The sequence below is a fragment of the Prenolepis imparis genome, unplaced genomic scaffold (assembly GCF_030444845.1).
Source record: "Prenolepis imparis isolate NDT839.2.m4 unplaced genomic scaffold, iyPreImpa1.0 SCAF_9, whole genome shotgun sequence".
In the NCBI taxonomy this organism is placed as follows: Eukaryota; Metazoa; Arthropoda; class Insecta; order Hymenoptera; family Formicidae; genus Prenolepis; species Prenolepis imparis.
The window spans coordinates 145686-434043 of NW_028141167.1; the positions used below are offsets into that span (position 1 = coordinate 145686).

Here is a 288358-nt window from a genome sequence, read left to right on the forward strand (position 1 = left end):
AGGTTTTGTCAGAAAAATATCTCTATATTAAGCAATTAATTTTTTATTATTTAAAAAATTAATATACTTTTATATATCATCTCTTCGTAGCTCAATTAACTGAAAAGACCGATGCGATTGCCAAATTTGGCAATTTGTGGTCGACATACTCTTTTGATACCGCGGGCGGTTGCATAATGTAATATCATCATAAGAGCACGTAGCCTGAGCGTCAAGCATATTTAAGCGCGCGTTTAATTTGTTGTAATCGAATTTTTCCTTTTTTCTCTGTACTCTTTTAGGAAAATGTTTAATTTGGCAAATTCTGATAAAATGTGATAAAAAATTGCCACAAAATAAAATTTTATATATATTCTCAATTTGTGACATAAAATTTAATGAACAAAACTTTGAATAAATTGATATTTATGTAAAATATTATACATATACACAAAAAATAGAATTTTATATATAATATAAAACATTATTGCGCAGGGGGGCGCATTATAAAATTAATATACAATATATGCAATCCTTTATTACATATTTATTATATAATATACAATGATTCAATATTAATGTTAAATTAATTAATTGGAGAGAGAATAAATAAATTTTCTAATTTTTTTGTTTTTAATGTTAACTTAAACCTATAAGTCTCTTATAGTGTATATTAATATATCACTTAACTAAATTTAACTAAATTAACTAAAATAACTTTCAATTAAAAGAAATAATTAAATTGATTATAAAAAAATTGTGTAGAATCAAATCAAATGTTTATAAAATTTACTTATAAAATTATACCAAATTTCGTAATTTATCTACCTAGTCTAGTTGGTTCATAAAAAGAGAAAATATTTCAAATAAACTTTTTTCAACGCTGGTAGACGAATGCGTATCGTCCATCGATGTAAAGGGATGATGAATATAGTGGCGCGCGTTAATTTTTGTACATTAATCATCAGCACGATTAATCGTAAACACGAAATCGACTTCAATTATGATATATGTCTATTCTACATATTTATTTACTTTGTATAGATAGATATAGGGACATTTATGATACTTTGATCGAATTTCGGTACTCGAATCGATGAGACATTTGATGTCATAAATCCGAAAAAAATCACAATTTAAAAATTGATTTTCTATTCAATGTTTCCAAGTGTAGGCATTATTTTTACTATATTTGAAAGAAAGAGTGATTTAAAAAAATTATTAAAATTTAATATAATTTTAATATTTAGTTTTTTTTATAAATAAAATTATCATACATTCTTGAAAGAAAAATGACTCGCCAATATATTTTGTATTTAAAATTGGAAGAGGCTATATATACTCGATAAATATTTATTTTCATATAGATTACAAGAAACCACAAAAATTATTTTTTTTTTTATAAGAGAATATCAATATTCCTTGGATAAATTATTAATTATGTCAACAAACAATTAATATTTACGTCGAAATCTGATCTTAATTTCTGTGAGATGTTTCAATCGAGATTTTTCATCCTTTTCATTCGCAGTTTTTCCATGCTGTTATTGAGAATCGTTAAGTCATTTGATGTGTTATTAATTGTCCCGCGTGTTTGATCAAAGAAGAGAGAAGACAGCCCCTTATTCTTCGGGAATCATTAATCTCACCTATATTTCTTTGGACAAAATACTTAACGATCGTAATAATTAAAAGAAAACCTCAGGTGATACGTGCTCGACATTCCAATTACGCAAAATTCACTCAGTTAATATTTAATTCATATCATATTATACGTTCTATACGTATGCATAATTCACACACACACAAAACTGAAATTAATTGAAAATACTAAACTTTCCAATTCATTTAATTATACGTAAATACTAAAATTATAAAAAGTATTAAAATATATAATAAAATATAAAAAGTATTAAAATATATAAATAAAATAAAATAAATTTTTTATTTTTAAATATAAATTATAAAATTTGAACTCAATTTATATAATTCAATTAAAATTGATCAGTAAAAATTATTAAATATAATTTTTTTCTCTATTTTTTTATATAAATGTTTATAAATTTATAAATTTATAAGTTTATAATTTTGTTTAAAAGATTAATTCTTCGAAGATTTATTTTTCGCATTTGATTTTTTGATCAAGTTTCTACAATTATTTATTCAGTATACGATTGTATTTTGACAATTTTCTTCCTTTGAGAAAACACACATTGTGATTTTGATTCTTGAAAATTTGCATTTATTGTCGACGTTTAACGAATTACTTGCATGCATAAATACGCCTATTAATCACCGCACTGCGCAAACATTTTGCCGTTGTTACGGATTATAATAATAATCGATTATATTTATAATAATCGCGAATAAAGCTAACGATATTGTTCTTAAATTTTTATCACAAGTATTATATTATTATTCGTATTGATCCCTATTGATCTCAATAACCCTATGGATCTCTATTGATTAATGGTAGTTCTCATGGCAACAATATAATCTCGACAGGCTTCTTTATGTAGGAACGATATATGTATATAATGCGTTTTAAGATTTAATTCCTTGTTCAATCGTTAGAATATATTGCGAATTTTTTATCAATTTTTAAATTTAATTTAACGCATATATATGTATACATTTCATTGAGTAACTACAAAGAGAGGTGTTACGTGTAGTATACGTATGCGGTTAATTAATAAATAACAAAACTACAAACAATAATTTAAATTGTCCTATATACTGACAATCGTCAGAAAAAACCTTAAAAAGAATATTTTAGTTCTCTTTTGAGAACTTTAATTCTGTTTTCTACTTGTCAAAATTAAGATAAAAAATAATTTAGCACTCACCAATTTGATGCAACAACGCGGAGTTGTAAACAATGTTGGTCTATAAAATATAAACATATAAATATTATATAAAACAATTATCAAAATATTCAAATCATTTATAATAATTTAAATCATTTTTTGAAATATTAAAATTAATTTGAAAATTCAAATATTAATTTTAATATTTCAAAAAAATGATTAATTAGGCGCATAGTTAACTTTTTTATTCGTATTTTAGGTTTTAAAAAATTACATAATTTGCATAAAAATATTTTTTAAAGAAAGATAAAAATAATTATAAAAAATATTTAAATTAAAAGTTTATAAAAAAATATTTAAATTAAAATATTTTACTATTTACTTTTACTATTACTAGAACAACACAAGCGCGCGCTCCGCGCGCACCATTCTTCAATTTTATATTAAAAAGAATGGTATTTTAAAAAAAGGAATATAAAGTTTGTTTGAACTCGATTAATATTTTTTGACAGAAATCAGCTGATTTGAAAGTGTTAATTTGCTAATTAAATTTTAAAATAATATGTTATAAAAATTAAAATAGTAAGATATTGTAAATAATATGTTATCACACTTTATCCTCGATTAATATTTTTTAACAGAAATCAGCTGATAACTGTCAAAATATTAGTTTAGAGTATTATAACATATCATTTAAAACATATTATTATTTTATTTAATTTTATTTTGAGCAAAGAGAAACCGCGATAATTCTGAAATCGTCAAAGCGCGCCTTGAATAAATTGTGACTTTCGTAAAGCACATTCAAAACTACACTACGAGTGCAATCGCGATTATAGGTGACTAAAATGTATGAAAGAAAAAGTTTGTCGAAGGATATATTTTTTACCTCAGTTTTTATCTGCGCATCGAGTTTCGGACGCGAATATCGAGTTTCCGAGCTCACTCGAGCGTGAAGGAATTGGAGATAACGTGAGAAGAACGCGACGAGGAATAGAGAAGTTATTAGCTGATTTCTGTCAAAAAATATTATTCGAATTTAAAGAGTATCATAACATATTATTTATAACATTATTATTTTAATTCTTATAATAATTTTTATTTTAAAATTTAATTAGCAAATTAACGCTTTAGACAGCTGAGATTTCTGTCAAAAATTATTAAAATATATAGCGTTAATTTGCTAATTACATTTCGAAATAATAACATATCAAAAAAATTAAAATATTAATATGTTATAAATGCGAGAGATATGTTTTAATATCTTATCCGCGATTAATATTTTTCGACAGAAATCAGCTGATTAAAGTGTTAATTTGCTAATTAAATTTTAAAATAATGTTTTAAAAATTAAAATAGTAATATGTTTTAAATCACACACAATATGTTATAGTTCTTTTTACTCGATTAATAATTTTGACAATTATCAGTTGATTTCTGTTAAAAAATATTAAATTATAACATATTATTTTATTTTAAAACTTAATTAGTAAATTAACGCTTTAATCAGCTGATTTCTGTCAAAAAATATTAATCGAGGTTAAATAAACTTTATATTATTTTTAAAAAATATTCTTTTTAATACAAAGCCGAAGAATGGCGCGTGCGAATCGCGCGCTTGGATTATTCTAGTCTTTTTATAAAAAAAGGCATGTTAAGTCGATTCTCGCAAGTATTGTTACTTCTTTTTCGCGATGCTAATTAACTGTCTCGATACGCGTTGTGCGTTATATTCGTAGCATCGAGAGGCTGTCATTGCAAGGGTTAGCAATTTGATATAGTTTGTCCAAAATAAAATTAAATAAAATAATAATGTTTTAAATAATATATGTTATAATATTTAAAAGTCGGTTAAATTTTTGACAGTTATCAGCTGATAACTGCCTCGCGATGACAGCCTCTCGATGCTACGAATATAACGCACAACGCGTATCGAGACAGTTAATCGACATCGCGGAAAGGAGGCAACAATACTTCAAGACTTTCGAGCTAAAGGGAAAATATTTTAAAATATTAATTAAAATTAAAAAATATAAAATATTTAATAGTAAAAGAATCTAGTTAGGCATTACATAAATAATGAAATCGACATATCTCTCAAATATAATACAATGTAGAAATTGTATTTTACACATATACAAATATTTATTATTATAAATTATAAATTATTAAAAATTATATTTATTATTAAATATTCTAAGTATTTCAAAATATAAAATCTAAGATATTTTACACATTTATTATTATACAAAACAATGTAAAATTTGGATCATTACCGCAAAGATAAATATGAATAATCTCACAAATAACAAATAAAAAGTAAAATAAATTATAAATTATATTTACTCTATCATTGTTCCGCCGTTGCCCGATGCCTCTCCAGGCCTCCTCTCTCTCCCTCTCTCTCCTCTCTCTCCTCTCTCTCCGCGTCGTTCCTTTATGGTACTCACTACTCACTCGAAACACTTGCACTCGCGTTATTTTTTTCGTTCGCGACGCGCGGCGACGCCCGGATTTTAGGTATCACATTTCGACGCGTTTCGGTAAAATGCGAAAATCGCGAGAGCTTATTCGCGCGCGAATAAAACCGATGCTCCGTTTTCGCGTCGCCGCTCTTTTCAAGGCTCACTCATCGAAGGTGGGCCTAACCTCATCGAACGACGATGATGCGGCGACTACTTCACGACGCACTCAGGAGTCGCCGATATTCCAAGAAATGGGCACTACATTTCACTATGTTTTATATATCACAATTCAACGACGTAGGATCGCGGATCGACAATGTCGAAAAACTCTGGAAATTCGCGTCAAAAGTGCAACGGTAATTCGATCCGTCCGTGTACATAGTAGACTCGCTCATGAAATGGCGTCGCGTCGCGTAACGGACTCGCCCGTGCAATCGCGATCACGATGTCGTACACGTCGTACACGATTTCGCGACGCGATCGGATTTGTACAATAATTAAGCATGTAAAAATACTAAGCTCACACTCGTACTGTCGCGGACCGGCGATGAGCGCGTAAACGTCGATCGCGGACAACCGGAAATACATCTAACAATAGCAATACTGGTTCTAGAACTGTTAGACTGACTGCCAGTTACGGAAACGTGCAACACGGACGCCAAGGTCGTAGTGGTGGGGGTTGGGAGCAGTGTTGGGGAGTGGGGATTGCCGCTTGCCGTCGAGCGCCGAGCTCCGAGTCGAGCCGAGCCGAGCCGAGCCGAGCCGAGCCGAGCCGAGCTCCGAGTTTGCACGTACGCCGCGACTTCTCCCACTACGTCACTACGACCTTGGCCTTGGCGTGCTGCGCATCTCGTAACTGGCACAAGCCAGTCTGTTAGTAGGTGCATTTTCGGTTCGCGATCAACGTTTGCGCTCTCATTGCGACAGTACGAGTGTGAGTTTAGTGTTTTTACGTGCTTAATTATTGTACAAATCCGATCGCGTCACGAAATCGTGTACGACATCGTGATCGCGATTGCACGGGCGAGTCCGTTACGCGACGCGACGCCATTTCATGAGCGAGTCTACTATGTACACGGACGGATCGAATTACCGTTGCACTTTTGACGCGAATTTCCGGAGTTTTTCGACATTGTCGATCCGCGATCCTACGTCGTTGAATTGTGATATATAAAACATAGTGAAATGTAGTGCCCATTTCTTGGAATATCGGCGACTTCTGAGTGCGTCGTGAAGTAGTCGCCGCATCATCGTCGTTCGATGAAGTTAGGCCTACCTTCGATGAGTGGGCCTTGAAAAGAGCGGCGACGCGAAAACGGAGCATCGGTTTTATTCGCGCGCGAATAAGCTCTCGCGATTTTCGCGTTTTACCGAAACGCGTCGAAATGTGATACCTAAAATCCGGGCGTCGCCGCGCGTCGCGAACGAAAAAAATAACGCGAGTGCAAGTGTTTCGAGTGAGTACCATAAAGGAACGACGCGGAGAGAGAGGAGAGAGAGGAGAGAGAGGGAGAGAGAGGAGGCCTGGGGAGGCATCGGGCAACGGCGGAGCAACGATAGGGTAAATATAATTTATAATTTATTTAACTTTTTATTTGTTATTTGTGAGACTATCCATATTTATCTTTGCGGTAATGATCCAAATTTTACATTGTTTTGTATAATAATAAATGTGTAAAATATCTTAGATTTTATATTTTGAAATACTTAGAATATTTAATAATAAATATAATAATTTTTAATAATTTTTCTTGATATATTTCCTTTTTTTTCTATATTATAAAAAATAAAATATAATTAAATAAATATAAATATAAATAAATAAAATATAAAAGATTAATATAGTATTATCATGGCGAATATTGATAAGGCAAAGGATTGATATACATAGATTTCAAAATATAAATGAAAAATCATAAATTCGAATTGTATGATTAACGAAGTGTATGATTTTCCCTAAATGACATGGTAATCGGAGTTTCCATCATATTGGGTTTTCGTAATTATTATCATTTCTTTCTGCACGAGATTCATCTTGATGAACAGCCATTTTAATCAGCATCATTATAATCAGCAGCTCATAGTACTTTACTGCCCTTAATATCATGTTTGGAATTTTTTTTGAGAATGCTCTTTAGTCATCTTATTAAAATTCTTTTTAAGCGAGACTTCATAAATCAACTTTCCATTTTTCATGGCGTGTTAAGATGATAGGATAGTTGTGTATGTATAGAATTATTATGTGTGCAGAATAAAATTTAGGACATATAATTAAATTTTAATTTCATATTGATTTTAATTTCTCTCTCAACGGTAGATTTTCTATATAAGATTTTTTTAAGTATAAATATTTTTTTTAAGAAAATCCAGGAAATTTTATGTTTTGATAAGAAATGATATTAAAATAGAATAATCTATCGTTAAATTAAAATTAAATTTATAATTTTTAAAAATTAATAATTTAATTAAACAATTAAAAAAAACAATTAAAATTGAATTAAAAGTTACCTGAGTGTTATTCTACATAATAATTGTATTATAGAAATGGATAAATATATATTATATATGTACGTATTGTAATATACTAATAACATTATAATTTATACCTTAAAAATGTATTTGAGTTTAAAATATTGAATATGACAATAGATAAAGTTGTGTTTGAAGAGAGTTGATATATAAGAAAATGCTGTTAGTATATAAATCTTTCGGCAAGACTCATAAAATATTACGTCACATCAAAGACCACTTTACACGTAAAACATCGTGTGAGTGGATCTTTATTTCATCGAGAAATCGACAGTAACGGTATATCTAATGAGACGCATAAACAATAGTGACCATGCTTTCCCTCTCTCTCGTGTTAGAGATACACGAGCACATCACTGGCACTTTACGGGTCTCATAAAGCGATAAAGACATTTGTACAAAATGCAGAGTAGGTATCGACAATAGTCCCGATGTCGAGCAAGTCTTTTTAATGCGTATAAGGACCCTGAGACCAAGTTTTTCGGCTGATAAAAGCCATCCGTGTCTTTTCTTGACTTCTGTATTTAACGTAAAAACATATTTATTTAAAATCTCAAGATATTTTAAAAGTTCAGAACACTTTTTATTTATTTATATTATTCTCAGTAATTTTATAAAAAAGTTTATAAAAATGTGTCATATATATTATACATTTAACTTTTTAACAGTTAGTAAAATATAAGAGGTTATTTTATAAAGGATTTAAATTATTTGAGTTTTTTTAAGATAAAATCTCGTATAAAATAAAGTTTTTATAAAAATATAGTGAGAGAGGGGGGAGGGTATACTTTGTCAAAAAATAATATATTAAATAAATTTATATATTAATATTATTAAATTTATATATTTATACATATATTACTAAATTCTCTTCTTTTAATGAAAAACGCAAATTGTAAATATTTAAAATTTTTGTTTAATTTAATTTTTATTTTATTTTTTATTTTTGTTTTACCTTTTTAATTTTTGATTAATTTAAAATTGAATAAATAATGCTATAATTGATCGAACTATTATAATTAGTTGAATAATTAATGTAAATTATTGCTGTTATTCTATTACATTAATCTCATTTTTAGTATTATTAATTGTTATTGATAGCTGATCTATAGAGAATAGTGTTGTTTATTAATCACTTTCTTAGACACTAGAATTATCTCTTTAAAATACGATTTTTTGACAAAGTTTTTTTATATTTAATAATTAAAGTAGAGTGTCTAAACTTTAATTTAAATTTTCACAAATTGGACAAATGTATTCAACTTTTCTCCTCGCGCCAGAAGTATCATTAATCCTCAAATGATCTTCAGAATCTTCAGTCAATTAGTCTTTCCTTTCCCTCCATTAGAACGATCGAATCATATATGTAAGTGCATACTGTGTGGTAGATCGAGATCGACTTAAACAGAAAGGGAGAGAAGGTGGAATTCATTAGAGAGCCCTCTGTTTCGTAAACCATTGGGAGATCGGAGGAATGAAGGCTAAAGGGTGTCAAATCAAATTTCCCCGCCGAGTAGGGAAAGGGAAAACGACATCCGGCGCGCGTGGATTTAATTCTCTCTTTCTCATCTTCTCTTTTTTTTTCTATTTTCGCACCGGTCTCTCGATACACTGATTTCACTACCCTCTCGAAGGTCGCCGACGACGCCGACTGTTAAATAAACTCCGAGATTCTACGAGCGGACATTCCTGCAAGCAGGAAAAGGAAGTATAGGACGAGATTGGCTGCTGGGGCGGCTACTCTCGCACGGTTCTACGTAGATAAATGGTTTGCTACGCTGAACTTCTCTGATAGAGATATTAATCTTTCTCAGAGCATCCTCTGCTCCCTCCCCCACTCTCTCTCGCTCTCTCTTTCTTTTCCTTTCTTTTTCTATCCGTTATCTTCTTCTCTACAGATATCTCCTCCTCACTCTTCAAAGTGCCCTTCGTCTATCCTGAAAGGTTTTATCTTTCTCTCTCGTTGCTTTTTTTCTCTTTTCCTCTTTACTTGAGTTATTAATACATATTATAGAATTATTTTGTAAAGTTATTTTTAATAATATAAAAGTATTTATATAAATATAAATATTTAATAAAATACTTATTAAATAAATACTCATTAAATATATTTTGATTACATTTGAAAAATGAGTAATAATATAGTATCTTCAGTTTAAAATTTTTTTCTTTTCTGAAACTTCATTATATGTATATTATGGCTTTCTCATTATAATATTTTTGTTTCTTAATTCTAATTTCTTTTCTCGTGGTCTCTTATATTACAACATTTTATTTTGGCAATGTTTGAATCTCTCAAGATGTTAAGTTAAGCTTTTTCTTTCTCTCTTTATATTATATATTTATTTTAATTAAATTATATTAAATAATTAATGAATTCTCTTATTTAAATAATCTTAATTCTTAATTTTTATAATTAAAGAGGTTTCTGAAATATTTAATATTAACTGTACAAGTATTTATTTTATTGTGTTTTTTTCAAAATATCTTCCATACATTTTTCTGCTTTTCCTCCTTTCTCTTTATTTTCTTTTTTGCTGGTGCTATGAAAAATGGAATATTATATGTCCATGTTAGAGGGGTTGAAATCGAGATGTGTAGACACATAGCTCTGACGAAAGTCAATTTTCTCCGCGAACTTTTCACCTCGACAACGTGAAAATAACTTTTGACCTCTCAATACATTGTGCAGCTTTTTTCGCATATTACGCCGGATGTTCTCGCAGCAAACATATTCCAGCGGATTATGCGAGAGAGAAAGGGTGAGAACAGAGAGAGAAGAGGAGAGGAATACACAAGGGCTCTCTTCGGTTTTAAGCCGATAAACAAAGATTTCGCTTTATGATTTGTATCTTTTTTCAGGAAAGGTTTAGTTCTTTTTTTAGTTGTAAAAAGATTTTATATTTTTGAGATGACTTGTCTTAAAAGAAACATAAATCTTTAACTTGAAATAATTAATCATTTTTTTCTAAATTTTTAGTAACAGTATGATGATATTTTATAAACTGTCGCATAGTAAAAATACTACAATGCTAAATAAATTCTGCATTTAAGTTAAAGTAAAAAATTAAATTTTTTAGAAATTACAATATTTTATAGATACGTAAATTAAAATATTTAATAGATGTATGTGATTATTACATATTATTTATTGTTTATTTAATCAATTTTTTTAATTTTAACGGATTCTCTTTCTCTCTTTTTCTCTTTTAAGAAAATTTGTTTTGAATCTCAAAAAGAGATTTAATATCTTATATCTTGAAAACGCGAATATATATTCCTGCGAAGTGTCCTCTCATGAGGATATTGAAATAATTTTGTGTTACCATTCAAAAAAAATTTTTAACTGATCTTTTTTTTTATTTTAAATATGTTAAAAAATTTTAATTTTGAAGAGTGTAAAATAATATATCAGTATAATATAAAAGTCTGAAAGAATTTTGCTCTTGAAAAATTAAAATAAAATCACATTTGCATATTAAACACATTTTAAGAACAATTTAAAATATTTTCTCAAGAACGAAGCATCGAACTTTTTTTAGTATTATATGGAAATTATTACTTAAAATATTTGCTATTAGAACTGAAGTATTGAGATACTGTTTAAAAGTCCTAAGCGTGTCTATCTTGAACACAAACACGACATACCTCGATATTTATATACGCGCGAACGAGTGAGGACAATATGGAGTTTCATGGGGTAGAGAGCACACGGTGTGCCACGGTGCGTAGTATCGCCACTGAGGTAGGGACAGATCGATAGCATAAGGGGCCCTCCAGACCTTATGGTACCTTCTCCTTCTCTTCGCCCTCTTCCCTTTCCTTCTTCTCATTTCCCTCCCTATACTTTTCTCCACTTTATTTAGGCCGACAAAATTAACGCGCGTTTTGCATTACGTGCTTTCTACGGCAGGATGAAGAGCCTTCTGAAAGAAGCAAAAAGAGAAGAATGAGAGAACGCTTTATCGTTGTTCCTCCTTTTTATTAACGTGTCATAGTTTAATTAAAAACGATTTTATAAAAAATTTTATCTCTAAGTTTATCCTCTTTCGAAGCAAAACTATGAGAGACTGGTATCTCCCCCCCCCTCTCTCTCTCTCTCTTTTTCTTGGCACATGGCACTTCATTTTGCAAACATATTCGAGAATGTTGATCGAGGGAGTTTAATCCTTTATTGCAAGGTATTTTATTACCGCGAATAACAATGTTGATTTTGTCGCATATAAAGATCGAATTATATACACTACAAGCTTAATTCCCGCGACTTGTCCATTTCAATGTTTATTATGTCGTGGAACAAGTCGCGGGAATTTGTATCTAAGAATTGCTGCATAACTTGTTAAAATTACTTAAAAAAAGTTTCTTTACTGGTAGTTTTTAATATATATTTTTTTCTGTAAAATTTTATATATTACAATATAATTACAATAACGCGCGATATAACTATCTTAACTATTATAGTTATTTTATTTAAATACATTGTATATTTTAAAAGATTATAACTAACAAATTATTGAAAAAATATCAGAAAAATTCTATCAAGAAAAGTCATGTATTTTGTGCATAATGACAATCTGCAAAACCGATATTTTGGGTTCCGCGAGAACGAGAAACGCAGCTGGGGGAGCTGGTCGGATATAGTGATTAAAGCGATACTTCCGGTGGTCGTTATCGAGCTGCAAAGATAACATCACGGCTTTCGATCACTGTCACAAGGCGAGCAAGTGCGTACTAGAGGAGCAAGCCGTACTAATACATCGTTGGAGGGTCGCGACAAATCCTATTCTCAATTCTCTCTCTCTCTCTCTCTCTCTCTCTCTCTCTCTCTCTCTCTCTCTCTCTCTCTCTCTCTCTCTCTCTCTCTCTCTCTCTCTCTCTCTCTCTCTCTCTCTCTCTCTCTCTCTCTCTCTCTCTCTCTCTCTCTCTCTCTTCAGAAACATTGCTAATTAGATACATGATTACATCGACTAGCGATAGACAAAGAATAATTAGCATGAGAGGGAAATGGCTCTGTCTGGAGATGATAAGACGTCGTGGTGATAAGAAACTTTTAGAGAATTAAATGTGAAAGAGATTTCGGTGAAACATAATTTATTAAATTTACTAACTTGTTAAAGAGATAATTACTGGACTGGATTTTAGGAATAGAAATATGGTAGCGGAATATTCTTTTCTTTGTTTACATGTGTTTGTTTTTATTTGCTTAAAACATAACATTGTGTATATTTCATAATTAATATTTGAAAGAGAAGAAAATTTTTCTTGAGTGTTCTTTATATTATATAGAAAAATTTTAATATATTGAAAAAAAGTAATTAAAAAAAACATATTTTTATGATTCTTAAATACGATTGAAATACGCACGTGTAATTATTTTTCATCGAATAGAGAATTTTGATTAGAATAAGTATTACAAAACTAAACTATATGAAGTTTATAATTACTTCATAAATTTTATATATATATATATATAATTTATGAAGTAATTATACATATATACATTATACTTTCTTTTATTATATGTATACATACATATATACATAAATGTCGATTTAAAAATATTATAAAAATAAACAAATAATTGAATTGAGAATTTTTTTGTCATTATATTTCTTGAGGAGTGTTCAATGTAGAACATCTGTATATGTGTGAGTATGTAAGATCTTCAACTAATCGGATATGATAGAGAAGTGAGACGGAGAGAGTAAAACGTAAGATCGTTAATTTTCAGCCAAACGTTATTCGTAATGTCAAAGAGAGAGTACGATTTGATCACGATATACGGGGTATATATCTATATTTGTGCTATTTAATGAGCCTCGACACCGGTAAACTTCGATACTCAGCGTTTTCGTATTTTAATACACTTCCTGTCTTTTTCATATTACATCGCCACAGATGAATTAAAGACATGCCGTATGATTAGTTACAATATCGATTTTATATATTATTGTCTTTCACACACACACACACACACACACACACACACACACACACACACACACACACACACACACACACACACACACACACACTATAGATTCAGGAAAGACCAATACAAACTTTTGCGAATATTGGGTGAAAATGAGCACGCTTTTCAAGTGAAACAGATGAGTTGTTTAAGAGACCGTATTTATTTTCTACACAATTAACATATTAAAATAATAGTTCGAGACAATTAATAATCCTATTTTAAAATTTGAAAAATAATTTCTATCTCTATTGCATTAATAAATATTTATTTTGCGCCTAATATAAAGAATCTATTTGATTTAAAATTATAATAAGATGTTACTAATACAATATAAGAAAACTATTTTAGAAAAAAATAGATTTATCTAAATAAAAATTTATATTTAATTACAGAATAAAAATTTATATTTTTAAACAACAAAATGGTTTTATTAAATTGAAAATTGAAATCGATAATATTTCCAATTGCACATTGAAGTTTGTATGAGGATCGTAGAATGTTATATCGACCGTAATAATGGCAAACGGATGCGAGAACAATCGTAATCGTGGATGATGTGCGAATATACACGAGTACCGTATGTCCATTTGTCGCGCATTAACGGTGCTTATGCTCGCAGCCAGCGGGGACAATTCGCGTGCATCGTTAATCACGATGAATTTGTCGTGATTAATCATGCTTTTCGCCCGATTAGCTTTCCTCCCATCTCTTGTCGACTTTTCCCTCTCGCTTTTCTCAATTTTTTCTCTCCCCTGATTTTCGTTCCACGATATAATGTGTCGGAAACATGAAATTTATAAAATTAAACACTGAAATAAACTACGTTTAATTTCATAATCTATGAAAAAACTATATATGTGTACATATATGTGCTGTGTATAATGATTTTTTTACTCATGATCTAATATCTTTTTTTAATCGCGTTACAATTTTGATTTATTCTAATTAAAAAATTAAATTTTGGTTTAAAAAAGCTTTTTTTATTTTATAATATGTTTTAAATTTTCTTTTATTAATTAAAAATAAAATTAAAATTTAATTTAGAGAGAGAAATTTACATAATTATTTTTTCCAAATTTTTAAAAATATTTGTTTTACGCACACACACATAATAATGTATAATAATAATAGCTTGTTCGCAAAAATTTTTTCAAAAATTTCTCTGAATTTTATATATAGGTATATCGTAAATATAATAACTTATAGAGATTTTTGTGATAAAAGAGGATAAAATTTTCGCTCGATGACCAACGAAAATAGCTTTAGAGGCTCGCATACACACAGTTTCCTGGGAAAAATGTCGGTGGGAAACGGGGTGGATCTTGAAAGAGAGATCGAAGGATGGAGAGAACGGGGGAAGTAGAGAGAGAACCGCCGGCGTCCTCCCTTCGACCGGATATGTCATTTGGTACCTGGGTCACGTACCTCTGCGTATTGACAGGCCAACCAGCAGCCAACCAGGAGGCCTCCATCCCGCTGCTTCTCGTCACTACGCGCGATTCTCGGTTCGAGAGATGCCGGCATTCTGAAACAATCGCGAAAACTCTTCGAAAAACTGTTTACCGATCGAAAATACTGCGTCTCAAAATAGATAGCGATGAAATAGAACAAAAAATAGAACAGAATAATGTTATTTATTTAATTTCAGGAAATTAATATGATTTTGCGAAAGTTTTTTATTTTTCATTTATTTGCCATTATATTTAATCTTTATGTAATATAAATACTCATTTTTAAAAAAATACAATTTCTTAGAAATAACGATGAAATAGAAAAAATAATTATGTATGGTATCATTTATTTTTATTTTGAGAACATATTTCTTAAATAGTCTAAAATAATATTGATAATAATATAAATTTTAAATACACCTTTTGTATCACATATCTTTTTTTTTTAATTTTATTATCTTTTAATTTTATTATTCTTGTTTTTTTATTTTTATATTCTTTTATATTTTTTAAAAAATTCTTTATATGTTTTAAAAATGTGTAATATATTTAATATATGTATACTATTTTCTAAATTTCTATTTCTGAAAATAGAATTAATTAATTAGATTTTACCTGATTTTATCTGAGTGTATTAATCTTTGTGAATTTTATTTTTAATATTACATATTGCACCAAAATTATTGATTAATCTATATTGTAGTTATTAATTTATATTAATAGCTAATGTTGTTTTTGTTGCAGCATATCGGGTGTCTCGCAGTGATGGTACAGCGATGAGCCTGCAGGCCCAGGCTCCAGCCCAGCGATCTGCGAGGTACTCTCCTCAGGAGACCGTCAAGGTGAGTCTACATTAAGCTTTATAATTATCCGGACGTTAAAGGCAAAATAAATAATGCTACATTCATCATATTTAAATATTATATTTCAATATTTTACAATTACAATATTTTTTTTTAATTTCTAAATACTATATTTTTCTCCAAATATAAATTATTCTATTATTTTATAATTTTCGCAATAAAGATTTCTGCTGCATTTATAACATTTGCACAAGCTTCTTACGAAAATTGTTAAAAATTTAAAAAATGATTAAAAACGCCTTTTTTACATAAAATTCGGTGTCATGCAACAATACAAGCAGAATTTATTTTTCCTCTTTCCGTCATACTATAATTAACAGCGGAATTCGCTTTTACGGTGATAACGTAGTCGCGTGGACCACGTTAGAGTCCGTCCATATTGAGATTAATCCCTCACGGCTGACTGTACACAGCTTGTTTCACTTAGCATCCGCGCTATAAAGAGAGAAAAAAACAAATGGAATGAAATACATAGAATATTCATTTTATCTTTAAAGTCTAAAGGAACAATTAGACAAAAATACATGAAGTCAAAATAAAGAGGATAATAATTAACGACATATTGATTAATTTTGAACGAAATTGACATTATTATTAAAAAAAATTCCCAAATCACATGTCCTAAGATTAGAAAATTCAAAGATTATAGCTCACATGTATAAATAATGAAAATTAAATAGCCACTAAAAATAAAAAGGTTGATAAAATTAGGATTTTATACAAATAATGACATATTTAAACTATATATTAACATATTTAAAATAATATATTTTGAAATTATATTGATAATTTAGGGAGTAAATTAATGCTTTTTACATACAAATATTTATTAATTCGTAAAGAGCGATAGTGAAGATGCAAATCGCATAATTTTTTACGTAGATATTCGCACATTGTTACTTCCTAATAATTATCTTGATAAATATATTCCTCGTTCCACATATAATTTTATTATTCTCTATGTGATCGGCTTGTGAATAGTTTTCCTGCTTAGAGTTGCTATAGTTATTTAGTCTTTTTTCTGACATTTCTAATGTCATTTTATTAAAAGAGTTACCTCAAGGAAATAGAGGATTTCTGATAAGAAACATTTGATTGCCAAATCATATTTGTGATGATAAATTTATAAGAAACTTGTACCTTTATAATTGAGTTGTTATTGTTAATCTTATGCTTATCGGAAAATAATAAGGCTATGCTAAAAGAAGAATTTGTATGTATTTTTTTATTAAAAACATACACATACCTACACATATGCACAATAAGTTAAAAAAATTGCAAATACCTCTCTTTCTCTCTTTTTCCCTGATTTTAAAGAGATTATAAAGTTAACTACAAAAAATGTAAAAATTATAGTAAATTATAATAAATTGAAAATATATTTAGTAATGTTTATCATTATTTTAAACAAATAGATTTATATTTGAAATATATATAATTTATTTGCTCCAAATTATCAACACTTGAAATACAATTAAATTGAACAGTGCTTACATGAAATACTAGTTTTTATTTATATTATTATTTTTATAATTATATTAATTTTATATAAATAATTATAAATGACGAAAAAGAGAGAGAAAATTCTTAAAAAGGAATTAATATATTTATAACAAACATTTGTTAATTAAAAAATTATGATTATTGCGGCTACCATTATCGGTTACTTTAACTTCCTGTGTTCTCCAATCCTTTTCGATCAGATTTACTAAAAAAGAAAAGTCGCGAGGGGTTGAAAATTTACAAGGTCGCGCGTGGAAGATTCGCAAGACATACTAGGGTGCGGTAAGATTCTGCAGGCGTAAGCCAATTTAGCGCGTGCTAACCTTCTCTCTTCCCCATTTTTCTACCCCTCCTTATAAAGTTCAATTTACACCATTCAATTTTAAAAATTATTTCTAAATTTATTATTATTATTAGATATTTTTTTCCATTGAGAGATTCAACAGAAATAAATATTTATTACATTAATATAATATTTAATATATAATGTGTGTGTGTGTGTATGTTATATCATCAGATTTGATATGTAATATTTTATATATATATATATATATAATTCATCACAAACATGATTTAAAAAACACTTCTTAATTTTTTGAAAAAAATTAAATTAACTAGAATGTTAATTTGATTTTATATAAATTATCTTAATTAAAATAATTCTGTTTATATCTCACATTATCTATAAAAACTTGATTATTATGCTTAAAAATTCAACAATAAAATAAGACATTGCAATCTGTGTTGGATGATAGATTTTTATTTTAGATTGTTATTTCTAATTATTATTATGTTTATTTATTTCGAGTGTTGATTAAACAGAATTATAAAAAATAATAGTTTATTTTTTTCACTTTATAATAAAGAAAAAAAAATATATAAATAGATATAAATTTATAAAATATTGATAGTTTATTTAAAATAATAGAAACAAATTGTATGAGATGGGCTTAATTTCACGTATCGTCGTAACGTGCGTCGAGTTAGGCGTTGTATCTTTAATTATCCACGTAGTCGAGAGACGAAGGAGGACTCGAGGGATACTGCGAGAGCCACCCAGAGGGCTGCAAAATGGTATCATCTCGTCCTCATGGTTGGGGCGTGGTTTTCTCTTCTCCTAGCTATCGAAAACGTCTTCTTTCTTTTGCCTTTTTTGACGAAATATTTATTTAGAAGACAAGAAGCGTCTTCATTAACACTTTAGATATGCGGCTATATAATAAACGTGCAAAATTTCTGTTGCAATATTTTTATACTATTCTCAACTAAAAATTAAAAAATTTTTTCAAAGTTTGGAAAGTTTTGAGAGATAATATTATTTACAAAAACGAAAATTTAATTAAAAAATAAACTATAAACGCAGAAATTAGACATACCTACATACGTTTAAAAAATCCAAATTAGGCAAATAAAATTAAATTACAAAATAATTAAAATTCTTTTTAAAAGGGGAGAAATATCTTTTCATTTTCTCATTAACTTGAAATTTTTTGAAAAGTATTTTTCTAATATAAAATTTCTTATAATCGAAAATAACGTTAAAATATACCTGTAGTGTCTATGTCTTTAATTCCTTTACATGCAAGAATGCGTGTTGTAAAAGATCCTAGTTTCGGAACAGGAAGCCACCCTTCGGAATTGAGCGGGTGTCAACGCGGAAGTTATTGCGGGAGGACAGAGGGAGTTGGAAAGCAGTCGACTCGAGGGTCGGTACTCGCACGAGAATCTCCCTCGGGCATATTCTCGCGCGCGCGAGCATCGATTAGCCATTTGAGGATCGAGTCCGTATCGTTCTTCCTCCTACCATCGATGTATCGCGACTTTCTCTCTGTCTTCCTAGCAACATATTGCGCTCGACCGGAGGGCGGTTATCGCCGATATCGCGTGAAATGAGTTCCGAGATATCGCGAACCTTGAGTCTTTTCTTCCTTTTGTAAAGCGTCAATTAGGCCACCGAGACCATTTTGTTTTATTTTAACTCCTTGAATATACTATACACTATATGTATATATATATCCGAAATTGGTAGATTTATACCTACCCATATAAAAAATAAAAGATTAAAAAATCAATTATTAGAAAATTATTCAATAATTTCTTAAATAAGCACACATACATATAATATGTACAATTGCTATTTTCTAATTATTGTAACTGCTATTATTTTTTTACCAAGGTTCTACTAAAGTTTTTACTTAAAGTTTTCATATTAAATAAATAACATTAAAAATAATATATACAATTTAAAAATTTTAAATGTTGATAAGGGAAACTTTTGGAAATCGTTAACACGTACTATGAATATGCTTTTCACGTAGTATTTATGAACTCGAACTCCTCAAGCAGTCTTGCGGTTGATTTAACAAGTTTTGATTGGCGAAATTCGCGGTTATTGAGAGATGTCGACCGATGTTGGTTACCGCTTGTCCCTTAGAATTATTAATTAGATAGATATGTGAGAAGGGCTAATTTACACTTGCTATTCCCGGAGATTGCATATACCCTTGTACATCTTTATAAGTTTTCTCAATGGAATGAGATGATTTAAATGACATTTGTTTTAACGTTAAACAATAATGACGAGCTATATTATTGATGCACTCTACTTGTGTATTAAATATTTTATCGATGTTTTTATAAATTTTTTAATTGTTTAATTGTTATGTTATATTTTATTTTATAGATTTTTTAGTTTATTTTATTTATTACTTTATAGATATATATAGTTTTTATAGTTATTTTATAGATGTTTAAAATATATCTCTATAAATATTTATAGATACTTGAGATATGTGTGTACTATTATAGATATCTCTAATAATAATAATAAAAATAATATCTGATTATTGATATTAAATATTCTTTTTACATTAATAAATTAAATTGTTGTTAATTTGATATCGATAGGTAGAGTTTAGAATATTTAGAATATTTTGACAGCATCTGAGACTATTTTAATTTGTTAAATATTTTTTCACATTTTAAATTAATATTTGATACAATAACTAGGCATTAATTAAAAGTTTAATTTTAGTTGCCGTGATAAACTTATAATATTTTAATATTATCAGAATTTTATGTGAAATAGAATAAAAAATATTCATAGTTTTGATAATAGAAAAACGCAACAGAATGCAACACAAACTCTCTTGATTATCTGCATATATCAAATATTTTGATAAAATATAGTACTACGCAAATCAGTGCGTATTTTATATTTGATTTCTCTTGTTGATATTATTTTTGATGGAGAAAGCGATATCAAATTATCGAGTTATAAATTATATTATCATAATTGCGAATAAAATGGATCATAATTACGATAGCTGAGATTTATTCGTGAATCCATCACATTTTCTCGGAATGTTTATACTTCAATTAATCGCTTGTGGAAGATTACAAAAGGTACACTGTATAATACCGACGAACGCAGGGATACGTTAGGACCGTAAATTCGCGCTCAAGATAAGGAATAACTTCGGAGTTTTTCGCAGCCGAATTTTCCGCACCCTTGGCCACGTGGCACACGATAAGCCTTTAATCGAAGATTAATATTAGCGGGGTTGTCACGCATTGCGATTAAGGATCGACCTTACGTGCCGCGGGCTACTACTTTCTTTTTTTTTGTTTTTATTTGTCTTTTTTTCTTCCATTTTTACCCCTTTATTTAATGGGAATATCTGTAGGGAAATCCGCAGAATGAAAAAAGTAACTGTCGTTTTCGACTTTCTTTCTTGTGCAAAGGAGAATGATAAATTATAAGCCTCCCCGCGGTTGCGAGCAATAGCTGGCTAAAAGGATGATTTTAAATCAACAAACTTTTAATTACCTTGGCGATGGAAGAAGTTTACACATGCATCACGAATAAGACGCGCGCTAATTTCTCATTATATTAAACACGTCGCAAATAGTTATTGGTTATTGTGCGTGTGTGTGTGTGTGTTGTGTTAAAACAACTTTATTAAAACACATATTCGTAGTCTTTGATTGGATGCTGTTTTTATTGGATTTTTGTCTTTAATGCACTCGCAATATAAATTAAAATAAAATACTATAAATTAAAATACTCAAACTTTTTGCTATTTTCGGTGAAAGAAATGAGGAAATATTGATTAAAAATACATTGAGAGATCCAAAATAATTTTGAAATGCATTTCATAATTCTATGCAAACTTAGATAATATCAGATAATCATGGAATATTTTCTCTTGAATTAATTATATAAGATAAATTTTTTTAAATAAGTTTATAATCAATATTTTTCTCAACAAAGATATTTTCATTTTGATATATAGGTACCTATACATAAATACATATTATTTTCTTGACATAATAATTAAATAATTAATACCGCGATATTGTGGCTTATTATAATTTCTCTCCTTTTATACTTAAAAAAAAACAAGATCATGAAAATAATTTGGAGAAAGGAGAAAGAAAGAAAATAAATGCAAACAGATTTTCGAGTTTGCGTTTCTTGTCGCGCATTAATAATAGGCTTTGAGACAGAAATGGTTAGTTTAGAGAACGCAAAGTGCGTGATATTCGAGACGGTAGTGATTCTCTGTCAGTCGGTCAATTTTCCTGTTGCGCCTTCAACCCTCCTAGAAGCTAACAAGTTAACGAGTATAAGGGATCATCTAGAACACGAAAGTCTTTTTCTAATCAAAATGTCGAAAGCGCCGAATACCTTCACGATCATTATTATTTTTGTTTATGTTTCTGTATCACGCAAGTGATATAAGAGGCAAAAAAAAATTCGTACTTTCGCATTGTTGATTACTTTAGTATATGATGGACAATATACTTAGCAAGACGTTATAGTGTCTCTTGATTATTAATTAATTAATATATTAAAATATCTTGTTTTAAACAAAGACCTAATTTATAAACCGAGACCTTAGTTTACAAAGATCTAATTAAATAATTACTTAACATTTGGTGTACACAAATTTATTGTTTTCCTTATGTTATAGAAAAATAATACAGTATGTTTTTTTTCAAGTATTAAAACAAATTTAATAAAATTATGAACAGATTATACAACTCTTTTTTTTTTTTAGATATTAAGATATTTTTCTCATTGTAAAAGAATTTTTTTCATTACAATTTTTTATTTAAGAATAATTTTATAGTTATTTAGGAAAGCTCTTACTTGTTATACTTGTTATACTTGAAGAAATGTAATGTATTATTTTTTTTTATAATTTCTAATAAAATAAAAATTGCAAATGATTAGTCTTGAAATGTAATTAAGAAATGAATAATTTAGAAATTGCAAGTTATATATACGCAATATGTACAGACATTTCGTTCGCGAAATAAAGCGATTTAAACTTACACATCTTTCCTAATCCGAGCGATCGCATATACATAGATGCATGATAGAAGAACAATCGACAGATTGTCATGCGGAAGGCGTCTTGCGAATGCGTACGATGACGACGCACGTAACTCTGAGAAAAGTTTTTGTCCTTTAACCCTGCCATCTCTAAGAATTGAGAATCGATACCACCGTCGCTCGGTGCTGTGGCGGAGTTTCTGCAACTTTGCTCTGGGAGACGGTGCGGGGGGTTGGAGAGCGAGGGAGCTGAAGGAGACCTTCAAAGCCTCCAGAATTCAGGGGTTTCACGATATTTATGTGACAGCAGCTGTAGGCGCTCCAGCCCCCTGGTTCGGGCTGTTTCAAGGCACGGCCTGTTTCAAGTTCTAAGCTTCTTCGAGGCTAAGCGTAGCGCGATGAGTACACGAAGAACAACGGCAATCTGAGAAATATCACTTATACGGCGTAAAAAATTGCGCGAAATCCAAGTTCTATTCTAAAGAGGGCTAGTCACAGAAAATGGCTCCTTTTATAATTCGTTTCGTCTTTAATCGGCCAAATTATATATAAATTTTAACCAAGATTATTTAAAGATTGACCATATCTTATAAATTAATAAAAGTGAATATTATCGGTTTAAATTTTTTATTTTATGTTTCAAATATACTTTAATTTTATTTATTTTTAGATTTTATAAATTATTATAGACTTTATAAATTTCAGTCTTCGTATTATACGCCGTATAGTTTGTGGGTGGGTATGTGTGTATTTAAATAAAAAACAATTACTTAAAAAAAATTGACAAAACTTATCTTTTTGATAAATTAATATAACGCCTACATATATGTAGGACATAAGTTATAATATTAAAATGCGCAATAATTTAAACAGATGCATTTAATATTTTATTATTTTTTATATATCGCTAGTAATTTAATATCGAATCTAATACCTTATTTAATATAGAATGGGATGCGCGAGATATACTCGTACATTCCGATTAAGAGTAACGAGGAGGAAGATAATTACCAGGGTTTGCACTTTGTTTTCGTATACATATATAATAATACGAATTTTAGTGGTCCCATGTGAGAAATAAAATAATTCAAACTTAATTTTTAATCCTCTGTTCTAGAAGAAAGAAAGATTTAATTATTTAAAAAATTTATTTTTGTCATTAATTTTAATTTTCTTAATGCTAATATTAAATACTTGTTTTGATAATTACATACATGTACACATAGGTATACTACATATGTATGTATGCATGTATGTGTATATAAAATTAACTTAATAAATTAATTTTTTTAAAATAAAGTTATAAGATTTATACAATACATAATAATATACAATAAAAAATTATATTAATTTTTTGTAATTTTTATTTTATTTGAAAGAAGAGACAAAAAGAGAAACTATTCCATTTTTATGGATATATATATGTATAATTATATTTTTTCTTTAACTTTCTTAACATATCCTCTTCCTCTTTTTCTTCATCTTGTTCTAACGAAATTAAATTCTGTCTTACTTATTTGCATCTTGACTTGTATAATCAGAGTATATTCTAAGGTAGAAAGAGCAAACAGTTTCTCGATAATTCAAACATAAATCTATTCACTTGGGGATAGAATTATTATTTTGAGAGGTTCTGAACGGTACACTGTGTAAGCGAGTTACGCGAGTATATAGGATGCAAGTTAATAATACGAGTTATGAGTTAACAATAATTTTACAATTTATATAATATCCAGTGCGCGCGCTGAAATCTGGGAATTTTATTAGTGCATGGTTTAATTAAAATATTTTCTTGTTGTCGGCTAAACCAAGATAAAAATTTCGATTAATATATTCGCATGACTTGCGTCTCCACGATGTTTGATATATTTTAATTAGCTAGACGTGGTATACAGATTAAGAAAAAGTAATTAATAATGCGTCGAGACGCGCATGTGCGAATGTAATGTATGTTTATCTTTGTCGCAAATATTTAATTAAAATGTTTAATAGAAAATTGTTAAGATCAATTTATTTTTCTTTCCTTCTATCGTGGATTAAAAATATTACATTTGCCCACGATTGAAGAAATAGTTTTAAAATATTGAAAATACTTGTAATCTTTGTAAAGTTCAAAAAATTAAAAGTGCCTTTCTCACAATCTTTACGCTAAATTCTACATTAGAAAATAATATAAATCTATTATACTCCAGAAAATTCTTTTCATTTCCAATGATACTTCACTAATATTAAAATCATTTTTCTAATATTTACGATGATCAACATTTGTACTTGTGTTTATGACTGCATATGTGGCATTATCCTCAAAATGAGCAAATCGAGACACATTCAAAATGATCGATTGCTTTCGGCATGAATGGCGTTATTATCGCTCACAGTAATCTCACAAGATTTATTAGAAAACTTTATACAAATGTTCTCATTAAAGCAATAAATCTTGTTATAAGATGCAACGCTTTTGCCATAGTTGTTTAGCGTTACATTTTTAGTAATATTAATAGTCAACTTTAATTCTTCATTCCAATATACGTATATGTAGCATTAATTTAATCATAAATAAAATATTATTTTTCTATCTCTCTAAAAAAATTTATAATGTAATATTTTAATTTAAAAAGTTTTTTATATTTCCCAATATTAATTAAGATTATGTAAAATAATATATGTATATATATATATATCTGACAAAAGTTGTTTGCTAAAAAGGATAATAATCGATTCAAAGGATCGAAACGCGGCTCGCGTGTTCGAAAGGACGAAGGGTTCGCATTATTATCGCCGATCGCGGATACACGGTTATGCGTTATCGAACCTTGACTCGCGCGCGCGATACGTAACCGGTGAAATGCAAAAACTGGTCTGCATGCAAGCAGTCATGAAAACATGCGTGATACTATGTGACGTAAGAAGGGCCTGGAGACATAAAAGTGAAGAAATGAAGAATTAAATATTCCGTCGGTAGATAAACAGATCGCAATCGAGATTAATCGAGTTTCTTTTATTTTCTGGCAGCGTTGACATACGCTTATTTCAATTTGTCAACATGTTTTAGTGCTCAAATTTGCTTTTTTCTCTTATAAGAAACTACACATTATTGTATATAAAAATTAAAGTGCATTTAACAATTTAAATTAATTAATAATATTAGAAAATTTAATTATTATGCAACACAGACACTTAAATTAATTAATTAATTATTTAGGGGCTGGAGCTTTTATTTGTTATTATTAATAATTGGAGATTTAAATTGTTCGATTTAATTAATAGCAACAAAAATTAACAAATTGGGATTCGACATATAATATTAATTTTTTAGCGTGATAAATAATAAAAATTGCTTTGACTCGAGACTCGTACGATATTTCATGATCTTAATAAGCTGAAATTCCGAAATTTACCTCACTTAATTTCATCATTCTCTATTTGATCAGTCGGAAGTGATTGGGCATGAAAATGAAATTGAAGACGTAATTCGATAAAAGTCGCGCGCGGGAAAATTCTGACTTAATATTGGTCGATTTCCTCTATCATTTTATAGAAAATGCAACCGAGGACAGGTTCTTTATTGCTATATTCTTTTGATAAATACTACTGTATTGATTTGAACTAATTATTTTGAAAAATAAAATTATTATGAATTTACATATATACTTGAATATATACCGGAAGTTACATCAATTGTATTTTGAGTTTTTAGTTAAAAAATATATAAAATTTATACATTAAATATTCTTATTTTTATATAAAATACATATTAATTTTTAATTTACAAAAAATATTACATAACAAAAGAATTATATACTGCACAAAGTAATGTAAGTTTCATTTTTCATATAATATTCTAAATGATTTTTACATGTAAATATTGAAAAGAGTGTGTGTGAGAGAGAGAGAGAGATTTTTGATTACGAAAAGTAAAATTGACAGAGAAAGCAACTAGGAAAGCATCCCCTTGAAACTTTAAAGTCAACTTTCGCTTTTCCACCGTTGATTCACTCCCGCAGCCCTCTCGCTCCCTTCCTGGTTTCCCTCTCTACGATCGCTCTCTAGGAGTCAAGGTAATGTTCGGCCGCAATAAACGCGGCTCATGGACAAAAGTTTCGCCGATGCGGGATGCGCATGATCTAACGGCCACGTGGGAAAATTCACCCCCACAAACATGAGAACGTGGTCGGGGGCGGTAACCGTTTCCCGCCGCCACTATCGTGTCGAAGAGGTCCGTTTCCGCTTTTCGATGACAAACATTGTTGCTCGCGAACCTTCGTTTCCGTAGGAAAGATTTTTTTCATTTATATATGTATATATACATATATGTATATAATATAAGTTCAGATATTTTTTAATGATATGATGTGGCCTTGATTGTCGGTATTAAAAGTATAAGAAAACACGAGAGAGACTTATTATCATAATTTTAATAATTAAAGAGAACTAAAAAAATTAATTAATTAAATACAATAGATAGAGTATATTTAATAATATAGAGAGTATAATAAAATATCTACAAGAAACATTGTTGTGTGTAAAATTTATATCTTTTCTGATTTAAAATTACACGCGTACAACTTTCTAATATATATGTATATTTATTTGCAAACTGTATATATATACAGTTCCGAATAAATGTTTTCATAAAAAAATCAGTTATTCAGACATCGCGCTGATACAAATTGCGTCGTTGACGCATCGTTATTATTTACGAATGTCGCTACGAAAGTACTCGCAACAAAATTATCAGATGGCAACGCCAGAAAGAACGACAATGTCCTTCTCCTCTTTCCTTTTTTTTGGGGAAAGCCGCAGGTAGCTCGCAAGAAGGGTGCAGGACAAAAGTTTCTCGACGGCTGAAATTAATGGCAAATCCATAGTGGAGTACTAGCTCGGTTTCCACCCTCGCTACTAGCCTGCGCAATGTGAATCCGAGGCTCCATCTCTTGACGGGGTTGCAACCCCGACCGCTTTGACCTGTGGCTGTTACGTTGATTTCTGGCAAACGCGCGCGTGTTTACTCTGAAAGAAGACTTTAACTCACTTTTGAAACTTTAAACTTTAAATCATTAAATGCAAATATTCGGAATAACTTTAAATGGAACAATCTAACAAGACATATTTTTATTTTATATTTTAGAAGAGTTTAAAATCCTTCTTAGAAAAAGATTACAAGATTTTTATAAATTAGATATTTATACAATTTTTAAAAATTTATTTTTATCATAATTATCTTGTATTTTGCAAATAGGAAAATAATTAAATTACATTTAAAAGATAAAATTATATAATTTTATAAAAAGAAGACGAAAAGTTAGAGAAAAATAATATATATAATTTTAAGTATGTTAATTTATTAAAATATAAAAAAGAAAAAATAAGTTTTTTTTTACAAATATGAAACAAGAGATAAGATAATCCCCCCCCCCCCTCCTACTTTTATTATATATCGAGTAAAAATTTAATGTTAATGAAGAAAAATCTTGATATATTACATATCATATAAAAATTTAGGATACACAATATCGAACTTCTCAGAGTTTCATCTACCGAGAAATTTGCTACAGTCGATAAAACTCTTATCCAACCTACTGATAATTATAGAGATGCCTGTCGAAATTTGCTTAGTTAGTATAATTACATCGATATTAACGAAGTTATATAAAATATAATGCTTTTAAAATGTTGAGCGATTAATATTTCAATTATATTCATTATAATTATAATTATTTATATGCGTACATTTATACATATATATTGTATATAGATATATGTATATGTATATGCACTGGCGGATCCTGGGAGAGGGGGGGGGGGGTTAAAATCCCCCCTTGCAAATTAAAAGAAACAGTTTTGCTGAATTTGTTTAAAAAATATAAATAAAGAAAAACAAACATTAAAGAGCTATTGACGTCAGGATCCGCTAGTGCATATATATAAGTATAATTTACAGTTTATCTTATACATACATACATATTATATATATTATATAGATATAAGGAATTTCGCCTAATTATTTTCGTGCAACGAAATTATCTCATCCTTTCGTTCTATGTCTGACTTAATATATACTTAACTCCTTGAATGCGTAATGAGTATAATTTACAGTGTATATTATACTTTTATATATATATTTTTTTTATATATATATATATTATATATATATATATAAAAGTATAAGATACACTGTAAATTATACTCATTACGCATTCAAGGAGTTAAGTATAGATTAAGTCAGACATAGGACGAAATGATGAGATAATTTCGTTGCATGAAAATAATTAGGCGAAATTCTTTATATCTATATAATATATATATATATATATATATATAAGTATAAGATACACTGGAAATTATACTCGTTACGCATTCAAGGAGTTAAGTATATATTAAGTCAGACATAGGACGAAATGATGAGATAATTTTGTTGCACGACAATAATTAGGCGAGAAATTCTTTATATCTATACATATATAATATATATATATACATACACTGGCGGATCCGGGGGGGGGGGGGAGTTAAACCCTCCCCCTTGCAAATTAAAAGAAACAGTTTTGCTGAATTTGTTTAAAAAATATAAATAAAGAAAAACAAACATTAAAGAGCTATCGACGTCGTTGATCCTGGAATAAAAGCTAATCATGAAACTAAAAATATTAAATAAAATAATTTTGCAAAACCCCCCCCCATTATCGAGGTCAGGATCCGCTAGTGTGTATATGTATATATAAATGTACGCATATAAATAATTATACACACACACATATATATATTATACTGTTTAATAAAATAGGCGCGTTTGGCTTAAAACTATTTCTAACTTAACATTTTTCTTAAAATAAATGATTTCTATTATTAACAAACCGAAACAAATCTTGTTTGCTAAATACTAAACATCTATTTATCAATATTATTTTATATTTTTTAAGAGTTTGAACACTTTTTATAATTTTTCACTATTAGGTCGAAGCTTAAAATCTAATCTGATCGGTCTCGCACATGCAATATTGCGTAGTTCTTGTACATTTACAAATCGGCTAAATTATGCGTGCAATTCGCAACTTAATCCGATACACACGCAGGATTCGAAGTGCGTGCAATGTGGTGGTGTGCAGGTTTAATCTTCGAATGCGCCACGAGAGGGATGAGAGGGAACGTGGGGTAAACCTATAACGGGATGTACCAGGATTATAAGTTGTAATCCTTCCTGAATCGTAAAATCCCATTCGTTAGCAATGCGGGAGCTTGCGGCCGGCTGGGAAGTGGATCCGGAATTTTGTTGGTTAGACAAAAGCTTTTCGAGTTACAACACATATACACCGATATATACATACAATTTTGCGCTGCCATTTTTCGTGCAATATTTTGATAGGCCTTGTAATACCTTTGTAAGAATTACGCCAGATTAAATTTAATATGTAAAAAAGAAAAGTGTAGTTATCTTATCATGGAAAAATTAATTTCTTATAAAAAAACGGAAAGAAATTATATGTATATTTTATTCTTTTCTTCTTTATGTGTGAAGAGATTATTTTCTTAATCTTTGCTTGATGATACATAAGATCAGTGATACTTAGGCCTGTATGTTGTTTTTCAAACCTTTTTAATTTGAATGTTAACTAATTTTTGTTATTATAAAGCTGTATTTACAAACATTACTTGATAATTTTTTAAATATTTACAAATTAATTTTTTTTTCTCTTTTGGGTAGAAAAATTATTTTTTAAAATAATTTTTATTGTCAAAAATTATTTATTATTTTTTATTAAATTGCATTTAATAATTTTCCCAATTAAAATATATTTTTGGGGGGGAAAAAAAGATTATTTGAACTTGGAGAATTATTAAATAGTTATATTAAGTTACTTTTTTATCCAGTGATGTCTTCTGAATTTCCATTATTTATTTGAAAATAGTGAGTACTTATTATCCCTGTACAATCGCAATTTTGTGACGGTTGATTCGCATGAGGGGGGATTTTTACCCTATCCCTTGCCGCCGGCTAAAGCGATGAGATTTTATCCAAATGCTATTCATGAAGCGGTAGTCGGATAAAGCGACAGACGTTTCTATTATCACGAGAAATTACTGATAATGCGTTCACGCTTTTCTCATTTGCCCTTTTTATTCTATGATTTTTTCTTTTCGTAAAGACGCGTTATTCAGATATATATTCTCTAATAAGAAGCAATTTTTTGGAGAATTGCTGAAATTACAAATATGAATTTAATAATAATGACATAACACACACACTCACACACACAACTTAATTAAAACATAATTTTAGATTTAAAATTATGGCTGCTTCACCTAACTGTTTGTGAATGTTGTCAGATAAGAGTGGCATTTTATAATCATAGGTATTTTAAGAGTTCGTCTTATGGAATTTATGCAACCGCACATCGGCAGGACACACTTGCAATATGGTGCAATCATATACCAACCCCGTAGCCAAATGTAATTGGTTTTCGGCTCCGCAGCTATGATACGCGTTTGGGGTTGTCGTAGGTACGGGGGACCATTCTATATAGAATAGTATATACATACACATACACGCGCTTTTCGTGCCTAGTCGGGGTGAGTTCAGTTTGTCTCAGGCACCCTTGGCAAGTGCATCTATTGTTCGAGTGCAAAAACCCGAAAATACGCTTATGGTCCGCGATGTAATTTTCTTTCGCAAATATACAAAATTTTTTCCCCCTAAGAATATACGTAGTAAAATAAAATAATTAATTAAATAATTAAACGTGTATGATTAAACATAGTTTTTGAAAATATAGTGAGTGTAAAGTACTATGAGATAAAAGAAAAAATAATATGAAAACTAATGTGCAAGAAAATAATGCGAAAAATTTTTCTTAATAAAGAAAATGTGTAATAATACGAAACGATATTTTGAATATTGTTTATAATAAAAATAATAAGAAAAAAATATATATATATGCATATATATAATTGATTGCTATTGCGATTGCAATTGCACGCATTGATCGATGTCAGGGTTGAGGAGAAAATTATATGATGGCCTCGAAGCGAAGGACGTTCCACGTGGATTGGGACTCTCCCAGCCACGAGACCGGCACGGTAAAACGACGCCCGGCGTCGCTGAGTGCTTCCTTCTTAACATCGTCAAATAATTATTTTGAGAATATTGAATATTATGAGCTCCGTGATTGTGTCGGTGGTTACGATCTGAGGCATCTGGAATTGACACGATCAAAATTCGAGAATGAGAGCGCGGCTGAAGATGTTTGCGAGATGAAGAACGAGAGAAGCGCCATCGTTAAGGATAATGGAAATTGCTCCAAGTATTCCCAATCGAACTACCCTCGTAAAAAGAACACGCCCTATAGCCCGGACGGCAGTCCTGAAAAATTCAAGGCGTCAGCGCGAACGAAACGAGCGTTTGCGGACGAACAAGAACCTTCTCAAGAACACTCGAGAAGTTTTGGAGTTGAAGAACGGAATAAGGACTTTGTAGACCATTATCTTGCGAAAAATCGCAACTTTCATATCGAGAAAGAGATCAAAGACAAAGCTGATAAAAGATTTGAAAATGTCGAAGGGATTTGTTTGCACGATTTATTCAACGAAGAAGCAGAGATAAAAAAAGACTTTGGCTTGAAGTTGTACTGTGAGTCGTTCGAATGGAAGTCCACTGTTAACCGAATGACTAAAATCCGCCGATCGGAATCTTTAAAGTCTAGAAGTTTGATTCCCAGACCGGTGGTGAGATCTTGCACGACTCGTGGTTTAGTGAGTTCGAGTTCGGAAAGCTCGGGATTTGGTTCGCCGTTATCGCCATTATCGCCGCATCAGGATCCGACGAAAAATTATTCAGACATTATCAAGACAAGCGACAGCAAGAGTTCCGGTTTAGGATCGCCAGGATCACCGAGCTCACCTTTATCGCCGGAAAGTCAAAAATATTCGGCTTTTTGTCTTATTCAACTGCAACTGGAGAAATTGCGAAACTGTTCTTGCGAGAAACGTCAAGCCGAGGTAACTTGTACAATTTTGAAATTCTTCCAAGAAACGGAATTGCGATATTAAGCTTATTCAGTTTAAGCGAATCGCTTCAATTTTGAGAAAAAGTACAAGATAATTATTAAAATGTGAATGTTAATAAAAATAATTAGGATATAAGATTAATCAATTAAATAAATGGAGAGAATTTGATAATAATAATATAACATAATTATATAACATATAATACATAATTATTGAATTAAAAAATTAAAATAGTTACTGATCTTAATTTTTAAAAAATTGCAACTTTTTTAAATTTATATTGTTAAAAATTTTTTTACTTTTATCTTCTTTCTTGAATTTTAAAATTTTGTCAAGTGTCTTGCGCGATTGTATTTGAGAGCAATCTCGCAAAAGGTAGAGTCCGTGGTGAAAGAGCTATAAATCTTATGAGTCATGAGTTGCGTAGGGCGAGCAAGGCAAATCCCATGGGTGTGCGAGCACGTGGTGCGAAGGAATTACGTTCACCCTCACTTTTGTATGTAGGCATGCGCTCGTGGCGCCCTATTGCATACTATGTGCCACTCATTCATGAAGATGCCTTTACAACAAACTTCTAGCTTGTACATTTCTCGACATTCGATGCTGATTTTTCTTTCGCACATAAGCGTGCATATGCTATAATAAGTAAAACATTGATTTAAGAAAAATAACATTTTATTATTTATTTACAATTAATTTAATATGATTGTATAAATCGTGAAAAAATTAAAATATAAAATAATATTTTTAATGATATATTTACACAATATTCTAAAAATTAATGTGAATATATTAAAGACAACATATATTAACATATATAATTAATTTTTATTAATTTAAATTAATAATTTACGTACTGCAAAGCATACAAGAAAAGTTTCTTGTAACTTTTAATTATATAATTTAATGAACATTGTGTGTGATATATGTATATATGTTATAAGCTTTTTGCTAACTCAGCTTCTAGGAAATGCCTAGACTTTTTTATAAAACGTCAATCTATTAAAATTTGGTACTTTACGAAAAGATCAAGCTTTTTTTTGTAAAAAAATTTACAAAAGATTTCACAAAAACTTGCAACATACATAAAGAGAAGCTAGAATGTTTTTTATACAAGTCTGAAAATAAAGATTCAAGATTTCTAAATCCACTCTTATCCGTGTAAAAGCATATCAAGTTTCTTTTCGTTCCGTCTGATGGCGACATGCATACCAATGATTCAAATATTATATTTTCACTAAAATATCAATAAATCAATAAACATATAATCGCAATCGAGATTAGACAGTTTGGTTTTGATAATGAGTCAAATTTCGTAATCGGTTCAGGCTATTATAATATGTATATAATCTGTTAAAGAAATCTCTCTTATATTATATATTATCTCTCGTATTATATTATATTATCATCTCTATTAAATATACATATAATACTTTTATAATATGTATAATTCTTTCTCTATAATTTTTTCTCTATAATCATTTTTATATGCATATTTAGTTTTATCTTTATCATTATGAAATATTAATGATTTCATTATTAATGAATTAATGATTTTATTATTTAAAGATATTGTGAAAATTTTTTAAAAATTATTACTAGAAAGAATTATTTGTGAAGAATTATTTATGAAAATAAATGTCCGACATCTCAGCGAAACATTTTATATTAAGATTTGTAGCCTTTTAAAAAAGTTTTATAATATATACGACATTATAAGAAGATTCGCTGATCAGAGCGATTTTTCTTGAAATTAATGACGGATTTATGGGACATGAAACAGGCCGCAAAATAGTAGGCGGATCAATCTGGATATAAGGAAATTAAGGAATCGTTTTTGTATCAATTTTTTCAAACACGTGTGGAATCTCTCTGACCGCTTATTCCACGTGGATCGCCACCCCTCTATACGTGATGTATTTTCTCTCTTTTAAATCTTTTTCCCCCCTTAGAAATAGGTAAATTCGGTTTCTTTTAAACTCTACTTTTCGATTATAATGAAAGTATAGTCTCGTTTAGTGTCGAATTAAAAGAATGTGCTTTATATATATGTATACATATATACAGATGTTTATATCCAAAAATAGATACTTCATTTTCAGTCACGAAGTATTGTAAAATTAATATTAATACCTTTTATTTAAAAAAATCCCCTACTTATAAAAGCACTTTTTAAATTTTATCTAACTGGTCACGAGTGGGCCATCTTTATAGTACGACTATAATCAATACCTTCTTGTTGAATGAGATATCTTATATTTGATCGCCTGGCCGATGTAACTGAATCATAATCGCTGATAACAAAGATAAATGTTTATGAAACGTAGGTGTCTTAAATGACACAGCTTCAATACTCTCGATGAAGCGTCTAATTGTAAGCCGCATATGCAGTTCTTATACACATATAATATTTGATATTAAATTATTCGGATTAAACATTCGAAGTATAAAAATTAAGAAAAAACTTTTTGGATATACATGTGTTTGATATATTTTGTTCTATAGTTTGTCTGATACATATTATATAGAATATAGATTAATATCATGGAATGCATACATTTTTACATTTTAATGTAAAAAATTTCAAGTGATTTAATTTTTGCCACTGCAAAATCCTTTTATGTATCTAGAGGGTTTCACTTTCATGTGGAAAAAATCATTCGCAATAATCCCGAAGCCAGTGATATAGCAATATCGTTTTCCCTGAGCTACCCTTCGCGATAGATTCGACGAATATGGTTCTTCTTCTTTCACGAGCCTTTCTATCTGAAAATGTCTGAATGTCATCACAAATTTTTGAGTTTTATACACATTAAGATTTTATTATATATTTTATTGTATACAATATTTAAAAAATAAACTAAAATAGAAACTTTTGTGATAAAAATGAATATAAAACTGTAACTTATCTCTTTACATATGTACATGTATACATAATGCAATATATAGTCATTAAAAAAATAATCTTAAAAGTTTTTTAAAGAAAAATTTTCGAAATAGATGGTTAAAGAAACTTAAATTGCATCTATAAAAATATTGTTTTGCGAAAAAGATGCATCATAAATCATAATAATAATAAGATACAATTTTTTTGCTATTTTTATAATAATATTTGATTTGATCTCTTGTAATTTTGATAATTGTTGGTTGAGAACCCCTGGCCTAAAATGCTAAGCCAGGCCCGAAAGCGCGGGTGCATTATTATATTGAATTCGTGAAAACGGAAAAGTAAGTCGACAGGAAGACCGGAAAGCGAATGGAAAGCGAGGAGTCGCGACAGCGTTAAGCCCAATGGTGTGGCTTTATTAATTATTGCGACGACCCTTTGGCTGCCATCACCCGCCACCTCCTACTCCTTTTCCATTTGTGTGTTTGTTTGCATACGGGGTTTCATATCGATTCGACCGGTTTCGCTAATAAAGAGACATTATTCGCTCAGGCTTACGCGATATTGATTGTGAGAGCGCTTATAGTTTTTTTGAAACCTTTACTATTTTTTTCAATGTTTTATTTTTTTTCAAAAATAATTTTGATTGAAATAAATCGTAATTAAAGGAAAGCTCTACTGTTTTGATGCATATCATTCTCATAGCGTAATTATTTATAATTATAGTAAAATGAAAAATGTACCTACTTTTTACATTTTTTAATCGGTCAAAATTTTTTAAATAATATTCGGTATTAGTTATACCTATTCATATAGTTGAACATATATACATATACATATAATGAAATATATGTATATACAATATACAATATGCAACATAATTTATTTATTTATTTTAGAATTTATACTTTATCTAAAACTTATTTCTATACAAAGTATAATTTTTATTCTATAAAGAAATTTAATAATTTTTTATAAAAAAATTTATCTTTTATACAATTTCTAATATTTTTTTGCAAACATTTTCTACAAGACGTCGCATAAATTTTATTATATAAATTTTATTACATTAATAGCTTTCGTCAAATACAATTTCATATACAGTGGATCGCGAAGAAAAAAAGAAATCACGGAATGTACTTGGAATGTGCCCTTTATATTAGACTTTTAACTTGAAAAAAGAAATAAATCACATATTTTAGTGCGCGGAAAATCTTTTTCAAGAAGGGGGACTTTAATAAAATATCGAGTTATCGGTCGAGTAGAATCAAATTAAAAACCCATATGGAAACTCCCTAGTATTGAATGATGCGTGCGTGTCCTCGTTGTGACGGATTCCTTGTTTTTCTCTCTCGTCAGCACGCATATTCCTTTCCATATTGTCCGGAGGGTTATTCTTTAGGGTGATTGTAAGTCAGTCAGTGTCACGTTGAAAGGCGAACTTGAAATTATTTCCGCCATGAAATTTCGCAATTGATCTTTGCTTTAGGGATTAATGTTGAAATGAGGGTTCTATTCAGGAATGAATTGTAGAATAGCTTGTACAGACGAGGAGAAGAGAGGCAAAAGAATTTTTTATATCAAGAGTTTTCTTAGATCTGAAGGTATATACATATAATACTTTCAAATAATATAATACATATATAGGTATTGTAATGTGCATATATCAAATAAAATAAAAATTAAGATGGATTAAAGAAGGAATTGAGAAAAATTATTTATATAATTAAGATTATTATCTGTAATTAAAACTAATAGAAGTAAAGAAAATAAAACTAAATACAAGAATTAAATATTTTTATCAGATTTCTGCTTTATATAATACATTTTTTAACATTCAGAGAGTCTTGAAATTTATAGGATTAAAAATTCAAATATTTTAATATTTAAAGAAAATTACAGATTAATTAAAAAAATTTTTAAACTCTTTACTTTTGAAATAGCATATTTTTTAATATGTGAGAATTAATATCACAATTAGATTATTATATAATGATTTAAAAATTCAAAACTTTTTCAAAGTACCATATCATTGTTACATGTATATACCATTATTGGTCCATACTATTATTATATGCAAGATGTTTGATGTTGTTTTCCGGACATTTCTCATATATATATCCTTATCCTACTATCTCAGCATCAGGCTTACATTACTTAACCTCACCCTCAAACCAACCGTGCTTTTATACTATCACCCGGACAACAAGCAGCGCGAACTTATTAGTTAGCATGCATTCGAAATCTTCTGGTGCGTCAAACACTCACCATAAATATGTAAATTCATCCTGGAGGGATTGCGGGAGGCTGCAAGGAGTAAGGGATGATATTGTGCCGGCACTCGTCATACGGTGTAGCCGAGAGAGGGCTGCTTTTTCGAAGGGTGACATAGCATGGGTGGTGTACCTTTTCCTTCATCACGATGGCGCTTTTATAATATTCACCCCACGTGTACACACATCGGGACGGTGATTTTCGTCCCCGTATCGCCGCTTCCGTCATTCCCATGCCAATGTTGGAAAATACCTTGGCAGCGATCGAAATATCGAGTAAGAATTTAAGGACCGCGTTTTTCTTCTTGTTATCGCTCGAGAATACTGTCTTTTGTCATGCCGCGTTTGATTCTCGATGACCCTCGAAGATCCGTCTAAAACGAGATATCGTCGGGACAGACTTTGTTGATGATTTTTCTATTATTGATATGTTTTCGAAGCACTGCGATAGAAAAAGAAACGTTTATTCCTCTCTGGAATAACGCTTCAATCTGTATTACAAAATCGATACACGTTTATTACTATGTATCATAAATATATATTTTAATTATAATCCAAAGAAAGGAAAGTTAAACATTAATTTTTTCAGAGGAAAAAGACACTATAATAAAATTTATAATAGTGTTTTGAAATGATATTAATCTAACGTTTTATCTCATTATTTAATAATGCATTCTATGTAAAACGGCATTGAGAAATTACGGTTAATATTTATTTCAGTAAAATATTTTCTTTCAAGAATCACACATATTAATAAGTGGACGTAATATTAAAGTATATGGGGTACTGGAATATTAGAAAGACTTAGATCTCTTATTTGCTTTTATCTTTGCTTTTATCTTTTTGGCTTTTTTGATATTGAATAATTTTTTTGATCGAGAAGACAGAGACGTACGTAAAATAAACCAGTGAATTATTCGATTCGATTATTATATTATTGTGATTTCTTTTTCAAGTGTTATTTTTCAAGGAAGATCAAATTTTAGTCTGTCACACAAGCAGTGTTGTGCTTAGATGATTTTAAAATTAGCTAGATAAAGATGAGATAAAAATATGTAAATTCATCTTAGATAAGATAAAGATGATTTTGTTTTAAATATATTTAGATAAAAGATAAAATTACATGACGATTCATCTAGATAACTTCCAGATAATATTATTTTTAAAACCGCTTATTTAAACAGTTAAAAAGTGTAAATAAATAAAAATGTAATGTAAAATAAAAAAATGTAAATTATAAAAATATATTCATACTTTTATTTATAAGTTTTTATCATTTACTGCTCAAGTTAAGTTCTACTTAAATATTTTCATGTGCTATGAAACTCTAAACTAAATTATGTGAATATTATTTTAGATAATTTAGTAAAGATAACACTTCTTTTCATCTAACAATAAGATGCAGATATAGATAATACATATTTTTATTATCTATATAAAGATAAGATGACGCCAAAATTTTATCTAGATGATTATCTATATAATTTTATTTAGATAACAGCAAACACTGCACACAAGACTATTAATTTATCGCAAGATAAATCTTTTTATAAAAAGAAAATAATGATATGAGCTTGAGAAGAAAGTGTCTCAATTGCAGAGTCTCTTTATATCGTTCATCGCCACGTTTTCTACTCAAATGTTTCTTCTTCTCAAATGTCGCGCCCGTATATAATCCAAATACGCTCGATTTCCATTAGTATCCGGCAATTAACGACGATAATCCAATTTTACAGCCAGGTCTGCAAAAAGCTCTCACGTCTCGAAGCAGCCAGCGCGGCGCCGCGACGCGCCGCGACACGCACCACGTATATATACATAGCTCGACTGTTCGCAAAATTTACGGGCTGCATACTACGAGTGAAATAATCGCCACCCTCTTCTTCTCCCTTTCTCTATCGAAGTTTTTCATTTAATTCATCGTACCTACATACATATAGAGTGCTTTTGAACGTGTAAAATCTAATAGGTCTTTGAAAAAGTAATCGCGTTTCTGTTTATTATAGTTTCGAGCAACTTTATGAAAATATAGAAATATAATTTCAATTTATGAAAAATTTCTTTGATTTGTCGCAACACATGATATTTATTTAAAAATACGCGATGTGCGCAATGGTAAGCTCACTATTTTAATTACGTATTGAGAAGAGGGATGAAATGATTTTATATAAATGTAGTGTTTTTTCGGGGAATCATTGGGTTTTCACAATGTCAAATTCAAATATAAAATGTTACCATATAGATTAGTTTCTCTTAATTTAATTAATATGATCTTTTAAATAAATAAATGAAGACATATATAATTTACGAATTTATAAATTTGTATAATTAGTTGATTATAAAATTACATTGGTTTTTTCGAAAAATTCTATCGATCTATAAATAATAAAGATACTAAATTAATATATAAATAAAAGCAATTAATTTATTATAACGTACACAGGAAACGTATAATACTAATAGGTTTTTATTCGTATGCAATGAATGATAACAGACAGGCATACGGACGGATGTCCGGATATCTGGATACATTTCGAGTTATATTTCTAACGCGGCAAAAGAAAAATATATAAAAATGATTGTACATTACAAAAACATTTCGCCGTATATATAACGGATAATTTAGGTGGCAAAGTAAGGGTTGTGTAAGTTCACCCAATATAATCGCAATTGTGCGCGTGCGCACGTTCGTTGTTGCGACGCCTCGCATCGTCCTGCAATGGGCCGGACCGTCAGTCCTGCCGAGAAAGGATGGTCGTATATTCATCCTCCTGTGTCGGTCCGTGATTTCGAAGATGGTCAATGGATATCGATGAAATTTTTCGTCAAAATGACTGATAAATGCGAGAATGTGAAGTGTCGAATAGTATATATGATTAATTGATTCTTTTTATTGTTGTTTCGATAATTCGCGCATCTTTAATAATGATAGACGATACTTTTATTTTATCATAATATTCTGTTAAAGTTAAGTGTGCGTGAAATGAAGAATTCGTTATAATAATTTACAGACTATGATATTTTCATTGATAAACAGATTATGGAAATTTCATATTGTGCGCTCATTGACAAATTTTTATTCATTATAAAAATTGTTTTTTTTTTTTTTTAATAAATCTAAAAATAAATCCAAAGATACACACATGCTAGGAAAATAAATTTAAAAAAGAATTCAGCATTATCATTAAACCAGAGAAAAAGAATTTTTGGCTGTGAAATTGCGTATCAAAATGTAATCATGTACTTTCTCTCGCAATCATGTTCTCCGTCCATCGAATCTTCGTAACGTAAAGTTAGAATTTTCAATGAAATCTAATTAAAAGAATCCATTCAAATCGTCAACTCTGTGGATCTTTTTGGATCTCTCTGGATACTTGAAGATATATTCGACGAATCGCGATTGCGTAGAGTGTCTCGAAAAATGAAAGAGAAACAATGTCGGGTCTCAAGGTGCCCGCGGGCTATTCACGCACCAGCAATGGAACCAAGCCGAAAAGTAGGATTTGTCGATTGAAATCTTCGCGATCGCCGATACCCTCTCTAGTGGGAAGTATCCCGGAAAAGACCCTAGAAGTAACCGAATCTTCGTCATCGAGCCCCAGTAAATCATCCACGTCGCCGCGAAGAACTTTTAGCGACCGAAAGTCGCCCAGAAGATCGTTGACAGAAGAACGTCAACAGGCATATCACAGTCCTAAGCGTTCGCCAAGGAAATTTTTACCATCCTTGGATGACGATTCGTTCCAAGACGAGATGGGTCTGGGACTCGAAGTGTCGTCGACCACGTCAACATGCGTCGGCGAAAGATCTGGTATGTCCTTCCTGGAATTCGAGACTCTATACACCTTGGAGAAAGAGATGTTGATGCAATCGCGATGCAATCAAGATCAAGCGGCTCAGCTAAACGACAAGTGTATGATAGCGGGATGGTTTGGCGGTAGAAGGGGTGTCTACACAGAACTTCCAGATCCCTTGCTATGCCATCACATGTGCATGTGTGGTGCAGTTGCACCTCAGGTCTCTAACTCACAGGCGCCGGCAGAAGGATTCAGTTTTGCACCCGGATGGTCTTTAAATGCAGATCATTTTTATCAATGGCAGCATCGCGGAAAAACTACTCAGCAGGTAGTTTGTGATTAGTTTTGCAATCGAGTTTTTAAGATTTTGCCGAATTTAGGAAAATTAATGAAAACAGTAATGAATTATTGATATTTAGTCGCGATCAAAATTTCCCACAACTAAAAATATTTTATATATAATATAATTAATATATATGTATAATAATATAATATAATAAATTGAAAAGGCTTTGATATATAAATACAAAATCAAGTGTGAAAAGGACTAATAAGTCTTAAAAATAAAAAGTTAAAAATTAATAAAAAGTCTTAATAAAAATATTTTACTCAAAAGAATTCACTTATTTTAAAAAGATTACTAGAGGCAAATATTAGAAACAATAAAATAAAAATAAATTATTAGAAATAGTTTATTTTTAAATTATATTAAATACATACCGCTATTAAAAAAAAAAATATTTTTTTTATGACACAGCTATGTAGGTACATACATTACATGTGCGTATATAATGGAGTGCTTAGTGAATTGAGCCAGTGATCATTTCTCTGTAATACTTGTAAAAGAGTACACTGTTTTACATAATTATGCATAATTTATATTGATGCACAATTCATATTTATAAAAAATGAAAAGAATCGATGATTTATGTGTCAAAAAGTATTCTTACGAATGTGGATATACTAGATATTATTGATGCACTCGATTGTACAATTATTTCATAGAAATTATTAATAGCAATTTATAACAGTGAAATTTAATTATTCATTCAAAGGCTCCGCAATCACACACACTGAAATACAATTCGATCATAATTATATATTAAATTATGCGATATTGCATAGTCGGAAGAGATTATATTTTAAAATTGCATTTAAATTAAGTAAATATCACATATCTATTTTGTCTTTGCAAATTGAATATACGATAAATTATATTTAAAGAGAGATTATAATATTATTTTTTAATTAAGTATATATATACAATAATTATTGAATCATGAAATATACTGAACAATACAATATTAAAAATTATAAAGAATTAATTATATTTTAATACGAATCAAGCAGATAATAAATTATATAACTATTAAGAAAAGGCCATTACCAACACATTAAATTATAATTTTATTATAATTGTTGAACTATATAAAATATTGAACGACAAATGTTGACGTCTAAATTACAATATTGAAAATGACAAAATTATATTTTTCAAATCTTTAATCAAATACGTATCATTTATTCTGTTTTTACGAATCAAACGGACGATAGCGACATTTAGGCGGTGAATTAATCCTCACCTGAAAATTCGAGAAAATTTCGGAAATTCGGAATTCCGAATGTAGATCTCGAAATGAACTGTCAGCGGCACGCTCTCTTGCACGCGCTCGCTCACGTTCTCGAATTAATCGAAAAACGGAAGCAATTTTGCAAGCGCGGACGCGGTGAATCGTCGTATTTAACGTGGACATTTGTCCTTCTTCGTTTCGATAACGTTTCTCTTTCCACGTCCTATCCTTCCCCCTAAAGGCTCGTAATATTCACTATACCCCATGACCAGCCTCGTCATCCCCTGAGGCGAGCTGATTTTCCTATACACCCTCTCGTCGAGCTAATTTTGGAAACCGAGCCGCAAATTCGCGGCGCTACGCATATCGAATTTAGCTCCATTTCGCCTCTGGCGATTCGCGGATTTCACGCAATCGCCTATTGCGAAAATAATCGCGAAATAATCATCATAGCGCGGTAATATGCACTGCAGCATATATTGGACAAATAGAGATATCAGTAAATAAAATTGGGAAATACTTTTGGGAGGGAATATTTAATATAATTTTTTATCAAAAGCGCATAATCTTACTTAATACAGATTAATACAGATTAATTTGAAGAAATTGATTACTTATTGCAAAAAGATTTACAAATAAAGTAAAAGAAAAAAAGCAAAAAGAAAAACACGAATATACTATACACCAAAATATTTTACATGTATATAGGTGTATATTCTCCCTTTGCTCCTCTCCCTTAGAAATAGGTTGCTAAATAATACATTCTTAAAAAGTGAAAATAAGTTATGTAAAGGAACGATTCTCTGTGACGCAAAGTGCGAAGAGTAAATTAATTCGTAAAAAAATTTATTATACATTCTGTAATGTGCTTTCCTAAAGACAAATAATTTCTGAAAAATTTCTCAAAAGTGCACCATCTTTTACGATGTTAAGGTCAAATTGGTTGAAAAAATTGAGCATTCTGTGTTGTTCATTTTGCTTCTTTTTATTCTCATAGTCCCGCGGCGTTCATGTTTCGCTCGTAAAGGGCTCTCGAGATTTCTCTCAACGAGAGAATCGATCCTCGCGAAGGCTATCAAATATGCTGCCCGGGGGTGTGAAGGCACTTTGATCAACCCTTAAGAAGTCCCCTGCCGTCCTTCAGCGATGTTTACTTTAAGGGATGCTATCGGCTACCAGCATCCATGACGCAAGGTGCACTGTCGTCTTCTTGTTCCTTATGCGTATATATATCGCCAAAGGATTAGCCCTCGGCAAGACGAAAACAAGGATGTTCATTAGATTGCGATCAAAGCGAATGTTGACTTTACTCGTCAAATTTGCACTGAAGATAATATTAATTCTTAATTAAATGATATTTCGAGTCACATTCTCGATTTGAATTTTTTTAGACAAAAACTTTAAAATAGACAATTAATTAATAATATAACAAAGAAACTTGTAATACTATTCTTGCATGGAAAAATGAAGAGAGAAACATATAATATATTTAATTTTCTTTGGATATATTCATTTATTAAAGTCATTTTTATCAGTTTATATTATATATACATATAGTATACATATGTACCTATATATATTCTCCCAATTTATATATTCGTAAGTAAAGTCTAAATAAAATTATTTGTCTTATATAGGATGCTTTTATATATTTTTATTGTTTGACACCTTACTTACGAAATAAAATATATATTTTTTAATAATTATAAAATATGATTAAAATATTTGCGAAGAAATTAAATGATATATTGTTTCTTTCTATTTTTTCATTCTGCTTATCTCATGTGATGAATCAAAATTAATGTTATAGAAAATGTAAACGTAACGTGTCATGATGATCGATTTTGGTGAATACAGTTCGCAATTCTTTTCTTCATTTGTCCTTTTGTGATATTTGCCTTGGGGAATAGCACCAGCATCTTCCTCTTGCACGAAGGAGGGTGATTTTGTTTCCCTTTCCTGTTACTAAGGACCGGATTGGCTCATGCTCCTATTCCTTTCGACAAAGCAAACGTATTCGTGTCATTATTACGTCTCGCGTAGCTCAGTTATTCGTGTGGAAATAAGCGATCTAATTTTGTGTCTTATTGGGTATATCATATCTCTTTCTCTTTCTTTTCGCGTGTAATTTATACCATATGATGAGAATGTATCCGATACTAAGATGCGTCCGATACTCAGATATTTAAAAAGTGAAACTGCGTTCTCAACTTTTAAAATTTACAGATTTTACAAATTTGTAACACATAGAGAGAGAGAGAGAGAGAGAGACACACGAAACATATATAATTTATAAAATATGTTTGCTAATTATTAAATTATATAAAATATTTTATTTTATATAATTGTTTAATATTTAAAAATTCAAATATTCAGACATTTTTATTTTATTTTACTTGTATTTTATTTAGAGACGCCGCTTGTAATATTTATAATTTCTCTTTAAATTTTACCGTAATAAAATAATTGTTACTATTTTTTTATCAAAGTTATAATGTCTTTTTTATATTTTGTTTTTCGCGAATAGCACACGCAATATAATTATTGATCTTTCTTTCTCGGGAAAAAAAATATTTACGGCTGACAAAAATTATTACTGACATCATCTGTTGTTTATCATGAGCTTTGGCATATGTCGCAATTCATCCATATTCACAAATCAGCGCAGATTGTTGGGGATGTTATTGTTAGCCGCAAAACAAGTTTACTTTGCTGAAAATGTCAAGGCATTTGCGAGAAATTGCAGTTCTCGTGAAATAAAATACGAGTGATAAACGAATTGAGATACGCTTTTATATGCTAAAACAAGAATACTGTTACATTCAATTTTTTTATATTATTGTATTTTAATTTAATTTTAGTCAATTAGTCATTTAGTTTTTGTTTAATCTTATTCAATTGAATTTTCTTGTATTTCTCTATTGTTATTATATCGTTTTATTGAAGCACGTGGAATCGATAGAGAAAGGAAAAGTTGTAATAGCGCGAAGGGGACGCGCGAAAGAGGGCGCACGGTCTGACGAGAGCAATTTTCGTGGGGCTGCAAATTGGCAATCGGACGATAAATGATTTAGGTCGTACTCACGAATGTCGATACTCATATACTATACGTACATATGCATTTGTGTTTGGTCTGCGATATTCGGATATACGGAGACGAACCTACCCCAAGGCGAAGCGCATATTTCCGCGCCTATCGAGTCATCTTACCGAGAAAATAGATCTTTAATCAAATCGCGAAGTGAGTCACACGTTCATACACGTGCGTGAAATACATTTGCAAGCGTACAAGGCATTTTATAAATCGCGAATTATTTCACAAAGTAAATAAGACTAGAGAAAATTCAATTTTAAATATTAAAGGACGCATAAAGGAGAAAGAAACAATTTTTTTCAACGAAATCTTTTCTTTTGTCTATGCACGTATCAAAATTCTTTAATTTTTAACCGTTTGAAATGAATTAGGAGAAAAGAGAGAAAGAGTAATAAGATTATATGATTGAATTATAATTATAAACTATATTATTGATTGATGTCATTCAAATAAAAATGTTTAGCGTTTTAACTTATTGTTAGAATCTTTAATGAAAACAAGCAGCAGGATGTAGGACATCTCTCAAGGATATAGCTCACACGATAAATATACAGGAACACGAGCTTCTCAAATTTTCAAATCATCGTATATTTTATTAATGTGTATATGTCGCTACATGCCGGGATAAATATTTCTCTTTCTATTCGAACACTGCTCTCTGAACACATAAATACTCATAATCCGTTTGCGTAGCAGGATACAGCAGGATGCTAAAAAAATAATCGAGGTAGACGCGTGCAGCAATAGTGTTAAATAAATACGTCGACACAGCGTTGCACCTGGATTATCACGAAAAAGGGATTTCGCAGCTCTATCGGGTTTCGCTTTGCGCGGATTTTTCATCGCTGTTTTGCAGCTCAGCGTCCGGTCCGTCAGAATTATTCCGCGCGTTACTTGCCAAAAAAAAAAATCAAATAAATTTCATGTCGTTAACGTATAAATTTTTCTTAAAAAAAAATTAAAATATAACAAATTTTCGAGATGGAGTGAGAGAGAATTTAATTTAATTTAATTATATATATTTAATGAATTTAATTTAAAATTGAATTAAGATTTTGATAAAAATTTAATTTTTTATTAATATTTCTTTTGTTATTACGAAATAAATTAATGTTAGATTACGTATGATAATAATGAATTAAAATAATGAGCTTTTTATATTTTTTAAAATGTATATTTATCTTTGCATATTTTTTGTATAATATATACGCGAAGTAATTTAAAAAGAAAGCGCGCGCACAAACCCACACACACACACACATTTCTTTCTTTTTCATTTTTCCATTGTTTCTTATTATATTATCTTTTGTCTTTGATGACCGTGTATGTTATGCTTAAAAGAAATTTTGGTAAGCCGTCCGATAAAGGACACCCGACGCGCAAAATCAATATTCCCCGCGTGCACTCTCGGACCTTCCGGAGTCTATGCCACATTGCGTCCACATCAAATGCCACGTGGAAATGCCACATCACACGAATATCGTACTGATACGTTTCACGCGAGAACAAACGTGTCGAACTACATCGCAGAATGTGTCGCAGTTGTCGCCGGTATTGAAACCGCAATTACAAGCCCACTCAGGTCAATTCTTTTCCTTTTTTAAATTAAGCTACTTGTCAAACTAATATGTTAATTATAATTCGCGAAAAATTCGTACATTTATATGTATAACAAATAAAATAAAATATAAATGATATATTTTCTTTTGCTCTTTGTAAACAGTAATAAGTAATAAGTAATTATTATTTAAATGAGAGGAAAAATTAATTCAACGGCTTTATAAAAACTAAAAATATTTTAGATATTTATTAAAGATGTATGAACAGAGAATAATTAGCATTTAAATGTAATTTTCAAAAGTTATTTATTTCTAAAATAACATGTATAGTAAATAATATTTAGATTTTAGATGATAGTGTATGGAGTAGTATTGTCAGGTAGACGTTTCGTGTGTGCGCGTGCGTGTGTGTAAAAGAAAGAGAGAGAGAAAAACGAAAAAATATGGCAAATACGCATCGTTGAGATACGAAGAGAACCGTCTTGCTCCTTGGGGCAAAAGGATATACTTGCTTGGGAAGATGGGACTGCTGTCGAATCAGGAGCGCGACCCCAAGCAAACGTCGAAGCTCGTTAGAGTGAGTTTCGAAGAGCGAGTTAGCGGTCTCCCGCGCGCTATACGTGAGCCGAAAGAATTATAGCAATTTCGACGTGACGAAACCTGAATTCGTAATATGCTTTCTGCGAATGACACGCGTCTGCCGTACAGATTTTCTCGAAGGAATGGTACATAGAGATTTTCCTTAATGATCGAAGGGAATTCCTTCTTAATTTTAAGATAGTTTTAGAAGAGTAATCCTAAACTTTCTAGCAGGAATTTAAAATCTTTACATACAAAAAAATCAGGAAAGATAATATTTTTAAGAAATTAATTTATTAAGTTTTATACAATTATATTTTGATAACATGGAATAAAAATAGTAAAAAGAGCATTTTTTCTTGGGACATGTATTTGGGCATAATAATTCACGTGCTATATACAATAGTTATTTAATTTTTTTAATCTATTTATATTATTTCCCATATTTTGGAAAGTTAATACATGTGTATTTTAGCTATGGAGATATACTTGTATTATTTAGATATGATGTATATGCTAAAGAATATTCTTTATTCTTTTAATATTTTTTTTAATCTTATAAAATCTCATAAAATTTTAGTAAAAACTTTTGTAAAACTAATATGTTATTGTTGCGTAGTGCATATTTAATAGTGTACATACACTGTACTATTGACAAAGTGCGTGTCGTAAGATACGTAATTGCTTCAGAAAAGACAAACGAGTGTTGTTATGCAAAGCAAACCTACTGGCGAAAGTTTTGCACGTGTGCATTTGTGAGTTTCTCTAAAATCATTCAAAGATCTCATTGTCAGTCTCTCTCTTTGCTTTGTGTGGGCCAGTTAGCGTATGCAAAAGGATGCCCACACGAAGCGAAAGACACAATGGCAGGGTTGGGCCCGATTACATCGCGACTCACAATCAGGTAAATTTAGCTCGTTCTCGCGAGAGTGCACGTGTACGCACGTGCACGCGTCGTAATGGCGCGTAGGTGTGAGCCATTCATTCATAAAACATAACCCACGTGGCGCCGGCGACGGGCAAACTACGAAAAAAAAGTTGCGAATATCTCAAAATGGAAGCTAAAGAGACGAGCAAAAGGAAAAAGAAATAACACGCGGCGAAGGCAAAAGGATAAAGTTCTTAGCAATCCCATTACACGAATTTTCGCAGAAAATGCTTTGATCAAGGAATTATAGTAATATTGTATGATTAATTTAAAATATATAATTATAAATGCAAGTAGAGCATTAATATACGCACATTTTTATACTATGTATTATTAACTTAAATTTATGATTTATTTTTGCTTTTTATCTTTCGATCGTGTTATTTTTTTCAATCATTCTCATTTACACATCTCTACGAGAAACCTCTCTATATACATTGGTGATTTAAAGATGTTTAGACAGGCTTTAATTTTATGGGGAAAACAAAGAATGCTAATCAGATCTTACCGAAATACTGTCGTAATGGCGAACGCGTAAAAATAACTTTGTTTCCCGCAAGAGAGAGAAGAGAGTTTGGTAGTCATGACGACAACAGAGTTTTCTCGAATTTCGCGAGGGTGTGAGAACATAGGACATGCTTGTCGCAGGACACGTACTCTTCTGAAAAAGGAGGGTGCGTGCATCCTCTAGTTCTTGGGGGAACGATAACTCGGTTACGATGGTTCTCAACCGCGCATGACTTTCAGTCTGACTTGATCTATTATAGTCTTATCAATCCTGATGAATTTTTATACAGAGTGCTCATGTTTTAAACAAATTTAAAATTTGTGAAAAGAAATATTGAAATTTTATTAATTATCAGACAAATACAATTACCATAACATTTTATAATTTTTTATTTTACATCTTTATTCCATCTTTTATATTTTATCTGCATGTTTAAATGTGAATATTTTTTAAACAAAGCATTTGCAGAAAATTTCAAAAGGAGAATGCATTTTTTATTTTGACATTTCTAATTTAGATTATAAATTTGACGATTCAAATCGGAAGCACTTTGTATAATAAACTTTTACTGTCGAATTTCTATTAAATTTTACTATTGAAAGATGATAAAAAGTTGTCAACAAACTGATTAAAAAAAAACATTCGAAAGTTTGTTAACTATCGAATAAAAACTTAATATTAGATTTTGGAGTGTAATAAAATAATTATTTTTCAAATGATAATTGATTTTTTAGTTTGTAATTTTCAAAGTCCTTAAATGAAATTTTAACTTTTTTAAAATTAATTTTTTAATTATTTATATAATTGATTATATAAATGATATAAATAATTTAAAATTTAATTTAATGACTTAATTTCTTCTAATACATACATACATACATATTAGTTTATATATTCTTTTCTGATATATAATTTTTTTTTATAGATTTTTGTTTTATTAAAATTAAATTAAATTATGTTTTTATTATATAACTCGTTAGATGCAATAAAGTTATCTCGTCTATACAATATAGATTCTACTATTTCGCGATAGAGACACAATCCATATTTACGTATCTCTAACGATTCCCAGCTGAAGTCGCGCTTTGCCGATCGGAAAATTGACCGCAGGAGATTTTGCTGCGTAACTAAGTGCACATAGTTAACGTGCATCTCTCGAAGTAAAGAGGGTGAAAAATGTAGGGAAGAGAGGATGTCGCGGTGACTCGTTTGTAACGACGAGGAAGAGGGATAGCCAGGCAATGACCGACGAGAGAAAACAAAGCGATTCGTATGAGTGCATCTGCTACATACATTACGCTAGTATTATCGACAATAAAAGTTGCGCATTCTTCGCGCTTATTGTGTAAATCGACCACATATATTTTCTCTTCAATCTCTCTATTAATTTTTAAAAGCTAGATTGGTATAAGTATGCACACACACACACACACACACTTTCTTTCTCTCTTTCATTGTGTTATTATATATGTTATTATTATTAAGCTTTTGACGAGATGGGAATAATATCTTACAATTATTAAAATTTTGTTAATTTTAAAGGAATATAACTAAATATAATAATATTTACGCACACGCATATTGGGGGCTCGTATACTTATGATTCGGTATCATAATTTTAATAAATGACGAAAATATATTGCGCTTTTTCTTGTTCTTTCCTTTTCGATATAGGACTCTATTAAATTAAGAAGATCATTCCGATCGACTTTGATTGGATTATGCGCTTAAGATAGTTTCCCAATTCCAGGGTTTCCCTTTCGTTCTCGATTTTCTCTCCTTCTTCGTCCCGTTATCTCTGGTATGTCCCGATATCGTTCGGGTTAAAGCAAATCTAATTCCGTCGGACCGTTCGATAGTCGGTGATGTCCGTCGAGAGAGCAAGTCTCACTCACCATAATCACGCGACAAAGCCAAGGCTCTTCACCCTCTTTCTCGTCCTCACGAGACGTGTTTCACCCGCAAAATTGTTGCGCTGACGTAATCCAACCCCTTGTCATCATTGGAATTAAGTGAAACTCACTTTCTCCCGCTAGTCGATGTGAATTAGTTTGCAACTTTCGACTTGACAGGATTTTTTGTCAAGTAAAAACGTATTGGAGAGATTGGAAAATAAAAACGAAGAAATTGAAATAGAGTTGTGACGGAAAAATATTAGAAATTTTAAGTCAAGTTTAATGTTTTTAGAATATACATATATATTTATATGTTATTCATAAAATACATAATAATATAAATTATGAAATATAAAAAAATTACTAAAATCTAAAATAAAAAAATAATGATTTATATTAAAATGTATGCTTATATTTATAGTAATAACATAATATCTCTATGGTCTTATACGTATTTTTTTAAATAAACATTTTTATAAACTTTCCGCAAAATAATAAGAATAAAGGCGTTAAGGAATGTAATCAGACTAAGAAGGCCTTTATAATTTTGCCATGAGGAAAATAAAGAGTGCAGAAGTATATGTATTTACCATAGTCAATCTCGGTCGGCGATTCACCCTCTTCTCTTTGAAAAAAAAGCATATGAGGTTTACCTTTCATCTCGTCCCTCTCTTTTATTCGTGAAATCATCCTCTCGGTTGCATTATCACGCAGGATGATAAAAAACGGGCAGGATTACGCGACTAACGAGCCGTCAGACTGCCGTCGGCCATCAGGAGCGAATTAATTATTGTCCTTTAACGGTTTCGTTTCCGGCTCCTGAGCTTTCGGTGTCGCCATCGTTCCGGAGGGATCTGTTGCAATATTCAATTTCATGCACCCCCTTTGCGCCATGGACCTGCCATCCCTGTGCCGAAGGACAATTATTATCGTTTGTGCTGTTCCCTCTCGAATTTCGGGATGCAAATCATTGTCCCGGAAAAACGATCGTCAAACGACCATCAGGAATTAATTGCCAAAATTTTGCAAACGCGAATGTTTTTAATTCAAAATTTAGGAGATCACTCAAGTCACATCACAGTCAACTTACATACATATGTAGATGCGAGAGAGATCGTGTCGCGTGATAATATATAGTAAATCTAATTTGCACTTGTTGTATTTATAATATGTAATACGCGCGATATATGTATAAAATAAAAATTTGTAAAAAATTTAAAAATGTGAAGAGATAATTTACAAAGTTCAGGAATCAGAAGAGAGAGAAAGAGAGAAAGAGAGAAAGGGAGGGAGGAGGAGAAAAGAGATCAACATGAGCTTATCATAAATAAATAAAAAATGTATAAAAAATCTTACAGCAACGAGAAGACTGAAAATATTCGCAAGGCCATAAGGGGATTTCGTCGTTTTAATGATGAATGAATGGCAGCAGAGATGCACGCACGAAACGCGAACATTCCCGACAGGTGCGCGAATCGATTGTTATTCCGCGCGGCTCGCGTACGAGCAGCATCATTAATTGTAATGCCGTCTGTGGCGTTGCCTTTTAACGCGCGCGATGATCGGCGCCAAGTCGAATATCGATCAGAGCGCGTATGTATGTATGTACACGCGGTTCCCACCGGCTTTTATCAATGCCGCGATGCATTGCGATTCCATGTGACGTCCTCGGCTTGACATCTATTGTAGAATGGCAGGGATCGGAATAAAGAAGAAATTGCACTCTATCGAACCACCAAACCCCAAAATTACTGGCAACTTTGATAAACAGAATTGAAATACGTAGAGAGAGAGAGAGAGAGAGAGAGAGAGAGAGAAATTGCTGACGTCTAACTACAGTTAATTAATTTGTCCATGATATGATTTATTTTATAATCAAAAATAGTTAATGAAAGAAGCAGATCACTATAGCTAAAATTATATGATATTTTAAATTAAATTTTACTTTAATTTCTTAATTTAGAGTTAATTCTTTATTAAATTGAAATTAAATCTCTTAAAATTCAATTTCTTTTAATTGTTGGAAGACTAGTTTGGATCGCGCTATCGTATCGAAGACTTTGAGAGAAACTGTACTATATAGAGTATATAGGATACGATAGAATGCGGTAGCTTGCTGCAACAGAATGACTTGGCGACCTAATCAACGAGACGGTTTCACGAATCGGTCGCTGATGAATTTACGGCCTTCTGTTTGATTCCGTTAATTCGTTGATTCAAAGGAAGACGCCCACGCAAACGACGACGCTCGCTGATCGCTTTACTCATCGTGCTCTATTTTGACTGTCGCCGTCGTCCGCTCTTTCCTCCCTTCAACCGCCGAACCGCGTCTCTCGTTTTCTATTTCCATCCCCCTTTACGTGTTATTTTCGCCCGCGGAGGAAAGATATTGTCTTCCCGGAACATCGTCGGACGTCTAGCAATTTTTATTACTTCTTCTTCCTCTTTATATCCTCTTTCATTCCCTCTCTGTATAGATACATCCCACGATACATTATTACAATTTGCTTATCTCTAAATAAGTTTGAGAGAAACAATTGTTGCAAATTCTAATATACATTTAATATAAATCGAGGGTGGTATTATAGTAGAAATTATATTCGAAGATTATGAAATCGATATTTAGAGAGTGGTATTAAAATTTTGGATGTATTATGTATTTCGCGATCAAAATAATATTCTATAGATGTTTTCATAATTTTCTTGTCGCACGTACAACTTTAAAAATATGAATTTTTATTGAAATTTGTATCTTTTAACAGAGATATGGTTTTTATTTTACTTTATATTTATTACATCATGTTGCATAAAATATCACAAAGATATACATATAAAGCACTTATAGTCACTGTTATATACATTTCTAATTGTAAATAAAATAAAAATTAATGTTTCTCTCTTCTACTACAATTCTCTGTATATGTATATGCGATTCTCTGATCATTTCTTCTGGTAATTCTCTTTATTAAAGTTAAACGATAGCATTGAAAAATTGCATATATTATTGAATTGACGCTGATTCGTTTATATTATCGAGAAATTTCCCCCTTAATTTAATATCCTTACAGTTCTGCCATTATTTGACAGTTCGATGCAGTTTCTTCAGATCATATGCTCGTCGTAAATGTCTTAAAATAGCAATCTTAAGATGTGTCACACTTTCTGATGCATGCGTCATCATCATGATTCTTAGTCCTTAATTTCTCGCGAGACTTTTGTATATACATAAACATTTTTCATCAGAACATGAATCTTGCATAATTTTACGATTAAATTAAAAATATGCGCGCAAAAAAAAGATTAACATATTTATTATACAAATTATATGTGTATGTAAAATTAATATAATTATGTAATTTACAATTGTTAAATTTAAGATTGAAATGTTATTTTGATATAATATAACTTTAATTATTAAAATTATATTTATGATTAAACAAAAATTATTTTAATTTTAATTATTTTCCGATTTAATTTTAAGTAGATTGATTAAAATGAAAAATTCGTGATTAGATTGAGTGGAAATAATTAAAATTTGATTTGAATAAATTTAGATTAACATCTCTTCCATCGTTATACAAAAATTTTATTTACAATGTATATGTATAATGTATATAAATTATTTTGTTTTTTAACAATAATTATAAAATAATCGAAAGAAAGACGTAGTCATTTTATTGAATACTATTAAATGCATCATTATACAAAATGTGTGACAATATTTCGAACATTATATATTTTGAAGTTTATAATAAATTTTTTCAAGTTTCCCATAACTCTATACTCTCAAAGTTTCAAAATACAATTGTATCAAATACAAGGACGTAACTTGTTGATATTCTATAGATCCTTTGTAAATAGCGATATAGATATACATATAGATAGATAGAGAGAGAGAGAGAGAGAGAGTGACAAAACAGGAAAAGGAGGGGAGATGAAAGAGATGATGATGAGGAGGGAGAAAATGAGAGGAAGGAGAAGGCGCGAGAGATTGTATACCTACGAATAGAGAAACGTGCACTTGGTCGCGCTCGCGTATTCAGTTACGTCCGATGCGTCGTGGTGTCGAGACGCTTCTCTATGTTTCTCTTAAAATGAGTCGCGACGTCGCGCAAATGCCGCAAAAATCGTCACGTCGTTCTGGAGATCGATCCAGAACGAGGGCGGGCGGCTCTCTCTTGACTGACAAATTGAACAATTGAATTACAATATAATAACTTAAATAAAATATATAAAGTATATATAAAGGCATTTTACACAGTGAGACGATTTTTTTAACAATATATTGAGTAGCATGAATTAAATTAATATCAAACTTGTTGAGATTTCGATAAATATCTTAATAGTATTATTATAACCGATAAAAACATATATTTTTAATTTATATATTTTGCAGAAAAATAAAATGAAAGCATTTTAGAAAAAAGAATAATAATATAATCGGCGTGCGAGTTGTCAATCCGAGAAACGTTTATTGAAAAAGACAAAAGTGAAAATCACGAGGAGTCAGGGATGTGTCAAGGATTAGAATTTTAATTATAGCGCGATTAGAGCGCGATCGCAATTATGCGTTATTGTGTGGCGATTCGGTGCAAAGTGCAGAGTACAATTACGATTCGCGAGAGATAATTGCAGAGTGCATTCGAATGACGCTGGAGTATCGCGGTGACCACCGGCGGCGTCATGGCGTGTATCAGAGCGCCGAGATCCGTGCGCGGTTCCGTCGACGATATTAAGGCCGATTCCACGCGTAATATCGTGCAGGTAAAAAGTTGCTCCTTTCTTGCTCGTAATCTCTTTCGCCCCAAGAGACGTCTCGAATCAATAATTTATAATTTATAATTTATGCAAACTTTCAAGTATTTCTCGCCCCCTCTTCGCAAATTTAAAAATTTCAATCAATTAATTTTTAATCACGAAAAGAGAGAGACGGTTTAGTACAATCAAGGGTGTAATAAAGTTTTGATTGGACACTAGTAGTATATCACATCTCGCTAAATCTATTCCCGCCTGTCCACTCCATTATCAATGCGTATATATATAAGTATGGACAGATAAAGCTTTTATAAACACTCTTCTTATGTGAGTATCGAGCGGAATAAATAGCAAGCCCATTTATTCGGATTCAGACAGATAAAACAAACAAAATAAAAGAAAACAAATCAGATTCTTTTACAGTCAAAATTATATAAATAAACTACAATATATAAAATAAAATATATATCTTTTATCTCAAAATGAGATACTTTAGTATATGCGTTTCGTTCGATCTTGCTTCTGCTTCTTCCTCTTTCTCTTTGCCCTCTGAAATATCGCGGGAAAGTCCTGGGATTTAATCGGAAAAGCGCGAAAAGATTGAGAGAAGCGACGACCCCATCATCGTGGCCGCCGTAATAATGGCGACCTGAAATCATGAAGCGAGCCTTTGCCCGCGTCCCTTCCGTTCGTCTCTTTGCACGCTTAAAAATAGTACGCGATGACTAACTCTCTCCTCTCCTCGCTCTCTGTGTGGCTCCTGTCTTCCTCTCTTTCTCGTCGTGCACCACGTTTGTCTTTCCTTGTGCCTTCCAGCGTCCAGTGCGCGCTCGTCTCTCTCTCTCTCTCTCTGCCTCTTCGGACAGACTCTCGAGAGTCGTTTGCTCGCACGCTTGCACGCGCTGAAAAGTCTGGCGCTTCGCCAGCACGGTAAACGCGTCGGGACAATTCATGCTTCCTGGCGTGATTTATGTCCCCCGATGTTCACATATATGAAAAAATATATACGGATGAATACAACAATTTTTAGAAAAAACCATTTCTCACGCAAAAGTTTCTAATTGAAGATGTGCGCAATTAATGACGCAATATCGGAAGCGAGATAATTAACGACGTAGCGTAAGTAAAATTCAAAATGTGCACTCGACGAAATATCTGAAATAATATTGATTTGATTTTGAATTTGCAAACAAATTGATCAACGTATCATTTCGCTCTCTTTACTTCCCCTCTTTTCTCGCTTTCTCGTTCTCTCTCCCTCTCTCTTTGCCATCCGTTCAAATATCCGACAAATAAATAACACGCGTAGTGACAATCGTGCACCTGCGGCACTATAAAATAGCGGGTGAAAGAAACAGAGAGAAGATAAACACGGGTAACGGGGAGAGAGGCTATCGCGTGTTAATAAACGTAAGTATACATGCCATCAAGGTTGTTGCAAATAGTAGGAGATAACACCTGTGATGTGACATATATGAATCGCCACGTATGATGAAAATGCATTGCCTGACGTGTTGTTTTCGCTGAACAAGAAAACGATGAGAAAAGAATCGACAATCAATTGCAGTCGATTTCACTGACAATGAGTATACGGATATCTGTCGCATGTTACGCGAGTGTGCATCTTTACAACAATTGAGATTTATGACGTTATAGGTATATTAACAACTATGCACTAATTGAAATTTTGTGCATCGATTAAAAATTTGTCATCCGATTGTCCGACGCGATCTATAAAGTGCATAATTAGTGATATAATAATCAAAATTGTTCTAATTAGAGATTGAGATTTATGAGAAAGATGTTGTTTAATTAAACTCTAAATATATTTAATTAGAAATATAACGATAGAAATTTGAATTATAATTCATAAAAATAAATTGCATAAAAATAAAGAAAAAGGAATATTTCGGTAACAAACTTAAAACACGTTCTTCGTCGTATTAATAATAAGATAAATTGCAAAATTGCGATAACGATGTGACATGTTATGTCAAAGTGCACTATCAAGTGCTTGTTAATGCATTTTTCTGCGTTATCATCTCTTCACAGATTGGAATAATTATGCACAAGATGTAGAATTTCTTTATATCATATATGCGACTCTTTAAAGATATTTTTCATTTAAAGAAAATTTTCTTATTTTCTATATTTATTGGAGTTTTCTTCATTAGAATTTAGATAAGATTTTCCTAATTTTAATAATATTTTTTGTTTAAATATATTTATAATATTATTTTGTCGACATTTATAAAATTACATTAATATTATATTTTTTCCTGGAGAATTATAATAATTTTCGAATCGGAGTTTTTTTTTTCAAAAAACGTAAAATGTTTATTGCATTCAATTTATTATATTCAATATTATCACAAAGAAATTTTTGAGATAAAATGCATCGAAGAGCTTAATTAAGGCTCAGCGCAGAGTTAATATTTATGCACATATGTATGTATATTAAAGGCGAGACACGACATGCCAGAAAGGCGAGAGGCAAATAAGGAAACATCTCGCGAGAAATTCTTCGAGGTGGAAAGATTCCTATCGCGTCAATTGGCATTCTTCACTTTACTTCTATCATTTCGAGTAGCATAAGGTCAACCGTACAATTTGCACAAGTTTGACTAACTCGGCTCACAATAGAAATATTTATTACGATCTTTTAAAAATATTTAAGAAAGAAAATCAATTATGTGTAAAAAAATTTATTTTTTCTTTATTTTTTTTAATATAGAAGAAAATTTGCATTTTTATTCATAAAATTATTTTTACAACAGACTGACATTACTTTAAAATTAGTTTCAAGGAATTTTCAATGTGGGAAACAAAAATTATCTTGCAAGATATTTACGTGCACAATTTTTTTGCAACTATTTATTATTTTTACAATGCAAACGTTTGTAGAGGTCGAGCAAACATAACGGACAAGTAATAATTGGCGTGCAACTGTAGCACGGAGAAATAATAAAATCGATCTATATAACCATTAAAGTCTACATCTCTATAATATGTTTTCTCTTTACGAACTGTTCTTTATTATTCTCTTTCTTTCTCCTTTGCGATTGTCTTTAATATACACCGAGCTGATCTTGAGAGCCAATCGATCAAACATAATCATTGCCGTGAAATGGGACGCAATAATTAAGGGCGCATTGCAATTTTCCGCATAGCATTGCGATGAATAACTTTAATTCAATTTACTCTGTGTTTTCTCTTTATGAAGACGATGAGGAAAATGAGTCTAATATGAACATAGTAATTAAAAGTAAATATAATGAAACTGAAATTTAATATAGTAAAAAAACTATTTTTTTTTATTATAAAAATAGATTCTCTTTCTCTATCTTCCTCTCCCTTTCTCTCATATATATATTTTTTGAAAATAAGGGGAAAAAAGTATGATAACTTGGGAAATATCATTAATTATATTTATTTGTTTATTTATTGATATTATTAGAGATATCTAAGGATATTTCTATGTACATGTGTGTGCGTGTGTTTATCAAGTAACTTTATATACTTTATTTAAGACTAAAATAATACTTTAAATTTTTTTTCAGATCTATACGGATTGGGCAAATTATTACTTGGAACGAGGAGGTTGCAAGAGGAGAGTGGCCGATCTTCAGGCTGATCTCTGCGACGGTGTCCTTCTGGCCGACTTGGTGGAGGCAGTCAGTAAGTGTCCTCTCTTTTAAAAGTTATATAATTATTCAGATATATATATTGTATATATATATCGAGAGAAAGCAAAAAAATTAATATAGTAATATAGTAATTTAAAAAAATTGCCTATGTGTTATAAAAATGTGTGTTTGTGAATCTGCAAACTAAATTGCATATTCAAAAATATTATAATTAAAAATTAATGTATTTTTAATTTATTGTTTTTATGGAAAATTAGAAACATTTTTATGTGAAATAAATAAAGATTTAGTTACGGTATATTTTATTAATAAAGATCGATGAATGTGAAACTGGTCGGTCGATCGATCGGCTAGCTAACGAGTCGGTAAATCGGTGATTCGCTTAACAGAACCGAATCGTTTATGGCGTTGGACAGTTATTCATAACATAACGCACAAATTGGCAGTAAAGTTCTTACCGCATATAGAATACGATAGTCACGTGCTGTATGTACGTGCGTGCCGTATGCAATTCGTCGGGATGTCCGTTAGTCGGTTAAATAAAATAAAATGCTTTCTAAATTAATTCACGATTATATCTCTCTTGTTGCAGCTAATCAAAAAGTGATCGACGTAAACCGGAAACCGAAAAGCGTTCAACAAATGGTGAGTGTATAATACTTTAAACTAAATATTATACATATATTATCTAAAAAATGAAAAGAATATAAAGACATTTATAAAACATTTTAAAAATGTCTCAATTAATTAATATATTGTATGTTATCTATATTTATCAAATATATAGTACGACTTAAACGATTACGACTTAAATTCCAAATTAATTGCATAAGAGAAATGCGTGTATTATATCTGTTTTATTATTGCAACATATACATAATAAGTTTTTCTATTCTACATAAACAAAATATTAATTACCAATTATTAAATGCCCTTTATAATCAAATTCGAGAGAGAATGCCGATTGCGCTTGCTCATTAATTAGATGGGAGGTAAAAATCTCACCCTGTACATACATAAAAACCGAATCGACTCGAAAACTCGGTAGATCGCATTTGATGCGCGGGGCTTTCTCGGAGAAGCAAATTTAAGAACTAACCGTCCTTTAAAAATAGAGAGCTCGCAAGCTCTCGACGCTTAGGATATGCAGATAAAATCAGTGCAACCGCACGTATACGATGCACCATATAGATCACCGTCTGCGCTCTTCCTCGGAGAATATGTATTTAGAATAACGCGCGGAAAAAACAAACTAAATTGCATCTTGTGGTACATTTCTATTTTTTCCTCGAAAAATATCAAGTGTCAATATCAATTTTCAAATTGTTAACTTTTTAATTAATTTTTTTAAACATCTTTAATTAAGACGGTTATCTATTTATTTACATCTTATTTCTTTAAAAATTTCTAATTTAATTAATTTTTTAATTAACTTAATATAGACTAAAACTAGTTTTCAAATTATGTTACCGTATACTTCCTTTTTTATTTATAGTTTTTTACTTTTTTTTCTTGGTTAATTTATTTACAATAATTTCAAATTGAAATATATCACAATATACACTGGATCTTGATATCGATATACTATTTCTGAAAAATAAATTTTTTAAGCCGTCTCTGAAGCTACATTTTACTTTGTGACTTAACAAAATATATAATTCTTCGTTATAATATACTATAATATGCACTGTAAAAAAATTTAGTAAATTTACACAAATAATAGGTGTAAAAATTACATGATTAGTCTTGTAAATATAAGAAATCATGTAATTATACAGAAATTATGTAATTCCACAAAATTATGTAGATTTGTCTTTTATTATGTAAATATATCTTCTTTTATATGGAAACTTACGAAATAATATGATATTTTAAAGATTTTATGTAATTATCTAAATTTTTGTAATATTACTCAATACAACAGTAATATTCTATATATCGTGTTTAATAATATGTATAATAATAATATGTTTAATAATATATTGTGTTTAATAATATGTTTAATAATATATTGTGTTTAATAATATGTTTAATAATACAATTATAAAAAATATTTTTACATTATCGTTTTATAATTTTACATACATATTGTAAATTTATTTTTGCAATCAGCTTAATTACAAATGAAGAAATTAATTTTACTTGTATATACTGCAAATTTACAAACGCGTGGAAATTTACAACTATTATAGTGGGTCTTAAAATTACCCACTATAATAGTTGTAATTTTACACAAAATTTTTTTACAGTGTGTATAATTATATAAATATCGTCAATTTTTGCGTTATAATATAAATACGTAATAATCGTATTTTGCAATAGTATTGTACTATAAAATAAATCTACGCTTGAATCTGAGAAAAACGATCATTGCTTGGATCTCAGATTGGCATTTTACAGAAGTGCTACGGCAAAAGGATTCGCTTAGAATCACATTTCGCGTAACCTCTGACACGCACGTTTTATATCCGCGATTAAATATCTGGTTTCTCTAAGGACTTTAGGGATTCGCGCGCGGTTAATTAAAAGCCATTTATTATAACGTCTCGTTATATCCTTGCTCGTAAATTATGTCAACTATTTATTGTTTTTTCTCCTAGCGAATGCGATACTTTGTCTGAGTTTCTTACATAAGAAAAATTTTTAACTGTCTATATTGTACTTCCAATAGACATTAAATTTTGCCAATCACATTTTAGTATCCTCTGAAAGGGAGATGGTTTAGTATAGCACATACAATATTAATTTAAATAATTTAATGTTTAATAAGACATAAAATAAAAATAAAATTGACATTACATAGGTATATATAAAAATTATGTTTACATTTTAAAATTGATGCAAATTTTTCAATTATTATATATTATGTGTTACCAGAACTTGAAAAAGTATTTACTATATTTTTTGCAATTACATTTTTTTCTATTAACCGAAAATATTTTAAAGAATCGAACTATTTTTTTACTGTTATATAACATTTGACAAAATGTTAGAAAACATGCAATAAAATTTCAAGATAGATAGCTTTCTATCCCATATATAATATTATAAGGACTCCATTCTTGGAGGCAATCCTTCAATTTGTATCCTTTGAGGAAGAGCATTACACGTTGACTCAGGATTATGCAAATTGGGAACACGAAGAGGTATCACTCTATTCGATAAAGAGAGAGACGGGGAAGGGGTGGGAAGGAGATAGAGAGAGAGAGAGAGAGAGAGAGAGAGAGAGAGAGAGAGAGAGAGAGAGAGAGAGAGAGAGAGAGAGAGAGAATATAACTCAACTGCGCGTTTCGATCTATACATCCGGATGTGACGTGGCTCGTTTTCTTAGCGAGATGCACTTAGAATCCATAAAACACGCGTTTCTCCCCTCTCACCTGGTTTTGTCTCGATCGTTTTCTCTCCTTCCTTTTCTATTCAAATATCTACTATTCAATCTTCGTACTCTCGTAATAAATAGTGACGATCCAAAAATTAGAAATATTCATGTTTCCTTGTTGCTTTTAATACAGTAAAATTCGTGTCAAAGATTATAAATGACTTGATGCACACACACACATAGATATTAAAAATATATAATAAAATATATAATAATTAAAAATATAATTAAAATAAATCAAATAAATAAAAATAATTAGGAACAATTAAATCTTGTTATATGTATATTACATTTAAAAAATTTTATTATAAAATTTTATTTTATAGTTATAGTTTATTATATATTTTACATTTTATTATATATATTTAAAAATAAATGTAAGTATATAATTTTTTAAATACATAATGAAATATAACTATAAAAATTTTATATATAAAAAGCGTGGGAGAAGTGACAGCAAAAATTAGTTTTATTTTTGAATTGAATACAAAATTCAAAACATTATTCTTCAGTTGTTTGACAGAAACTCGATAATTAACTAAACTAGCAAACTTTGCACATAACTTTTAATAACTATATAGTATATGCTTTATATTAAGTACGCTTCGTATTACTCTAGAATTTAGTTCACGTTGGCACTTTGACAGCATAGACTGATGTAGAGCTCTTCCAAGTCTTTCCTCTTGGAGTTTTGTTCTTACCCTCAATCGAATGAGTAGCAGAAACGAGCCTAGGTAGTCGACTCGTAGAGAGAGAAGTCGCCTTTCCAATTTCGCGGTGTCGAGGGTGGACGCTAAGGAAAGGAGAAGGGCTCCGGTCTATAATTAAAAGCAAGCCAAGCACACGCACCATATGTACACGGTGATTCATAGTGATAAGTGAGGATAATCAATCGAGGCAGAGAAACAAACCCATTATTATGTGATGGCTTAATCGAGAGGCTTTAAATATTTTTCAACATTAAAGAATATTTTTTATTCGAAACTTTATCTCAATTAGTTAAGAGTTGACTGATATTTAGAGCAGAATTTAATTCTAATTTTTTTGTTTTTTTTTCTATTTTTTAAAAATATTTCACGCCATATTTTCGTCGATTTCGTTGATGTTTTTAGTAATTCGTGAAACAATCTATAACCGGTGCGTATCATGTGTTTTCCTTTCTGGCCCGCGCTCCGCACGCGACTTACAATTCATCGTCGGTTTACAACTCGTACGCACTCCTGTGACACATACAATAGCGTACAGAGCAAAACGTGCGTTCTCCGTGCTTCGCTAAGCAAACCGGAAACGTCCGATGGTTGCATAAGTCAGCAATATAGCATTATGCACGCAGAGATGCGGTCCATTCTCTTATTATCAACCAGCCATATCAATCCTTTCACTTGTCAGTCTTTGTTTATTGAGAGAAAAAAAAGTCGCAAATATATTTTTAAAAATTAAGAAAGAAGAAAAGATTTGAATTTTTAATAAAATTTCAAAGAAAAGTTTTAAAATTTTATTAAATGTAATAAAAGTCTGGATTATTCTTTTAAATTAAAAGGTAAATCTGTATTTCTAAATTACTGATATTATAGTTATGTTTCTAAATCTCTCTTTTGGATTGATCAATTCCGATTTAATTACGATGGTGCATCGAAAGCGTTAATTTTTCTCACCGAAAGATTTGTGTGTTTCTTTTTCAATCTACATAAATTTGTTACCTGCGACAGAATTCGAGAGTTCTCATCTCCTTCGGTCATGAACGTTGTTTTAATGATTAAAGAGCCGGCTAAACTCGAACTTAAACCGGAACTGGCATTACATCTACTGGCTAGCGTTGGACCATTGCAATCTATTTCTATTTCGCGGAGAAATTCACTCTCTAGAGATAGCAAAGATGAGTCATTTCGTATATATTAGTCAAGCACCGGTCTATTTAACCGAGTCGACGACGACTTAATCGAGAAATATATTTTACTTTCAAATAATTTTATAGCGCGTGTGTTGAATAATACACCATAAAATATTTTTTAATGATCTAAAATCATTATTACAAATTGAGAGAGTACGTAGAATCGTGAGATAATTTATATCCGTAAACGAGGTAACGATATAGAGCCAAAGTATTTAAGTAAACGCGGCTTGATGAACGAGCGTTTAAAAATCGATTATTCGATTGTTTAGATTAGGAAAGCGTGAGAGCAAGTATTAGGGAAATCGTATTGGGTGTTGAACACGATGAAAATGCCGCAGGTGTCCTAGATACGAGTTAGTACACATTTATACACTACACGAGTCGAAAGAGGAAGAGCGAAGAGAGAAAAGGAGGAAATATATATATATATATGTATATATATTCGTAGGCGCGGTTTCCCGGTAAGATCGCTTTGTGAAAAAAAAGAAACGTTCTAGGCCATATTTCCTCTTTCAGAGACTGAAAAGCCTGTTGTATACATATATTGGGTGTTCCTAAAAACTCACATTTCTACTATCTCGGACAGTAAAGTATAATTAACAAGCACTTAAAAATAAAATTTTTCACAAGTTTCATGCGTTTACTTATTCGATTACATTAAATTTTTCTTTTAGTTTAATTATTAATTTAATATTATAATTTAGTTTTACAATAACTATTAATATTTATTTAGCTAATTTATATTATATCATCATACACACATATTGTTTATTTTTTGTTTAGTAGAATTCACTCTAACTTGTAAGACTCATTTCTTCTCGGTGTAAATATACACTTTTTCTATCTCCAGATTAGTCAGATACCAAGTATCTGATGATAAGTCTATTTTCTCACGTAAGAATTCTTGTGCAAAAATCATCAATCGATTATGTCATTATTCGAATGTGCGTTATTAGATTAATTAATATTTGCCGTCCATTATTAAACTTAAATATGCCTTTATATTTATCGTAAAGCAATACAACGATCAAAATAGCGAAGAGATAAAGGCGGACAACGTATTCACATAATGTTTATTTGTATAATGAATAAGTAAAATTGCTTCTCGTAATCGTCCATCGCATTTTCATTGATCCGCGCGGATGTCCGCGAATGATTCGGAATGCAATTTTCCCCTGACGTAGCAGTGCATTCTTCATCTTTGCGCACACTCGACTCATGCTTGATTGTTTTAACATTATAAATATTTATTTTTCCTCAATTAGAAAATGACAATGTCTGCTGTTATGTATGAATTAAGATTAGCTCTTTCACTCTCTTTCTCTCTCTCTCTCTCTTTAATTAATTATATAAAATTATTTATTGTAAATTAAATCATTAAATAAATTGCAAACAAATATTGTATATTTTACAAATAATAAATTTTAAACAACTTTTTTATATATTACATTATATTTTGAATATTTAATTATTAATTAATTTATTTGATTACATATATATTAAGCTTATTTTTTTATTTTAAAAGTTTCTTTAAAAATTTCTCCAATTTTGATTAAACTCTTTATATGTATATAACTTTCTGTCTTAGTAATTTTTATCATTTTAATATATATTTTATTAGCAAAACATTTTACTCTTAAACCACGGGACTTTAAAATAGAGCATTCTGAAGGGAGTACATCGATACTTCCGGTCGTTTGTCAGCGCACAAGCGAGCGGGTTCGTTTTCAAAAGTTAATGAAATTCCCGTGAAAGCCGATAAATTGTTACATTGTCGGCCGACGGACTGGTGTGTTCGTGAAAGATTCAGCAATTCGATTCGCGGTGTCTTGGTGAATGAGCCGACCGCGGGAAAAAAAAGCCTCGCCTCTTTCGGATCCTGTCAGTATAGTAACCTTCTAAATACACAATATGCCGAGTAAATTGGATGGAAATACACAGATCAAAAGTGATCAGTGCTGTCTCTTTCCTCTGGAAAGGAATGGTTTTTTGATCGTCGAGTCTCAGATTGAAAGATATTGTTAAAAAAAGCTTAAATCTTTTTTTAATATCATATTTTTCTTGAATAATCTTAAGCTAACTTTTTTTAGATAATTAAATCTCTCGAAAGCACGAATTTTTTAATCTTTGCAACCTTAAAATTATAGCGTTTTTGACTGACGCGGATCTGGAAACAATTAAACGATGATAAATTTATATGACTTTATGTTTGTTTATATAAAGTATGTATATTTGGATAAAAGAGTTACAACAGAAGCTGACATCTGACATGGGTATATGATGTTGTAATTGTTTTCGGAGCAATTTCAAACTTAAATTAAAAATTTTTGGAGCTTTAGATGTTGGAAACATTGAGACTCTTTGACACTTTAGAATTTGAAAAACTTGAAATCAACTTGAAGAAACTTGAACTTTCAAAATCTTAGTACCCTGATCTTGGAATTTTCTTGGAATCTTTAGATATTTGTACTTTTTTAATCTTTTGTCATTTAATGAATGATGATTTATCAATTTATCCTAAAAATTGTCATACACGTTAGCAGTATCGTTATTTGATCGTTGTTGTTTGTAAAATAAATTTGTTATAAAACATTGATTCAATGACACATGGATAGTTACATAAATGTGATACGATCTGACTCACGATCCGCTGACCACGTGGATACCTGGACTCTCTAGGCTCCCACACTTGGAAAGTGCTCCCACTACCCACTACCACTTGCCGATTCCTTCCTTTTTCCTTTGGCCTTCTCCGCAGCCTGCTAACGTAGTCTCTGTTCGTCCAATTGCGCTGTAGCTTACCTCGACCTCGTGTATCCGTGTATGCTTTCTCTGTCTCTCATCGCTTAGTATCCCACGAGTGGTCCAGCAGTGCGGATGCTGCACCGATTCTCGCGTCAGAAAGCGCGCGAAATAATGTGTCCATAAAGGAATCGATTAATTTTATCGCAGAATGAAATGCCGTTAACGCGATGCTAATTAGCAAATTGACGATAATCGTTGTGCGATTTATATTTTGTTTTTGTGTTTGATTGAGAAAACAAGAGTTATTATTTCTCATAATAATAAGGTAACATTTTCAATTAAAACGTTGATTTCTAACTCTCTTCTATAAGAATTTAATTTCTATATTTATGCTTATTTAAATTTCTTCTTTTATATTCATATTATTTATAAATAATTAAAAAATATTGTTATATAATACTGTTATATGTAAATACTTTTAACATTAAAAATTGAATATTGCCGACAAACATTAATGCGATTTTCGAATCTTTACTATAATAAAAAATAAAGATAAATTTTGAATCGAGCGACGCATCTCTCATTCATGTTTATCGCGATATTCCCTTTAAAAAACTAATTTGCGTGTTTAAAATATAAACAGATTTAGGATACGGGTATTATCCAGATACGCTGCATGAACATGTGTCTTCTATCTTTTCTCAGTCAGTTAATGTTTCGTAAATGTTCGACTAGCACGTGCTGGCAATAGACGGGAGATCCTCAAAGTCGTTTTACCTTTTATAATCTTCTCTCTCTTCCTCTTTCTTTCTCTCTCATAACTACATTCTTTTTGAAAGAAATAATTATAGATATATTATTCGACTTGACCATGACGCGCATTTACTTTCATCTCTGCGAATAATTATTGGAATATTAGAATTTATAGTTGCCGCTGCAGCTGGCACAAATATCGATATTCGGAAAATATCGAATAAATTAACAGCATTTATTAAATGAGCAAAAAAATTCCATTAAAATTTTATATGATAAAATGTTTTAAAATACTTTTTAAAATACTTAACGAAATTTAGAATTAATAATATAAAGATTAGAAATTTAGAATGTGTGTGTGTGTGTGTGTGTGATAGTTTGCTCTTTAAAACATAAGCAAATTGTAAAATTAATCTAAAACATATTGTTTTATATACAATTTTATATAATTATTAAAATGTAATAATTCACAAATCATTTTTTTTGTGTTTTGTAATTTGATAAAATTATTTTAATACTTAAAAATTAATTAAAAGCATTAACTTAATTTTAGTATTATATTTTTTAATTAAACTTGCAAAATAAAGAGATAATTTTGCGGAAAATATAAATTAAATATGCAAAGAAATGAACACTTTAGGCCGTAAAGAATTAATAGCGCCAAAATACCGATAACTCTAATGTAAAGACTACTTTGGAAAAGTAATTCTACATTCAATCATTTTGCTCTTTGAAAAAACTTTTTCTCTGAACTCTCTCAAAAAGTTCTTTTTAACCGTTTTAAAATTTTGCACTATTTATTCATGATACTTTAATTAATTTAAAATTTATTCTTTAATTTATAACACAAAAGTTTGACAGGATAATCTCTATTTACAATATAATATATAATAGCTATCAATATTTTTCCTACAAATATACGAATAGATATAAATATTATTATATTCACTGTAAATATATAATTCTAAATATAATTTATAAATGTTTTCATCAAGTTTTTAATTCCAACCATTTCGAGATTCGTTTAATTGAATCCAGACCAGGAAGCAATAGCGAACCATCGAATTCACAGAAGGTTGATTTGACGAACAAACAATGATCCGAATTGTCAATCAAAGCAACAATGATACTCGCGCGCAGTTAATAAAGCGACCGTTAATTCGGCAACGACAACATACCATAGTGAATTCCTCTTAACTAAATCGGACCCCTCGACACACCCGAAATCATTACATTTGCTGCATTTGTCGAGCAAACTCTCATTTTCTCTCGTGCAAATGCATGTTGGAATACTTCGCAGAAATACTCGAGATCTATTGAAATACCAGACAAGACCATTAATGAAAATCCTTGAGATTGAAAGATAATTATATTAATATAATATAAACACAATTATTAATACCTACACATTCTTAATATACGCATGACAAGAGAATGATAGTAATATATTTTAAAAACTGAAGAAACACACACTCGAAATATAAAAGAAATAAATAATATAATTTTAATTACATGCTTTTTTATTCATATTGACGAGGATAATTAAGCAGGAAATATTCTTTACACAAAATTTGCAAGTTTAATATAATCAAATTTTCTATTAATATTATTTGAAATGAACAATGTATAAACTTACGTGTTTGGATTGATATTCTTCAATGTTTAAATTCTTCTTCAAGTTTAACGTATCTATAATACATATAATTTGTCAATTTTTTATATCTAGGAATAATTAATTGGATAGTGAAAGGGAACATGTTGCGCTGTATTAAAAAAGCGACGAAACAAACCGTGTGAGCAAATAAAGATTGAACGACGACTTCGTGTGACCCACGGGTGCCCGTTTTATTAAATTATTATCGCCATTTACGAGTCGAGCCTGTTTGGGATCGGGCAACGTTAATAAACGGCCGCGAGAGATCGGCCGCAATGTCAAATTGCTTCTTAAAACGAGCGTACAGCAAATTGCATAAGTGGCAAGGTACCCGCCGACCAATCGTAACATCGTCCCCGCTACTGTGCATGTCGTATATGCGCTTATGTATTATTCTTTCTTCATGCATTTCGCATACCTGCGTCCGACCGGGATCTTTCGCGTAAATCGCTGCCGACTTCCGCCGTCGCGGAAAATTGCCAAGTCTTATTATGACGCGGCCTTGGGGTGGGAAAATAGACAATTATTACTGTCGGGTTGCGTTTTTTCAACAAGATCGGCCATTCGCGTGATATAATCATGTAATATTACCAATAATTACAATAATAATTGGGCTGTCAATTTGTTATATTCCTTGCACGCGGCTTTCACAAAAATTTATTTATATATCAGTACAGCATTTTTATATTTTTAATAATCAATTATATATTATTAACGTATTACAGTAAATGAAGCGCTATCTTTTATTATCATTTAAATTTTAATACAATAACAATATAATGATATGGTTTTTTTTATTCCGGCTTTTCCTAATACCTTGCAAGCAAGAAACGGATAAAATAGAGGATAAAATAGAGAGAGAGAGAAGAATAAATGTGTTATGTATCTCACATAAAAAACATTCCATTTCAAGTCAAATCATCACAGACATTTCTTGTCTCTTCACATCTCTTGTACAACTATTTCAACTATTCGACCTCGTAAATTATTCCGCACAAGCATTCCACGCACGTCAAGCAACGCTCACAAGCGTTACTTCGCAGCGTTCGCATTATTCCGCTCTCGATATGCATCAAACGAACTGCACTCTGCATTGTACGGATAGACGTGCGATCGCGATTGATGTATCGCCAATGGCGATTTATAATACTTGCTGCGCAAGGCGTAAACACCGTATTTCGATTTCGATTCGAATACTCACTCGTTCGCGAAATTTACTCACCCGTTACATTGCACACGCGCATCTACAATTAGCGTAATCGTTAACTCGGGGCATTTCGCGTATGCGAATTTGTCGGTTCTCATTGGTTGCAATTGTATTAGATTATTGCAAAAGCTTATTTATCGAGAATCATGCGGTTTAATTGATTTCGCGAGAATTAACGATACATTAGTGATCGGTTTATTATACAAAATATTATACAATAAAGATGAATAAATTAATATAGATTAAAATAAATCAATTAAAACACAAATCAATAATAGATAAGCATTAAAATTCTTTTACGCGATTAAACGTACGAATTAAATTAATATATGATCATTCTCCAAGAGAGTCGCGAATAAAATTTATAGCTTGGAAATTTTTGTGGTCAGCATCTACATTTTTTTTCCTTCATTTTTATACATTCTTAGACCATCTCTTTCTTCTTAAACGACTGGAAGATTGTTAGGCTTCTATATGTACGTCGGTTTGAACAAGTTCTGGCGAGAGTTGGTTTTTCGCTGAAAGATCGAGTCATCCGCGCTCTTGCGAATTTCAACGCACGTCCGATTAAATTGCGGTGAGAGAATAGGGGATAGAAGGGCACGGGAGTAGCTTCTTAACGGTACCGAAAATGGAAAAGACGAAGGCGAGATGTGTTGGCGAACCTTCACTCGCAATCTCTGCGAATCTCTCGAGTATTGTACTTTTGCATACGAAAGTAACGCTGCATAGATCAGAATTTATATCAAGATGCTTTGATGGTTTACGAGTCCCGAAAAATTTTAGAAAAAATTAACTGCGTGTACAAATTGTATGTGTGTATGTGTAAATTAAAATAATATTGTTAGAAAAATATCTCTTTGACATTTTATTCTGCAGTTTTTAAATTAAAAATTAAAATACTAAACATATATTGTGGCATTAAGTCTTTTTCTCTCTTTCTCTTAAATAAAAGATTAAACCATATTCTGAACTTTCAACTTATTAAGCTATATCTTAATTATAAATAAATTAAATTAATTTTATATAAGTTATATATAATTTAATGTGAGAATTTTTTACTGTTATTTTTTATTAATTCATAGTGAGAGAAAGAGAAATTTATAATAAAATGAAATGAAACACATTTATCGGCACGAAACACAGACTCGCTCTTGCCGTATGCACTATTAGTTCCCTAGAAACCAAAGATTAACCCAGCTAGCTGAATGACACGTGTGTGCATACGTTGCAATTCGCGACTCGCGGAGTCTTGATACGGCGAATTGCAGCTTCTACGATCGCTGTCGTTACTTATTATACGCGCGGTGCCATTTTCATCGACGTGCAAATTTTTGCCGCAAATCGTGTCGGCTCGAAATGAGACTCAAGGTGAGCTTCGATTTGAGAGCACACGCGTGCGCGCGCGAGAGAGTTCGATACGGTAATGCGACCCGTTTCAGAAGGCTCGACGAACCTTCGAGCGATTATTGCGTGGGTCCAGAGTACGGAATATCATTCCTATTTCTTTCTTTCCATTTTTTGTCTCGACGTACACGAAGAAAAAGTTACCGCGGTTAAAATTACTCCACTCTGGTCAGGTGTTGAGCTTCGCGGAATTTTGATATTTGGTTGTGGCAAATCGGATATTGATTCTCGAGGATTTAAGAATAAGTATCGCTCTCTAAATATTTAAGAATCCGGAAGTGTCGGGATTCCGATCTTGAAAAAATGTCATAAGAAAGAATCGTAGAGTTAAATATCATGAGGTCAGAGAATTTCATGGAATCCACGAATCTTGAGATCTGAGAATCCTAATAGACTTGAAGAATATTTTGCAACTTATCTTATATACATATATTATATACAAGGATCTCTCCTAATTCAAATCTTGAGCTTATCATTCAAGCATCTCGTACATCTAAAACATAAAATGTTAAACGAAAATCATTTTAATTAAGTTTTAATCGCACGAAGAGATTATAAGATAAAATAAAATCATTTAAATTTAATCTTTAAATTTATAATTTATAATTTTTTTTACGTTTTATTTTGTATTTCTCTTCCTAAAATTACACATTTTCAGGATGAACTCGCCCGAATTAATATACGCGCCAGGGATTTATGGACGATTATTACAAGATCGTCAAGTCATTTTCGAAGCCATTCGTGGACCGTTCATTTTTCGCCACAGATTATCGTGCTCCCGTTATACATTCCGCGAATTCTGCCGGTCGTTGTAACCATTAAGCTGGCTTGTTTGGATCCTACCGTATTACATCGGGTGACTCGAAATTTCAATAAGATTGCGTTTTTCACGCCTTTTGATATTTCACTTAGATCTTTAAATAAATCTTTAGAATTCAAGATTTTTAAATTTTCTTTCAAAGCACAATGTGTATTTCATAGTCTCTAATTTTGGCGTAATGAATTTTTAGATGAATATTTAATACTCTAGTCTCTATAATAGATATTCAAATCTCTAAATATGTATTTCTTCTTTACACAATCGAGAAACATGAAATTTACACACAAATGAAAAAAAGATTCTTTAATTCTAAACCACTATTATTGCTTTATTATGTTTTGCGTTGTTTGTAATTTTGATACTGCTTTAGTTTGCCAAGAGACTGACGAATAATTTTTGTTGACAAAAAATTCGCGTTATAACGCGGGCTAAATTGGTGTAGCGTTCTCATCAGCAACGGTTTTAATTAAAGCTCGCGAGGCGAACGGTAATCTATACTAATCATAAAATTGATCCGCCACGCTTCCATTCTGCGCAATCTTTAACCTCTTTCTTTCCTCGCTTCGGACGAAAGGGCCGTCGACCTGGCTTTTCGAAAATTTCGCTCGAAAGGCTTACGTGACAATGCGGCGTTAATTAAATTCCCCTGTGACGCTGCAAACCAAACAATTAACATGAACGTCACGAGTTACGTTTCCGATCTATATTACTTTATTTAATCGAACCAACAAAGAAATGTAGTCACGAGTTCAAGTACTGCTTAATTTAGTTGAATTTGTTTGTATTTTATTACAAATATTTATCAACATTTTATCGAGATTTACAAAACTTTCAACATTCTCGAATTTCCAAATTTTTTAAACACAGAAAAATGTGTTCTAATTACTAAAGTTTATAAATTTTATTTTTATCAAAAATCTTTCTCTTGTCTTTAAATACTCATATTTCGAGTATAGTTTTTTTACTCAGATTTTATCTCTATGTATAGCTTAGCCTTTAGATCTCAAAATATCTATTTGATGCTTTTAAAGAATTTCTTAATATTTACATTTTTGTCTTCACGGATATGCTACGACGCTGAACATTATGATAGTTAAGTAGCCCGACGAGGGTTAAAAGAGATATACACATTTTCGCGCAGATGTAATTTCGGAATTGCTATGTCCAATTGGCCAGTAGAGTCAATTGGATCCGTTGACTAGGGACCGAATTCGTTTCGCCGTTTTGAGGCTGAGGGATCGCGCTAATTGCGGATCTTAACGAGCTTCGGTCTGTCCACCTGCTGCTTCCATTTCCGGGATACCGTTCGAACATTGTACGTCTTCTCTCTCTCTTCTAAAAGGTGTCTTAGAAAATCAGGTTAGCTCTTTATAAGAATTCCTTTCATTTTCTGTCTTCCAAGCACGCGAGATCGTACCAAAGAGCTTCCAAAAAATTTGCTCTTTTTTCGCAACCAATCGTGTTTAATTAGCAAATGGATTTAAAAAATCTTTAACTATATTAAATTCCTCTTATTCGGTAAGACATTTTCTAATTAATTAAATTACATGCCTCTAATATATGCGCTATATACCTATCGTGTAACGTTTGGGAAGTTTTCATAACATTTACAGATATTGATTATTATGTTGTGCTGTTTTTTTTTTTTTTTTTTTTCTGGATTAAATAATTAAATCATTTGCAACACAATGTATTGAAGAAATTTTTGTAAAGTAAATTTGCGGACGAATTTATATATTATTAATATTTACTAGCTTTTATTTAATTAAATTAGAAAATTTATAGGTATTTAAAAATCTTTGGCAAATAATTTTCCAAATTTCTATACTTTCGGAATCTTTGACATAATCGGGATGAGATATCGATACACATGGCCTATGAAAACAGCTCATCTATGCATAAACATGATAACTGTTTAGATATTAGGTGGAAAAAGTCTGGAAGGCACGAACCCTCTCTCTCTCTCTCTATCTAAAAATAATCAGTCTGTTTATGTTGTCTGTTACTACTTCGAGATTGCGGCATTTCCAAAAGACGTATATATATATATATATACATATTTTCTTGCTGTTTTCACCGGACATTGCGCGTTTCTGTCAATTCATTGCATATCATAATTTCTCATATTTGTTAGCTTTCTCGCGAATTAATTTATTTTTATTTTTGAATTATTTAATTAATTAATTTTATTTTATTAATTTAGCTGGCAAGAAAATTTCTAAAGAAGCAATAAAGAAACTATATCGTAATTATAATAACGAGAGAAGAAATCTGATTAATAATAAGTTGAGAGAGATAATATTTAATTAAATTTACATTTAACTTTGATATTATATTTAATTATAATTATTATACATAATGTTATAATTATAACCAAAAAATGAGAAGAATATGAATAATAATTTATGGCAATATCTAGTCAGATTTTTTAGTAAACTAACGCCATTAATTTAAAATTTTTAGTTTTTAATAGTTCTATATAGAATTTTTTCAAAATCAGAGAAGGCAAATATATAAAATGTCATATTATTTCTTCGTCAATCTTATGATATTAAAGAGAAAGAAGAAGGCATATAAAGAAAAAAAGAAGAGAATCTTCTCATGATGACACTCCTTTTTTGTTGTTCTGTTTTCTCTTTCGTGAACCGCAGAAGCGAAGACGTTACCATAAGAGGACATCTCTCACCATCTCTGGATCTCTCTTTCTCTCTATATCTCTCTCTATCTCTCTTTCGCCCCCTTCCTTCCTTGCTTCTTTCGCTTCTTCTTCTCATTCTGGGACCGCAGATTCACAGGTCCTAGAGGTATTTCGAAGAAAATTGTCTTTGCGGATATTTCGTAAATAATAAAATACAGTTGTAGCAATATCAATCACAGTTGCATCGGGATTAACTAATTTTGATTTAGAGCACTTTAACTTGTTTGATTAAATTATATTTTTTAAGGCAATTGTTAAAAATTTCAATATTTATAAGCACATTAATTTGAACAAAGAAATAATAATACAAGTAATAAAATTAAATAATATAAAACAATTAGGCTCGCAAAAATTAAAATTAAGAATATGATTAATAAAAGGGCTTAGAGCCAACGCTGGATGTTCGTGCAAAATTGTAAATAATAATACAAGTAATAAAATTATATTTATTACTTTTTTAAACATTATATAGAATAAATTTTATTTGGCATGCTCAATATAATTGAAATAAAAAATCGAAATTTATTTATTTTAATTATATATACTATATTATTAAAATTATTTTTAAAAACTTAACTATTTGAAAGTTGTGCTCGAGAATTAAGATCAAGGTAGCCAATTACACAATTTAATTAAATCAATTTAATTTCTGACTGCCGCATCTATAAACTGTGTTATTTAGAATTATTGCCATTGTATATAAGGATATAATCGTCCAATTAGCATAAAAAATCAAGAAAAACAAACAAGATAAACAAAAGCTTACTAAAATTAATTAAAGAAATGTACAATTCGAGATTATTATAAAGCACGATCCATGTATGCAATTCTTCATCGGTGGCGCTTCTTCTGATGATAATCCTGCAAAGGAGGAGACAACGGAATGTATATTAAAAAGCACCATCGCGCCATTTATGGCTGTCATCTCCAGGATAACTCGAAACCGCGAGCGTCGCCTTTTGCGGCTTGTCGCGGCTTCTTCTAGAGATATCCTTTCTCAAGTCTAATGGGGAGAGATGAATCGTGATAAGAATTTATGTTTCGATAATGCACTCGTAGTGTTGCGTTCGATCTGTCACTTAAAAAAAAAAAAGAGAAGAAAGACAAAGTCCTACATTAGTTTCTGGCGTGATATGGCGCATTCTGATTAAGTTGTCAAAGGAAAAATGCAACGATATATATAAATGACACAAAATATTTTATATATCTTTAACTTGATATAATTTGTACATTAATGTTTATTAAATTCATTTTATTTTATTTCATTTTTATATTAATTATTTTTTATTTAATATCTTTAATTTTTTAAATCTGAAATTATTTTTTACTCGTTATTTACTTTTCATAAAATGTCTGCAAAAATTCTTTCTGTAATTTAATTCTTTACACCTTCTGTAAATTGTATAAATTAGATACGTCTGTCTCTCTATAGCTTTATCTCTTCTTGTATGTTAACTCTTTCTAGTTCGCTTACGATACATTTTCTAACTAGATACACGTATAGTAATACCTATGCTCTCGTGACCGGGTGAATCACCGGCTTTCTCATGCCACCCTGTCGTACCTTGGCGCGGTTCGTTTTCTGGGCAAAAGCTGGGGTCGAGAACAATGGAAACAGGAGAAGTCGGTGGACACGCGTGTGCAAGGTATAGACACGGCTGCGGTGGTCACGTTTCGCTCTCGTGTTATGTGTGCCTCGTGGTACACTGTATAGAAAAGCAGCTTTAATCCATTGTATGCACCTCTCACGAAGACATTCTTCCTGTACTCTTCCGCTTTGCCTCTCTCCCTGTTTTACAGCAGGGTGATATTATCTATTCGCGAGCCCTGATGATCACATAAAACTAATTCTCCTTAGATTCTTAGATACCAGAAAATGCGCCTCTTCAATGGCCAATTATGCCGCTTTTGGTGAATTAATAGAGAAATAATCAGAATTCTCTCTCTGACCTTTCTCCCTCTGATCTTGATAAAAAAAAATAAGACACGTATTAGTTTATAGATGAAATAGATAAATGTAAGAATTTAAAACGTGAAAATTAACTTGGAAATATTAATTTTTAGTCTATATATAGATTAAAAATATAAGAGAAATTGTACATACAATTGTTTATGTATATACAGTTTTTAATTTTCAATATTATTTTAAAATTATATATATTAGAAATAGTTTTTTTATTTTCTATCTTCCTTTTTAGAATGTAACTTTTGCATACTGTTTTTCGTACGTATATTTTTTTATTTTTGTCACTTGAAAATTTTAATATTTGCTGATTTGTAAGGTTTCATTATTAAGAATAGGGAATTATAAAAACAGCTATTGAAAAAAAGTGACGAAAATCGCGTTTTTTTAAACCGGAAAATGATCGATGACAAAGTTCCGCTTATGTATGTTGCACAGATTGAAAACGTGAGCTTGTGCGTGGGAGCACTGCGGGCTCTAGGAGCGGACGTGGGTGCCGTGAACCCGGGGGAATTGGCAGCAGGATCAACCCTTTGGCCAGTCCTGGCCTTGCTTTTCGCCCTGTCGCGCTACAAGCAAAGAGCCAAGCAGCTACAGGACATGCCCAAGTAAGTGGATTATTCTTTTCGAAAAATCACTGATACCAATGACGATTGATATGATGAATATTGCAACGAGATTGTCATTTTGCGAAATTTTGAAAATATTGGTCTACAATTCTGAGATGTTTAACCCATTAAATGAAAAATTTTGGAGTGTCAGATCTTTGGATCTATGTATGTACACATATAGAATATTATTAGGACTTTAAAAACTATGAATTTTTATGAGACTATCTTTTGAAATGTAAATTTCTACTGATTGTGAGAGAGCTATTGTGCAAATTTTTGCGAAATCTAAAAACTTTAAATTTCTTTCTCTTTTAATTTTGATATTTCAAATTTAAGTTTTTGAATGTTTAGCTCTGTAGTCTAGAAATTCGTGATACATGCATTCTTGTGTGATTTCACAATCAAATTAATTTTTTTTACATCTTCAAAATTTTTATATTCATCGCAATTCTTTTCGTTATATCGATCGCGGACCTCCCGAAGTAGATATTACTGGTTCTTCAGTCATTGGATACCAAGCATGATGGTTTCCTGTACAATCTAACGTCGGTAAAATGGCGGTTCATGGATTCATGGATAGTAGCAGTAGCAGTAGCAGTAGCAGATATCTAAAAGATCTCTTGTAGTAGTCGTTGGTATCCATTTATCGTTATCACATTTTGATAAATTATACTAATAGCTTTTTGTCGACAATCATGATTTTGACAATAATGATACACGGCAACATAAAACTCCAACTGTCAAATTTATTTATCATCGACCTAAGCATAATTTATTCAGCATATTTATCAGCGATTACTAGTTTATAAAGTTAGAGATACATTGAACCGTCGACTCGACCAATCTTTTATATAGCCGATTAACTTTAACGAGCCGACGAGGATGCATCTCATAATAACTGAGAAGAGACATTTTAATGACACAAAACGTCGAGAGTGAACTTTTTTATAAGCGCGATTCGCTCATTAAATAAATTAAATTTCATTCACCGGCCCGTAACTCGTTGTCATTTGGAAGTTGGAAGAGCTTCCGAGTACGAATTATTATGATTCGATAAAATCAATTAAATTAAATTATTATGCGCTATCATATGAATTTTTTATTGTAAGTGTTATTAACACTCACAATCAGTTTTGATAAGTCACGATAGACTGGCGATTTTATATACTTATCAGACATACAGACACATTAGCAGATATTTTAAAATTTTATTTTAAAGAAATCCTTTTTTTAAATTTTACTACACACTAGTGAAGTTTAATGTTGAATTTTTCGAATATTTCAATTACTATCTTAATCATTTATTACATGTTCTAATTGCAATTTTTAATTGCATATATTTTAATTGAATAATTAATAAATGCATTAAAATGTAAATAGTATAATATATTTAACAATATAAAACTAGAATTCTATTCACTTAAAATTACATTTTAACTATAGAATTTATAAATAATATAATTAAAAAATATAATCATATATTATATATATACATAATACATATATATTTTAATGATATTTTATGTTTCGATATTAAAAGATTTATTTATTTATTCGTTTATTAGAACTTTTTACTTTAGTTTGTAATATTTACAATTCGGAGAAACAATGAAAAATATATAATCTTGCATTTTTTCAAATATAATTAATTAATTTATTATATATTTTTTCTAATTAGATTCCGTTTCTTTTTTTGTCTTGTTTTTATCAAAAATTAAGTTTTGTTAAAAATTTTTTATCTTTTTTATATAATTTTGTCAAGATTTCACACATTTAGGGTAATGTTTGTATCTTTCGATTCGAGATCCATGTCGAAAGATTTGTTTCCTGTCGCGCGGTCGAATCGATACCGACGTCCAGCAACGGCGTTCATTAACGTCGGCGTTAATTGACCATACCTCTCTCATTCTTTCTCCTTGCCTCTTTCTCGCCTGCTTCCTCATACTATCGACATCGAGTAAAGCACACATACTAGTAGTTGTACCAGTATTTCGGCATGCAGAAAATGTGCTTTACAACCGAGAGCGAAGCAAATTTAAATATTTTAATTACTCCGCGGTTAATTGCAGCAACCGAAAAGAGAGAAAGAGGGAAGAGAAGAAAGAGGAAAGAAAATAATATATTTATTATAACACATAAAAAATTTTTAGAACACAAATTAATCTTGAGTAAAAATAATATTTTAAGTATATTTGATTAAATTAGAATGAATGAATGAATAAATTCAAAATTAAATAAATAAATGTATATAAAAAAATCTTAAGTGTAATGTAAAAGATCAATAAAAATTAATTTTGCGTAACAATTAAAAAAAAATACATGAAAATCAATTGGATAAAAAAAAACGTATTTCTTAAAAGCTAAAAGTCAGGGGTGACTGACTTCACATTCTTATTAATTGCCGTACATGTGCGACCGTACATGCAAGGATGCCGCACGTGGCAAACGCCTCAGCTGTCAAGGTCGATATTTTTAAACCGCGGTACCTTCAACTGGGCGATGAATTGTTTGGATGTGAGTAAAATCCTGAAACTATAGTTCAAGTAAGCAGTGTTGTCTATATCGAAATTGTTATCTTCGCAATCCCATTTGAAATTCGTCCGAATCGACCAATTATTTCAGAACAAGTATTATATTACTTATAATATTATAATTTTCTTATTATTATATATAAAAAAAGTCGATTGATATTTAATTCATAGAAAATTATTTTTTACTTTAAATTATTATTGGGAAATATGTAAAGAATATGTTAAGTTTAAGCTCTTATTTTATTCTTTTTTATTCGAAACTATAATACATAGCATCATTTAAGGAGCGAAAATTAATATGGCAAGTTTAGACTTTACTCTAGGAAAAGATTGCAAAGACAAAATATTAGGGAATGTTTGCACTTGAAGTAAAAAATTGGTCATTTACGAGAGTCGAAATAATGAAAACGAAGAGAAAAATCTCTTTCGGGCAAAAGGGGAATTCGGAGCCTGGATCTAATGGAGCGCGTAACGATTCTTTGAGCGGAAGAAACGCGAGGTCGGGGCCGGCCGGGGCCCTCGAACGGGCCGCGCGCGTACATTAACATATTAACAATGCTCCATTATGCCCGAGTGTATACCTAGTCCCCCGCGTAGGCGTGTTATGGACCACTCTCGAGACCGCGGAACGCATATTCGGAGTCTCAAGACGTATAGACAGCGTCTGAAACGAAAATGCTTTAACGAATGTGAAGTTTTCGTATTTTGAAAGAAAGTCTTACGATCATTGTTCCGTTTTTATGATAATTTTATTGGAGTAAAGATATTTTATTGATTGAAAAACAAATCGGTTTATCGATTTACAATGCTAATGTTTATTTTGTCGATATATTTTTTAATTTGCAATCGCTTACCGCGCGTTGAGAAATTATTCAGAGCTCTCTATTAAAATCAAAATTAATTGTTTCAATTTTGCAGTGTATCTTATATGTAATTTAATATATTCTAAAATATATACCAAAAAAAAGAGCAGAAAGAGAGAGATGGAGAAAGAGCGATTCAATATTCGAATTTCAATTTATAATAGAAACACGAGGTAAAAGTGGGAACGAGCAAAGGTAAAGACGGACGAGGGTCAAAGCTGACGAAAAAATTTCTCATACACTTGCCTACGCACATCTCGTTAGAGTGTACGCACAATATGTCCGTGGCACACGACATGCGTGCCATGCACGTGCACGTCGGAGCATTAGCATAAAAATGGTTTAAAAATCCGTCGAGCGTGCTGACGGCATTGGCCGGCTCCCGGGGAAAACTGAGTCCGCCATTGGTTAGCCGCGTACGCGATTGAAGGGTAGAGGGGTCGAAGAGAATGGGCTTTAGAGAGGCTGCGAGAGCTAAAACGAGCGAGGGAGAGATCGAGAAAGATGAAGCTGGAATGAGATTGCGGGAGAAAGAGAGAGAGAGAGAGTGGTTGACGAGGGACAAGGATCGATCCTGCGAGGGTGTATTCGAAGGAAAGAGAAAGAGAGAAAGAGAAAAGGGGGGATGTAGAAGGGTGTGAGAAGGTGGGTGCTATAGTCAAAGCACAACAGCATTGGAGTGTGCGGCAGAGAGAGGTTCCAGGTCCAGCTAAACGGCAAGAAGGTACAAGAGAGACAGACTAATGAGATAAAGTGCGATATAGAATAATGAGGGAGACAGAGAGATAGTGAGAGAGAAAGAGATGAAGGGAAGCATGTATATCTGCATGGGGAAACCAGCGTGAACCGAAAGGGGCTAGAAGGTGAACAGCAGAGCAACAGAGAGACCGATGGTGAAAGAGGAGACGCAGGGGTCGGGTGAAGGACCAAAGCGGAAAAGGGGAGATAGCAGTGGGAGAGAGAGAGAGAAAGAAAGAGAAGCACCACGTGCTATGGGAACGGGAATGGCTCTCTCTTCTCGCCGGGCCTCTCGGCGGTTCAGTTCGAAACGGACCATCAACGATGCCTACACACCATGGCCACACCATCATGACCATCGCGACCGAGTGTAGTGGTCGCCCATGGTCGCCATGAAGCGTCGTCGTCACTCAAGTCGATGACGCTCTCACGAGTCGAACGGTTTCTCGGACTTTTCTGCGCGCGCGTTTTCTCTCCTCATCATTTCGCTTCATTTCGTTTCGAGAGTGCAGAAAGATCGATGGATCGCATCGATCATGCGCGGAGCACAATGAAATGTTACTCTTCGGGTTCCGCGAAGAATCGACAGTGATCGCGCTGTCTATGGAAGTGATATTATAAGAAAGAGAAGAGATGGATGATACATTTATGGATTATGTTTGAACGCGTGGATTTATTTAGACGCGTTTGATGTGAGAAGTTGAGCTGCGCAAAAAAAGATTTAATTGTTGTTCCTGTTTATTTCAAGAGTTCATTAAAAAGGATTAATTTAAAATCGATTAAAATATCCTGACATATATGATTTAATATGAATAATTATTGTGAGATAAATTAAATTTTGATACTTAACTTTAACGTAATAAATCGATGGCTGCTAAAATGTAATTAAATTCAAGATTTAATTGCGATATAATTATTAAATATAAAGTGAGAATTTAATGTGATTATGATGAATTAAGAAGTGAGTATATTAATAGAAGAATAATTAATATTTAATAAATTTAATTCTATAATAAGTTTATAAAGTAATCTTTAATCTATTGCGATCGCGAAACGTTAAGAAGTTCTTGAAATTATTTTTTTGCATTTTCCATAAGAATATTGATCAAAGATGTAATGTAATCTTGTCTCGCGATTAATGATAAGTCGAATAAACCGGATCGATTCATGATAAAAGTGTCAGTTGACACGCTATCATCGAGTTGCAGGATTTTCGAAAAAATCCTTGTTATTCCTTGCGATTGCGATCTTGGAGTGCAACTTGTTGCAACTGCACGTCACGTCACAGAGAAGGATTGCAATCTGAAAATATTTTTCTATAATGCTAAGGAAAATATATGTATATCAATCGAGAATACACAAATCTCCGTGAATTGACGAAGGAAAGGTCACAATAACGAGGATTCGAGGAATCGAAGATGAGGCAAAATTGATGAAATATACATGAATTTTGAGGGTGAATTATTCAGCGTTTCAAGGAGGTGGAGAAGAAAGAGGCACAAAGAGTGCTTTTGATTTCTCGGACGATTTTCTCTCGGAGCAACATACTGAATTTGAAACTTTTAAACTTTTAAAGTTTTTGTTTTTCAACAAACAGAGATAGATCATGATCTCTATACGCGAGATAAAAGAAACAAAAGTATAATTATATTCGGATTATGAAAAGCAGTAAAAATATTATTACATTATTAGTGAAAGAAGTGAAAATATATTATTATATTAATAGGGCGGTAATTGTGAGAAAATGATAAAACTAAACTTCTAAATTAAGGGAAGTTATCACATAAATCAAACAGTTTCTGAATAATGTGTGAAAAATAATATTTTATTGTCAATAACTAGTTATTTAAACGTGATTATTTATTTTGAGAGTGAGATTTGTATCGGATCTTATATGCTGAAACACAGATATTGCGAAATTATCAATCACATCAAATGGTATGAGGTCAAGAGGTTTCTTTTTCTAAGCATTCCATACTGAGTTTCCCACTCAGGAATTTTTCTCATTCAGATTGATCTCGCCTTAGCTCGAAAGATTGAAAAGACCGATCTCGACCCGAAGCGTGAATAAGATTAGTATAGTAGACAAGACGGATAAAAGTACAAGATAAAATAGGATCTGGCGAATAGAAAACGCTGCTCGGTCTAAACAATAAATTCTCCGCCATTTGATCGACAACGAGGATCAACGAAACGATATCGAAAAGCTGAACTCGAAGAATTCTTCTATCTTCTATATTCTCTTATTTTGCGAGCCTTTACTATAGCGAGGATAATAAAAATCTCGAGAAGGAGGAGATCAAATCGATCGAGTTAATTTAATTATTAATTCATGGCTCTGAAAAAGATACAATAAACAAGATATGTTTTATTTGGAATATTTTAATATAATATATTTTAATAAAAGAGAATATAATCACAATAATTAATATATTTACGATTGATTTGTAATAAAACATTTGATGAAATAAAAGTCACTATAATCAAACAAAAATACAAATATGTTAATGTTGATATAATATAAAGTGCAACATACAACTAATCGCTTTCACCAGTTTGAGAAGAAAGTTATCTGTGAAAAAGTCAAGAAAAAAGAGAAAATAATCATAAGGACATCATGGGAAACAGCGGAAGTAGCGGGGGTGGCAACAGCAGAAAGGCACGAAGCTTGCCGAATTCGCCAGAAGCACACAGGTATCTCGACATTTCTTTTGCCAAACTTGCACACATAAAACGGGATCGAGATACGATAAAAAGAAAAATTAAAAAATAAATTATCTAATTACATATTTATGAGACTTATATTATAAATGTCAAACTCTGGAAAGTCGCTGTCATTTCCAATGTTTTTAATTGAATAGAAAATAATTAATTTAATAGTAAAATTGTGTTATAAATAACACAATTATTAATTGTTCGATTATTCATTTATTTAAGCAGGTATACCGAATTTTGGTTGAAAATGTAATAACCTACGAATCTGCTATTTATCTGCTCCTTATAACAACATTTGTGAATTGATTTATCGTGGGTGGGATTCTCATATTTATTCTCCGCTCCGACATATTCCTATTCTTGTACATTATACTCTTCTATCTTGATCTTTATTCTTTCGCTTGTCTTGACAACCGACGATGAAACCGGTTATTCAGTATACATATTTAGGATTTCCTGGATCGTCCCTTACATTGTTACTACACGCAAGTTGTTCGAAGAAATATTCATCTAGGTCCTCTTAAACTTTCATTCCTTTATATTGATTCAAATTAAACATGATTAGGAGAACCACATGTCCTGTAAGAATAATTATTTCTAAATTAATTTAAATTAAATAATAATAAAGCAAGAATGAAATGTCATAAATGTCAAAAGAAACAAATTTTATCGCTTTTAATATTTTATTATATTTAAGCAAGTAAATATTGTTTTTTTTTTTTTTTATGTAAATGGACCATTTTATTTGTTAGAAATTAGAATCAGTGGCGCTTACTCACTCACGTTAATCGAGACAAATCATGTACATACAATACTATTATTTTTATGGCGACACTAAATTCCATTTTTTTCATATTTTTCTTTGCAAAGTCGAGAGAGCTGCTCCAATTTGGTTTGGTCGCCAATTCGAATCGCGTGTCGTAGGTTGAAGGTGTCGAGGAGACTCGCGCGACCTGTGAAACAGCATCCAGACTCTAACCGGTCTTCTCGAGTTCTCGTAGTGATCGGCCACAACCGACCGGGCGAAAGGATCTGGTTTTGCATTTTTCCATTCTCGATATAGATCGGCAGCGAGGCGGTCGACTCGTAATATTTTTTTCTTTCTCTCTCTTTCTTATTCTTCCTTGTCGCATAATTACATTTTTTCGCGTATATAAGGAATCGCAGGAAATCGAATAATGGGAATCGTGAAAGATAAAGACGATATGTCTTATTATAATAATACTTTTGCGCGCTGCCAAATGAAAATACAAAGTAAACAAAAATTTAAATTTTTATATTTTTAACAATGACAAGATTTTTTCTTCCTTATATATATATATATATATATATATATATATATATTATAAAACATATTTAATTATATATATATACAAGTTTAGAAACATAGAATAATAATATATTTTGTAATTATAAAAAATAGATTAATTATGTTAATAACAATTTTTAAATTTAATTTAAGAAAATAAATATTATTTATTATCGGCATTATTTCTGTGGGTGCAATATTTTTCGCAGAGCTATTGGCAATTGCTGGCAAGGGAACTGTAAAGAATACGAAATTTTAGAGGCGGAACTTTAACAGCGATGAAATGTGGAGAGTAATAGGATCCTTTAATTAAAGTGGCTTAAAAAATTCATTCCTCGTCACTAACGCGTGGAGAGAAAGAAAGAGGGAGGAGGCTGAGTTCCCCTCGGACATTTTTTCCAGACATTCTCGATCTCGACCACCCTTAGTTAACCCACAACGAGAATTCGCGAAGAAGCGAAACTCTCTTTAAAGTCGATAATTAACGGAGTCGTTGAAGCAGCCGCGTCTTTATTTTTAGGATCGTAGCGAAAAATCGCGGTTCGCAATACTGTGTCGTTGACAACAGAATCCTCGTGGGTGGACCGGTTCACCATTCGAATCTGCAGAAAATTTAAACATAGCAAATAATCGTATGTAAATCGTGTTTTCCTTAGATTTTTGTCGAATTTTATATGCGAGTGATTTATCAATTATTATATTTTTATATCACACAAATTGAAATTTCCATTTTATATAAATAGTTTACCCCATGTATATCGTTTTACTCTATTTTGTGTGATTTTTAAATTTCTCGTCGAATAATTTCCTGACTGTCTTCCTTTTGACTTTTTCGGGGTTTTTTCCTTTCTTTATTTAGCGAACGAGTTCAAAGACATCCTCGGGTCGACGAGTGAGTCAATGTTTTCAATGTGAATGGCCGCAGAAATAGATCCTCGGGCAAGCACGTTTTGATCGCGCGATTCGCAGGCTAAATCCTACACGTTGACGTTAGTGGAACGAGAGCGGATTTGTGCGTCGTCTCGTGTGTATGTGTGTGTCACTGATTGTGCGTATCATGAGAGAGAGAGAGAGAGAAATGAGAATTCGCCGTAGTATATAAACAGGGATTATCCGACGTTACCCTCGTGTGTAACGATTGAATCATTTGGACAGTTCATTTCGGAAACTGAGCCAAGCCACTTGTAAATGATTTTCAGTTCCTAGAAACCAAGACAATACAACAGATGTTTAAATATTATATATTTAAAAAACAATCGAAACATTAGGGAAAAAAAATAAAAAGATTAATTTTATATAGAAAATTAAAAAGCTCGAGTAAAAAAACTTTGATTAAACTGTAAAAGTTCAAAAAAATATTAAGGATTTCATAAATTATTTGGAATATCTGAACACGTTTTAAACAATTTTTGTACAATTTATTCAATCACTTAACCGATAGTTGTGTGTATGTATGCCTTGATGAAAAGGAACGAACAAACAATCATATCATATCTTGCTCGTATTCCTCTAAGAAAGATACTCTCACCAATTAATTAGAATGCTTCGATTAATTAGAATGGCGCATTGTTTCCCACTGCATCAGCAATGATGCATCGTGACAAGCAGAGCGAGGGTTACGATACCGTTATGCATCGATTGTTTCGGATGCAAAAAGACTACTGTGCAAGATTAAAGTCTATGTTATTGAAATAAAAAAAAAAAAATACGAAATAATTTTATATAGCATTATTGACTCTAAAATTAAGATATATATTCTTCATAATTAATATTCTACACCTTTTTAATATCTTTTTTACTAATCATTATAATAATATTGACAGATGTTTTATAGACTATTTTTATACTTTTGAAAATTTGCATTGTTTATAATTTTTCCTTTTCTATAATGCATTATTTCTTTTTTTTTTAAATATTTTATATATTTGAGATATTTTTTCAAGAATTTAAAAGAATTCAGTATCTTCCAAAAAATGCATCTCACCGGTCGTATAAGTAACGGCATGCATCCGCGTCCTTGCGTGCATATCGGCGATAACCGGTGGTCGTCTCGAAGAGATAATAATATCGCCTCGCGGGGAAGAACGGTTTTGGTCGTCATCGTGCTTCTTCCTGGAAACGACCGTTAAGTCCTTCTTCTCTCGAGACTCTCTAAATTTATCCCGCACTCCTCTGAAACACCAGCATCGCTCTGCTTCGCGTCGGTGCACGGATTCTCTCTCTTCCTCCCTCTTCTTTTTTTCTCTTTGCATAAGATCCGGCAATTACTTCTAATACTCGGAATGAATTATTCGACTCGTTCCGACGCTATATACGCACACCTAGCTCTTGCCTCCTCTTCTCTTTGCTCTTCGTTAACACGACTACTCGCGCGCGACGTCATTGTCAATTTGCAGCGATTTATACTCACGCACGAATAATGTCGAAAGTATAAAAATAACAAAGACGATGAGATTCGTGGCGATACAATCTAAAAAATTGGTAAAATAATGTGCATAATTTTTTTATATACATTTTCTTATTCTTATTTAAATATAATTGGAATATAATCGATTTGTTAGTAGTTTTATTATTCAATATAACATTAAAAAATTATATAGCATTAAAAAATTAATAAACGTATATATTTATTACATAATTAAACGGCTTGTAAATTATTGTCGGCAAAAAACATAGATATATTTTGTGTGGACATATGTATGTTCAATAATTACATAGTAGCTAATTACGATTATTTTTAATTAAAATGATGTTTGGAAGCGAAGAAAAGTTTAAAGTTTAAGTTTTGAGTTAAATATATACGTGTAATATTTTCTGGACATTTAAATGCAAGAACTTTCTCTTATCTGCTTGTCTGACTAATGTCCGAGTTTCTGCTTGATTTCGCGTCAACGCGTTCGTGCACTTTCAGTGCTCGGGACAGATAAGAGCACAGGTTCTGTATTCTTAATCGCACTCTCATGCATAGTAGCTTTCTGAAGCTATCGTGCTTTGCCATGCTTGAAAAGACGTTTTTAAATTATCGTTTTTAAATTATCGATGCACATATAATTTTAAGATGCCATAGCCAGATAGCGATAGCACCGAAATATTTTTAAACTGACAGTTTCCCTCCTTATATGCTCTTCACTAAAATTTCAAAATTGAAAATTTTTAAATAAAATTTAATAATTATTTGAATTTTAAATAATTATAAATCTTTAAAATAAGGTAATTGAGATATTATTAATTTTATTATTGGGAACAAGTGATATATTTGTCAATTGCTTTGGAAAAAAATTATTCAATCTTGCAGAAATTAAATTTTTGTTTTGTATAAATTACTTCTACCTTTAAATATACATATAACAAGACGTAATTTAAAAGTAAAAGAGGTAAATTTATATATTAATATTAATAATAGATCGAAAATAAGCAACTCACTATACGAATAATGTTACGCCACTCGGGTTTCTAACGAAAACTGGCTTCTTACCTTCGCAAAACAGGGGGATCTCGTGATGGCGAGAATGAGAGAAAGAACATTCTCTCTCTATATCGCGGTGACGGGATCTCTAATTGGCGAGACCGTTCGAAAAATTGCATCGGTCGATCCGATCCCGGCAGTTGGCAATTAGAAGGAATGTCGTCCTGGCCGATATGCATCTCGTCGTTGCTGGTCAGCCAACCTAATCACGCGCTCTTGTTGCTCGCGGGCGTCGAAGGGAGCCCCCAGCAGCTCCCTTCTTCACTCATTTTGCAACTAATTGGGCATATGGCGCTTTCGCATCTAACAATAAGCGTCTAAACTGTTCAGTTTCTTCTCTCATACAATTTTTCGCGAATATCAGTTTATCATCCAAAATTTCGATTTAATAATAATCTTTTTAATTTAATATTATAAATCAAAGTAAAAGCTTCCTCAGAGATTTTTAAAAATATTAATTTATTATTTGCATAGAGAAAGGAAGAGAGAGAGAGAGAGAGAGAAAGGAATCGCATATGCAATCTGGAGATACCTATAATAGTTCAAAAAAAAAATTAAAAATGATATTTGCAAAAATTATGATTTACAGAAAATATAACGAGTTAATTAGCCGAATGACGAGCACGAGAGCATTATACACAACGCGATAAATGTATGTGACGAACTTGCTCGTCAGTTTGGTACTTGTAATCTAATAATTGGATTACATCGCGAGAACGATGCAAGCGTGCATGCATATCGCTGGTCATTGATAGACATTAATAAAACACATTTTGACTAGATAATTAAAAATCGAGAGAGCTGACATTATTTGTACGAAAAAAAAATGGAGTAGGTGCCATAAATTACGCCGACGATTAATGAAACAACACGATGTCGAACAAATTGCATCGGTACGCGTATATGTAATCGAGAAATTCGCTTGCGTGCAATTTGTTCTTATAATAAAGGCTCTTATCGAGCGACCATCGAACGCAATTAATCAGACGTCACGATAATAATGGCCCTCGTGTTTCCTTGTGGAACGCAAACATGCAGTAGAAATTATTTAATCCGACGCCGTCATAAATAACATAACATTACCATAAAACAGTGCACTTGCAACGAGGCAATAATGATTAATGATGATGTGAAAATTGCGATATTTAAGAATTTATTTTTATCCATTTGATTATTAATAATACAACTCAATTTTTATTAATCGTTTTATTTATAATATTTGTATACAAATTACATTTTTCAACAAATTCTATCATCTGTCTATCCTTCCTTATTATATCTTAGAAATATTTTATTCTTTATACAATTTTTTTGCAACTGATGATTCTTTTTTGTTCAATGATTTGCAATGACTAAGATAGCGCGACTTTTAAACACAGTAAAACAAAATTTATTTCGACTTTTCGAATGTTTTCTGAATATTCTCGAGCATATTTATTATCGAATTAATTAATAACACACGGGTATGATCAGTGCAAGTCAAGCCGAAACAAAGGCGCCGTAAAGGCGCCGTCTGCGGCCGCGAGACGCTCATCTCGCGCGATATTAATACGTTGCCGAGGATAAGACGTCGCGGCGGCGGTGGCAGTGGCAGTGTGGCAGTTGCAACACGCGCCGCGGCGCCCAGCCGTGGCATTAATTTCCGATATTGCTGTCGTAAATATTCGCGACTCGCCGTAGAGCATCCTCGTCGGATTGAAACATCTCTCTTTTTCTTCGATTCGACGTCGCTGAGGGGGTGCGTGCATCCCCCTACGGGGGGGTCATTTTTTATATATCGATCCTCAGGGCCGTAGGTATGCCTTTTTCAAGAAGGATCAGAGATGTATATAAAATGGTATTATAGAAACACTTGCGAAAAAGAAAAGTTTACTTTTATTACTTTTATTAATATGATATTTTAATTCAATTGAATTATATAGATTATACAATTATTATGAGAGAGGAAGAGAAAGGAAATTGTGTGTTATTTCTGCTAAACAAATTACATTTACCATTCAAAAGTTTCCAATTTTTGCGTCTCCTTCTTTTTCTTTCTTGTCACAACAAATTCTATCGTGCCTTTCCTTCCTTCTGATATTTTAGAAATTTTTATATTCTTAATAAAATTGTTGGAATTAGTGTTTTTTTTATAGCAAGATTCTAAGATCATTCTTTAGGTACAGTCCTGTAAATCGTGTTTCAATATCTTATGGGAGAACTCGGAATAGAAAGAATATCCTAAAACGCATCTGCGGCAAATCTGCATTTTGTCACGCAAAATAATGGCATTTCCCTTTCGATAAAAGACTTTTATTAGGAAAAAACATTCAAAAACGTTATATAAAATCAAAATTACAATAGGTCAAAAACAAAATAATATTTAAATTTAATATAATATGTACTGTATAATACATAAACTGTATAATATATTAATTTAATATTAAAATATTAGTTTAATATTAATATTACGAAGGAAAGAGATTTATCGAAATTATTTCTATGTATAATTTATTAAGGCGCAGAGGATGAACGAAAAAAATTGAACTAAAAAATTATTAAGTATTCTCCACAAGCGTTTTGATGCAAATCTCACAACTCATCGTGTAGTCATCGCACAAACGAAATGGAAATTTATAAAACGGCTTTATGCGTGCATCTACCCGCAAAGCTCGCATCTCGCCGGGCATAATTTAATCTCTCTTATATCTCGTTTGCATTGTGCCTTCCTCGGGCATTATTGTGTGTCGTGTCTCTGCACGGCGAGCGAAGGATTGCATCTCTCGCAGCCTCTTGCAGTTCGAAGAAAAGAAGGACCACGAGGTGTGTCCCGCGGGTCACTCCGCGCTGCACCAGCTGCACGTGGGTGTGCGACTGTGCGTGCGAGATGCAAATGGATGCCCAGTATATAAATCAGAGAACAAACTCGATTCATTCTTGATACGCAGCTTACAAAGTGTGCATTTTAAATTGTATACTTCATTATAAAATATTTCAATTTAAACAATTATTTTATATTTCAAGAATAACAGTATACTCTATATAGTTGTATTGTTGTATTGATCTCTGTATAGTTGTATTGATGTTTGTATATATTTAGCACTATATTTAGTAATATATCTCAATGGTATAGATAATTAATCGAGATCTAATTCACTTTTGATAAGAAAATAATTATTGAATGTATACGAATTAATCATTTATTCCTTTGCAACACACTCTGAATAAGTTGTTCCGCAATATGATACGGTGCAGTGGATTTTTTGTTTCCTTTCTTGTTTGCATCTGTCGAAAATAATTGAATTTGCAAGAGAATTTTTAAGAGATAAAGAAGTCGAGAAGTTGCGATACGCGAGCCAGAGGTATTAATTTTTCGCAACATTGGATTGTGGTAGTATTCTGTAGCTGCATTTAGTGCATGAACACACTAGGATTTGGATTGACAGCTGCAATTATTTCTATTGCGGCGAAATAGTGGATAAATTTAGGACAAAGCGCGATGATTTACGCGAGATGTAGATATCGGATAGCCACGTTTAGCGTTAAACGCGTAGTACGGATACGAGTCAAAGGCCGTTTCTCTGCCAAGCCAGTTATATTCGTGGTTTATAGATGGTACTCGGTAATTCAAGCACAAGTGTGTACAGAGCGCTATATAGCGGCGTTATATGCATTTACGTATGTCGAAAAGCTGCCGGTTGAAAGGAACTTAACGACGTATTTAAACGTTGATTTATGCGTTTGCTAGGGACCAAATTAAGTTATTAATTAGATAATGACTTAAGGCTCCTGGGTCCTCACCGCGGCCATATTGGATTGTGACGTCAGAAGCGAGAAAGCACACGCTGAAAATTCTTAGATGCCATTTTTTAATGAAAAGATATTTCAATTAAACAGCACTTCGGATGGCTTTAGCACACTCTTAAAAAACCCCGAAAACTATCCTTTTCCCTTTATAATCAATCAACAGCTGTAAAATGATTGAGATATCAGACTTTGACATGCGGAATGACTGCGCGCATGTGCAAAGACCAGATAGACTGGGCTTCATAATATTACATTTTACAGCTGTTGATTGATTATAAAGGGGAAAGGATAGTTTTCGGGGTTTTTTTAAGAGTGTGCTAAAGCCATCTGAAGTGCTGTTTCATCGAAATATATTTTTATTTCGAAATGGCATCTAAGAAATTTTAGCGTGTGTTTTCTCTGACGTCACGATTTCGACATGGTCGACAAGGAGCCAGGAGCATTAAAGAAGATATTTTATACATGTACAATGTGTACAATCAAATTTAATATACAGGATCTCCGATAATAATCGTGCCACCCCTCGTGCAGATAGAGCGAATAAAACCGAGTAGGAAAGTCCTCTACCGTTTTGTGATCTTCGCAACAATTAATGAGAAATAAATTAAAAAAGATACAGGGGGGGGGTTACTAGGGCGCGCGACGATGCGTTGGAATTAATAATCAAGTTTAATTATGTATAAGTTTTGTATAATTTTTTTCAGATTTTTTTTCGTTATATTATTATTATCATCACATATCAATTATTTTTTTTTTTTTATACAATGACATTTATAATTATATTTTTCTCAAGATGGTAAAACATAAATAAATATTCAACTAAAACTAATAACATGTTTATATATTTTCTAGATAGAACTTTAATTTAATCAAGAGAATCCGAAAAGACGTTCAAACGAATTAACAGCAGATTTTCGTCTCATTTCAGACTACCGTCGCCTTACAACAAACAGTCGACGGGGGTTGGCGGCGCTGGGGGTGGTCCAGGGGGTGGCACGAGCATACCCCTGCCCGCGACCGTCGCTGCCACCAGGAGATGCCCTCCGGACAAAGTCAGACCAGCTCCAGCACCGACACATCAATCACAACTCGGTAAGTTCCGTCAACTCATCTCTCTTACTCTTCCCCCTTGATACAAACTGCAAACTTTTCGCGCCGCGTTTTGCAAACAACCCCGTAAAACCTTTGCTCTTATTGCGATTAAGTATTTGCAATATTAGAATATAATAATTATATCATGATTTTATACTAAATTTTAAGTTGACAAATTTTTAAATCATTTATTTAATAATTAACAAATATTTTAGATATTATGTTGATGATTAAAAAGATTAATTGAATATAAATTATACACGTAACGAGAAGATCTTTGTGCGAATTTTGAAATTGTTTTAGAAACTTTTTTGGACCCTTAATATCAAAAACATAAGGTTGTATGTTTAACTTAATAAATGTACAATTCTCACACTATTTATTGACACTTGATTAATAAATTCAACAGCGTCTTTAATCAAGTTTCAATTAAGTAATTTCTAATAATCTCTTTCAATAATTAATATATTATATTTAGAAGTTAATTATATTTTGTGTGTATATAAAATAATATACGATATCATAAAAATTTTCTATAAAATAATTACTTCAATATTATAAATAAATTTATTAATTGTGTTTTTAAAACAATATATAATATATTATATACACAGATTTAAACACTTTAAATATTGATTTAAGTAAAAAATCAAGCAGATATTAAATAAAAATTATTACATAAAGCTCAATTATGTATTTGCTTAAATAATAAAATATTACAGTAGGTGGAAAATTGCCAGATAATTGTCTGAATGGTCTGACATTTCACATTATTTATCTAAAATTTGTTACTGCATTATTAATGAACGACAAAATATGATAAAACTCCAAACCTTTAAAAACTCTACAATAATTTGAAACAGCAATCGATAACTGCAGCAAACACACGAAATTTATTATTTTTGTTGAACGTTATTGCTTTGCGGTACGATCCTGACGGTGTCTGCGCGTTCCGCATTTTTGCATTTGAAAAATCATTAGCGAGCGATATCCTTTAGCTAAATCGATCTTTCCGCGGCCAGTTTCGCCAGCCGGTTTCCATTATTTTTTTATATCGCCGGAATTTTATAGCGCCGATCGTTAGAGTATCGACTTTTTGCATGGATGTATATGGAGTATGTCAAAAGTACTGCGCTTTCTCTGACTTATTGATAACAATCATTGGAATAATTCAAGAAAAAAAATTATATTAAGTTCTACTTTTTAAATTTATTAGATCAAAAGAAAAAATTAATCTTTTTAAGTTAATTTTTTTATTTATTGAGAGAAAATCTCTATTCGAATTTCTCTCACTTGTTTCTAGATAAGTCTCTAGATACTTGAGAAAGTTTTGAGAAATTTGCATAAAGTCGCTATTTCTATTATTATTATATATTATTATAAATTAAGGAAGATCTCCGCATGATTAAAAACATTTAAAGAAAAAAGATTAATTTGAGATAGATGTGAATTTAAATGTCGGACGGATAACTACGAAAATATGCAAAATTATAGAAAGACTTTGTTCGTTTTAAACAATTAAACGATTTCTTCTTTGAAGCCACGTTTCTTCCGAAACACAAAAAATGGGCGCAACGAACATCCGCGTTAAAAACACCCCATTAGCCATTAGCTTCATGAATGGCTTTTAGCAACCCTTTGCACATTTCTGACTGTCACAGGAGATTCTGGACCGCTATGGGAACTAGTCTCCACGGAGCTCTCCTGTCCCGCGAATACATACGGTGGCTTGTATGATCGTATCTACCCTGCGTGCGCTTTTGTGCGCATTCGTCTCTCATTTAGCCCTTTTGTATATACATGCGTGTACATATATGTACGTGCATATATGTGTGTACATGTGTGCGCGCGGGCAAACTTCCTTTCTGATATATATATATAGGTATATAAAAAATAGATTTGATAAAAGCACTCGACTCTCATTTCTTAGCATTCTTTCCTGAAACTTACTACATTTACTCTCGTCATAATTCATTCATGTCTATCTTATTTAACTGCACTTATTTTCCTTTGAAATGATAAATAATCTTCTTGGTTTCCTTTATATATATATATATATTTCTCTCTATCGCTTTCTCGCATACGTACACATTCATCTATTCTCTCTCTATTGCGTGCGCACTGCGCATACATATGGCGATATTACATACGAAGGGAATAGAGGGTAGAGGTGGTGGAAACCCGAGGGAGTGTTCTCCGCCCCTGCGAGATGATGTGGCACCCCATAGTTTATATTTTACTCTCAACTCCCGAGTTTCCACGAGCCAGATGTGCTCGGGCACCCGATTTACAGAGGCGCTCAACTTTGAGCCTTCCCGCGGGATGATGCAGGGCAGAAAAGGAAAGTGAAGGAGGAGAAAGACCGGTCTTTTCGAGAGGACGATAAAATTGCACGTACACGCGAGTCTTTCTCTCCGCTTTCGACAATCGTCGGCTCTCTCGCTCGATTGCCTCGCAGCCGTCGCGAAAAATGCAAATGCTAACCGGTCCTCGTTGTCGTGCGATTATTTTTTTCTTATAGGGGATCTCGGACACGTGCTCGTGCTCGCCATTACGGTAATCAACGAAAACGAAATTATAAAGTGTCATTCCTGTGTAGTTGTTTTATTCATTTAGTTAGTGCCGGAGATTTTCTTTTTGAAAATTTGAAAATAAAATATGACAAAACAATGCTTTTATGGTATATACATATATATGTGCATAAATGTGTATATATATAATATAAAAATATTATTTTTACAAATTTATAAACGAAAATGTAATAATAATAAATAAATACTTTATGTACTTTTTGTTTACTTACTCTTACATCTGCGTTAATAAATTTGCGAAGAAAATATTTTTCGTATATAGGAAAAAGTAAATAAATAATATTTATCAAATTTATTACGAATATAAAAGATATATTTTCTTTCTGAATATTTATGATAATGGTTGTGATAATAATAATAATGATTGTGTATGTGAGGATTTTTTCTTCTTTATTTCTTCATCATTTTTAAATCATTTATTATTTTATTTATATAAGTTTGAATATTATTTTTTCATGTTACTGTACTTGTACTTTTTTCACTACATTGTAAGCTTCCTGAAGGGCAAAATTTGCATCCCCTTATCGCTTATTTACACGGTTGGGCACCGCTGATGTGCGCCTTTACCGGGGGATGTTCTGTACTTTCTCTTTTTCCTTCTCTCTATCTATTTCGTCACTCTCGCCACTCTATATATCGCGATATCAAAACGCGCATGTTCGTATGTCTGGATACAAAATGCGTTTCTCCTTCGTTCAAAATAGACTTTTACGTCGTACACAAACTAGTCGGCCGGCTATAATGCACGCACGCATAAACTAAAGGAGGCTCTCCTCTTGTCATAGTTTACGATATTATAGGAATTTTAGTCCTTTTTTTTCTGATTATCTGTTGCCGAGGTTGATAGTTTAGACGACAAGTTTGTCTAGGCGTCTAGGTCAGGGTCTTGATTTACATAGCTATTTCCCTCTCGATGACATATTCGTGGATTGGAAATATATTTATGGAATTTCTCTCGAAGATATAGATATAATCTTTTCTATAGATATAATTGCTACAATGTTTTTTATCTTTGTGAGAGATATCACTGATTTAATATTAATTATAAAAATATATTGAATTAATTTCTTGCTCAATATTAGATCTCGTCACTGCGGTATTCTTACGCACATTAATATCGCATTCAAAAATTTTCTCATATTATTTTTATCTTATGATTTCTTTTATATTTAATTAATTTTTTATTTATTATTTAATTTATATAATGTATATCAATGATTTCAAATTACTTTAACGGTAAGAAGACATCTCTCATATGGGTACATTGTTTTTTTAATATTTATTTTTGGATATATTAATTTTTATATATTTTTATAATACATTGAGTTTATATTTGTGGATGCACGAAATTTTGCAAACACCGTATGTACAGCTCTTTAAGCGACGTATATGAATTAAAGCTATTGATTGGATAACGCGCGTTTATATCATATTATTACAGTCACTAAATAGAGCAGCGTGTGTTTTAATTAGCGTTTGTTCAATTTCATGCGAAATTATGCCTGCCTCGTACACGAACGTATCGATTTTTCTCTTGCTCTCTCTTTCTCTTTCTGCTTCGAGCTTAACTCAATCCCCGTAATCCGCCGCGCAACTTCCCGAAGAGATTTCCGGAACAAGGAAAAGAGTCCCGTATGTGTGTACTAAAAGCCCCGTAATTAAAGGATGCTGTCTACCGTATCCCAGACGGAAGTGATCAAAATCATGTGTATATTAACTTCAGACCTTTTAAAATTTTGCATAAAAAAATTAATTATTTTATTAAAATATATTATTTCAATTTTTTATATGTATATTTATCAATTGAGAAAAAATTTTATAAGCAATATCTTTGATTTTTTTATTGTGTGAATATTTTTTACTACATATATGTGGAAATTAAAAGATTTGTAGAACTCACAGTTTGTTGAACCTCTCTCGTAAGCGAGAGAGATTTAATTTGAGATGTATACGCACATTGTGAAATTACCTTAAGCCCAGTAATCCCGCAAGAATCTTCCAAAGAGATAAGCGAAAGTAAATTAAAAGAGGAGAAAAAAAAAGAGAAAGAAAAGAGGAACCGAAGAACGGTTTCGACCATTCGTCACCTCCGTTATAAACTGTCTTTCGTTTCGCGGGGGTACAAGAAAAAGAAAGAGACGCTTCCGAGAGAAAGAGGAAGCGCGAAAAGATCGGTGTTGGGGAGAAGAGGCTGAAAGAGGCGAAGGGGAGAACAACGAGAGAAAATTGAAGTCTCGAAGCACACGTAAGATCTGCTGCTGCCGGTCTTTAACCCCGAAACACTCGAGCGCCTCAGAGATTCTCAAATCTAAAAAAGTTCATTTTAAAAGTTTAGAGGTTTTGACATGTAGAAGGCGAAGCAAATATTTTAATTTAAGAAATTATTCAGATAATGCGGAAATACTTTTTAAAATGGATTATTTAGGATTACATAGCATAGCTAATTTTTTTTTAAGTTTTGGATTGCAATTTAAAAATTGCATTTTTAAAGAGAAAAGTTTTATAAGAACGTATAAAATGTTTTCTAAATTTGTGAGCTTAACCAAATATATATTGCAATATGCATAATAATTTTAAATCTTTCTTTTTTTTATTATTTCATTTATTTAACATTTTTATTTTGCCATAATTTATTTGTATGATTTATAGGGGGACAGAAATTTTTATTTTATTACACTAGTTTTATATATATAATATTTCTTACAAATTTTAAAGATATATATAATAATTTATATCGATTATATATTTATTAATATTTATCTTATAAAACAAGAATTGAAATCTCTGGTTGACCAATAATGACATGAACTACTGATTTTGCATTTTTTCAATATATTTATATGCACGCTCTATCTGTATTTTTATTTTTTATTTATAATTTTTGTGGTTATCTTACATCTTTATAATTTCTATTTTTATATCTTATTTCTTAATAAAAGATATTGATAAATTCTTACAATTCTGAACCAAAATATCGGTTGGGCACCGTTAAACGAGGACATTCAGGAACCCTTAAATCTTCCTCTTCCTTTCGTCTTTCTTCAGCCTTGTACTAGTTAAAAATACCATTCTACACATACATTTGGATACCGGTTTGATACTGGTTTCGAGAATCGGTCTCCCTTGAGCTTGCTATACTTATCTGAAACAGAAGAAGGCGGATGATAGTGACACAGAAAAAAAGAAAAATGCTATACGATAGAAAAAGTGCAACGCGATCGACAGCGCGTTTTACCAGGAATTATGTGCATCATCGATGCAGCTCGGAAGGAAGGGGGGAATGATTTAAAGATATAAATAACTCGCACTTATTATTAGCACAAGCGGTGCTTCTTCTCTTTGCAAGGTCTTCGATCTCTCAGAAAGATCCCTTCTTTTTTTTCTTCTCTTTCTTCTGTTCGATTTTGAAATCCTTTCTTGAAGTTTCTGAAGGTTCTCAAAAAAAGAGCACATTCCATAAAATGCAATTCATAACTATACAAACTAAACAATTCATAAATATACGTGTAATTATTGTGTGTTATTTGATAATAATTACATATCTCAACAGTTGATTTAAATATCGAAATCAATGGAATTGATAAGAATTAAAGAAAAAAAAGTTATAAACAGATTGAATCAATGATAAATAGCATATAAATATTGAAATTATTTTAATTTAATATTTTGAGAATTGCGAGAAATGAAAGTGTAATTAACGTGTATTTAACGTTCAATCCTTAATGAAAGATCTATTAATTTTTAAATGCGATACATACAAATAATAATTAGTAATTTTTAATATAAAATATAAGATAAATTTAAGAGACAGTAATTAATTCAAGAGATTGCAAGAGATGTATGTTACCATATATAATGTGTTAATTGGCTTTGTTTCACGACATATTAACATCGACGTTAATATCGACGATTTTTCTCATAATCCTATTTATCGTAATTCCCCTTATATAGTGGTTGCCGAGAAATATTGTAGAAATATATGAGAGAATACATAGGCACGTACAAAGTTAAATTGGCATTGCCGATATTATGTCGTACCTACACATAATATAAAATGCTACGAAGCACCTTGTGGGGAAATCCTATTACCGATATGTGAGATATACAAAGGTATAACGAAATGATATCGCATTATATATTAATTTACAAAATTGTGAGAATTTGTATATAAACATTGAATTTGTTTCGATTGGATTCATTACTTACGAAATAAGAAAAAAATAGTATTTTATAAAAGTATTATAAGTATTTAATTTTTTCCAACGTGAGGAATATAAATATTTTATGACGTTACAATCAATTTTGATTAGTAATATTATTATTTATTATTATGTACTATAATAACCCTTTATTAGTGTATATATAATTTCTGAAAATTTATAGCAATTGTATATATGTATTATAATACTATATTATATATAGTACAGAATTGGAAAGTATTTATAGATATATAGATTTATACATATTAGATATAGTAATTATATAGATATTGTGAAATTTTGTCAATTTTTCCTGAAACTCGATAAGCAAGAATATTCACGAATCTGTGCGTTATCTAGACATTGGCACGTTTGTGTGTGGGGTATTTCCACCCTTTGCAGGGATCTTACCCCTTATCACTCAAAAAGCAAGAGTGGAATCCGCTTTGTTCCGGGGGTTGGAAAACTCACCCTTTGTATGCCATCTACATGCGGTGTTTTTTACCCTCCGGCAATTTTTAACTGTCACCGCCCGCTTTTCCTCTTTCCCAACTCTCCGAACTTGCATCCCTCAAAGTTCTACTGCACTCAGACTTACCTCTTGCAACTCTTAACTCTTTCCTATGCAATTTACAATGTTTTTTCCGTTTCTTCTAGGATCTTTTCATATAGGTATATATTTTTCTAATATCACAGCTGAAATATCAATGTCAAAAACATGAGTTATCAAAAGCGAAATATCGATATTTTCGGAATGCAAATATTGTAATCTTTTTCGTACGATGCGGGTATATCCCGCAGGAGACACAAATATACGCCGATATGCATCCCTCGGGATACATAGCTCGCGATGAGAATTTTTATTAATCGCATGCTGCTACCTGGACAAAAAGAAACTCGTCGGGTTTGGATACCTTTGATTCCTGCATTTTTCCTTCCCTATCCATCCTTTTTGAATCTGTCCCCCTTCCTTCTTCTCTTTCTCTTTTATTCACACACACACACACACACACACACACACACACACACACACACACAGATACTATGTGTAATGCATTTTCTCTTACATATTCCCTTTGGTACCTTTTTTCTCCAGTACGCATTTTTTTCTTTACATATTTACACATTTTTCTCCTTTTTACCTTCCTCTTTCTACTTTACTTTTTCTTTTTGTTTCTTGTTGTTAACAGAGAAACTCTTTTGATGGGAGTTCTTATATCCGTCTTTTTCGAAACGTCGCGGTTTTTCTGGCAACAATGTCGCAGCGCACTTTATTATTATCGAATTCTCCATAGTCGTTCGTCGTCGTTTATGTTATTTTACGATTCGCGGTTATGAACATAATCAATTGCGTGAATCAGTCAGAGATAAAAGAAATTACATAAGTAACTAATAAGAAATTAGTTTTAAGAGAAGTCAATCTTGATTTGAAAAATGGAATTAAGAGAAAATCAATTATTATTCAATTAAAAATGTTCCTTTCATTTTTAATTTTTTTATATACATATGTTGAGAATTTATTTTTATTTAGACGGAGAATTGTTTAAATAAAATTATACGCTTAGTAAATAAAATGTACATCAAAGGGACAAAAGCGAGTCAACGATATTATTTGCATGTAATACATACATATCACTGCACTGGCTAATGCAGGTACCTGCATAATGACGAATACATAAAGGACATATGACTACACGTTGTGCATATTGTGATATATAATATTGATATATATGTACACCAAAAAAATAGACACCACAATAATCTCAAATATAATGCTTTTGGAAGTAATCTTTCAATTAATTCTTATAAAAAGTATATAATTATTTATTTTAATAAAAAGAAACTATTTAATAAATAACATGATCAAATTATTTATTATACATTAATTAATTATAATTAATATTATTTACAATATATTTAAAATTTTTTATTCTATTACTTTACTATATAAATATTATACTAATTAATTTCTTGCTTTTCATTTGCTTTTCTTATTTCTCTTTTATATTGCTATTTTTGAAGCTTTCTCTCTAATAATTTTAAACTTACATATCTTCACAGATGCATGATTTCGTGCGATTTTCATCTGTTTTGTAGAATCATAATACATGTATATTTCGCAATTTCCATTACACACCTTTCTCGTTGACGAGTAATACACATTATTTAACGCAGACGCGCGCGTTTTCTCTTACGCATAATAAAGTCTCGCGTGAAAAACGAAAACTTCCGAGAGCACCCTCGATGAGTATCTTTGCACAATATTTGTTCATTTGTTGTCATTTTTATCGACATCACACACCTGCGCATGCATCTCGAGACGAGCGTCCTGAATAGGACGCGACACGTGTATGTGACAGAGAGAACTCGGTGAGAGGGTCGTTTTGAAAAGAGGACGAGGGTCCTGCAATCGGCAGGGAAGGAGAAAGAGAGAGGCAAGCAAGCACAGGACAAATAATAAGGGAATCTGGAAAAAGGGGAGATCGCAATTTGCGCCGAAGCTTGCTGCAAAACGAGACAGCCTGACGCGGCGGGGTACTCGTTCGTTCCGCGCGGGGAAAAATATCGTCGATTGCACGCTATTCTGCTGATGAGCGCCTCTTTGTGATGAGGAAAAAACGCGATTCTTGCTGCGTTCATCCTGTACAACTTTGGCGTTTGGAAAATATTACATAGCAATATTGCAGCCTTCTCGGTCGGACATTAAGACTCATCCAGTTTGACTGATACCTTTGCATGTATGTGACGTATGTGTTTGTGTATTTTGTAACGTTGTTTTTTATATTTTTTTTAGAAATGAATAATTTTTTTTAAAAATTGAAAATTTACTTTTTTTAATAATATAGATATATATAATTAAATCATATTACATATTATTTTTAGACTTTCGATATTCGAAACCCGCAATCTCGTATAACGCGCTGCAGCGTCGCGAGCAATCGAATGCTATCGACTTTCAATCGAATTCAAAGAACCTCGAAATCTCTTAGAGATTTTTCTGCACATGGTCAAAGCACGGCCATTCGAAGCATCTTCGCTGCAATTGATCAAATATGAAATTGCCGGCGTAAAAAGGCACCTTCGAGTTCGCTTTCATGCTCTTCTCGATCGATCTCTTTTGCCGGTTCCTAATCCTTTTCCGTCGTTCTCTCTCGGGGAACTCTCGATCTCTCCTCTTATTCTCATCGATCTCTCAACTTTTACTCGGTGGCTTCGTGAACGTCCTTCCTCAAAAGTCCGCGACGACAAAAAACTTGAAGCTAAGATGAAACATATTTCTCTCGTTCTTGAGAGAAAAATTTCTTTCCTTTCGCTTCTTTTTTAAGAGATACGAAAATGTGCAGAACATTCATTCATTCGCGATTTTAATGCTCTACGTGATTTGTCAAACATTCTCGCAATCACAAAGACCGGATGCTTCTTTTCTTCTATTTAATATATCTATAGAAGATTTAAAAGTATAAACAAGATGACTATAATTTCATGAAAAAGATTCGTAGATGTAAAAGAGTATTACATAAAATGTTCTGTTTTTTTTTGTAAATAACGACGCACACATACACACATTTTCAACAAGATATTTTCGCACTTTATCCAAAATTATATATTTGGCGTTTTTACTACATCAATACTATTTTCTATAAAATCTGTTTCTCTACATCTGACTGATATTGCAGTGTGATTTTTCCCCCGATCTCCCTTTCTGTACAAAAAAGAAGTTTCTTGCGAATGGCCGACATGTCGGCACGCGAGGCATTTGATTCAAAGATGGAACAGCATCCTTCGCTCAGGAGAAGCGCTCTTGCTTATTTGTTCCGCGGGTACTGACAGCTGTTGCTGACATTAACTCCATCTTGTTTCACCCCACGCATCCCTACATTGTCGTCCCGATCAATTCCCTGATCGTCGGCCATTATTAAACCTCCCTTAAGTCGAGATCTGAAGAGGCACACGTGTTCATTTTATTCATAAGCGAACTAACATGAACTTCTCATTCAAAATGAATCTCAAAGACTTCGTAATATAAATATGTACAACCATAGATAATTAAATAGTTGTAAATGATTAAATTATTTCAAAGTTATACTGATTCAAATATGTTTGCATAAAATTGAATTAATTTATATTAATTTGATTATTTGCATGATATAAAAAGTTACATCTTGATTTTATATAAAATAGAAATCAAATCTTAATTAATTTTTTTCAAATCATTTTTCAAATAAGCAATTATAAACAAAAAATAATGAAATAAATCAGGATACAATGGATCAGATACAATAATTTTTATCAATCTTTACCAAGTATCCATAGAGCATTATCGAATCAATCAAGACGTGAAGCGACAGGTGATTCCGTTATCGTATAGTTAATGGCGAACCTTTTTGAGGTATATTCGAGGCACCTGGTTCGATCGCTAGGGGAAGAAAGAGAGGAAAGGGACGAGAGAGTTCGGTACATGCGCTACATTATATCTTACGGGTCTCGGGATCATCATCGTTTATCATCGCATCTCATCATCGTCCGACGCACCGTTACGCTCGCGTACCCCCACCTGCGCCGACGTCCATCACGATTTGCAATTTCATTATTTTTCATTAACCCTCATTGTAGAGAGAGAGAGATAGAGAGATAGAGAGAAAGGGAGACGTGTCTCATCCGCTCTTCTTTAAGCGCAATGAGATTAGCTGCACGCTTTATTATTTGGTATAAGCGAGTGCTTATACGAGGAAGACTTGAGCGAAACACTTTATCTATTTTTCATCACATGACAATTTGCATAAATGGAAAATAAAAAACTAAAATAAGAGAAAAATACTAATATCCTATTATCAACCATCAGAAATATTATACTATCTAGCTCCAAAATTAATAGATTAGCTAAATTAAAAATTTAAATGCCAGTAAAAAATATATAAGAAGTGAAATTAATATAGAAAAATTTATAGTATTTATAGTATTTGAGACAACGCTATTGTGCGTAATCGTAATATATTCCTATCTAAAGAGAGAATTTGTTATTACGATAACATAATTGATAAATTATACACGAGGGATGCAGATAACAAATCTTGTTGGGAAACAGAATCTCAAGGGAACGAGGGGCGCCTTTTTAAGGTACTCTACATTTTATCTTCCATGTATTCGGATCTTATCAGAGTTAAAGTCGCTAAACATTGAATCACGAAGAGTAGGAGGACGAGGAAGGCAGATTGACAAGCGAAAGGAAAAGAGGCTTTGTACAGTTTGTGTGCGGTTTGTGTGAGTCACAGTCTGTTTGGGGCTTAGGTCGATCCCACGGGACGCCTGTGGGGATCCGCGAATACAGGAGAAAAAGGGGGAACGCGGTGTTCCACCCTGCGCTAATTCGACGCACGTGCGCGAGAAAACACAAGAGAAAAAAAGCCCGCGAGGGACGATCGAAATTGAAACGACCTCTCGATCGCCATTCCCGTCAATTACGAACGCGATATTATCTCTATTCGTTTTCTCGTTCCTTCGTAGACATATATACTTGCTATCTTCCGCTTTACGTTCACTTTGCAATCGCAGTAAAAAGAATGAGGCACTAACTTTGTTAACGACCGCATGTAATAGTCCCTCTCTTTCTCTTTCGCGTCGCATCAAATTCATTTTATTACGAAAGCGTCGGCTTGTTTGCCAGGAAATTTTATTTATTTTCCGTATTTTGTCCTTCTCCATTTTATTTGAAAATATATTAATACGACGAATAAATATTATATAGGTAGAGCGCGTAACAGATCTCGACAATCATATCTTTCACTTAAAACGTTGTTTTTTAAAATTAAGAATCTGCATATAAATATCTGTCAATTTAATGATATCAAGTAATTTTTGTTATCGCAATATATATAGCATTGTGAATTTTTCTATATGTGTTTTTGCCAACACAAGACGTTAAGAAAGGCCAGATGTCGTATCAGGGTATACTGCATTTCGAATTACTTATCCTGAATTAAGATTCACCCCCTCAAGTCCAGACGTCGTTTCCCATTTTACGGATACGTCCATTCTCTAATCGTCATAATTTGATTTTCGTCCAATTCTTCTCTCTGTCCCTTTTTTTCTCTCCTAATCAAGATAAAGGAATTCATCCCTATGCGATATGTACCGACTGCTAATCAGCCGGAAGCCCGACACGGGGTGTGATGTAACACGTGTCGGTCGTCGAGCAAATCGATTCGACAGCTAGTCGATAGAGCGGAGTATTCCTTGAAAAAGGCCAGACTTAATCATCGAGAAAACTTCTAAGGGTTCTTCTAATCCTCGACAACCATCTTTTTGAAGTGAGCTAAGACGTAACTTGAATCTAAACCGTGCGTATCTAATCTTGACTCTGCACACACACATACCATAGGTCAGTAGGATAAATTTTTATTTGCTCAAGATAGAGAGAAAGAGATCAAATATCATTAATTATGTATACATAGAGATCATATATATGCCCAAAAAAATTTTTTAAATATTTTATATTATATATAATATGTAATTCTTTAAAATTTTATTTTATTGTGTTCTTAATTATATACAATATTTATACATTATTATTTTTTAAATGTTATTTTTTTATCAAGAATAACAAAAATATTAAAAAATTAATCGATTATACCTCGGTATTGTTTTAGTATTTCGGACTTTGAATTTTTATGTCGTTCTCGGATGCTTATTTATCATATCGATTATTTTGTTATGAGACGAATGCATTTGCATTATATTTATTTTCTGTGAAGAGTGAAAAGATACACTCCATCCATGATAAGCGAAAGGGGATGGAAGTAACACTCTCGATATAAAAAAGAAAAAAAAATAAACGTTCGACAATCTGAGAGACGCTCGAGGGTAGATCGCGCTTATCGCGCTTATGCGCCATAAACGTTTTCTTTAAAGGTTCATATCTACGGGAAAACCTTGTCTGTGCACTCACGAAGAAATTCGTGACACGCAATATCGCGTTCCGTTTCATCTCCGCACGTCTCAACTTATGGTCCAGATTAAACTCGAGACGTTTCGAAATTAAACATTAAACTTACTGTATTGATCTTAAAATTTTACAAAATCGAGGCAAAGAATTTACATAATTATGTAAATTATGATGAAAGATATAAAAGAAATACGATGCAATTTTATAACAAGATGGATAAGACAAATAAAATTCTATAAATTGAATATATAATGAAAATTAATTAGATTAGGAAATATCAAAACTTTTAGACTTTTTGATCAAATTGTTAAATTTTCCAAATTCTTTATAGATTTTCGAATTGTCAATCTTTTGGATTTAATCGCATTTTTTAAATCGCGCGTTCTTGCATGAGTTCTCAATTTTCCCAAGTATTTCTTTCTTTTTTTTTCAATATTTAAATTATACTTGATGACTATGAGTACACGTATATTGGATAACCAATTTTTCATATCTGAAATTTCATATCTATAATTTTACGCTGAAATATGTATGGTATAGTATGTGCAATAAATAAAAAACAAAGGAATAACAGAAAAGAAAAGAAGAAAAAGACTTTTACTGTTGGCGTACGGTACATTGCGCATTTCTAACAAGTGGTTCTCATGTATCGACATTTACATATGATTCATTTTAATTTACTGAAGAATATTGCTTTTATATAAACGACACACACACACACGAGTGCTATATCTTGTATGTTTGTGCCATTTTTAATATTATCTTTAAATAATTCATATTTTCCATATCTATGCACTCTCTCTCTCTCTCTATAAAATATATTTATATTTATTTCTATAATTTATATTTATATAAACTGCATCGAAAACTTTCATTAAACGTGTCAAACATTAAAATTATAATAATATAAAAATCTATACATATTAAGCTGTGCTTAACGCAAAATTTAAAATGCAAACTCGGACAAAATATTAATGTTATTAAAAAAATTAATATATTAAATCAAATCTAATTTTTTAATTTAATTTTGTGATTTTTATGATTTTAAATTTAATTTAAATATATACGTAATTAACAAATAGAAGATGAAACTTGATAAAACGATGATAAGTTTGAAGCTGATCACCGCTGAAGTTAATCTTGGTCTGTCAATTGCGTTCGCGATATATGTGTATATGTATGCACGTATACCCGTGCATGCTTCGTGAAATGCAATGCTTTTTCGCGTTGCACCGTTGTAGTGCCTTGCAGCGCGGTCCCTCCGTACTCAGATGCGCTCTCGAACGGGAGAAACAAAGGGAGAAACCGAGGGGGTCCCGAGAAGACTGTACCGGGAGTATATGAGCTCGTACAAAATGTAAGTACGAGTTTGCACGCGCGAGAGACTGCGAGAGGACGCGCGCGAGCTGCAGCTCTGCAAACGTTATAATTATTTCTGAACGGCATAACCAAGTATCAACGCGAGACGTTTCAAATTATTGTAAAAATCTTGAGGGTTGTGTGAATTAATTCTAAATTTTGTTTGTGTTTTGGAATATTTGTTAATCGATTGTCAATAATGAACTTTGCAAAGTATGTATAAAAGTTTCAGAGTTTTATTTATTATTATTTTCAGGGCTTTACAAATATTAAAAAAGTTGTATAGAAACATTTTTTTAAAAATTCTATCTACATCTATTTATCTATAGAAATGATTTATTTTTGTTACGAGGGAGTCTTAAAAAGTATTATAAGGATCTTTTGAATTGTATTATAATTTTTATTATTTCGTTAGAGATACCTATACTATACAAATTATAGGAAAAAACTCATAGAAATTAATTAATCATGGAAATTAATGATATTTTTATACAATTGTTAATTGATGACACACTTATATTATTATATCGATCATGGGAAACAAATCAGGTGCATCCCCTTTTGCATTCCCACACCATGACCGATATTGTCTTATCTCGAACGGAAGAAGCAATGAGAGGATAGCGAAGGGGAGACGTGAACATTAGTGTCAGTGAAGTGAGTAAATGAGTGCAGTCACACGATTCTCTTGCAAGAAATTCTCCACACAAGGCTGATATTTGCAAAAGGTATCGTTTATAGAGACGTCTAGATTATAGAATATATTCCTAAAAAAAAATCTCTAAAAAGTTTGTCATGAAAATTGAACATTCTATTAATTAATACTTTTGCAAAAAAAAATCTTGATAAATATATTCTGTTGATTATAATTCTATTGTAAAGAATCTTTGATAATTAGATAACTAGATCTTTCTCTCTATCAATTTTTCTCGTAAGAGATTTTATTGTAAGAAATTCTTCATAAGACTCTATCGTACAAACTGATAGAATATTTTGATGAGTAAAAAATTTTTCATATAATATAGAATCACTTAAATTTAACTCTTAAATTTCTTAATCGACAAAATGTTAGCATAATCGACGCAATCGTCTCTGATTCTACCTGTCATGTCACTTCGAAAATTCACAATACACGATTGTCATTAATATCACGACAGATCGATCGATATCGCGCGACTCGCACGATGAATTATTCTTGTGACAGGCGAGCGAATGCTCGGTCACGTTTTAACTCCCCTAAACTGTCCATCTCTTTTCCTCCTTCATTGTGCACTGGATAAAAAAAGGAATCGAATTTATTACGACACCCCGTGACTGGCGGTTTCGATAGGGCCGCTCCGAACATAGATTCGATCTTTACTCAACACTGACGAAACCTCGACTGATATCTTTGCCTAATATCCAGAATAGCTTTCTAGCTTTATCTCCAAACGTCGTGAGAACTTACCGAATCTCTATAGTTGTGATCTTTTTCAAAAAATAATAAAATTGCAGAATTGTATGTGTTTATTTAGCAATTTACATAGTAAGAGCTAATAATATTTATTATTTATATAGAATTTATAGTTTTTTTTTAAGGACAAATTTTCTTTTGAAAGAGCCAATTCAGTTTCCATTGTAATTGAATAATTTTGAGTCAAATAAAAATTATATTTAATTACGCACACACACGTATGAATGGAGAAAGGATTTTTGTCGTCGCTAAAAACGTCGTTAAACAATTAAAGCTATCGCAACGAGGAATGAACCAATAAAACAAGGCAGATTACATGTCGCATTAAGCGCGATAAAAGGTCATGTCAGTCATCGTAAAATTTCTGCATCGCCGAACGCTTTCATTCGTCTTGTGTCAACCACATTTGTGTCACGCTCGCAGAGACAATTGAGACGAGAATTAGGTAACCGTAAATCACTGCAAATCACTCTCAAGCGCGGGTCAATGAAGAAGAGCGATAACGATTGCGAAATCCATACATGATCTCGAAACGATATATCAGAGAAGAGCTGAATTCACCGAAGAGTTGAAAAATTCACAATCTTTGTTTCTATCAATTTGTAGCTTCGTAAATTCAATATTTATTACAAAGAAAGTATTAACTTATTACAAAGAATATAAAAAAGAAATATTATCTACAGATAAAATAATGAAAAAATAAAAATATTGAATTGAAAATTATAATGTATTTAACTATTTGAGTTGTAAGAAATTAATCTTGATTCTTTAATTTTTATAATTTTATATTTCAATTTTAATAAAATTGCTATCTACATATCGCTACATGTAATAAGAAGATTCAGTTTTAAAATTTATTAAATTTTTCTCATCGCGAAGGGCCAATTTATACGGGTAAATTTAAAATCATTAATCTCGTATACGAATCGGCTCGTACGTATATAGTCTCGATAATTAATCACGGTTATTTACGGCTTCGAGATCTCGTTCTCTCGCTCGCGAGTTTGCATGCCGACGCGGATTGTTTGACAGAAACAACGTCTACGATTACTCTGGAAGAGCGGATCGGGTGGTACAGTACGATATAGTGGATTAATCTTCTCGCTCTCGGTAAACACGGGCGGTTTATTTTGTCTACGATGCTCTGTGTGCCCGTTCTGCATTACGCGTATGCACGGTGCATGCACATGCAGCCAGTCAGAATTACAGCCATGCGGCTGTGCGCGCTTAATGATGCGGCCGATCATCGTTATATTGAGACGGCCAATGACAGAGTGCCGAGCGATGTCTGAATGGAAAATTCACAGTCATAATTCATTGTTATTAGAGACTCGAGATAATGGGAAAATTAATTATAAATTATAAATTAATTATAAATAAAATTAAATATAAGCATTAGATTATTTTCTATTTAAATTGATATCGTTAAATTTTATTATTACTAGATTTTTATTGTTCTTAAAAATATTGTTACCATATTACAATTATTATCTTTGATTCTATTTTGTTCAAAGAAAATTAAAAAGTAATCGTTAAAATTTAGGAGATTATTTTTGGAGCATTTAAAAAAAAAAACATGTCTAACAAATTATGCTTTGCATATTGCAACTGATATATGTATATGTATTGCAGGTCCTATATTACGATATTATTTTGCATATTATAAATTATAAAATTATTTAATTATGTATAACCAATTTTCACCCTTGCTTCTTCTTTTCTTCGCTCTTTTTCAATCAAAAACAAAATTCTGACAGTGCATTCAAATTGCAGAAAAATATTTCGATGTTAATAATTCTTTATATTCCTTTGTTTCAGTAGGCTTGAAACACGGAAACGGCGGCGTGGGCAGCGCGAGCAGTTCTAGGAGCACTAGTCCGAGTCAGCAGCAATCATCCCAGGGCGGTCTTTCATTTATTCCGCAACCTAGGAGTCAAAACACGAATCGACAACCAACAGCCACTACACCGAGGTAAAGTTTGCGTCGAGAAAATAGAAGAATTCTCCAATGGCTTTTGTCTGACTTTTCCTGCTTTAATTATTATTTTATTTTATTTTATTTTATTTTATTTTATTTTATTTTAATTTGCAGTCCTCGAACATCCACAGTAGGTCGACCTAACGGGGGCCTAAGGGTCCAACAACAAGCTTTGCCATATTCTGGAAACACTACTCCGGCGCCTCAGCCAAATAAGAATTCTGTGTTAGACAAGTTTAAGCTCTTCAACAACAAGGAGAAGAATCAAGAGCGCGGGAAAGCTTCTTCGGGAGTCTCAAAACGCACTTCGAGTTCTTCTGGATTTTCTTCTGCTCGATCTGAACACTCGGACAGTTCAACGTCCCTGTGCGATCAAAGCAAAGCTCAAGCTCAGGAATCGCCGAAGAGTCGCGCGCTGAAATCGAAACTGCAATCGGCCAAGCCGGCAAAGCAAGCAAGTCCAAAGTCAAGCAGGAAGGAGCAAAGCAAAGCTCAAAGTAAGATCGCACGTACGAGCAAAGGCCCGCTAAGCTCCTCGGAGAAATTAACAATGCCCTATAATAATCCGGTTGTGGAGCAAGATGGAAAGATTGCTAGTAAAGTGATGGCTACCAAATTACCGAACGATAGGAAAACACCGAATCTTCAAGAACTAGTAAAGCAGCCGGTGGCACAGTCACCAAAGATGAGTCTTCCAGCCCTGACGCCGCCTAGACAGATCAATCCCCAAGATATCAAGAATGCGAATTTGAAGACTGAACTCCCTACGACAAAACTTTCGCCCAGACCCAAGATGGAGCTTCCAGGCAAGATACCGGATCAGAAAATTCATCTGCAAAATGTAAAATCGCCGCCGAACGGTTTGAACAAAGACCTAATGATGCAAAAGGCTATCTTGGCGAATACCAACGGCATCATCAAGACGTCTGAAACGGTAGAAATGCTCACTCGCGAGAACGACGTCTTTAATCGCACCCTAAGCATGAATCAAGCCAATTTATCAGACTGCAAGGATTTCGCGTCAAAGCAAAAAGAACCGGAAGTTTTAGAAGAACAATCGGGAATGGAAAGTTTCGATTTACCATCAAAGACTTTAGAATCAAACCAGGACAAAGTTATTTGCGAAGAAGAAGTCGAATCGGCTGACATTTCCAACGAAAAACAGGATTCTCTGACTGATCATATAAATCCAGTAGCTGATGAGAAGCCAGCTAATATTGAAGATGAACTCGCAAGCCCTTTACTCGCGCAGAGCAATCTAAACTTTGGGCCCAGTAAATTGCTAACGGGTTCGAATAGTCCTCTTCAGGGTCCGAATTTGGCGAATCCTGGGCTCAGTCCGAATTCCAGCATCCCAAAACCTACCGCTCTCGTGAAGGGTACGTCGAAACCGTCGAAAGAGAGTGGCTTGACCGGTGGTGTGCCAACGCCGACGAAGCCGAAGAGCGGCGATACTCTTCATCGCAAACTTGATCCCAATACAGTTGCGATGGTGTCGCCTATGCCGAGTATCTCGGACCTCATGTCTGAAAGCTCGCACAGCAATTCTAACAGTACCGGGCAAAGTAATTCGAGCGACAGTAGTGTGATTTATAGACCGAGCAGCGAGAGTGGCAGTGAGATCAAGACAATTCCTAATCGAAAGATCGACACTACATTCGAGCAATTGGAGAAGGTTAGTATTTTTTATATATACATAATACTGGGTGAAATCGGGAGATAATAATTATAATAATTTTATAATTAATAATTATAGTAATAGATAATTACATATGTAGCAACTCAAAATTTGAATTGATGCTTACCCTAGAAAGAATTATGAATTCTTTTTTAATATAATTTTTTTGTCGTAATTTTTTCAATACATTAATTATAATTATATTTTTAAAAAACTAAGTTTTTGAAAAAAGCTTCTGTTAGAAGAAAAGTTAGCGTGAAAAATCTTATCTATTTTCAAAATCTTCATTTTTCTCAAATTAAAAGATATATAGTGATATAAATCTACATCGAGTATCTACTATCATAAATTGTTTATTATATCCGATGCGATTGGAAGCAAAACTAAATTTGACGAATCTTAAACAATATTTATAAAATCAAAAGTTAAAAATTACGTGTCAAAAAACGCTTACTTTTATTTTTCCATAAAGGTGCTGTCCGAGAGCTCAACATGCGGCGGTACGCTGGCAGACGATGAGGCTGAGATGACAGTAAAACCTATGCAGCCTCTTCTGCGCGGTTACACGCCCGGGGCCCGGGGCCTGCAGACCCTTCCGAGTCGCACGACGGGCCGACAATATACCGTTCTACACTCATCGTCGCATCATCATGTCAGTGGTCATCACGACTACACTGACGTAGACGTCGCTTCTGGTTATCTGAGTGACGGCGAAGTGCTGCGTGGAGGTGGCATGAACGTTGGCAGCAGAACCTTGTCGGATTTGTGCGACGGATACATGTCCGAGGGTGGCGCGTCTCTATATGCACGCAGACTTAATCCCTCCTATAATCATGAGCATGACAGGTAAGTCCCTATTTTTTTAACTTTTTCGCATTATTCATATTTAAAATCATCAACTCTTAGCGCATATTATGCTATAAGCTATAAATTCAAAAGGGAATCAATAGATAATTTATAAATTTAGTTGCAATTCTTGCCAATCAATTTCTAATTAATTAAATTTTTTTTGCGACATTTAATGAATGAATTATAGCATTAGTATTTAATAAAAAAAATTACACCTGGGCGCATACACTTATAATATACAGAAATTGCATGAAACAAAATACGTTTTAAAGAAATAACGTCGCGACGAATGATTATTATCAAACTCTAAGAAAGGATCGCCGATAAATCGAATCAGCAAAAAGGGATTGGAGAAGCTTTTTCGCGATTGAACTTTGCATATCAACGTCGAGCACGCGAGCGATTCGCGACACGCGTCGCAAAAGTTTTGCTGAATCGCCGACCGGATGGATCATTTTTTACCGAATGAAATATGGATGAGAGAAAGGTGCGAAGGCGCAATGCTTGCGCACGCGAGAGAGCGGCGATAAATTAGCGCCGCGTGGGCGACGCCGAGCGCGCGTCGAGTATTGATCAAGAAAGCTCGGGTCTATGCCTGTCGCGAGCGCTTTTCGATGAAAAACCCTCATCATTCCTGCCAAGTCTTACGCATCTCGCACAGCCTTCGATAAGCCGTCACTGATCTTCATTAAAATCACCGTTGAAATAAATAGAAAACTTTCGCTTCGTTATTTCGCGCCATTTGCTTGAAAAAACCTTGTTTCGTGCAGATATTAATATAAATTTAAAATTTCACAATATTTAATATAAAAAAATCGGAGGATATATCGATGCAAAATATTTTTCAGTCTTTGTTAGATGATTTTATTTTATTTAATTCTCGGATAACGTCTAAGCGGCTAAGGATTATGCGCATGGCTTTCTGTTTTTGAATGCATCTACCATAGAAACGCTTTCTATTTTAGACAAAGTTTAGATATTGTCCGACACACAAAGTGGATTCGCGTCGTGATTCGTTCATTATAGTTCATCATGCCTGTGCCTCTCTTCGTTGTTGCAATGAAATACACGCGACCAACCGAGAAAGAGAGAGAGAAAGCTTTATTATTAGCTCTGATTTACGTACATATATTCAAATTAAGGTTTTAAGTAGCAAGCCAAATCTGGGTGTGTGAAGTTGGCACCCCTATGTTATGCTATCATAGTTCTGTTAAGAGTTCTGAGTTATTTAGAACCACAGGAAGAGTTCTTGATAATTTTTAGAAATAGTTCCGGTCATTACGATAACGAAAATCAGTTTCAAAAAATAGGCGTGCCAACTTCACATTTTTTTACACATCGAGTTCTAATAGTTTTAAGGTTCTTTTAAATAGTTATATAGTTTCTGATTATTTTTTGAAAGAGTTCTGCAATTTTTTGATAAAATAACCTACCTTCAATATCGAAGATATTTCTAAAATATAAAGTTCTCGTGAAAAACGTTAGAGTTCGTGATTTTCTAAATGTTTCGTATAAAAGTGTATTAATTTTAAAAAATCAATCTCTTCGAAACTATAATAGATATAGAGCCATGCGGTTTTCACGTTTTTTCTTGTCTTATCGAGTACGATTCAGAACTCTAACGTCTTTCCCCAGAACTTGATATTTTAAAAATATCTTCGATATAACGAAGCGAAAGTATGTTTTTTTATCTCTAAAAATTGCAAAACTCTTTCAAAAAATAATCAGGAACTATGTAACTATAAAACAATTTAAATTTACTCACCTCACGGTTGCTTCTTTGTTGCCCGATGCCTCCCCGGGCCTCCTTCTCGTACAAGTTTCGAAACACTTGCATTCGCGTTATTTTTTTTCGTTCGCGACGCGCGGCGACGCCCGGGTTTTAGCTATCACAATCTTCGACGCGTTTCGGTAAAACGCGAGACTCGCGAGAGCTTATTTGCGCGCGAATAAAATCGAAGCTCCATTTTCGCGTCGCCGCTTTTTCCAAGACCCACTTCTCGCAGGGGCTTATCGAACAAAGATGATCAAGAGAGCAACTTTGCCGCGACGCACTGAAGTCGCCCAAGGACGCAAGCGAGACGAATATTGAGCGAGATTCACGGCCGACGAGATCAATCTCGCGCGTGCGACGCGATCGAATTTATACGATAATTAACCACTAAAGACGCTAATTAATACACTCGTCCTTTCGCGGACCGGCAAGAAGCGCGCGACCACCGTTGATCACGAACAATCGAAGAAGAGCACTGGAGGTGGAGCTAGACTGGCACTACCAGGTTCGGAACGCGCAACGACCAACGACACGTCGCGACAAGTCGTAGTGGTGGGGCATTGTAGGGCTCGCGACGCAACGTACGTGCGAGGTTGAGCGAATCACGTCGCGACTACATGTCCCTACCAGGTCGTAGTGGTGGGGATATGTAGTCGCGACGTGATTCGCCGAGCTCCCACGTCGCAACCTCTACATACCCCCACCACTACGACGTGGCGCGCGTGTCGCTGCGCGTTCCGAAACTGGCAGTGCCAGTCTAGCTCCACCTCCAGTGCTCTTCTTCGGTTGTTTGTGATCAATGGTCGCGCGCTTCTTGCCGGTCCGCGGAAGGACGAGTGTATTAATTAGCGTCTTTGGTGGTTAATTATCGTATAAATCCGATCGCGTCGCACGTACCAATATCGTAATCGCGATCGCACGCGTGAGATTGATCTCGTCGGCCGTGAATCTCGCTCAATATTCGTCTCGCTTGCGTCCTTGGGCGACTTGAGTGCGTCGCGGCAAAGTCGCTCTCTTGATCATCTTCGTTCGATAAGCCCCTGCGAAAAGTGGGTCTTGGAAAAAGCAGCGACGCGAAAATGGAGCTTCGCTTTTATTCGCGCGCGAATAAGCTCTCGCGAGTCTCGCGTTTTACCGAAGATTGTGATAGCTAAAACCCGGGCGTCGCCGCGCGTCGCGAACGAAAAAAAGTAACGCGAGTGCAAGTGTTTCGAAACTTGTACGAGAAGGAGGTCCCGGGGAAGCATCGGGCAACAAAGGAGCAACCGTGAGGTGAGTAAATTTAAATTGTTTAATAGTTACATAGTTCCTGATTATTTTTTGAAAGAGTTTTGCAATTTTTATAGAGATAAAAAAACATACTTTCAATATCGAAGATATTTTAGAAATATCTAAAAATTGCAGAACTCTTTAAAAAAATAATCAGGAACTATATAACTATTTAAAAGAACCTCAAAACTCTGCTAAAAACTATTAGAACTCGATGTGTAAAAAAATGTGAAGTTGGCACTCCTACTTTTTGAAACTGATTTTCGTTATCGTAATGACCGGAACTATTTCTAATAATTATCAACAACTCTTCCTATGGTTCTAAATAACTCAGGACTCTTAACAGAACTATGATAGCATAACATAGGGGTGCCAACTTCACACACCCGCCAAATCTATTGGAGAAACGCGAAGGCGAAGCGTGTACATGTTCTTTGCCCTTCTTGTATCGATCACACTGGAATTTTTAGTCTCTCTCGTGTGTTACGCGAACTTTTTGCGCTATTTATTATGCGACGATTAATATTCCGATCGAGTCTGCGATACAAAAGCTAAGAATTTACTAGCCACCGAATTTTGCGCACGAAAAAGCATAAAATAAATAATTGTTTCTTTTATATATAAGATTTAATTCATTTATAACATGTGTATCCTTTAAGCTACCTAAATTCAAAAATTTATCATACTTATTGTTAGTTCGATGACGAAGAAAGCTCGTATACCACCTGCGATAATCTATTCAGACATTTTCGCACGCATGTCGGACGAGTGAATCATATACAAGGCTCGCGAGAAAGACGCTTCTGCCGGATAGTCTGACTACGTGGTCTCTAATTATGCAAAATTCATGAGGCTATTTCCGGAGACGCATCCAATTACTCAGCACCGCGTAGACTGCTTTTACGGCGATCGAATAAAAGCGCGGCTGGTCATTCGATTAGTTTACGAAAACGATCTTACTACAAACATTTATCACGATCTTCCGATGAATTAAATTTCTTGTAAGAAGTTGCGGAATTTCCAGCATAAAATCAAATCTTTAAACTGATAATAAAAAAAAATGAAAAATGCTGGACTTTCATCTGGATATATTATAAAGATGTAGAGTATATCTTTCAACTAACAATACTAAAATTTAAGGTACTATTGTTTGACCTTTTTTTCTTAATTCCTAATTTTTAAATAATCGAGATCATTCAGATTCATGCATATGTATATACATATAATTAAAAACATATATTTCCTTAAAATTAAAATTATAATAAAGATTCGCTTTCTCTCTCTTTATCGGGATAATTTATTCAAGCATCACGTTTTATTGACATTCTATTTACGTGATATTTATAATTTGACTCTCAAGGATATATCCGATGATTAAGAAAGATTTCTTCTCTCGGGTCATATCGCGTTTTATGGGATATTGTTTGCCATAAATGTGGTCCGGAAACGCGCCGGAGGGCACGACATGGACCCCTTCGCCTAACTTGCTTTGGCATAATCGAGGTTGCTCGCGTATCATCCGCTTGAAACCCGACGCGCTCTTTTCGGAAATTCAATATACTCAGCCGAGAGACCCTTCTACGACCCCTCATCGCCATCGCGTTAAGGGAAACCTCGTCGAACCTTCAACAAAGACTTTCGGCATATTTTGACGATTATCGCGGACTTACGAAAGTATTCTTCCTTTGGCGTTACGAGAGAAAGCCCGGCTAAATATATTTAAAAATAAATGTGTGTGTGCATCGATCTATACATACATATATATATATATTATTCATCCGATGATCCGAAAGAATCGTATTCGATATGTTTATATGTATTTTTGTGGCGTATCTTTCTTCCTTATGATAAGTATCATGTGTGGCTGACCAAAAGAGATTTTTATCACTTACTAATATTAGAATTACTTGATCTACTTTTTAAGTATCTATTCCTGATCTTTGAGTATCTATTTTTTGTTTATTATTATATTTCTCCTTTAATTAATGTGAAGAAAAAGTTACTTTTTTACTTACTCAAATAATTATTGTGAATAATGTAAAATTTTGATTTTATTTTATTACATAAAGATATGTTATATATTTCTGTCGATTTCATATATGATTATTGTCGATTGATTTTACTTTTGGTTGTGTCCTTTGGAGCAGGAGTAATACGTTTCCGCATTCAACTAATTGTAAGATGAACGATATATATGTGTATGTATATTTTCATATGTCGAAGCGAGAAATCAATTTACCGCACGAGAAGAAGGCGGCCATTCGCACGCCGAGTGGTGAACGAAGCTGCGTTACTGCATGCAGAGAGATAAGCGCCTTTGTGTCCTTTATAACAACAGCCTCTCTCTTTCTCTCATTGTCAGCATTGTCCTCTTCTCTCTCTTTCTCTCTTTCTCTGTTTGGCTAGGATTCGCACGCGATGTGTCTCTTTTCCTCGTACCATTCTGACGAGATGAGGATGCTGCCGTGCATCTCTTTGGTGCATCTCATTGCGCGACCGCTTGGCACGTGCACTAGATAGACATTATCTAAAAGCGTTATATATAAGTTATATAAGTAGGATGCTCATTTTGTGTATGTGTGACGAGTGTTCGGGATAGATAGGAAGAAAATTTATCGAATAAAACAAAAAAATAATAAAATAAAAATAATTATTTCAAAAAATATTCCATTGTTTTGAAAAGTATTAATTTAAATTTTTTAATATTTAATATATGTGTACATGTTTATATTTTTTAATTTTTTTTAGAAATTTATTAAATAATCTTTTTTTACATGCTTATAACAAGATAAAAGATCTGTACAAATATAAATTATTTAGATGAATAACTTGTGAGATAAATTAATGCTCTAATTAAGAGTACACTAATCTTATTAAGAACGATATAAAAATTCAGTACAATAATGACTCAAATCCATAATTTATTAGATCCATATACTACTTTATATACTATTTTATATTTAAATCTATTGAAAAGTTGATTATATTTCAATCATGTTTACATACACAAACAAAACGTGAATTTTAAATAAGATTTTAAATTTTGAATCAATTATTTGTATAAACAAATTAATAATAATCTGTTTATATTTTTATACATTTTCGTATTTATTTTTAATTATAATTTATTGAATTATAATTTATTTCAATTATAACGATATGTATGTGTGTGTAATATAATATTTTGTTGAGGTTTATTAAATATAAAGCCAAAATATAAAAGTCTTACAAAATCTAGATTTGATTTAATTTGGTGCTCCTATAAAAAAATAGATTTATACATGTAAAAAAAAATGCTTTATAGAACACTTCAAACTCGCGTTTCGAACATTTACCTTTTGTTGGGTCGACCGTAAAAATTCATGTAATTGAAAACTCTGTGCAGCATGCAAGATCTATTCATCTAGATGAAAATGCCGGTAGGAGAAAGAAAGATGCCATTATTCGCGGCGGTAGCGGCAACAGTCGCGACGCTTGCGTGGACGCGGTGACGTCACGACGATCGATTCGGCGTCGCGAAGCGGTGGCGCGATCTGCCGGCGTCGGCGCGTTATTATAGGGTGATTCGAGGGAGCATCGCGACCGGGGGTTGCTTTTTCCGACGACGAGGCAGAAGAGTAGATGCCGAGCCAGCGAAGGTGGGGAGTGACATCGTCTTCTTCGACATCGTCGTTCTCTCATCGTCGTCGAAAAGAGGCAAAGTTATTCCGGATCGACAATAGTTTCCGCCCGATTTCATTCTCGGGGAGGCCTTCGCTCCACCGGTAATTTCTCTCCGGTTTTCGGTGTGACAGTGTCCCGAGTATAAAGTAAGGGTGGAAGACTCGAAAAGGTGTCTGGAAACCGCTAGAAGAAGCGCAGCGGCCCCATCTGAACGGTAATCTCGTATAATCCTATTTGTCTTTGGAGCTTTTTGTTAATTAGTTTTAATGTTGGTTGATGAATGCCACGAATACAGGCTGCGAATGGCGGAAAAGTCCGAGGGCGAAAGGGAAAGTCTGACAAAGTCTAACTGTTCTCTTGGTAGATTCAATGTTTAGTTTTTAAACAGCATAAAATGTAACACTCGCGGTTTCTCAAGCAAAGATTTATTAGCGTCCACCTTTAGCACAAGAAAGAAAAAATCTAAATTCCATCGTCTTTAAGTAATCTGTATGAAAATTTTTAACCTTGCTTTTGTCTTGATATTCTTTATTATGATAATTTCTTAGTAGGATCATTTTTTTAAGAATAATTTTTTTGTACTTATTTTAATATAATTTCTTTCAAGTGTAATTTGAATTTTACCCTCATGTAGATTTTTTTATTATGATATATCATTATTAATATATTAATAATAGAATTATTAATAATAGAATAGTAGATCTTTGAGAAGTTGCTCCAAATTTGAGAGAGAGAGAGAGAATTTATTCAGAGACACACGTTGATATATAGTATACAATAAGTAAGAAATTCTTTATTTCCTTTCGGAGAGAGAGAAATCATTCAGCATTTATCGAATCCTAAATTTCAAACTAATCTACTGTCAAATTTTTTTCAGATTTAAAATAATTAGATGAAATACGCACGAATTTTATGATTTAATATGATATAGTTTAAATATATGTTTTATCCAATTTTTTAAAAATTATTATAACTATAATTTCATCTTTTTACGGAACATTTGCTAACAATTTCCTAGAAAATTTATCATTTGACTGTTTGGTGTGAATTTTGCAATAACTCTCTTAAATCGTACGAACTTTTTAAGATAGTTTAATTTTTTGTCTTCCTTTTCTTTTCTGATTCTTGTCAATGCTAGACAGTGAGTATCGCTTTTCGAAGTTAGACGTAAAGTTAGAACCTGATAAAGTTCGTGTTCGTTGCGATATCAAAAAGTTATACTTTGCCAGAGATGCTCGACAGATCCCTTAAAAGTTAGCAATTTATATCGATAAGTTTAATACGTTAAGATTTAAGTCGTGAAAAATTGACATTAAAGTATTTAACTTAATTTTCACAAAATTATATCTTTTTTTTTTTATTAGTGGAAAGAGGAGAGAGAAAATAAAAAAGCACAATATGTTAATAATAATATTACAACTGTATATAGGATGTTCTAAAAAAGTGAGACAACTTTGTTCTCACATTTGCAGATGATTTTTGCGAGACTTTCGTCGGATTTCCTTCGTGTTTTCCGCTATGTAACAACTTTTTAATTATCGACGCTAATTGTGTTCGTAATCAAGAAGTTTCGCGAGTAACGAGTTTAAGAAATGACATTCGAAGTTTCCGCTCGCTGTTCAAGTTTCTTGCGAGAACAAAGTTATCATGCGCCTGCTAGAAAGTTACCGTGCAATTCCGACGCCGGTCGAGCTTTCCGCAAATATTTAATCCAAACAAAGTGATCAATGAGCTCATAAATCACAAGATGCGAAAAACAGTCCTAAAGTTAATGCAGTGGAAGGAAAAACATATTTCCGGCTGCTGTTATAGAAAGAGAAAGACCCATTTAATTTCCCATTTTTAAGGCATGATTTCATTAATGATCTCGAATTAAAATTACAGTTTATTTGGTACAAAATTTAAAGTTCTTACGATTTGAATAAAATAAGAAATTTACAATTTTTAATATATATACAAAAATATAATGTATAATTATATTTTAACTATATTTGTTTTGACGATACAATCGATCGAAATAAAAATGTCTAAAATTTAATTCCGTAAATTTACACGACTAGAATTTTATTTAATTAACTACGTGTGTATAACAACACGATATGAAGGAAACAAGAGAGAAGGAAACAAGAAATTTTTTTCAGTCGTTAATTAAGTAAATTTCAGCAATTATGAGATGCGCGATAATGTCCGCATCCTTTTTTACCTCCGTAAACCTCGAAATTTCATTTGATCCTTTTTCTTCTCAAGATGTTGAGCTCATGAATCAGTTCAACCTCAACCTGATATCGGAGTTAAGCATGTTTTTTTTTTTTACGAGGCGCATTAACCCGCTGTAAGGGCAGTTAAAGTAACGACCGCCTCCAAAAAAGGCACACGGAAGATAAATTTACAAAACTCGCTATAAAATCGTATGCAAGGGCTTTGTCGTAAATGTGTTTATTATTTCTTTTTCGAGATGCATTAGTATATCATTTAAATCTTTTCTCCAAAACAAAACGAGAGGATTTTTATGATATTTAAATTTCATTTATCTAAATTAGCGTATAATAAAAAATTATTTGAAAAAATAAAGAAACTACGGTCCAATTCATTAATCTGTTGAGGATTAGATATGTTTATAATTATATTAATTATTCTTAATTACTTAAATTTAACACAATTAATTTATATCTGTTTCTCTTCATATTATTACAATTTCTATAACATCCAAACAAGCAGAATTATTTAAACACATTTGCATAAATAAAATATTGTGATAAAACGTGATATCTCTATCGCGAGAAAGCCTGATGTAAAGAAATGCGCGAAGAATATCTACATCTACATCTATATAATCAAAATATAAGCAATTTTCGCGTGTAGCTTAAAAGCAACAGAGCAACTTTCGGCTTCACTCGGCCGGAAGATTAATGATTATTATCGCCATGAATCACACGTAGAGACATGTATCGCCTCCGCATCAATATGCGAACAACACGTTCGAAAAAAATATTTACACACTTCATGCACCATAAATCCAACCGTTGAATAAAACTGTTGTATTTGCCTCTCGTCATCATGCTGTCATGTATTTTTTTTTTTTTTTTTCGAGCGAGCAAAAGTTGCTTCGGCTGCATTAATCAATTCTTGTTTTTTTTTCCTATTCTTTTTTCTAAAAAAAAAATATTAGCAATTTGATGGCGATAGATAAATTCATAAATTAACTAATAAGTAGTTGGAAAATTCATTCATTATATTTGATTTTCTTTCAGATATTATAATTTAAATTTTGGGATTGTTAGATAATTATACTATATGTTTTTTTTAACATTAGTGATATATAATTTTAACAAATCCTGACAGTAAATGCTTCTTAATAAAATGTTATATTAAATGAAAAATTATTAGTAAATCTCTTTATTATCTGGATTAAATAAACTTGAATAATTTATTTACAATCATGTGATGGGAGAAAATTAGGAAATTACAAAATTTGCTCAGCAGTGATAAAGGAAATTATGTATTTGTTTAAATAATTGTAAGACAACTAATCTAAACAACTATTTACATATTATTTTTTCACAATTTACAAATGTACTCTGAATAGAAAAACGCTGCAGGAACGATTCAAGTCAGATTATATCGTATAATTAACTTATTATTTTCCGGATACGGTAATAATAGCGACACCTGATTTGGATTGATTCGCAGGTACGTGGGCAGCTCGCGACGAGAGCTGTCGGGGGTGAAGGAACTGGTGACCTCGAGGCGGGTGCAGAAGAGTAGGCCGTCGGGGGTCGCGAGGTCGGATGGCGGTTGCATCGGGAGCGTCAGTCTGGGAAGCGGCAGCGGTAACGGCGGCGGCGGCGTCGTCGTCGGCGGCGTCGGCGTCGGCGTCGGCGGCGTCGTCGCCGGCGGTCTTCTAGGCGGCTGCAGCGGCGGGAACGACGCCTTGGCGGAGCTCACGATCGAGGAGCTGGCCTCCATTCCCGCCGGAAATCACAACTCCGCCAATCATACGGGACATCCCTCTCATCACAAGGTCAGTGAACCCGCAAACTCGAAATCGATAACGCGCTGTTTGAATGAATGCGAGAAAGAGAGATAGACAGAGGGGGGGAAAATTCGATGCATATTTAAAAATATAGCATCTATTTTTATTTCTTCCTGATTCAACTATCCAAGTCGCATCCGACTATTAATATCCGTATATTAATTTAATACACTCTTCTGCCAGGCAAAAGAATTTTTGAAAAAGAACATCTCCGTCTAAATATTTTTTAATCTCATTTCAAAATTCTATTTTAATCTAATTTTATTTTTTTCTGTTTTGTAATCTTTCGATTAATTAGTACACACATTATATTTCTACTAACAAAGATTTATTTTTTGTAATTTCCATGCAATATTTTCGTATGTGTTAACATTTTTTTTAAATGTTTTTTTTTTTGTTTGAACACACGATTGAAATATTATTGGGGATGATATTCGCTATTTGTGGTTACTAAAGACATAATTCAACAAGTCATTGACTCAACGGTAACATGTTAGATGATTAAAGGGACTAATGATGACAGCCGTCGAGTATATTCTCGATTATAGAGACCATTGGTGCAATAATTGGCACATGTGGTTGGAAACGAGCCAATAGTGATATAGTGATAATGTCAATTTGAACGTTCTAGTCAGAATTCTAATACATTTAATATTATACATTTGATGAAAAATTTGCTATTTCAATTAAATGAGAATCTTTTTTTAACGAGGCGCAAATATTTTAATACAATTTAATATTTTGATATAATTTAATATAAATTTAAAACAATTTTCAACATTTTTAAATATCTCGATTAAATGAGTAATTTTTTTAGAGTCAAGAACTTTTTATCTAAAGCTCTATTGAGTATAAATCATTTTATCTTTGATAATTTGAAGCAGAGTTCAATTTTGTGCAACCGTGTTGATCAATCTTCCTTTTAATTAACACTAAAATCAATGTAGAAGGGCAAAGAGCGATGATATATGCACAAGCACGATCTCACAAACCTATACAATCGAGTCACAAGGCGTGGAGCATGTGTGCGCGTCAGCTGTTGCATCGCGCAGCTGTCGTGAATTGGGTATTCCATACCATCAAAAAAATGACTCTGACTTACGAGTCACTGTTTTTTAAAATTTCTCCGCTTTCATATTACCGCATGCAATTTTCTTTTTCTGTCAATAAAACCAGAATTAACCAGAATTAATTAAATCTTGAATTAATAAACAAAAATTAACAACAGAAAGAATACACAAGTATACGATTATAAAAGTCTATGCAATTATAAAATATAATATATAATCACAAATCAAATTTAAATCAATTTCTGTACAAGAGTTTAATTATGTTATTTTTTTAACTTTTTTTGTCATACTTAAAGCGTAATATAAAGATGCATTTTAATATGTTTAAATTTAAAAGTCTACTCCTCCAAATAGAAGTCCGCCAAAATAATGATACGTCAGATATGTACGTTGCTGTCGACCTTCTTCAGATCTTCTTCTAATTATCTAATTTTTGTTAATTATCCTTTTCTGTTCATCTTTTCGAAGTATTCTCTTGAGTAGCATCGGTTCTGAAAAAAACAAACTTCCGCGTCGTTCAAATCGCTCTTATATCGATATTTGCCTGTTGTTATCATCATTTTGTCTTCTGTTCTTCTTTGCGGTCCTCGAGCTCCAAGTGGAAATATACAAATGATGACCCCCGCATCACGACCGGTTCTTTTTCCATTTCAAAAAATGTTTGATAAAATAAATGTACATCAGATAAAACAAAAGAAAAATGGAAACTAAAGTTTTAATATTTTTATTATTAAATTTTATTATCAATGTTCTCCTCCATAATCTTTTAAAATAATAAAATCCTATAATCCTATAATTTTTAGAGGAAAAAGATTATTGCTTTTTTGTGAAAATATTTCAAATTAATATGGAAAATAATAAAAAGTATTAAATATATGTAAAACATGTATAATATTAATTCTATTTTCAATTATATGGTAGCACGCTTAAAAATTAGAATATCACATTTTCAGATTTAAATAAAAAATTTAATTAAAAAATATATAATTCGAGAGAAAAGAAAATGCGAAAAAAATTATTTGCATCGCGAGGAGTTATGCAACCGGATCTCACGGCAGATTGTTGTTGAATAGAACCAATATCTACTTCAAATCAAATAATAAATGCTGCTATTTCCCTTTTTACTTCTCTTTGTTTCTTTTCGTTTCTCTTTTATATGGAAAAAAGTTATCAGAAAAAAGCTACATCGATGTTACAAAAATATCTATGATATTTCAGGAAATAAGATTTTTTATATTTTTTTCTTAACTCTTTTTCTTATTTTGATTGTATGGAAATATAATACGCTACATTGAAAAGTTACTTATAACTTTATTAAAGAAAAGAGAAAAAATTCTTGCGCAAAAGATCAGACTACATCTTTATATCGAAGTAAACGTTTCTGCGAGCTTCATTTAGCTCTTTCGAAGAAAATTTCGCTTACATTTTTTTTTTAAATAATCAACTTTTGTTGAATTAATTCTTAATAGAGGTAGCCGGTGGATAATGAGCATTTTCTTTTCCAAGATAGAGAAGATAGAGTGCACACGATAATTCTTTCTTCCGTTAAAAGCCGACCCATTAATTATTCATATAGATCCGTGCATTACTACAAATCGACCATTTTAATAGCTTTAAAGCTCATATCGATATAAACGTCCCTTTTAACGATGATTATTATAATGAAATAATAACTGCTGTCCCCTATATTCTCCTTGATTTCTTTTGATGGACCACTTACCACAATTGAATTGCAATCTCGACGCTCACCGAAGCCCTATGATAGATTAATTAAATGTTTATGGCTGCAGAGATTATGAATTTAGGAAGGAAATAAAATATATTTAAGCTGATCTTTATTTTGAAAGTTTAAAATATAGACAAACATTAATTTAATTACATGTTTTAATTTCAAATCTTTAATATATAACAGCCTTATTTTAAATATAAATTCTTCTTTATATTTATATATTATATATAATTATTTAATCGATGGAAATAGTATAATAATATGTATGTATACAGGGTGTAAACTCCCTGAATTTCAAACTTCAACGAATTTCCGAATTTCAATGCGATCAAACTATAGTAAAAGGATTACGGCGAGAAGGGTGGCTTTTTTTTCCTTCGAAGATGTCTTTACGTCGTTCCCTGGATACCTAATCCTCTCTCTCTCTCTCTCTCTCTCTCTCTCTCTCTCTCTCTCTCTCTCTCTAATACGTTGGTCTTGAACTATCGACTGGTCGCGCAAGGCCCATCTTAAACGAGAGCTATCGGTTCCCGGTGTAACAACCCTTTTCGAACCCCTTCGAGATAAGGGAACGGGAACGTAGGAAACTCGGCTCGTACATGGTCTTCTTATCGCTGATCAAGGTAATGCTTCTCTTTTGTAGCCTTTCGGACGTAAATCAAGTCGATTAAATGGTGCTTTAGAGCAAACGAGAGCTCGCAGAAACTCCGCGCTTTTTGAAATGAAAAAAGAATTCTTTAATTTCTACTCTGATATTATAATTTATTACATATTATAATTTGACATTTTAATTACAATATTTTATTAATATTTTATTCTCTTTTTGAAGGAAAAAAAAATAACTCTCTTTTGGTTAATAAAAATATTCATTGGGATCTGTATATGATCACAGAATTTTAATTCGAAATTGAAATATAATATATCTCTTTTTAGGATAAAAATTTTTTTTTAAATATCGCGCTTTGAATTCTGAACAGTTTTCTCGACAATTTTATAATTGATATTTACTTTATAATACATTTATTTTATAATTTTACAATTAATGTTTAATTGTAACGTTAATAAATTTTAAAAGATAAATTTTTTATGAAAATTACATAGATATGACCTATACTATAATTATATTAACACATGTATATAGAAAAAAAATATAAACTATAATAAATAAAATATCAGTTAGAAAAAACATGCAATTGAAATCTGAAGTCAAGTCTAAAGTCAACGTGACCATTGTACTCTTATCGTAAATTGAATCGAGTCTCGTTACTCTTGCGGCACCCTGTAGCGAGCGGGTGCGGTATTCGGGAGGGCGAGTATGCATTCCCGTTAGTAATATTACACGGTGTGCGAGGGAAAAGTGGGGAGACGAGAGGGCCGGTGAGGGGTGAGGGTGAGCTATGGATCGTCGACCCTCACAGTCGGCGGTTAACATTCGGACGCCTCGTACGTTACGTTCGGAACCGTGCCGAAGGTGCGGGGGTGATAAAGTGGTGCCCTTTATATTTTCCGGGGTGAAAATCGCGGTGAACATAAATTGTCTTAATTGGTGGAGTAATATCGAGTGTATCCTCATTAGAATGAAAACGGTGTCGAGGGTAGTAAAGAACTACCCCTTAAATCAAGCGAAAGAAAAAAGTCTAAACTATCCGGAATTGAAAGTTTATCGGTGGATTAAACGTAATCCAATAATAAAAAAATCGTGTACGATAGAGAATTTATTCTTCAAATTTTTTTATTTATAACTTTTTAATTAAAATATTTAAAATTTTGAAACAAAAATAAATATAGAAAGATTAAGACACCTTTAAATACAAAACATAAAGAAGTTTAATTCTAAATTTTTATTACTTAAAATATTGTAAAAGATATTGTCAGCGATTGAAGGCTGTTGATAAAAATATTTCTAATTAGAGAAAACCGCGTGACACATCTTCGCCGGATTTGTTGATTATTACAGCACAATCAACTTCAACGTGCCAATTAGAATGTTTCATGATTGCAATTTAAGTTTATTCCAGGAATAATAATTTATATTGAATTAATTAATTAGTTTTAATTTACACAGTCTGAATCAATTTGCATAATAAACTTAAAAAAATTATTTTTATACAGAATATAACATTGTCCTAATAATTCTAAAACATTTTGTTTAATCATGATTAAAAATTATTACAAAAGAGGAATAAAAGAGAAAGGATGTGAGTGAAATAATTCATAATAAACTGAAATTGTAATAGAGAAAAATGTTTGTCATGTGTGAAGGATAAGCCGATTTGCAAACTTTTCACGTAGAGAAGAAATAATTCATGGTGAGTAATTTCTCTAATTAAAGAGCAGTGGAATAATGAAATGAGTAGCAGGAATAATATTACGTTCAATTTTGTTGGAAAATCCTAATTTTCAATAATTTATCCTCTATGTCACAATTTTATACGAAGTAATGATTCTAAATTTGAGCTGAAGAATACCTGAGATAATGTGTGGAGTATTTTTATATGAAATTTTCTATACTGGATATAATTCCGAATGTGTGGAAATATAAGCTGAAGAGAGAAAAAGAGAATTTCTTGTCTTTTGTTCGAAAATTGTCCTCGAGACGACCAATCGATATCATTCCAGTCGACATTCGAGGCGTCGTCGCCTTGCTGTGCTGCGTGTTTTACGATCGTAAAAAATGGGTTGTGTTTCCGCGTCGAGGATTTCAAAAAATAAACCTTGGACTCCGTGCCGCGAAAGAGTCTCGGAAAACCATCTACTCGGAAGAGAGGTGCCCGGTTTATTTGGACTCTCTGAACCCGGTTCGCGTACTTCAAAGGCACGCGAATGTTTGCTGTTTCCTGCCGACAAGGTTGATTGCGTCTAACGTGTGACGTACCGCCTTCAATAGAAAAAAAAAATGATAAATTCGGGGAATAAAACGAATTAAATATTAATGATAGAAGAAAGCAAAGTTCGCAGAGAATAACGGAAAAGTCAAACCCAGAAAACGTAGAATTAAAAAATATATATAATAAAGCATAGGTAATAAGAAGATGATAAATTCAGAGATCAGGAAAGATTAAATATAGAAAATAGAAAAATGAGGGGCGAAAATCAAAGATCAACATGACATAAGTGTTGTATAATTAAAATTATTTGCGTTGCAAACCAAATGCTTTTAATTAAAACTCTCACATCACACATGATACAGAATATATAATTGAAACTTATAATTATTTTCTTTAAATAAAGGAAAGCAATTTTATGTGGAAAAAAAAGAACGAATTGATATGTGCGTGCTCCTTTGCAAAGACAGACTGGTAGAAAAAAACGCGTTTGACCCGCGGATCCTTTGTCCCGCATTTATGGCCTTTCCATGCGCGTACGTTTACGATCCTTTCGCCGTAAAAATCCGAAGGGCCTTCCTGCTTTCACCCCTGTGAGTCATTCGCGATTTTACATATGTAGAAAGATAGTGGAATGGCATACACCTTTATTTCGTTTTGATAATTTCAGAAATTTGTACATCTTTTTAAAGAAATAATTAAGTAATGTGAAAAAAAATAATTAATCTTCAAACTTTTCTTAAAGAAAGATTCTTGTTAATCATCAATGATCTCTTAGAGATAGTATTATATTTTTATATTCGTGAGTGTAATTTTTTTCTTGAATAAGTTTGCACATTATTTTATTTATATTTTTCAGGTAAATGCTAAAATGTCGATACTGCTTTTATACAATAATTATTTATTATAGATGTATCGCGTTTATAAGACAAATAGGATTATATAAATAGATTATCCTAGAGGATGTGAGAATAGCGCAGCCAAAAATTTTAGCGTCCCGTCAAGGTGACGCCTATGTTCTGAATCATGCCACAAGGGTTCTAACTTGTAAGCTTGGAAATCGATATCTCTCTTATTATGAGTCTTTAACTGGTTACGCGGATGATGACAGTGACATCGATCTCATTTTAGATATTCGGTATTTTTAATAATTTATTGACAATAAATGTCGATAAAATACTTATCAAAATAAGACAAATAAATGGATATGTATTCGAGCAATTTTAGAATTGTAAATTTTTGTTTAATTTTTTGCGATAGGTATATATTTTATTTTTAAATATAACTCTAATAAATATAATTCCACATGACTCTTATAAATATATTAAAATATATATTTTATTATTAAATATATTAAAATATATTACTTATATGCGATTAACAGATATGCATTATTTCTATGGAAAACAGAGGGTGCCGGGCGGAGGAGGCGTGATTGTGGGGGGTGGCGGAGGTTCGGCCACCCCCCAAGGGGCGCAGCAAGGTAACAATCATAACCTGGTGTACCGCGTGGTGGGTTCACGCGGACATCCCAGCGGTCACCATCCGCACGTAAAAAAGTCCGACAGCTCTCAGCAAACCGAGAGCTCGGCCTTCAAGCACCAGCAACAGCAACAGCAGCAGCAGCAGCAGCAGCAAGGTTCGAACAGTTCCAGTAGCAGTTCCAACAGCCAGCAATGGAAAAAATACATCGAGGCGGGTGCCGCAAGGGAGAGAGACAAGGAGGGCGCACCTCCCAGTCCTAGTCCCTCCAGAAGATCGCAGGTGAGATTCTTGAACAAATATTGAAATTAATTTTATCTTAAATTTTTTATTCCATTGTATCCATAATTTTTTATTGTTATTATAGAATGGATTGTTATTATAAATGGATACTAAAATTGACTGTCTGGCCTTAATCTGTCTTATATTAATAGTTGAACAATGAAGTTGATAATCTTATGAAAAAGATAGGGCTATGAGAAAAATATTAATTTATGAGTCAAATTAAGATCAAAAGTCTCTTTATCCTATTATATATAATATATGTATATTAATAATGATGAATAAAATAATTCAAATGTACAGGATAAGCATCGGAAGCAGGCCATGGCCGAATATGCGAATGGCGAGAAACCACAGAAAGTTTCGTCGGGTACGTCGACCAGCGGAAGTAGCAAAGTTCGCGGGGTACCGCAAAGTTTCGGCTATGTTAAAAGGCACAGTGCGGGTACCAGTCCGAGTCCCAACGGCGTTCAAAATGGCAACAAGGACGCCACTAGGACGGCTCAAGTTAGCGCTGTGCCGAGGACCAAGGTAGCGTAAAAATTATTAATTCTTAAATTTTTGAGAATCAACGATTATAACTTTTAAAATCTTTGACTTTTAAGATTTAAAGTTTAGATTAATATTTAAATTAATATAAAATCGAGAGCGAGAGTGTAAAATCTAATATCTCTATATTCGATAAATCTTTAAAATATTCAGGTTTTTCTGTTCTTCATTCTAGAATCAAGATTTATAATTTTTATTTATAAATTTCTACGATGCTTGAGATCTTCTTTTAGCATCTTAAAATTTCTCAATTTATTTAATCTAATTAAAACTTGAAATAAAAATTGTTAAAGTGATTCGATTTCAAGTAACTTAATTATGATTGTAAAATAAATATAAAAATCGCGTTTGTTAAACTAAGTAAGTATTTTTCAATTAGACATACTCAGTTTAAATATTTGTGTTTTAATTTAAAGCAGCCTTGATTTATCTCAAAGTTAAGTTTGTTAACTCAAATAGAGTCGATTAAATCAAGTTCTCTATCTCTTTGGTGCAGGTTAAAGTGTCCGGCGGCACGCAAACGTGCACAACGGAATTGCAAGCCAACTCCTCAGCATCCAGCCAGGGCCACCATTATAAGAGCTACAGTCTCACCGGTCCCAGCGCCAGTCAGCTCTCTCAATCAGTGCGAGATCGTCTCATGTTGGGCTCTCAGAGTCTGCCAAAGCCTGGCAGTCCAGAATTCACCGCTCTTTTCGCATCCGCTCATCATCGCGAAAGAGGAACTGGCGTTGGACCGGCAAGTACCTCGTTTTCACCCCGAGTACTGAAACCATCTGACGGTAGTCTCAGCGATACGTGCAGTAATTATGCGGCACCCGATCTTCAAGGCTATTACGGAACGCCTAACAGCCCCTATACTACTTCGTGGATGAGACACAGCAACACCTATACGCCCAGCGGACGATCTCAAGGTGATTTGATCAAAATATTGTAATTTTTTCAGATATTAAATTAAAAGATAATAAAATGTTCGATCAATATGTTGTCAATTTATACTTTTATTTTACTATAAATTATTTTAATTTTTTTATCTACAATTATTTACAGTTTTATTTACATGTTCAGTTCTTATTTTACAAAATATGCATATAATTTTTTTAACTTGGAACCATGATTATTTTCTTTAGGAATGGGCTTGTGCGAAGCGGACAGCGTAGAATCATTAGGCTCGCATCGTGCGAGCTTAACACATGCCCGTCTCCTAATGCATCAAAGGGACTCTACAGGATCTCCGGCACCGCCCAGGTTAAACAGGAGCAACTCCATCAGGTGAGAATTTCCAACATCTTACTCATTGGTTTTCATTTGCTCAACTAATTCTTAAAAAGAAGTCTTCTTTATATTATATTTTATTTTAATAATAATAATAGTATTATAAAAGATGCCACATAATATATAACACTTTAAAACTCTACAATATTTTGATAACTAAATGTTTTATTCAGGGAAAATATTTTTTAATAATAGATTAAACATAATAAATATTTTTTTAAATTTTGTTGAAATATATATATAAAATTAGAAACATAATTTTACTTTATTTTTAATTGAATGTCGATCATCGTGAGGGCTGATGTCAATTATGATCTGATTATGCATAATATTATATTATAAGCAGTATTAGTGCTATAGCATGCTTAGAGGATGCGAACGGTTCAGCATTAGATCAGTTCTCGTTCGACGACTAGTTCTTTCTCTTTTTCCGGCTCTCTTCTCTTATTCTTTTTAATTAATCAATTCAATCGTAAAATAACGCAGGACAATTTGATTGACCGTTCTAGCCATCTGCGGGACAGGACATTTCCAAGGTAGTGCGATAGTACACACTCGACGAGCCCATTTTTCACGCATAAGTATCAAAAAACATGAACAAAGTCGTAACATACACACATACGCACTCGAGAATCGCTCTCACACGCACCCGCGGATCCTTCAAGACTCAATTTCGATCGAATCGAATCCTTGGATTCGGAGATTTTTCGCAGCGTATGTTATTAACAATCTTAAAATTGTAAGAACAAAACTTTGAAAATCTAAAAAGTTACAGAAAAAATTGGTTTTTGAAATCGAGAATTTTTTTAGATTTAAAGATTGAAGATTCTAAGATTATTGGATCCTCGATTTCTTCAATTCTTAGATTTTAAAATATGGCCTAAATTCTAAGACTTGATTTCAAAAATCATAAATTTTAAGATCCATTACATCCTCGACTCCTAGAATCTTTAAATTCTTTGAATTCTACGATCTAGGAGCCTGGATCTGAAATCTGCATGTTTCAAAAATGTTGAAATTATAGATTTTAAAATTATTTAAGATCTCGCTATAACAAAGAATCATGAATTCTAAAATCTTTGATTTTTATTAAAAACTTTGAATTCTTAGATTCCGGATTTTCCAAAGACTACGGGATTCACTCTATCACGCAAATGTAATTCACCGAGTGTGCTCTACCGAGTCTGTCTTCGATATATTGTGCTGATAGTTATTCCTGCGGCAGATTCGACGTTGCCTATTGTGCCAAAGCCCATTCGTTCGATCGTGTTGCTTGTGTGGCTGCATGCATGCGCGATGCTTCATCAATATTCCAGGCCGAGATTGAAAGCAGAATATATATATCTGCTGTGTATTTATTCATTATCTGCTGTATACTTGCTCATCATCGTTATATAAGAGTATATATTACATAACTTTTCATCAGAGTTATAATCATGTTTGATTAAACGATATTTGAATATGAAAATGATGATGAATTCGAGTCGGAATATGAATGCGATGGATCTCGTTCGATTGCCGCGAAATTGAATGTACGCGATACTGCGGACTGTCTCAGGAAGTGGCCCTCGATTTCCTGTCAAGTGGAAATAAGCTTATCTTTTAATTAGAGACTCTCTCTGGGATCGACTAATTGCGCGCACACTCGAATGGTAGACAAACGTATTCTCGTTATCGGGCTTAACCGAAACACTCGAACTTCTCTTTTGCCGGTTTAAGCAACCCGTGACTCTTGGTCTTTCACCGAAAGATGCTGTTATAAACTTTTGCTTCCGAAACATAATATAAATATCTTTTTTTACAGAAAATTGATTTACAACAGTAAATTTTTAATAGTACAAAACAGTTTTCTTTCGAACATTATTTTTGACAAGCACACTACAATTGTATGTACTTAGTATTATATAGATAATGATACATAAAATCCAAACAGAGGATGCTAATGTGAAAAGCGATTGCAAAATTATAAATGCAGTGTCGAATTATGATTTAATAGAGAATCAAAAGCAAAGTTTCGATGTTGAAAATTGCAATATTAATTTTCCAATAATGTCGGTTGAAGGCACTCCTTTCAACGCTGAATATATTCGACGTCGAGACTTTAACTTTGATATTGGCTAGGTGATAGGTATTGATATCGATAAAATAGCCCGAGCTGTGTGTGAAAGGCGATCCTCTCTCGGAGTCTGGCTTGATAGGAGAACATCATTTAGAGACGCTTCGAGGGGAATCTCTAGAGAACACGTTGCGCTTGTGTTTTCACAGATCTACAAAGAGCGAGAAGATGTACCCATCGATGCTGGCGCGCGGCAGTGGTGCTTCGTCGTCGGTGGGCGAAGAAGTCGGAATAGGCATGGGGATCGGAGTGGAGCCGTATTACAGCGTTCCCGTGGGATCGGCGGGATGCACCGGCCAACACTGGTCCCAGCCAACGTCACCGACGCCGACGCACACTTCGCGGCAACCGCCAAATTTGTACCAGCACGTGCACAAGGACGACGACAGTGAGTATCATCATCATCGATCAAATGAATGAGAATTTGGAAAAGTTGATCATTTTTTAAAGATTAATTTTCTGAATTTCTTGTATGAAATATGTGTGAAACAGGAATAGATCAATATTGCACTGAATCCTTTCCTAATGAATCTTAAAGCAGATTGAGTCCAAAGCTGATTACACGGCGTTAATGGAAGCAAACGGAATAGTTAAATATAGAGAAGCGATAATAGTAAAGAATGTTCCTTATAGTAAAAGGGAATAGCAAAGAAAAACAATAATACAGATTTAATGAAAAGACATCAAAGAGAATAGTAATTAGCAATGAAGATAGAGTAATAAGAAAATTAAGAAGGAAAAATAATAAAAGTATTAATAATAAGTATATATAATAGCAAAGAGGAACAAATTTGTCAAAGATAGCAAACTATAATTGAAATTAAATTTTTTGAGAAAGTTATACAAACTATCTCAAAGTAACGTAAAAATTTTTAAGGATTGTGAAAGAAAACTTTGAAAATTAATCTGAATTATACTCTGTAGATTTTTTTATATGCAAACGATACAATTAATATATAGTTTTTCAAAATTTAAAGTCCTTATGTCAGATTAGATGAAAGAAGTAAAGTTTCTCGAAATATTAATATTGATTCTAGAATGAAAGATCGAATCGATAATTAATGCAATGCAATAAGAAAGAAATCTTTTGCATTTGCTTTAGTTCACGGTTCTTCGATATCGCTGGTGTCTACCGCGAGCAGCCTTTACAGTTCGGCCGAAGAGAAGCAGGCGCACGAATTGAGAAAATTGCGTCGCGAGCTGTTGGACGCTCAGGAGAAGGTGCACTCGTTAACCAGTCAACTTTCTACAAACGTGAGTACCACACATACATACGTATATACAATCGCGATCTTATTTTCGTGTCACTTGAATTTTATACACGGTGCTGTTAATAGTGCTAATTTCGCTCGTTATTTATTACCGCGATTGTTCGCCGTAACGAGCATGCGATGATTAGCGCAAAACGATGTCGTTGCAATTGCGGATAGCGACTAATTAACACGACCGGATCTATCATTGCTGCTAGTGGGATGTCGTGCAGTTAGCCGCATGGCAACGGAGCAAATTGGCGTGGATGATTAGTTATAATTAATCGACAATTAGCGGACCCACAAGCCACTATTCTCTAATGAACTTCGAAATCCCTGTAACCTGTTGCGATGATCTATATGGCGCATAATTATCTATCTATTGTCAATTTCCACATCGAGAATCCGCGTTCACTAAGTTACATAAATATAAATATTTTATATTCACACACATATATATATATATATATATATATATATATAATTATTTTAATCTTATAGGTTTCATATATCTTTCTTAACTTATCCTTTGCAGAAATTTTTAATTTCTATAAAATTAAAGAAAAATTATTTAATGTGTAATTGATTTCATCAATTAATTTAATTCTTAATTTTTCAATTCAATTTTAATTTGATTTCTTATATATCACAACGCGCGAAAATATTTGAAATATTTATATAAAAATTCAGGCAGGAAATGGGCTTTCTGTTAATATATATTAGTCTTCTCTCTCTCTTTTATTATTAGTTTGAAATATTTATACTTACGAAAGACATGAAATATTAGATATTCTTTTTTTTTTTAATAATAATCGAATAATAGTCGATATATCGATTGAGCAAACGTTTCGAAAAGCGCGCGCTGCGCAGCGCATTTGGTCCCGCGGATGCACCTGCAGTCGACTGGCCGCGAGATCTCGACTGATCTCGACCAATAGGATCGAGCGTCGTTCGGGCCCCGTGGTGAGCGTGAATCGTGCCTAACTTCACGCGCTCACTGAGCGCCGCTCAGTTGGCGTCGCGCAGTGGTCGACGACGCACGTGTATTTTTTCGAATCGATCGTGATCTACGTGATTCGCCAATATTTTGTTCGCGCTCGAGATGTGATAGTGTGATATTTTAAGTATCGTCGCTTGATTTATTAACTCGTGGATTATTAAAACGGCGAATTGGATCATCGAAGAAAAGGATTAAAACGAGAAAGTAATTGTGAAACGAGATTATTCGTCTGGACCTATCGAATCTGCATCCGATGCATCCGGATACCTTCTGATACGTTATCTTGCACGTGTTATCTACACGATGATTCAAATCGAATATGTCTATATGCCCGATCAGGTCTATACGACCTATCTTTATCTTGTACTGCAGGCTAGTAGTATTTTAGAAAAACGTAAGAATATAATATTGATAAACGCGTGTATTACTCGAAGAGAGTTATATACTTATTTATATCGCAAGCTTGCGAAATCGAGTGGTTAAAATTTATTAATGATATTAATGATAAGAGATAATGATGATAATACGAAAGTGAATCTTGCTTCACTATATTAAGTGACACTTATTGAACTTATTATTGAATTTACTATTGAAAATTTAATCTTTCGATTAGTAAATTATTATCTCTTATTAGTTAATTTTGCAACAATAAAACTTCACGAAAGCAAATTAAACGTTAAACAATCAATTAATCGATTAGAAACATTATTTATAAATTGTACACATTTTTTTACTCATTGTCAGCTATTAAATTTCAATGACTTTCACTTAAATTGAAAGTTAAAGAATTTAAAAGTTAGAAAACTAAATTGAGATAAGATATACATCGATGAAGAAATTGTGTGGTATTCAATGTTCACTAACAGAGAACGCCAGATTTTCAGTTCGAAATTTCGCGTTACATTAAACTCACGGATTCGCATTTATCTCGCTAGATATATCACGATTCTCTAAGTATGCCACATTTCTCTCGCGCATTACCCGTACAACACAGTAACCTCTTTGCCATCCTCGATATATCGAGGAAGTCTGTGTGTATGCGAGAAAATAGATTGCTACAAAAATTTAAATATACAAATTATACAAAAAATTCTCAAATCCTATTGCGTAACACGAAAAACGAATTATATACATGCCTCTTTCATAATTTATTTATTATGAAAGATGGAAAATTAATTGGTCAAAATTTTTTTATCGTGAAAAAAATGCCAAGTTTTTTTCTAATAATCTTCTTTTCTAATTAATCAACCGATCAGTAGGCATTACTTAATCAACAGAATAGAAGATCTTTCTAAAAAAAAAAATAAAAATAATTAATAATTTTACAATAAGAATTACTATTAAGGCTCTTCCGTATAAGATACAAATATATAAGTGATAGGCCTTTTTAAGAGCCGAACGCGGATGTTGATGCGTATTCCAACTAAATTTTTTAATTTTTCGCTGGTATTAAATTAATTGTGCACAGGGCACGAATTTTACTACTTGGTAACTGCCAAGTCTTGTATGGAATAATCTCATACTTGAGATTTTTATTCCATACATCCCCTCTAACCCCCCTAAAGAATTAGAAGCGAGAGAAAAATATAGATCCGAAAGGGTGCACAATTAATTTAATACCAGCGAAAAATTAAAAAATTTAGTTGGAATACGCATCAACATCCGCGTTCGGCTCTTAAAAAGGCCTATCACTTATATATTTGTATATTAATAATTTTGTTCCGTTATACTTTGACGCATTCAAGATCTTGGATAATAATGAGGGGACCTCTTAGGTCGAGGTCGCAGGTTCGGGTTCGTTGCACTCTTGGATGCGCGTATATATATATATATACATATATGGCAGAAATGGAGGGAATCCTAGAGCATCGTTCCTAGGAGTCGCGGATTTTTGCGCGATCGCCGGTTGTGCATCGTGCATTCCCGAAGCGTACACATCGTCGAGTCGTTTCTCAGTCGCTTTTCTTCTCTTCTCTGTACATACATACATCACTCCCTCAATCCCCGCGAAGAAATCTCGCACGAGAACGTCGCACCCGTATATAGTTATTGACACCCTATATAAGGCGGGGTAAGTGCGCTCTCGTGTAGATGCAGGCTGCATCCGAGAGTGCACGTGTTTATATCTCTATATTACTTTTTATATATATTACGTCGCACTTTTCGGCAATTGTAATAATTACAAGCTCCATTTAATTTAATTTAATTTCTGGTTTTTATATTGTGCACTCGTGAGGCACTTATAATACTGATATACAAATAACGCTGTTAAATTATGTAGTAACGTAAAAAAAAAATTCTATAAAATTCTCTCTTCTGTTTTAGAATATTTTCATATTTTATATGATTTTAATTATAATTTTTAAAAAAAATTTCCAATGTTAGCTTTATACTAAATTTTATGTAACATTGATATAACATCGGCGACGAGAGAGCGAATTGCGAATAAATAATCATAGACCTCGTCATAATAAGCCGATCGATCGAAACGGTTAACTGATTAGCTACCGTGTACCGATATTATTCCTCTTTTCTTTGAGGTATCACATTGGCGCCAGAGTGAGAGTAGCATGTACACGAATCATAACACACACACACAATCTTGTCTAACACTCCGCACTCTAATTGTACGTTTAATTGCTCGTAGAACATAAATCGCCGCGAAACGCTCGACGGAGCGGAAAATGCACAGAGCTCGCTCCGAAACGCGGTCCGCGAATCCATTCCTCGCGAGATTCTTCTCTCGCCACTTTTCTCTCCTCTCACTGCTCGATAGCTAATCGTCCAGATTTTTTGCTCCAAACCGGCGCTAATAGCGCCGTAAACAGACGAGCCGCAAAAAAAAAACCGATATCGTGATTATCTCTCGACTTTATCGAGGTAAAAAATGGTGAACCAGTCATTTCGCTGCATAAAGGTTCAAACGATCGAGCTTTTTTGTTTTTTGCCAACTTTTTAATTAATGTTTCCGACGCGAATTCTGCAAACTATTTACAGTATTTGATATTATATTGATATAGAAATTTTTTAACTTTTCTCTCTTTTTTTCGTTTTAATTAACTTTTAATTAACAAAAAAAATCGATGGATATTCTATTGCAGCAATATTTTATTTTTAAATTAAAAATTTTTCTAATGTTTGTACTTTTTTTATACTGAATATCAAATTGATAAATTCCAAATTTTTAGAAATGTATTTAGGCAAAACATTTTTATTTTAGAGAAATGTCAATTTACACAATTTACACATTCTTTGTCATTAAAAGAATTTCAATACTAATCCCATGAAAATGTCATGAATTATCGCCCTTGCAATTAGGCGTTTAAAAAAAATTCCAGACTCTGTGGAAGCTGGGCAACAGAACTTTGGGAAAAAATGACTATTCTGTGGTCTCAAGGTATTTGAAAAGATGATGCCCTCCTTTGTTAGGAAATTTAAAGCTACCGAGATACCGTGTTTCAATGATCGCGAATCACGCAGTACAGCGTTCCGTTGTCATAAATTTTGCAGCCTAATTTCTAATGATAGTCCATTCGTGATAGAGCGGATATTTATCGCATCGGATGAACAATCGCGATCGTTCGATCGCATTTACCGAGATTTATGATGAACACAGCCTTTCTATACGCTTTCATCGTCATGTGCAATTTATATTATCGCTTATATTTCCTGTTGGCAAAAAGAAAAGCAACATAATTATACCATTTAGCTTAAATTTATTTCGCTGTAAAAATATTTTTGAAATTATAGACTCGCCAGCAGTTTACATTTCCTGTCTTAGTAATACGATCTCGTTTCTTTAAGGGTTTTATTATTTATTTATTTATTTGAAGTGGCGCGCTTGTTTTCTTCATATTTGTGAACCCACAGCGTAGAGTCTTAAACTCAGAATGAGAGGAATAGGATACTTCAGTGTCTGAGATTTTTATGTGATTTCGTAATCTAAACAAAATGATATTTTCGAGAGTCCACCAGAAAAATAATTTTTTAAAGAAGACGTATATATATACACTATACTCTCTGTTCTCTTACATTATTAATGAAAATTTACTTTTCCTCAATTTCAAATAATCATTACGTAAATATTTTCTTTTCAAAGCCTGAATAATTTTTATATAAAATTAAAATATAATTAAAATATAACGCAATGAAAATATAATAATATAGTAACAAACACACACGCAATAACATGAATAAAAAAGTAAAATAATAAAATACGGACAAGAGTCCTTCCATTTGGCAAGAGTTTTAACTTTAATCAAATTCATTTTGTTTTATTAATTTATCCGAATAAAATAAATTACACAATTTTTATACGAAACTTTAAGGCGAAATAGTTACAAATTCGCTCGCGCAAAAGAAAGTATCTCGTGCATCGTTCCGTCATAAATACAATATAGGATTTTATGGCTGAAAGTCGGTGCTAAAATACGGGGGGAACAATATCCTGAAGAATTACAAATTCCCGGGGACCTCCGTCCTTTCGACAAATCATCGTCGAGAATTGACGAAAGCGATTAGTGAATGGAATATTCGGGAAAGGAAACAGCAAAACGCAGAAGGATTCGACGCACGTCGTCGTCGTCGTCGATCTTTGCGAGATATTGTAACGAAAGCAAAGAGCAAGGACCGTATGACAATACGTGCGCTACGTTTCGTTCTTTTGTGTTCGCGCGAGGGTCCGAATGTGTGTGCCCAAGATTTACGGTCCCGTCATCTGACCCCGCGATTTCATGGCCGCCAACAATTGATCCTAAAGCAAAGGATCCCTTGACTCATTCTCCGAGGGAGTACTGCTCTCCCCGATCAATGTTCTCATTTCTTATATTCTTGTAGCATCGATAAATTTTCCGCAATAATATACAGGATGTCCGAAAAATATCTATTCAAGATATTCAAGTTTGACATTAAGAATTGTTTAAAAAATTTGCACATATATAAACACTTTACATAAAATTATGATTATTTATAATATATAATTATTATTCAGTCAATTTCTCGCATCTCTTCATATAAGATCTGCTGTCATACATTGTGGATTTTATACAATCTTTTATTTGTGTTTAAATATGTATATAAACGAATAACGATTCGCTATTAACCGCGACTTACAAGGAAGATTCACGAGGTGAACTTTTACGAGCGACTTTGTTCGTAATAAATAATTACGTCACTTTCGACCTTCGATGTGCCCAGTATTACAACACCTTGACCATGTGGCGCAGAAACGTTCTTCGATCCAGATAGGATGATCGAATCTTAGAGTCGCGTCATTAAAAACAGATTGTTCATGATTGCTAGCTAGTCAGCGGGAGAATACATCGTTCAGATATAGCGCTCCTCCCATGTACATATTGTACATATGTATAACCCATTAGTGATTCTAGCTCTCGTGCACATGACGACGTTTTTTTCTTATTATTCCAGCAACCATCGCGCGCATGCTTGTAATTAAACCACGTAATGCGAGAGTCTTTCCGCTCGCTCGCTTCATTACAACGCATTATTCCTCGCTCTTTCGAGACACGTACTCGCATTGTCGCCGATGGCATCGGAAATTATAGAAACGCGAAAGTAGGTGAACTTGGTTTCTTCGAACGAGCCTTCGTTCGGCAAGATCCAATATTGATTCTATTCCTAAAGTAAAAATTTAATTAGTTAATTCTGCTAAGTTTGATAAATTTCCTAAATTCAAATTAATATCGAATCGCAATTTAATTCTTCAATAAAATATCAAAACATTAATCAAGATATTAATCATAAATGCAAAGAGAAACGTTTTAATACAATCGCGCGTATTAATGAAACAAAATTTTCAATTCAAAATTTAATCGTTCAAATATTAAAAAGACTAGTTTTTCTTGATAGAAATTATTTTTAAAGAAAAGAAATTGTCAATATTTTGAATGCGATATTCTAATATTAAATATATAAAATGTTGCATTATAAAGAATGGTTTTTTTCATGTCTTTAAATTCAAATGTAGTATAGACTATTTACGGATCTGTCTGTCATCTAATTAGTAGTTCTGACGCGCATCGAATGTCTTTTTTTTCTTTTTCCACACTTTTGCGTGGCCGATGTATATATTATCATTAATTAATTTGTAATTTCTAACCGCGTCTATGCTACCGTAGAACAGCATACTAATCAGAAATAGTAATCAATATCTATTTGTGTTATCAATATCAAAATAGTTAAACTAAATATTAAATTATATGAATTTGTACTAAATACAAATAATTGATAAATTATGACAAATAATGATAATAAAATGTTAAATATTAATAATGATGAAGATTGACAAATTTTTGTATTGTCGGAACTTTTAGAGAAAGATGACGAAATAGTGATTTAATACATACATATGTATATGCTGTATATCCCAAATTGTCGAAATTGTGTCGAAATTTTCACCTCAAAAATGTAGATATCGATTGCATATCGCAATTGCATAAATGAACGCTCTTATTGATGTATTATTATCACCGAAAATCAGGTGAGGTCCCCCAGGAACATCAATTCGCGCGATTCGCGAACTTGGAACGAAAAACAGTATATCGAGAACACACGTGGGAGTTTCCGTTAATCCGAGCGATGTTTTATTGGCGTAGCCAGTCATAAATTGCAATTATTATTATCCCCGCGCTCCTCTCGCGAAGCGATATTCAGCAGCAGCACTTTTTTCGTGCCGGTACGAAATTTTTATAACCAATACCTGCGATTTTTTAGTCTTGAAAAAGTGTTGTATTCGCTTTGTTTTCGCTCTCACGGCTGGACTTTATGATTTAATTCGAATATTTTAATGAGAAATGAAGTCGACAGTGACATGAAAAAACTGAATGAAATGAAAAAGAAAAAAAAAAAGGATTTTTAAAATTAAAACTTACAAAATAATACAAAATATATATATAACTGCTCTCTCTCTTTTCTCTCTCTCTCTCTAAATTATAAATATTATAATTTATTTAATTATATTTGTGTATATATACATAATAAATTTAATTATTATATAAATTTTTACACATACAAATTAATAATTATACTTGATGTACTTTTGCAGTTGTATCAAGTGAAGATATATCATACATCTCGATATTATTTATTTCACATTTAATGAAATTAATATTTTGATATTTCAATGTTTTTCATTTAGAGCCGTAGAGTTGTGATTTTTAAGAAGCAACTGTTACATTTTCAAGGACTTTATCAGGGTTCTATGTCATTGAATTACTCAATGGTTTGGCCCGGATCCTGTAGCCTCTCGTGATGAGTATACGTACATATACATGAGCTCATCTTTTATCTCGGCATTTTTTCTTCGCGCAGCGACGCGGTCTAAATTTCTTCAACATCTTGGAATTATGCTTTTCTTTTTGCGTCCAACGCGAAATCGGTATCGGCGTTGAATTAGTCCTGAAACTTTGCCTTTGATCCCTGCTTTTATATCCACGATAGCCAATCAACCAGCCAATTACGCGAAACTCCGGCAGAGAATTCTCGCGTTTTTCGTAAGAGCAGCTGCTTGTTAGCGGAAGTGGATCTCATGAAGATAGAAAAGTGTTTCCAGGACATTCTTGTCTTGAAACTAATCAAAGCCACCGCTCGTAGATTCGCAAAACTTGAACTTTCGACTCATTGCCACAAGGATGTGTGTTCTAATATTTAAATCCAATTTGAAATATTTGAACCTTTAAATACTTAATGTTAGATTGATGTACATATTATTTTCTTTTCTCCCCTCTTTGAATTGTTATATGTCTCGAAATTTTATATTAACAAAGTATAAGACAAAAAAATCATTAAAACTTTAAGACAAAAATGGCGAAGAACGTTATTCAAAAATAAATTCTAAAAATTTTTTCTTTCACTCAACTAACATAATTATTTTGCTTAACTGCAAATAGTATTTGAAAGACACTTTAATATTACATCTCTTTATACATATAGCAATGATTTATTATTGTCGCCATTATTAATTACTCAAACAATGTAGTTTTAATGATTTTTTTACTTTAAGCGTTATTTTACATCCCTAATTTTGTGAGAGAATCTACGAAAGCTGACAGAGTTGCTGGCTTTCGAAGGAAAGACGAAAGGCAGAGATGCTTACAAAGTATGTACGCGCATTCAAGGCGGCCAGTTAAAGTTGAACATTAAAAGGAGAGACAAAAGGCGAAACAACAGCGCGACTTTTAATAAACGGGATCGCAGGATTGGCTGGGCAGTTGGCTCCAATCAAGCCCTGGGGTCTCTTCGTCTCCGCATCTATACCTTCAGGGCCTTTGATCGTTCATATGCATGCATGTGTATGTTTATGTGTGTGCGAGTGTATGTTAGTCTATGAATTAAATCCACGAGCATCACAATGAATCATTATTATCGTCGCACATATTGTTATCGCTATTCTCGTCTTTATATCTTCATCTTTATCTTTGTTCTTATTTCGGTTGTATTTTTATTTTATTTTTTCGTCATCAACATCTGATAAACTAAATTTCTCCGATTAAGCTTATTGAAGGAATATATTTCATTTCAATATAATATAAAATATTAAGTATAAATATAAAATTCAGTTTAATTAAAGTAAATTTAATCTCCATTTAATATTTTAGTCCAATAAGATATATATTTTGTATAATCTAATATAAAAATATTAATCACTAAATTAACACTTAAAAATCAACTCCAAAAGTATATATGTGTATATAACTCTATAGCACTCTTACAAGTAACATTTCATGGATACAGAAATTTTCAATTTTTTTATTAATAAAATTTTTCGTGTCTCGTCTTCTGAGAATCGTGCAATAAAATCGCATCAAGATTTTGCGCGAAAAAAACAATGCGAAACGCTTAGAGAAGCGAGATTGCACTACATAATGTTAAGTTCACATATTGCGTGTAAAAACATGCTTTGTGCCTACATCTGTATGCATGTCAGAATAAATATCATCGCGACGCAGACTCGTTTCGCTGATGACGCGCACTGATTTTACATTCCATTCTGTTGAACCTGATTCTTTTAATCGCGATCAACCTTGACTAAAAAATTCGATTTCTAGAAAAAAAGAAGGAAAAAAACACAAGAAACACGAGCAATCTCATCAGGTTAAATCATCGATCGGTTGGTACAGGCTTCCTTGAAAAATAAGTGGTATTAATCGTCACAACGACGCGATTGCGTCACGTATAACAACTAACTTGTCATGCAAATTTCACTATCATTGAAATTTAATGGTCGCAGCGTATCATCTCAAGATTGTCCTGTTGATAGTGAATTATGATCAATTTATAGGCTTGAAGATATCTTTCTTAGTTATATATTCCTTAAGTGCCTTGATATCTTTTTGTTTCTCCGAAATTTATTTTCTTTTCTATTTTATTCTATTTTATTTTATTTTAGTTTAGTTTGGTTTTATATCTCATTTAAACTTATTGTGTCTTATTTATTTCTTTTTAATTTGCTTCTTGTATTATTCTTCTTTATATTGAAAAACTCCATCATCCTTGTCTTGCATAATGCGTTTTAATCTTTCAATAGATTAAATGAAAGAATTATTACATAATTCTTTTTAGCGAATTTTTAATTTAGATTATTTTAGATCTGAATCATTCTCAGTCATATTTCGTACCGTTACGATCACTTCGATACGGCTAAAGGCGTGACTTTTCGATCACCCGATGTATCGAACATCAGTTGAAAAAGCGGAAAACGATGGACAGGATAGCAGGTTTTTTTTTTGCGGGGATTTCGATTCGATATTCTCTGCTCGGCGCATCGAGATATCGTCATCTCTCATCATCTATTTGCAGTTTCTTGTTGCTTCGAGCAGTAGTATTGCTCATATATAATTTACGTTCAGTGACACACACCCCGTGATTTATGAAGGTTGTTTTATTTTACGGACTGCCGTACGATATGTTGTCTCTTTGCCGCCTTATGTAACGTTGAGTCGCATTTCTCTCGCGAGATACGCCACAATTATCTTGCTCAAACGATGCGAAATCGCGCGTTAATGATATACTCCGCGCGTCTACTCCGCTCTATTTGCTACTGATAATAAAGCTATGATAAAATATATCGCGATACTCGAGATGCCTAACACAAGGAAATAACTGCTCTGTAATAACGTGCGTGTGGAAGCCAATGTAATTATGACACATAACATGTTTATGACAATTACATTATTATAATTACAAATTATAAAGAAAATTATATCATTAATATTCTACTGATTATCAAATTTGATCGAACGTCTTATAAACATTTTGTACATGTATATAATTAATCAAAATTTAACATAACAATATTACAACTAAAATTTTGTAGAGAGCTCGTAACGCGAGATACAGCATTTGTTTCTAAGTTGTTTAATAGTTGTTTTATAAAATTATCCATGATTAATCAAAGTAAAGAGCTTTTTGTCCCGAGAAGCGCAGCAACCCTGTATATGTATGTATGTACACACACGTGGCTGCATCCTTATCTGATGCAGATGTCCTGGCGCACTTGGGCAATTAACGCGTGTGTACGCTCCTCGTCTTGGCTGCTCCGAAAGTAAATTGCACACTTTTTCGGTGCGCGCGTGTCGAGATGATTACGTCTCGTCGCAAGAGTCTGGTAATCGTTTCGTTGGAAACCTTCTACAGGTCGTCGTCCTTTTCGCGTGTTTGTAATTATTATTATATTATATGGCACGAGCCGTGTCTTGAATATCCGCATTTGCGAATGCTTATTTTGAGAGCGTTTAACGCGCGCGTCTCCGGAAAAGAGTTTTAAATATTTATTAATGAAGATTTTATGTGGCTAAATGAAAGAAGGAATTAACGACGACAAGAAGGCGGGGTGGAAGGCGTTCGCGATCGACATCTCCGAGGATATTAATATTTATGAGGCTCTACCGCCTCCCTCTTCCCTCTTGCCCTTTGCAGACACTAAAAGAAGAGAGAGAGAGAGAGAGACGTGATGTTACTCGCGAGAAGCAAGTGCACCTGCGTCACGCGTGTGCGTGCGGCATGCGTGTGCATTCGTACGCGCGTGTGCACGCGGAGACAAAGCCGCGGACGTCATTTTACGAGTGGGTTCACCGGAGGAAAGAGGGACACAAAGCGAAGGGGAGGAAACTTCCTTCAAACAGTATAATATGCGTGACGTGCGTGTCCGACTTTTATTTGTCTTTAACATAGCCGCCATCTTGCACTCTTGCCTATGCGTTCGCCCTTTTCTCCGTCTTTTTTATTTTTTTCCCATCTATTTTTATATTTTTTGTATATTCTTTCAAGCGCAAAATTCTCCAAATCCATTATTATAAATTGGTTTGCAAAATTTATATAAAATTTCTACCGGATCTCTTTTTCGGAATTACGAAATTCCTGGAAACGGCATTCTCTCTCGTCTGTTGAAATCTCGTCTAGATCATCCAACTCGATCTACATCCCGGAAGCTACATTCTCGAGAGGTTACTGCAGTACTCGTAATAAAGTCGAGCGTAAAATGGGAAATCGTGGGGAGGCAAAACGAGCCGTGTTAAGATGGAGAGTGAAAAACAGGAAGAGGAAAAGGGGGAGAGATGGCGGGGAGAGGGAAGATTTAATAACCGCTAATTAATCGGACGACGAAAGGTCCAGCGATGACTTGACTATTCTATTTGCGAATAACTACACAAGATTTCTTGCACCATAAATACATAAATGCGGCCTTTCAATTCGGCTCATGTAGGTGCATTTCGAGGAGGTGTACGAAACTTCTGATCTCTCTATGTAAAATATCTGTGATTTAATTTAAAAATATGTGATAATTGTAACGCTATATACCATATAAAAAAAAATGTGTGACTTTGCAAATGATATTTCTCTGTTTCGCTCTCTTTCCACGCGTTCTGGTTTCGCGTGGCACGATCGGCCTCATAATAGCGATCGCGAAGAGCTCTCTTTTGCCGCTGGCTTTCGAGCCGTGTCGACCTCGCCAACTGTTTTTCGACGAAGAAAAGCCATATATCATTTGCAGGACGGTTTGCATCCGCCCGAGAATATCTATTTCGCCATAACGTTAATTGAATCGCGCGCTTTAGATACGAAAGTAAATAACATAATCAACCATTTTCCGCTATATTCTACATCTGAAGAAAAAACGAGAGAAATAACGAGAGAAAAAAGAGAAAGAGAGAAAGGAGTCGGAAAGTCTTTCAACCGCACAAAAATGCATTCAGAACCATTCGACGATATAGCTGATAAATTAGAAATTTCTTCTCGTAAAACGATATTCCGCATATATCCGCGAAAATTTCACTTTTCTACGAAAAAATTGGATATATAAATCATTATAAATATCGATAAAATAGTGTTTATAGAATGTAACAAAGAATTTTAGATCGAAGACATAAATTAGATATCGACTTTGATTATGAAAATCACACATATAACTTATCGATTATATAAATATAATTTATATTTCAACATATAATTAATATATGGGGAAATTAAATTATTTTTAAAATGTGAACATATATACAAAATATTTTAATTGTTGTATAATCAATCGACGCGTTATAATCTAATGGAGAAAACAATTGGGAGAAACGAACAATTTCAATTTGGAAAATCGGCTTTTTATCGCGCAGAGTCTCGTAAAAAATATAAAAACATTTATTAGCAATTTCGCGTTGCCACATTCATCATCCTGTTGCTCCTCCTCCGACCGTCTGTAAATCGCTTGTAATGCCCGTCGTTACACATTACGCTATGCGCCTACGAGCTGCGTTAACGACCGAAAAAAGGAGTGACGGCCTCATGCTAATCAACGGCAAGATGAACTTTGATTACGGTCCTCCCCCTCTCAAACTGTACGTGGCGTGTTAATAAATAAATTCAAACGAATATTAAGGTTGCTTTTATGCTAATCGCTCTACAGCCGCGAAATGACATTGAAAGTAATATTTGCCTGTCGAATTTCTTATATTCTATAATTCTATATCGATAAAATAACGCAGTTTCTTTATTTTTTATCTCCTATTTGTATATAAAAAATTAAAAATAGAAAGAAGAGTATCTTCTACATACATGTACACACATTAATAATAAATTAATATATGTAATTATTGTATATTAGCAATGTTACGTTATATATATATATATATATAAACTGAAATTTGTTACTTTTTTTAAAACATTTATTACTACAAATACTATAAATTTCAATTAAATGTATATACAGACAACAAATAGCTAATTATCCATGTAAATACTATCTAATCTTGAATTTCAAATTCACTATCAATATGATAACATTAATGAGCTAGTCGATTAATGTTTCCTCATTGCATAGCTCTCTAGTAATTATCTCTGAATTTCTATGCTATCGAAAGATTCAATTAGCGTTTGGCAAATTTGATTCGATATATTCCAAATAAACTGATTAAACTGAAATATGATTGATCGATTAAATGGATTTGACGATATCTGGTATCGCTCGTGTATCCTTTTCTTTGCCATATGGTCTTAATTATTATTATGAGATGCGCAAACCGGGATGCTGTTAGAAGACCCCTTATCGCGTCACGTTCATCATTCGTGATAAGTCAATACGCTCTGAATGATTCCGGGTGGATCTGGGTCATCGGTTCTTATTATAGCGTCTGACTTAGGCATGAGCGTGTTAACTCTTCTGGTACCGAATTAACCCTTTAATACGCCACATTTGCTTTCGTTATGTGTCTTTGCTATTTTCATGTCATTTTAAGTGAGTTAAAATGACGTGTTTAGGATAAATAATTCTAAATTTAAATATTTCTCAGCTTCTCTTTTAGTTGGTCTGAATAATTAGAATTCTAAGATTGTTGTAACCGGAGAGAGCATTACGTCACCAGCTCTCGAGACCCAAATGCGTTATCAATGTTGCTGTTACGACAGCAGCTGCTTTGCTAGGCGCGACCACGCATATGTAATCTTCTTTAAACTGCTAAGAAATAAACAGCGCTGGTGTTAATCGATCGCCTCGACTGACGTGTTGATCTCATCGACTATTTTGTTCTAGATTAGAAACATTTTAAAAATTAGAAAAATTAAGTTAAAATAATATCATGTTGCAAAAAATATAATAATATAATTAAAAATTAAAGAGATGTCTAAAATAAATAATAATTTTATTCTATGTTATAATATGATAAAAAAAAACGATAAGATTAAAATGATGAAACATAATGAAAAATTATAATAAAATAGGTAAATATTTTTCGCCTGCTTTTTGCTTTCGTATAACTTTGCACCCTTTGTGAAAAGAAATATAATCGCGAACGTATCAGAAGAACGAGTTTGCCGGTTGCATCGATTCCTATATCGATACCAGACGAACGATCCCGAAGCAAATAATGAATTATTCATACAGAGATCCGTTGGCTGAAATCATGTGTAAAGGTCGCCGATCCGCGATAGAAGAAGACTCTGTTTTTTTTCTAACAGTGTTATGATCGAACAAACTTTATCAGAATATGTGCTTCAAGATATTGCAAGATTTCGAAAACTTTGTTGACACAAATCTTACATTTTAAAAAAGGAACTTATACGACATGGCAAATCTAAACATTTTTCTCGAAAATTAACAAGAAACACGAATTCAATTAAGATTAATGTCATCAGGCATGAATTAAAAGTAATGGAAAGAGAGATACTGTTTTTTCTTTTTAAATTAGAGATAAATTAAAGATCAAACGAGAGTTTTACGTAATTTCTTTGAAAATTAAAGAATGAGGCGTTATACACTCTCTTTATCAAAATTACAAGACAAAACAAGAAAGACGGAGATTTCTTTTCAAATGAAAAAAAATGGAAAATCCTCGATATTAAGAGAAGAATAAAATTACAATTCCTTTGGCTGTTACCTTTTTTATTTTCTTCAAGATGTCTTTGAAAATATTCATGATGTAAATCTTTACGCATCCTTCTACACATCAAAGGGCCGAAATTGATAAAGATTCGTTGAAGATGGATGTGAACGTGTGTTCACGACGCGTTCACGACGGCTACGCTACCATAAGATCGCGTGGCAGGCCGCGTGCCGTGTATCGTTCCGACTCTGAAGAGTTGCTGAAGGAGACAGATGGCCCATACGCCTTGCCGCGCCTGTCCAACTTCCGGGTGGTTTCGGAAGACGCGCGGCAGGTGCCTAGATGGGCCGATCTTGGCCGGGACCAGCCGCTGATCGAAAATTACGGCACTCTGCGTGTCGTCAAATCCCGAGATCTCGAGGAGCCGCGAAAGGTAACGCTGAAAACGTTCTCCAGGCGGGATAAACTCGGCAGCACTTCGAGAAACGATGCTGCGCAAAGTAATCTTCAGTATTTGAAGGAGAATAACGGTAAAAATTGTGAAGTGCAGAATAAAGATGATCTTCAAACTGATGTCGATCTTTGCAATCATTATGGATGGAAGCATGAAGGTTGCGCTCGTTACGGCTACGACCAGCGAGTTTACGACACAGTACCAGTGGAGGATGATTCGAAAATTCTAAAGTCCTTTTACGCCGATAAGAGCTCTCTGGAGACCGATTTCGCTAATATCGATAACAATCAACACGATGTGTTTAAGAAATCCAGAGAGGATGTCGAGAATCTCAACAATTGTTCGACGAGAGATTCGAGAAACAATTACATTTTCAAAAATCATAGTGATTCTCATGTTGAAGTGGAAAATGATAAACTAACGAGCCTTAAAGACGAGGAAAACATGAAAAATGATATTATTAAAAGTTCGAAAAATGCCATTTTCAAGAACGACTTGGAGAACGCGAAACGAGGATTTTCCAAGAACCGCCAACCTATTTATGCAGTTCCTCGAGTATTTTCCAAGCCTAATAGACGAGAACGTCAATCGGTCATAGTTGATGGAAACTACGTTCCTAGCGGCGATCTCTATCGTACCACGGCTAAATACATCGAGGACATCAACCGGAACCTCGCGGAGATCGACAAGAGCTACGAGGAGATGAAGGCGAGTCCCAGAACTTACGGAGTAATCAACAGAATCGCCAAGAGTCAGTTGCTGCCGCAGGAGCAATCCAGCAACCTCTGCGGCTACGTCAGGAAGAGAGACATGGCACCTATGCCGCCTATCAGCGCCGGTATAGACGAGGTTATTGAAGAAAAGAATGAAAAGGATTCTAGGAAGGATATTAAGTGTCTTCGCAGACCCAATTCCAAGGGCAGACTTCCGCCAAAAATTCTGCCGAGGTCCTCGTCCATCGAGAACACGTCCAGGCACTCGACAGGATCTACTACTGCTTCCTCGAGTAAATCCACTGAATCTTTATATGCGATTAGCGAATCTTTGACAGAACTGCCAAAGATTGGCGATCTTCAAAAACAAGATTCAACCTGGAATAGAATTTCTCAAGAATCGAGAAGAAGCGATTTACAGAATCAATCCAAGTCTAATATCGATAGAGATAGTTCCAAGAAAATTAAATCTGAAGGCTTAAAATCCAAGGACTCATCGTCGTCGACGGATGACGAAGTTTCGATGTCCAAGAATCGATTGCCGGTCACCAACGCGATTCGCAGAAATCGCTCTCGAGTCGACCAGGCGGAAAAACCATTGTTGAGAAAGGAACGAGCTTCTCGCGAGATCTTGGGGAGGATTTCGGGCAAATTGGAGCAAGTGCAATCGTTGGAGAATCGGTTGAAGGATCGTCGATACGACACGCTACCCTCACGAAAATCCAGAACTTCTTCGAGATCGCTTCACAAATCCAGCGAGGACGTGCTTGACGGCGAAAGAATCTCTCGCAAACATTCCAGCCTACAAAGATCCTGCTCAAGCAATAATGACATCAGGCGAAAACAAAGCGCTGATGAGGATCCTGCGAAAATTCAACGAAATCCCCTTTATATAATGGATGCTACTGAGGTGATTCTTAAAGGACAATTGGAGCGTTCCAATCGATTAGAGCAGCAGGATTGTTTCCCCAGGGTTAGACATAACTCTTTGGAGACAGACAGCAAGATCCAATCTGCTGGTGGTTTCGCTACCTTGCCGAGGAGAGGTAATCTCGTCAAGGATCAATCCGAGCCTCCTAGAAGATTCTCCGGGAACGGACCGATTCTGGAACCGTTATATGAACATGCAGTTAGTGATCCTGTAAAACCACGAGAAACTCAAAACGTGATACCATGGTGGGAACTGGCCACAAAGAAGTATAGACATCGCAGTTGCCCGTCCTTACAGGTAAATTATATTACAATCAATGATGAGATTGTTCTAATTAATGATATTCAAAATTGCAATCATATCTCGCGACTTTGAATCAATGAATCTTAATTTGAAAGAATTATAACGATGATAATAATATAAAAGAATATAGTGAAAAATCAATTTAATATACAATTATATAAAAAGATTAATTGTTACAAAAAATTATATATTTAGTAATTGATTCGTAATATTATTTTTTTATTTTAATTCCAATTAAAAAAAAGCAAAAATTTTCTATATTTAAAAATTAACTTTATGTTAATTATATATAAGTTATATATAAATACAAAACAAAACGTTGTGATTGGAAAAAAATTGCAGATATTGATTTCTCAAAAAAATCTTTAGGAGATTTATAGTGAGAAAATTATAATAAAGAAGTCGTGAAGAGAGCACGTGCGTTTAGTTAATTCGATATAAATTCACAACAAAATAGATGACACATACAGCGTGTAAAATTTACGAGATCGTATTTTGCGCCGCCGCGCCGGGAACATCGGTGAAGCGTGACCGTCTTACGAGGAATTAATTTAACGGAACAAGCCATATTGATTGGTGGTAATAAATAGGCGCTTTATGAAATCACTCCTTTGACGACAACTGTACAACGAGAATCTTTTAGCCAATGTTCATTATAATTAGCCTCAATATAATTAAATTCTATTTTACGATATGAAGGACCGATATCGTGTTGTAAAATTATGCTAACTGTATCTTTATCTTGAATATATTGCAGAGTAAATATTATCGGACGTTTTTATAGACATGCAACTAATTTATTCAGTTTCTTCAAGTTCATTGATAATTTATATTGAAACCAGTGCAATTTATATTATTAAGCATTAGTTATATATATTGTTATATATTAGATAACAAATTTTACTATTAGCAAGATAAAATATTTATTAAAATAAATATAATATTAAACGGAATAGTATATAATATAATAGAAAAAAAATAAAGAATACAAGATACTTTAGTGCCCTGGACTCTAGACAAATACGTCAATTTAAATTGTAGCGACTCTTAACGATTAGAGCAATATATGCAGATATGATTTATTACGCTTTCCTTTCGGCAGACCGTTTCGGGTAATTGGAGCAATGAAATAATAAATTCGATAATGAGGCCTCGCTGTCGAAATTGAAACCCGGCGTATTCCATCGATACATTTAGAAAGATTACAGCAACACTTGATAAAGCGTAGGTCGACAATATCACTCGTGGTCCCGATTGAATAATTATGCATACTTTCGGTGCTCTTTGTACCTTACCCAACCATGACAATGTAACTTTCATCAATTGTAATCGCAGTTACAACTTGCTTCTTATGTAAGATATCTGTTGTGCATTCTCGTATTTTATTTTCCGAAACGGATTCTTTTTTTTAATAATTTTTTTTTATATTGTTGCAGAAAATTTAAAAATATTTGTGAGCGCGTTTTAGTTTGTTTTTTTTTCCCCCCCCATGTATTTCTTTCCATATTTCGTTATCTATAGAGAAGAAAGAAAAGGGTCTTGCCCACTATTGTCCTTTACGGAGGAACCCCGCAGTTACGTAATAGAGCGGCATCAAATATGATTGACCAACCGCAAATTTGATTCTTTACTCCGTATTTTATCTTCTTGTGTAATTCACTTCTTTTGCAGTCTCGAAACTCTGCAATCGCAATTGATTGAAACATCACTTTTAGTTGCTTCGTGCGACACGCCCCTGCTTACTTTCTCCAGCTGTATCGAGACCATTGCCTAGATTATGCAGTTAATTCAATATTAAGTTTCATATAATTCTCTTTCATATATGAAATTTTATATAATTTAACTTCTCAATTTTCATTAAAATATTATTGTTAATTTATTTTAATATCTTTTATATATATTTTATTTTATTTTATTCTTTTTATATTTTATACTGAAATACTAAAATACTATATTTTTTAAATCTAATATTTGATTTAATATAAAATATTATTTCAGGATTTTAAGTTTAAAAAGTATATTTTTTAAGAATTATTTTCCGTAGAAATATTTTTCTATATAATCGAAATTATTATTTTCTCAGAGAAGCAGCATTTCTGTTGGGAAACTCAAATCTAAAAACAGGTAGTCTCGACGAATTTTTCTGGGATAAACTTTATTCTTTTTTCTTTGTCCCTTTTCTCTGTCGGGTTGAAATTTTCCAAGGTTTAAATTCTATATGGCAGGAAGATTTAAAACTGTCACCGGGATTTGTGACAGGTCCTCGTGTTCTAAACGCTCCTGCGGGAAACTCCCTTTTGCCCTAGAGGAAAAAGATTTATGCGTTTCGAGGGTATATTCTCGACTGGACCTTATGTGTAAACATATCTCTCTCGTAAATACTCTCATTTTTCTAGTTTTTAAGTGAAAGCATGTGTTTCTTCTTATATATATTATTTCTTTTTCTCTCGTTGTGATTGATGACATCACTCGTGACTGGTAACGATATTTCACATGAACATAGTATAAATTCAATGTTTATAATTCTTATTCTCGAATTTAATAGTTACATTGGCTAATAAATAAAATGTAGCATTATTTAAAGATGTATATTAAACATTAAACGCATATTATTTTAAGAAATAACGTCTCGCCAAACGAAAATATTTGTGTAATGAAAAAAAAGAACGAAAAAACGTTGATGTTATTGTTTTAAAATTAGCCAAAGGACAAATCCTTAAATAATTAATTATTTGATTAATTGTTAATTTTCAAATATATGACACAATTATTTGTGTGTAATACATAATTTTTTTCAGACAATAATAAAATATGTAAAGAGAAGGTATTTTACATATGTAATAAGAGACCTGAAAAAAATGTGGAATGTGAGGGCACAGTTGGTGAAGACCTTGACCCTGAAAATGTTTTCATGGCGTTAATTATTAGGTACAAAGCTGACCCTCACCCTTCTTTTTGCACGAACAATTACACAGGAGGGCACTTGGTGGTGGGAACAACTGGGATAATGTACATTACGAACACGACAAAATTCTCGAAGCGTTACGATCCGAGTTAACTGGGCTAACAATTCCCATCAGGCTGTAAAAAATGCGATACTTGAATGCGATATATAAGATTCTGCATATTTACTCGAAAAAGCGGACTTTACGTACTCGCAACATTCTGAAATATTTTTTTATTTTTTGTTAGTTTTATTTGTATTTTATATTGCGATTCAATGAATTTAATCTTACAATTAATTCAATTACTCAGATATTATTGGAAAATTAATTTATATCCTATAAATAATCTCTCCATATAAAAGATTAATGGATAAATTCTTCGCGGAAAATGTATATTGCCTATATCTATGAAAGAAAATTCGCATAAATTATTGCTTTCTTTACTGCTTTGTAATTTATTTACTGTATTTCTTCGTACATTTCTAATTAGTGATCATTTCAGCGACGTAGTTCAAGTGAATGTAAATCTTTATCCGACATTCGATAAAACGTAATAGGCTCATAAAATTGATTTGATTATTGTGCTTAACTACATATGAGTATAGTACATGACTGTAAGAAGCCGCTAAGCTTTGCAGAAACCTTGACTTGTCGTATCACAGTCACCTTATAAGTCTTCTAGTTACGTCTTAAAGATCACAAATATCTCGCAAATATTCCGCGCGTGGAATGTCTTTACATTTCTCATGAGAAAAAAAATTTTAAGTTTGAAACACTCTGTACATCGTGCAGACACGCGAGATATTTCATAAGCAGCAGCCTTAACTCTTTAATAATTTGCGCAAGATATCAGATTGCTTTTTAACGTGACTGTAACTACCATTACATCACGATGCTTTTTAATCATGTTATCGCCATGTTTCAAATCTTTTTTAAATCATTGTCACTTTTTTGACGATCTTTTAATAGCGATTTTTTAATTAAATTAATTAAATTAATTTATTTTAATTAAATTAATTTATCGCTATTTCCTCGTTTCTTTATTTCTTATATCGTTATTCGCAAGTTTGTAAATATATAATTGGAATGCGCTCTCAAGAGAGAGATGTTTGTTGAGGATTAAAATATCGACCGATCTGTTTGCCCTCGTCAAGATGATACACCGACTTTCGTTTTCTCTGGAGAACAAGGCGCGTCACTGTGCGCGATGCATTCTGCTCCTCGGCACGTGCGTTTTTGCCGCAGGCTTCCGGTCCAGTTTTTAGCCCCGTCCTCGTCCTCGACTCTTGTCGACCGACCCTCTGTCAAAACCTGGATGCACAATGAGTCGAAACCTTTTTTTCCAGGGGAGAACTTTATCTGTTATTATAAAAAGTTTACGTCAACAATATCGATATTATGTAGAGCAATAATTCTCGGCAAAAACACGGCAAATACGACATATTTTTATTAATATGTAGCCTAAATAAATAATATAATTATAGCTTATATAATTACGCATAAAAACAATTTTTTTATAATTATATTTTAATTATTAATTACGAAACTGTAAATATTAAATTTGAATTTAAATTATTATTTTATTTGATAATTTGATTTTTTATTTAGATTCAATTAATCTTTCATATTAATTTTTATTTTCGACTCTTAACATAATAATTTTAAAAAATATTAAAATTACATTACTAACATATTTTTTTTTGATGAAAATTAATTATTACCAGGTGTCCCATTTTAAAGGACCCACTCAAATATCTCATTGTCAGAAACACTGCGTTAAATCGAAAAATGTTTCCTACAAAAGTTGTAGGGTTTCGAGGGGGACATAACATAGTAATATTCATATGACCTTGGGCGGCGTCTCCAAGGTCAAACGAAGGTGAGAATGAATTTTGAAAAGAAGAAAAAATATTAGGAAAATAAAAAAATGCTTCAGATAAAAGTTGTTCAAATTAATTAGTAGAAGAAGATGTTATAATAAAAAATATGGGTTTCCATTTAAAAAATCATTCATTCTCACCTTCACTTCACCTTGGAGGCGCCGCCCAAGGTCATATGAATATTACTATGTTATGTCCCCCTCGAAACCCTACAACTTTTGTAGGAAACATTTTTCGATTTAACGCAGTGTTTCTGAGATATTTGAGTGGGTCCTTTAAAATGGGACACCCGGTATAATACTGTACATTTTAACATCATTTATATTTCGGATTTAATGTCTCAATTAACATCTCGATAGCCACGGTAATTGTGACTATAAACGATAAATACACCGGTACATTTTAACGTATCGAGCGCAATCTGACATAAGAAACGCCTGGAACAGAGTGTTCGAGGGAGGTGTAAGGGGCCCCAAGTAAGGCGAGTAGACAGCTCTTTTACGAGAATATATATATATCGTATGTGTATGCACTTCTCGGGTGCATCTCTCAGCGGTAGGTGAACCCGAGCACATTAGCGGCAAGCGTGGGAGCCAATATTTACGATCCATATCGAATGGACCACCGACTCTCTTCGACCTCACAAGTACTTTTAGCCTCTTTGAACAAATAATATACAGGGTGTTTAAATACTGTTTTCTTCCAATTAGGGTTTTTTTTATGAATTTAGAATTTTTTATATTCTAACAATCACCTGTTTTCTAGTTGCATATTAAATCTCGATTTCAATTTATTTGATTAAATTCAATTTTAATTTTTGTTATGACATATATTAAATTTAAAAAGATAAATATATTTTCGAGAAGTCAAATATCTTGGATTTTTTATCCAAGAAAGAAAGGGGGAGAAAGAGAGTTGAAGTGCAATCCTGTTACGATATAGAATATATAATTACCGCTTATTTGATGTAGATGTAGCGCGTACCCGAGTTTACATATACTTTATTCGGATTTAAACCTCTCTCTCTCTCTACGAAATAACTGAGGTCGGCGCCCGGCCAAAGGACCTCGCATCCTAGGTACGAGATGACGACGGGAGTCATTCCACGTCGCGCGTTAAAGTAATAAGGTGGTACAATGGGCCCCCAGAGACACTCTCTCGCGGTGGCGAATTACGCGTCCCACGTTCGCTGTTACCGTTTTACGAGCGAAATAATTTCCTCCGGAATTACGCGCGCGACTCCAGAATTGCACTCACACACGCCCGGAGTCCTCCCCGGCTCCCATCGCGATCCCTTTGTTCGCTATCCTGATGAAATTCCACGCTCGTTCCTTCGCGAAGGAAAAAAAAAATAGAGTTCACGCTGATTGCCCTCTTAGAATTTCATGATCGCCCCGATTGCGCAATATTTTCGAAAAGAGAAGGAAGAAGAGTCGTGTTTTTACGTTCGCGGAAATAATCATTTTCGCGATTTTGATGATTGAGATTTAAAATCATTTCGGGATAACGAGATGGTGATCGAAGCGAGTTCGATGACCGCGTTTTTTATTCCACGAATGCACATTCTACCTAAAAAAGAGATGTGTTTTCTAATGCTTTCCCTGTTTCTTTCTTGAAGAAAGCCTTTGCAAATGGACTTTATCTTCTTACAGAATTTTAATCGAAAAATTAATCATTAAAATACTTCATGAATGGATATTTGAAAAAATAAAATTTGCAAAATAAAAAAAAATATTAAATAATTTATGATGCTAAAGACATTATTAAAATTAGATTCAAAAACTTCTGGAGCAACCAATATATAATTTCTGATTATATTAATAATTTAAACGTGCTTTTAAAAAGCATTGGATAAAGATTTAATAATTAAAAAATCAAAAAGAGATTAATAGAATCTAAAAGCACAAATCTTGTTATTAAATTAAATTATAAAGTAATTATAAACATGATTTTAAAAATATGTAATTACAGCAATCTATAAAGCAATCATTATAATCAACGAATAGTTATATAATGTTATACGACTTATCATCTCTAGAAATAAATTTTATCCATACTCTGTTGCATATATACATACAATAATTAGATGATTCGTAATGCAATCAATTATTATCTCGCAACATGTAATTGCAATGTTACATACAATAACGCTATATGATATTTTAAAATCAAATAAAATGTAATTATACCGTTAAAACACTATCCAAGTGTGTCATCGCTGATACTAGTTACAGTCGCTAGTTATAATAGCAAGAGTTGAAGAAGAGCAGTGTAACAACGAACAGCCGTCGACCATATGGTCCGGAATAGATGAAGAAGAGATCAGTGAAGCGAAAAAGGAGCGAAGAGAGAAACTGACAGAGAATTTGCATCGCTCCAGTTTAGATTATTGAGCGTCGTGCCAGCTTCTTCTTCCTACGCCATAACTGAACATCTTCCTCGCTTCGTGGCGTAGTGTTGAAAACACGCCTGAGAGACTAATTACGTGACGAGAAACACGAGTTGATACTCGGACACGACATCACGATAAATACCTCATGAAAGAAACTACGATGACGGTATTAATCTTCATCCCGCACGTTCGTTGGAATTATCAGGCGTTGCTTCAGGCATAATTATTATTTGATATGACACGATAATGTATATATATACTATATGTATACAACAATATCTAATTTGATACAATCGTGTCTATATTTTCATAAATTTTTTCATTGTCATTATTGAAAGAATTCTGTTGTTCTAAAATAAAGAAATAAATAGTACAAAATGTTTTTTTTTAATGATTTCAATAGAAATATTGTACAAAAAAAATAAAATTATATATCTTATTGTAAAATAAAACTGTATAATAAAATTGTTTTATACAAAAAAAAAATTATAAATTTTAGAATTTATGTATACATTTTTACTAATAATAGGAATATATATATATATAGTTCATAAAATAATTACATAAAAATAAACACAATTATTTTTATATAATTATTTGGTGAAGATTTATCAGATACCTTAATGTAATTATACAGGCATTAAAAATTGCATATTCCTCTTCTTGTTTCAGGCACACGTAGTCTCGGCCTTCGAGCAATCGCTGTCCAACATGACCCAAAGATTGCAGCAACTCACAGCAACAGCTGAAAAGAAGGTAAAGACAATTTAAAATATTGAGATTATTAGGAAAATCAATTTTTAATTATCTCTATTGGCTGGTGAAGAGATTTTTATTTTGCAGAAATGTTCACCAACTATCACTGGATTTGATTTTTAAAAAATGATAAATTTAATTAATTAACATCCACTGTACATATATTTCTATCATAAAAAAAAAAATACATCATATGTGAATGATTTTTTAGGATTCCGAGCTTCATGAACTCCGAGAAACGATCGAAAGGCTACGCAAGCAGAGTGCTGAAGCCGGATTAAATAACGGTCCAGCTGCGAACAATGGTCGCCGTCATACTTTAGGCGACTCCGAATCTGGTACCACCGGCTGCACCGGCAGCAGCAGCAGCAGCAATCATCATCAAGGTGCATCGATGGCGAGACAGTTGTCCGCGGATAGCGTGACGTCCTTGAACTCGCTGAGTAGCGCCTGCTCGGCCAGTAGTAATCATCACAAGAAAAAGGGCTGGCTACGCAGCTCCTTCTCCAAGGCGTTCTCGAGATCGCGCAAGAATCGACACGGTTCAGTATCCGATGCTGAAGATTGCAAAGAGAGTCCTGGTGGTGATCTGAGCGCTCCCAACAGCCCTAGACTACCAACCGCATCCAAACACGAATCTTCGAGGGGCCAAGCCGCGAGAAGCAACGGCCAGAAGTCACCCGAACACGAAAATCCTCTGTCGGGAAGTAAGAGCAGCTCGGCTCTGTATAAGAAGGAGGACGAGGACGTGGACGAGTTGAAAAAGCAACTGAGGGAGAAAGATCTGGTGCTCACGGATATTAGATTGGAAGCGTTATCTTCGGCTCATCAATTGGAATCTTTAAAGGATACGGTTATCAAGATGAGAGTGAGTGGCATACTATGCAAATTTCAATAGTTTAATACAAAAATTGTAAAATTCTCTTAACATCTCTCTAATATTTAAGTCTAACAAATATTTCAAAGTATTAATGCATTAAACTTTTGAGTTAGAAAATACATCGATACGCGAGTAAAAATGTTTCTCCATGATTTATCTCTATTTTAATTCATTTTATATTAATTTATCGCTGTTTCTAGTACGAGATGCTAAATCTGAAGCAGAACAACGAGCGTCTCCAGCGACTGGTGACTTCGAAGTCGCTCACTTCCTCGCAGTCTTCTCTACCCAGTGATCCAGATCGACGCTTCAGTATGACCGAAGTGGCATCGAGCGTCGCAGCATTGTCGAACGGCGATGCCAGTTCCACGGCCGATCAGCTAGAAGATCTCAATGTCCCGGTAGAACACGACGTGGTGCCATCGAGCACGACAACTTCAGAATCGGTTCTCGAACAGGACACCGATGGCAAGAGGATTAACGTGGCCGTCTACCTCGGCAGCGAGCGGAATTTCAACTACAATTTAGTTACCGGAAGCGGTTCCGCCGACGGTACCATAGGCGAACCACCTCATTGCGTAATCGCCAACGTGTGCATTAGCAATAAAACCAGCTGGGACGCATTGGATTCTATAGTGAGACGTTGCTTCAAAGAGTACGTTTCCCGAGTGGATCCTGTGACGAATTTAGGTCTCGGCGTCGAATGCGTCGCCGCGTATCATCTCGGCGAAGCGTCCAGGTACATGCTTACTTTGAGACTTTTAGAGTAATATAAATTGAAAACTTTATAATTTTTCAATCACACTAAAGGATATTTCAAAGATAATAATTTTTAAATGAATAAAATTTTAATAAAAATTACCATTCAATTGTTACAAGAGGTTTTACGTTTCAAGAAAAATTCTATCCTCAAAAATACTTAAATAAATATCTTGAAATATATAGTAGATATATTTTAAGTTTTATGTCTCCTAAGATTTATCATTTTCTACTTTCATATTCACAAGATAATTACAATAAATTTCTCTTTTCGTCACACAGATGCACCACTGATTCTCAGCACCCTGAGCTATTGCCCTGCGGCTACCTGGTTGGTCACGTAAAGACTATCTACCTAGTGCTGTCGGGCTATTCCTGGCTAGCGGTGGACACTCTGATACCGCGCTCTATCGTCCAGCGTTTGATCTCTCTTCTAACGGAACATCGTAGAGTGATTCTGTGCGGTCCAAGTGGTACGGGGAAAAGTTACCTGGCCGGAAAACTTGCGCACGCCCTAGTAGATACTGATAATGACACGAAGGACGCCGCCGCCGTTGCGACATTCAATGTCGATCATAAGTCCAGCAAGGAACTGCGCCAATATCTCGCACACATTGCCGAAAGATGTGATTCGAGTGCTGCCGATGAATTGCCCAGAGTGATTATTTTAGAAAATCTTCAGCACGCGGCGTCTCTGGGCGAGCTCTTCAGTGGTCTCCTAGGAACCAGGCACTCGTCGTGTCCTGCCATCATCGGTACCATGAGTCAGGCTACTTGCAGTACCACCAATTTGCAATTGCATCACAATTTCAGGTATGTTTATATTGAGAGATGACCTTCTCTGCAAAGCAAAAAATTTTTAATAATTTTTGATATATTTTATAACTAGAAACCCCCTGAAATGTAAAAAGAACATTCTAAAAATTATAAAAATTCTCAGTAAGAAATTAAATGTTAAAAATCAAGTTAAATTTAATTGATGTTTAATGTATTTAATTATCTTTGTATATATCTGTTTTATTAGATAATGAAGAGATCAAACGTTGATATTTGTTGAATGGGGACTGGGTTTTTAATTATGTAATAATGTAATTAAACAGGTGGGTATTATGCGCAAACCACATGGAGCCAGTCAAGGGATTTCTGGGACGTTATTTGAGAAGAAAATTATTGGAGCACGAATTGCGCGAGTGCGCCGGAACGAGGAACGCGGAAATGGCGGCAGTAGTAGAGTGGCTGCCACGTGTATGGTTGCATCTCAACAAGTTCCTAGAAACCCATAGCAGCTCCGACGTCACCATAGGTAATTGGTGATATTTAAAATACATCTCAGAAGATGTGATCTCGGATGATATAATTCAAATTATACAAAGTTGTAGCGAATCTTAAGAAGCCTCAGCACTTGAAACAAAAATCTCTTATTTTTAATTCTCATTTTTCTTGAAATTAAAAAAAAAAAAAAAAAAAAACGTTTTTAATCATTAAAATTTCAAGATACTCTTATACTCTTGCAATAAAATTCTATTATTTTTTAAGCTGAATTTTCAATTTTAATCATCAATTTCCTTACTAATTACTTTCCGATTACTTCAAATATGACAATAATAAATACTGATAAATATATATCTTAGGACCGCGGCTTTTCTTGTCGTGCCCGATGGAAGTGGCTGGCTCTCAAGTATGGTTTACCGATTTGTGGAATTATTCGGTCATTCCTTATCTGGTGGAGGCGGTCAGGGAAGGCTTGACGTTATACGGAAGACGCGTGAGCGGAAACGGAAACGGCGAACCCACATGGGAAGATCCAGCGCAATTCATCACGTCCAGCTACCCATGGCTGTCGACGCATGCCGTACACGGCGGCAGCGATGCTCTTCTACGTTTGAGACCCGAGGACGTAGGATACGACGTCGTCTCCACTGGACATACTTCTGGCGTGGGAGCTTCCAGTGTAAAGAGTCTTGGAAGTACTCACAGCGACACCGAAGGAGATCCTCTGGTTAGCACACGAAATATTGTGATTAGGGAACTCTGTTCAAAACATACAGATATATATATATATATATTTCAAATATAAAATTAATTTCCCTCCCTCAAAAAATATGATAGAATATCTATCATTAAAGAGATCGAGAATTCAGATACCTATATACAAATAAAAAAAAATTAATTATATTTTATCACGTTACAGAAAAAATTTATATTATATACTATTATATTATACTATTATTTTATACTATACTTATAAAGAAATTTATTTTAATTATTTATATTGCTTTGTGCAAAATTCATTCAATAGTAATCTTACCGAGTAATCGATTTATTTAAATGCTGTATTGTACCTTTATTTTTTGCAGCTTAACATGCTGATGAGGCTGCAAGAAGCGGCTAATTATTCGAGTCCGCACAGCAACGACAGTGACTCGGTGACATCTCTTGACTCGTCGCATACTCGCCACTCGGAGGATTTGAGCAGTTCAACACGGGGAGTGGAGTCGGCACTTTAAATTAGCAAGATATATCGTGAAAAAACTCTTTGCCGAAAGGTCGAGACATGCGAATATCGACTGCTCAATTAACTAAAAAAGATATAAAAATAAAGATCGATAATTCTTGCAATCATTCTGATCGCCGAAAAAATTCAGAGCAAGAGAATTTATTTATAAATGAAAGGTAATTACAAAAGACGAGGATATATCCTCATCATCAGGGAATATCTCTAACAATAAGATTAAAAATCGAGAAAAAAGTTACAAATATAAATCATACTTCTGAGTCGGGATAAGAGATTCAATTAAATATTTGCGATAATTTTTGTCATAATAAATATCATGTTTTATGTTTATTAAAACCCCTCTAAAACGCAATAAAATGAAAACAAGTCCCAAAGAAGCGCCAGCTATTTTAAAATCGCATGATACCAAGAGCTTCAATAACGACCTAAGAGGGATTTAAGATGCCTAGTAAAGCTGGCCTAGATTTATAAATTTCTACGTGCATTCAGCACCGAAGGTGTGATATGTAATATTAAATGAACGAAGAACGGCGACAACAAATAAGCGCGTCGACTCCTCGCTCTTTACAAAATAGGCGAACCGATAGGAATTTATTCACAAGATTCATTCTATGAAATTAAGTTTTACACATTTTCGAGATTACAAGACTTAAAATAAATTTAAACTAAATGTAATTAAAATTTGAAAAATTAGATAAAAATCTGTTTTAATTTGCTTCAAAAGTCTTCTCTGCTAAACAAAAATAAAAAAGAATTTGAATGCATAAAAGAGATTAACTTCTTAGCAAGAGACATTAAGGTAAATTGCAACAAGTAAATTTCTTTAAATTCTTAATTTAATTTCATCATTGCAATTTATTTCATGAAAGAATTCTATAAGCAATAAATGTTAGAAATATCAAAAAATTGATTTCACAGAAAGAAACTTTTTTTAAACTCTTTCGGTTCGGCAAATTTTTTGCGGAGCGTAAACGCGAATACGATGCAATAATTTCTACGCTGCCGTTTGCAGAATTCTATTTTGATGGGACGCATTTTTTCACTTACGACGAGACACGAGCGTATAATTAATAAAATGAAAGTCGACTCGTCTCGATCTCGTCGTTTGATATATGCAGTATTAATAGTAGAGCGCAAAAAAAAAAAAAAAGAGAATGACTTCGAATCGAGAAATTCTTAAACAAGAGATTTCTCTTTCTCGTCCGATACATATTTTTTATGTAAAATTATCTAAACACGGACGGATCTCAAGGACGACTAAATGAACAATTCTCGCTTTTAAGTAGACAAAGTAAAAGCGAGTGAGTTCGAAGCAAACGATCGTGGTCTGTGCAAAGATAGTCTATTTATACATACTTTGCTACGAAAGCTCTATTTAATTAAAGAATGTTGATATAATATATATATATATATATATGTATGTATATATATATATACACTCATATACCTGAATACGACGATATGGCGCTCTAAATATATTATATAAATATATACATATTTAAAAAAAATGGAATTTTTAACTAGCCTGTAAGATACGTGAATAATTCTGGTCATGTAACGTTGTAAATATGAGATATAAAGCGAGATAGGTTACGCTAGAATGCTGCAAATTCGATTCAAAGTCCCATACAAATGGGCCTCGATATCTCTCTGCGATAGTTTTACCTATATACCTGTGCTTTGATATATTTTCTAAGTTAAAGTCTAAATCTTCGTCATCTCTTGCATCTAGCAAGAAGAACATGTATTTTTTTATTTCATGTATATACGTATATTTTTTTAAGGAACATTCTAATCTTACATAATTAGAATCAAAAATTCATATAAAAAATGTTAAAAAATATATTGCAAAAAAATAAAATTATAATTTATTTCTTTCTTATCAATTTATTTTTAATCTTTTAAGGTTCATAGACTATAAGTTTGTTATCCCAGATAACACACAATTTTCTAAAAATTAAATAAGTTTACATATTTTTAAAAAATGTAGAAAATAAAAGTGCATTTTTAATGACGCTAATTAAAAGATTACCGTCGCGGGAGATAATGCGAGATTCACGAAGACTATATATAATGTATATGATTGATGGCATAATGTTCTCTAATTACGATGAGAAGAGGGAACACGTCAACGTATAATAATACACATATAATAATACAATCGCATTTACAGGTTTTTTTACGTTTGTACCGTATTTATAACGCTGTACGCAGCACTCCAAACTCTATCCAAATAATGATAATTAACTGTGTCATCAAATAAATCGCATTCAAATCTGTCTCGTTCTTCTTTCTCATTTCAAGCTCCGCACTTACCTCTTGGCAAACAGATGCATGAAAGAATCATTATACATACTTTAAGAAATAATTTCCAACGAAGAGAAATTATATTCTCTCTCTCGTCAAGTAATATCCCATGCCAAGATATTATGATAAAATTTTTAAAAATTAAGAGAAAATGTGGTAGATATTTATTCTACATAGGAAATTGAGTTCCTAACTAAATATAAATAACATTTTATATTTAGTTAGATATTCAATTTAAAATAAAATATTTTTAAAAATATTAAAAATTTCTTTTACAAGAGTGTTTATATCTTTATATTGCTTAAACTCTTCAAATTTTATTTGATTGTTAATTAGTTAATTTTCCCAATTCTCTCCCTTCCTCTCCCCAACCTCGCTCTCTCACCTCTATTGATTTTTTTCATTGAACGTTTCCATTTATGTCAAAATTCTTTTCATTGTTCTAAAAAAAAAATTATCCTCGGGCTACCGATGATCCAGGATCACATTTGAAACATATTTCTTTTTCTTCAGACAGTTCTCCACCGCGGCATAGATGATGAGTAATCTTCTGTCCATGGCACTTAAATGCGCCTCTGTGATCAATGGAAGAACATCCGATATTTCAGCTTCGTGTGCAGCAAGTCTACCCAATGCAATACTCAAGGATCCACCACTGAATAATCGCAACCTGTCCCATGTAGTTTTATGAATTCTGAAATAAAATTGATTTTTTTCAAATTTTTTTAAAAATTTTTATCCAATTCTTCAGTCAAAATGTCTAAGTCTAAACTAACAAAGGGCAGACAAAACAAAGCTAGATTTTCAATGCTTTAAACGGCTTTAGAGAATTATCAATTTCAATGTGTACTTACATGCAGCATTGATAGAGAGGCGCCAGAATATCGAGATGATCCACGTCGGGATTGCCTAGGCTCTTCCCATTATCGATTAGCAACACCGCAGGATTATGAAAATTATTTTGCGCGAGTTCATAATGATGACGATCGCCATTGTCCATGAGAAAGTCAAAGATTGCTGTATCGATCAAGTCCAAGAGTCTGCTAGATGATTGCGGTGAATAAGTCTTAGAATCCATTACCTGAAAAAAAATAAAAATTATTAATTTTGCATTCTCCAGAGAACATAAAACACTAACTATAAATGCATTTCTGACAGTGTGAATTCTTTTTGTTTTGCAACTTGTACAATTTTATAATTTTTTTTATTTTGCGGAAATGAAAAATACATGAATTGAAAGTAATTAAATCGAAACACACATCTTGTATCAAGTAACGTTTAATAAAGTAGTTTATTAATATTTAGCATTACTTAATTTTAAATACTTTTAGTAAATAAATTCTACGCTTAACAATATACCTTATCACAATAAGCCTCGTCGACTTCCCATGCAGCGAGTTTATTTTTTTTGTACGTTCGTTGCCAAGGATGACGGTGTTTGATCAGTCTTAGATATCGTGGAAGCCAAAAAATGAGGGCACCCTCAAGTACGCCCCCCGATCCGCAAATGGGATCAGCCGGAGAACAATAATGACAAACTCCATATAGGCACGTGTCATTACCCTCTTGATACATGGTTGTGTATAATGCCGGCGTCGCAATTTCGCGAACTTCCTCCCCCAGATCAACTACGAATAGAAAGAAAGAAAGAATACCTTACTTTATTAATTTATAGCAGAAAGTTCAAAAACACTATGCTTTCTTTATTGGAGGAAAGTAATTACAGTTAGAAGTCGGTTAAAGTTTTGATTGTAAATTCTTAGAATCTCTATCAAAATAATAAAGAAAAGATAATTTAATTGAGATTTTTATTCACAAGATCCTGATAGATTGTAGTTTTAACTTAATTGAAAATACTATGACAATTCTATTATAATTCGGATTGAACTCTGTTCAATCGTCTTATTTCATTGTATTTCAACATACGTTTTCGTATGACAGTGAGAGGTACTCTTCGCAATGCTAGCAAAGATGATAAATAAAAAGCCACCACTTCAGCATTGTGTCGATCCTTGCCTTGGTACACCGGTCCATGTATGATAGCATCTCTGGAATACCACTGTGGTTTAAATAATGCTTTTACGTCGTTCTCCAGATTAAGCATGAGTTTCAGCTGAGTACCCAACGGAGCATTATCGGCACGAACTACTCTAGACCTTCGCAAGACTTCCAGGATAGTCCCTAATTCTGGAGCTGCTGGTGGAATCAGCTGATGTGCATCCGGCCACTATACACGCAATAAATAATATTTATGCTTCGCTATTATTATTAAATTTACTTCAGTTATATATTATTTGATTAGATAAATTAAAAAACATGATTGAAAATTAACAATATAACTGTTTTCAAATTAATCAATATAATAAAATCTCCAAACATTGTAGAAAAACAGAAAAGATTGGAGCCCATTTCAGATCTCCTAAATTTATTAAAATAAAATAAATTTAACAATTTATATTATTAGAGAGATAGAATCAAATTATTTGTCTTTCATCTCCAAAAAAATTCGATTTTAAGATTTCGAAATCTGTTATAAACTTACAAATTTTCAAACGTTACAAAATACTTTGGAAAATTTTTCTCACTAACATTGTTATTAGGAATATTCCAGATATCCTCGCGAACATTTGGCATTATCCTCAGCTCGGCCAGCAGCCGTTCGAGAACGAGCGTATAGCTGCTGTTCTGTTTAAAATACTTGGAAGGTAGTGTGCGAACCTCTTCCTTGATCTTCTCACTAATATCCTTTACGATCGATCTCATTTGCGATCGATCTTGCAGATTCTTGTCATTGGATCTTGAAGATGTAAAAGAGTCTTGTCCAGATTTTGGTTGCGGTAAATTTCTGGAGTAGATCCTTCGTGAGGAGGATGAAGTCTCAACGATCATCCGAATGAAGTAGATATTCACGCTGAGGACTAATATTAGGAGGATGCTCAAGGCAAAAAAGGCGCAACGTCGGCCAATCATCTGCAATTTTTGTAAACATTAGCAATTATTAATACATAATTGTGTAATAATAAAATTAGATTATTAATTATAATTTTATAAAGTGCTGAATTGATATTAATAATTTTTATTGAGTTCTCAAATTATTAATTTTTTACTAAAAAATAAAGAGCTTAACTTTTTACAAATTTACATTCTAAAATATAACAAGTAATTTTTATTAAATTACCAAAAAATTGACACAAAAATAAATTCTTTTTATAAAAAGCAAAAATAAAATTTCCCGCGTTACGTGACGCATTTCCTGCTTGCAAACGTCATAGTTCATAACAATGTTATGTGACGTTGCTCGCGCCGGTGTATTCATTACCATTAATTATAATTAAATGAATGTCTTCTCGCTCCATCAAAATCATAATTGCGGCTATAATACAGTATTAACACAACATAAACACTTATAACTTTCACAACAAAAATTCCGAATTTTATTTGCACGCGAGAATCGATATTGGTACAATCAGCGGGTCCACTCGTAGTTTGACGAACAATAACTTTAGCTTTTCGATCGCTTCTTCACCTTGCCACGCTGTCACCTGGTGACAAGTGCTTCTCTCATGGTTCATCGACTCGCAGGTTTCAACCGCGTCCGGACGTCGTCGCCATTTTTGCTCGCCGTGACGCAGCGACCTATCTCGACAAGATACGTCATTTCATTCTAATAGGCTCGTATCACACTGCTACAGATGTAACTTGCGCACTAAAAATTACATTGACAACTTTCAAATTCGTTTTCATAGAGAAAAATTATGAAAAAAAATATAATCTCAAAAAACAGCTTTCTTTTTTTTTTAATACAACTAGCCAACTCAAGCTACGCGCGCGCCATTCGTCAATTTTATATTAAAAAGAATGATATTATAAAAATGATATTTTTATATAAAGTTTGTTTAAATTTGATTAACATTTTTTGACAGAAATCAGATAATTAAAGCGTTAATTTGCTAATTAAATTTTAAATAAAAATATGTTATAAAAATTAAAAATGTTATAAATAATATTACAAATAATATGTTTACTACTTAAAACTCGAATAATATATTTCATTGTTTGCAGATAACTTTTATAAATATAATACAATGTACTATCGAAATATACAAGCAATAAATTTTGCCTATTCTTCGAATATTAAAAATCGATACTTTGTAGCAGCGGATCCTATACGGCGCAAACTTTTATTATATATATCAAATAAAAGAATTTGCACGCTCGTATCTATTTGGGATAAAAATAATCTGCAAACAACGTACTATTGAAAATAACAAGCGATAAATTATATTGGCTCTTTATATTAAACTAGAACACTACAAAGCGCGCGCTTCGCGCGCGCCATTTATTTCTTTCAACTATACAATATAAGCTGCGGTCGAGAATGTGCTACTAATATGGTACAAAGATAAAATGATGTTTCGAATTATTCGTAGCGCATTCTCGATCCACAGCTTGTACGTTAATTACATATTATAAAACAATTATAATATTTATCTTTTCATCTTTTGGTACCATGCAGACACCAGCGTACATTTTTTTTAATATGATATACATAAAATAAGGATGCGTCGCATAGGGTCAGCGGCAAAAAAGTATCCATTTCTAATATTTTAAGACGAGCCAAAAATTCATCGATTATACATTATAATAGTACATTGATTACAGAATCTTTTGGTACCATGCAGACACCAGCGTACAAATTTTTTAATACGATAAACATAAAATAACGATGCGTCGCACAGGGTCCGCGTCAAAAAAGTATGAATTTCTAATATTTTAAGACGAGCCAAAAATTCATCGATTATACATTTTAATAGTACATTGATTACAGAATCTTTTGGTACCATGCAGATACCAGCGTACAAATTTTTTAATACGATAAACATAAAATAAGGATGCGTCGCACAGGGTCCGCGTCAAAATAGTATCGATTTCTAATATTTTAAGACGAGCCAAAAATTCATCGATTATACATTTTAATAGTACATTGATTACAGAATCTTTTGGTACCATGCAGACACCAGCGTACAAATTTTTTAATACGATAAACATAAAATAAGGATGCGTCGCACAGGGTCCGCGTCAAAATAGTATCGATTTCTAATATTTTAAGACGAGCCAAAAATTCATCGATTATACATTTTAATAGTACATTGATTACAGAATCTTTTGGTACCATGCAGACACCAGCGTACAAATTTTTTAATACGATAAACATAAAATAAGGATGCGTCGCACAGGGTTCGCGTCAAAATAGTATCGATTTCTAATATTTTAAGACGAGCCAAAAATTCATCGATTATACATTTTAATAGTACATTGATTACAGAATCTTTTGGTACCATGCAGACACCAGCGTACAAATTTTTTAATACGATAAACATAAAATAACGATGCGTCGCACAGGGTCCGCGTCAAAAAAGTATGAATTTCTAATATTTTAAGACGAGCCAAAAATTCATCGATTATACATTTTAATAGCACATTGATTACAGAATCTTTTGGTACCATGCAGACAACAGCGTACAAATTTTTTAATACGATAAACATAAAATAAGAATGCGTCGCACAGGGTCAGCGGTAAAAAGTATCGATTTCCAATATTTTAAGACGAGCCAAAAATTCATCGATTATACATTTTAATAGTACATTGATTACAGAATCTTTTGGTACCAAGCAGACAACAGCGTACAAATTTTTTAACTTGATATACATAAAATAAGATTGCGTCGCATGGGGTCAGCGGTAAAAGAGTATCGATTTCTAATATTTAAAGACGAGCCAAAAATTCATCGATTATACATTTTAATAGTACATTGATTACAGAATTATTTGGTGCCAAGCAGACACCAGCGTACAAAATTTTTAACTTGATATACATAAAATAAGGTTGCGTCGCATGGGGTCAGCGGTAAAAAAGTATCGATATCTAATATTTTAAGACGAGCCAAAAATTCATCGATTATACATTTTAATAGCACATTGATTACAGAATCTTTTGGTACCATGCAGACACCAGCGTACAAATTTTTTAATACGATAAACATAAAATAAGAATGCGTCGCACAGGGTCAGCGGTAAAAAGTATCGATTTCCAATATTTTAAGACGAGCCAAAAATTCATCGATTATACATTTTAATAGTACATTGATTACAGAATCTTTTGGTACCAAGCAGACAACAGCGTACAAATTTTTTAACTTGATATACATAAAATAAGATTGCGTCGCATGGGGTCAGCGGTAAAAAGTATCGATTTCCAATATTTTAAGACGAGCCAAAAATTCATCGATTATACATTTTAATAGTACATTGATTACAGAATCTTTTGGTACCAAGCAGACAACAGCGTACAAATTTTTTAACTTGATATACATAAAATAAGATTGCGTCGCATGGGGTCAGCGGTAAAAGAGTATCGATTTCTAATATTTAAAGACGAGCCAAAAATTCATCGATTATACATTTTAATAGCACATTGATTACAGAATCTTTTGGTACCATGCAGACACCAGCGTACAAATTTTTTAATACGATAAACATAAAATAAGAATGCGTCGCACAGGGTCCGCGTCAAAAAAGTATGAATTTCTAATATTTTAAGACGAGCCAAAAATTCATCGATTATACATTTTAATAGCACATTGATTACAGAATCTTTTGGTACCATGCAGACAACAGCGTACAAATTTTTTAATACGATAAACATAAAATAAGAATGCGTCGCACAGGGTCAGCGGTAAAAAGTATCGATTTCCAATATTTTAAGACGAGCCAAAAATTCATCGATTATACATTTTAATAGTACATTGATTACAGAATCTTTTGGTACCAAGCAGACAAAAGCGTACAAATTTTTTAACTTGATATACATAAAATAAGATTGCGTCGCATGGGGTCAGCGGTAAAAGAGTATCGATTTCTAATATTTAAAGACGAGCCAAAAATTCATCGATTATACATTTTAATAGTACATTGATTACAGAATTATTTGGTGCCAAGCAGACACCAGCGTACAAAATTTTTAACTTGATATACATAAAATAAGGTTGCGTCGCATGGGGTCAGCGGTAAAAAAGTATCGATATCTAATATTTTAAGACGAGCCAAAAATTCATCGATTATACATTTTAATAGCACATTGATTACAGAATCTTTTGGTACCATGCAGACACCAGCGTACAAATTTTTTAATACGATAAACATAAAATAAGAATGCGTCGCACAGGGTCAGCGGTAAAAAGTATCGATTTCCAATATTTTAAGACGAGCCAAAAATTCATCGATTATACATTTTAATAGTACATTGATTACAGAATCTTTTGGTACCAAGCAGACAACAGCGTACAAATTTTTTAACTTGATATACATAAAATAAAGATGCGTCGCACAGAGTCCGCGTCAAAATAGTATCGATTTCTAATATTTTAAGACGAGCCAAAAATTCATCGATTATACATTTTAATAGCACATTGATTACAGAATCTTTTGGTACCATGCAGAAACCAGCGTACAAATTTTTTAATACGATAAATATAAAATAAGAATGCGTCGCACAGGGTCAGCGGTAAAAAGTATCAATTTCCAATATTTTAAGACGAGCCAAAAATTCATCGATTATACATTTTAATAGTACATTGATTACAGAATCTTTTGGTACCAAGCAGACAACAGCGTACAAATTTTTTAATACGATAAACATAAAATAACGATGCGTCGCACAGGGTCCACGTCAAAAAAGTATGAATTTCTAATATTTTAAGACGAGCCAAAAATTCATCGATTATACATTTTAATAGTACATTGATTACAGAATCTTTTGGTACCATGCAGACACCAGCGTACAAATTTTTTAATACGATAAACATAAAATAAGGATGCGTCGCACAGGGTCCGCGTCAAAATAGTATCGATTTCTAATATTTAAAGACGAGCCAAAAATTCATCGATTATACATTTTAATAGTACATTGATTACAGAATTATTTGGTACCAAGCAGACACCAGCGTACAAAATTTTTAACTTGATATACATAAAATAAGATTGCGTCGCATGGGGTCAGCGGTAAAACAGTATCGATTTCTAATATTTAAAGACGAGCCAAAAATTCATCGATTATACATTTTAATAGTACATTGATTACAGAATCTTTTGGTACCAAGCAGACAACAGCGTACAAATTTTTTAACTTGATATACATAAAATAAGATTGCGTCGCATGGGGTCAGCGGTAAAAAAGTATCGATTTCTAATATTTTAAGACGAGCCAAAAATTCATCGATTATACATTTTAATAGCACATTGATTACAGAATTATTTGGTACCAAGCAGACACCAGCGTACAAAATTTTTAACTAGATATACATAAAATAAGGTTGCGTCGCATGGGGTCAGCGGTAAAAAAGTATCGATTTCTAATATTTAAAGACGAGCCAAAAATTCATCGATTATACATTTTAATAGTACATTGATTACAGAATTATTTGGTACCAAGCAGACACCAGCGTACAAAATTTTTAACTTGATATACATAAAATAAGATTGCGTCGCATGGGGTCAGCGGTAAAACAGTATCGATTTCTAATATTTAAAGACGAGCCAAAAATTCATCGATTATACATTTTAATAGTACATTGATTACAGAATTATTTGGTACCAAGCAGACACCAGCGTACAAAATTTTTAACTTGCTATACATAAAATAAGGTTGCGTCGCATGGGGTCAGCGGTAAAAAAGTATCGATTTCTAATATTTTAAGACGAGCCAAAAATTCATCGATTATACATTTTAATAGCACATTGATTACAGAATCTTTTGGTACCATGCAGACACCAGCGTACAAATTTTTTAATACGATAAACATAAAATAAGAATGCGTCGCACAGGGTCAGCGGTAAAAAGTATCGATTTCCAATATTTTAAGACGAGCCAAAAATTCATCGATTATACATTTTAATAGTACATTGATTACAGAATCTTTTGGTACCAAGCAGACAACAGCGTACAAATTTTTTAACTTGATATACATAAAATAAGATTGCGTCGCATGGGGTCAGCGGTAAAAAAGTATCGATTTCTAATATTTTAAGACGAGCCAAAAATTCATCGATTATACATTTTAATAGCACATTGATTACAGAATTATTTGGTACCAAGCAGACACCAGCGTACAAAATTTTTAACTAGATATACATAAAATAAGGTTGCGTCGCATGGGGTCAGCGGTAAAAAAGTATCGATTTCTAATATTTAAAGACGAGCCAAAAATTCATCGATTATACATTTTAATAGTACATTGATTACAGAATTATTTGGTACCAAGCAGACACCAGCGTACAAAATTTTTAACTTGATATACATAAAATAAGGTTGCGTCGGATGGGGTCAGCGGTAAAAAAGTATCGATTTCTAATATTTTAAGACGAGCCAAAAATTCATCGATTATACATTTTAATAGCACATTGATTACAGAATCTTTTGGTACCATGCAGACACCAGCGTACAAATTTTTTAATACGATAAACATAAAATAAGGATGCGTCGCACAGGGTCCGCGTCAAAATAGTATCGATTTCTAATATTTTAAGACTAGCCAAAAATTCATCGATTATACATTTTAATAGTACATTGATTACAGAATCTTTTGGTACTATGCAGACACCAGCGTACAAATTTTTTAATACGATAAACATAAAATAAGAATGCGTCGCACAGGGTCAGCGGTAAAAAGTATCGATTTCCAATATTTTAAGACGAGCCAAAAATTCATCGATTATACATTTTAATAGTACATTGATTACAGAATCTTTTGGTACCAAGCAGACAACAGCGTACAAATTTTTTAACTTGATATACATAAAATAAGATTGCGTCGCATGGGGTCAGCGGTAAAACAGTATCGATTTCTAATATTTAAAGACGAGCCAAAAATTCATCGATTATACATTTTAATAGTACATTGATTACAGAATTATTTGGTGCCAAGCAGACACCAGCGTACAAAATTTTTAACTTGATATACATAAAATAAGGTTGCGTCGCATGGGGTCAGCGGTAAAAAAGTATCGATTTCTAATATTTTAAGACGAGCCAAAAATTCATCGATTATACATTTTAATAGCACATTGATTACAGAATCTTTTGGTACCAAGCAGACAACAGCGTACAAATTTTTTAACTTGATATACATAAAATAAGGATGCGTCGCACAGGGTCCGCGTCAAAATAGTATCGATTTCTAATATTTTAAGACGAGCCAAAAATTCATCGATTATACATTTTAATAGCACATTGATTACAGAATCTTTTGGTACCATGCAGAAACCAGCGTACAAATTTTTTAATACGATAAATATAAAATAAGAATGCGTCGCACAGGGTCAGCGGTAAAAAGTATCAATTTCCAATATTTTAAGACGAGCCAAAAATTCATCGATTATACATTTTAATAGTACATTGATTACAGAATCTTTTGGTACCAAGCAGACAACAGCGTACAAATTTTTTAATACGATAAACATAAAATAACGATGCGTCGCACAGGGTCCGCGTCAAAAAAGTATGAATTTCTAATATTTAAAGACGAGCCAAAAATTCATCGATTATACATTTTAATAGTACATTGATTACAGAATTATTTGGTACCAAGCAGACACCAGCGTACAAAATTTTTAACTTGATATACATAAAATAAGATTGCGTCGCATGGGGTCAGCGGTAAAACAGTATCGATTTCTAATATTTAAAGACGAGCCAAAAATTCATCGATTATACATTTTAATAGTACATTGATTACAGAATTATTTGGTACCAAGCAGACACCAGCGTACAAAATTTTTAACTTGCTATACATAAAATAAGGTTGCGTCGCATGGGGTCAGCGGTAAAAAAGTATCGATTTCTAATATTTTAAGACGAGCCAAAAATTCATCGATTATACATTTTAATAGCACATTGATTACAGAATCTTTTGGTACCATGCAGACACCAGCGTACAAATTTTTTAATACGATAAACATAAAATAAGAATGCGTCGCACAGGGTCAGCGGTAAAAAGTATCGATTTCCAATATTTTAAGACGAGCCAAAAATTCATCGATTATACATTTTAATAGTACATTGATTACAGAATCTTTTGGTACCAAGCAGACAACAGCGTACAAATTTTTTAACTTGATATACATAAAATAAGATTGCGTCGCATGGGGTCAGCGGTAAAAAAGTATCGATTTCTAATATTTTAAGACGAGCCAAAAATTCATCGATTATACATTTTAATAGCACATTGATTACAGAATTATTTGGTACCAAGCAGACACCAGCGTACAAAATTTTTAACTAGATATACATAAAATAAGGTTGCGTCGCATGGGGTCAGCGGTAAAAAAGTATCGATTTCTAATATTTAAAGACGAGCCAAAAATTCATCGATTATACATTTTAATAGTACATTGATTACAGAATTATTTGGTACCAAGCAGACACCAGCGTACAAAATTTTTAACTTGATATACATAAAATAAGGTTGCGTCGGATGGGGTCAGCGGTAAAAAAGTATCGATTTCTAATATTTTAAGACGAGCCAAAAATTCATCGATTATACATTTTAATAGCACATTGATTACAGAATCTTTTGGTACCATGCAGACACCAGCGTACAAATTTTTTAATACGATAAACATAAAATAAGGATGCGTCGCACAGGGTCCGCGTCAAAATAGTATCGATTTCTAATATTTTAAGACTAGCCAAAAATTCATCGATTATACATTTTAATAGTACATTGATTACAGAATCTTTTGGTACTATGCAGACACCAGCGTACAAATTTTTTAATACGATAAACATAAAATAAGAATGCGTCGCACAGGGTCAGCGGTAAAAAGTATCGATTTCCAATATTTTAAGACGAGCCAAAAATTCATCGATTATACATTTTAATAGTACATTGATTACAGAATCTTTTGGTACCAAGCAGACAACAGCGTACAAATTTTTTAACTTGATATACATAAAATAAGATTGCGTCGCATGGGGTCAGCGGTAAAACAGTATCGATTTCTAATATTTAAAGACGAGCCAAAAATTCATCGATTATACATTTTAATAGTACATTGATTACAGAATTATTTGGTGCCAAGCAGACACCAGCGTACAAAATTTTTAACTTGATATACATAAAATAAGGTTGCGTCGCATGGGGTCAGCGGTAAAAAAGTATCGATTTCTAATATTTTAAGACGAGCCAAAAATTCATCGATTATACATTTTAATAGCACATTGATTACAGAATCTTTTGGTACCAAGCAGACAACAGCGTACAAATTTTTTAACTTGATATACATAAAATAAGATTGCGTCGCATGGGGTCAGCGGTAAAAAGTATCGATTTCCAATATTTTAAGACGAGCCAAAAATTCATCGATTATACATTTTAATAGTACATTGATTACAGAATCTTTTGGTACCAAGCAGACAACAGCGTACAAATTTTTTAACTTGATATACATAAAATAAGATTGCGTCGCATGGGGTCAGCGGTAAAAGAGTATCGATTTCTAATATTTAAAGACGAGCCAAAAATTCATCGATTATACATTTTAATAGCACATTGATTACAGAATCTTTTGGTACCATGCAGACACCAGCGTACAAATTTTTTAATACGATAAACATAAAATAAGAATGCGTCGCACAGGGTCCGCGTCAAAAAAGTATGAATTTCTAATATTTTAAGACGAGCCAAAAATTCATCGATTATACATTTTAATAGCACATTGATTACAGAATCTTTTGGTACCATGCAGACAACAGCGTACAAATTTTTTAATACGATATACATAAAATAAGATTGCGTCGCATGGGGTCAGCGGTAAAAGAGTATCGATTTCTAATATTTAAAGACGAGCCAAAAATTCATCGATTATACATTTTAATAGTACATTGATTACAGAATTATTTGGTGCCAAGCAGACACCAGCGTACAAAATTTTTAACTTGATATACATAAAATAAGGTTGCGTCGCATGGGGTCAGCGGTAAAAAAGTATCGATTTCTAATATTTTAAGACGAGCCAAAAATTCATCGATTATACATTTTAATAGCACATTGATTACAGAATCTTTTGGTACCATGCAGACACCAGCGTACAAATTTTTTAATACGATAAACATAAAATAAGAATGCGTCGCACAGGGTCAGCGGTAAAAAGTATCGATTTCCAATATTTTAAGACGAGCCAAAAATTCATCGATTATACATTTTAATAGTACATTGATTACAGAATCTTTTGGTACCAAGCAGACAACAGCGTACAAATTTTTTAACTTGATATACATAAAATAAGATTGCGTCGCATGGGGTCAGCGGTAAAAAAGTATCGATTTCTAATATTTTAAGACGAGCCAAAAATTCATCGATTATACATTTTAATAGCACATTGATTACAGAATTATTTGGTACCAAGCAGACACCAGCGTACAAAATTTTTAACTAGATATACATAAAATAAGGTTGCGTCGCATGGGGTCAGCGGTAAAAAAGTATCGATTTCTAATATTTAAAGACGAGCCAAAAATTCATCGATTATACATTTTAATAGTACATTGATTACAGAATTATTTGGTACCAAGCAGACACCAGCGTACAAAATTTTTAACTTGATATACATAAAATAAGGTTGCGTCGGATGGGGTCAGCGGTAAAAAAGTATCGATTTCTAATATTTTAAGACGAGCCAAAAATTCATCGATTATACATTTTAATAGCACATTGATTACAGAATCTTTTGGTACCATGCAGACACCAGCGTACAAATTTTTTAATACGATAAACATAAAATAAGGATGCGTCGCACAGGGTCCGCGTCAAAATAGTATCGATTTCTAATATTTTAAGACTAGCCAAAAATTCATCGATTATACATTTTAATAGTACATTGATTACAGAATCTTTTGGTACTATGCAGACACCAGCGTACAAATTTTTTAATACGATAAACATAAAATAAGAATGCGTCGCACAGGGTCAGCGGTAAAAAGTATCGATTTCCAATATTTTAAGACGAGCCAAAAATTCATCGATTATACATTTTAATAGTACATTGATTACAGAATCTTTTGGTACCAAGCAGACAACAGCGTACAAATTTTTTAACTTGATATACATAAAATAAGATTGCGTCGCATGGGGTCAGCGGTAAAACAGTATCGATTTCTAATATTTAAAGACGAGCCAAAAATTCATCGATTATACATTTTAATAGTACATTGATTACAGAATTATTTGGTGCCAAGCAGACACCAGCGTACAAAATTTTTAACTTGATATACATAAAATAAGGTTGCGTCGCATGGGGTCAGCGGTAAAAAAGTATCGATTTCTAATATTTTAAGACGAGCCAAAAATTCATCGATTATACATTTTAATAGCACATTGATTACAGAATCTTTTGGTACCAAGCAGACAACAGCGTACAAATTTTTTAACTTGATATACATAAAATAAGATTGCGTCGCATGGGGTCAGCGGTAAAAAGTATCGATTTCCAATATTTTAAGACGAGCCAAAAATTCATCGATTATACATTTTAATAGTACATTGATTACAGAATCTTTTGGTACCAAGCAGACAACAGCGTACAAATTTTTTAACTTGATATACATAAAATAAGATTGCGTCGCATGGGGTCAGCGGTAAAAGAGTATCGATTTCTAATATTTAAAGACGAGCCAAAAATTCATCGATTATACATTTTAATAGCACATTGATTACAGAATCTTTTGGTACCATGCAGACACCAGCGTACAAATTTTTTAATACGATAAACATAAAATAAGAATGCGTCGCACAGGGTCCGCGTCAAAAAAGTATGAATTTCTAATATTTTAAGACGAGCCAAAAATTCATCGATTATACATTTTAATAGCACATTGATTACAGAATCTTTTGGTACCATGCAGACAACAGCGTACAAATTTTTTAATACGATATACATAAAATAAGATTGCGTCGCATGGGGTCAGCGGTAAAAGAGTATCGATTTCTAATATTTAAAGACGAGCCAAAAATTCATCGATTATACATTTTAATAGTACATTGATTACAGAATTATTTGGTGCCAAGCAGACACCAGCGTACAAAATTTTTAACTTGATATACATAAAATAAGGTTGCGTCGCATGGGGTCAGCGGTAAAAAAGTATCGATATCTAATATTTTAAGACGAGCCAAAAATTCATCGATTATACATTTTAATAGCACATTGATTACAGAATCTTTTGGTACCATGCAGACACCAGCGTACAAATTTTTTAATACGATAAACATAAAATAAGAATGCGTCGCACAGGGTCAGCGGTAAAAAGTATCGATTTCCAATATTTTAAGACGAGCCAAAAATTCATCGATTATACATTTTAATAGTACATTGATTACAGAATCTTTTGGTACCAAGCAGACAACAGCGTACAAATTTTTTAACTTGATATACATAAAATAAAGATGCGTCGCACAGAGTCCGCGTCAAAATAGTATCGATTTCTAATATTTTAAGACGAGCCAAAAATTCATCGATTATACATTTTAATAGCACATTGATTACAGAATCTTTTGGTACCATGCAGAAACCAGCGTACAAATTTTTTAATACGATAAATATAAAATAAGAATGCGTCGCACAGGGTCAGCGGTAAAAAGTATCAATTTCCAATATTTTAAGACGAGCCAAAAATTCATCGATTATACATTTTAATAGTACATTGATTACAGAATCTTTTGGTACCAAGCAGACAACAGCGTACAAATTTTTTAATACGATAAACATAAAATAACGATGCGTCGCACAGGGTCCGCGTCAAAAAAGTATGAATTTCTAATATTTTAAGACGAGCCAAAAATTCATCGATTATACATTTTAATAGTACATTGATTACAGAATCTTTTGGTACCATGCAGACACCAGCGTACAAATTTTTTAATACGATAAACATAAAATAAGGATGCGTCGCACAGGGTCCGCGTCAAAATAGTATCGATTTCTAATATTTAAAGACGAGCCAAAAATTCATCGATTATACATTTTAATAGTACATTGATTACAGAATTATTTGGTACCAAGCAGACACCAGCGTACAAAATTTTTAACTTGATATACATAAAATAAGATTGCGTCGCATGGGGTCAGCGGTAAAACAGTATCGATTTCTAATATTTAAAGACGAGCCAAAAATTCATCGATTATACATTTTAATAGTACATTGATTACAGAATTATTTGGTACCAAGCAGACACCAGCGTACAAAATTTTTAACTTGCTATACATAAAATAAGGTTGCGTCGCATGGGGTCAGCGGTAAAAAAGTATCGATTTCTAATATTTTAAGACGAGCCAAAAATTCATCGATTATACATTTTAATAGCACATTGATTACAGAATCTTTTGGTACCATGCAGACACCAGCGTACAAATTTTTTAATACGATAAACATAAAATAAGAATGCGTCGCACAGGGTCAGCGGTAAAAAGTATCGATTTCCAATATTTTAAGACGAGCCAAAAATTCATCGATTATACATTTTAATAGTACATTGATTACAGAATCTTTTGGTACCAAGCAGACAACAGCGTACAAATTTTTTAACTTGATATACATAAAATAAGATTGCGTCGCATGGGGTCAGCGGTAAAAAAGTATCGATTTCTAATATTTTAAGACGAGCCAAAAATTCATCGATTATACATTTTAATAGCACATTGATTACAGAATTATTTGGTACCAAGCAGACACCAGCGTACAAAATTTTTAACTAGATATACATAAAATAAGGTTGCGTCGCATGGGGTCAGCGGTAAAAAAGTATCGATTTCTAATATTTAAAGACGAGCCAAAAATTCATCGATTATACATTTTAATAGTACATTGATTACAGAATTATTTGGTACCAAGCAGACACCAGCGTACAAAATTTTTAACTTGATATACATAAAATAAGGTTGCGTCGGATGGGGTCAGCGGTAAAAAAGTATCGATTTCTAATATTTTAAGACGAGCCAAAAATTCATCGATTATACATTTTAATAGCACATTGATTACAGAATCTTTTGGTACCATGCAGACACCAGCGTACAAATTTTTTAATACGATAAACATAAAATAAGGATGCGTCGCACAGGGTCCGCGTCAAAATAGTATCGATTTCTAATATTTTAAGACTAGCCAAAAATTCATCGATTATACATTTTAATAGTACATTGATTACAGAATCTTTTGGTACTATGCAGACACCAGCGTACAAATTTTTTAATACGATAAACATAAAATAAGAATGCGTCGCACAGGGTCAGCGGTAAAAAGTATCGATTTCCAATATTTTAAGACGAGCCAAAAATTCATCGATTATACATTTTAATAGTACATTGATTACAGAATCTTTTGGTACCAAGCAGACAACAGCGTACAAATTTTTTAACTTGATATACATAAAATAAGATTGCGTCGCATGGGGTCAGCGGTAAAACAGTATCGATTTCTAATATTTAAAGACGAGCCAAAAATTCATCGATTATACATTTTAATAGTACATTGATTACAGAATTATTTGGTGCCAAGCAGACACCAGCGTACAAAATTTTTAACTTGATATACATAAAATAAGGTTGCGTCGCATGGGGTCAGCGGTAAAAAAGTATCGATTTCTAATATTTTAAGACGAGCCAAAAATTCATCGATTATACATTTTAATAGCACATTGATTACAGAATCTTTTGGTACCAAGCAGACAACAGCGTACAAATTTTTTAACTTGATATACATAAAATAAGGATGCGTCGCACAGGGTCCGCGTCAAAATAGTATCGATTTCTAATATTTTAAGACGAGCCAAAAATTCATCGATTATACATTTTAATAGCACATTGATTACAGAATCTTTTGGTACCATGCAGAAACCAGCGTACAAATTTTTTAATACGATAAATATAAAATAAGAATGCGTCGCACAGGGTCAGCGGTAAAAAGTATCAATTTCCAATATTTTAAGACGAGCCAAAAATTCATCGATTATACATTTTAATAGTACATTGATTACAGAATCTTTTGGTACCATGCAGACACCAGCGTACAAATTTTTTAATACGATAAACATAAAATAAGAATGCGTCGCACAGGGTCCGCGTCAAAAAAGTATGAATTTCTAATATTTTAAGACGAGCCAAAAATTCATCGATTATACATTTTAATAGCACATTGATTACAGAATCTTTTGGTACCATGCAGACAACAGCGTACAAATTTTTTAATACGATATACATAAAATAAGATTGCGTCGCATGGGGTCAGCGGTAAAAGAGTATCGATTTCTAATATTTAAAGACGAGCCAAAAATTCATCGATTATACATTTTAATAGTACATTGATTACAGAATTATTTGGTGCCAAGCAGACACCAGCGTACAAAATTTTTAACTTGATATACATAAAATAAGGTTGCGTCGCATGGGGTCAGCGGTAAAAAAGTATCGATTTCTAATATTTTAAGACGAGCCAAAAATTCATCGATTATACATTTTAATAGCACATTGATTACAGAATCTTTTGGTACCATGCAGACACCAGCGTACAAATTTTTTAATACGATAAACATAAAATAAGAATGCGTCGCACAGGGTCAGCGGTAAAAAGTATCGATTTCCAATATTTTAAGACGAGCCAAAAATTCATCGATTATACATTTTAATAGTACATTGATTACAGAATCTTTTGGTACCAAGCAGACAACAGCGTACAAATTTTTTAACTTGATATACATAAAATAAGATTGCGTCGCATGGGGTCAGCGGTAAAAAAGTATCGATTTCTAATATTTTAAGACGAGCCAAAAATTCATCGATTATACATTTTAATAGCACATTGATTACAGAATTATTTGGTACCAAGCAGACACCAGCGTACAAAATTTTTAACTAGATATACATAAAATAAGGTTGCGTCGCATGGGGTCAGCGGTAAAAAAGTATCGATTTCTAATATTTAAAGACGAGCCAAAAATTCATCGATTATACATTTTAATAGTACATTGATTACAGAATTATTTGGTACCAAGCAGACACCAGCGTACAAAATTTTTAACTTGATATACATAAAATAAGGTTGCGTCGGATGGGGTCAGCGGTAAAAAAGTATCGATTTCTAATATTTTAAGACGAGCCAAAAATTCATCGATTATACATTTTAATAGCACATTGATTACAGAATCTTTTGGTACCATGCAGACACCAGCGTACAAATTTTTTAATACGATAAACATAAAATAAGGATGCGTCGCACAGGGTCCGCGTCAAAATAGTATCGATTTCTAATATTTTAAGACTAGCCAAAAATTCATCGATTATACATTTTAATAGTACATTGATTACAGAATCTTTTGGTACTATGCAGACACCAGCGTACAAATTTTTTAATACGATAAACATAAAATAAGAATGCGTCGCACAGGGTCAGCGGTAAAAAGTATCGATTTCCAATATTTTAAGACGAGCCAAAAATTCATCGATTATACATTTTAATAGTACATTGATTACAGAATCTTTTGGTACCAAGCAGACAACAGCGTACAAATTTTTTAACTTGATATACATAAAATAAGATTGCGTCGCATGGGGTCAGCGGTAAAACAGTATCGATTTCTAATATTTAAAGACGAGCCAAAAATTCATCGATTATACATTTTAATAGTACATTGATTACAGAATTATTTGGTGCCAAGCAGACACCAGCGTACAAAATTTTTAACTTGATATACATAAAATAAGGTTGCGTCGCATGGGGTCAGCGGTAAAAAAGTATCGATTTCTAATATTTTAAGACGAGCCAAAAATTCATCGATTATACATTTTAATAGCACATTGATTACAGAATCTTTTGGTACCAAGCAGACAACAGCGTACAAATTTTTTAACTTGATATACATAAAATAAGATTGCGTCGCATGGGGTCAGCGGTAAAAAGTATCGATTTCCAATATTTTAAGACGAGCCAAAAATTCATCGATTATACATTTTAATAGTACATTGATTACAGAATCTTTTGGTACCAAGCAGACAACAGCGTACAAATTTTTTAACTTGATATACATAAAATAAGATTGCGTCGCATGGGGTCAGCGGTAAAAGAGTATCGATTTCTAATATTTAAAGACGAGCCAAAAATTCATCGATTATACATTTTAATAGCACATTGATTACAGAATCTTTTGGTACCATGCAGACACCAGCGTACAAATTTTTTAATACGATAAACATAAAATAAGAATGCGTCGCACAGGGTCCGCGTCAAAAAAGTATGAATTTCTAATATTTTAAGACGAGCCAAAAATTCATCGATTATACATTTTAATAGCACATTGATTACAGAATCTTTTGGTACCATGCAGACAACAGCGTACAAATTTTTTAATACGATATACATAAAATAAGATTGCGTCGCATGGGGTCAGCGGTAAAAGAGTATCGATTTCTAATATTTAAAGACGAGCCAAAAATTCATCGATTATACATTTTAATAGTACATTGATTACAGAATTATTTGGTGCCAAGCAGACACCAGCGTACAAAATTTTTAACTTGATATACATAAAATAAGGTTGCGTCGCATGGGGTCAGCGGTAAAAAAGTATCGATATCTAATATTTTAAGACGAGCCAAAAATTCATCGATTATACATTTTAATAGCACATTGATTACAGAATCTTTTGGTACCATGCAGACACCAGCGTACAAATTTTTTAATACGATAAACATAAAATAAGAATGCGTCGCACAGGGTCAGCGGTAAAAAGTATCGATTTCCAATATTTTAAGACGAGCCAAAAATTCATCGATTATACATTTTAATAGTACATTGATTACAGAATCTTTTGGTACCAAGCAGACAACAGCGTACAAATTTTTTAACTTGATATACATAAAATAAAGATGCGTCGCACAGAGTCCGCGTCAAAATAGTATCGATTTCTAATATTTTAAGACGAGCCAAAAATTCATCGATTATACATTTTAATAGCACATTGATTACAGAATCTTTTGGTACCATGCAGAAACCAGCGTACAAATTTTTTAATACGATAAATATAAAATAAGAATGCGTCGCACAGGGTCAGCGGTAAAAAGTATCAATTTCCAATATTTTAAGACGAGCCAAAAATTCATCGATTATACATTTTAATAGTACATTGATTACAGAATCTTTTGGTACCAAGCAGACAACAGCGTACAAATTTTTTAATACGATAAACATAAAATAACGATGCGTCGCACAGGGTCCGCGTCAAAAAAGTATGAATTTCTAATATTTTAAGACGAGCCAAAAATTCATCGATTATACATTTTAATAGTACATTGATTACAGAATCTTTTGGTACCATGCAGACACCAGCGTACAAATTTTTTAATACGATAAACATAAAATAAGGATGCGTCGCACAGGGTCCGCGTCAAAATAGTATCGATTTCTAATATTTAAAGACGAGCCAAAAATTCATCGATTATACATTTTAATAGTACATTGATTACAGAATTATTTGGTACCAAGCAGACACCAGCGTACAAAATTTTTAACTTGATATACATAAAATAAGATTGCGTCGCATGGGGTCAGCGGTAAAACAGTATCGATTTCTAATATTTAAAGACGAGCCAAAAATTCATCGATTATACATTTTAATAGTACATTGATTACAGAATTATTTGGTACCAAGCAGACACCAGCGTACAAAATTTTTAACTTGCTATACATAAAATAAGGTTGCGTCGCATGGGGTCAGCGGTAAAAAAGTATCGATTTCTAATATTTTAAGACGAGCCAAAAATTCATCGATTATACATTTTAATAGCACATTGATTACAGAATCTTTTGGTACCATGCAGACACCAGCGTACAAATTTTTTAATACGATAAACATAAAATAAGAATGCGTCGCACAGGGTCAGCGGTAAAAAGTATCGATTTCCAATATTTTAAGACGAGCCAAAAATTCATCGATTATACATTTTAATAGTACATTGATTACAGAATCTTTTGGTACCAAGCAGACAACAGCGTACAAATTTTTTAACTTGATATACATAAAATAAGATTGCGTCGCATGGGGTCAGCGGTAAAAAAGTATCGATTTCTAATATTTTAAGACGAGCCAAAAATTCATCGATTATACATTTTAATAGCACATTGATTACAGAATTATTTGGTACCAAGCAGACACCAGCGTACAAAATTTTTAACTAGATATACATAAAATAAGGTTGCGTCGCATGGGGTCAGCGGTAAAAAAGTATCGATTTCTAATATTTAAAGACGAGCCAAAAATTCATCGATTATACATTTTAATAGTACATTGATTACAGAATTATTTGGTACCAAGCAGACACCAGCGTACAAAATTTTTAACTTGATATACATAAAATAAGGTTGCGTCGGATGGGGTCAGCGGTAAAAAAGTATCGATTTCTAATATTTTAAGACGAGCCAAAAATTCATCGATTATACATTTTAATAGCACATTGATTACAGAATCTTTTGGTACCATGCAGACACCAGCGTACAAATTTTTTAATACGATAAACATAAAATAAGGATGCGTCGCACAGGGTCCGCGTCAAAATAGTATCGATTTCTAATATTTTAAGACTAGCCAAAAATTCATCGATTATACATTTTAATAGTACATTGATTACAGAATCTTTTGGTACTATGCAGACACCAGCGTACAAATTTTTTAATACGATAAACATAAAATAAGAATGCGTCGCACAGGGTCAGCGGTAAAAAGTATCGATTTCCAATATTTTAAGACGAGCCAAAAATTCATCGATTATACATTTTAATAGTACATTGATTACAGAATCTTTTGGTACCAAGCAGACAACAGCGTACAAATTTTTTAACTTGATATACATAAAATAAGATTGCGTCGCATGGGGTCAGCGGTAAAACAGTATCGATTTCTAATATTTAAAGACGAGCCAAAAATTCATCGATTATACATTTTAATAGTACATTGATTACAGAATTATTTGGTGCCAAGCAGACACCAGCGTACAAAATTTTTAACTTGATATACATAAAATAAGGTTGCGTCGCATGGGGTCAGCGGTAAAAAAGTATCGATTTCTAATATTTTAAGACGAGCCAAAAATTCATCGATTATACATTTTAATAGCACATTGATTACAGAATCTTTTGGTACCAAGCAGACAACAGCGTACAAATTTTTTAACTTGATATACATAAAATAAGGATGCGTCGCACAGGGTCCGCGTCAAAATAGTATCGATTTCTAATATTTTAAGACGAGCCAAAAATTCATCGATTATACATTTTAATAGCACATTGATTACAGAATCTTTTGGTACCATGCAGAAACCAGCGTACAAATTTTTTAATACGATAAATATAAAATAAGAATGCGTCGCACAGGGTCAGCGGTAAAAAGTATCAATTTCCAATATTTTAAGACGAGCCAAAAATTCATCGATTATACATTTTAATAGTACATTGATTACAGAATCTTTTGGTACCAAGCAGACAACAGCGTACAAATTTTTTAATACGATAAACATAAAATAACGATGCGTCGCACAGGGTCCGCGTCAAAAAAGTATGAATTTCTAATATTTTAAGACGAGCCAAAAATTCATCGATTATACATTTTAATAGTACATTGATTACAGAATCTTTTGGTACCAAGCAGACAACAGCGTACAAATTTTTTAACTTGATATACATAAAATAAGATTGCGTCGCATGGGGTCAGCGGTAAAAAAGTATCGATTTCTAATATTTAAAGACGAGCCAAAAATTCATCGATTATACATTTTAATAGTACATTGATTACAGAATTATTTGGTACCAAGCAGACACCAGCGTACAAAATTTTTAACTTGATATACATAAAATAAGATTGCGTCGCATGGGGTCAGCGGTAAAACAGTATCGATTTCTAATATTTAAAGACGAGCCAAAAATTCATCGATTATACAATTTAATAGTACATTGATTACAGAATTATTTGGTACCAAGCAGACACCAGCGTACAAAATTTTTAACTTGCTATACATAAAATAAGGTTGCGTCGCATGGGGTCAGCGGTAAAAAAGTATCGATTTCTAATATTTTAAGACGAGCCAAAAATTCATCGATTATACATTTTAATAGCACATTGATTACAGAATCTTTTGGTACCATGCAGACACCAGCGTACAAATTTTTTAATACGATAAACATAAAATAAGAATGCGTCGCACAGGGTCAGCGGTAAAAAGTATCGATTTCCAATATTTTAAGACGAGCCAAAAATTCATCGATTATACATTTTAATAGTACATTGATTACAGAATCTTTTGGTACCAAGCAGACAACAGCGTACAAATTTTTTAACTTGATATACATAAAATAAGATTGCGTCGCATGGGGTCAGCGGTAAAAGAGTATCGATTTCTAATATTTAAAGACGAGCCAAAAATTCATCGATTATACATTTTAATAGTACATTGATTACAGAATTATTTGGTGCCAAGCAGACACCAGCGTACAAAATTTTTAACTTGATATACATAAAATAAGGTTGCGTCGCATGGGGTCAGCGGTAAAAAAGTATCGATTTCTAATATTTTAAGACGAGCCAAAAATTCATCGATTATACATTTTAATAGCACATTGATTACAGAATCTTTTGGTACCATGCAGACACCAGCGTACAAATTTTTTAATACGATAAACATAAAATAAGGATGCGTCGCACAGGGTCCGCGTCAAAATAGTATCGATTTCTAATATTTTAAGACTAGCCAAAAATTCATCGATTATACATTTTAATAGTACATTGATTACAGAATCTTTTGGTACTATGCAGACACCAGCGTACAAATTTTTTAATACGATAAACATAAAATAAGGATGCGTCGCACAGGGTCAGCGGTAAAAAGTATCGATTTCCAATATTTTAAGACGAGCCAAAAATTCATCGATTATACATTTTAATAGTACATTGATTACAGAATCTTTTGGTACCATGCAGACACCAGCGTACAAATTTTTTAATACGATAAACATAAAATAAGAATGCGTCGCACAGGGTCAGCGGTAAAAAGTATCGATTTCCAATATTCTAAGACGATCCAAAAATTCATCGATTATACATTTTAATAGTACATTGATTACAGAATCTTTTGGTACCAAGCAGACAACAGCGTACAAATTTTTTAACTTGATATACATAAAATAAGGATGCGTCGCACAGGATCCGCGTCAAAATAGTATCGATTTCTAATATTTTAAGACGAGCCAAAAATTCATCGATTATACATTTTAATAGCACATTGATTACAGAATCTTTTGGTACCATGCAGAAACCAGCGTACAAATTTTTTAATACGATAAATATAAAATAAGAATGCGTCGCACAGGGTCAGCGGTAAAAAGTATCAATTTCCAATATTTTAAGACGAGCCAAAAATTCATCGATTATACATTTTAATAGTACATTGATTACAGAATCTTTTGGTACCAAGCAGACAACAGCGTACAAATTTTTTAACTTGATATACATAAAATAAGATTGCGTCGCATGGGGTCAGCGGTAAAAAAGTATCGATTTCTAATATTTAAAGACGAGCCAAAAATTCATCGATTATACATTTTAATAGTACATTGATTACAGAATTATTTGGTACCAAGCAGACACCAGCGTACAAAATTTTTAACTTGATATACATAAAATAAGATTGCGTCGCATGGGGTCAGCGGTAAATCAGTATCGATTTCTAATATTTAAAGACGAGCCAAAAATTCATCGATTATACATTTTAATAGTACATTGATTACAGAATTATTTGGTACCAAGCAGACACCAGCGTACAAAATTTTTAACTTGCTATACATAAAATAAGGTTGCGTCGCATAGGGTCAGCGGTAAAAAAGTATCGATTTCTAATATTTTAAGACGAGCCAAAAATTCATCGATTATACATTTTAATAGCACATTGATTACAGAATCTTTTGGTACCATGCAGACACCAGCGTACAAATTTTTTAATACGATAAACATAAAATAAGGATGCGTCGCACAGGGTCCGCGTCAAAATAGTATCGATTTCTAATATTTAAAGACGAGCCAAAAATTCATCGATTATACATTTTAATAGTACATTGATTATAGAATTATTTGGTACCAAGCAGACACCAGCGTACAAAATTTTTAACTTGATATACATAAAATAAGATTGCGTCGCATGGGGTCAGCGGTAAAACAGTATCGATTTCTAATATTTAAAGACGAGCCAAAAATTCATCGATTATACATTTTAATAGTACATTGATTACAGAATTATTTGGTACCAAGCAGACACCAGCGTACAAAATTTTTAACTTGCTATACATAAAATAAGGTTGCGTCGCATGGGGTCAGCGGTAAAAAAGTATCGATTTCTAATATTTTAAGACGAGCCAAAAATTCATCGATTATACATTTTAATAGCACATTGATTACAGAATCTTTTGGTACCATGCAGACACCAGCGTACAAATTTTTTAATACGATAAACATAAAATAAGAATGCGTCGCACAGGGTCAGCGGTAAAAAGTATCGATTTCCAATATTTTAAGACGAGCCAAAAATTCATCGATTATACATTTTAATAGTACATTGATTACAGAATCTTTTGGTACCAAGCAGACAACAGCGTACAAATTTTTTAACTTGATATACATAAAATAAGATTGCGTCGCATGGGGTCAGCGGTAAAAAAGTATCGATTTCTAATATTTTAAGACGAGCCAAAAATTCATCGATTATACATTTTAATAGCACATTGATTACAGAATTATTTGGTACCAAGCAGACACCAGCGTACAAAATTTTTAACTAGATATACATAAAATAAGGTTGCGTCGCATGGGGTCAGCGGTAAAAAAGTATCGATTTCTAATATTTAAAGACGAGCCAAAAATTCATCGATTATACATTTTAATAGTACATTGATTACAGAATTATTTGGTACCAAGCAGACACCAGCGTACAAAATTTTTAACTTGATATACATAAAATAAGGTTGCGTCGGATGGGGTCAGCGGTAAAAAAGTATCGATTTCTAATATTTTAAGACGAGCCAAAAATTCATCGATTATACATTTTAATAGCACATTGATTACAGAATCTTTTGGTACCATGCAGACACCAGCGTACAAATTTTTTAATACGATAAACATAAAATAAGGATGCGTCGCACAGGGTCCGCGTCAAAATAGTATCGATTTCTAATATTTTAAGACTAGCCAAAAATTCATCGATTATACATTTTAATAGTACATTGATTACAGAATCTTTTGGTACTATGCAGACACCAGCGTACAAATTTTTTAATACGATAAACATAAAATAAGAATGCGTCGCACAGGGTCAGCGGTAAAAAGTATCGATTTCCAATATTTTAAGACGAGCCAAAAATTCATCGATTATACATTTTAATAGTACATTGATTACAGAATCTTTTGGTACCAAGCAGACAACAGCGTACAAATTTTTTAACTTGATATACATAAAATAAGATTGCGTCGCATGGGGTCAGCGGTAAAAAAGTATCGATTTCTAATATTTAAAGACGAGCCAAAAATTCATCGATTATACATTTTAATAGTACATTGATTACAGAATTATTTGGTGCCAAGCAGACACCAGCGTACAAAATTTTTAACTTGATATACATAAAATAAGGTTGCGTCGCATGGGGTCAGCGGTAAAAAAGTATCGATTTCTAATATTTTAAGACGAGCCAAAAATTCATCGATTATACATTTTAATAGCACATTGATTACAGAATCTTTTGGTACCAAGCAGACAACAGCGTACAAATTTTTTAACTTGATATACATAAAATAAGGATGCGTCGCACAGGGTCCGCGTCAAAATAGTATCGATTTCTAATATTTTAAGACGAGCCAAAAATTCATCGATTATACATTTTAATAGCACATTGATTACAGAATCTTTTGGTACCATGCAGAAACCAGCGTACAAATTTTTTAATACGATAAATATAAAATAAGAATGCGTCGCACAGGGTCAGCGGTAAAAAGTATCAATTTCCAATATTTTAAGACGAGCCAAAAATTCATCGATTATACATTTTAATAGTACATTGATTACAGAATCTTTTGGTACCAAGCAGACAACAGCGTACAAATTTTTTAATACGATAAACATAAAATAACGATGCGTCGCACAGGGTCCGCGTCAAAAAAGTATGAATTTCTAATATTTTAAGACGAGCCAAAAATTCATCGATTATACATTTTAATAGTACATTGATTACAGAATCTTTTGGTACCAAGCAGACAACAGCGTACAAATTTTTTAACTTGATATACATAAAATAAGATTGCGTCGCATGGGGTCAGCGGTAAAAAAGTATCGATTTCTAATATTTAAAGACGAGCCAAAAATTCATCGATTATACATTTTAATAGTACATTGATTACAGAATTATTTGGTACCAAGCAGACACCAGCGTACAAAATTTTTAACTTGATATACATAAAATAAGATTGCGTCGCATGGGGTCAGCGGTAAAACAGTATCGATTTCTAATATTTAAAGACGAGCCAAAAATTCATCGATTATACATTTTAATAGTACATTGATTACAGAATTATTTGGTACCAAGCAGACACCAGCGTACAAAATTTTTAACTTGCTATACATAAAATAAGGTTGCGTCGCATGGGGTCAGCGGTAAAAAAGTATCGATTTCTAATATTTTAAGACGAGCCAAAAATTCATCGATTATACATTTTAATAGCACATTGATTACAGAATCTTTTGGTACCATGCAGACACCAGCGTACAAATTTTTTAATACGATAAACATAAAATAAGAATGCGTCGCACAGGGTCAGCGGTAAAAAGTATCGATTTCCAATATTTTAAGACGAGCCAAAAATTCATCGATTATACATTTTAATAGTACATTGATTACAGAATCTTTTGGTACCAAGCAGACAACAGCGTACAAATTTTTTAACTTGATATACATAAAATAAGATTGCGTCGCATGGGGTCAGCGGTAAAAAAGTATCGATTTCTAATATTTTAAGACGAGCCAAAAATTCATCGATTATACATTTTAATAGTACATTGATTACAGAATCTTTTGGTACCAAGCAGACAACAGCGTACAAATTTTTTAATACGATAAACATAAAATAACGATGCGTCGCACAGGGTCCGCGTCAAAAAAGTATGAATTTCTAATATTTAAAGACGAGCCAAAAATTCATCGATTATACATTTTAATAGTACATTGATTACAGAATTATTTGGTACCAAGCAGACACCAGCGTACAAAATTTTTAACTAGATATACATAAAATAAGGTTGCGTCGCATGGGGTCAGCGGTAAAAAAGTATCGATTTCTAATATTTAAAGACGAGCCAAAAATTCATCGATTATACATTTTAATAGTACATTGATTACAGAATTATTTGGTACCAAGCAGACACCAGCGTACAAAATTTTTAACTTGATATACATAAAATAAGGTTGCGTCGCATGGGGTCAGCGGTAAAAAAGTATCGATTTCTAATATTTTAAGACGAGCCAAAAATTCATCGATTATACATTTTAATAGCACATTGATTACAGAATCTTTTGGTACCATGCAGACACCAGCGTACAAATTTTTTAATACGATAAACATAAAATAAGGATGCGTCGCACAGGGTCCGCGTCAAAATAGTATCGATTTCTAATATTTTAAGACTAGCCAAAAATTCATCGATTATACATTTTAATAGTACATTGATTACAGAATCTTTTGGTACTATGCAGACACCAGCGTACAAATTTTTTAATACGATAAACATAAAATAAGAATGCGTCGCACAGGGTCAGCGGTAAAAAGTATCGATTTCCAATATTTTAAGACGAGCCAAAAATTCATCGATTATACATTTTAATAGTACATTGATTACAGAATCTTTTGGTACCAAGCAGACAACAGCGTACAAATTTTTTAACTTGATATACATAAAATAAGATTGCGTCGCATGGGGTCAGCGGTAAAACAGTATCGATTTCTAATATTTAAAGACGAGCCAAAAATTCATCGATTATACATTTTAATAGTACATTGATTACAGAATTATTTGGTGCCAAGCAGACACCAGCGTACAAAATTTTTAACTTGATATACATAAAATAAGGTTGCGTCGCATGGGGTCAGCGGTAAAAAAGTATCGATTTCTAATATTTTAAGACGAGCCAAAAATTCATCGATTATACATTTTAATAGCACATTGATTACAGAATCTTTTGGTACCAAGCAGACAACAGCGTACAAATTTTTTAACTTGATATACATAAAATAAGGATGCGTCGCACAGGGTCCGCGTCAAAATAGTATCGATTTCTAATATTTTAAGACGAGCCAAAAATTCATCGATTATACATTTTAATAGCACATTGATTACAGAATCTTTTGGTACCATGCAGAAACCAGCGTACAAATTTTTTAATACGATAAATATAAAATAAGAATGCGTCGCACAGGATCAGCGGTAAAAAGTATCAATTTCCAATATTTTAAGACGAGCCAAAAATTCATCGATTATACATTTTAATAGTACATTGATTACAGAATCTTTTGGTACCAAGCAGACAACAGCGTACAAATTTTTTAATACGATAAACATAAAATAACGATGCGTCGCACAGGGTCCGCGTCAAAAAAGTATGAATTTCTAATATTTTAAGACGAGCCAAAAATTCATCGATTATACATTTTAATAGTACATTGATTACAGAATCTTTTGGTACCAAGCAGACAACAGCGTACAAATTTTTTAACTTGATATACATAAAATAAGATTGCGTCGCATGGGGTCAGCGGTAAAAAAGTATCGATTTCTAATATTTAAAGACGAGCCAAAAATTCATCGATTATACATTTTAATAGTACATTGATTACAGAATTATTTGGTACCAAGCAGACACCAGCGTACAAAATTTTTAACTTGATATACATAAAATAAGATTGCGTCGCATGGGGTCAGCGGTAAAACAGTATCGATTTCTAATATTTAAAGACGAGCCAAAAATTCATCGATTATACATTTTAATAGTACATTGATTACAGAATTATTTGGTACCAAGCAGACACCAGCGTACAAAATTTTTAACTTGCTATACATAAAATAAGTTTGCGTCGCATGGGGTCAGCGGTAAAAAAGTATCGATTTCTAATATTTTAAGACGAGCCAAAAATTCATCGATTATACATTTTAATAGCACATTGATTACAGAATCTTTTGGTACCATGCAGACACCAGCGTACAAATTTTTTAATACGATAAACATAAAATAAGAATGCGTCGCACAGGGTCAGCGGTAAAAAGTATCGATTTCCAATATTTTAAGACGAGCCAAAAATTCATCGATTATACATTTTAATAGTACATTGATTACAGAATCTTTTGGTACCAAGCAGACAACAGCGTACAAATTTTTTAACTTGATATACATAAAATAAGATTGCGTCGCATGGGGTCAGCGGTAAAAAAGTATCGATTTCTAATATTTTAAGACGAGCCAAAAATTCATCGATTATACATTTTAATAGTACATTGATTACAGAATCTTTTGGTACCAAGCAGACAACAGCGTACAAATTTTTTAATACGATAAACATAAAATAACGATGCGTCGCACAGGGTCCGCGTCAAAAAAGTATGAATTTCTAATATTTAAAGACGAGCCAAAAATTCATCGATTATACATTTTAATAGTACATTGATTACAGAATTATTTGGTACCAAGCAGACACCAGCGTACAAAATTTTTAACTAGATATACATAAAATAAGGTTGCGTCGCATGGGGTCAGCGGTAAAAAAGTATCGATTTCTAATATTTAAAGACGAGCCAAAAATTCATCGATTATACATTTTAATAGTACATTGATTACAGAATTATTTGGTACCAAGCAGACACCAGCGTACAAAATTTTTAACTTGATATACATAAAATAAGGTTGCGTCGCATGGGGTCAGCGGTAAAAAAGTATCGATTTCTAATATTTTAAGACGAGCCAAAAATTCATCGATTATACATTTTAATAGCACATTGATTACAGAATCTTTTGGTACCATGCAGACACCAGCGTACAAATTTTTTAATACGATAAACATAAAATAAGAATGCGTCGCACAGGGTCAGCGGTAAAAAGTATCGATTTCCAATATTTTAAGACGGGCCAAAAATTCATCGATTATACATTTTAATAGTACATTGATTACAGAATCTTTTGGTACCAAGCAGACAACAGCGTACAAATTTTTTAACTTGATATACATAAAATAAGATTGCGTCGCATGGGGTCAGCGGTAAAACAGTATCGATTTCTAATATTTAAAGACGAGCCAAAAATTCATCGATTATACATTTTAATAGTACATTGATTACAGAATTATTTGGTACCAAGCAGACACCAGCGTACAAAATTTTTAACTTGATATACATAAAATAAGGTTGCGTCGCATGGGGTCAGCGGTAAAAAAGTATCGATTTCTAATATTTTAAGATGAGCCAAAAATTCATCGATTATACATTTTAATAGCACATTGATTACAGAATCTTTTGGTACCATGCAGACACCAGCGTACAAATTTTTTAATACGATAAACATAAAATAAGAATGCGTCGCACAGGGTCAGCGGTAAAAAGTATCGATTTCCAATATTTTAAGACGAGCCAAAAATTCATCGATTATACATTTTAATAGTACATTGATTACAGAATCTTTTGGTACCAAGCAGACAACAGCGTACAAATTTTTTAACTTGATATACATAAAATAAGATTGCGTCGCATGGGGTCAGCGATAAAACAGTATCGATTTCTAATATTTAAAAACGAGCCAAAAATTCATCGATTATACATTTTAATAGTACATTGATTACAGAATTATTTGGTACCAAGCAGACACCAGCGTACAAAATTTTTAACTTGATATACATAAAATAAGATTGCGTCGCATGGGGTCAGCGGTAAAACAGTATCGATTTCTAATATTTAAAGACGAGCCAAAAATTCATCGATTATACATTTTAATAGTACATTGATTACAGAATTATTTGGTACCAAGCAGACACCAGCGTACAAAATTTTTAACTTGCTATACATAAAATAAGGTTGCGTCGCATGGGGTCAGCGGTAAAAAAGTATCGATTTCTAATATTTTAAGACGAGCCAAAAATTCATCGATTATACATTTTAATAGCACATTGATTACAGAATCTTTTGGTACCATGCAGACACCAGCGTACAAATTTTTTAATACGATAAACATAAAATAAGAATGCGTCGCACAGGGTCAGCGGTAAAAAGTATCGATTTCCAATATTTTAAGACGAGCCAAAAATTCATCGATTATACATTTTAATAGTACATTGATTACAGAATCTTTTGGTACCAAGCAGACAACAGCGTACAAATTTTTTAACTTGATATACATAAAATAAGATTGCGTCGCATGGGGTCAGCGGTAAAAAAGTATCGATTTCTAATATTTTAAGACGAGCCAAAAATTCATCGATTATACATTTTAATAGTACATTGATTACAGAATCTTTTGGTACCAAGCAGACAACAGCGTACAAATTTTTTAATACGATAAACATAAAATAACGATGCGTCGCACAGGGTCCGCGTCAAAAAAGTATGAATTTCTAATATTTAAAGACGAGCCAAAAATTCATCGATTATACATTTTAATAGTACATTGATTACAGAATTATTTGGTACCAAGCAGACACCAGCGTACAAAATTTTTAACTAGATATACATAAAATAAGGTTGCGTCGCATGGGGTCAGCGGTAAAAAAGTATCGATTTCTAATATTTAAAGACGAGCCAAAAATTCATCGATTATACATTTTAATAGTACATTGATTACAGAATTATTTGGTACCAAGCAGACACCAGCGTACAAAATTTTTAACTTGATATACATAAAATAAGGTTGCGTCGCATGGGGTCAGCGGTAAAAAAGTATCGATTTCTAATATTTTAAGACGAGCCAAAAATTCATCGATTATACATTTTAATAGCACATTGATTACAGAATCTTTTGGTACCATGCAGACACCAGCGTACAAATTTTTTAATACGATAAACATAAAATAAGAATGCGTCGCACAGGGTCAGCGGTAAAAAGTATCGATTTCCAATATTTTAAGACGAGCCAAAAATTCATCGATTATAAATTTTAATAGTACATTGATTACAGAATCTTTTGGTACCAAGCAGACAACAGCGTACAAATTTTTTAACTTGATATACATAAAATAAGATTGCGTCGCATGGGGTCAGCGGTAAAACAGTATCGATTTCTAATATTTAAAGACGAGCCAAAAATTCATCGATTATACATTTTAATAGTACATTGATTACAGAATTATTTGGTACCAAGCAGACACCAGCGTACAAAATTTTTAACTTGATATACATAAAATAAGATTGCGTCGCATGGCGTCAGCGGTAAAAAAGTATCGATTTCTAATATTTAAAGACGAGCCAAAAATTCATCGATTATACATTTTAATAGCACATTGATTACAGAATCTTTTGGTACCATGCAGACAACAGCGTACAAATTTTTTAATACGATAAACATTAAATAAGAATGCGTCGCACAGGGTCAGCGGTAAAAAGTATCGATTTCCAATATTTTAAGACGAGCCAAAAATTCATCGATTATACATTTTAATAGTACATTGATTACAGTATCTTTTGGTACCAAGCAGACAACAGCGTACAAATTTTTTAACTTGATATACATAAAATAAGATTGCGTCGCATGGGGTCAGCGGTAAAAGAGTATCGATTTCTAATATTTAAAGACGAGCCAAAAATTCATCGATTATACATTTTAATAGTACATTGATTACAGAATTATTTGGTGCCAAGCAGACACCAGCGTACAAAATTTTTAACTTGATATACATAAAATAAGGTTGCGTCGCATGGGGTCAGCGGTAAAAAAGTATCGATTTCTAATATTTTAAGACGAGCCAAAAATTCATCGATTATACATTTTAATAGCACATTGATTACAGAATCTTTTGGTACCATGCAGACACCAGCGTACAAATTTTTTAATACGATAAACATAAAATAAGGATGCGTCGCACAGGGTCCGCGTCAAAATAGTATCGATTTCTAATATTTTAAGACTAGCCAAAAATTCATCGATTATACATTTTAATAGTACATTGATTACAGAATCTTTTGGTACTATGCAGACACCAGCGTACAAATTTTTTAATACGATAAACATAAAATAAGGATGCGTCGCACAGGGTCAGCGGTAAAAAGTATCGATTTCCAATATTTTAAGACGAGCCAAAAATTCATCGATTATACATTTTAATAGTACATTGATTACAGAATCTTTTGGTACCATGCAGACACCAGCGTACAAATTTTTTAATACGATAAACATAAAATAAGAATGCGTCGCACAGGGTCAGCGGTAAAAAGTATCGATTTCCAATATTCTAAGACGATCCAAAAATTCATCGATTATACATTTTAATAGTACATTGATTACAGAATCTTTTGGTACCAAGCAGACAACAGCGTACAAATTTTTTAACTTGATATACATAAAATAAGGATGCGTCGCACAGGATCCGCGTCAAAATAGTATCGATTTCTAATATTTTAAGACGAGCCAAAAATTCATCGATTATACATTTTAATAGCACATTGATTACAGAATCTTTTGGTACCATGCAGAAACCAGCGTACAAATTTTTTAATACGATAAATATAAAATAAGAATGCGTCGCACAGGGTCAGCGGTAAAAAGTATCAATTTCCAATATTTTAAGACGAGCCAAAAATTCATCGATTATACATTTTAATAGTACATTGATTACAGAATCTTTTGGTACCAAGCAGACAACAGCGTACAAATTTTTTAACTTGATATACATAAAATAAGATTGCGTCGCATGGGGTCAGCGGTAAAAAAGTATCGATTTCTAATATTTTAAGACGAGCCAAAAATTCATCGATTATACATTTTAATAGCACATTGATTACAGAATCTTTTGGTACCATGCAGACACCAGCGTACAAATTTTTTAATACGATAAACATAAAATTAGGATGCGTCGCACAGGATCCGCGTCAAAATAGTATCGATTTCTAATATTTTAAGACGAGCCAAAAATTCATCGATTATACATTTTAATAGTACATTGATTACAGAATCTTTTGGTACCATGCAGACACCAGCGTACAAATTTTTTAATACGATAAACATAAAATAAGGATGCGTCGCACAGGGTCCGCGTCAAAATAGTATCGATTTCTAATATTTTAAGACGAGCCAAAAATTCATCGATTATACATTTTAATAGTACATTGATTACAGAATCTTTTGGTACCATGCAGACACCATCGTACAAATTTTTTAATATGATATACATAAAATAAGGATGCGTCGCATAGGGTCAGCGGCAAAAAAGTATCGATTTCTAATATTTTAAGACGAGCCAAAAATTCATCGATTATACATTTTAATAGTACATTGATTACAGAATCTTTTGGTACCATGCAGACACCAGCGTAGAAATTTTTTAATATGATATACATAAAATAAGGATGCGTCGCATAGGGTCAGCAGCAAAAAAGTATCCATTTCTAATATTTTAAGACGAGCCAAAAATTCATCGATTATACATTTTAATAGTACATTGATTACAGAATCATTTGGTACCAAACAGACACCAGCGTACAAATGTTTTAACTTGATATACATAGAATAAGATTGCGTCGCATAGGGTCAACTGTAAAAAAGTATCGATTTCTAATATTTTAAGGCGAGCCAAAAATTCATCGTATATATATTTCAACTGTACATTATATGCACATTATGATGGTACCATCAGCATACCAGCGTACATACTTATTGGTATAATACACGTAATATAACTGTGCGCCGTATGGGGTCCACGGTTTAAACATTTTAATTTTCAATATTTTAAAACGAGCCAAAAATTAATAATGTATATATTTCAACAGTACATTATCTGCACATTACGATGGTACCATCAGCATACCAGCGTACAAACTTTTTGATCTATTATACGTAAAATGAATCCGCGCCGTATGGGGTCCTCGGTTTAAAAATTTTAATATTCAATTGTTTAAAGCGAACCAAAAATTATTCTTTCATATATTTTAACATTACATTGACTGCACATTATGGTGGTACCATCAGCATACCAGCGTACAAACTTTGGATCTAATATACGTAAAATGAACACGCGCCGTATGGGATCCGCGGTTTAAAAATTTTAATTTTCAATTGTTTAAAGCGAGCCAAAAATTAATCTTGTATATATTTCAACTGTACATTATATGCACATTATGATGGTATCATCAGCATACCAGCGTACAAACTTTTTGATCTAATTTACGTAAAATGAATCCGCGCCGTATGAAATCCGCAGTTTAAAAATTTTATTTTTTAATTGTTTAAAGCGAGCCAAAAATAATTCTTTCATATATTTTAACATTACATTGACTGCACATTATGATGGTACCATCAGCATACCAGCCTACAAACTTTTTGGTATAATACACCTAATATAATTGTGCGTCGTATGGGGTCCGCGGTTTAAAAATTTTAATTTACAATTGTTTAAAGCGAGCCAAAAATTATTCTTTCATATATTTTAACATTACATAGACTGTATAACTTTACATTACATTGACTGCACATTTTGATGGTACCATCAGCATACCAGCGTACAAACTTTTTGATTTAATATACGTAAAATGAATCCGCGCTGTATGGGAGCCGCGGTTTAAAAATTTTAATTTTCAATTGTTTAAAGCGAGCCAAAAATTATTCTTTCATATATTTTAACATTACATTGACTGCACATATATATAATTATATTTAGAGCCAATCAGCATTGCAGAAAAGAGGCAACAATACACTTCGAGACTTTGGAGATGACTTCGATACATTCGAGAATCGACTTAACATGCCTTTTTTAGATAGGGAAATTTGCAAAAGAAAAAGCAACTAATTGTAAAATAATTAGACATTTCACAATTACAATATGATTAAAATTGCTCGAAATTATTTTTTTATTACATACAATACATTCAATTTATACATATATAGGACAATCTAATATTTTATATGAAAAAAAACTGTTGAAAACAAATTAATTTTTTGTTTGAACAAATCTTTCAAGGCATAAAAATATCACAGGATATACGGTAAAAGGCGGCAGTGAGCAGTGACAGTGTGACGAGTTTATTTTATAAAAACATGTAAACTACATATATGTGAATATAGACGAATTAAACTTAGGCTAGTACATTCTTCCTGCTTCAGAATACATCCCTCTGTAAACGCGCACATGATGATAGATATGCGCGCTAGTATATGATGATGGATGGTTCGGTATGATAGCTTACTATCACTCTCTCTTAATCCCCATCGTTCATATAAATAATTAAATATATACATAGTATATGCAGAAAGAGAAAGAATCCCTCTCATCTCTCATTCTTTTTCCCTTCGTTGTCTTTCGCGCTCACGTGCCAATTCTGTGGCATAGTCATATGGTGAATTTTTTCTAGAATTGAAACAATCATTCTTTAAAATTTGCATTAATCCTGAAAAAAACGCAAGAAAAATTTAAATGTAAGAAATTCAAACATGGAGAACATAATTTAAAAACTTGAAAATTTTTGCTTTGTTTCAATCATATTGAATTATGACGTTAGAAATGAAAAATATTGTCTGTAAATTTTTTTCTTTCTCTTGTACTATCTTTTGTACTTCTCCTCACCTATCCCGATGCCGATCTTTGTCGCGATGACGATCTCTACTCCGATCTCTGTACGATTTGTCTTTGCTGCGACTTCTGTAGTCCCTCTGTCTTCTGTTTCTGTCACGACTGCCGGATTTTCTGCCGGGTTTATCCCTCTCGCGATCCCTTTCACGAGCTCTGTCTCTATCGCGTTCCCGCAACCTCTCTCGCTCTCGATCACGATCCCTATTCTTGTCCTTGCGATCCTCATCGGATCTGCAAAGAGATACGTTCAAACGGAAGTATGACATTGGTTGTCCCGATTGCAAGGTACAATCTACATGTACGCGCGGGAGTTATTACTTTCTCACTTCCTCGTTAAATGTCAATGGCAAACATATATACATATAGGGATAATAATTTCCTAAGAGTTTTTCCTCGTGTTTACGAGTCTCGCCTCGACCTCATTTCCTGACGAGTATCGAAACAAAATCAATGATAATATATTATACATGCACGCAACACTTTAAGCAAAGAAATCTTAATAAATAACGTGATCGTTGTATTCATACCACGTGGACGCACCTGGCACGCCAGTGGCTCGTACGTTCCGCCTCGCCCCACTGAGCCTCACTGTCGGGGATATGTCGGGGCTGTTGGTTGCGCGACATCAGATTGCCGTTGTCCTTATTACGGTTGTCTTTATTGCCGTACTTGCCGTGGCTGTTAAGCGTGATCGGTGGCTTAGCGTTGCGCGCGTTCACCTGCTGCTGCGGAAACCGCTCGGCAAGTCGCAACTCCAGATCCTTCTGGATCGGCACCGGAATCCGCGGAAACAACGTGGAAAACCATTCGAGTTTCGTTAGAAACTGCTTGAGGATATCGCCCATCTTCATTGTTTGTCCACCGCCTGCCTTTACATCGAGCTCCTCTTCATCCTCCAGGTAGTCGCTATACCAGCTGAACAAGTCTGCCGGTGGCTGCGTATATCTGTAATTGTAATCGTGATCGACTTAGTACTTGGACGATTAGATATTCGTATAAAGAATTAGCTAAATTATATTTTTCATTAAAAATTATACGCGAAAGTAATTTTAACGAACTTTGCGTATAACTCCTTGCGATATATATTACACTAAGATCTATAAGATCACACTAAGATATATATTACACCAAGATACTAATTGTAAGATCAAATCACCTAATGTACATAAATCCCAAGGCGCGGATGTAGGGCGAATCCGGATGATTGATGAGCCCATTCAGTTGCTTCCTGGTTAGCCTCAGCGTAAAGAGTTTGTACAGTAGACAATAAGCCGTGGAGACAATCCCGCCAGCTCCCACGCCTCGTACCTGCATGAACCGCTAAATTTACACCCCCTCAGTCAGTTAAATCACATTCGTGTTACCGTACAACATATGGACCGAATACATGCTACTCTGCAATAAGTGGTGCGGTAAACACTTGACGCAACGTGCAGTAATGGTAATAGTACCGAAAGGGTTAAATAAACACCAATATTGGTAACATTACCATTGCACGAACGTGTGGTTTTATTATTAAAAAATTATCATTGAACTTTTCATATATACGATATAAGCCTTTGGCTTATAAATAGTTTCAACAATATTAATTAGATGATTTTTTTCTTATTATATTGCAATTCCATCTGTAACAAGCGTCAGAACTCAGTCTCTGCTTCACATCATGTCATTGTATTTATTGTAGCATGATCATCGTTCAATGTAAATATGTAAATTTGTCTATTATAAATCTTTTTTTTTACAAATGTCAAAATTTAAACTTTTTATCTTACAAATTGACAAATACAAATTATTTTCTGAACATTTAAAAGTAACATGGGAATATTTAAGCACCATCGAATTTAATATGTTAAATAGAAAAGGAAACAAAGACGAGTTCTGTTATGCTTGAAAACCATCTTGCGATAACAATAATCAATATTTCTCTCACGCGTCGAACGCATCGCTACGTCCAGATCAACGTCAATTATCGACCTGAACGTCTTTCAGCATCAGGAATTTCATCTCTCGTCTGACAATTCGCCCATAAGTCGTCGGCTAGTGCTACAATCAGTTTTCTGTGTACAAGCGAATACATCGACATGCGATGTTATCTCTTTCTCTCTCTCTCTCTCTCTCTCTCTCTCTCTCTCTCTCTCTCTCTCTCTCTCTCTCTCTCTCTCTCTCTCTCTCTCTCACTCTTTCTCTCAAACCTTATACTTCTAACAAAGACAATAATTAAAGAAAGGAGATAAAAAGAATGAAAGGAAAAAAAGAGATTGACATTTCTTCTGAGAAAACATACTCACGCCTCCACACATGCCAGTCTGGCCTGCAGTTTTTCTGCTGCCCTTTTCCCATGGTTCTAGATGGGAAACCTTGTAGTAAATCTCATCAATCACCTCGTGGTAAGTCTTGAGCTCATACAGATTCACCTTGAAATAGTGCGACGATTGTATATTGGTAAGAATCAAAGGATTCAAGTTCATAGTCCTCTCGTTGCCCCATAAAGGTAATACATTTGACTTTTTGCCCTCCTTTTGAACTGTTTTGCGATCCTCGTCGCAGCCACTGGAATTGTTCCATGGTGAACCTGTGAGATAAGAAAGTATCGATACATTTCATAGCAAACTACAATCGTCGATATTTTTATGAAGCAGAATATTAAAAAACGTTGTACACACATTTACTTATTACATATAAACAAATAAATGTAAACAAAATTCGAAAACTTATCTAGTAGATCTAGTAGAGATTGGGAAGTAGTTGGACATGTACGCGAAGCAAGGTTAAGTCGTCGAAAGAGACACAGGAGGTCATTGGAGACAGTGGAGATCATTTCGTGAATAATAATATATGGTATAATCGAAAACGAGGATTGTATTTCCGCGAGGATGAGAAACGCGCGTCTACTCACCATCCGCACCTTCCGCTTCCTGCGTTTGCATGTTCGAGCGATCCGTGGACGAGACTCGTGTCGAGTCTTGGCATCGGTCGTGGCCAACAACGATTGGCGTACTCGGTTTAGTTTCGGATTGTTTCTGCACTTTCGAGAAAGATTCTCCACGGTTCTTGTTTTGAAAGTCGCGAGACTGACGTTAATTTTTGCGGCGAACAAAAAACAGAGAAATTGCAATTGCGATGTGTATATAAATATATATACTTTGTTGCGCGATCACCTTTGATATGCGTTAAATCGAGTCATCCAGTATACACACACACGTACACACGCACACATATCTGACCTTTGGCTCACAGAACATATATTGGCTATAGGCATAGACTGCTTGGTGGGGAAGATGCGCATATCTCTGATTCTGATTGTGTTCGAAAATCTACCTCTCGTCGGAGTAGCATTCGATTGACCAATCAAGGTGCAGTCCCATGGAGCAGCGTACGGCGTAAAAGAGCTTGGCCAATCACAGGCTTTACGCTCGTTTTCGTTACGCCAGCAGAAACACATTTACTCTAATTTTAACGAGCAGATTTTTGAACACAACCCTTATATCAAAATTAAGACGGTTTTTTTTAGTTAATTTCGAAAATTAAATCAACATAGCTATATCTTCTTGTCAAATTCTCTTATATTATTTAATTAGATTATATTATTGTATTATTTATTATAATAAATTAATATATTATATTATTTAATTGATAAATAAATATAAAAAAGTTTTCTAAACGTTTGATCGATCAATCAGGACAAAAAGACCTTAATTTTTTTATTTTGATTGCTCAATGAAAATTATTTTACAACTATTATAAGGGTGCATTTTCACTTGACGCTGTGACGCTGGATTTCAGCGTCAAGCATCAATAAAAACAAATTGACGTTAGCGTCTGTTGACGCTGGCGTGAAAACAGCCTAGTGTCCAAGTTACAACTATGACAAGCGTCTCGTTCTTCGTTCTCTGAAAGCTGAACAAATCAAGCTTTTTCTTCTTGACGCTAGCGTCACAAATCAGATCACGTGATCAATTAGACGCTAGCGACAAATTGATAGTGAAATCGCACCCTTATATTAAAATTAAATCAAACAGTAACTGGTTAACTTCACTTCGCTCACCGGTATATACAAAGTGCAACTAACGCATTTGATATACAACTGACAATGAGATTAAATTAAATTAACGCTTAAACTGACGCTACAAATATTTGATCGATATATCGGGATGGAGAAATTCTTATCTCTTTCGCTCTGATCAATCAAATGATTCAAATGATAGAAATGAGTGAAAAATTCACGTGCCATAACAGTAGGAAGGAGGAATAAAAACACGGCCCACAGACGTAATAAAATACGTAGATGGAACATCAACCACCGATATGCGCGCGCGTTCGACTTTAATCTTCAAGTGGCGCTGCGTCACGTGGTCGCGCGGCGGTCGGAATTCGGCGGCGCGGAGTGGGGGTGAGTGGTGGGGGGATGCGCGCGCGGCGCACGGCGCACCCCCCACCACTCACCCCCACTCCGCGCCGCCGAATTCCGACCGCCGCGCGACGCAGCGCCACTTGAAGGTTAAAGTCGAACGCGCGCGCATATCGACACGCGCTCTCTCCCTCTCGCCGTAAGCTAATCGACGAATCGCAGTCGAGCATTCTCTAAAGTCCCTAGAACATATGGAGGCTAATCGCGGAATTTTCCAGCGCAACTTTGCGTAGAGAGTTTCCCTTCGTTGTCTTCTTCATCTTTATGGCGTATCGTAAGAGTGCATTTTCACTTGACGCTGTGACGCTGGATTTCAGCGTCAAGCATCAATAAAAACAAATTGACGTTAGCGTCTGTTGACGCTGGCGTGAAAACAGCCTAGCGTCCAAGTTACAACTATGACAAGCGTCTCGTTCTTCGTTCTCTGAAAGCTAAACAAATCAAGCTTTTTCTTCTTGACGCTAGCGTCACAAATCAGATCACGTGATCAATTAGACGCTAGCGACAAATTGATAGTGAAATCGCACCCTAATGCATCATTGCATCATGTGTAGCGGGCTTTATAAAGAGAAAGGCAACTACGTCTTGTTATGCCTTGACTGCTGTGCAGACAAGGTTATTTCTTTCGTTTCTAAATTATTCTATTAATCTTCGACGACGTTTGGTGTATCGTTTTTTTCACGCAGCTTCAAATATTTGGTCAATTCGACGATGGCATTGTCGAGAATCGGCACGTTGGACATGTACAATTCCTTATTTCGCATTTCACGTGCAGGTATGTAAAAAGTACTTTTACACATCATTATTTTATCTACAGGACAATACATATAATATTATAATATTATATAAAAAATAGCATAATCTTTTATATATAGTTGGATATAGAGATGGATATCAAATATTAGAGAAATAATTACAAGTTATCCTGCTGGATCTTAATTTGCTAGTTTCCGTTATTTATGTTTATGTTGAAAAGAGCGATTTTCGAGATTCATTCATGTTTTTAGGAATTATTTTGAAATATTTGTAGTATTTATAGCGTTAAACAATATCATTTAAGTTAGTTATTTTCTTTCTAGAATGGACTTTTTTCCTCAAAGTCCAAAGTGCATGAGTGTTATTATCCTGACATTGAAAGATGTTTTTTTCATCTATAATCTATGACATCAACAGTATCAATTATCTAGCCAACATTGTAGCTCAGTCTCTTAATCTTTTATTACTGATAAATCTATATATTTATAGCAAATTTATTTCTTAGACTTTTTTAAATAGCGTCTTACCATACATGTATAATGTTATAATTTTTATCTTATTAAAAAATTTTAATTTATCATCCTTACACTTCATAAAATATATATATGTACATGACATTCAGATTTTGCATAATCTTCTATCATGTTATAATACTATTAAATGATGGATATTGCAATTATCAAATGTATATGATTTTATCATTCTTTATATACTTTATTTTTTACCTTATTATATGTATTTTAATTATAAAATACAGAGAGTGGACATTGGCATATATTACATATACAATAATCTTCATATAATATAATAAATTATTATAATTTATATATTTATACAATTTTTTAAGAATTATTTCATATAACCAAAACTAATCTTTTTATATTTAGTTATGATCTTTTGTTTTATTCTCTTATCCTTGTCTCTTCTGTGTAAGACCTAATAATCTCTATGTAATAAATTTCTCTTTAACATATAATAACATAATATTTAATATTATAATATATAATAACATAATCTCTTTTTTAAATTGTAGCACATCTGGAAATACAGTATGCGACTCCAGCAGCGATTCATCGGAAGCAACAGGCGCTGCACGTGACGAGCGTACGTCGTTATCCGGATCCGCCGATGCTCGATTTGCCGAACAACGTTTGCGACATCTTCGCCAACGAGACGGGTCGCTTCACTCCGGAACGTGTGCGCGATATTGCCCTGTATGCTGAGAAGAATGGCGACGCGATCATCTCCACGGCGAACTGCTCTGGTTTTCCCAAGATCCGTGACAATGGTCACGTGGACTCGTACGATTGCTTCGGCGCCGTCAGTCTAAACGGCACGATGCAGAGCAACGTCCCTAAGCCCTTCTCATCGCACGGCAGGTCCATGCATCTCAACATGCCCGGTGGACAGTGGTCCCGCGACAACAAATATATTGCCGAGGATATGCAGCGCTCCCACTACCGTAGGCTGTCGTGTAAGAGCGACCTTTGAGTGGATTCTGGAGGGTAGAGGTGCTTTCCCCTTCTTCGCTTCCTTGCGACTTGCATCTTTTGATCCTATTACACTTTGAATCCTAGATGATAATGGCCTTGTTTACATCGAGCACTTGATGTGCGTATCAAGTAGTGCATTTGAGCTGATCAACCAATAACTGAACCAATGTACTAGTTATTTACTATTTGATACGTGTATCAAGTGTACAATGTAAACTAGGCCAATGTTTCGATACTTTGAACTTAAGAATCTAAATGTATAAAAAAATAACATAAATTAGTTATAAATATATGTATATAAATTATTTCATTATCAATATAAAACAATCAAATTGTTTGAAAATTATTTAAATTAATTCTTGTTGATAGTTACATATATTTAAGAATCGAAGAATTTGTACTAGGATTCAAAGTTTAGCACCACAAATTAATACATATAACAATTTTTTATTTCCTTTTTATATTAATGAATTGCATTGTTGGATGGTCACATAAGCTCCGTCAAAAGTTCTTATACATTTGAGAATCTTAGATCTTCAAGATGTAAGAACTGCGCAAGCTTCTGTAAGCATCCATAAGTAAGAAATTCACATCAGGCAATTATATCGCTCAGGTACCGCAACTAATGCCTTCATAACGAGTCCGCTTTTACGAGCGACATGCTGGCCGAGCTATATCATCAGAATGAGCTACTCGACTTATGGCTCCAAGGCGCCAAAGGGCGCTCAAAAGGATCAATTGACACCGATGGCGATCGCGCTCATGCCGAAACGGGAAAGATTTCGCCTGATGTTGAGGGATTATGGTGGCACTCTCATTGCCTTTCACGTTACTATTTCACTGATAAGTCTCGGTTGTTGTTACATGGTGGTCATTAGGTCAGTCATGAAATTTCATCTAGAAATTGTACACATTTTCTTTTTGCCTAAAAATATCGAAGATTTATATTAAGAAATTATATATATAATGAAAACACGTGTTAATTAATTTAACAAAGAATTTAAATATTTTCCAAATATGTGCGCAATTTCTGGAGCGCAACTGTATATAATCAATTTCTCATAACTCATCTATTTAACACACATTAATTTTTTCTTCTCATATTTCATATAACATGACAATTTTCAAAATAATTTACTTTTTTTATTTTATTATTAATACTATTTTATTGAATTGTTATTTTGCTTTTCAAAGTCTATCTTGAAGAAGTCTTTTGTCGTTTCTTCTCCACATGACATAAATTTCTAATTTCAGTGGGATCGATGTGATGCCTTTCGTACAGAAGTGGACAAGTGGGCACGAACAGTTGAGTAATGTGCTGAAAACCTCGACGGACTTTGTAATAGCTTATACCATTCATAAACTACTTGCACCTGTTCGAATATCGATATCCTTGACTGCGACTCCAGTAATTGTAAAACATCTGAGGAGAATCGGTTTGCTCAAAATGCCGAAGGTAAAACAATCTTCAGGTTCATAATAATTATTTCTTCTATAAAATATCTTTTGTATATTAAAGTATACCGTATCGTATTTTGATGAGAAGTGACAGTGTAATGAGAAAATTTAAACATAAAATATTAGCATTATAAAAATTACGAAAAGAAATTTATAATGATATTTACTAATATTGGCTGAGATAAACATAATTTGTTTTCTATAATGATACTTATCATATATGTATAATATCAATTCGTATATTTTGTATAAATTTAAATAGAGATTTAATAATATAAGATCTTGTCTCTGAATCGAGATAAGTAAGAGATTCTATAATATTATCTTATTCTGTATAATTTGTAAAACTTCAATTTTTAAATATAATTACAGAAGGTGTAGGCAGACACTTTATACTTGTATTTGTATATTACCACATAATCTTGTAAAAAGATTATCTGTAAATAAACTGTTAAGTAAAGGGAAATTAAAATTTATATAATACACACACACACACACACATATATATATATATAGATAGATATATGCATCTCTCGTTTATTATATAAAGAATATAGCAATCATAAAATTTATATCTCGCGTATGCGATATATTCATGCGTCTCTCGCGTGCACAATAATATATAATCACGCGTATCGCATTTTGTAGCACGAAATTTTCGTAGACAAAAGCTCGGCAATTTCAGTTTGGACGAATTTGCGGTTTGTTCGCGCAAGTTTAATCATGCATAACATGTTGATGTATATATATGTACAGAGTTTTTAAAAAATATATTATAATACATGGAGTATATAGAATTAAAAAAACGCATATAATTATATACAACGTCAGTGTAAACCTAAAGTAGCACATTTACGAGCCAATCTTACAAGCTAATCTCGTTGAAATTCGAGACGCGACCTTAATATTCGACATTATATAGTCCAGACGATAATAAATTCGCGTGGAAAAAGGTTCGAGCATCGAAAAAGTTCGTTCTTAACGAGTTTTATTGAAAAAAAAGAAACAAATATATGTACGGCCAGCAAGTGCCATGCCGTCAAAAGTCTTCGCTTGAGTATTATTGCATTTTTTTATGTCCCTAAGTGCGCCTCGTATAAATTAAGCGTAATAATAGATTTGTTCTCTATCAGATAAAATCAGAATTCGAGAAAATTCGGCAGTATGAAGTACGATTCACAATTATTAAAATCTGTGAATCTTAATAATCCCTATACTGAAAAATTCGATTAGATGCAAAGATTATGCGCACTGATGTAAACTAAAACTTGTTGCATTTAATAATATATGTAGATATATTAAAAAAAAGAACTATAATATATAAAGTGCCTTGATTGATGAAATATTCAATATATGTATATTCTGTAATACACAATGTGATAACTTATGTTGAATATTTACAGAATCCAGTCTAATTGTTTAATGTACATACTATAAAACGTATGACGCATCAGTGCGCATTAGGTGCGTTTAATCGAATTTGTTATTAAAATCTTAATTCTTATATTATATCGGATCCTCAAATCCGATTAGCTGCTTTAAAAACTTTGAACATTTGATTTGTCTGCTACGGCATTTGAGCACACATTCAATTTAAGCATAATAAAAAAGAAAAATCATTTGTAAAAAAGAGACCAGATTATTCTACTTAAAAACAAAAAAAAACAAAAAAAACGAACGTTGTCTAATAATACTTTTAACCTGACTGATATTCAGTCTGAATATTCCACAGAGCCGTAAATCACACGGTAGAGAAACGTCAGAGACAAAAAAACTTATTTGGCACCGCGACGCATATTAATGCACGCCTTTAATTATTCATGAGAGAACCACAAAGTACGTGTAAAATATTACTATCGTTAGCTTGATTCAGATCTGATTTTGTTGTTATAAACTATGGATTTTCAAAAACTAGAAAGACTGCAAAATAATTATAATATAAATAATAATGTATACATAAATAAAATACATAAGATAAATCGAGTGAGAAATTTTAGCTTTCTTTAAATAATGAATTAAAATTTTTGTTAAAAACTAATGATTGGATACTTGATTGTAACACTAACTGGTTATAATGAAAAATGACATTTTTTACATTATGCGAAAGAACATAACATTTGAAAGTCCGGCATCACTTTTGCTAGTGCGACCACTTATTTAATGAACCTACACGAGTAGCATCATTATCGTCATCATAAAACTCGCGATGTCATAAGCAGTTCCTTCTATTGGAAACATTGTTGTCCTTTTAATTGCCCAATAGTCAGTCATAAAAAATCTACATAAAAATCTATGCTGAAAAACATTAGTTCGTCCTTATCAAAATGTTATTTTTGAAAACTTTATCAATATTTACGATCATTTTCAAGTCAGATTCACTGATTTCTCGGGATTATAAAAGGAGTATAGAGATATTGGTGAGAGCAAAACGTAGCCCTCCGATCTTAAACGTAGGCCTCGGCGCGGTGACCTCTTATGTGATGGAAGAATTGTTGCCAACTAGTGAGCGTTTTCTTGGACCATACCCAGAAACTACTGGTTATACCGACAATCATTGCCATGAGATACTTGATCATGAAGACCTCGAATTCTGGTCTGCGACCAAGATCGCGCGTGCGTTCACCAACCGGGCATGGCAACGAATAGAGAGATTGCGGACCCGGACGTGAGCACATCTCCATGTTCCATGTAAGCATCCATTGATCGAAATACGCTTGCTCGTAGAAAAGACAGGCGATTACGATCAGGGCAGGTACGATGTAGAGCACGGAGAAGATGCCGATGCGAATCATGAGTTTTTCGAGCTTATCGGTCTTTGTGCCATCGTGCTTCATCACTGTGCGGATGCGAAAGAGCGAGACGAAACCCGCTAGAAGGAAGGCGGTACCCAGTATAAGATAGACGCATAGCGGCGCCAGTACAAAACCCCGAAGAGCCTCCACGTTCCAAAGCCCGACATAGCAAACTCCAGATAATGTATCGCCTGCAAATAAATTAGATATAAGTATAAAAATGTGTATGTTCTTTATAAATATATAATTAATAAAAGTAATATAAAAATATATATAAAAAAACTTCGTTTAAAACTACACTGTTATAACTAATTGTACAACTAACTTAAGTATTAACACTATGATTAATATTCTGAGCTTTACTTTTAATATGCTTGTCATTAAAAGAAGAAAACGTGTAGAGCGCATTTCATATCTACATTTTTGTATATAAAATATAATATTTGTTTTTAATTATCTCTCCTCACCTTCTACTTTTCCCATCGCTAGGATAGTAACAGTCTTCACGGCCGGGGCGGCCCAGGCAGCCAGATGAAAGTATTGCGAGTTGGTCTCGATCGCTTCGTGTCCCCACTTTAATCCAGCAGCCAGGAACCATGTGAGAGTGAGGATGACCCACCAGATACTTGACGCCATGCCAAAGAAATAAAGGACCATGAAGAGTACAGTGCACAGTTCATGCTTGGTACCCTGCGTGATTGTCGATGGCATCTGTATTCGAATACCCAAAGGTGGTGGAAATGGTTCTCTACAGGCTATGGAGTTGCCTGCTGCCCAACCGATCACGTAAACCAATGCTACCATCAGGTAACATACAGACAAGAAAATGATGGGTCTTTCGGGATACCTGGGCAAAAAATCGAAAACAATTAAATTTCTTTAAAGATTATACACAATAATAGCTACAATTCTCAAGCTCTTGTTTTTATCAATTGTATAACACAATTTATTTTAATTATTTAATGATCCATTCATTAAATTATGAATTATGATTATATTTGTTGTAAATCCAACAATAATTTCTTACAAACTTGTTGCACAATACATTCCACAAAAATACTATGCAGCTCAATCTCCAAAGAAGAATAAACTTTACCTAAATCTATCCGTATCGATGAGAAACGTCAGGAACGTAAAGAAGCACGACGCGGCGCAAATAGCAGCCCAAGTACCGACCCACACCCTCGAGAATCTTCTCTCCCTCTCGGTGAAGAACATGCCGTCGCAAGGTGCTCCGCAATCAGCCTCCACCTTGTCTCCGACCTTGAGAGAGTACCCTAATCCATGAGGAACCTTAAACTGAACGGGACAGACAAAGCCAAAGTCTCTGGCACCTATGGCGAAACCGTTGCCACCGCTGCCGCCATAAGGCTTCGAACCCTCGTTCCAGGGTGGCTGAAACTCCGCAATCGGCATGCGAGGCGGAGGATAAACCGGGGCGGCTGGTTCTTGAGGCGTCGTAGTCTCGTTGGTACCCACGCAGAGCTCCGTGCCGTCGTTCTCCGGCATCTTGGAGCAATCTAAGGCCTCCGGCCACGCGAAACCGAAGCTGTTCATCAGTCCCTCGCAACCGGAACGGGCGCTCTCGCAGAGCGACCGGCACGGGGGTATCGCCTTCTCGATGATGGTGCACACGGGCGCGTAGACGGTGCACAGGAAGAAACGAAGATCCGGGCTGCACTTCATCTTCACGAGCGGCATGTACTGGTGCACCTCCTGGCCGGCGTCCTCCTGCTTCTGGTGATTCATCAGGTTCGGCATGATCGTCTCGTTGTAAGGGATGTTCATGCAGAGGTTGATGGTGATGGGCTCGCAACGGCCGTGATGAGGAAGAGAATCACCGCCGCCGTTCAGAGCGGTGGAGGAGTGCAGGGCGGCGGTGACAGCCACCACGCTCGACAGAATCATGCCGATCATGCCGATCATCGCCGTCCAGAGCATCTTCGGCCTCCTCTTCGCAGCACTCACGACCACCGTTGTTGATTGTCCGCGCGAAACATTCCGAGATTTATGCAAACGCGACGAGGGACGAGGGTGGTGACGTGAGGTCGGAACGTATACAAGGATGGTGATAGCGAAGGTGGAGATGATCGGAAGATGATGAATGATATGGACGCGGAGTAGCGGTGTAAACAGTTACAGAGGAGGTTAGAGGAGGTCCGTATCGTGTCCAATGAGAAACTTTGCCTTCTAGGCATTTCGACTACTGACATTTTCATTGGCCGAAATATACAACGCCCGTATCTGTCGCATCATTGGCTATCGAATAGGAAATTTCTAGGTTTCTCGCGATAACAGCCAATCATGTGCGCCCGACAAAGCAAATTAAATATTACCCAATCTTACGACATCTATATCATTTTTTATCTATGGAGAACGTCCACGGATAGGATAGGGGCATTTTCCTTTCTAGACCTCACTGCTTTATGACTTTAGAAGAGTCTCGGCGGAAGATTGAAAGGCGAGGAAAGATGATACGGTAAGAATGATAGTAAAATTAAATCAAATTAATTAAGTAACGCATTGTTGGCTCGTTTTTTCTTGAAAGAATCCAACTTGAAGATATTCAGATCAGTATATGAACTTTTAACCATCGATATTATATATATACTTATATTATATATTATTGATACAGATTGAAATGAACAAAGGCAGAAGGAGATGGTGGATAAAAAGACGGAGATTCTCGATCGATCGATTTTGATTTTATTTCCTTCCCGACACATAATGCATAATACGTCCTGTTAGCCCTCGCTGACGATCTCGTCTTCGGCGCGCACGATCGTAAGTACTACAAGAACTCTCCCTTTTACGCTTACAGTACGTATACGTACATTTTTATGCACTTTTTTAGACGGTTCATATTTACGGGCGTTCGCACTTGCTGCGTTATTTACAACGTAATGGCCTCTTTTGCGAGCTATGCATTTCCAAAAACCGCTGTTCCCAAAAATTGTTCCGAAATCTAATTGATAAAACTATATACAATCGAATCTTCATATTTTAAGCTTTCTGTTCTTAATCAGATCATTAATTTCTATATATAAATTTAACTTATCATTTTACGCGTTTTTTTTCACATTGTGTGATGATTATGTATATTTCTGTCCATTATTCGCTTTTCCACTCAAAATTTATTTTTGCAACGACAATTTTTTAGTACGTCTCATTCTACATGTCGAATTTTTTATAACAATTTTAAAATTGAGAACTAAAGGAAAAGTTGAAAACAAAAAGATCTATTATTAAGAACACGCGAAAGTTTAATTGTACATTTTATCAAATGAGATAATTTTTATTGATATGCAGCATAAAAATAATTTCTCAGCTATTTTAAAATACAGAGTATAACACTTTATTTGGCGATTATTATAATGATTGATAATAATTGCAAAAATTTTTAAACGCAAAAATTATTTTATATTAAAAAAAATTTAATGTCTTTTTGACAAGTGTAAAAAATATTTTATTTTTTCAAACTGAAAACGAGCGTTTATTTTTTTTTTTATCTTTAAGAAGAATATTTAGTTATTTTATCTCATTCTCATTATAACATATTAACATTAGAGATAATAGCGGGTGTTGGAAATGAGCGACCCGTATATTGACCAATATTACAGTTATTGAAGAAATCGCGCGAGCCGCCCGAACCGCGAATTTGCACCTCGTTTATTTGTAAACAAATAAATAATTTTATCTCCTCGCACGAATGTATTCCCAGCTCACACTCGCAAGTCGCGCTCACAGTTTGCAGGAGCTCAGCCTTCTTACATCTTACGATTAGTATTATTTAACATTTAAGAGTCATTATGGAAGATTTGAAGTGTGCCGCCACTCGAATGCCTCCCAGTCTTAATTAATTTTCTTTGTTGATTAATGAATAATTGAATATAAAAAAAGAATATTTAATTTAACGAATATCGAGAAAGAAAAGAAGCTTGTAACATTAAATTCCTAATCTGTTTAAAACTAGAACTGTGTTTCAAGATTTCATTTCAATTTCATCTTTTATTTATTTTTTCTTATGCGAAAGAGAAATTTATTATAATTTTTAAAAAGAGATAAGGAGAAAATTAAAAGGAAGAGATTAATTTCTTAATATGGATCAAAAAATATGCTGTACTTATATAGTAATTATGGATATTATGGAAGACGATTGATATCCTATTATGGAAGGTTTTCTTATCGACAATGCCAGAGGTCATCGGTAAGAGCATTATTATGAGTGGCTATTTGTGTGAGGAAGCACTGTCTTTAAGCTAAAAAATTCTATTATTTTTTAGAATTGCTATTAGTAATTCTGCATAATGATAAATTTTAAAATTGATCGCAAACTTTGCTATTGGCACAATGTCGAGTGACAAATTTAAGACAAAATCAAACGCAAGTCTTCTCTGCGGTTTTGTATATACATGTATAGAATCTAAAAATCTAACGATACAAAATATCTTATTTGCGGCTATATATATTTTTTAATAACACTCATCTTCAGAATGCATAGGATTCGAAATGTTAATAATGACTAAAAGTCCGTATCTCTTTTTGATCTATAAATAAACAATACTTTTTCCTAAATCTTTTTAAAAGAGAGCTATAGAGAGGTTTTTTATGTAACTCTTTCATCGTATATATGCGGAATTTTTTTCACAAAATCTGTATAATTTTTATTTACTACGGTGTTAGTAATTCATTAGCAGATTGCGGTAGAAATTTTTTAGATAACGCTTATAAATTCAATTCTATAATAATTGATATAGAGATGTAAGGATAAAGAGAAAGATCTTTCAGAGGGAAGACAACGATAATGATCTCGTAATGATAATAATATAATTCTTTTGCGAAAGAGCCTGTTTTCTTCCATCATTTTTTTTTTTTTTCCGTTAATCTATTATATTAATTCTTATAATTAAAATTCTTTTTTTATCATTTAATTTAATCGAAATTATTCCCTTTAAATTAATTAAGAGGGAGGCAAGCAGGAGGCGGCATTCTCTCTGTTTCGACGAACCAAAGCTTACCAGAGAATATATCCTTCACTGGTACACACGTTGCACGATTTTGTAGCCTTTTTGGTTTTTTTTAGCTGTTTAGAACAGCGCTTTTTAAGACTATAAACACAGCCTTGGTACAATCTTTTGGGCAAGAGAGAGACTCGGTGCCGCTTATTGTTAGTTAATGTTAATAAAAGCGCGATACGGGCCAAAGGATTTGATATGCACCAATGTGCACCAGCGCAAGCACATTATATTCTCTCACATCTGCATTCACATCTGTACTCACGATTGCGATTGTAATATTCGACGCGCGAGATCATAAGAGATTCTCGCCGCCGCGATTACGATTCGACGTAATTAATCGACGCGTTTCAACGCGTCTAATAAAGGAAGCGCGCATTTGTGTGTAGGAAATGTGTATGTACGTGTATATCTTGTTAATTGTGTATTTTTTTTATCTCGTCCCATTAGCACCAAACTTAAACTAGTCTTGTATACTTTTGCGTGTGAATGTCTACGTGTATATGTGTGTGTAAGATTTGTTACAGGCTGTCCTGTTTTATTTATTCACGAGGGACATCCTACATATATATGTATATATATATGTATATTGCGCGATGTAACGCGATTCTTATGGCGTTGCATCCAGTTGGTGCGCAAGACAAGATAATAGAGATTAAAATACTTTCGAGACATTCGAAAAAATGGACAGACTTTCTTGGAATATTTCAGCGAGATTAATATACGAGTATAATGCGCTCATTGCACGTATTCGGCCAATCAGCGCGCATTATATCATACTTATTCGTAGACGTCACGTGCGCTCGATTATAAAAGTCCATACGTTCGAGGAAGATTAAAAATTAATAAAAAATTGTGTAAAGGCGAATTTAAAAGAATAAGTTAAAAATTCACAAAGAGAGTTTGAAATATTTTTTCGCAACAATTTATATAAAATATTAATAAATTCATATATATGCAAGTAATAAAAATTGTATCTTTAAAAATAACGCAAAATTGTATTAACTCTAAAATTGTTTGACAAGCGCAAATATAAGAGAATATTTATAAAAATTAAATTGTTGAAATAATATCATTCTGATGTATAGTCACTTTTTTTTCTTCGAAAACTCTTCCTTGAAAATGTACTTTTGCGATTAAACGCACGCACAGATATATTCGTCTATCTATCTATCTATCTATGAATCTATCTAGTGTTCCACTAGCGACACTAATAACCGTGTCAATTTCATTATCCGAATGCAATTAGCGTGCTTGTCCGCACCTTCTGCGTGTCTTCAATTCGCAGAAATAATCGTCTATATTTGTGAGACGAGACGTGAGAGATTGCATAATTGAGTAAATATAATTAAATATCGGTATACCCGTATGTGTGTCGATAAGATTTCTTTTAATTCTCTATACTTTATATATGTCGCGTGTCGTATCGCAATGTCAAAAAACATTACATACACGTTCAATATATATATATATATATATATATATATATATATATATTGCATTTATATATTAATTGATATTAATTTATTTAATTAATAGATTCTTAAAATAATTATCTTCTATTTTTTTGGCGAAAATATCGTGTGCTCTCACTCTATCGCACGAGCACTATCATTGGCATGGACACGCAGTATTAGTGGGACTAAGCGCACGTCACCAAAAATTAATAGAAACAAAAAATCGTTACAATACGGTCGCACTTGTTGAGCAAACAATCGCCGTGCGCCTGGGAAGATATACATTTGGCACTGGATTTTCTCTCTCTTTTTCTCTTTCTCTCTCGTTTATTTTTTCGGAAGGAAAGCCCTTCTCTCGTAACGAAACAGCGTGCAAACAACTCTCGATTGCGTGATCTTAAATGAATGAGAAATATAAATATCAAAGGAAAATTTTATACATATAATTAAAGATTAAAAAGATCTAAAAGCTAAAATTTTATATCTATTGCTATCTCTAAGAATGTTACTTTGATATCGTTCGTCAACTCTTGCTCCGAGTTCTAGATAAAATATATTTGTCGAAACGTTAACTGTGTCTCTCTTTCTCTTTCTCTCTCTTTTTCTGTCGCATAATGAATTATGCCTTTTTAATTATCTCTAACTTTGATCGCGCAGATTTGTTTTATTTGTTTTGATTGCTCTCTTTTCGATATTATGTCATCTTATCCTTCTTTCTATAATATAAAATTAATTTCATAATTAATCGTAACTATGACTTTAAATTAAAAAAATAATAAAATTTTATTAATAAATTTACGATAAATTTGAAATAATAAAATTCAAATAAATCTGTGACGGAATCTTTTACTCGCTCTCACGCCGGATAATCGAGAGTTCTTTTTGCAGCTCGCTGATACGCGACGAAGAAAGGTGTTTTTTTTTCTATTTACAAGGATCGATTGCAACGATCAAAACAACGTCATCGTTGACGTTTGTCATCCACAGCTGACCGGAAAAAAAATATACGCAGCCGTGTCCCTTATTTTTACATCACCCGAACGTATAATAGCTCGTTCGATTATCAGGAACGTATCTTCTTCGCGAATCCGGAAGACGTTCGAACCCTTTACGGCCCTCTCCCTTCCTGCAATTTTCCTTATCATATTTAAAGGAATCACTATGCCGTTCTCTACGTGTCGAAAATAAAGATCGATATCTATATATATGAGAAAATGAAGGAGGGAGAGGGAGCGCCCGATAGGGGTCGAACGAGTCGACCTTGAACGGTCCTCTTCGGGATCACGAGGAGGGCCTCGCCCGACGATGATATGGTTGCCCCTCGTAAAGAAGGTTGCCGATGCGGCTGACTCGGCAACCTTAGCTATTCATGATGGTAGACCTCCTGGAATAGCCGCGCCTCGTTACCGTTTCGCCCTGTGCCTCGCATTCCCGCTTTACCCGGTCAATTATGTCCGCCACCAGCTTCTCCTCCTTTTCCCGCTGTTGCTCCCAATCCGGACCTTTGCCGATCTATATAATAATATATTGTCAGGATATTTTGTATGATTAATTTTGGAAGAAAATCAATACTTCAAAAAAAGATACTTGAAATACAATATCAAAGCTTTGAAGACTTGAATATTGAGTGGTACCACTACTTTCTAAATTAGAATCGAGTGGTATCAATATTTTTGAAAAAAAAAGTATCAGTGTTGTACCAAGAATAAATTTTAGAATATAATAGAAAATTCAGACCCTTCACACACTCACGCAACTTGTAGCAAAAATATAAAATTATCAATGCACTTCCTTAATTTCCTCTCAGCTATGTACTCTACTATATTATGTAAGTAATTAATACTCACGTCGGAAGTCTTGCGCGGCTTTTTGTTGCCAGGCTCCTCGCGATTCTCATCATTCTCGTTGTCGGAGTGACGGGAACTCAAGTGACCGATGTAGCCTTTGCGGGATTTGAAGTACGCGTTACAGCTGTGGCACTTGAAGAGCGGCGCCGGTTGAGCCACCTGAGTCGACACGTGCAGCTTGTACTTGTGTCTGTACCAACGGGTTCGCGATGGTAGCACCTCGCCGCACCACTTGCAGACTACGGAACCGTCGTTTTGAATGAGGTATTCCAGCAGCTTTCGAGAAAATAACGTTTATTGGTGTTTTCTTGGTGTCTCCTCTCTATTCCGCTCCCTCTCTTTTTCTCTTTCGCTTCGCTATTATCGATTTACGAATTCCAACAAGTTTTATTTCACAAAGTAATCTTGAATTGTCCTATTTACCAATTATTCGTCATGCACTTTCAAAACCCAAACTAAAAATTTAGGAATTGAAAATAATTAAAAATTTTTCAGGAATTAAAGTAGTGGAAATGAAAAATCCGCATCGCGGACAACCAACCTGCTTCCTGACTTCCGGTTCGCTCTCGCCGGCTTCCGATTTGGATAGCAGAAGGTCGGCCCGTTCCTCCTCCGCGCGATCCGTCAGGAAGTGAACTCCACTGACCACCCTCTCGGTCTTGATGAAAGCGCCGGTACCTTCATCGTCGCCGCCGCCGTGCGTCACCGAGGACGGGGTCGACGAAGCCGGCGCAGCTGGCGACGACGGCGACGACGAGCTGCAGATTTCGAAGGTGATGTCGCTCGGCAGCTGCGGCAGCAACTGATCTGCCGATTGCACATGCAATGAGAAAAAAAGGTAGATAGCTTCAATTAAACACCGTTAATTCACTGTTAATTTACCGTTAATTAACTGGGTATGCGACCTTTGTTATCCCACGAGGAACCAATCGTCAACCATTTTTTTTTATTTATAAAAGAACCGTGTATATAAAACAACTGCTTCGGAAAAAATATTTCATCGCAACTTTCTCTTATTCTAATTGAATTGGTACCGATCGATACACTAAAACACTCGGAAAATTTTCGAATATCTTAGTTTTATTTAAAATATTATTTAAATATTTAACAGTGCATTTCTAAATCTCTTCGAATAAGCTTAAAAATATCGGCAAATATATGCATAATGGCACTCTTGCTCGAGTACCATTTCGAATTTGTCAAAGATATCAAAATGTGCTCCATTATGTCAAGTCAGTTAGGGGCTAGTTTATTAAATAACGATTTCTTTTCGCTTCTCAATTTTCAATTATGTAGCCTTATATTTAAAATAATGAATTAAGATCTTATGTGAAAATAAATATAAACTTTATTAAATTTGGAAAAGTGTGCAGGAAATATAAAATTTATAAATAAACTTAATCCGCTAACCCCTTGGAGTGTTTATAACTCACGAGCTGACTAACATCTTAAAAGCTCACAGTTCTTATCGAATATAAAGAATTATCGAGAAAAAATGCGCGATAATAGAGACATCCTATATACGAGAAATTCGATAAATGCGCGCGAGGAGTTATGTTTGCAGAGAGTGGAGAATAATACAAGAGACAGACTCCGCTAAACTATTGCAATGTATATCACAAAAAGTTACAAAGAAAGAAACTACAATTAGATAAAAACAAATAAAAATAATAATTATTATTATTAGATTGTGTGCGTTATCGTTCTTCTCGCCACCAGGCACCAAAGATATACATATAGGTACATCCGAAACGTACATATAATCATAAGGACAGATTCCGTGATATAATGTGCGAACGTGTGCATCTTATTTCTTCACCTGCATTATTGTTCTCCAATGTATATTATATTAATATGTATATATGTAGAACACGTACATATATATATATATATTTTTTTTTTTATATATATAATATATATTTTCTTTTTCATTCGCAACGTATTTTTTTTTCTTTTTCTTTTTTTTTTTTTATAAATCACTTTCGAAATGCGTACAAAATATCTGCCCCCTCTTCCTATTGCAAACACAATTGCTACAGCGAGGATAATCGGTTCAGCGGTATATCTGTGATAAATAAAATTTTTTCTCCGACAAATTATTATTCCATCATAAAATAGCAGGTACGTTTATACACTGCATATATTAAGATATTTAAAATAATTATATGTACAAATTGATTTTGATTAAAATTCGTAAATTTAATTAATTTAAATTTTACAATTCTATAAATTCTTTTAAAAAGGAATGTAGATCAAACGATTACAGGATGTTTCATAGGATCAAAATTTCAAAGAAATTAATTTTGTTTTAATTTTTTTTTTGGATTGTATACATTATTTTATAAAAATTTTGTCGGAGAAAACTTTCGCAAATGCCCGCTGCTAATGAACAATTGATATAAATCTTCTTTCTCGTTTTCGGAAGACATTGAAAGAGGCACAATAGTATGAATAACGCATACGAGTTATTTTTTGAATTATGTTTATAACTGTTATTACTAAAAAAATATGCTCTTTTTTTCATATTTTCCGAGAATTTATTAGTTGCTCGTGCGATCGGTCGATTATGACGAATCGCGAATGCAAATTTATGGAATAAAATTTATGCACAATCATGTTAAACGATCCTTTTCCTTTTCTCTCGTACAAATTTTGAAAAGGCGGAAGAGGGGCGACATAATTATCGTTTAAAACTCTCTTTCTCTGTCTATATATAATATATATACCATTTAACGCTTAAATAAAATATCTGCATCGTGTGAATAGAATAATATATATATATATAATATAATAATATTAATATAATATAATCGCATTTTGCTATGTCTCGCGTTTCGCTCCGCTGAACGCGCCGGGTCTCCTTTAAAGCCTAAACGCATCTCGCGCGCTCCTCTTCTAATTATAATACCTATGTTACACATAATAAAATTGGAAAATCAAATAATAAACGTTAATTCGACCATGTGTCAAAAAAATAGCAAATAACGTCATAGTAACGTAGCAATATATATATAATAGTAATCATATGAAACTAAAAAGTAAGTTCGCCATTGCTTGCGTCGCGCCTTGGAAAACAGAGAGGAAAGGTGACACGTTCTTAAACGTGTTATCGGAAGACCTTGCTTTGAGATATTAGTGTCATTAGCCCATTAGTAATATTAAACAAATCGATCGTAAATGAATCAAAGATACTCTTTGTTAATATAAATGTGTGTGTGTGTGTGTGTATTAAATAAAGAAAAATTATTTACAAATTTTAAAATTTTATAATTTTTTTTTTATTTTTGTTTTTAGAGAAGTACTAACATTACAAATTTGTGAGATACCAGCAGATAAGGCTATACACATACTAGATAACTATGATTTTAAAGTTTTATGGCTTAAATAAAATAACTGTATCGCGAACAAAGTTAGAATTTTGTATCGAAAAGTTACGAAAGATCTCACGATGTATGAATACCATATCATTCTTTCGAACACATTATTATATGTGTAACATAAAAGTTATCAATGTGACTTTGATATCTCAAGGCAAAGGCCACCGCGGACTCCTGCTGAGAAAGAAATCACAAGCACAAGCACATGCACAATCCCTCTCATATGATATACATATATCTCTTTTCTTTCTCTCTCTCTCTCTCTCTCTCTCTCTCTCTATACATGCGTACATACATATGTATGTATTCTTTTAAATAACTTTCTTTTCTCACTCTCACATACGCATTTACATTTTTACGTTTTATCTTTCTCTCTCACACGCGTACACGGATAACACCAATGCGGAAGACCAAAATACTGCTTTCGATTCTCGGTGCTCCCTCGAAAGCTTTTGCGAGGTCGATTCATTGATAAAGATGTACATATACACGCAGGAATTGTTCTTTATAATTCTTGAAGAATTAAATGACAGCTGGTGTCATCCCTCATCTTCTCACTTTCTCATTCTTTCTCCCTTGTCAACAATATATTCCGAACAGGATATAGATCTCTTTGTTTGGATTTTTTTGGAGACGATAAAAGGCAAGGAAAAGAGAAACTTGAGACTCATATATCGTGCGTCTCTCTGCAATGTTTGTGTACATATACAACATATCTGCTCTCTACGTGCGCGTGCGTCTTGTGTTCGCTTACATGCCTAATATAATAATAATAATAATAATAATAATTAGTGTAATAATAACCAATTTTTATATCCATGCTGGTCCAGAGCTAAAAGTTAATAATCCTTATCGAACAATAATAATAAAAATAATAATAATATAATGTAATATAATAACAGTGACAATAAGAATAATGTTATGGTTGTATCAATAGCAAGTGCGAAAGAGTAATCGATAATAGCAAATAACTAGTTAATAATCAATAATGCTTCTATAATACACTTCTTCGAGAGACAAAAAAAACAGGAAAGATATTCAGGAAAGAAGAGAAAGAAACCTGTACACCAAACGAGATTATACTACACAGGATACATTATGTTCTTTCGAATCTTTTTTTCCTTTCTTTCTCTTTGTCTATTTAGGCATTGATTAATGCCATACTAATATACTTATACGATAAATATACACTCTCGTCCGTTTCTTCTTTTTTTATTTTCTCTTTTTTTTTCACATATGTATATGTCGAGAGAATTGATATATTCATTCTCACGTTTCACGAAACAATGATTTGCCGTCCCTTTATTTTGACAATTTTCTTATATATTGTATTGCATGCGCGCGAAAAAATTCCATAGCGAAGCAGGAATACATTATTTGATCAAACCTAAATCAAGTTCTTTCCTTTTAACAAATAAATTACTTTTGACAAATTAAATTTTAAGGAAATATAAATCGACAAATAGTTTTTCTAAATTTACATTTAATTTCGAATGGATTCTCTAATTAAAAAAAAAACATTTTATTTAAAACATAAAATATTTAATGTGTATATATAAAATTCGAAAGATATATTGCTAGCGTAAAAGATATATTTAATGTGTCAAAATTATTTGTATTTGTATTGTTCGTGAAACGTCAGAAATCGAAAGTTGTAATCTTTTTCTTCATCATTTGTCTCTTTTTAGCGGAAAGAATTTGTCATTTAGCAATAGATTTTCGATTCAAGCCCCGAAAAGTCGAATCCTCTTAAGAAATAAATGTTTCTTAATTTTTTTTGAAGCAACTTGAATATCGCAAGTGTTATAAAGAATCTGAGTATACTTCAATAAGAAAATCTATAACTTTCGGTGTTGCTCGCAGGATCAATTTTCAACTTCTCGAATATTTGATATGAGGACTTGTTCAGGGTATAAGAATTACGACACTATTTCGTGGTGCATGTAGAAAGCGAATTTCTATCGATTTAATCGTCTCGACTTAAATTTTTGTCTTATATATTTTAGATAATTATATTTTTACTTTAATCATCACATTTCTTTCATGCTTCCTAATCGAGAATTTAATAAATAGAATTCGTAAATTTTTTTTTGTAATGCTAATGCACACATGCACCACAATTCATCTCCGCAATTCCTTGTTATTCCTGAATTACGTGATGCGACGAGCGAACGAAGATCGAGCTCGTTATTGCACAGTTCGAGGATCATATAATACTAATGTACATAGGAAGCTAAAGAAGGCTATTTTCTTTTTCTTTTTCGTCTCCTTTGTCATCACATTTTATCGGTGTCTCTCCCACCCTCTCTAGACTTCCTTTGAGCTCGCTCTCTCGTTTTCTCGCATCTTCTTCAAAAAATAACACTGTCTCTCTCTCTCTTTAAAAAATCTCTTTTCGCTTCGCGGACGATACGGCGAAACGAATCATCATCGATCATTACCGTCATCGCGGGGGTGAGATGGGCTACGCGATTGGTCCAAATTTTTTTTTGGCGTGAGATGATATCTTACGTATGTCGGCAAACGCGATGATAGCAACAGGCGAACAAGTAAAACGTTAAACATAATAATATCCAATCAACAGTCAACTCACTTTCTTCGGCAACTTGTTCCGCAAGATTTCTCTCGCTGGAAAGCAATTTGCTTACTTATCGATTGTCCGTGGCAGCTCCACTAACAAAGGCAGTCGCAATTACTGTATCATTATGAAAAGATCGAATTAGTTCTTTTTCATTTTTGCAATTCTAAAACAAGTTAATGATATACAAACGATTCGAAAATGTGTACATTTGATATCTAATCATCATTATAGTATAAAACGCTCCTGAACGCTTATACATGCATATATATATATATATATATTATCTAAACGCAATTTTTTTCAAATAATTTTTCAAAGATTGCGCTGCTTCTGTTTTTAGATCCTTCAATCCTTCAATCTTGATAAAATCCGTGATTCGCCCACCCCGTTGCCAAACGGGCATCGCTCAAGACTCAAGAGCGACCGCCGCGCCTAAAGGACGTCGCGGTGGCACCGGGTCTCCTCGCGTGCCTTTGAACCGCCGCCGGGCCGATCGGCAGCCCACCTCGCCCTCGCCCCGCCCGCTAAGGCCCGGTACCAGACAGATAAAAGCCGAAGGGCATGACGCAATCCTTGGGCATAAAACAATCGTGCACGGTCTTCATGTGATTCTTCATCTTGTCCGGCCGCGAGAACTCCTTGCCGCATACCGGGCAGGGAAACACCTTGCGCTGATGACCCTCGTGGTAGAGGAACGCGTGCCGCTGGAAGCTATACTTGTTCTTGAACGTCTTCTGGATGTCGAGCTTGGCGCATTCGGTACACTGATAAACGCCCTCGTTGATGGAAGCGTAACGGAAGAGATTTAAGCCGCGCACCGACATCTCCGTCAGCTGTTCGGCCGGATCCTGGGATTGCGAGCTCGCGCGACGTCGCACTCTACGCTTCGGTGCCTGACGACCGCTGGGCGCGGACATCACGCCAGCACCGGACGCGGTGTTTGCACCGCCGCCACTCGAAGTCCGGGAAGCCGGCGACGCCGACGAGCTCCGGGTCAGGGCGCCGCTGCCCGCGCTCGTCGTCGTCGATGTCGCGCCCGCGTTCGTCGTCGTTGGCACCGCGTTTGTCGTTGACGTCGACGACGACGTGTTCGCCCGTGCGTTGGACGACGACGAGGACGACGAGGAATTCGGAGACGACGATATCTCCATCGCAGCTGGTGAAGAACCCTGGTTCAGGCCGCGGCCCTTCTCTTTCCAGGTCTCGTTGCCGCTATCCGATTTGTTCGACGAGAACTCTGCGGGAAGATTATAATTAGTAAGTGTTATCGAATTAAATTCAATTCATGTAAAGAACTAATTCAATTTAACTAAGTATAATGTATATCGACACTTGTATCAATTCACTCAATCAAATATTAAACAAAAATATAAAGGGTGTTCTATAGTTTCTTCGAAAGTATCAACACTATTTAATACAGATTTCGCTAATCTTCCATTTACTTCGATCTTATTCTTAAAATCGATATGTAATTACTATTACTAATCGATCCTAAATGAAACATTTCTTTGAAAATGTGTTTTAAACTGTATTTTTTTTTAATTATTCTTATTTTTCATATAATTATTATATTTGCGCTAATGATATATTGTCAAAATTATCGATACTTTCTCCAAAAATATAGATGTTTAAGAAAAATATGTCTTTCTTTCGAAGATATCGATATTGTAAACATTGTTCCAACAAAAAGATACCTTCGATGAAATTACGGTGCACTATATATAAAAGCCGTAAAATGGGTGATAAGTAAATAATCGAGCTAATACTTGATAAAAAAATATATCGCTGCATGCAAAACGATCTAAATATTTCGCTACTGAATCATAAAAGCGAATATGTATAATAAATCTAAAACTAAAATTAAAATTACGTTTGAATGATGCCAACTTAAGACTAAATAGATCATAAAATAATGTATAGCGCTGTAATAAATAAAAATACATCGCATACGTGTTTTATAGTTCTCATAAAAAGTATGAGAAACATAAAAGGGATACAATGATAGAGTATCAACAAAGAGATACTAGTGTCAAACAAACTAATCAATTTAAAATTGTTCATCTATTTTCTAAATTATGTGTCATGTGCGTCATTCTTTGATAAGCGTCATGTGTACATCACGTAAGTGTAATAATCGTCTAATAATCCAACAAAAATTCGAAGGCACTAGTAAATCTAAAAACTGAAACAAGGAAAAAATTCGGGGAAAAAAACAAAAGGGCAACATATAAAAAATATTATACAATAATATAAATGCAACGTAAAATCATATACACATATACATATATATTTATCGTTTTCTTATTTTCCACAATTTCTTCGCTCTCCTTTTTTCAAAGGAAGAGAAAAAGAAAATAAAACAACAATGCGCAACATGCAAAACAAAAGTCTGTAAAAAATAATAATAATCGCTGGCCTCTCGTCGCAGTCGACTCCACGACGATCCCGAGTCCTCCAGAACGTGGAAAGATCTAAAAGTCGCTCTGGAGAACGTCGGGATCGAGTCGTTTCCTGGAGTAAACCGTGACGAAGGAAACTTAACGTCTAAGAATCATCTTCTCGGCAGCTGTGATTCCGACATCATCAAACTTTTTCAAGGATTACAAAAGATTTTAATCCTTTAAATAAATAAATCTTTTTTTTGCAGAAATAATTTTCCACTCGTGCACGAAAAAATTTATTTGCTTAATCATTGCAAGTGTGTCGATTCTTATGTTTGCATTGTACAAAAAGAAATCAACATTTGCGATATGCAAAAAAAAGAAACTTCCACGAGTGGAAAATAAATTCCGAAAAGAAGTTGCCGTTTATAATATATACGATTGTATACGTCAAAGATTATGTCGGCTGCAGCAGCGGCCGATAAGATGATAGTGCATATTAAAACGAAATTAAATAAAAGTAATTTTTGGCTAAGAATAACGGGGTGCTTCGTGACGAGTGCGGGGAGGTCCCTTGACATCCGGTGTGTCGGCATACAAATAAAATATGTATACATACAAATTAAGATGCACGGGATATCGAATTCTGAGGTGATATCAATGAGAATGTCGCCGGCACGTGAAACGCGCGTCCTGCTGAGAAAGAGTCGTGACAGTTTTGCGCTGCCGTCCGAATATGGCACTTTATTGTTATGTTAAAAACGGAGGTGAGACAGACGTTTCTCTCTGGACCACGGAGAATATATTAAATAAAATTATAATACATATTTCGTTAATGATATATTATTAGTAAGAGAGATTAAAATATTATTTAATTATTAAATTTCTTTCCCAAACATTAATTTTCACAGTAATGAGCATAAAACACTAGTAATATTCTTTCGCAACTCGATTCAACATATTAATTTAATAATTAATCCATATAATTAATTTAATATTAATGGTATTGTAAATTTCGGAAATTTCTACATTTACGTTACATTTGTATTTAATATAACATAACTAAAAAAAATTTTCTTCCAAAATTTAATGTATCTCGTAGTTCAGAGAAAATATTCTTTTCTGTTAAAGCAAGACCGGCGGCTTCACGTGCATGATATTATAACTCAACAATAAAATGGAACTGAGAAAGAAAAAAAAAACAACGATTACTACTACATACGAACACTACATTGTTAGTGGCATTGGTAGTTACCTTTCCTCTCGAGTCAACGGGATTAGAAAAAAATGCGAAATTGTCGCCGTCGTCTTGTAGACGAAATGCGGAAAACGTGAAATTTCCGCTTCTTCTTCTCTTTTCGAACACACATTATTGTCACACTTTCCACCGATCGCGATTGCAAATTCATTTGGCAAAAATGCTATCTTTCTTTCTCTTACACTTTTACTCGTTCTTATATCATTATTCACCACGATATATTACGCATGATTAATTTTACCGAAATGCACAATACTTTTTTCGCAGCATTCTCCCATTTTTACAACGATAGGTTCCATCGCTTATGGAACTCGGAAAATCGCCAAATATATACAGAATGTCTCCAAAGAAACTAATAGAAAATTTTACAAAAATAATTAATGCTTTGATTAATTGCATCTACGAATCTTGAAAATTAACATGCGAATGTAAATTTAAATATTCAAAGTATTTCCACAAAGAGATGCCAAATATTGAGAAAGTAGATTCTCACAATCCTAATTATAATGATACTATTCTTTCGAGACACTGTATATATTCTGTGTATATTCGGTATGTGATCAGTGCGCGAGACATTTAAAAACTCTGATTTACAATCTATTGAACACCGTTCTTTTTATTATTGATAGTCATAGTCGAACAATCAGTGCATATAAAATATACTAAGTCTACCCAGCGTCAGAAAAGACTCGTCAGCTCTAGAAAAATTTTCTATAAAATTTTCACCCTCTCTCTTTTTCATCTCCTTTTATTTTTCTCTTATTAAATTTTCGCCCTCTTGGAGAGCGACTCTCTCCCTTATATTTGGCACTGAGAATGCGATCATCGATCCGTCCCTTCGAGATGAAGGGAGAGGGATACGCGCGCGATAACAATTTATTTATTTTTCCCTTCTTTTTCATTCACCTCTCGCGTTCTACAATCCTTATATCTTTCTTTCTTTTTTTTCAACATTGTTCTTATTTTATGTCGCTTAAAAAAGGCACCAAACCGGAGACTGCTTGCGCGTTAAAACATTGGATCCCGCATGAAAAGCACATGTTAATTCAACGCACGTTTTTTTTTTTTTTTTTTTTTTTTTACGCATTTAATTACATTTACAAAAATTTCGGAGGTCGAGCGATTTTTTTGTTTACGCATCTATCGATCTTTGCGATCGTTCCTCCTTTCTTACTTATTTCTTTTTTTTTTTTATTTTTTTTTATTTTTGCCCTCGTTTTCTGACGCATCGTCTCGAAACTGCAACGACGTTATATATAATAGGTATTATCAACTAGCGCTAAAATATATTCGATATAACTTTTGTTTATATATATATATAATATATAATAATGATAATCGTAATAATAAAATAATAATAATCGCAATATTTGCTTATATATTTCTCTCTCTCATTCTCTCTCTTTTTCTTTCACTCTTTCTTACTCTCTGTATACGTGTACATATCCGTAGATAATTTAATTGCGATAATAAACTACTCTTTTTTTCATATTATATATATATGTATGTATATATATAATATGTATATATATATATGGATGTGTATGTATATATATTTTTAATTTAATATATATATATATATATATATATATTAAAATCTATTCAATAGTACAGTCTGCTTTTTAAGCCTCGTAAATTAAACTTCCCCTTTTTCTCTCTCTCTCTCTCTCTTTCTCTATCTATCTTTCTCTTTCGCGATGGTCGACTTTTCTTTGCAAGAGTCGCGCGAGCAACCTACAAGAATAATCAATATATATATTGACTGGTATAGTCCCTTTCGTAAAAGGAAATGTTAAACGATGAGAAAAATCTCGACACGACACTTTTGCAAGAGTCACACGCGCATAAATATATATTTTTTATATATATAATATATATTCTCTCATAATTTTTTTCACGATTTCCTCACTTAAAGGTCTTTCTGCCCTTCGTATTCTGTCTCTCAAGAAAATTCTTTTAACATGTTAAACATACATGTTCGAAATTCACCAACGAGACCATCGCACCCGCGATGAGAGCGTGAGAAAGTTATGGTCGTAGGAAAGCGCAACACACTTAATCGCAGTTTTGCACTTCCCTCGAGATGCAGGTAAGAGGCAGTTGCACAGACGCACGAAAGTATACATTTCCCGATTTCTATAACTCGACGATATAATAAAAATTTTCTTTATACGCACGATACAACTTTATAATGTAAAATATACATAAAAATTTAATAAAATTTAGAGCAATAAAATTTGAAGACACAACGATACTATAAAATTTCGCAATATATACAATTTAACAAATATTAACAAAATCTAGAGTGCATATCAGAATCCACAATTTCTTCATACATTGTATATATATATATATATATATATATATATATATATATATATATATATACATATATATATTACTATTATTACAAATAAAATTTACGAAACATCTATATATAAATTTCGAGGATCGAAAAATGAAATTTTGATTGCGAAACACGAGCGAGTGTGTAACATAAGTTGCAGATATAGCGGCCGGCCTCGTGAAAACATTTGATCCCTCGCAATACACGACATCTCTCCCTTTACTACTGAACACTTCTTAAAATTTGAACACTAATTTTGTACGAATATACGGGGACTTGGCGCTATATATCTTTTATTTTTTGTACCCTTAATCCTCTCGCAAAAGCCCCCCTCCACCCTTCTCTCTACGATTGGCAACCTTTGAAAGCGCTTTTTAACAACCTTAACTCTAAAAGTTCAACAACATCGAGAAGGCAACGAACGTGAGCGAATTTCTCTCCTCCCTTTAAACAGCATAAATTTGAACAACGGGTCTCAAGATCAGTCGCCGCAAATATTCACCGCACTTTAACAGCGATTTACCCTGATCACGAGCCTTTAGATGCCGGCAAGGAATCCAGATCGAATTCGAGGCTGGCCGATCTGCTCACGTACTATCGTCGCGCGTGTCGCAAAGTGCTCTCTCTGTAACTGCCCTGCCACAAAAGGATGTGATAATGTGAACAACCGTCACAGGATACTCGTTGACCTGTGTCGTGATCGTGAAATTTTACGGCGATAGAAAATGGAAAAATTAAAAGTTGTGTGATGATACTGAATGAAAAGATCTCTCACAGAATCCTAACGAAAACTATTAAGACTAATTAAGCTATTTTAGAAATTAAAAACTGATTTCAATTTTATATGTACAATTTTATATATAGATTTCTAAAATTTTCTCCAACATTTGTTAGAAGCATTCTGTAGATTCGAAAAGTGTCAGGCTAAATTTCATTTCTAGAAATGGTAAATAATATTTTAACTGATATATAAACTATACTATATATATCGTGTGTGTGTGTATGTATACACTCGCACACATATGCACATAATCCTTTGGTGTATGCAGATTTTTTAAATAGCATGGAAGAAAAAGAAATAACAAAATGTGAGAACGACAAATCGTGCCGAAGAAGTAATAAATCCCAATTCTCACACCCTTTTTCGTTGCTTCTCACGCAGACATCGACTAGGGTGAAACAAAGCTATTATTGTACAGACTGATAACTTTCAAAAAACCGCACACCGACGAGAATTCTGCAGGTCTCGCGTGAAACAACCATGACGATAAACAACATAGATGCGATCCTTATAAAATCGCCTCGTTTAAATTCGAGAAAAAATTGCAACGTCCCAGATAAATCTTTTCGAAAAATTATCAATCAAAACGACCTGCATTTTCTCTCTCAGTGATCTTTACCCTTGAAACGACAATCCTTCTCGCCTTCCATCCTTTAATTAATTGAGTTAGTCTTAGCCTCTCAGTGATTATCAAATGTGAGTGTATTTAATTATTATATTTATATTTGCTTGCCTCTCTCTCTCTCGATTTTCTAAAAATCGATATAAGCTGTCTAGCCGCTGCCTCTTTGCATTTTTCTTGTTTTTTTTCCTTTTTTCGTGAAAATCACCCCTGTAAATACCTTCTGTCGTGTCATCGCACACACACGTTGGACAATGAGTTTATGATTATACAACCCATTGTAGAACCGGGCCGTGACCACCCGCTTTCACTTTCGCACGATTTTTCTCTAGGGTCCTTAGGGAAATCTATCCTACCATCCTTAGACGTTCTTTGGTCCATCAAAGTTTTGAATTATATTGCGGATAATAATTGACCTGACGGCACGCGAGATTCCCCTACCTCAAAAATATTTGGTGCCTTATTAATCCTTTATTAAGAATTTTCGATTGTGAAACAGCATGATTAAATTGTAGCAAGTCAGACTAGTAAATGTTCATTAATTAAAAAGGCACTGAAAACAAATATTAATATATTATTACATACTATATATATATTTTTTTTTTTTATAAAAAAGTATGAGCGACGATGTCTCTTCGAACATCGCTATATTGCTTTTGTTTTTTTTTCTTCGCTTTTTTAAATTTGTTGCATTTCAATGTAATCCTCCTCTTTAGTTTATTTTAAGGCATTTTTGTATTTATTTTTAAATACTGCAATTGTTTTCTTTTTGTTTTGTAATATTCATACATGTGAATGTAATAATTGCTTATCTCGGTTGTAATTTTTAACGCGATAATTTTGAATATTGTATAATTATTAAAATATCGCGCACTAATTTAATTTGTAATTTGTTTTGGTTAAACATGTACTTCTTCGTGCATGTTAAACATGTTGACTTTATATTTTCCATGTAGGCCGTTGTCAAACAGTTTCGATTGAAGAGAACCGGAATGAAGATTTATTCTTTGAAACGTTCTTTATAATATAACTAAAGATCAAAACTGTATTTTTATGATATTTTAAATAAATATTTTTTTCACATCTGTGCTACAAACTTGTACTTTGGAGCTTACTCAACCTTAATTAAAATTTTTAATAACAAATCATTTCACATTTATATTATATGTAAATATTTCATTAATGATATTTTAGAATATCATGATTAAAAAGTATATTATATATTACAGTTTGTAAATATAAATCACTGTGCCTTTTTAATTCATAAACTATAATTTCTCATCACAATTAATTAATTAATGAATATCTTGGCCGCTAAGTACTAGTCTAATCGACAATATCGACAATAGATTTTTATCAAATTTGATACGAGTAATGGAAATTAAATTGAAAGAGATCAGTGTTTCTTTTTTCTCATTGGGGCACCACATATTTTAGGCTTTCGAAACTCGCGAGAGATTTCTCTACAGGACACACCTTTGTCCTTTCTCTTGGGATAAATAATCTACAAGGGTCGGTAAGAAGCTCTTTGGTCCATCGCAGTTTCGAATATATTGCGGATAATTGACCTGAGTGCGTGAAAAACATCCACGGCACGGTTCACCACCCAATCCCGGTTTAATGTGACGAACTACAACCATTTTTCCTTCCCACTAAGATATCCCTTTCCCTATCACCCTCTTACGTCTATTGCGCTACCTTTGCTGCCTCTGTCTAACTATTTAGTATTATATAGAACTCTCTATTTGCCTAAAATGTATGCTCGAATCGCGGCGCGATTTTATTGAGCTCCATGAATGAAACGCAGAGCGAGTGCTCTCGATAATTTTGAGCACCTGCTCTTCGAAATAGATGCACGAAAAAGAAACATCTCTTCGATGTCGAAAAAAATGTTCTCCAACATCGTGTGAATGTTCTCTCATTTGAAGCCAGTATTCCAATCTTCAAGAAATGCTCAAACTTTAATCGAATATCGCTCCATCTAACACGAATTTTTTTATATGTATATATATATGTAATTTTAGAAAATGCTCCTACTTGGATCTTTGCCGTCACAGGGTGTCCCTTTGATGAAAAAGAAGCGAAAGCACTTATTCCGGGGAGATCACGGAGCCCACTATCACTCACGCAACAACGATCCGACTCTTACGACTGTAACTTTTGTTATCCTTGCAACGCTAGAAAAACCTCTTGAATAACGAACGAACAACACTGGTCGATCGCGCGGGACGGGACCCCACGCCGCGCGTTTAAAGTAACAACGAAGATCTCTGTTACTTGTAATAACTGATTAATAGTAGCGGTAATAATAATAATAATAATAATAATAATAATTATAGTTATTATGTAGCCTCTAGTCGTCTAATTAGTCTATGCCCAACTAGTGAAAAATTTGTATATAAATCGTCTCGCCCTTTTCTCCACGGAGGGAGGGCATTCGACGGAGTGTAAGGTGCAAAATATAGTAAGCTACGATCTTGTATTTTAGTGCTCTCTCTCGCGACTAAAAGCCTCTACCACCATTACCGTATCACTGCGTGGCCTGTTTTGGCTGATCAAGTCACTCGCGGCTCGAATAAGAATCTCCACATTTTTACACATATTAACAGTATTTTTCTTAATTACATATATTACTGCTTCTTTGAAAATTCTCATCTGAGAATTGTCAAGATGATAAAATCGTACAGAGTAAAATAATAGATAAATAAAACTACGTATAGATTTTTTTTACCCTTTTGTTAAGAGTTTATAGTTAGAGATCTAAAATATAAGTATGTAAAAATTATATTATTCAACGTTGACTATTCAAAGTTCGGGCAGATTTATGACTTGATGACTTGGCGAATTTTAGAGACAAGGATAAAATTAATAGAGAAAGATATAGCAAAAGTGACTAACTTGAAAAGCTGCATTATTGCACTCGCAATAAGATTTATAAAAACTATTAAAATGAAAACGTTCAGTAAACAAATCTGGTAACTTTGATTGAAAATTCAAAAATAATAAGCCATATGTATATATATAACAAATAAATAAAATATATAACACTTTATAGATATTATAATTATCTTTACATTAAAATAAATCCATTATAAAAGCATCATAAAAACAATTTGTAATATAATAAACATTTGAGAAATTCTACAGTTACAAAATCGAATTAAAATTGTAATTTGAATAGAATCTTCGCGTATGTTATTTATTGTTTTCTCTTTTCTTTTCATTTTTATCTCTTCTATTTTTCTCCAATTACATTGTTATATGATGATTTGTCAAGCTACCTAAAAATTTATGAGCAATGTACAACCTTTGTTACGTCATCACTCGATTCACCAAGTTTTTTCCGCGAATGTTTGTCCGGGAGTAGAATCAGCCAAACAGGTCGAACAGTCCGACATGGCGGCGGCGTTGTTAAGTTATTACTAAGGTGCCTTCAGTCTATCCAATGTCAGTACTATCTTGTATTTGGTGTCGTTAAAACCGTCCCTCTCTGCAATCTTTCACAAGATTGCGACGCTTCCCGTACCTTCCATTTCTCTCCCCCACTTTATTCATCACCACTCCCCCTAAAAAATGTTTTCGCAACATTCTCTTCGCGACTTCAAACGGCTCAACAACAACATGGCGAACGGTCATCGATACATATATTATATATTGCATTTACTCAGTCTACGTAGTTCCCTTATTACTTACACTGCGTGTGCGCGCGCGTGTTTCACTCCGATTCGTTTTCTTTTTCAAATCTTTCACGAATTCAATTCGATCGAGTTTTTCTCAATAAATAAAGTTTCACAACAAATATATTTAACGATCTATTATATGTAATTGTTGTTCTCAAAATTCTCAATTTCCATACGCAAGTTTCTTTATCGCTATATATGATGATAGCATGTAATCGTCCCATTTATCTTCTTCGAGAGATAATTTCAAGGTACATTAAAGTACTTTGAGATCTATCGATGAAGACCAAGTGTTTAAAACTACTACATTTTATCAAAAGTACGCGAAGGTCCCTGTTTGCGAAAAATAGAGTTTGCGAACATCTTTTTCGATAAAACGCGCGCGCGCACTTCTCGTAAAAATGTATCACCAAGCTGCATCACAGCTGGCGTGTTTGATTTTCTCTCTCTTTCTCTCTGCAACGTAATATATAGTCAGGCGATAATAAATATACTTTTTCTATCTCTCTCTCTCTCTCTCTCTCTTTCTGTCTCTGCGTTGATTTGGATTTACACGACGTCTCCCCTTCCTTTTTTGCTTGCATTTTTGCCCCCTGCTTCTATAACTGTAGTCACATGCTGTACAACGCATTGAAACGAGCGCAGCGGTATATAAATTCATCATTTATATTTACGATAGTACAAAGCCTCTTCTGTCTCCCATTTTTACAGTCGGCTCGCCCTTTCTACTCAAAGCGAGCGCGATAATAAAGCTCATTCGTTTCGTAACTTTAATGCCCGTTGTTTGTTACGCGCACACTGTTTCGTTTCGGCTTTCATGGAATTTTCGGCGCTGCTAGAGCTACAATTGCGATTCTTCGGTAAAAGATAGACGTTACGTAACGCGACAAATTGTGCGCATTATCGGTCCTCGAAGGCACAAAGATTGAAAGGACAACTAGAACTAACACTGAAACCGGGATCAGGACCAGGAGTAGGGATGAAATTTAGGGCAGAATGCATATTGACGACCAATGAAAGTTGCTTATGAAAAGATACCGAAGATAGCAAAGACATCAATCAATTGTTCGCCAATATACCTCGTTAAGTATTCATAGAAATTGCTTCGCTCGAATTTGTTGTACTGGACTTGGTCAGACCCGCGCCTCGTACTCGCAGACGTTACGCAGCGTCAGTGCAATCCAATATAATAGCTCTGTCAACTGTTTGAACGATAACATCGTATCTGTAAAATGTTTCCAAAAAGATTTTGCAATTTGAAAATAGAAAAGCGTTTGATATCTATATATGATATCCAAGATTGATTCTTCCACGGCGTAGATATGATACCAGAATATCGAACTAGTCCATCTCATATGATATGTCATGTAACATTAAAAAATGATGAAACATATATTTTATAAAATGTTTCACCATAAACTCTAGACGATCAACGCTCAGACAGTTAATTCGTGCACCGGAAAAATTTTGTCGTAAAAACGTTGGCGCGAAAACCGAAATGAAACATGTGTACTGCTGACGATGACGTTCATAGCTAAACCTCTTGCATACCCATCTCCGCATATTCTCTCTAGCTATTCCGTTGTGGCCATCTCACAAGATCGGTTCACTTGCCTACCTATATTTGTCTATCGCTTACACATATCTATCTACTGTCTTCCTCTCTTTCCATTCGCGGGAGCGCATTGACCTTATTCGAGGCGCTTCGACCGGCGCTTTCCTCGCATTTTCCTCAAACTCTTCTACCTCCTCCTTTCTCGCTTCACTTTCCTTCACCTTTTCTTTTTGGCAAGCGCAACAGACCCCGCTTCCCTTGATATTCTCCCACGAATGTAGCCGGTTCTTATATAGTTTCTCTTTTGATATTACAATCCATAACGCCGTAAACTTTTAGAATCTTCGTATTAAAGTTTTCGCTATCATTAATCACTGGGTATATCAAAGCCTTTTGATAATATACAAGAACCTTGTTGTATGTGATAAATTGTTGAAAATCTATCGCGATGTACTTTGCGCGGAAACTGGCCGTTGCGCGAGGCTTGGAAAAGCAGTCCGAAGGAGGAGACAGAACGAGTGGACGCCCAACCAACAGCAGTGGTCTACCGCTGGCCCATGCTACTACTGCTGTTACCACCATTGCTGCTACTGAGACTCATGTGCGGCTTAAGACTATGTATGATTTTCACGTGGGCGACCATATTGTCTTTTCTGGTGAATTCTTTACAGCAGACCGGGCAGGCGTAGTACTTGACGTTAGGCTTGTGCGAGGTGACGTAGTGCCGGCAGAAGTTGCTGATGTGTGTGTACGTGCGATGACATACGGTGCAGCGATAAACGTCGCCCTCCTTCACGCAAAAGTCTCGCACCGAGCCCTCCGTGCGCTCGTTCTCAACCTTGAACGAGCCTTCAAAGTCGCTCTGACTGATTTCCGCCTCGCCGGCCATCACACTGAATATGGCACTGCTTATGCTGTCCTTTGTCTTCGTCTCCATTTCGGTATCCGAGTGTTGCTGTTGCTGATCGTCGGCCATTGACATCCCCGCGGCGGTCGACGCAGCCTTACCTTGCAGCGTCGACGTGCTGAACTCCTTGCGAAAGCATCGCTCAAAGTTGATGCGGATATGAGTTGGCGGCTCGCCGCTATCGCCACCATCCGACGTCTCCTCTAATTCTGAAATGAAGAAATCTTGATCCTTTAAATCGCCCTATATATCCGCGCCCGGTATAATATATATCGTGCAAGCATTTAAATGTGCAGTAGGAGTTCGTTTATCAGAAAACCAAATTCTTGTTAAATGTAAGCTTTCAAAAATAGCACTGATGAATAATATTCCAGATACATTTGGTGTGTTATTCGTCTTTCAATATATGTAATTAGTATTTTAGATCCTTGGTATAGCAAAAATCTTTATCATCGCGAGTCAAACCCTTGACACTTCTTAGAAAAAAAATCAAGATTATACTCTTCAAGCCACATCTCACAAATAGATAAGAATATTGTTGCACAAGTTTCCCCTGCGCAGACTCTTCCGCGGATGTTCTGATAAACGGAGTTCTATCGCACATCGTGACTATGTATCTCTGTGTATGTATATATTGTATTGACACAACGTATTTCTATATTTGTGGGGGGAAGCAAGAGGAAGGGTAGAGCCAGCAAAAAAGAGTCACCGTACTTGAATATCTCGGCCGTCTCAGTCAACTTCTGTCCCGCGTTAAAGAATAACTTTACTACGCTAAAACACGCCCTCTCCATGTCGTCCCCACCCCCGCTGCTCGTCTATTCCCCTTTTCATTTTCGCACACATTTTCTCTCTCTCTCTCTCTCTCTCTCATCCTCTCTTTCTCTCTTGCCAAGTTGCAAAACTGAGTTCTCAGCACAACATTAGCTCTTCTCTCTTTCTCCCAAAGTTCTGGCGTTCCATCTTTTCTTTCACATCACGCGTATTCTTCGCATCTTCTCCTCCTCTGCACACTCACCATACACTCCTCATACATTCACACTCCTCATTTACACATTTTACACGCGCTTACATTCCTGCAAACATACATACAAGCTTCTAAAAAATCATATATATTGTATATACGGGGTGCCATGCGAGACTGTACTTCCGTTCGATTATTGTAGATTGCGAAAAGAAAATTAAAAAATTATTTTTAATTACATGTATATACGTTGTTGTTCGAATATCGAGACGTGGACGGTTTTCGAGTCGCGTCGAGCGAACAAGGTCGGTCGATCGAAGCAGAAGTCCTGCCTCGCAATTGCTTCATCCTAAACGAGAAGCGCTCGATCAATTTTGATCGCTCGTAACTCAAAACTATCGATGTTTAGACGTTCGAACAAATGCGATCACACAAGCAAATATAAGTTTCAAATATCAGTTATAAAAGTTTCAAGAACTTAGAAAAACTTTATAAAAGTTAAAAACTCTTAATTTAGAATATAAAATTCGTTGAAGAAGCATTTTTTACTTGTGAATCTATGATATCAATTAGGAAGAACTAGACTCGTTTGGACAACCCGCATACGTATCAGGTGATCATCACATATATATGAACTGATTAATAAACATCTAGCGACACATGTGCACACTTTACCAACCCCTTCGTCCAGTGCGTCCAGTCAGTCTGCAAGTATCCATCTCTACGGGAAAACGATCCATCGAGATCGAGGACGCTCGAGAAAAAAGCAACATTTTCTCTTCCTTGCATGTTTTATTACATTACTTTATATTGTATATATATATAAAGTTGTTTCTCAAATATATGTAATTACTTCAATTATACATATATGTATGTATATATATATATATATATACGTCGTTATCCGTTTTCGGCCTCCGGCGCCACATCCTTCTATATCCGGTTTTTTTTCTTACAATCTGACACTTTTCGGAACAGTTCCGTCTTTTCGTTCGATCTATTTATTTATGACTTTGAATTCTTTTAGAAATCTTTTTTTTTAGCGGCTGGCCTCCCTAGTTCCCTCGCTTCCCCCGCGCAAAAGCTTAAATCTCTCAGAGATCGAATGATGGTGACTCAGATAATCTTAACTCACCTGCACCAAAAGTGAACAAAGCGATCACGGTCACTACCGAAACGAGATCATCTCCGACGACATCTCTCTCTTTTTCTCTCTTCGAAGCACTATCTTTCGCGCGCGCGCACGTATATGTAGTAGTACATTTTTATAGAAAGGAAAAAAAGAAACGTACGTCACACTATTTCTTTCTCTCTTCTGATTTCTTTCTTTTTTTTTTTTTTATTTGTCACTCTTAATTTTTATATATTAATCTATCCTGTTTCTATTTTTATTTCTCCTTTTACTAGTCATCTTTTTTTTTCAATGTCGTCATTATCGTCTAATAAAGCAACGAGAAGAACGCAAGAGAAGACGGAAACGATAAACCTGCCGACAATATGTCGTCTGTTATTTAAGTATATTTCATCATCATCATCATCATCATTTACGCTCTTCTCTACCTCTTTGCTGTCTGTCTTCGCGATAAAAAATGAGACTTTGCTATTCTATCTTCCTCGCAACGAACGATCGTAAAAAGAAGTTAACCAGCGTTCAAGGTGTGAAAATCAGACAACAACAAAAAAAAAGTAAGCACCGCTAAAAGCTGGCTCCACCCCCTCCTGTTACCATTGGCCAATGGCAGCGAAGCGTTTCTCATTCGTGCGGAAAAGAAAGTATGGTGAAGAGTATAAGGATGTTTTAGCGGAAAAGTGTAGATAGTCGTAGATTAGATTTGGTCAAGTTAAATTGGGATTGAGGAATAGAAGTTTTTGAGACATCGAACAGAGCGACAGGTGCGGTGCGGCAGAAAGAAGACACAGATTGATCATAGAGAGGCGAGATGAAGGTGGCCGATTTGTGCTCCGAAGAAAAAGGAGAAGGGAAAAAAAAAGAGGACAGGAATGAGGCGCTGCGCATTGGCCGAGCGTGAGAATTACGTATGGGTTATTACGTATATATGTATATTTAGATATATATCTATATTATGTACGACGAGAACAACCAGCGACAAGTGCAATGGGTATCAAAGATCGATTAATTTCAAAGAGACGTTCGGGCGTACAGAAGGGAGTTTTCTTTACGTTTTCTTTTTCTTTTTCAGGGTATCATGATATACATTCCGAACACACGAACTCTCTTTAACGAGACGACTGTTTCTCTCGCGGACTCTCTCCTCTTCTACTTCTTTCTCTATATGTGCATGTCTTCATTTATTCTTATCGTATCCTCTATTTCTCGATTTTTTTCTCTTCGCAATTTAAATATCATCCCGCGCGCGTATCAATATATGTACGTATGTATCCCCACGTGCGACTATCATTTGGCATGCTGTTTGCTTGCAGCTTAAAAAGGAAATTATTTTATTGTTGTTTTATCTCGTCAGAAAATTACTGTTTTATTTTTCTCGAAGATGCAAGCTCCTCCGAACGCAGAATTTTTTCTCGCGTCGGAATTGTTTTCTTTTTATTTGTTTTTTGTTTCGGTCTCGTGTGCGTTTTGTTTCGAAAATGATCAAGTTCGCGAAAGAATTTCAAAGCGCGAAATCACGGTTTTAGAAAATAATTGCGCGCGCGATTCATTTATTTGTCATCCTGGTCAACTCCTAAAAAAAAAGGAAGCGCGCTTGCAGAAGAGCGACAACGAGTCGCGGCAAGGCAGCTCGAGACAAGTCTGAAAAGTCAAATTCATTAGCACATAAAGGATAAAATTATCGTCCACGTCCACGACGTGCATATATATCATCAAAAGTTGGATTTGCGCTAGCTAAAAGCGTCGTCGCGAGTCTCGAAACTTGGATAATGTAAAAGTTGTTTCACCCTCGTTCGGGTTCGGGCTTTAAAAGATTCTTAGATTCTCAGACGTCGTCGATCGACCTCGACGAATCGTACGAGAGAGCCGTAAGAGTCGTTCTCACGTAGAGAGTCTACAGCGTCGTCCAAAATGCCACGCAAGGTTCGCTTGCTTGCTTGCTTGCTCCTCGGGGCTTCACAAGAGACGAATAAGCATTCGGACGTCACAAAAGCGAGTTCTTGCCCGAGTCTTTCGGGTTCGCACGCAGAAGAATGTCCGACGCGAGCATTCTCATAAAATTTAGCTTATTATAGAAAGTTAATTTTATAGTTACATTTTAATTCTTAATTTTACAATTAATAATATTTAAAAATTTTTCGATAAAGTAGCTGTTAATTATAATTAGTCTATTAGATTGAATTTTAAAAAGTAAATATGTCGAGATGATCCAACATTCTTCTACGCGCTCGCGCGTTATGGGAATCACAATTCACACCATGCTAAGACATATTTGGTAGGGTGTCGCGATTAGATGCGCGATTTTATTCTGCGCTATTATTGCGAGATTTTGCAACCGCGAAATTACGTGATCTTTTTTAAAACACGATTTAATCTTCGGGAGCATGTTGCATTCTGTGCTACACCTTGCGACTTACCTTGTGTAATTTTCGCGAGGGCATTCTCAAATTAACGATTATAATCGCAGAAGTGAATCAGAAATATTTTCTATGCAACTGTATCGCACCCTTTCATTAAAAAGAATTAACCCCGTCTGATCTGCGTTGCACAAACTCTAATTTTTAAAAATTAAAGAGAAAATTTCTTAAGCATAAAAAAACTCTAGATTTAATCTGTACATGTCATTCATATATCTGCAATAATATAAAGTCAAGTTTATAAAAATATAAAAATCTATCGTATAGAAAAAAACCCAAACTAAAGGAGTTAAACTCAATATTTGTTATAAAATCTTTACTATTAATTGTGATATCAATTGCGAAAATTGCACCGATTTAATTAATTACAATTTACGCGTTTTTTTTTTTGTTTAAAAGATATTGTACTGCAATATCTGTATATGGAACGCTCGTACACGAAAATTGCGTAAGGGCTTAAACCGCCGTTTGCGTTGTATCAGGGAGTATTAGCAATGCAACGCTTCCATATCGAAGTCAAGTACGCTCTGAAGAATCTTACCTTGCTTGAATCCTTCACTCCCTTGTCTACTGTGTGCCCGCGCGAATGTCTCATCCGAGGCTAGAATTAACAATGACGAATCAGTTTAAGTTTTTTTGTTCAATCTCGTATCACGTATTTCGTTGCGCCTCTTACCTTGCGCCGAGGTGCTGGGTGTCGGTTCTGGTTCCCGTTTAACCCGCGTGACTGGCGGCTCCGGCGTATCGGTGCCGTTCTCCGTAGGCTCGTCTCTTCTCGCCGACGACAATCCTGAGGCGGCGGAATTGCTGGCGGCCGCTGAATTGGCACCAACGCTATTGGCGCCACTCCTGATGTTACCGTTGCCGCTGACCTCGCTCTGAAAGTCCAGCCCCATCTTCATTTCCATCATTTCGGGTGAGCCTTGAACCAGATCGGCGCCCGAACACGATTGTAAGTCTTGGCCACCGACTTCACCAATCGGCGTGTCCGACGAGCCGCTCAACTTCCTAGGCCTACCACGTTTTCTCTTGGGCGCTGTAAGCGCAGAGCCGAGTAACGGATGGCTGGACATGTGGTGGAACCTCTTCTGCGCGACGTGATGATGATGCTGACCAATTTGATTGATCCGATGAAGGTTGGGTGGTGGCGGCGCCACCGCGTTCTGACCGCCACCCAATAGCGAGGATGTGATGCTTGGTAGATCGCATTTGTCCTCGTTCACTTCGGTCAGGCCTTTTATCCTTAGGGATTCGGCTACTCGCAGAAAGGCGGTCAGTCGTTCTTGGTCGACGCTTACCTCGCCGCGGTACATAAAGTCCAGAAGGCTGCGCATGTCCACGTACGGAACATCCTTGAGAATGACTATCGGGTGCTTATCGGGATGGCCAACAAACAAGGCCTACAAATACAATATTTATCACATTAGATAAAAAAATATTAATTCCTTTTTTAGGAAAAAAAAAAGACTACAAAAGCAGGTAGTAGTTTTGCAATTTGTGTGATTTCTAAAAAAAATTGTCAATATTAATATCAATAAAATTCAATTACAAATTATTAAATTTACTGAGTCTTTATTAAAAAATTTAAAATAATTGATGGCAATTTCTTGCTGTCATTTATTCGTTTCAATGCTAATCTTGAATAAATGATAATCATAGGTACGCAAAAGAGATCGGGTTTACCTGAAAATAGGGGCTACATGCCGACAGCACCATCTTATGCGCCCTGAGTAATTGGCCCTCAACGGCCAGCGTGACGTCGACGAACGACTCGTCGTGCAACAGCTGGTCGAAGACGGAAAGCAGATTGCTCTGGTGATTGTTCCAGCGCAGACAGAACCTCTGCGACGCCATCGCTTCGCTTCTCAGATCCGCCAGGTTGCCGTTGATGTCCGCTAACATGGGGGGACCTGGCTGTTCGTCGCCGTATTGTCGCCGTTGCCACTGCTGCTGCTGCCGCCGCCACTTCGTCCTCGTTTCTTCTTTTGCTTCTCCACAGCGCCACCACCTTCTACGATGACGAAGCCACTCGCTCTTGCTCGTGCTGCTGCTCCTTCTACTACTCGTCCTCGTGCTGCTCTGCTCTTCATCGGCCAAGAATTATCGTGTCCGTCTTACTCGTGACCTGCAACAGAATCAAAATGATTATTAGTACTGTGAATCAATGTGTATCTAATTTTCTTCAATCTTAATTGAGACTCTATCAGAAGCTTATCTCTTAAATTAAACACGCATTTTCCACACAAATTATATACAAATATATTTACGTATCAAATTTGATATAATGTATATATAATTATTTATTATATCGAACGTTAATAATGTGTTTTTAAAATATTTTACATTTAATATTTTTTTATTAAATATATAAAAGCCATCAGAGCAAATGTCGTCTTGAGCATCGAAAGTTACAAAGATGACTAAAAAAAAGGATAAGAATACAATGAAGGATAGACGTGGGTGTACGACCCTGGAGAACGTAGACACAGAGAGCGAATAGGCGATTCACTCGGTTCATGTGTGCCTTTTATGTAATTCTCTTTCTCTCACCCCTTCCAATCACGATACGTCATCACGTACGTACGACATTTCATGCCTACGAAGAAAAACAATTCGAAAGACGCTCCACACCAAAATAAAATATTGCCATTCATTTTCACTATTAAAGTAATATTAAATTTCAATTTTCAATATAATTGACAAAATTTTAATTTACGAAATCTTCATTTTTAATATTTTAAAAAATATTTTTTTTCTGACATATTTGTTAACTAATAAGATGATGCAAATTTGTTAATTTGGCATATTTATTTTTTATCTTTGGTTGAAATATTTTTGCAATATTGTAATACAGCAAAATTAAAATAACGATCAAAAGAGGATAGTCTCGGTCTCTCCTCTCGGTCTCTCCTCTCGTCGCCATGGAGAGAAGAGGTCGTCGGGTCGGCCGAGGGAATCAATAGCATTTTCTACGCATTCGGATCGATACCGGGACCCGCTTTCGCGCGCAAATCACGCTACATATATGTAGCATGGTTGCATGTGCGAGGTACAAAGATAAAACGGTGCAAGTTTTAAAACAATGCGTTCTCGAAACAATTCGACCTACGAAAGGTTCAATTACTTGACGATAAATTAATAAAAATAAATTTAAATCAGAGACGAAGAAATATATAACTGAGAATGAATTTCTTATATAAAATTAACCGCCCAATTTGCCATAAGATATCCTATTTTTCTCAAACACCGTCTCCACCTGCATCGCGCACACGCACCGTTGCACGTGGCATATGGATGCAGGATGGTTGCGCGACCTTGCGCGACCTTGTCGGTGACCAGAGCGCAAATGTACGTACGGTTTTCACGGTGAATGGCAGAGAGAGAGAGCCCGACACCATGGCGAGGCGGGGTAAAGTAAGACGGCGCTCGAGAGAGAAAGAGACAAAGAAGAAGAAGAAGTAAAAGAGGAGAGAGAGAGAGAGAGAGAGAGAGAGAGAGAGAAGTCGACCTTTAACGATCACGATCGGCAACTCCATCGGGAACGTCGAATTATGTTACAACATTCGGGAGGGGGGATCAATTAGTTCGCGAAAGCGGAAAACGCCCGCGGCGAGATCTTGTTATCGAAGCAACCGAGCGCCTAATGAGACGATCGCGTTGCAACGTAGATGCTCACGTTTATCTCGATATCGAATTAATCATTTCTACGACACGAGATGATAGGAATTTCTTCAATTTCACCCCGTGCGCGACGTCAATTCCAGAAAAATTGTATTGTATAACACAAATTGATGTATTGTGTGTAGATTTCGCGAATACATCTGTTCATGTAATACTTGATTATCGAAACAACAATCTTTTTTGCGCGCAATAATTTTAAAACATCTCACACACGCACGATATCGATATATCGATGTGTTATGAAATGATTACAAAGAATAAATGCATTATTCTCTTATTACGTATCTCGTTGGATTTAGTTATTAATCACTCATGCGACAAATTGATTTTCCCCCGTTATCCAAAATCTAATTTTGGGAGCGAAAAAACAGAGACGGAAATAAACTCTGTGAGAAACGCCAATCAATAGTATAAGCCTCGCAAAGTTAACATAAATAAATTCTATACCACAGACTCTAATATTTTACGTCAAAAGTTCAAATTAATTTTTTTTTTTAAGTACCCTCTTTAATAAATCTCACAATATCGTGTATTTCAAGCATATCGGTATTAAGTTTCAAAAAATGTTGACATTGCCAGTGACATAATTAAAATATGTTCAATAATAAAAAAAGCTCGACATTAATAATAATTTGACACCATCAATATTTTACTTTTTATACCGAGTTTTTCGTGACACATGTACACACATACATACGCACGTAAAGACGAGTTTTATTTGATGCAATCGATGTTAAGAGTATTGATGTCTTGATTTTCGCCAGAAGAAGAGAAAGAACCTGACGTGAGAAGGAGTCGCTGGCAGACATAAATGAAGACCATGACAGTGTACACAACTGCGTTCTCCGAAACTCCGCAGCGGCGCACGGATAAAAACCGGCACCGAATGTCGGAGGCTCTCTCTCGTTCTCTCGTGTTTACTTAGTCGCTCCGATACTCACGCGATGATGAGCGGGGCTTTTTTCTGCTTTTTTTTTCACGAAACACGCGCGTGTGTGCCCAGGAAAACCCCAAAGTATATGGATTCAACGATAACGTCGCGAAGATTAGCTTTGACATTCCTCCTCCGATGCGAACATTATAATAGGTAGATCGCAAAATCGCTAAAAAATTTAAAAATTATTTTAGCAATATAAAATGGACCATAATATGCCAATTATGGCGCGACTTTTTATTTACGTCATATCAACAAGCTTCCGGCGAAATATTTCTTTAGTCCGCGTGTTGAAATGACGTAAATAAAAATCGCGCCATAATTGGCATATTATTGCCCACGTAAGTATGCAAATACGATATAATCTTGCCTGATGTTGCTGCTCGATTAATAATCCATTTTCCGCGAGCTCGATTGAATAACAAAAAAAAAAAAAAAACGTCATTTCCTCCCATCAGCGTGTTTACACCACGCAGATTCATCTCATTCATATACGAGTGCGAAAATACTAATAACTAATCAAACTATTTTCCCAACGATATTTCCTGTTGACGTTCATTTATATAACATGTTAAAATGGGCTGTTCTCGCTTTCCAATATTGGCCATATATAAATCTCTAGACGAGATATACGCCTTTGCACGTTCATCCTACAAGTCATCGCGCGCTATGCACGCCTACACGCGTGCGCGTGCACGCGCGCATATAACGAACCTTGCACGTTTGCGCCTAGATCAGCGTTTCTCAACCAGTCGCGAGTTGTGTTCCAGCATATATTCGCAACCCTCTTTCAATCTACGTAAACATCGATATTAAAAAAAAAATCATCGCGTAGTAACAGCTGCGAAGAATATTACATAATCGACAAGTTTTAACATTCGCGATGCTAACATGATACATACATATATGTATGCGTAATTATTTGATATTAATGGAAAAAACATTTTTAAATTCCACGATAACCAATCATCGGTCGGATTGAAAAGTTGGACGCGTATTCCGATTTGTTGTCGCGATGCATGACGAGATATCGATAATCGCGATGAGCCAATCCTGCGATGAGCGGACGCGCGCGCGCTGCATTCTCGCGAACGCAAGTCGTTCTCATGGCCACGCGTTGCGTAATCAAGGCGACGCGACGCGCGTAGTAGAGTCACGCCGCGCGAGGTACAAAACGAACAACACGCAAGCCAGCACGTATTCGCAGTATTCGCTAGCTCGGCTCGGCACGAATACCGCGCAGCGGTTTCGGAGACTGCAGAGTCCGCGCGGCAGATTCGGTCGGCCTCGGTCGGGCTCGGTTGCCTCCGCAACGCGTTTAACTGTCTTTATTCTTTGTCTCTGTCTCGCGCCTACGTTCTTCTTCCGCGTACTTTGCGAGGATATCGCGCGTTTCCGCAAAAGACGGACTGACGACTGACTTTAACTCGTCGCAACATGCAAAATTATTCACTTGATTTCTCTTTCTCTCTCTCTCTCTCTCTCTCTCTCTCTCTCTCTCTCTCTCTCTCTCTCTCTCTCTCTCTCTCTCTCTCTCTCTCTCTCTCTCTCTCTCTCTCTCTCTCTCTCTCTCTCTCTCTCTCTCTCTCTCCCTCTCTCTTTCATTATTTTTTAGTTATTCTCGTATAATAAATTATTTTTAATTAAAATATGAGTGTTGCCCACATGTTACATCTTTATATATTATGCTTCTCAACCACAGAAAGTTTATTTATTATAAAATACAAAATTATAATACGCGTTTATGGCTGACCACCACAATCTTGTTCCCCGAAATATATCGGCGACTCGATAAAACAAGTTTGGCATCCCTCTCTCTTTCTCTCCATGCCCTAATCCTTTCTTCGTTTCATCTAGGCTACTTCTGCTGCGCGCAAAAAGGCGAGAGATACGGATCGATTAGAGAAATATTCCGCTGAATCAGCGCTCAAGGATATATATATGTCCGGTCGGCGAAATCGCACTCGTGCCGGGATTCCGTCACGGTGCAACACACGCCTCTTATTTCTCTTTTCGTTCTCCCATCTTTTCCTCCCCCTTCCCTACCCCTTACGCCGCCTCTTCTGTTATCCTATATGTACGCGCGAGGAGGAAGACCAAGACGTGAATATTACCGCGATTGCGACATCCGCGCGATTCCTCGAGTCGCGATTTACGTGACTCGCAAGCCGCGATAGTCGCCTTCGCGCTCGCGCCACTTTGCGACAAGAGGAAGGAGAGGGAAGGAGAGGGGTATGGCACGGGGAATCACGAGGGGCAGAGAGCAGCGGGATGAGAGAGACGGAGAGAGAGATTGTCGAGCGGCGAGGACGCCGTATCCGGAGAGACAACACACTCGTCCTAGAATAGGGGTTGCTGCATCGATCGACCGAATTTCGACAGCGGAATCAAAGTCGAATTCGACGAAGCGCGGCATTGACGGCAAAAAGAGAGACAGAAAGGAAGGGAAAAAAAAAAAAAAAAAATAGGATAAAGAAAATTGAAACGCAAAACGGGCTCTCTCTTCTCAAATCTTCACCAGCTTGCACTTGTATCCTACATTTCAGATTTTAGCGTTCAATGTAGGATATGAATAAACGGAATATACGGTTGCGAAATTCTTTTTCTTTGTAACGCGATTTAAAGTAAAATCAAAATGTGAGAGTACATCTCATTGCGCAAGTTGGCGCAAAGTCTTTCCGATATCGAAACTTTCGATCTAGCGCGACTACTAATAATCGGGGCAAGGAAAAGCGCAAGGGCGTCGTCAACGGCGCGATTACATCGTTAATTAACAGTTACACGATATATAGTGTGCGATTGGACGCGGCGATTCTTTCGATCGCGTATAATTTCTTTACGAATATGTCTGTCGTCGCGAATCGATAAGTTGCTCCTTCTCCAACGTATTTTCAGAGTTTGCTTCTAATATTGTATATACGTAATATGTGCGAGTGTATTATTTATCATTGCGTGATTGATATTTTAATCATCATCCAAGTGTCATCGCGATCGCCTCTTCATCTCTCCTGTGGGACTGCGATAATAATAATCCGTGGGGGGAAGAGGGGGAAAGAGGGGCGAATGCACTCGGATATCTGTTCCTAGTCACATCTCCACCCACTGGGGGAGTGCCAGGATGTGCTTGGAACGACGGCTCATACACATTCTTGAGCGCACACGAGTCTGCGAGTGTAATGTATACACGCATACGATGAGATGCCCGTGCAAATTCCTCAACAAACAGACGTTGGATCAACTTTTACGTTGCGTTCTAAAAAGAATGCATTCTATAGGAGCAATCGCGAACAGAAAGAAAAATATCGATTTGAATAATTAATTTTTTCTTGTTGTTTCCATAAGCCTGACGGAATAATAGCTTCGAGTAATACTATACCACACGGTCCAGGAACGTTTAACGTTGAAAGGTTACGAGGAAATATTCTTTATCTTTGTCGGCGCAAATGACGATGTTTGCGGCGAAATGTCGCTTCACGGATACGCGGGCGGGGTTTCCCGGTACACGTACCCTGTATATCTAATGTGTGTGTCTCTCTCTGTATGTGTATGGAAGAAGAGCGCGTCAGTCGGCGCAGGTACTGCTCATTCCGTTAGCCGCGTCGTGCCACCAGGTACGGCAAAGTTAACGGAGAATTTCGCGGCGCGAGGGGAGCCGCGGGCCCTGTTGTCGGCTGCCGAGCACAGCCGTGTCCCACATTTTCGAAGAGCCGAAGCTCTTCGCGAACGAGAGGAGCGAAGCGGCATTCCCGATTCGCACGCTCGCGTTCGCCCGGGATTAACCCGAGATTAGACTCTCTCTAGTCTAAGAATGCTTACTCCGATATCCGAGTATCCAAAGTATTTGTATTAAATAGATGATAACAATATCCGTATTCGAATATGGCAGCAAAGTGTTATGTAGGAACAAATATCAAAGTAACGTGGCTTCTCGATATACGTTTTTTGCCGCGGATAATTTATTTCTCACATCAATCAAGTATATCGATGTTTCAAGAGAATATCGAAATTTATTAAATATAAAAAAAATATCGGAGACCGGTTAATCGTTTTCGCATTTATTATCATTAATTTATTATTAAATACCGATACTTGATAAAATATCTATTTATATTTAGAGCTCTTCCGTATATGTATATACGCGTATAGATTATATAAATAAAAAATTGCGAAAAAAATTGGAAATGAAAGATTTATAAATTAGCGATTTAAGAATCCCTCTCCGAGTCGCCCTCTCATGTGCGGTCGTTGCCGAGCGGCCATCTTTGTGGCTCCACATCCCGCTCTCTCTCTCTCCGCCGAGCCTCCGGCAGTCCTACATCTCCCAGCCCTCTCTCGCTCTCTCGCCCTCTCGCCACCCTCCCGTCGACGGCGATGACGACGCTCGACCTCGCCGCGCGCATTGGCGCCAACCCCGCACAAATTTTTTTTCAATGTCGCGAAAACTTTGCAAACTCGCAGGGGCGTATTGATTATCGACGGATATCTCGTACTCGCGTGTGTGTAATGCTTTCTAACTTGGCGCTATTTCTTACGTCGGAATTGCAACTGACATAATGATACTGCAACGATAACGTTGGAATTTCGTTCAAGATAAGTGGGATTAATTGAAACGCTATTGTGGGAAAAACAGAAGCCTTTACGAGTTTTCCTCGCGCCGATTGCGACGTCGTCGTGCATGACGCTCGACCTCAATGAACGCGTCAAGGGGAGGGAAAAAAAAGGATCGCAAGAAACGCGGGCGATCCGCGAAAGGATGTCGCGGTTCCGGTGACTGAATGTTGCACGAGGACGGGGCACGGCTACCGAGCAAAAAATAAAAGAACACTCGGGGATGACGAGGGGTTTCGGGATTCAACAAGGGGCGGTCGAGCTGGGGTGGGCAACGGTGCATGGATCGAATCGTTTTATGGGAACGAAAACTTGCGTAGAAAATCGGTAGAACGCAATGCCAGATCCTTTATTTTATATGGAAATAGTGCGTTGACACCCAACAATTTAAGTCTGTAAACCCATCGATCCATGAATTCTGTCATGGAAATATTTCCTAAATATTTTGAAGGTACTCGATAATATAATACAGGAACATTATTTGGGGAAACGAGAATATTTTAAAAATGTTTGCTCCGATAATGATTTGTATTTTCTAAATTTATATAGGAATATATTTCCAGGACATAATTTTGAAGTATTTTATGAAAAAACATAACAATGTATTAAAAATACTTTTGTTAATTCTATGTAAAAATATTCTATAAAAATTTCTCTCTCGTTTTCTCTAAATAAACTTCCAAGCGAGAATAAAAAGAAGATGAAAAAATTCCAACATTTTAAGAATGAAAAATTATGCCGATCGAAACATTTTGCTTTTCACTTATACTGCATCCATCTCGGTCTCGGCAAGGATACAGTATAATCATTTTCTTCTTTTTTTCCACTTTGACTTCTAAGCTTTAAAAACTTTTGCATATTTCGCCAGATTAGAACGGTAAGAATTCACTAAATTTTGAATAAGAATGTCCTTCGAGGATTGGCAACGTTTCCCCTTTTCTTTTCTTCCCTGTCGGTATTTATTATCTAAATCCGACCCTGTACAACTAGGCATAGCAGGTGTAAGTAGGGCGCGACGGTGCGACACCCATTCGAAGCCTGTAGTCTCGCAGCATGTTGCGAGAACAAGTGCACACGCATACACAAATGCAGTAGGGTTGCAAAGTCCTGTTCTCTATGTGTAAATGCAAGGACAAAGAGAGTCGAGAGGCCCGAAAGAACGGTCCCCACGAATAAATTCTTGTCCTCTCTCTATACAATTTTATCCCATCGCAGATGAGAGAGGGGAGCATTGTTGGGGACAATCGACATCCCTCTGAACATCACAATTACAGAATAATATACCACGAACAGCAATTGCAGCGCTTGGAAAGCCGCATCCAGGAATGAAGTGTGACATCATTCGAAAAATCGATCGACTAATTAAATCAAGGACCTAGACAGACGACGAGAAACTCTGTCTGCACATGTGAAGATTTCAAACAATTTCGTCTAAGCAATCATGTAGATAATCCTTGCTTTGTTGACATGAGAATTTTATATAATCTGAATTCGTACGTTGTACTTGGAATTTACAGCAAATAGCATTGTTAAAGATAATTAATTTACAAATTAATTTCCAATATAATTTTTGTGAAACAAATTTAAATTATCATATCATAAACTCGTGAGAGAGATGCCTCTATGGAAATTATTTGTCGCCTCGAGAAAAATTTTAATGTTATTTTCAACTTTCTATCCCAATCATCCCTAATGGCTTTCATTTGCAAATCCTAAATTCCTATTATTCATTTAAAAGCTATTACAAATTAGGAATTTTAAAGAAATAATTCGAAAGCGTGAGAAACTCGCCGCAGAGTAAATAGTACATCCAAGAATTTCATTGTAAAGCGAGTTGTGAGTAAACGTTGCTCTTATCCTTCGAGTACAGTTATGAACTTTGACTGCAAGAAAACGAATAGCATCACGTAGTCGATTTTAATAAATCTACAAAGCTTAACAGCTTATTTATAATCAACTATTTTATGATATACTATAGATTGTATTTAAATATGTGATATACTAATGACTCACAGCCCCTATATAATATACACACATATAGCTAATTATATTGTTATTTTCAACAATTGTTAATGTATTGTAGATATATTGAGAAATAATAATTTTTACTTCTCTCTGATGGAATTTTTAAACTAGATTTATTACAAGTTTCCAATTATAAAAAAAATTCCGAAAAGGAACAGTAATCTATGATATTTTTTTTCACAATTTTACTTGCGGTCTCTCGATCGTATATGTCGTTTATTCTATCTTCCTAAATCAAACCTTGAACGAGTTGGCAAGAATGCCAACCAAGCCCGACATTCTTGTAATAGATATCCTGACGAGCACGCGGTTGAAATCAGCACACGTAATTAAGTAGAGGATAAAAAAAAAGGAACACAAATTAACGTAAAAAGATTTACAAATTGTCTCGTAACTGTTATATACGAACGTACGTTGTAAACTGTTTCTATTTACTTGGCAGACGAAAGAGCAATAAAAAAAATTTCCATTTCGAAACGCTACAGCGGCTATATAAAAACGTAATTAGAAAAAAAAAAGATATAGTGTTTAACATTTTTTTTAAACGTTATATTTAGATTGAATCGGAAAATTACGAATAAAATGAAGTATGAATAACTTGAAACACCCTATGTAAGTTTGCGTGATATACGAGAAATTAATTTCAAGATAAAAATATATACGATAATGGATTCGATAATACGATGGATATTAACATGGTTCAAGGACTGATTAATTAACGAAAGGAAATGGTAAAAAAGATGTGTAATACAGACATGATTTCACAATTCACCATGGAAGAACAGGAAAAAGGAAACCCCCGTCGGGTGAGCGGGCTCTCTTTATAGTCGGGATACACGGAAACCCTTTTTCTCGGTTCAAGGAACACCCCCAGTTCTCATTTCTATTCCGAACCCTGCATTACTCAAAACGCGAATAAATAACCGCAGATGTATAATAAGTACAAAAGTTAAAAATTCGCAAACTTGTTTAAGGAATCAGAAAAGTCAAAATTTCAAAGTGTGATAAAAAGTTTGATAGGAAATTGGCAGAAAATTTGCAACATTTCTGAAATTAGAAATTTGAAAAGATTTAAAATTCAGGGACAATTATAAAATTCAAGGAAATTCAAGGAAATGGCAAAGAGAGAGAAAGAGAGGGAAAATGAATCAACAGGAAGCTCGAATCCCCGCGATAAACCAAAGATTAAAAGATCGTCGTACTCGATGCGTGACGAATATTAACCCTCTACGCTGTTTATCTACGCCCTCCCTCCGTTCGTGACCACCATCATCATCATCGTCTACGTCGCCACTATAATTGGCGCCGTTTCAACCCCTCGCGGGTACCGCGATAAAATCGTCACGCTACTCTTAATCATGAGAGAGAAAGAGAGAGAGAGAGAGAGAGAGAGATAGCCCGCAGGAAGTCGCATGTAAATTCTCATCGGAACGCACGTGGGTACGGTCGATGTGTCGACGCTTCGTTGCGTGCACGCACTTGTCGCCCGCGTGCATCATCGCAGCCCCGCCATGCTCTCCCCCTCTCCCCATCCCGGAGAGTTCTCCTTGCCCCGATACTTTTCAAATCTAGTACACTTTTTGTCAACTCGAAGCACCCTAAAGTGCTCCAACGACAAGGGTGCCAAATTATACCGAAAGGATATCTCACAAACCCTCTTCTCTTTAATTATGAAAGTATTAATAATGAGAAGTCCTTTTAAGAATAAGATACACTCGAGAGAGAAAAGAGTATAATAAATTAAAAATTCATTTTAATTTTAATATATGTATGCATATATATAGAGCAAAAAATGAAGCTTATTATTATCTTATTTCTCCACATAATCTCTCGACAGATTCATGCATTGTGTCCCCAGCATGATGAAAATAACGTAATAAGCACATGTTGCGCTAACAATAAGTGTACCTTATTTTTGCAACTTTCCTCGTATATTAAACATTAGAAATGTGCATAAAGGAAACTTTGCGAATAAAAATTTGGTTTAGTTTTCGATTAGCGATGAAAGAGAATAATTTATCGTTAGTGACATTCTTAATAAAAAGTATTAATCACGTCGCGTAAATAATATGATATAACAAAAGATTGAATTGTAATTTTTTCCTCGACAATCTCCACACACATTCGAATAAAAAATTCCAGGTATACTGAATATCCATTGCTTGCAGAAGAAGTTAATGACGGAAGCGATATTTACGTAACTATATACAGGGTGTCACATTATCGGCATTCCTTCCATAGACGAGAGGCGTGGCGATAGTTCCGTAACAACTCAGCGTGTAATAAACACTCGAAGTTTCGTGTAAAGACCCTTGGTGATGTATTGTGAAACGTGGAGTCAAGTCCAATCTATGCTCGAGAATGTCTAATCTTCAAGATAACACGAATCCCTGTATCGTGATAATTCTGGATAGAACGAGACGAAAAAAAACCCGCAATGTATTTTTATCATCGGAAAATTTCGGAGTTAAAATCGGAGCACTTTATTAGGATGCTATATTTATGCGTGTTATGTGCTCCGACGAAAAATCTTGTATACGTCAAAATTTTTGTTTTCAAAATAAAGAAAAGAATAGTCTCTTTCGCAGTTTGCTGCAAAGAACGCCACCAATTCCCACACGTTTCTCTCTCTCTCTTTCTCTCTCACGTAACTAAAGAACAACGTAATTTTTCATATTTCTTTCGACGCTGGAAAAATCGCGACACATTCCTGCGCACATTCGCACGCGCGAATAATAACCATACAAAATACAGAGAACTCACCCACACACCGGCAACGGCCCGCCGTGACTCACGAACGACACGAACACGTCGAGCATCCACACATTCGCTCCTGTTCGGGCTCGGGGCGGCGCACAGGTTGCACAATTGTCGTTATCACCACAAAGTCGCGTCGATCGACTTAATTACCCGACGCGACGAGGCACCAACGTCCGTTCGTTCGTCGTGTCCCCCTCTGACGACGACGACGACGACGACGGACGACGACGTGGAAAAGAAAAATTCACAGCACCGAGCGAGACACGTGCTTTGTATAAATTGATGAAGAGAACCGCCCGAAAAGTCACCTGTTACTGCGACAAGGATATCGGGGCGCGAAATAGAATGAGGGAAAAATCGCACACGAAAAGATGTAGGATAACGCGTGCTTGCTGGCGAGGAAAGAAAACGATAACGAGTAAGAGCGGAGCACATGCGCGTGCACGCACACGGTTTCAATGAGCGAGACTGACTGCGAGGGGGAGGATGCTCGGCGGACGGACGGACGAACGGATGGATGGACGAACGGAGCCGAAGACGGCCGAAGCGATCCGAACGAACCCAAGTCGGCCTCGACACCCTGGGGCGTATCGGCGCCTATGGGCAGCGCCGTACTCAACCGCGCGACACGTTCGAGGGAGCGGAGAGAGATCGGCGAGAGGGGATGACGGAAGGGTAGAGAGGTACGGGAAGAGGAAATGGGAGGAAGGCAAGAGGGAGAGGGAATTTACGCAACCCTCACCCGAGCGAAAATCCACGTCGAGAAACACGCCGTCCGTCGATGCGCCGATAAGCCACGTAGAACCCTCGGTCCGTGCGCGCTCTCCGTCTCTTTCCCTCTAAGGAGGAGGAAGAGGGTGGGGGAAGGAGAGAGAGAGCGAGTTCTTTCTGTATCGCAGTTTTGCTTCGTGGAAAAGAAACTACCACGAAACTAACCTCTTCCGTTCTGCCCCGCCGACTCACCGCCGCTAACCCTTCCGACGCAGCCACGTAGGAGCGCGCGCTCTCTCTCTTTCACATGCATACGTAAACACAGACATACTTGGGCGCGCGAGCGCATTATACATACATACATTCGCACCCGCGACACTCGCGGGGCTGACAATGAGCATCGTACAAACGTATCATGCACCTAAAGACGATGAGGTGGAAGAAAACGAAGAACCGAGACGGGTACAAGGGTCGAACGCGGAGACTATAGAAGTCCGGAGGGGAAAAGGGGAGGGCCGCGCAGAGAGAGAGGTGTATACGTGTCGCGCGAGGGAGGAAATGAGAAAAAGATCGTCTGGTTGCGCTGGCGATATCGATTTGCGAGGGTGGCTCGAAATGGCAACGACCCTGCTATAATGTCCGATTCGTGTGTTTATTTCGTTTTAGAACGCTGCCACCGATTCGCGTGGTTTTGACGACACACCACGACACGACCCGTCGAGTTCTCTTCGTCGAGCGACGACGACGACACAACGAGAGGAACGAAAACGACGAAGACGGCGCTCGTCGAGGCTAAATACACCGCCTGGTGAAGCGAAGCACAGACACGCACCACTTGCACTTACCTTGACATCCTCGGAACTCGACGACGACGATGACGGCGACGACGACACGAGGCGAGGAAAAAATCTGGGGGGTAGAGATCGGTGTTTCCAACGAGTGGTGCGCCAAAGGATGTGCAACTTGGTCCGTGCGCAGCACTAGGACGCCATGTCAGCAAGTCGAGGCGCGGACGGACTCTCGGGGCAGATACGTGCGCGCGGACGACTACGTATACACGTACACGCCGTTCGCCACGCACACTCGAGTCGGGTGGCGTGAGCGAGAGCGAGATAGAAGACGCACGCACACCACGTCGTTGACCAACCCGCGCCGGGGAATTTCTGCTGCGCCACCGAACGGCCGTCACGGAACCTCGCCTACGCCCGCCTAGCAGCCCAGCCACGGCCGTGTCTTCCACTCGTAGTACCCTTCACCGTCGTCGTGCCGCTGTGCCGCACCAGAACGCGACGCAACAGAACACAGCAGCGAACGCGACGTACACCCGACACCGACACCCGCTGAACCCGCTCGCTCGTTGCTCGCTCGCGCGCGCGCGCCCTCGTTCAACCGAACGAACCACCGAACCGACGACGGCCGAGATAAACCGAGTCTGATCCGAAGTCGAGCGCAAACTTCTACCACCACCGCCACCTAGAAACGCGACGCGACGCAACGCACCATAGCTCCCCCACTATACCCTCTCGCGTTCTCTACCCTGGCGAGCTCTCTCGCTCCCCCACCCCCGCACCCTACGCAGCGCGCTACCGCTTCCCCCGGCACCCTGTCTCGCTCGAGCTATCTCGCTCTTTCACGGTCTACTCTTTCTCTCTTTTACCCGCGCGCGATGACGCGTGTCTCTCCGTCGTACTAGTGTGTGAAAATCCCCCTGTCCCTCACACTTTACCCTTTCCATATGTTGCTTCTTCTTCGCGTCAGGAACCCTCGTAAGGAACGACCGATTCGTCTCATCTCTCTCTCTCGTTCTTATTACACCTAGAATCGTCCTTTTGCGAGCTACATTTTGGCCTGCCTCTATCTTGCTTCCTCTCGCGTCTCACCCTCGGTCACTCATCGCGAAAAGGGGTACTTACTTTCGTTCCTTTGTTCTCACGCTTTCAGAGTCGAGCGCTCTTTGCCTGCCCTGTGACGCGCCTTTGACTTTGTTCTCAAACGCACCCTCGTCCCTCCGCCCTCGCGAATTGCATTCTTGCATGCGTTCGCTTCTCATTGACGACGTTGCTCGCGAGACCGACATTAGACATGCACGAAGGGAATAAAAATCAGTCGCTGTTGAAATTTTAGCAGGGCGTCCTAAATTTACTAACATTACCCTTCGACCTTGAAATTGACTCTCTGCTCAAACTCGAATGGACTCTGAGAAACTTTGTCTTCTTCGTTGCAAAAGTGTTGGCCATTTCGGAGGGGTATGGGGCGAGGGTCAAGGCGGAGGATGAGAGAAGCGGAGACCAAAGTCCTTTCTCGAGAAAAAGAGAGGGGTGGGGATGGATCGACCTCGAACATCGCAGGGATGCACGTGGAGAGGGATGCGACGAAGTGATTCCCCCGCCACCTCTGGTCCCCGCGGGACAGGAAATTCGCAAGCGTGGACGGATGAGGGAAGGAAGAGAGAGAGGAAGAGAGAGAGAAAGAGAGAAAGAAGAAAAGGTGGTGGTGTCGTCGCGGGCTAGTAAGCGAGAGCGCGATTCGCGCGCCTGCGCATTTTTTTCCGTCAGGCGGCGGCGGCAGCGATTCGCGTTCATCTCTCTCTCTTTCTCTCTCTATCTGTCGCCGCTTACAAAGTTGCTTCATAACCGAACTTGAAGTTGTTCGCCAACCTACCCGACCACTGTTGCGTGCCCGAGAATTTCTGCCTAGCTCAAATTGCCCACTGGTAGCCTCGATACTCGAAAGCGATAGTCTTCATCCGAGTCCCACGTTGGCAACGAAAGCAGCGCTCTGCCGAAAACACATCCGGATGATAGTGGTGCGTCCCATCAGCCAAACTGCTACGTTGACAACGAGACACGTTCACCCCGACACGCGTGCCTCGCGTCGCAAACGCACTGCCGTCGCCGCGACTTCGTGTCGCGCGCCTTCCCTTTCCTCTTTCCTCCGTTCTGCCCCGCTCACCCTTTGGTGAGCGCGTTTAACAGCACGGTCACGCCGTTTCGCGCGGTTCTCGCTATATGAATAAAAATAAGAGGGTGGCTGTTAAAAGAGAAATCTCTCTAACACGACATGTGTATATTTATATAGGTATATATACATATATACATGTCCTTTTAGAGCATCTGTGCAAGGGTTGTTCATGCATATGAGTTGACCAGTACAAATGTGAGAGCGCGATAAACCTCCACGGGGCTTTTCGGTCAACTGATAAAAAGGCACCGAGACTGGTGCCTTGTCGCGATGAACGAGAGAGGCGTATAGTAGGACAAAAAAAGTGCTTGGAAGGAGAAGCTGCGGAGAGAGACTCTCGGAACACAGAGGCGGCAGCGGCGGCGGCGGCGGCGGCGGTGGTGGCGGCGGTGGCGGTGGTGGCGGTGGTGGCGGTGGTGGCGGTGGTGGTGACGGCGGTGGTGGCGGTGGTGGTGACGGCGGTGGTGGCGACGGACGGGAGCGTCGTTTATGTGGAGGGGGCGAGGACGACGATGGTAGTCGAGGGGTAAAGGGGTAAAGGGGTAGACGGACATGTAGACGATGTGGGTCGGGGTGAAGGGGCGTCACCACCGCCTCTGCTGCTGCCGCCGTCATCGTCGTTTGACTTCTCCGACTGTTGTTGCTGATTGTCTAGTGTCCTTGGCTTCGCTCTAGCAAAACTCTAGCTAGTTCTAGCTCGGAGCCTGCGCGCGCTCATTCGCTCTTGTTCTCTGTCTCTCTCCTCGACTGGTTCTCCTACTCTCCATTGCGCCTACGGCCAGGGCTGTACCGCTCGGGGCTGCTTTGCCCCTTCCTTCTCCTTTCTTCTCCTATCATCTTATTCCTTCTCAGTATTCAGCCTTCTTTCCTTCTCTGTTACAATAAAGATTTACTTATTATATAAATTCAGCCGTTATAATTATTGAGGGTTGATAAAGCTTAACGTATACATATATATGACACATAACACACGATTAATTTTCTTTCTTTTTCTCTTTTTGTGATAACATTTTTCTTTTTATATTAAAAATTTTATAATATATAGGAGATTGTGTAATATATACGTCGTGTATATATAAAATCAAGAATATTTAATGACAAAAGTATGGATATATATATTATAAGAGAGATGTATTGCTTAGTTTTGCAAATCTTTATATCAGCAATGTCCAATATTACGAGTGTCTGTCTAGAATCGGAGTCCTGGCCGTGATGCGTCTAGAGAGCTTAGAAACTTGGACGAGAGAAGGGATACTTAGATTAGGCATGAAGGGGGGAAAGAAGTGGTAGCAATGGCGTCACCGCTTGCGCGCGCGAAGAAGTCGGAGGAGGAGGAAAAGGGAGAGGGCTGTCTTCGCGTTAACCGCGGGGTGGAGGACTGTGGCGGAGCGGCGGGAGGACAGAGGGACCAAGAAGTATTACACGTGTCGCTGTAGCGCGGGGTGTTGACCCCAAATAGCTTTTTTAACGTGACGTAACCGCGAAAGGGTTGAGAAACGGCCGTGGCGACGGCCGACGCGACTTCGCCTCGAACTCGGAAGAAAGAGGAAGAGAGAGACAGAAAGAGACAGAGACAGAGAGAGAGAGAGGAGAGAGCCAAGTCCTCTCTCGCGTCTTACCAGACCTTACCTTATGCCTTGCCTTGCTTTGCCTTGCTCGACTCCTTGCCTTCCAGCGCGGCTCTCCGTTATATATGCGCGCCATAACGATCCTTTCGTACTTCGAAACGTGTCTTCGCGATGACGTGCGTTTGAAAAATACGGCCGATTTACTCTGAAAAAGAATTTATTCTAAATTAGTCATTTTTTTATGATACACATAATAAATATGCAAAATATGTATATTGTGTATATGTGTTTCCTCCTCGCTTTCAATTTTCTTCATGTACGAGCTCTCGACTTCATAGCTTCGCCGAGAGTATCGGGATTTTTATCTCGAGATCATTGACCCATCTCCTCGGCTCTTAAGGAGATTCGAAATAACTTTTATTGAAATAAATAGTATAGATTATAGATAATGTCTATAAAAGATATCTATCTCATAGAAATGTCAAGAATACTCTATCTCATAAAATATACACATATACATACAGCAGATATAAATAGAATGTCTTTTTTTTTTTTAGGAACGCAAAATAAATTACGGATTTCTCGTCAGCGCGGTATGCGGAAAAGAAAACACAATGCTGTTTTATTTCTAAAAAATTAAATGCGTATAAAAATCAGATAGCGAATATAAATATTGTTGAGTTGTGCTTTCACGAATTATTTATTAGCATTTAATATTTCCGGAATCGAGCTGCGCATCCAGGAATCGATGACGGCGCAGCATGCGACAACCACGTGCGAATTTGCATTTACAATTCGTGCAAACCGAAATTAGATTCTCGAGTAGAGGTTGGGCCTCAGGGTCACCAAGGGTAGCGCATCTCACCATGCATGATTGCAACAAAGTGTTCGGATGCATTTCCGGAATATTAATGAGCCGTGACGGAGCGCCAACAGCGTGGACGAACACAAAATAGAAAGGAGAAAAAAAAGAGAGAGAAATATATACAAATATAATTTAAAAATATATAAATTAATATATACATATATATTATACAAAATATTAAAATAAAAAAAATTTTTAATCAAGTTGTTTTCTTGTAAAATAAAATACGTGTTTCAAACTGAGATAGAGATCTTGATTAATATTGGAAACGATATATCACAAACAATTATTCGGAATATTAAAAGAGAGAAGAAAGAATTAATAGAAAAAAGCGCGTGCTCCTAAAAAGACAAGAGAAACGGGTTGATATTAAATGTTAATGCCATCGCGTAACCGCGCTCCGTTAACAACGAGCTAACGGGTGGCGTCCTATATATCGAAGCGTCTTCTCTCTGTCTCTTTCTCAATGATCCTAATTAGTGTACACATAAGGTTCGTGTTACGACACGCCGCGCCAGTACCGTTCCAACTGCGAACCATATGCGACCGGGGGGGTTAAGTATCGTCTTAACCTCCTTACACTGTTTGAATTCTCCTCGAATCGACGTGATCCAATAGCGATCTCTCAACAGCCTAAAGTGTCAATGACACTAATCGTGTGGGGTAATTAAACACAAGAGATCTGCAATTCAAACTCTTTATACAGTTCCCTAAATAATCAATCCGATAACGCGGTAAATTCTAGAAGAGATCTAATCGCTGTATTTTTTTTATTGCACGCTTATTGAATTACTATGTGCACATGTATGTATGATTATAAAAATCTATAATATTTTAAATAGTCCAACTCACACTTTGTCTCTGAATTTCTTTCGATTATCTCCGAAATTCTACCGATTTCAATTCTCGCTCTAAACAAAAATTCCATCGTCGTAAAATATATTCGACCCGAATGAATCATTCGGGAGAATCATCAAGAGCGGACCGTGTATAAATTCGCCCTAATACGTGTGTCACGTATGCGCGCGCGCGCGCGCGCGTGTGTGTGTGTATCGACACATACACAGCTATCTTATCAGACCCGGCTACACCCCGAAAAGGCGTGAACGATATTCTTTTTCTCAGCTGGCTGGCAACTCGATAATTCCAGTGCTCCTCGGCCCTTGTAAGGTCAACGTAGGGTTTTGAGGTCGAGGCAAATAGAAAGGATGAGATAGATACCGGTCCCCCGTTTCTGGCGTCGCGGCGATTTGAAATGCTACGCGTCGCTTCGTACCCAGATATCCGTATCCCGTCGACCGCAAAGGATATTCCGAGAAACCGCGACGGAAACGGCGCGCCAGCTCTCTTTTCATTCATTTCGCGAATAAATTCGAGTTAATCGTTATTCGATATGATCGTCAACGCGAATGACTCACTCCAAATGAAAAAGTAAATCGTCGCTTTCGGTAAAACGCAAAGTATTTAATTGGCAAAAAATTTAAATATCGATTCTTCCGACTTTGATACACGTAGATGTAAAATATAAGTTTTTTTGTTTACAATTCGTTATAATATAATGGTAGACTGTCGCGGAGCTTTGCTGCGTTCTTATAATACAACTCGACGAAAATCTCGCTGTACACTCGGTACACGTGCGCGACGGGTACAGGGTGGAAAGTTGAGTCGAAGCGGCGGGAAACTATCTCGGGAAAGCGATTCGTGAAAGAGATTCCCGCCTTGCGACTCTTCCATAAAAAGCGAACAAGCGCGGCGACGAGAAAGAGAGGGAGATCGCGTGGAGGCGAGTAACGGCGTGCATACCTTGCGTCGCGAGTAAGCGCGATAGCGAGGAAGGGGATGACTCTTCGAAGGGACATTGCTCCCTGGCCTGGCTTGCCCTGCTCTGCTCTGCTCTGCGCTTCGCGTTCCGTGTCCAGCCAAGGATCCACGCCCGTCCTTCTCTCTCGCGTCGTCCTGCGCGCTCTCACGCGCCTTCATCGAGCGTAACACCAGCAGGTCCTTCCGGCGAGAACGCAAAAGGACGCCTGGCGAACCGCCCCGCACACTTGGAACACGTATCGATGTATCGGGAACATTAGCGTACATCGGCGAGGTTCAATCGAGATAATCAGCGTCTGCCTGTGTGCTGGAGCATATCTTGACAGGAGATAATTTCCTTCTCATCTGCAAACACACGTACGATTATGTAACATAGTCATTTTTATGTATATATGTATAACATTTTAATGCATATATATTATTTAAGATATTTCAACCCTTCTGCAAATTCATAAAAAGGATCGAAACTGAAACGCAACGCAACTTTTTTGCGAAACGTCGAATATCTTGCGTGTATACTTGTTGCTATTTGTATACTTCATCATGGTTCTCCCTGCCGCTTTCTGCGAAAGGGCCTACGCTCCGGCGCACGCTATCAACCCACCGGGACGCCGCAGGATATTCGAAATTAACTCGCGGCCGAAAATAAACAGTCACGAGAAGAGCCGAGCCGCCACCCCAACAGGTGGTTACGCGCCGCGCTCTTGCTGCAAGATAAAACTTTCCAACCCTCCTCCTCTATCTCCCTTTTTCGGTCCCTTCGTACCACCCGGACTTTCTATCCCCCTGAGCTAACTTTTAGCTTTTTTCTTCTCTCTTACCCGACCTCTTCCTATGTTTAGTCTACATGATATCGGCCACATCTTTATTCCTGATCTCTAAGGGCCAGTCGCACCCGACGATGATTATACTCTTTATAGAATGACTCAGAAATCTCGTCTCTTTGCGTTTGTTATATGTATCTATCGAATTCGAATTTTCAACAGAAATTTATTTCTTCAAGTATTCAGTTTCTACATTAAAGCAAAAGATCGACTGATAAATCATAATCGTTTTATCTCTATTACCAGAAAAGAAATTCCTATGAATGAAGAATTTTAGTGATAACTTTTAAGAGCATATAAAAAGAAAAGAAAAAAACTCGATGAATTTTCAATATCCACTACGCTGTACTAATTAACTATCGAAAGATGAACTCAATCTTCATTCACGTATTCGGAACGTGGAAAGAGAAGGAGAGGAGATCGCTGATTGTGAGATGGGGTTAGACGCTAACCCAGACTATTGTGGCGGCTCTATTGGTCTGGTTCTAACCCCGCCGACTCTAACACAGCTTAACCCGGGGACGCCCTTATGCCCAGACATCGGCGGCGACGTCGGGGAGGCGAACGTGCGCGAGATACCCCCACCATGACACCCTCTCGTCGAAGGGTCGTTGATCCCCCAAGGACAACGACCTTGCGTCTGCGGCAACAGCAACCGTTCGAACGGTTCTGTGTTCCCGGATTCCTCGATTACCAATATCTTTCACTCTTCACTTCCCTCGTTTTGCCCCCTTGCCTCTTCGACTCTCGTCGCCCCCCTCCCTTTTATTCCCCCGGCCGCCCCGCTACCACCCGTTCACCACCTTTTCCGCCAGCGTCTCCTTTCATTCTCCTTTCCATTTTCTCTTGCGTAGTGCGAGCACCACGAGCGAGCGCATTTTTTTTTCTCTATCGGGAGACTATCAATGGACGACACCGAGCTGACTGCGATCGGTGGAGAGAACAACACACATACGTAGGCGGTTTCTCACAAACGTTAACCCCGCTATGGATTCTATAGAGTATTCCGGGACACTACAACTTCCACTCGAATTTATTTTTCAAAGATAATGCTCTTCATTTTTGAACAATTCTTGTTTTTCGCGAGATTTTAAGTGAAATTTATTTAACCATTTTTTGAATATTTGAAACTGAAAAGAATCTAGTTTACACATTCTTGCCAATTTGTTAATTTTTACTTCATCTATAAATTTCTCTATATGAATTAAAAGTTTATTTAAAACGAATTAAATCAAAATTATATTACGATTGATATATGTATAAAAATTTGATTATTATATATAAATTGTATATAAATTAAAAGTTTATTTAATTTTGAAGTAAGAAAGAACGAGTTACACGTTGATGACTATTCTTCAGCATCCTATTCGCGGCTAAGATGGGCAGGTGGTGGACTTATGGATTTATGAGCGAGCGAGTGGCTTTCAAAATCGTAGGAGAGTATGAAAAATTCATGCAAGCCGGCATCGATATGCATGACTCGACCCCGACCCGCATAGCCTTTTCTCTTCCCGCCTCCTTCCCTCTAACACGCGATAGTCGCGTACATGATCGTAAACCCCTCGTAAACTCACCGATCACGAAGTAGCGCACGGAGAAATCCTCTTTTCTTTGGTTTCCTCTTCAATTTTTACATTTAGCGTCAATCCCTCGAAATGTGCACGATTCATTCTTGTGGCACGAAAATTAAATTATGTACAAGTGATGCGTATGTGTAATAGAAATCTGAAAAAAATACAAAAAAAACATTTTTAAATAAATGATGGATATGTGAAAAAATATATTTTATAGAAAAATATTATAAAAATACATATTACAATTATGTATATAAAAAATTATAAATTTATTTATATTTTATCTTGCTTTTTAAGGATAGCTCTCTGTTCTCAAGCCATTTAACTCAAGTAAAGAGTCGCCAACATATATATTCCTTTTCGTAAAAGGTCACCAAATAAAATAATAAAATTCGCAATTTCCATCTCTCAAGCAACGATTCTCCGATGAGATCGACCACTATACCTGACGCGTTAAAACAACTAGTTTTCTAGGTGGGTGGACTGGTGGGTGGTCGCAAGTACGCACACTATGATATTATACCATATGTGTGCGTACACGTGTACGCTTACGTGTGTAAATCTAGTAGACGAACACATACGCAACATATACGCACACATACGGCATATCTTCACGTGTACCAACGAACAAGCGTTGGCGTGCGGGCCTCAAGAGTCGGGAGGCATACGGGTGACGTAATCCTGACGAAGGGAAGGAATAACATCAGCGTTGACCTACTAAAGAGTCGACTTTTTCTCGCACGCGTTCCTTTGAACGCCCTGTCTTTTCGGTATTTCGAAAGCCTCCGCCTTAGGTCGCGTTGACTTTTCGACCGGGGGACTTTGCTCTCAAACGAGAATCTGATAAAAAACATTGCGGATCGATAACGGCGATGACGACAACGCGACGTGGTTTCACATTTTCCCATTGTTGGAAACGTAAATCAAATGTGTAAAGTCTGTTTTGTCATTATTACATTAGCTTTTCATTAATTTGAAAACAAGACATTAAAAGAGTCCAGAGTGTGTATAAGAGTAATTACAATATATCACTTCTTAAACTTCTCCTAAGAGAAAATGGACTGTAATATAGATAAGGAAATTTAAAAAATTTAGAAAACTAATGTTTTAATTTCATGATTGTGAAATGATATATGTACAGACGATATATGTACAAAAAATTTTAATCTCATTTTTAATTTAAATCTTCTTTTGTTAATCTGATGTGTACAAATTAAATATTATAACGATGTGATACTTTTAAATTCAAAAGAAAATTAATATAGATTAATTTTTTTAAATGGATTTTATCGCGCGCCGATCGTCCCTCCGGCAAAAAAAGTAATCAAATTTTTGAGACATTGTGCAAATGCAAATGTCACAGACAGTACAGCATAGTATAACAGTTTCCGCCATACTATGATAGTTTCGGAAGAGAGCGGGCAAATACAAACAGCCAGCCGTGCGACAAGTGCTCATGGCGCTGAAATACCGAAGTAGGTCCCACAGGTTTCTCTCCATGGACCACCCTACCGTCACGCTGTGGTGACTTTTGACGCGTGAATACGCCCTTTGTTCGTGTTCCCCTTCTCCTCTCTTTTCCCCGCGCCGTTCCTCCTTTCATCCCTCTGCGGATCGTCAGGTAGACAGGTAACGCAGTCGATTTCACCTTGATTCAAAGAGAGCGACCCTCGAGTCGAATAAGGATTACCAGCTTACAGGATTATCCAGGTTAATTGAATCTATTGGGAATGTTTATCTCCGCAAAGCACATTTACATGGCAAAGCTGGGAGCGCGACAGTAAAATAAAATTATAAAATATAAAATTATAGAGAAAAAATCGACGAACTGATAAATCGTGACAATCTTTTTATAAAGTTAGATTTAAAGAATTTTTCACACATTCGTAAAAAAAAAGAAAATTTTTACTGTTATTTCATAATGTGAAAACTTTGAGAAAGTTTGATTGTTTTATAGAAATTCAGCATACGTTTAATGACTCTTTATAAATCAGAATTTGCGAGACTACTGTGTATTCATGAAATTGTACCTGCGCAAAATTTGCTGAAGGAGCACGCGTTCATTATTCGCCATCCGGTTCTATTCGCTTTCAGTCTATCCATCCAAAGCCAACCCGTCCAGCTTTTCTCTCACTCGAACCAATCAGATGCCTCCCGCTACGGTCCAATGTTTAGGGTGGTTGCAACAGGTTGCCCCAGCTGCCGGTGCTTTCAAGGTGTTGTTTTGATTTTACGGAATAATATGGGAAATCCTCTAATGTGGACACTTCTAAAAAGAAAGAGAGAAAAAGTAAAAGTAATCGAATCAGATTCAGAATTATTTCTAGATCATGTATATATGTATCTCGCACGCATATGATACAGTTTCGCTAAATATATTTTCTTCTCGACAATGTGTAACGAGTAATATTTGTTTATTCTTTTATATGATGTAACAGACAATAACATTTAACTGTGTACATATATAATTTGATAACTTTTAATGTAATGTACACATACATTCTTGAGGAGAAATTTAATGAATGCAGATAAGATTATTTGAGAAATATAAAAAATGCGATAAAAACTTTTGCTTCTGAGATTAACCGTGCGTGACGAAAATCTCAATATATGTGATATAAATACACGTTTTTATCTCCACTATCACTTTTAGTTTGTGTATTGATAATAAAGATAATCTTCCTTGAGATGCGCATTCCTTTAATATATGGTAAAAAAGAACGAGAGATAAAAGTACGTAGGAAAAACTCGTAAAGAGCGCCACGTATTTTTTTATTCTCGTTTTTTCTCGTTCCCGAAGAAGCTAAAGTATCGGGGACAATACCTTGCAAGGTGCAACCCTGTGCTCAAAGTGCCCGTAAAATGCCGAGAGAACGAAAGAGACACGTGGTGGACATAGCCTGACGTAATGCAGTGTGGGAGCGCCGCAGGGTCAACGTCCTCTTTCCCGACAATCATTATTCCCAGCAACCCTGTTCGAATGGGGGCACAATCGTCTCGTCGAAAGTCAATTAACTTTTGTGGAGAAATGTTAATACGGGCTCATTTACTACGATCTAATCAGAGAGATAAAAGAAAATGGGGGAAAATTGAATAAAGATAAATGAAGAGAATAGAATGACAAACAGATTTTCTTAATAATACTAACAATAAGGGTCGATGAGAATCTAAGAAGCGTAATTATTATTAGTCCTTAATTGCCAAAGTCGTTTGACTCTCGTTTGTCCTTCTCCCGCCGAATAAATTAACCAACAGTAAAATTGTTAGCATCAGCATTAGCGACAATATAATCATTACGGGAGCGTACCAAGCAAAGATTTTTCATTTTTGTAGATTTGGGGTAAAATACCCCGAAGAAAAATAAGCACAGTGTCGCGCAAGAGATATCAGAATTTCGTTGAACCCCGTTCCACGCGCCAAGGATCGAAGCCTGACTGAGCTCTCTCGGATGATACCGTTAAACTGACTTCCGTCTGACCACCTACCTACCTACCTACCTACCTACTTTCGTCCTCGTATATCGTCGAGAAGAGACAGAGAGACACAGCGAGAGAAGTAGCTCCGGGTATTTGAAAATCGAGGAACGGTCAAGGAAGATGTGTATTTATCCGAAAAAAAATGATCAAACAGGGTATTGCTTTCGCCCGATAATTAAGTATCAGCTGCTATATAGTAAAGTAATGAAGTATTCCTCTCTTTACTCGATTATTTGAGAAAGTGAGAATTCATTTTTCTTGACGAATTAATCTGAAGAAGATTGTTAATTACAAGATTATTGATCAAAAGCAATATGCTTGGTACTGAAATAAAGTATATAAAAGAGACTAAATCTCGTATCAAAACTTTCTTTATACAGATCATTTTTAACTTGAAGAAGAAAGAGATATATGTATAGTCATTAAAAATGTTGAATTTTGAATTTAGAAAAAAAAATGTATTTAAAAATACAACATACGAATGTTCTAATAATCGTATAAATGTAAGGATATCAATCAGATGGATTTAACCTTATCATTTGTATTCTTCAAGTTGAAAACGATCCAAGTCTGAAGAATCGCGAAGAAAGACAGAGATAGACGCGCGCAAAGAGAGAGAAAGAAAGAGAGAGTCAGACATGTGGAACGGGTCACACCCTCCGGATCGCATTATTGTCGGCTCCGTATGTACACGTACGCACGTGACTCGCGTCCAGGGTCGACACAAGTGGGTTGGTGCGCTCGAGCGCGGTCGTTAGTATCGTCCTCGTCGTGAATACCCCCCTGCTCGTTCAACGACCCCGACGCGACGACACGACGCGTTCGACGACGTCGATGTACATATGTACGCACTCTCGGCTCCGCGCGCACGTCACGTGCTCAGGATATTGGGCCGGCAAACGGTAAATAAGGGTTCCAGCAGACTGTCCTTTCGTCGAGAGATAGCTTTTCTCCCGACGAGCCGAAAGAAATCAATCCACCTATTGTCGACACCTTTGAAACCGGAGCGACGTGGCGCGTGGAAGAATCTTGGCTACGAGCGTGAAAAGCCTTTCGGGATCACGGAGAGAATAACCCCTTCGATCGTCTTATATATATGTATATATTCCGTTATCCCTTCTCGGTCAGATACCGTTGTTCAAGGTAGAATAATAATTTCACGACGCGATCCTGTATCCTATATAAGAAATATATTATTCAGAATTTGTATGCCATCTCCATATAAATTTATATAAATTTATATATATGTATATAAAGAAAATTTCTCGCTTTAGTTTATCAATTTTTAAAGTTTGTTGCGTTGCGATGTATACGTACGTGTTTCTGTCGACGAATTATCATAATTCCGCTTTTCCTTTTCCATGCATCGATCGATTAGATTCGCTACAGCGCCACGTCGTTCGGAATTACATTGCGAATGAGGTGCCATCACAAGTAGTGGGATAGACAGAGATCAAAGGTCACGAGCGACAGGAAGCGGTATTGTGCGCCGGATGTCGTAACTTCCGAGTCCTTTGGCCCCGGACGTCCCGCCCCGCGTGCGTACTCGACCTGAATTGTGCGAACCTCTGCGATTCAGATATTTTCAATTATCAAGTTACGTCAAGTGGAGGGATTCGTCAACTGGCGCCATTCGTTAAATGTAGTAGTATACGAGATAGTTTTAGCGATGAAAATATAATTATCGCAGCCTCGAGTAGTCCCATAATTGTCTTAATATTAAATATACGAGAGAAATTAAGTTTAAATGTGTTCTAAGAGCATTTTTGAAAAAACGCTCGTCCTTTTTGTCCAAATTTTAAATCTTAAAATCATGCCTGAGATGAGAAATCGACGATGAAGAAACACTTGGGTCGTATCCCTCGAATCGAAAATCGACTCGAGTCGAGACGGTTGTCGACGAGTGATGCACAAGTAGCGAGCGCGCCCCATCGCGCCCTCTTCGAGCGAGAGGGCGGCAGAGAAAGGAAGAGATAGGAGGGCAGGGAAAGGGGAAGAGAGGACGGCAAAGATAGACGGATAAGTACAGAGAGGAAAAGAGGGAGAGGCACGGATCAAGCGAGAGGGAACGGACGGAGAGAAGTCGTAGAACGAGGAAGAGAAAGATAGAGAGGGAGAGAATGAGAGGAACGCGCTGATTGTGAGAGCGAGAAGAAAAGAGTTAGAGAGCGAGACGGAGAGCCGCGACGCGCGATCGACGAGGGAGAGAGCGTGAGAGCACGAGAGAAAGAGAGAAAGGGAGGGTATGGTATAGTCGTCGTGAGCTCCTTACAGTGCATTGCCTTTACGAACCCCCCGAGTCCCGTCACATCCCGTGCCCTCCCTCCTGTCTCTCTCTCCCTCGACAAATCGCGTACGACGTGCCTCTCATGAAGAGATCCACGAAACCAGCTTCGCCGTCGAGCGATTCGGGTCGTCGAGACTCATCGAAAAGAAGGGAAGAGGGGCGAGGGAAAGGTTCAGGGAAGTCACACGTCTCGTGTGTCGACGGGGTGCGGTGTATATGCATATCCCGTATCCCGTACGTCTTCTTCGTACTGATACTGATAGAGAGAGAGAGAGATTTTCCTTCTCTCAAAAGACAGATAATGACATTCTCTCCTTTTGGCCCTCTCATCGTCGGTTACTCTAGCACGAGACTTTCACCGTTGGCCGCTAAGGTTTCGAGGGTTAAGGGTTATCGGTTCGGTCAAGCGAGATTGAGCCCAAGATCATCTGTCGCGGGATCGCCCATCATTTTGTACGGATACAGCCACGATAAAGCCACCGTATATTGACACGAGAATATGAATATAATCGACTTTACTTTTTTTTCCCCCGATTTTTACATATCTCTAATGTTTATATTCGAGATTGAATTTTAGTGGTACCATGTGTGTGTGTGTGTGATACTTTCGCACGATACACATATTTTACATCGTGACCTTTCCGATGCGCCCCATCAGAGATCCTTATTACTTTCGTATTACAACCCCCGATTCCGATACGCTTCTTTTTTTTTTTCGGCAAAGCATCCGTACAAAGAATCCGGGATTTTCGATCTCGCGATGGTGTTTGAACCTTTCAACAGAGCGCCCCGCGTCTAAAATAGGCGCTCGCGCAGGGACTTTCGAAACAGCCACGTTTCACATGCCCGCCTCCGCGCTTGGAGGGAGACTCGGATGTGCCTCCCCCCGTCCTCCGCACGACTCCTTCCCCTCCTTGCCCCGCTTGCTCGCGAACCATGTCGCGACAAATACGTCGTTTCCTCGTTTCCTCGTTTCCTCGTTGCCTCGTCGTCGTGATAACGCGCGATGGATGGCGAAATTATATATATGTCTACCTGTTTGGTTTCCTGGTTCCATGTGAGTCCGCGGCGAACATCGTGGTACGATGGAAGTCCATTTGGATGAAGAGACAAGGCGAGAGGTGACAGCCGAGAGAAGGGGGGAAAAGTTCCTGTAATAGAAACTCGAGTCATTCCTGCTATTTATAGCCTTTTAAAGGTATACTGATAAGGGAAGACTTTAGACGCGGTTGTAAGGCAATTGAGAGATTCAAGTGCTCTCATGATACACAGGTGTGAATGACCTGGATCGAATTAGAAACGGAGTTTGCTCGTGCGGCTCCTAGGATCTAAAGGGAACAACCACCTTGCCTGAGGGGGGGCCCCCTCTCCCCTTCTTCCCCGTACCATCATCTCTATCCGCTGATAACAATCGTCTCGTCTAAATTTCAATGTTATAGCAACGGGAGCAGTCAAACATGACGTTTAGAAGTAATTGAGAATACGCATATAGGATAGAGCGCGAATAAACAATACGGTCGAGTGCTCCTGTTGTTATAACGCCATAACGCATCGCGCGCGCGCGCGCGCGTGCGATCGGAAGGATAAACAAAAATGACGCGAATAGTACAGGTACAGGTAGTACCGTAAACTCTCATGGATTCTCGCGCGCTTGCTTGCCTCTTTACCTGTGCGCCCGCGCGATTCACGCCCTTTTCTTCCTGTATTTCATCTCGCTCCTCTTCGGTAACGGTGAATCGCAACCACGGTACGCGGCATCTCCGAGAATAGTCCGAGTTGAAATGGCGTCGATGGCGTCATCTAAAAGCGTCGGTTGATGTTATTCGAATGTGTTTGCGGTACGCATGCGCCATCTAGCGGCAGCGCTCAGCATTAACCGAAGCGCCATCTGACGGGAGTAATAGAATGTAATCGCCGGTAGAATATGAATATAACCTCAAAGGTCTATCGAAACTTGCCAGATTTGAATAAAATTAACACGCGATTTGAATTTACTACGCAAGAATGGCACGTTTATTTAATAGACTGACAATCCGCGAACTCGCAAAAACGCAAATTGGCAGATACACTCATAAGGCAGATCACTGGGTAAAATGCATGCATTATGCTCGTAGCTCCTTTTATGATTTGGCTTGTCCTTGTTATATTTTTCTTTTATTTATAAATGTATTTATAGTTATGGATTGTAATCGTATAATTGTATGTTTTTATAATTAAATTGTTTTGTTTTTTTAATTATAAAATAAATATTTACATAAATTTCTATCATTTATCTAATTATCATTCTTCTTGTCGTTTGTTTAGTCTGTGCTTAGAAAGAAGAAAACACACATGGATAAGGCCTTGCAACATTTTGATGAATTTTATGCTAATGTCTATGGAAAATCATGGGAAGATATAAGAACTGCGTTATTGCAGGAAACACACAAATATATGGCTGTTACGAACAGCTTTAGTGATATAGATAGAATAAAATCAGAATTGGAGGTAATACAGTAAAACATTATTTAATATATTAAAATTGTAGCTAATAATATATTTTTTATTATTTCTAGTCACATGGTGCCATGAACCTCAAATCAATTTATGAAGCTTATAAGGAACACAATGATGCGCATCCAAGTAAATCTAATAAAAAAAGAAGAAAGAAAAAGGAAACGAAAGATCAACAAACAGAATCTACGATTACTGACGCTCAGATATCAGCGATACAATCGCATTATCCCACAGATTATGCATCACCACCTGTGTCTCTAAGTACAGAGAATGAAGATGAAAATATAGATAAGGTGGTGGAAAAGTTACAGCCTGTAGAAATGAAATCTATCGATTCAAACTTGAACGAAGTGACGTTGGATGAAAATCGAATTATACATCCCAATGCTGGCTTGAGTGGGTTATATGAATTTGTACCAGCCTCGAAAATTAAAGGTAATTGATATATAATTTGGAAAACAATATCAAGTTATAGAAGATGTTAATTATAGATAATTGAAAATGTCTATCTGTGTGTATATGCATGTTTCATTTAATATGAGTT

The 288358-nt window shown here is 34.3% G+C and overlaps 7 protein-coding genes and 1 long non-coding RNA gene across 24 annotated transcripts in view; 3 read left to right on the forward strand and 5 right to left on the reverse strand.

Annotated features, from left to right (window-relative positions):
- Positions 1–15950: 15950 nt before the first annotated feature.
- On the forward strand, positions 15951–171913 carry Sick (sickie). 8 transcript variants are annotated; one of them, XM_083046694.1, is made up of 23 exons: positions 56055–56265; positions 56402–56769; positions 60321–60438; positions 61000–61052; positions 79366–79535; positions 95857–96038; positions 114402–114555; positions 114676–116236; positions 116712–117085; positions 127485–127815; positions 134862–135215; positions 135519–135746; positions 136261–136678; positions 136895–137036; positions 139305–139543; positions 140258–140409; positions 166521–166604; positions 166816–167472; positions 167685–168223; positions 168526–169056; positions 169344–169546; positions 169875–170242; positions 170601–171913. In XM_083046694.1, the coding sequence occupies exons 2-23, from the start codon at positions 56689–56691 to the stop codon at positions 170748–170750; spliced, it is 7089 nt and encodes a 2362-aa protein (XP_082902820.1). In that variant the 5' UTR covers positions 56055–56265; positions 56402–56688; the 3' UTR covers positions 170751–171913. The 8 variants fall into 8 exon arrangements, with proteins under 8 accessions (XP_082902821.1, XP_082902816.1, XP_082902817.1 ...); XM_083046695.1 differs by lacking the exons at positions 56055–56265; positions 56402–56769 and adding an exon at positions 15951–16047; XM_083046690.1 differs by lacking the exons at positions 56055–56265; positions 56402–56769 and adding an exon at positions 41385–42199.
- A 639-nt stretch (positions 171914–172552) lies between these two features.
- LOC145940983 (glycosaminoglycan xylosylkinase) lies at positions 172553–176700 on the reverse strand. 3 transcript variants are annotated; one of them, XM_083046700.1, is made up of 6 exons: positions 176592–176700; positions 175655–176035; positions 174992–175292; positions 174425–174693; positions 173920–174146; positions 172553–173759 (listed from the first exon to the last, which is right to left on the reverse strand). In XM_083046700.1, exons 2-6 carry the CDS (start codon positions 176033–176035, stop codon positions 173531–173533), a joined length of 1407 nt encoding a protein of 468 aa, XP_082902826.1. In that variant the 5' UTR covers positions 176592–176700; the 3' UTR covers positions 172553–173530. The 3 variants fall into 3 exon arrangements, with proteins under 3 accessions (XP_082902826.1, XP_082902827.1, XP_082902825.1); XM_083046701.1 differs by having other exon boundaries at positions 175082–175292; positions 176385–176684; XM_083046699.1 differs by having other exon boundaries at positions 176385–176684.
- A 34730-nt stretch (positions 176701–211430) lies between these two features.
- LOC145940638 (pre-mRNA-splicing factor 38B) lies at positions 211431–215218 on the reverse strand. Of its 2 annotated transcripts, none has more exons than XM_083046001.1 (6): positions 214895–215218; positions 214287–214570; positions 213155–213318; positions 212539–212943; positions 211993–212229; positions 211431–211776 (listed from the first exon to the last, which is right to left on the reverse strand). In XM_083046001.1, the coding sequence occupies exons 1-6, from the start codon at positions 214923–214925 to the stop codon at positions 211704–211706; spliced, it is 1194 nt and encodes a 397-aa protein (XP_082902127.1). In that variant the 5' UTR covers positions 214926–215218; the 3' UTR covers positions 211431–211703. The 2 variants fall into 2 exon arrangements, with proteins under 2 accessions (XP_082902127.1, XP_082902128.1); XM_083046002.1 differs by having other exon boundaries at positions 213155–213306; positions 214895–215217.
- Positions 215219–216684: 1466 nt separating this feature from the next.
- On the forward strand, positions 216685–221878 carry LOC145940484 (uncharacterized). Its single transcript, XM_083045699.1, has 4 exons — positions 216685–217181; positions 218196–218636; positions 219269–219533; positions 219910–221878. Exons 1-4 carry the CDS (start codon positions 217118–217120, stop codon positions 220133–220135), a joined length of 996 nt encoding a protein of 331 aa, XP_082901825.1. The 5' UTR covers positions 216685–217117; the 3' UTR covers positions 220136–221878.
- A 153-nt stretch (positions 221879–222031) lies between these two features.
- Fz (frizzled class receptor) lies at positions 222032–224853 on the reverse strand. The gene is made up of 3 exons (XM_083045683.1): positions 224002–224853; positions 223373–223752; positions 222032–223096 (listed from the first exon to the last, which is right to left on the reverse strand). Exons 1-3 carry the CDS (start codon positions 224844–224846, stop codon positions 222558–222560), a joined length of 1764 nt encoding a protein of 587 aa, XP_082901809.1. The 5' UTR covers positions 224847–224853; the 3' UTR covers positions 222032–222557.
- A 735-nt stretch (positions 224854–225588) lies between these two features.
- LOC145940479 (protein tramtrack, beta isoform-like) lies at positions 225589–272822 on the reverse strand. 5 transcript variants are annotated; one of them, XM_083045687.1, is made up of 7 exons: positions 270788–271413; positions 256907–257348; positions 255900–256623; positions 255765–255824; positions 231766–232031; positions 231225–231500; positions 225589–230889 (listed from the first exon to the last, which is right to left on the reverse strand). In XM_083045687.1, the coding sequence occupies exons 2-7, from the start codon at positions 257123–257125 to the stop codon at positions 230737–230739; spliced, it is 1698 nt and encodes a 565-aa protein (XP_082901813.1). In that variant the 5' UTR covers positions 257126–257348; positions 270788–271413; the 3' UTR covers positions 225589–230736. The 5 variants fall into 5 exon arrangements, with proteins under 5 accessions (XP_082901813.1, XP_082901812.1, XP_082901810.1 ...); XM_083045686.1 differs by lacking the exons at positions 225589–230889; positions 231225–231500; positions 231766–232031; positions 270788–271413 and adding exons at positions 232817–238419; positions 272604–272822; XM_083045684.1 differs by lacking the exons at positions 225589–230889; positions 231225–231500; positions 231766–232031 and adding an exon at positions 232817–238419 and having other exon boundaries at positions 270788–271401.
- A 6871-nt stretch (positions 272823–279693) lies between these two features.
- Positions 279694–287133, reverse strand: LOC145940491 (uncharacterized). Of its 2 annotated transcripts, XR_014426018.1 has the most exons (6): positions 286986–287133; positions 286354–286469; positions 284349–284599; positions 281586–281824; positions 281068–281203; positions 279694–279706 (listed from the first exon to the last, which is right to left on the reverse strand). It is a non-coding gene; the product is annotated as an uncharacterized LOC145940491 (long non-coding RNA). The 2 variants fall into 2 exon arrangements; XR_014426019.1 differs by lacking the exons at positions 279694–279706; positions 281068–281203; positions 281586–281824 and adding an exon at positions 283610–284208.
- Positions 287134–287221: 88 nt separating this feature from the next.
- L(2)10685 (5-methylcytosine rRNA methyltransferase l(2)10685) overlaps positions 287222–288358 on the forward strand; it is a 3219-nt gene continuing 2082 nt past the window's right edge. For both annotated transcript variants that reach the window (XM_083045690.1, XM_083045691.1), the window contains exons 1-3: positions 287222–287406; positions 287623–287805; positions 287874–288249. In XM_083045690.1, the coding sequence (XP_082901816.1) occupies positions 287323–287406; positions 287623–287805; positions 287874–288249 (643 nt within the window). In that variant the 5' untranslated portion in view covers positions 287222–287322. The remainder of the gene's footprint in view (positions 287407–287622; positions 287806–287873; positions 288250–288358) is intronic.

Coding starts and splice junctions, on each gene's coding strand:
- Fz (XM_083045683.1), bottom strand. CDS start 224,846: ATGCTCTGGACGGCGATGATCGGCATGATCGGCATGATTCTGTCGAGC. Junction 223,753..224,001: donor ATCGATACGGATAGATTTAG/GTAAAGTTTATT, acceptor TTTTTTGCCCAG/GTATCCCGAAAGACCCATCA. Junction 223,097..223,372: donor AGCGATGGGAAAAGTAGAAG/GTGAGGAGAGAT, acceptor ATTTATTTGCAG/GCGATACATTATCTGGAGTT.
- LOC145940484 (XM_083045699.1), top strand. CDS start 217,118: ATGGCATTGTCGAGAATCGGCACGTTGGACATGTACAATTCCTTATTT. Junction 217,182..218,195: donor ATTTCGCATTTCACGTGCAG/GTATGTAAAAAG, acceptor TTTAAATTGTAG/CACATCTGGAAATACAGTAT. Junction 218,637..219,268: donor CCACTACCGTAGGCTGTCGT/GTAAGAGCGACC, acceptor TATATCGCTCAG/GTACCGCAACTAATGCCTTC.
- LOC145940983 (XM_083046699.1), bottom strand. Junction 174,694..174,991: donor TCTCACTGTCATACGAAAAC/GTATGTTGAAAT, acceptor TTCTATTCGTAG/TTGATCTGGGGGAGGAAGTT. Junction 173,760..173,919: donor CCTCTCTATCAATGCTGCAT/GTAAGTACACAT, acceptor ATTTTATTTCAG/AATTCATAAAACTACATGGG.
- Sick (XM_083046690.1), top strand. CDS start 41,510: ATGTCGGGTCTCAAGGTGCCCGCGGGCTATTCACGCACCAGCAATGGA. Junction 42,200..60,320: donor GCGGAAAAACTACTCAGCAG/GTAGTTTGTGAT, acceptor ATTTTTTTTCAG/ATCTATACGGATTGGGCAAA. Junction 167,473..167,684: donor ATACGGTTATCAAGATGAGA/GTGAGTGGCATA, acceptor CGCTGTTTCTAG/TACGAGATGCTAAATCTGAA.
- LOC145940638 (XM_083046001.1), bottom strand. CDS start 214,925: ATGCAAACGCAGGAAGCGGAAGGTGCGGATG. Junction 214,571..214,894: donor GGAAGCGGAAGGTGCGGATG/GTGAGTAGACGC, acceptor CTTATCTCACAG/GTTCACCATGGAACAATTCC. Junction 212,944..213,154: donor TTGGGATTTATGTACATTAG/GTGATTTGATCT, acceptor TTACAATTACAG/ATATACGCAGCCACCGGCAG.
- LOC145940479 (XM_083045686.1), bottom strand. CDS start 257,125: ATGTTAGCGGACATCAACGGCAACCTGGCGGATCTGAGAAGCGAAGCG. Junction 256,624..256,906: donor CATGTAGCCCCTATTTTCAG/GTAAACCCGATC, acceptor TTGTATTTGTAG/GCCTTGTTTGTTGGCCATCC. Junction 255,825..255,899: donor ACCCAGCACCTCGGCGCAAG/GTAAGAGGCGCA, acceptor TGTTAATTCTAG/CCTCGGATGAGACATTCGCG.